Below are 269,311 nucleotides of genomic sequence, written 5' to 3'. Positions count from 1 at the left end.
ACAATTAGCTTCAGAAACAGAAACACTATTCAGCGGGATAAGGAGGAAAACCAACCCACCTGCCGCCAGACGCAGCGCGCTCAGAGGGACTCCGCAACTTTGCTGGCAGGGCGGTGCCAGGGTCAGGGGTGCACTTGGGGGTGGAGGCGAGGGTGAGGGAGGGTAGGAACCTGGGCTGAGGCCCAGGAGACCTGGTTTGAGCCCTGCCGCAGCCTTGGGCTCCCTGTGTGATCGTGTCTGCGTGTCTCCTCCTCTCTGAACCTCATGATCTTCATCTGAGAAATGGGAATAACAGCTACCTCCAGGGATCGTGGTGAGGATTTATGAAATCGTGTATGTGAAGCCCTTAGCATAATGCCGCCCTCATGGTAGGAGCTCAGTAGATATTACTGTTGTTGTTGCCCTCTCTGGGACTCGGTTTTCGTGTCTGTATAATGGGAGTGAGGCAGGCCAGTTGCTGGGGCTCCTTCTATCTTAGAGATGCTGGGCGCCGCACAGTGGTTTGGATCGCCCCCTCCCGGACTGTCGGGCTCCCTTCCTCCGACCATTGGATCTAGATGGAATGTTGGAGGGGGAGGGGGATGTTAACGAAGCCGCTCCCATTGCCAAGAGCAGGAAGCCTCTAGTTCCTCCTCTGGCCGGTTTACTGGGGCTGTTGGGACAGACTTTCGGTACTGACGCAAGAGCAGATCTGTGGCCGCATTTCAAAGATGAGGAAGCACATTAAATCAGAGAAGTAGCTTCTCCGAGGTCCCACAGTGAGTCTGGGGCGAAGTCCCTGACTCCTGAGCACGGTCCCTCCTGCCCTCATCCCTTGTCCTTCGCTAGGCCTTCTTCCCAACACGGCCATGTCCGCCGCGGGTTCAGCACCACGGAGGAGGACAGCGCCAACCCCGACGCCGATCTTTTCCGCCTCGTGGACGGCGCCTCGGCTGCCTCTCAGATGCGAGGATTCAGCACCGTGGACAGAGCCCCCGCCCCCGGCCCCGCCGAATGGGAGCATCGCAGACGGCCCACTCCCCGCTCCAGACCACAGGTGGATTCAGCATTGTGGACAGAGCCCCAAGTTTGAGAATGAGGTTACAGCCCGAGGGATAGACCCCAGCTCCGCTTTCTTTACTCTGTCCTCTCATCCCCCCTTCCAATATTATGGCGGGCAGCACACCGGATGTGGCCTGTGGTCACCAGCAACAATTCAGTTCATTCAAAACCGGACAGCCCCCTGAAGTGTCGCCCACTTACAGTACTGTGTTTCAGCACAGCTGACAACCCCCGCAGAGCTGGTGGCGCCGCGCTGCCTTCAGCACCGCGGACAGATCCCCGCCGTCACCGCCCCCCCGCCCCCCACCCCCGCCAAACACACACACACACACACACTCCTTCCGGCCCACATTCACTGGAGGAAGGGGCCGGTTTTGCCACATTAACTCACTTCTCACTTCCTTCCCACACAGAGGTGGTATTTAGGCTATCCGAGGACTCTGCAAAAGCGTTTTCTCATTAATTCACTTAAGCCTCGTTCCCAATGAAATGGGCTCCATGCCCCCATTATGAAGATGAAAAAACAGAATCTTCAAGATCACATAGCAGCGCCAAGACTGAAACCCAGGACTCTTTCAATCCCAGCCTGAAACCTCACCAGGAGAATGTGGTGGCAGAAGTAGGGCTCAAACCCAGGGTTTTCTCCTCTTAAACCACATATTGGAGGGAGGCGGCACAGGCAAGGGGACGGGGAGAGGCAGGAGATTAGAAGGGAGAAAACAAGAGACTTTGCCTGGGGGCTGCAGGGCAAGGAGGTGGGGGAAACAGCCGCACACGGCTGCTCTGCGGCTAACCCACTAGCCGACCTTCAGGAATCCTTTCTCCTCAGAGTCTGGGACAGGGTTAATCCCAGTGACCTCTAAGGTTCCTTCAAGGACAGACCTCCAGGGGTTTTATGACTTTGAAAGTGCTTGTGCTGTAATGGCTCTGCTGAAAACCCTCCAATGGCCTGGTGTGTCAGAGAAATCCCGACTTCTCCAGTTTGCATTCAAAGTCCCATCGCTTCTGCTCCAGGCACTGTTCCCTCCACGTTCCCTCCCGGAACCTGCCCCAGCGTCATCACATCCTTTCCCTTCCCCACTGTCTAGCTGAGTCCCTCACTGGCCAAGGTCCAGTCTGAGTCCCCCACAGAAAAAATGCCTGCTACTTTCTCCCAGTCCCTGAGACTCTGTTGGCCCATCGCTGCCTACCCAGCATTGTGCTAAGAACTTTAATTATCCGACTTAATCCTCAGAACCACCAGGCCATATAGGGTAGAATAGTATGGTTATAAGTGTGACCTCTAGTTTTGAATCCTGCCACTTGCCAGCTATGTGATCTTAGACAAGTTAGCTTTTCTGTGCCTGAGCTTTCTTATCCGTAAAATAATGATAATAATACGTCCACTACAAGATTATTGTGAGGACTAAATAACTTGCTACATGGAAAGAACTTAGAACAGTTCCTGGCACATAGTAAATACATGATACATGGTGGATATTATTATTATTTACAGATAAGGAGACAGATGCTCAGAGAGATTAAGTATCTTGACTAATGCCACACAGTAAGACAGTTGTAGAGCTATGATATGTTTGACCCCAGAGCCCACGTTCTTTGGCATAATACCTGAGCACATCTAGTTCAACCCACCCTCTTTGCAGTTTAGGAAACTAAGACCCAGAGAGGATGAGTGAATTCCTCAGAGTCACACAGCCAACCACGACAGAACTAGATCCAGGTGCGCTGTCTCCCAGCTCAGGGCTCTCCCACTATCCCGTCCTGGCCATTTGTATTTCCTGCAGCACCTAAACTGTACTTTACAGTTTGTAAATCACATTTACATCCATGAGCTCATATAACTTATGCAACAACCCCTGAGGCCACTATAGTTACCTCCCTTCTTTTGCAGATAAGGAAACTGAAGCTCAGAGAGATGAAGTAACCTGTACAAGGTGCACAATGAGGTGGGCAGAGGCTGGATGTGAAAGGATGAATCCTCAGGCCGTATGTTCCCCTGTGTAATTCTGTCTCTTTCCTGCTTCACTGATCCAAGCGCAAACAGCAGGCACAGTGGAAGGTTAGGGCCCAGTGGAGGCAGGAGGTAAACAGACTATCCTGGGAAATCGTCTCTAGGAATTCTCTGGGGGGGCCATGACTCTTGTCACTCCTTCACTCTGGGAATGCTCCAGGCGATAGTAAGCTTCCCACCCCTGGAGGCAATTAAACAAGCATCTGGTGGTCTCATGGATGCCACGAGGCAAATATCACTGCAATTTCCATCACCCAAATGAGGCTCAGAAGGTGAACACCGTGTCAAGTATTTCAGCTGGGAAAGCTGACCTTTTTCAAGTTGCTCCCCAGCAGGGAATCTCGCACTGTCCTCTCCCCCTGACCCAAGCTTCCTGGAGAGTCTCCACCCTCCCCTTGACTACCGGAGGCCACCCTCCCTCCCCCTCGTGAGAGGTGTCACTTGAGCACCACGGCTCTGTCAGTGTAACAGCCATAAGATTTGTCCTTTTAATCCAGAATCAATAACAAATTTCATTTAAAAATAAATTAAACCAGGCATTGGAAATCATTCACCGTGTGGGCCAGGGCCCTATATAGCGCCGTCTAAATGGCTTCCTTTCGCTCATCTATCACTGCCAAGAGGGGGGAAATACCTAAGCTGCCTGATTCATGGAGAAAGTACTTAAATGTATCAGCCCCTAACAATGAGCAATGTGAGCCCGGAGTCGCACCTTTTAACACACCAATGACATGTGGAGCGCAGACTCATGAGAGCTTATCAGAGACCCCACAGTCACTGGCTTTGAGGGAACCCATTTACAAGGGGGAACAATGGCTTCAGTATGGAGCCGCCTAATTTCCAGAATGCATTACTGAGCTCAGAGGAGCAATGGAATTCTATTAAACTCTTATCTGCCATGGGAGGGTATGAGACCGGCAGGGAAACCCAGACTTGGCATAGACGTGCCCAGGAAACACCGGGGCTGGCCCTAGGAGGTGGGGGAACAAACCCGGGTTTGGGGGGGGGGCGGCGGGCAGGGCCCGGATGTGTGAAAATATGTGCATTAATGGAGCTCCGGTTTCCAGCCATTACGTTTACATCAGCGAATAAAACTTGGCAGTAAAGCATCAGAGCTGCGTCTCAGACAGAATTTCCTTTTACAGCCTGGTGTATTTCACTCGTTATAACAGGAGGCAAGGAGCTTGAGGTGTCCCCATTTCTCCCCCTTTAATTAAATTTCCTAAATTACTGCCCAAGATTTGGATAAAGCGAAAGACTTACGGCTCCGCTAATCACCATCAAGGCTCCTGCCCCATCACTGTGGCGGCCCTGACTGTACCAGTTTCCAATATTATTAAAGTGAAATACTGTGGGCATTGTCTGCCTGGGCTCTGGTTTGTAACAGGAGATGCAGCCTCGGGAGAGAAATTGGCCCAGGCTCAGGAAAGAGGCCTGGGTTTCAGGACTGGTTTTGCCATCACCTTGCTGTGTGATCTTGGACAAGTTACTTCCCCTCTCTGAGCCTCACAAGTTTCCCTTTTCCCCAAACATCTATCCTGAGGCTCTTAGAATTGATTTGGAGCTCGGGTAGCCCTTGAATGCACACTGAGATGACTTGCGGAGCTTCAAAAAAATATTAATACTCAGGCCACACCTCAGCAATTCTGACACAGTTGGTCTGGGGTGAAGCTTAGGTATCAGGCTTTTAAAAAGTACCGCAGGTGGTCCCAGCGCTCAGCTGGGGTTGGGCACCACTGGCCTAGACACAGAGTTCTGAGATAACAGTGGGCTTCAGAGTCTCTGAGGAGGCTGGTTGCACCTGCAGAGGCCCAGGCCCCCCCCGGGGTCCTCTTTCAGTCTGCCTGGGGGAGGTATCTGGGGCCTGCCCTCTCACCCCGCACCCCAGAGGTATGTCCTGCAGAGACCCAGTGGACCACAGTGGGGACTCCAGCAGGGTGAGCTGGGTCCAGCCGGCCTCCTGGGGCGAGGGAGGCACCTGCCCCAGCTCTCATCTGGAGGGCAGTGCAGGGGGCCGAGCTGTGACCTCCCAGCCAGGGCTGACGACTGATTTCCTTATCCATTCCCCTACAAGCTGGGAAGGAGCCTTGACTGGCCTGTAGGGTCAGACCACGTCCCTGTCACATGAGCTTCCATGTTCTGACCCCTCGGCCCACATGGCCCACCCATGTTGCAGACCCAGGTCCTCCCATCTGCGTGGATTCTGAGCCTCCATCTGCTGTCTGCCTCCCCCAGAGCTTGTGGCCCAAGTCGGAAGCCCATGTCCAGGCTGAGGGCCACGCCTGGGCCAGAGGCGAGGGGGAGGTCATCCAGCCTGGCCCCTGCCCCTGCCAGGCTGAGTAACCACATGAAGACCCATGGGGCCACTTTGAGGTTTTTCTTCTGGATTCCAGCCTAGGTGGACCACATAGAGTGAAGACATCATCTAAATATCTCCACTTTTTAACAAAGAAGGACCAAGGATCAAACGCCATCACCCCCATTGTACAGATGGGAGAACTGAGGCCAGAGAGGGGTGATGACAAGCCCAGGATGTCACAGGGAGGAAATGACAGAGCCAGGCCAAGGACTAAGTGCTCCTGACTCCAGGCCGGGTCTCTGCTCCACATGTCACTGCCTGGGGAGGGCAGACAGGATCCATTGTCACCTTTGCAGCTGCTCCAAAGACATCCCACTCTGTGGCTTCCCAACGGGGGCACTCTCCAAGATCCAAAGAACCCCTCTAGGCCTTCAAATCCGAACCCCAGCCCATAAACTGCATTCTACCAAGGCCAACAGGACACACCCGTGGCTCATATCTGTGTTGTCCCAGCAAGGAGTCTGCAGGTAATCCCCATCAAAGGCAATTAACTGCATCAGAGAGACGAGGCTCCGCGGGCCCTTCGACCTGCGAACCAGGTGCTTATTAACCACGACAGGACAGCAGGGCCCTGCCCATCTCAACACTCCATTTGTGGGAGTGCTTTTAAAATCCTGAAATGACTTTAATGGTTTGGGTAACACCAGTCTAAATATCCCACGGCTGTGAGTAATGAGCTAGACCAACACTGTCCAATAGAAATCAAATGTGAGCCGTGCGTAATTTAAAATTTTCTAGTAGCCCCATTTAAAAAAAAAGAAAAAGAAACAGGTAAAATTAATTTAATAATATATTTCCTATAACCCAATATACCAAAAACATTATTTTAGGGCCCACCCTGATGGCCTAGCAGTTAAAGTTCCGCTCTCTCTCCCCATCGGCTACCCCAGTTCACTTCCCAGTGGAGGAACCACAGCGCCCGTCTGTCAGTAGCCATGCTGTGGCGGCGGCTCACACAGAAGAACTAGAAGGACCTACAACTAGGATATATGACTGTGTACTGGGGCTTTGGGGAGAACAAAAAAAGAGGAAGATTGGCAACAGATGTCAGCTCAGGGCAAATCTTTCCCTGCAAAAAAAAAAAAAAAAATCCAACACATAAGCAATATAAAACATTATTCATGAGATATTTTACTGGTGTGTATTGTACCCTGATGGCACATTTCAATTCGGACTGGCCACATCTCAGTGCTCAGTAGTCACCTGAGGTTCATGACCAGCCTAGTGGACAGTGCAGAGCTCAACCACTCCTAGGGCAGGCCTGGGGCTGGTATTTCGATGGTGCTCCCACAGCGGGAGGGAATGGGCATCTATTGAGCACTTCCTGTCTGCCAGGCACCAGGATTTTTCTCACTGAATCCCATGACAAGGCTAGGAGGTAGGCAGGCCGTACTGTGGGGAGAGGGGAAGGCACAGAGCAGTCCTGTGCGCTCTGCTGGGTGTCAGTTACCACCTTGTGTCACTCTGTTGTTATCGTTAGGCTTCTGTCCAGGTTGTCTCCGCAGGCCGGTCCTCGGTGGACCGTCTGGGCCAGAGCAGAGGACTCTGAGCCTCTCAGAGGTTCAGAGACAGGCACCAGGCCCATGTTTTCTTGTCTGTGCCCAGGTTTCCCCAGACCCCTGCACCACCAGAGCGCCTTTGCTGGTTCTCTCTCTTTCCAAGCGCATCTGGAGTGCCTGCCCTGCGCTCTGCTCTGGACCCCAGGGACCCCGAGGCCAGCTCCCATCCTGGGGACTCTCTTTGCAGTGCTCATCTCCTCACTCAGGCAAGACCAGGGTGCTCACACCTCACAAGGCCCATCATGACCTGTCACCTCTCTGCTTACATCTCCCTCGCTCCTCCTGCTCCAGCCACACGGGCCTCCCTACTGCTCCTCAGACACTCCAGGAAGTCTCCTGCCTCGGGGCCTTCGTGTTTTCTGTTCCTGTTCCCTGGAACATGGTTCTTTCAGATCTTCTGGCCTCGGCTCAAATGTCCGCAACCATCTTCTCTAAAATCGTAGCCCCCGTGCCTCTGAAGCCCCTGACTCTTCTCTATTTTTCTTAACACTCACCAACCTGCCACCTCACGTGACTATTTCTTGACTTTCTATCACCCTCACTCCGAGGTAACCCCACGAGAACCTGTCCTGTTCTCCAGCTGAGCTCCTGGCGCACAGCAGCTGCTCAGTAAAGGACTGAACAGACCCCCAGTGTGCCTCTGAAGCCTGTTTGTGCTGGTCTCCCCCTCGGACTGGGAGGTCCAGGCGGGAGGCACTGATATTCTGCTCATCACTCTGCTACCAGCACACAGTGGGCCCCCAGCAACACTGCCTGCGTGAGGCCCGCCGCGCCACAGCCTGGGAAGGGTCCTCCCTCCCGTGTTACCGTGACCGGCAGCTGCCGTTGGCGGAGGACCTAGAATGTGTCAGGTCGCATGCCAGTGTTTACTGTTTTCTCATTGAATCCTCATGACACTAAAAGGTAGACGTTTTATCCCCATTTTACAGATAAGGAAACCGAGGCCCGAGAGGTGTCCAAGGTCTGCAAGTGCAGACCCAGGGTCCAGGTGGGATCTTCCTGACTCCAAATAGCAAATGACACTCGCCGCATTGTCCCCTGCCGGTCACTGAGCTGAGCACTGCACGTTCCTGTCCTCTTGGCTGCCCGTCACGACCACGTGAGGTTACCCCACCGACATCCTGGTCGCAGGGGAGGAGGCTGGGACTCAGAGCGATGCAGAGGCGAGCCGGAGATGACACAGCTAGTGGCCACTGAGTGGCTGTCTGTGAGGCCTGGGCCCTTAACCACGAGGAGCAGGTCCCTCAGCTCCAAGGACATTGTCTGGGGCCCAGATCTCCACGCGTGGTGGGGGGAGGGGGAAGAGGGGGAGGGGACACGTTCCTGTCCGCCTGGCAGCCCCTCCTGATGCTGGGGTTTGATCCCCCTTCCCGCAGACCGGAAGTCAGGCAGGCCCGACCCCAGGCAGGCCCTCCTCCTCTGAGTTCCAGGCCGCCTCTGGCAGCCTTCCTCTCTGCACTGTAGCCTTTCCCATCTCTAAAATGGGAGGCTACACTTTGACCCTCAGTGAAGAGCCTTTCCAGCTCAATATTCTAGAAGAAAATGCGGGATAGTGACCCAGCAGAAGCACACAAGCTTTCCAAGACAGACCTTCAGAGACCCGGGCTGAGGTTCTTCTCCTCACCAGAGCAAATGCCCTCTAAAACCAGAGCTGGAGGGTTACACCAAAGGAATGGCATTCTAATGGTGGAATTTCAGGCAAGGATGGGGTGGGGACAAGGTGACGAGCTTGACCCAGACTGCTGGGCCTGAGGCGGGGCCGAGCTCCCTTCCCAGGGGTCCCTGCTGCAGGGGCAGCATGGTCCTGCAGCCTGGGCTCCCGGGTTAATGATCTGTGGGCTGAATCTGGATGCAGGAGCTGGAGTTCTATTTAAACGGCTGGGCCCGTGAATCAGGCCGCAGCAGCTCGAGGAGGGGACAAGTTCCCTCGAATCTTGGAACGTCTCCGGCTGTGATGCCAAACGCAGCGCAGCATCTGGGCTTTCAGAGCCTCCCCACCCCCGGGGAAGGCAGCCTTCGGGGGCAGAAGTGGGCGTGGGGATGCAGCAGAGAGCTGAGCCCTGAGCTGGAGCAGGACCCCTCCGGCCCCCGTGAGGACCAGGTTAAGAACAACAAGGCAGCTTGGGAGGGACGAGTTCCCGGGACTGCACTCACGTTCTCGTGTTTCTGTCCGTCTGTCTGTCCATCTGTCCAATAGCTGCTCTTTGCTGGTGGGGTGCAGTGGTGAGAGCTCACCCACTGGGTTCAGATCCTAACCTGTGTGACCTTGGCTAGTCTCTTCACCTCTGTGAGCCTCGGTTTCTGCACCTGAGAGATGCACCCCTCCCTCCCCTAGCCCCAGGGCTGTTGCAAGGGCAGGTGGGACCAAACCTTGCCACCCCTTGAACAAACAGTCACTGCGCCCACCGGGCCCACCAAGCCCACGGCCGTAAACACCATCTCAATTAAACCGCCCGGGAGGGGGGCTATGATTATCCCCATTTTACTGATGGAGAAACTGAGACTGGAGGGTAGAGAAACTTGGCCAGAGCCACACATGTGCCTCTTCTTGCTAACTCCCACCCGCAGTCACTGCACTTTCCTTCCCAGACTCCTGTCCGAGGTTTTCCCCAAAACCCCGCTTTCTCGAACGCCCTCACAGGGTGCGGTCCTGATGCGCGCACACTCCCACGCATGCACAGTGAGCTGTGTGCGGAGAACAAGCACTGGCCTTATTTGAAGCCAGCAGAGGCAGGCTTGATTCCATCTCACCCCATCCCAGCTGTGTGATCCTGGGAAACCTACTCAACCTTTCTGAGCTTCAGTTTCCTCATCTCAAAAGTGGAGATTAGGATCCCTATCTTAATTAGGTTTTGTGAAAATTAAGTGAGATACGCACGAGAAACCTTCCTCAGCACCTGGTGCACAGCAGAGACTCAAGAAATGCTAGCTATTCACTTGTTTGTCCTTGCTGTCTCTAGGATAGTCTATAGCTGCCAGGGACTCTGGATGTCATCTTATTGCACTACCACTTTGTACAGGTGGGGAAACCGAGGCCCAGGGAAGGACAGAGACTTTTGAAGCCACACATCCCATGGGCAGACAGAGACGGGCCTGGATCCAGGGCTGTACCCCCGTCTGTCACTGTCCTCCACTTTCGGCCAGAGGAACCAGAAGGCCCAGCACTGAGCAGGAAGGGAGCTGGAAGGCCCCCATGGAGGCTGCCTCTGGCCAGAGGTCAGGCGTGTGTCCCACGAGCCCCAGTCCAGCCTTGGCCTCAGCACCTCCTGCTTCCCCTGTCCCTGGAGTCTGAAGGCAGGAGCAGCCCGCTAGCTTCTCAGGATCGCCATTCCCTCCTCCGGTGCTCCTGTCCCCTCAGCTGGGGCAGGCTCCCCAGAGCAGGGGCTCTCTCCCAACCCCCACCTGCCCAGTGAGGCTGGGAAGGCCCAGCTGATCGCTCACGAGGCAGCTGGCAGACTGCCCTGAGTGCAGGCTGTGGCCTGGGTTTGGATCTCAAATTCCGCCTCTTCCAGGCTGTGTGAACTTGGGCCCTTTCCCTCTCTGAGCCTTTGTTTCCTCATCTGTAAAATGGGAATAAAGACAGAGCTTATGGCAAAGGGTTGTTGTGTGAGTTAAACATCCATCGCTCACTACAGCACCTGCCTCACCAGTTGGCTCCGGCCTCGGCGGCCCTGACCCGGCATCATCCCGTCTATAGCGCATCTCCTCTTGAATGGCTCCTCAAACCCAGCACGCCCCCACCCGACGGTCTGATCTTCCCTTCAGGTGTTTCCCTCCTCTAGGCTTCCCCATCTCAGGAGCGGCGCCCCAGTCCATCCACTTCTCCTGCACCCCGAGATCTAATCACTCCCTCGGCCCTGCCCACGGACATCCCTCTCATCCATCCCCCCGCTCCGCGCTCGCCCTGGTCCACAGCCCATCTCTCAGCAGCTGCAGGCAACTCCTGCCTCCCCCCGGCCCACTTGCACCCCATACCCCATGGGCAGTCCTCCCACAAAGGCCAAAGGACGCGCTTCCACAGATGCAAACCCAGTCATCCTCCCCGACTTAAAGCTCTAAGTGGTCCCGGTGCCTTAGAATAAAATCCCGACAGCTTCCTCTGCGACCTCACCTCCCACGAGCTCCCCGTCAGTCTCACTTCCACCCACTTAGCCTTCTGGGGGTTTCTAGAATGTGCCATGCTCCTCCCACCACAGATCCCTCTGCCTGGAACACCTGCACCTTTTCCAGAGCTGGGCTCCAGTGCCACCTCCTGGAGCGGCCACCTCTCCCTCTCACCCAGCCCGTCACCCCTCCCCTTCGCAGCCCTGCCTCCCCTGACCGGGCTGGGAGCGCCTTGAGGGATCGGCCCACCTTCCTCACGCCTCAGCACCTCTTGCTGAATGGATGAGTGAGGGAAGTAGTGGATGGATGGGTGCAGAGGTGTCATTCAGCCTGGGGAGCAGCAGATGTGGGCATGGCAGGGCCTGAGCACTGCGTTTCAGCCATCGGGGGTCCTGGGCCCTGCAGTGACATCAGCTCCCTGCGTCACTCTGGTGTTTTGGTCCCTCTCTGGGCCTCAGTTTCCCCAGGAGAATGAGGGAGTTGAGCGAGGCCTCTCAGGTTCCTCCTTCCCCTGGGGGTCCATGTTCTGGGATATGAAGAGGCGGGCAAGTGGCAGAGCTGGGCCCTGCAGGTGGGCTGGAGGGAGGTAGACCAGGTCTGCACGAGGACAAACGTTCCCACAGCCAGAGCCGTCCTGCTGCTGGAGGGGCTGCCCTGGAGGAAGGGAGCTCACCATTGCCGGAGGTATGTAAGCAGGAGGGGCTGTAGGGAGGAGCCCTGGGCAGTCGGACTCATGACTGGGCACATAGTCTGGAATTTGGAAAGACACAGGCTCTAGAGGTCAGTTTCAGCTCCGTCCTTATTAGCTGTGTGATCTTGGGCAAGTTAGTTCAGCTCTCTGAATCTCCCAGAGCACCAAGTCTAGAAAACAGAGGTACAGCATGGACCTTGCGAGGTTTTGAGAAGAGGCACAGGGCCCAGAGCCGTGTGAGTGTGCGATGAGCTCAGCGTCTTCCCCATCCTGGCCTGGACATCCAGGGCAAAAGTTCTGGCCACACACAGGAGAGGGTGGCTGCTCCGCCCCGGAGCCCAGCAGGGACCTGGTCCTACTTACGGGGTCTTCCGGAGTGCTCGCCCGGGCCCCCGTGCCTGGGGGCCTGGTGTTGACCCTGGAGCCCAGGAGAAAGGGCAGGCTTGAGCGGCCTCTCGCCGCTCTGGGTGCCCCTCCAGGTCCATGGCCGTGGGTTTTTCTCCAGCTCCCCTCCCCCTCGCCTCTGCACCCGGAGCCCCATCCTTTCCACGCCTCCCAATCACGGAAAACTGCCTCATCAATCATGTTCTCTCTAATTAACTTCTCATTTACCTCTTTAGTCAAATCTGTTTACAGTCAGAGACAAGAAAACACGCAGCAGCTTGAGGTGCAGACGTGGGCACCAGCTCTGGGGCCTGTGAGGACCCGTCAGCCCTTGATGGGGTGGGAGCCCGGGGCTCCCCTCTTCTCCCAGGGAGGACCGAGGGCTCTAAAGGGCAGGGGCGGGGGCACCACTGGCCCAGTGCCCTGGTCCCCAGCAGCCTGGCATCCAGCACCCTCGCCCCCGGGGGTCTTTCCTGCTGCCAGGCTACCAGCCGCAGGCTTACTCAGTCACAAGCCACTGCTGACCCCCTGCCCGTGCAGGTACCCCTCACTAAGTGGGAGCTCCTCAGGGCAGGGATTCTTTCATTTGCTGGTTGTGGGGCCTCAGAAAATGCCCAACAGCTTTGAGCTTCCCCATTTGCAAAGTGAGGGGTAAAAAGACGTCACCCACCTCGCAGAGGGCAGTGAGATCGGAGGTGTCCCCATCAGCAGCCAGCCCAGCCTGGACACTGGGCCCAGTGCGGAAGGAGCACAGGCCTTGTCTGTTTGGTTTTTGTTTCTGTATTTTGGATGTTTTAACTGAAAATTTTGAACTAGTCTCCAACTTACAGAAAAGTCGCAGGCAGAGTACGTACATGCTGCGCCACCCCCTCTGAATGTTTTAGTGTGCATTTGCTAAAACAAAGACATATGCTTATGTAACCACAAGACAACTCTCAGAATCGGGAGATTTGTGTTGAAACATCACTATGGTCTAACCTCAGCCAGAGCCTGAGTTTTTTTATTTTTTGTTTTTGTTTCTTTTCTTTTTTATTTTTAATTGAGTTAATGATAGGTTACAATCTTGTGAAATTTCAGTTGTACATTAATGTTTGTCATTCGTGTTGTAGGTGCACCACTTCACCCTTTGTGCCCACCCCCCACCCCACCTTTCCCCCAGAGCCTGAGTTTTAATCCCTCTGCACCACTTACCGGCCATGTGACCTTGGCCAGGCCATATTGCCCCTCCTAGGCCCCGGCCGCATCTGTAAGGGGGTGGTCAAGGTGAAAGTCCTGTCTCCATCTTGCAGGGTTGCTGCGTAAATCAGCGAGCCTATGCAGGAGGCACATGATGGAGGGGCTGGGGACCGTCACCATCTCTGCGTTAGAGGCAGAAAAGGAGGCTCCGGGAGCCCAGCCACTCGTTCCAGGTCACCCGGCCCGAAGGCTGGAGTCAGATCCCACAGCCCTGAGGAGGCAGAATGCCAGGGTCGTGGGTGGGTCTCGCATTCAGAGATGGACACTCACACTCAGAAAGCTGGTGACTTTTTCCTTAGGCCCCTTGACCTGTGTTGAGGTGGAAAGTGAAAAGCAGGGCAGAGGGGCGGGGTAATGATGATTAATGGCCCAGCAGCAATGCTAACAATAACGGACGAGCGAGTCACCTTGGAGGAGGCCCTGTGTGGGGGTAGTGTGGGTGGGGGCTGTGGGGTAGGGAAGGGGAGGGAGGAGACAGCTGGGCCCAAGGAGGACGCCCCACAGCTGCGGGCACAGTGTGGGGACACAGGACCCTCAGAGGGCCTGTGAGCCATGGAGGACACGGGGAGCGGGGGACATGGCTTGGCCCTGGCTCCAGGCTGTCTTCTCACAGGAGACCCCCTCTCCCTTCTCCGGCCCGCTCACTTATACACCCCTGGCGGTTCGTTCAGTTTGCACTCACTGTTTGTCCCCCCGGAATCATTCCTCCAGCTCGGCCCTTGGCTGCTCCTGCTCACCATTCAGGTCTCAGCTCACACACTCCTCAGAGGGGCCTTCCAGAACCATCTTATCTCCAGTAGATGCCCCTGCCCACACACACACATGCTCTAATTTGCTCTTTACCTCATTACCTTATTTTCTTCATCTCACTTCTTTCTGTGTGAAATTCTATCATTTGGTTCCCCTCTTTCTGTCTCCCCCTCAGGGGTTCCTCGAGAGCAGACTCCTCTGTCACGATCAGACACTGAGATGCTCTGGAAACATGGTGGGGTGGACCTCGGATGCGCTAGTTCATTAGTGTCTGCCTGGCCACCAGTCCACGCAGGGGACACGGCAGCGGAGGCAGACGGGGTTCTGCCCCCACCTCGCAGTCCTGCCCCACGCGGAATTGCAGGATTGCACAGTTGGAGGGACAGAAAACCCCAGCCCCCTGCGCCAACACCGCCACGGGACAAAGCCTCCTGGGCCGGCCTCCGGGGGCCTGGCCAGAGGAGAGGCCACCCCCACGGGTGGCGCCCACACAGAGCCCTGGCTCCGGGGCCAGGCCAGTGCGCTCCAGCCCAGCTCTGCCTGACCTCGCTGGGTCCCCAAACGCCCTGGCCTGAGGCCTGAAATGACACCTGTTTTCCAGGGAGTTCTGGAGCAGGCTCTGAGAGGGTGCCCCGCTTCAGCCTTGGAGCCCTGGCTGGTTGTGGTGGGGGTGGTGCTCGGCAGGGGTCCCCACAGCTGTGAGCCCTTCTGGGGAGGGGGGATGTCGTTCAAGGACCCGAAGAGCGTCCTGTCCGGAGGCCTCGGGGAGACGACAGCTTCTGGCGATGCGGAGGGCGGCCCTGCTCTCCCACTGCACAGTTTGTTCGTATTTCTACTTCCCTGACCATGTTCTCATTCCAGACTGTGTAATTAGGTGTCCAGGGGTGTCTCCGGCTCTGTTCCGATAGAACTTGCCTTGTTTAATCGGTAACAGGATGGCTGCCTCTGACAGCTGTTTTTCCTAAGGAAAAAAAGGCCGTTAGGGATGGAGTAGGGTGGGAGGCAGCCGGGAATCAGGCTTCTTGGCTCAAATTTGCCTTCACCCCAGACTTGCAGGGGACCCCGGTGCCTGTCCCTCCCCCTTCCTGGGCCTCAGTTTGCCCATCTGTAAATGAGGGGAGTCCGACCTCGTGGTCCCTCGGCTGGACTCAGAAACACAAGGGCTGCTGTGCCCCTACTGCGCGCACAGTGCCGCGGTGGGGTGGGGGGTGCTGAGCTCATGGAAAATCCCTCACTCCGATGCCGGAGGAGAAGGAGCATTTAAACCCAAGGTGGCATTTTTATCACTGTGTTCTTAATTGTAATTGCCATTTAATTAGATTAATGATAATTAATAACACTAATAATGTACTGTCCTTTGTCTGGGACGGTGACATTGCAGACCGCCGTCCCGAGGTGGAGCTGGGCTGCGCTGAGCCCCCTCCCTCCTCTCCTGCCCCCACTCCCTCCTCCCAACTTTGTCTCCCTTATCTCCGGGGCTCCACACGCTGGGCTGCGATCGCCTCTTGTCACGGTGGTCTCCCCGTTGGACCCTGGGGTGCTCCAGAGAGCCAGGGACCCGTGCACACCTCCCCGTGCCCTCCCTCCCGAAACAGAGAGGGGACCGATGCGTGCTGGATGGACGGGAGGGTGAGAGGGTGGGGGGATGGCTGGAGAGATGGGGAAATGCATTAAGGTATGGCTTTCATCTCTGGCCAGGCGAGGTGGCCAGACTGACCCCACAGGGCATTCTAACTCCAACTCCATGGCTCTCAGGTTGTCTTCTCCTCTCCATCCTCAGGCTCACAGCCTGCTCGAAGCCACCGCCGTGCTCACCTAGACAACAGCGCCAGCCCTTCTCTGCTCTCCCGGCCTCCTCCCTGCCCCGCTCCCTCACCCAGGCTCTGGCTGCCCCGAGCAGTGACAATTCCTCCAATGGCGACATGCTTCTTCCCTCGGGGACTTTGCTGTGCTCTTCCCTCCAAGCCTCTCCCACTCCCCCTTCCTCCTCTCTGCTCAATTCTCCACCATCCAAAGCTCATCACTCTTCACGGCTGAGTGTAAATGCCGCCTCCTCCACGATGTCCTCCCTGATGCCTCAGGAAGAACGAGCCACTCTGCCTGCTGCACGTCTTTGACAGTATCAGCCCCCTCCCCCTGCCCCACCTGCCAAGTAGACGCCCCATTGCCCACAAGAATGTTGGGATATATTTTACTGACTGTTCTTAGTCTTCAAGTGCAAGTCTCAGCTCTCCCCTGGAACAGCTGTGCGACAGTCTGGCCTCTCCCCTTTTCTGAGCCCTGGTTTCCCTCTACAGAAGGGAGTCAGCAACTCGCCCTCCACAGGGGTGTGGTGACAATTAATTGGATTGGGGTCTGTAAGGCCCTTGCTCAGAGCTGGACTCTTTCCTGCCTCCCTGCTTCTACTCCGCCCTGCTCGCTCGTGCCTCTCCTGGAAGCCTGTCCTGTCTTCCCACCTGGGGAAGTCCCGGTCCCCCCGTCCCCCAGTCCCGTCGTACCCCACCCCAGGCCGCGCTGCTCCTCCCAGAAGCGTCAGGGACCTCGCAGACACAGCTCAGCTCAGGCGTCCCCAGAGCCCCTGCTTCCCAGCCTGGCTCCAGCTGCTTTTGTGTCTGCTGCGCTGACGGCTGGGAGCCCAGTCTGGGCACCGGTCACTCCAGACAGTGGACCAGAAGGGACGCAGAGGACAGGAGGGACCCAGGTCCTGACCTGTCCATGGTGGCATTTCCTCGTTGCTGGCAGCCAGAATCTCAGTCTCTGCCCTTTGTTCCCCATTCGTCCTCTCATCCTCCCTTCCTTCACCCATCCCCCTCCTCTTTGGCTCCCTCATTGTGGTTCACACACACTCCCTGTGATCACTTCCCTCTTCCGCTTACAACCCTCCAGTGGTTTAAAATCTACATGGCATATGGGAGAAACCCCAACTCCTTACTGTGGCTAACAAGGCCCTGTGTGGTCTGGTCCCTGCCCACTTCTGCAAATTCATCTCCTCCCACTCTCCTCCCCTTCATATGGCACATCTGGCTGTTCCTCGCATATGTAAATCAGACTCCTGCTCCAGGGCCTTTGCACTTGCTATTTCTTCTGCCTAGAATCTTATTCCCAACTTCCCCTGGCAGCTGCTCTGCTCATCAATCCTGTGTCAACTCCGAAATTACCTCCTCAGCAGGGTCTTCCCTGACCATCCAGAGGAGCCGCCCTCCTTCCAGTCACTCTCTTTTATTTTCTTTATAGCTCCAGTGGCCACCTCAAGCTGCCTTGCTGGCTTCTCTCTCGCTTGTTTACTTCTGTCTCCCTCTGCTAGGAAGGCAGCAGGGCAAGGAGTCTGTCTGCCTTGTTTGTTCTCTATCCCCACAGCCCAGCACAGGCCCTGGCACACAGTAGGTGCTCAGAAAATATCTGCTGAAGAAATGTGGCGGGAGCACCTCCTGGGTGGCAGCCCCGTGCTTGGCGCTGCACTGCAGAAACGGATGGAGGCAGCCCCCCGCCGGGCAGCTCACAGGGCCAGTGGGGAGCAGCAGATTCAGGGAAGGCTCCCCGGGGGCCCGAGGAATGCACGGCAGTGGGTGGAAGAGGAGCTGCGGGGCCTCAGGGCTGAGGGCAGAGTGGGCCGGGTTCTGGGGACCTCGGCTTATCCTGCTCTGGCTGATGGGGCTCTGCCTGCATGGGTCTCCCCATGGGCTGGGTGCCCCAGAGGGCGGGGCTGTGCTCCAGCTGCCAGAGAGGGCGGCTGGCAGAGCTGGTCTTGAGCAATGAGTAGAACCAGCTGGGGGAAAATGGGAAGTGGGGCAGGTCACAGAGGAGGAGGGCATGTCACAGGCACAGGGGGAGGGAGCATTGGTAGGGCTGTGAGCAGTGGCTGGACCATTGCTCAGGCCCACGGCGCTTTGGTTCAGCTCCTAACCCCCGAAAGAGCACTTGCCCCCCCCACCCCTCTTTGCTCACAAAGGCCCCGGGCTCGGGTGTTTGCCACCTGGGTCTGTCCATTCATCCTGGAAGGCGCAAACATGGATGAATCACTCACAGGCCACGGGGAAGTGAGCGAGAAAGCACAGGGAGAGAAGGGGATCCATAAAGACGACAGACAGGATCTTGCGTCCACACCCTGGGCTCCCTGCCCTCATGGGACCGCGGGCTGGCCCAGGGATGCTTGGCTCGTGTGTCTTTGAACATCCTCAGTTACAGACATTTCTGCTTGCAGCTGCTCAAAGCAGGACCTGTCCTCGGGCCTTGCTCCCGAGAGGGCCAGAGTGAGACGCCATGGCCAGCAGCTGGGCCCAGCCATGCCCTTTCACTGCCGCTTAATGAGCTGAACTGATAACCGTGGGTTCGGGCAGGTTGCCAGCCTGCCCATTTGGCCAACCTTCCTGGCCTCACACTCATGGACTGAGGGTGGGTGGCAGTGGGGCCAAGGGAAGGGCCCGAGGATCCCCATTGTTTGAGCGTTGGAAGCCGCGGCCAGCAGCAGTGACAGAGCTGTGTGACCTTGGGCAAATTCCTTGATCTCTCTGTGGTTCCTTTTCTTATTTGTAAAATGGAGGTGAGCATGGCAACCTTGGAAAATGCTATAGGGATGTGGCAAGGTTCTGGGGACAGTGGCCTTCAGTTCAGAGACTGCCCAGCACATGTAGGCACTAAGTGAATTTTCCCTCCCAATCCTTCAAAGACTCCCACTTTGATGGTTTACAGGTGCAAGAAAACAATCCTAGTGCCACCACACTTGAAAAACCTAGAAAGGGGCTGCTGACCTGGACCCTCCCTCCGGTCCTGTTGCTGACTGCTGGGGTGGCCTGGATCCCAGTTCTCTTTGGGCCTCAATGTTGTCATCTGCAGAATAGGGTGGAGATCGTATCCCGTCACAGGAACGTGGGGCGGCCTCCATGAGACGGTGCACGCCAAGCGCTCCGCGTGGAGCCAGGCCTCAAGGAGGGGTTCATAACGTGGCTCACACCATGGGAGTTTTTCAGGGCCGGATCTGCTGATGCTGTGATCAGGACAGTCACCTACTTTCTTGGGGTCTCTATTTCCTCATTCGTAAAACTGGATGACCCGAGGCCCGCTTCCCCTAGCCCCGTTGCCACAGGAAGTCAGCGGTGTGGATCACGGCTCCTCTGAAACTCATCTCATCTGCAGGGGACTGGGAGAGGGACACGTCCCTGCAGGCCTGGCGTGGGGGTGCGGGGGTAGGAACTGTGACAGTTCCCCAGGGGAGGAGAGGGCGGCTCCTCATTTCTGGCGGCAGGCCACTCCTACCCCCCCAGGCTGCCCGCTCCTGTTCAAGGAGTGGGGTTGGGGAGGTAGGGAAGGGAAAGGCCCAGACACCTCGGGCCGGCGAGGCCTGGGGAGAAGGCCTGGATGCCCGTCCTGCAGGGCGTGGGGGAGGCGGGCCTGAGGGTGAGCGGGCAGATGGATTGCACCCATTCCTCTCTCCCTGCAGCACCTGCCTCTAATGAAATTTTACGGCAGGTGGAAATGATACGACTCCGCCAGCCCTAGAAGCACTTCTATTTATTCATTAAAGATATTTATATACTGAGCAGCTCTCTCTGCAGGCCCCACCACCTCCCACTGGGCCCGGGAAGTTGCTCCCCGGGGCAGGGGCCCCTCCCTGCACAGTGACCAGCTGGCTCTGCCTCAACAGGTCCAAATCCCCTTGTCTCTACCCCGCTTCCTCCCCCTGGTCCAAAGCACAGCATCTCCTCCATGGATGAGTACGCCAGCCCTTCTTGGGTCTGCACGTCCACACTGGTCTCCACAGAGCCATCCTCCACACAACAGTCAAAGGGATCTTTTCAAAATCGGATAGCATCCCTCCCACATTCAAAACTCCTCTAGTCCTCAAGGCCCCACAAGGTCTGGCCCCTGCCTCACTCTTGGGTCCAGCCACAGTGGCTTCTTTCGGCTTTTTGCGGGAGAATGATGGTGTTCTCTCTGCCTCAGGACCTTTGCACCTGTGCCCTTTAGATCCCTCTCTGTCAGCTCTTGGGCTGTCCTGCTCCTTGACATCATTCAGTACTTAGCTCAAAGGCACCTCACCCATGAGGCCTTCCCAGACCAGCCAGCCTCGAGTTGGTTTCCCGTTAACTAGTCTCCATCACTTTGCACCTTGTGTTCCTTTAGAACACTCAGTAATCATTCTCTGTATTTGTTTACATGTTTATTGTCTTTTCATCTGTCCTGTGAGGATGTGAGCTCTGAGGGCAGGGACGATTTCCTTTGTTTCCCGCATGGGTTAGGGCAGGTGTTCAATACATGATGGGGTGGGGGTGGATGATGACCTGGGTGCCATGAGCTGGTCACAGGTACTGGCCCGTGGGGATTCCCCAGGCTGGACCCTCAGAGACCCTCTCACCAGGCCCCTACTGAAGAACAGAGATCCTGAGAGGGCGAGAGACATGCTCACGTCTCACGGGGGCCGGACTGGGGGGCCCGGTGCCCTACCCTTCTGCTCCCTGGTGTTTTCTGGATGCGCTGACCGCTGGGGCCCAGGAGCTGGAGCCAGGTTGGAGCCTTCCCCAGCTGTGGCTGGACCACGGCCCTGGCTTCTGTAGCCTCAACTCTGGTGGCTTTCCCCAGCTGCTCCCTAGGGCTTTAGAGCGAAGCCTCTTTGCAGGTGCTGTGGACAGACTGAGGCCTCCCACCAGCCTTCCTGCTGCCTCGGGGTGGTGGCCTCGCTCCTACTGTCAGCCTCTCTGGGGCCTGCGCACTTTGTGGATGACTCCGCGAGGCCAGATCCTGATTGAGGGGTCAGAATGGCAGCTTTGTCACCTGCTTCCCCGTCATTCAGGGGTGAAAGAGTCTGGGGAAGCAGAGATGACTCGTCCTGGAACAAACTCTGTGACCCTGGACCAACATGCCCCCAGGTTCCCAAAAAGCAGAGACTCAGCACGCATGTAGTTCTGTCAGGTTCTGTCATCGCAACCAGGAGCTCCTTCACCCCGGCCTTGCCGGCCTCAGGGAAGCCAGAGCATCCAATGAGGTGACTGTGAAAAGCCTCAAGGCCCCGCTTTCTCTGCCCCCATCCCTTTGCTGTGCATCCCTCTGCCTCGAATGACTTTCTGCCTCTTGTTCTGTGAGACTCAGGGCCATCTTAAGGCCTCTGTGGCAGTCACTCAAGACGGAGCTGTGGTGCATGTCCCGTCTCTCCTGATCCTCCTGCCGGGTGAGGGGCCTCCTCTGTCCCACAGCCTCCGCTGGCCTCTCGCAGGCCATCATCGCTCTCCTGTGATGCTGTTTGGCTCCGGCGGAGAGTTCCAGCTGTCTCTGAACCTGGGTGCAGGCCCCCAGTGCCCAGCCTGGTGGTGACCCAGAGCAGATGATTGGGAGGAGGCGGCGCCGTGTAGCCTGGGCTGAGGAGTACGAGCTCAGCGGACGGGCAGAGGCGGGTGGACGGGGGCGGGCAGGCAGGGGTACCGACTGCGAGCGAGCTCCACAGCGGCTGCTCCTCGTGCTGCAGAGGGAAAGCCTAACCTTCCAAGTGTTTCTCGGACTTCCTCCTTCCCACGGGCGAGCAGCCAGGGCCGCGTCCAGGTGACTGCCATCCCAGCCAGGAAACCTGGCCCCACAGCCCCTGGCAGGTGAGCGATGCGGCCGGCTGCCCAGGTCTGCAGGGAGCTAAGGCCCTGCCGCGCCACCGTGGACTTCAGCCCAGAGGCCAGCGGAGGGCTGCCTCTCGGGGGCTTCCTGCACAAGGCCGCTGAAGGCTTTTGCTTCCGACGCATGCTGCACCGCCAGGCAGCCGCCCTGTCCGCCTCACCCAGGCCCCTCCTCGCCCGCTGAGTTGGAGACAGTGTGGCTCCGAGGTCAGTAGGGGCTCCGGAACGGCTCCACCCCCAGCGCTGTCACTTTGTAAGCCACTGACCCTCTCAATCTAGTTTCATCTGTGAAATGGGCTTGATGATAAAAGTACCAACGCCTCAGGAAGGACGGTTAAATGAGCTAATTTGAGCAAAGAACTTCACTCATAGAAAGAGTTCATTTAGTATTAGCTAAAATGGCACGCGCTCAATCCTTTCTTCTAAAACACTAAATAACCTCACTCGTCTGACAAACGTTCCCCTGGATCGCCAACACTGGGCTGGGGAGGGTGTGGGGTGGCGCTCGCACAAACCACTGATGGAAGCAGGGCACGAGGAAGCATCTATCACAATGAAAAACACACATCCTCTCTGACTTCACAATTCTGCTTGGAATTTCAACTCACATGTGTGTGAAATGACGTCCTATACATGGATGGTCACTGCAGCAGTGAATAGCCAGAGAGCCGAGACAACCCAAACGTCCACTAACACAATTAACTAGGTGACGGTACAGCCCTATGACAGCGTCCGGCTCCTAGAGGACTGAGGGCAGCTCCATGTGCCTTTGGAAGACATGGAGTGAAAGCGAGGTGAGGAGCAGAGAACATATGTTAGCATTTGTGTTAAATATATTTTTATTCATTTGAAAACACATAAGACTCTCTCTGAAAGGACACTCCGGCTCATTAGCAGTGGCTGCTTCTGGGGAGGGGCACTGGGTGGCCAGGGGACGCAGCTGGCAGGGAGATTTACACACTGTAGACCCGTATGTACCTTCTGAAGTTTATGCCAAGGGCATGTGTTACCTAATCAAGAAAAAGGAGACTGGAGGAACACTCGCGTTTTCCGGGCACAGAGAACGAGGCCACCGCTGTGCCATCAACCACTTTCCATGTGCACCAAGGAGCAGGACAGATTGAAAAATGGGGCTCTGCTTTCACCTCTACTTTTGGGTAAGAAAATCTAATCAAGAAGTTTTTGCCTTTAGGAAAGCGAGTCTCGTCTCCCTGTAGACACTAATTGACGCTTCTGGTAATGGCAGAAGATGCCACCTGGGCACTGGCGCTGCTATGGGGGGTGACTGAAGGATGCCTTCAAGCTTCCTGATGACGTTCCCCCAGATGAAGCAGGAATGCAGGCTGCATGCAAATCGCTCTAAATGAGACACAGCCCATCTCGCTGCCACTGCGTTCAGGCGTGCCGACCGCCACAAACAGAGCAGCGAGCTGCGAAGGAAGAGGAAAATGAAACCCTCATCTCCCTCGCGAAGAAATCCTGGCTAAGATTGCTTAAAGGCTATTCTATTGCCGTATTTGGAAAGGAAAAGGAGCACTATCCCGCTGGGATGCAACGCCCTGACGCCACTCAGCTACGGGCACAAGCATGGACACAAAGGGGCTTCGCTGGAAGCGGAGAGCTCGTGAAGCCCAAGGGCGGGCAGGCCCCGAAGTCGAGTTCGGAATCACAGGGCAGAGGCAGCCTTCCGTGGCAGGCCAGGAAGTCCTCAGGAGGGGTGGGGCCGCTCTGTGAGGCACTCGTTCCAGCCCTGAGCACACCAGAGGCAGCACCACACCCCAGGAGCCCGTGGGTTAGCAAGGTTAGTAATGAGGATCTTCACCTGGTTCCAAGCTTTTCATAGCCTTGTGTCGTGAGCTGTTAAAACTAGAAAGCAGAGGGTAAAGATTTCTCCTCACCCCGTCTCCTTGGTCCCCCACCCTGGAACTGTGACCCGTCTTGATTCCTAAGGGATTACACTTCACGATCCCCTCAAACCGTCCTGTCACAAAACTGACGGAGAAGAGGACCACTTTCTCATTTGTGAAGTGAAGGTGTGAGTTCAGAGTAGCTTTTAGCAGAGGGACTTGGTGGTCAAACAAACTCTTAGGAGGCGCCCCAATACATGAAGCAGGGCAGCGCAGCCATCACAGCCGGGGGCTGAGCGGCCTGGAGCCGTACGCTCCTTCTCTGCTATGCTGGCTTCGGGTGCATCTGGGGCTTTGGGAGAAACAGCTGGAAAACTGCCGGACAGATCTGGACAGATAATCAGGCGACAGCGGTTGCCTCCCAGGAGAGGGAGGGTGAGGGGGCGGGAGACGGCAGGGGGACTCCTCACTCTACACCTTTTTGTTGAATTTTGAACTTCTGCACCACGTACAAGCATTACCTGGTTAAAAACAAAATCTAAAAAGAAAATAAAGCTGAAGTACTAATGATCTTTAAAGTACCAACCTTAGTTCAAAAAGTCTATGATTCTATAGGTTACAACTGGACATGCCTTATTTGTAAATTCATAAAACCACACATCGACAGTGGAACAGATCGAAGTGCAATGTCACTGATCCGTGATTATCTTCTAGAAAGAGGCAGCTCGGTGGAGAGCAGACCACGGACTGCGGAGTTAGACAGAGCTTGCACAAGCTACCCTTGCTGAGACCTCAGTCTCGGATTCGGGAAATCGGGGATAACAATGCCAGCAGGGCTGCTGTGTAGTCAGAAAGAATGGATGTAAAGCAAGTAGCATATGGCAGACAGTCGATACATGGAAGCTATGACAGTCACAGAAAAGTGAAATAAAAACAACTAAATCCAAAATGTGACTGTATGGCAAGTGATTCTGTAGCAGGGCCTGATACACAGTCCTGCCACCTCCCTGCGGGAACACTACCTCACGTAACGACGCAGGTGTACCGTCCGCGCAGGCTGACATGGACCCCAGGAGGGCAGGGTCTGTCTTACTCCCTTGTGCTGTTGCCAGCCCAATGCCAGGCACAACACAGAGGCCACCTTATTCACAGCCCTCTCGGGTGGAGGCTTGGAATGGCAAACGAGTTTCACCTGGCATGTCAACTCCAGCCAGGTGGGAGTGGCTGCGTGGAGCCCTGTCCCCCAGGGTTCGAGAAAGGTGAGGGGTGCTGCGCAGGGTGTGGCGGCCTCTGTAGCCTATCTGCTCATCTGGGTAAACACTGCACCTTGATGGAAGGCTGCTCTTCTAAGTCGGCTGGCCTTCCGCCTCCCCACTCATGAGGGTTCTGCTGTGACAGGCTAAGAACACGCCAAAGGCCCGCTGACTTCCGTAAAGGAGACTGGCCTTCTCACAACGCGGGTCAATGGTGAAACTTCAATGTGAAGCCACAGATGAGCGAGGGAAGGACAAACGGAACCACTTATAACACACCTGCCGCATGCTCACCACCGTGCCACACGCTTAAACGGGTCATTTCATCCTCATAAGCACCAACTGGGTCTGATCACCCGCACTGTGCAGATGGAGGCAGGGAGGTGCAGGAAGGCAAAGCCGCGTATCCAAACCGCCGCAGCTGGTGGAGGGGCAGCTGGGTGCGGCCCAAGGCCTGTCTGCTCTAAAGGAGCGGCCCTCGCCCCGACGCATGAACCACCCGGGAGTCTGAAACGACACGCGCTCCTGGCTCGCGCCTGAGCTTCTGAAGCCACTGCCCTGGCCGAGGCCCCGCACTGAGGTATTTTTAAGCCTCCCTCCCAGAGGGATTCTGATGGTGGCTGGGGCTCAGAAGGCTGCTCTGAGGGCGCTGCAGCCGGCCGCACAGTGCCACAGGAGCCTCCTCGGGGGTGCTTCTGCAGGAGCCATGTGCCTCATGTCACACGCCCAGACTGTGTCAGGGCCGGAAGCCCCACAGAGGTCACTCGCCCATGCCTCCCCCTTCCCACTTACAGACGGGCAGCCTCGCTGCAGTACCCCCAGAGCAGCCACAGCGGCTGCTTCACCACTGATCCCTCTCTGAGCCTCGGCTCCCTCACTGGTGGAGTGAGCCGACCACGGACCTGGCCCAGATGTTCCCCGCGGCAGCAGCTGGGGAAAGGTTGGAGGGGACAGTCTGCTACAAAGAACGTCAGCCCAGGAATACCAAAACTAGCTTTAATTTGTCCAAAAGTCACAGTGAGCTGTGTAAAAACTGTTTCTGAGAGGGAGGCCCAGAGAGAGCCCTTGCGGCACAGGGCCGAGGGCCTCTAGAAGTTCTCCAGCAAGCCCAGGATGCGCTTCTGCTCGTTCTCCCGGAACTCGGCGCTCCGGCCGTCCCCGATGTTCTCTGCATACTCTGGGAAGACAAAGGCAGGGATAGGCGTGAATCAGAGGCGTGGGGTCCATGGTGGTGGGGTCACTTCACCCCTCTCCCTGAATCCCAGCTCCCACTGTGGTGCATGCTGTTCTAAGCCCCCATGGTGGCAGGTGCAGCCAAACTCCTTGGTTTTGCATTCGAGGCCCTCAGCGAAAAGGGCCCAACTTACCTTTCCAGGCTCACATTCTTCTCCTAGCCCCAGCCTTTACTCACTCATTTACTCACTTAGCGCACAGGGAGTGGACGCCTACTGCGGGCAGGCATTGCTCTAGACCAGTGGTTGTCAGAGTACGGACCTGGAGCAGCAGCATCAGCAGCACAGAGAAACGTACTAGAAATGCAAATTTTGAGGCCCAACCCAGACCTACTTACTAGGCCCAGCAGTCTGTTTGAACAAATCCTCCAGGTAATGCTGATGTAGGCTCAACTTTGAGAACCGCTATTTGAGGCAATGGGGATAAAGTAATGATCAAAACAGAGGAAAATCTCTGCTCTTGTGAAGGCTGCTTTCTAATGGGGGAAACAAACCAAAAAGTAAATAAAATATATAGGGCGAGTGTCAGAAGGGCTCACGGAGATGGGGAGATTTGATTAAAGACCTGAAAGCAAAGTGTGGGAATATCTGGGAGCAAATGGAAGTAGCAGGGGCTCTGAGCGGGGGCTCGCTTGGTCCATCTGCAAGCGAGCAAGGAGGTCAGTGTGGCCGGAGCTCAGAGCCAGGGGTGGAGGCAGGGCACAAATCATGCAGGGCCTGTGGGCTCTAGCTGCTGTGTGAGAGCTACCCTGAAGGGGGCAAGAGCAGAAGGAAGGGGATGTGATCTGACGGTGTCTTGGACCAAGGACATCATGGTGGAGGTGAGAAGTCCTCAGATTTCAGATGTATCCTGAAGGTGGATCCAGCAGGATTTACTGATAGACTGGAAATAGGGTGTGAGAAAAAGAGATGTGGATATTGAAATCACCAAGAAATATGTCAGAGTAGTGGGGAAGGTGACAGTGAGGCCCCAATTCCTCCAAAGAATGAGGGGAACAGGTGCCTGTACCACCAACAAAGAGTCCACGGACATGAGATTCAAAGAGAGGGCATTTTTAGGGAAAAGGGAGAGAGCAAGAATGGTCTAGAGATGCCCATGAGGAGTGTGGGAGACCCTTCCCCTGCCTTCAGTGGAATGAGGGGTGTGGGGGAAAACAGCCACCACTTGAGATGGCCCTCCCCAGGGGACGCAGGCTTCAGTGACAGCAGGAAGAAAAAGAAAATATTCCCACAAAGGATGAGGATACAGGAGGTGATGCTGATGACAGATTTCCAGAGGACACAAAGAGTTTTAAGGTGGGTGACCATATGATCCGGTTGACTCGGTTATCCCAGCACAATACTTAATAATACTCTATTTCATCCTCAAAAGTGTCCCCTCAAATTATGTAGTCACCAGGTTTTAGGAGGTGGGGAGGGCTGGGAGATGGTGCTGAAATGATGTGTAGAACTTAGGGACTAGAGCGCAGAGCAGATGGGGTAGAGGGTTCTGGGAGGACGGGGCGATGGAGCTCCTGACTGCCCACTGACCGTGCCCCGCCCTCACCAGAGAGGAGATGGCGCAGTATCGTGGGCTGTGTCTGAATCCTGTCTCTGACTCACAACACTAAGTGACCTTGGTGGTCTCCTCCTCTGAAAATCTGTGTAAGGTACCTAGCAAATAAGAGATGGTCAAGAAACACTAGGTCCCTCCCTGAGCCTCCTTTGCTCAGGCCAGCATCGTCACTTGTGGAAATCCCACACACCCTTCAAAGTCCATCTTAAAGGACATCTTCTCCGTGAAACCCCGCCTGGTCATCTCTTACTCCTGCTCCTGTCCTCAGGCCACTGGTCTCCATCACAGGCCTGACTTCTAGATCATCCTCTGCTTGTCCTCTCTCTCCCTCTAGACTGGGAGCTTTGTGAAGGTAGGACCTTTTGCCTTTTTTCAGTTAAACTCCAGCAGAGCCTGGCGAAGAGCCAACTCTCGGTCTGGCTGGAGAATAGGCTCTCAGAGTAGCTGATTAAGATGACTGCTGGCACATCCCCCACTGCTCCCTGACTGGGGTGGCCTGAGATAGAACAATAGAGAACTCTCTTGCAAGAGGCTTTTGCATAACAAAACATCTGCTGATCCAAATCTGACAAAGACTGGGGGGAGACAAGAGAGTGTGCAACCCCTCCCCTGTGACCTCCCACCCCCCACCATGCTGGGGAAATAGTTCTGCTGCTGCCACTTCTTCATTTTTCCTCCTCCCTCTTTATTACTTTGGACATGTGCCAGAAAACGGGATCTGGGATTCAGATGTGGCCAGCTTCGTGTCTCCCCCCCAGAAATCATCCTCTTCTGTTAGGCCCATCTATCACCTCCAACAGGAAATGCTTGTGATGCCTTCCATTTAGGCCCCTCAAAGAGATGGCTGGGGTGATGGGAGAATAGGAACTCGGCTGCAGGAGAAGGCCATGGGGCTGTATATAAGTGGTATCTCTTACTCACACGTGAATGATCCAGTTGCTGCCCCAGGAGAGAGAGAAATGACCATTCTAGCATTTAATACCCCCAGAGGCATGGTCTGGAAGCGAGTCTTAATGGATTGAACTAACACTTTGCTCTCCTAATGCATTCTCAGACCCAGGAGGGAGGGAAGTGGAGAAAGAGTCTGATCCTTTGGGGCAGTGATTTTCCAAGTAAAGCCAGTTTCCCTGGAGAGACCTAATCTCTTTCTAGAGATGCACAAAGTAGAGGAAACCAAAGCCTGTATCAATCGCCTTGCTAAATCACTTCTGCCAAGGCCTTAGGAAAAAAACATGCCACTACTGTACACAGAGCACCCATCCCATGGGAAGGTCTCCTCTGTCACTCCATCTGTGGGGATGGAGGAAACAGGCAGAATACCTGTTCCCTGGAAATGGGCCGTGAATGGAGTTAGTGCAATCTGGAAGAGGGGCTGTCTCACACACAGTGGAAGGGGAACGGGAACTAAGACGTAACGCACACTGATTCTGTGCCAGGTATTTACATCCGCTGTCTCATTTAATCTCTGCAGCAACCTACAAGGTAAAGAATACCATCTCTGTTTCCAGATGAGCAAACTGAGGCTTATTAGAGAACTGAAGCAACCTGCCCAAGTCTAGAATGTAGAGGAGCTGAAATTCAAACCAACATGTGTGAGGAGTGAAAAGGGCACCTAAAAAGCCATCCAGGGGGAGCTGGTCCCCAAAGTGGCATCCTCTTACCTAAGCAGTTTCTTACCCTGCCTGGTCCTCATACTTTAGGGAAAAAACTCCAAAGCAGCCAGCCGTGGCAGGGCATCTGGCTACAAAGTCCTCATAAAAGGTAAGACTCTAGACAGACTGTCCTGTGGTAAAGGAGCCTCAGGGGCCAGAGAGATGTGGAGTGGGTTGCTGGGGCCACACCCTCTCATGCCAGGTCACCGAATGAATGGCAGAGCTGGCAGGGTACTCAGAAGTGTACTGCAACCCTGAAGGGCAGGTACTGGCCAGGGTCCCACAGCGAGCCAGCCACGGAGCCAGGCCCAGAACCAGGTCTGACAAGCCCCTCCTGCTCTTCCACTGCCCTGGCAGCTGGCACCAAGAGTGCAGCTCGCCCCTCGCCCTCCACCCCTTACACTACTCGTTCTTTGTTTCCAGAGTAGAATCCTATTTGGAGCAAATCTTGGTGGTGCCAGCTACCTCTGGTTATTAGAGCTGCTGCAGCAGTTTATAAATATTGAACAGATTCCTCCCAGAGGTCTTGGGAAAGAGTTCTCTTTGCGCTGTGTGTATGAGAGGAAGAGAGAATGCAGGAAAAACAGAGATTCTAGATGAACACAGAACTACAGGGTTGGGGCGGAGTGAGAGTGGGAGAGGGATGGGGAGGGGGAGAGAAGAGAGGATGAGCGGGGCTGGAGAGTGAGAAAGACAGTGTACACATCAACTCTCTCCTCTACTTCCCAGCTTTTTCAAAGGCTCTTACAATAAAGGCTTTGATGGAGCTCAAAAACAGGCAGCAGTGCCGAACGCATAAATATTAAAGCAAACTTTAGACAGCAGGTTTACTACTCAGACATGGAATACAAGCTGTTCTGTTTCTGTTAAGTGGGAGAGGGAGGGGGCACCGGGCTGGCAGATGGGGAAGAACTGTCTTCTAGGACAGAGACTTGGACCAGCGCTGAGAAGCCTGGTTCAGATCCCAGGACCTTAAGCCTTAAATGCTCGCCCTTTAAAAAATGCAGGAGAAAGAGGGAGGAGGGAGAAGAGGAATGCTAGTATCTTCACACTGAAAACCCCTGAAGACATAGAAATAACCAGCAAATAGAAACTACCTGGGTGAGGAAAATCCCCATGTCTAACAGAGATTCCTTAACAAGAACGAACTTGGAAGGTCTAACTTTACACTTCTCTAGGAGGAGAACATTTTGCTGGGGCTACAGGATATAAGTTCTGCGGGGATATCATTAAAATGAAACCCACTAAAAGGAGAAGGAAACTTACCCTTTGCTTACGATGCTAACGGGGTCATTTTCCCACAGTTCTGATGACATTTTAGCTGGTTGGAAAAGCACCCCCCCACTCCAAACCACCCCCGCCAGGCCCCAGGAGTCTGGTCTGGGTGCTGGTCCATGGGCTTTCCTGCCTGCATCTAAGTCCAGGCTGCTGGCAGCTCCAGGTGAAACGATCAGGCCAAGGAAGGGAAGGAAACGACCTCCACGTACCAAGCACAGACTCTGTCTCAGGCACCCGACTACGTTTCAAGCTCAGCCTTCCTGAGGGCAGTACTCCCTTTAGGGTTGTTTTTTACAAAGGAGGAAACCAAGGCTGAAACATCTTATCTACTAACTTACCCAAAGTTACAGACAGCCAGGATTCAAACTGGTCTGTGCATCTCAGTTCTACTTATTACTGGGTTAGCTGGGACACTAATCACAACAGGAAAGGTAGCTAACAGTATTGGGCACTTGTCATATGCCAGCCAACACGTAGCACTTCACCTGCAGTAGCTTATCTAATTCTCACAGCACCTTTTGAGGCCAGTTATCCCATCTTACAGGTGAAGCAACTGTGGCTTAGAGAGGGGAAGCAGCTCCTCAGGTTGACACACAGGGCTCTCTCCAGGATCCTTTCCTGTCTCCAAACAGCCTAGCGACCACAGTAGCCATGACCTGGTACAAGTCACACACATCAACACGTCATCAAAGGATACCCTATAAGGTACTGCAGCTTTAAAATCACAGAAGCAAAGCTCAGGTTGCCCAAAGCCCAAATCAATATGGAAATACATGTTTGTGGGCCTCTAAGAGGAGACTTCAAGCCATAAAGAACACAAGCAAATCAAAGGGCCAGGAGCCAATTTCTGAAAGCGTTTTGAAGTCTTTGGCTCAATCTTTTCGCCACCAGTGAAAGACTTCTGAGTCAGTAATCCTCCAAGCTTTCCTCTGCAGAACAGCCCAGCACCCACGTGATCTTCTGACACCTTTCACCAGTGACCATAACATTTAAGAGACTTGCCAGCAGTGTCCACAGTAACCCTTGACACAAGCACTTATACTAAGAAGTATTCCCAGGTCACAGCTCCTACTCCACATCCAAAGAGATGACCACTCAATGGTGTACATCCACATCGGCCTGTGGAGGTCCTTCACACGCTTCAAGAAACCACCTCCTTACTTAGAGTCAGCAACTTCAGAGGCAGGACGTACAAGGGTGGCTGCCAGGGACCGGGGGAGGAGGGTACGGGGAGTTAGTACTTAATGGGCAGAGAGCTTCAGTTTTGCAAGATGAAAATAAATTCTGTGGATAGAGGGAGGTGGTTAACCTTATGTATATTTTACCACTATTGAAAAATAAACACAAGCACTTTCTCTGTGCGGCCTCCAGATCAGATTTCACGCCCCTTTTAATCTCCAGCAGAATGAACTGTCCTTGATTCCCACTCCATATCTTAGCACTAAGTTCACTCTGCTGTGCGTTGTGGTCAGTTAGTTATTGCACCTGTGATGGGACTGTATGCTCCCTAGGGACAGGGCCTCCTAAGTGTCTCAGTCAACTTAGGAGCCCACCTAGCACCCTGTGATGCCAAGTGGGTGCTCTGAAAAGGTGGATGCCCTAAATTTTCTTTTCTTTCTTAAAAGCCTGTAGGAATGTATCAGCCAATCAACACAGTTGGAGCTTTCCTTTTGCCAGATGGAAGACTGCCTGTGTATAATTCTGAGTCCAGATCCAGTTTCCAACATTACCAGTGACTTAGGTAACATCCCTTAACCTCTGTGTGTCTCGATTTCCTTATCTTCAAAATGGAGACTGTAACCCTGCTTTCCAGGGCTGCTGTGAGAACCAGAGAACATACAGTGAAAGTCTGACACAAAGGGTGTGCTCAGGAGTGACCACTCTACCTACTGTGGCCCGGATTTCTGGAACAGCACAAAGAAGCCAGAAGCACCACCTCAGCATACTCCCAATAAGCATTAACTGATCCCCTTCTCTGTGCCACTCACGGGCTAGGCACCAGAAGATAAAAGGCAGGAAGACGGCTGCTGCCCTTGCGGCGCACATGGTCTTATCTGCCCCTCTCTAGCAAAGAGACCGTCGTCCCCTACGTGGCCACACAGTCCTCAGACCCAGAGCTGCGGCTAGTTCCAGGGAAGGCTGGACTCTGGGAGTCATGTAAGCAGGCTGCAGAAAGAGGGACTTTAATGAGCCATCAATTATTCCCAGCTCTCTCGGCACCCCCAACAGAAAAGGAGGGAGGAAATTTGTGAGAAAGGGGACCGAAATATAACGGGAAAAGTCCCCTGCTGGGCTTGCCTCATCAGCGTTTTCCTGAGACCTCCAGGGACACATCAGCTGTCATCCTGCCAGCAAAACTCAGGAAATATGTAGGCCATAAAATCAAAGGAAAAGCTTGCATCTAATTAGTATGTTAAAAAAAAGGGAAGCAACCCAAACTGAAAAACAAAATTAAAATCAAAGAGGACAGACTGATGAGCTGGTTTTCTTTCCAAGGCTTTGTTTCTTCCGTGCTTTCTGATGGAAGGAAGGCGGGGAAGGAGGGGGACGGAGTGAAGGCTTCTAAGAGGCGAGGCTGAGCACAGCCCAGCCACCAACCCCCAGGGTAGCCTCACCCCTTTTCAACCTCAGCACGGCCCTTTGGGTGCTCCCTGCCCTGTGTTCAGGGGGAACACGGCCCAGCTCCACCACACAACACGGCGGGCAGATGGGGTCTCCTGCGGCGGGTGTGAGCCAGGGTGGGGGCATGCCGGCGGAAGAGGGGTCAAGAACCCTTTAGGATAACCTGAACCTTACAGGGAGAAAGAACTCTTTTTTCTTTTAGTGGTCAGTATCCTGTGAAGGCCTCTTTGACTTGGGCAATGGCATGCAATTCCTAGCTTTAAATACCACCTCCACACTAATGACTTCAAACTGCCCAAACTAGCATCTCTCCTGAGTGCTAATGAGAATGTCCACGGTCTGCTGGCCAAAAAAGGGGTGCAGCTCACGTACCGTACCCCAAATTCACCATGTGCCCAACAGAACTCAAGAGCCCTGCCCAGCAACACTTCCAATGCCACCCATGCTCCAGCCTCTGGCATCCCTGCCCGGCCTCCGCTAATAGAGCCAGAGTTCTTATGAAGGCCACTGATGTCCGGTCCCGCCTCCCGGCCTCCGCTCCCTCTGCCTGGGGTATGCCTTTCCCTCTGTGACACCATTCCCGGTCCTGGAGAGGAGGCTGGCCCTCCTGGGATTCCACGGTATGGCTGTGCCTCTGCTGCTGCCTCCTCACCACTCCCTTAGCGCACTGTTCACAACTTTAACGTAGCATTTAGCAGGTTATAATTAGTTTCGAGTCTCTCTCCCTACTAGACGTGAACGTCTCAAGGATAGGGATCTCGCTTAAGCTTCTTTGTATCTCTAGTCCTGGATACCGAGCCTGGCGGCGGGCAATGCTGGGTGAGTGGCTGCTGGCGTGTGTATTTCATTTAGCCTGAAGCACGGTTGGCTGTTTGTACAGCTAAGTCCCCCAGAAGACTAAACTCTATGAGGGCAGGTGCCGTGTGACACCTTAGGAGTGTGGTATCTAGCACTGGCTAGGAGAGTCTCAGTAGACATGTGCCAAATTAAATTCACACAAGGGTGGGGTTTAATTCAGTAGTGTTTAAAATATTCACTGGGTTCCCATTATGTGCCCAGTGTTGCTACAGGTGCTGAGGAGACAGGGTGAGTAAGCCAGACAATGTCCCTACGCCACAAAGCTTGTTTTAATGTATGAGACACACAAAATGAGGAAACGAAGACATAAATAAATAACAATTACAGACTGTGATAATGGCTAGGAAGGAAATAAACTGGGTGCTATGATGGGAAACAGCAGATGGAGAGAAGTGGATAGATTTAAGATCGAGTCTGGAGGTAGAACTGGTGGATTCTCTAATGGATTGGCTATGAAGGGTGATGGAGAGAGAACTGAAGGGGTGGACTGCGGTCTAGAAAGAGGGGTCCAAGGGTCTGCACAGAGGAAGGGGGTAAAAAAACAGGGGAGAGGAACAAGAGTGGCAGGAATGAACACAGCATCTGTGCAGGGCCACTCATCTGCCCGCTCACCTGCTCACTTGCCCAGACACCCAATCAACAAGTATCTATCCAGCATCCAGTATGTGCCTGGCACTCTAACAGCACTGGGGGAATAATCAGGATCTGAGGGAGACAAAGCCTGGCTCACAACAACTGAAAATTCTGAATAACCTCAAGTATATGTGTTAGAATTTCAGAAAGAAAAACATCCACCTACTACGTGTCAGTATCCATTAAAAACATTTTTTCTCAGAAGATCACTGTTTTGATTACAGGGCTGGAGGTGTAGGGAGAAGCCTAAACACAAGAGAGTAGAGCAGAGAGTAATAAAAAGTCCTAATTGAACATGTGTGCGTTAAAAGTAAACGCCATTTAAAAGCTGGAGTTGCAAATCGCCACAGCTGCACCTTAGGGAGGAGGTGGCACAACGCTCTGAGCAGTAATTCACGTGAACGTGACACTGAGAACGAGAAGGGGGCACCCAGGAGGCCACTCTGGAAGGGAAGATGCTGGGCTGGGTTCATTACCGGTTCCCCATTTCCTCTTTCTCTGAGGGAGAAAACAATAGATTCCAATGCCTCAAATCCTCCACCTGCAAAATGGGCACAATGAATTTACCATTCCCACCTGTCTGGGAGGGCTGTGCTGAACATTTGGTTTCTAGCCCCTGCACTACTTCACTCACACTGTCCCTTTGTTCTGGAATGTCCTTGTCCCAGCCTCTAAGACTCAGCTCAATGCTACTGTTCTCACAAGGCTTCCCATGTGATTTTAGCCATGCCTCACTTATAATAATGATGATGGTAATTATCATCATCATATTTCATAACACTCATAATAGCTAACATTTACTGAGAGCTTATTACGGGTCAGACATTTTCCATATATCATCTCATTTAATTCTCTCTCCCAGTCTATGAGGTCACAGAGCAATTGGGTACTGTGCCCGAGGAAACACAGTAAATGGCAGAGCCAGGACTCAATTCCAGGAGCTCATGTTTTAACTTCACTTTATTATATGTATCATTTATCTTCACATTTCATATCCCACCTGTAATGGTAGTTATAAGCCACTTACAGGCAAACTCTTTGAGTAAATCTAGCCTAACCCCTCATCTTAGAAATGGGCAGAACAAGGGCCAGAGAGAGAATGATTTCCCTGCAGTTACCCAGTCCATCCTGACTGTCTCTGGACTCTGGCGCTATCAGTACTGTAAAATATAGGCCTCTAGCTGTCGTGGGTGTTAGTCTGTGCAAAGTGGCCCCAGGGCAGTTCTGCATCACAGAGCTCAGTTCAGGTGCTGTGCCTTGTGACTGAGAGCCTGCTCAGCGACTGGAAGCCTCTCTGGAGCCACTCCAGCTGAGTCAGGTCCAGCCAAAGATGCAGTAGCATTTGAGGGACTCCCTGGGGTCGGTGAGGGAAGGAGGAAAAATCACCTGATCTAGCACGTCCTGTATGCCGGGCACTAGACTGGACACTGTCATGTAGTATCTCATGAACCTCTGCAAAGCTTCTAGACACGCTCACACGCTGAGGGAAGGCAGAGCCAGGACAGGAAGGCAGGCACTCCCTCCAATTCACTTCCTTCTGTCTTGCATAATTCCAGGTATTTCCTGTTACTTCCCTGTTTTTCCCTTAAGAAAGCAATTTTCTTCCACTACATGCAGCTTGGAACTAAACTTTTTGTTTGTCTTTTTAACAAATATTTCCCAGCCCTAGTGCTTCTTGTTTGTTACACATTTTTAAAATTCTGGAACTGGTGGGTCAGAAGCAGAGAAGCAGGTTAGTCTTTGCCATCCTGACAAAGATGACCTGGATGCAGTGATCTAGACAACACATGTAAGCCTGCAGTACAGAGAACCCTGTGCACCAAATCCCCAGGTCTATTGACAGACTCAGAAAGCAAGCATCATCTCATTCCCTGGAGCCGCAGACACAAGCAACATCCAACTTACCTTTGATGATGTGCCTGACAATTTTGATGGAGCTTCCTCGCATGTTTAGGATCTGGTGAACCCTCTGGCGAATCTAGTAAGGAAGAAGAAGAGTGGGGAGAGAAAGAAAAAGCATCACTTGCCCTGGTAGACACCAGAATACTCACAGTGGAAGTATTCACCTCATTCTCCTTCCTGAAAAAGCGGACCAATGAAGAGTGAAAGAATTCAAGGAGAGTGTGATCTGCTTCTTTCTCTGCAAGGCTCTACCTAAGCAGGCGGCAAGGAAGGAGGCATGGCTGCACAGACTCACCCAGGAGAAGCCCTCCTACCTGGGGCACATTGGCATTGCAGATCTCCGCCATGATGTAGCAGATGTGCTGGAGAACAAAGAGCCCAGCGTCCAAGCGCCGGAGGTAGAACTCATCCTCAATGTCGTTGTCTATGATTTCTCCACGCCGGACCATGTCCTAAAACAAATGAACATTTGGGAAGAAAAGCTGGACAGCGAGCAGAGGAGGAAAGAATACGCTTCTAGTCTGCCCATAATACACAGAAGAACAGCAACTACGACGACGATGACAACAACAAAAGAAAACCACTCCATCTCGATTGGTCTTCTACTTCTCCCATTATTCCAAAGTATCTTTCTTGTGTTCTCATTGTTAAGGGACTAGAGGCTCAGTGAGTCAAGACTGAAGCCCACTTTTTCTATAAAATGAGTCAAGGTCAAAATGATCTCATCCATGTATTCAACCTAAAAAAACCAAACGTACAGGGACAAAAATCTAAGCCATTTATCTGCTTCCACCTGTTCTTCACTCTTTGGTTCCGGCCTCCATAAATAATGTCTCTGCAAGATAGACTTAACTCTCTTTCCCTTCCAAATCAAGTTAACATAGGGAAGAAAGGTCCCCTTTCTCCACAACTCTGTTTTGGCAGCCAACTCATGCCCCTTCTAGCTTACATTTTGTCAGATGCAAAATGCTGCCAACCTTTCCATTGCATTTCACAGGTCTGACACTCCTGTAGGCCAAAGCCCTAATAAGTGATGGAAGTCACTTTCCTAAACCTTTGTAACTCCAGACCTATTAGACTTGCTGTCCCCATGCTTAGTCCTGTCTAATGGATTCTTTTTTTTATTAAAAAAACAGCTCTATTGAGATACAATTCACACACCATACAATCCACCCATGTAAAGTGTGCAATTTAACGGCTTTTAGTACACTCAGAGCTGTGTAACCATCATCACAACCTCTGTAGAACATTTTCATCACCCCCCAAGCCCCGCATCTAGTTGACTATTACCACCTCTGCAAGAGAGCTCTCTTCCCCATCTCAGGGTCTTTACTGCCTTCCTTCCTAGGGATCTGGGATAGCTCTGAAGACAACACTATTTTTAAGCTACCTCTACCACAAAGCTTTTCCTGATTATTTAAGGCTAACAAGTGCTCCTTTCTGAAATTCATGAGAGCGCTCTCGACAAGCCACTCCATGACACGACCGCTTCTTGCACATCATATTCATACTGACTTCAGGTATCGTTAACTCCCCGTTTCTCTACCTCCCTTTATTTCATGAGGATGGACCGTGAACTCTGTGAAGGCAGGAACTGAATTTTGTTTTCATATTCCCTGCTCAGTAAACATCCATGCAGTGAATTAAAGAAAAAAGACATCTCTGTTTTGGGCTGTCAGCTCTCAGGAGTAAGAACTGGGTGAGGGACTCATTCTGCACAACTAGCAGACTGGCCTAAGACAGGTGCTTAATACATGCTTTTGATGACAACAATCCATTTCTTAATTCTTCCAGCAGTTTTATGGCCATGGTTCCCTCTGATAACTGAGGCTCCTGTAGCTGACAGAAGCCCTTGGGACCTGGCTTTCCACTTTCCCAAACTCGAAGGACTTACCACTGTGGTCATCAATCTCCAGCAAGAATCCTTCAGAGACTATTTAGACGCAGATAATGTACTTCTTTATTTGCCCAGGGGGCCAGCCTGTAGCAACACAAGGCTACTTTTCATCTCGCTCCTAAAGGCCTCTGTCTATGAGGCAAAAGAGGGCTGTAGACTTGCCAGGCCCTGCACTGCCGGGTAAATCACCACCACTAATTCCTAGCTCCATTTAGTAGCAAATTCCTTAGTAATCTAGTAATAGTGTTAATGTTCACAAGGTAGTCATGGAGCACTGGACTGATGTCCTAAGAGTTTAAAAATAGAAGGGCCTCCTTAGTTTCTCATTTACTCATGATCATAACTTCCTGCTCCAGAACTCCTAAGTGCTCAACATCTGGGGGCATAGGAAAGAAAATTACTCCTGACTTTCACTCATGCAAAAAGCATTTGCTGTTAATACTTTACAGTTCTATAATGCTGTAGAGTTTAAAGTGTTGTTATATATACAGCCCTTACTACAAAATTTAAAGAGAGAGAGCAGGGAAGGGATTATTAATCCCATTGTACAATTCAGAATCCAAAGCACACAGAGGTTAAGCAAGTTGCTCATAATTACATAATTACCATTTCCTAGAACATGGACTCCCTGGGGACAGGAATCCTGTCCGATTCAGCTCTGAGGTGGAAATGAACATGGTGCCAAGTGTTCAGATCCCAGCCCTGCTAAGTCCCCAGTGGCAGGGATGCCATTGTAAGCACTGTGTTAAAGCAGAAAAAAAATGAACATGGCGGTAAGGGGAGGCCCTGGATGATCCTGCACTGAGGATCTGTGACTGTCTGAGAGGGCAGGCCACCGCGACGCAGGAAATGACCAAAAAGTACAGGGATACTGTGCTCCCACAAGCAAAATAATTACAAACGGTGGGTGCTGATCAGGGGTGGTTAAGATGTTATGGTATCCAGGAAGAAGTGATTTCCCGGTAAGGTTTCAGTGTCTTTTGCGCAGAGTTAGCAGAAAGAACGCCTTCCTGTGGTCCGAGACCTTATGTGAAATGCCTTAAACTGTTCACATTTTCTGCTCACTAGCCCCCATCCACGCACACAGCACAAACAGGCCTGCCCTCCCTTTTCTGGCCTCCTTCCCTTGGCTTGTAATGGTGGTACCCCCCGCACCCCCCATCTCTATCATAATATATTTAAAGTCTAAAATGCGATATTCTTTTCCAAAACCTTTCAAAGTTTTCCAACTTGCAAACTCCTTCACTAGATACAATTTTTCAGTCCTTAAAACTCCCAAGCCTTGGATTTCCCCCTCTTCTGGGACCTCTCATGGGCTGCCTTGTACTAGTTATTCCGGTGTGTGCCTCTTTCCTGTGCAGTGCCTTGAAAGCAAGAGCTGTGTTTTACTCATCTTTGTACTCTAGAAAGCACCTTGGATGGTACTTTTTGCACAGTAGGCTCTTGGAAAGCATTTGTCAAACAGGGCTGAAAAAATGCAGGTTGACATTCAGAGCTATTTAATGAGCTGTGCGCGCTATGACTCGTGTGAATGGGGTAGAAAGGGAAACCTCAGGAAATGGCGGGGACAGTGCCTTGGAGAGCTAGCTAGCTGGAGGCCTGAATGAGGGCCAGAGAAGTGAGAGATGATGGGCTGCAGACTGCACTGTGCAGGCAAACGTCATGAACAAGAATATGCAAACACCTGTATGATGGACACATTGGTTTAAAGTGTTGAGAGGCAGGCAGAGTGCATAGCTAGCAGGCCATAGTATCAGCCCATGCGAGAAGTAGATGGGAAAGGGAAGGGGAAGAGAAGGGGAGAGAAGAGAAACAAAACCCTTAGAAGTTTGTAAACATAGGAATGTGGAGTAGAACACATTCATTCATTCACCTGGTAAGATTTCCCGAACACCTCACCAGGGGCCAGGTATTGTCATGATGTGCCGGGGGCGGCAAAGATAAACAAAACTGTCCACATAATCAAGGAGATTATAGTCTAATAGGGTTAACAAATATGAACAAATTATTAATTTTTAAAACTGTAGTAATGGCTCCTATAAAGGATCTTTCAAACTGTACTGAATGCTGTGGGAACCCAGAAGATGGACAGACTAAGTCTGTCTGGGGGAGTGAAGAGAGTTCAAAGGAAATGTAACATTTGAGGTAGATTCTGAAGGAACTTGATAAAGTGGAAAGGACGTTCTAAGCAAAAGGAATGATAGTGTGGAGGAAGGCACAGAAAAGCCACCTTGGCTAAGGTGGGAGAGCACAACAGTGGAGCATCAGTATCACTAAGAGAAAGAATAGAAAGGAGCAAGGGAGCGTTTTTTTTCTTATCAGATCCTAGCTATTGGCAGATCGTGTTATTTTTGATTGGTTACTACCTACCAGGCATGGTGTCAGGCAGTCTGAACAATAACCACTGCCACCACCATCTCTCCACCTCCAAAAAGCAGCTGGAGTCTACTGAGGGCTGAGCATGTGTCAGGATGGTGCCGAGGCTTCTCCGCACACTGACTCCTTTCCTTCTCTCAAACACTGGGGGGAAGGGATTATCATCCCCAATGTAGATGCGGACACTGACTCAGGCAGAGCAGCCTCCCCAGGGCTAGTGGGAGGCAGAACCGGGATTCACACCCAAGTCTGTGCTCTTTTCATTCTACCGTGTTTGCGTAGGTACAGATTCAGAGTTGTCTAGAGAGCAAAGGAAGATGGTAAATAAGAATGGCAGAAAGACCCAAGAATGGAGCTGAGCAAAATTAAGTTTCTCCAATTAGGTCAGAAGTGCCCCTGGTGATTTTTCCTTTTCCACACTTTTCCCTGCAATCTGATCTTCTTTTAACCAGGCAGGTACATACTGTACCTTCCAGTTTCTCTAAATATTGTCATCTACAAAGACTGGACATGAGAGCAATGCCAAACCCCATTTTTTCCTCTTTCCTCAGAACTTCAAGACTCTGACAACATTTAATTCGACATTCTCCTTTTAGACATACGGCCACATGATTTGAAAGTGAAATTTTCAAATGTAGATCTGAGATATGACTACAGTTCATCTCCAAGAAAGGCATCGCCATCGCTGCGTTGAACACGCACAAAGATGAAACAGATTGGCTTCTGAGACGAAGTTTCTGCCCTGACAGTTTTAGAAGCATCACAGAAACCAGCATGCAGAGAAGGTGAATGCTGTCAGGATAGCACCTTATCTAGCCTGTTACAACTCTGTGGCATGGAATATTTACTGCTGAATGGATTCAGGGAAGTTGAGCACAAATGTGTACTCTGGGTTTAAAGGAAAATAAAAGCTGCAGGATGATTATTTATCATTCTGATGGAAAATAAGAAAGTTTGGGTACAGTTCTTTTAGGAACATCTTCTCAAGTTTTTGTCTGTTTTAAATAGAAGGATGGTACGTTACCTTTATTATCCACCTTAGTCTTACTATGTGTGGACAGGGTCAACTTATTATAAGTAGATTAATAAATTTCCGGCTCCTTTTCTGGGATTCAAAGACACCAGATGAAAAAAATCGATCCTGAGATAAGGAAGTAGAACTACATATCTGAAAGAACTTCTAAGAGTGTCTGAAACGCCAAAATGGGTCAGAACAACTGAACTCATGATCATCTGGCTGGGATTCTGTCTTTGGAGAAGTAATACTAACATTTTAGGAATTAAAAAAACAACATCACAAGCTTCTCCCCATCTCCTTATTTCCCCTCATAAAAGGTTCCAAAAGAACTGAAGGAGTCTGATCTAGAATACTCACTAGTCCAGTAACATACAGGAGGACTTGCTTCACTAGTGGCTGGGAGGAACTGAATTACGCCCAGCTGACCAATGAGACACATTTCAAAAGTGAAGAACAACAAAGTGAAGCCAGATGGCTCAGGCAGAGATCAAACACGCACCCCCACCTCCACAGTACATCTAAAGTACTTCTAAAGAAAGTATATCACAGTACTTCTAAAGAAAGTACCCAACCTCCCCTGCCTTCTTCCCCTCTCAAGAGACCCTCTGACAGCACAAGAAGCATTTAAAGGAGCTACTGGGACCTTTCTAAACTATAAAGCATACATTCTACAAACAAGTTCCTGTGCCAATGTGGGACACAGTATTAAGCACGTAGGATCAGATCTCAGCTCTAATACTAACTTACTAGTGTCCTTAAGCAAGTCATTTAACTTTTCTTGACCTCGGCATCTTTGCTCGGAAATAAGAAGCATGAACCAGATCAGGGAAGGCAAACAGGTTTCACTTAGAGTGCCAACTCGAATCTACTGCGATGGCTGTCGAGCACCATATGGAAAAGGGGTGTGAAGCCGAGTTGGAGCGTAGTGCGGAAGAGCACTGAAATCAATAAGCAATGTCAGCACCGACCACACAATGGGGAGCAGTAGTGGGCCTCAACTTTGTCTTCCCTGATCTGGTGCTCCTGAAGGTTCCTTTTAGCTTTGATAGCCTGTGGCAAATCTAGGACTGAAGCCACCCCATAACCAGATAGAATGGGTTTCTGCCTGCACCCAGGTGTAGGGGTGAATTGAAGCTGTTGACTGACAGTGTTCCCAAATGGCTCAAGGAGGAGACACGACCCATCCACCTCAACAGGACAGACAGTGAGCACTAACAATCAGCTCATCCTCTTATCAGTAAGTTAAATTTCCCTGCAATAAGACAGCCCCTGGATCTGCTGTAACGTTAGATGGGCCATTTTAAAACAATGTGGACATGTCAATCAAGTGCTCTTTAAATGGGAATACGATTAACAGAGATTAAAGAGAGATTCCAAAAATCCAGTAACATCCTTAAGTATTGTAAATGTAACTTACTTTACAAAATTTTAGAGTGAAAATCTATACATATATACTGAATTGTATTTGAAGTAAGACAAGAGATTTAAGATTTAAAGGAAGTGTTTACGAATTACTTCATTCAACTCTCACCTCTGAGAAGAGTGAAGGTGACTGTCTTCCGTGTGAAGCAATGACAATTCAACATCCACATGCAGCACTCTTTACTTTCCAAAGCAGAGTATCTGCATTAACCTCACTTGCTGTATGTGCCCCGTGCTGGGTATGTATAGCAAATACCATTTTCAGATTTCACAGATGGAAAACTGAGACACATGTCAAAAGACTGTCAGTGAGTTTTGGTTAGAGACTTGAGTGGCACATGAATTCCTGGTCCAATACCTTTTCTATTTGTCCTTTCACTCTGGCAAGAGATGGGCAGCGTAAATGGAATAGAAACAAGAGCAAAATTTCCTGAGTCCTTACTGGGTACTAGGCACTGTGCTAAGTAAGCACTTTCATGGATTTCTCATTTTCCCTCATAAGAACCCCAGGGGGTAGGAATTACTTTAAATGGAAAACCGAGGCTTAAAGTTTGAAGTGAAATCTCTCCTAATGTCACAAAGCTTATGGTTGAGTAAGTGTTGGAGACAGGATAAAAACCCACACAAGTTTGGCTCCAAGCCTGTGATCACTTTCATAGTTTAAAGAAGGAAAAAGTCTTTGTTTTACAGACCTCTTCCAGCATTCGCATATGAGCAAATAGATAGAATTTTTTCTTTATGCCATATCTGGGGATTAATGGAAATCAGCAGCATTAAATGTAAAGTCATCTAACTTCTTGGCTTGTCTTTTCCTTATAAATTGAAGAAATTAAAAGAAAAGGGGGGAGGGGTGGAAACTATAGCTAGACCAGCTAATTCCACATGGAATTTGGGAGAGTTAAAAGAAAAAAAAGACACTCTGAAAGGTTTTGTTTTGTTCATTCCATACAAGAGGGCTAGAATAAAAACTTAGATGGTAATTCAGTGAATGGCGCATTAAGTAGAACAGATTGCAATTCACAGCAGCATAAGCCTGTTTGGGGGCTGCTAAAATAAACAGCTTCATCTCCAAAGATACACAAGGAGGTAGTACGTGTGGCATCAAGGTGCCATTTCTGCAGGGTTGTGTGTGTGTGTTTTTCCCCTCCCCCGGCCACATCCTCACTTTATATGTTAATCTGTCCTCGGGAACACTACCAAATCATCACCTTTCGCGTGCCTCTATCTCTCTCAGCAGGCAGGCGCAAACCTCCAAATGAGCATGTGGATGCCATTTCTAATCTGCCCCTGACAGGCAGCAAGCTGCCCCTCACTGATGGAAGGAGACAGTCATAAAGGAAGCTGCTATGAAGCCAGAAGGAATCCCTCTTGCCTTAATAAGAGGGGACATGACTCAGGGCCCCAGCAGGGTTCCAGTTAATATCTGCAGTCATGGGCAGGAATTGCCCCACCATTTAGAAAAAGCCAATTTCTTTTTTTCTTCCAAATCAAGGGGAAAATTTAACCATGGGAGAGACAGGTAAGTGGAGGGGAAGGCAGGGAGGGTCACAAACATCAGCAAAACAAAACCTTCCTCCAAGAGCTTCTAAAATAGGGCAGACTGTTAGAGAAGGACCCTAGAGACTGCAGGTCCTTTTCAGCTGGAGAACAAGGCTGGAGAATCAGTAAAGGGGGTTGTTAAATTCTTCTGAGCATGCACACCTAACTGATAACAGCACTGGTAACAACCCAAGGATCTCAGGCCAGAGATTTACCTACAAAGGAGAAACTATGTGCTAGGCCGGCCTTTGCAGATGACCATGTGCCAGGTTTTTGCAAACAATCTCATTAACCTTCAAAACGACCCTCTGACAAAGTTACTGTGAAAACTAAAACACACACAGAACAAGTTACTTCCCACAAAACAGAGCTCACGTGGGGCAGAATTGGGATTTAACCTCGGGCTGTATGACAACAGAGCTCACGTTCCTTTGTTCCTTCTACATTACTATGATGCCTCCATCACAGGTGTGTCTTCAACTTCTAAATTTACTGAAAATAAAATAAAACACCCCAGGGGGCTGGCCCAGTGGCACAGCGGTTAAGTGCGCACATTCTGCTTCGGCGGCCCAGGGTTCGCCAGTTTGGATCCCGGGTGTGGGCATGGCACCGCTTGGCAAGCCATGCTGTGGTAGGCGTCCCACATATAAAGTAGAGGAAGATGGGCACAGATGTTAGCTCAGGGCCAGTCTTCCTCAGCAAAAAAAGAGGAGGATTGGTGCTAGATGTTAGCTCAGGGTTAATCATCATCAAAAAAAAAAAAAACCCAAAAACCGAGACTGCTTATTTAAATTTAACAACATATAAGCCAGCCTTGAGAGAACCAGGGCTTCCGTAACAGCAGATACAATAATACAAGGCCAGAAAACGACAATCCTGTTGAGGGTGCAGAGAAACTAAGAGCAGTCCCTGTTTGTGAAGACTTAAGCTTAGAGGGAGGGAGAGACAAGCATACAGGCCCAAAATCCTTATAACAGCTACCAATAAGGTGTACTTCCTTGTGCCAGAAACCACTGGAAGTGACAAGATTGGCATATTATTCTCCTCCTTTTACAGATGAAGAAATGGACTCAGCGAGTTTAAGTACTTGTTATGATCACCCGGCCAGTAGGAGGCAGAGGCAGGACTTGAGTCTTCCCAGTCTGGTTCAGATCTCCATCCCAGCTTGAGGCTATGGGACACCAGGGCACCGGGATGCCCCAGACGGGCTGCAGGGAGTGCAGGGAAGGCTTTCTGCAGGAACTCAGCTGCAACACTAAGCAGCATGCTCGGTACACGGCAGACACTCAACACACAAATACTGACTGATTTTTTTGCCAAAGTTCTTAAGGATACAGACAAATCAGCCAGCTGCAGGAAAGGGGTGTGAAAAAGATGACACAGAGAGGTGTTCTAGGCAGAGTCAAGAGCAATGGGCAAATGTGGACAAGGTTTGAGAAAGTACAAGTTTAGGGAGGCACAGGTGGTGCCAAATGGCTTTTGCATATCATGAGGGGGAAGAGTGGTGAGGAATGCAGCCAGAGCGCAGGCAGGGCCAAAGCGGGTGAGGCACTGCAAGGCCAACTGAGGAGCTTAAGACCACACCCTGAAGGTAAGACAGGGCCAGTGTGTGCTGTTTAGGCGGAGGAATGACATAATTTAATATTAATTTTAGAAAAATTTCTGGTTCTTATGTAGGAAATGAATTGGAGGGCATAAACCCAGAGACGGGGAAACTAGTCAGTGAGGAGTATGCTGCACTAATACAAAAAAAGATGATGGCAGCCTGAATTTAAGTACTGGTCGTGAGAACAGAGAAAAGTGAATAGGTTGCAGAGATTCAGAGGTAAAATTTAGCAGATGGATGTATAGTGGGAGGAGGAAAGAAAGGAGTAAACAGATGATGCCCAGGTTTTTGACCTGATCAAACTCGTGACTGGCGCTAGCGTGGGGAGGAGGGGAAGAGATTATACAGGGGTCAGGCCACAAACTTGACTTTGGACTTGCTCAGCCAGAAAAACCTATGAGTGACGTCCAGTGGGAGTGGCTATGAGTCTGCATAACCCTGATCTTATCAGACCTTGCAACAAGCCCGTGAGGATGGCAGGGGAGCGCCTATGAACCCCACTAAAAGAAGAGGACAGATAAGATAAGAAAAGCAAAACAGAGTGCTCAAGGCCACACTGCAAAGCAAGTGGCAGAGACAAAGAACCAGAACTCAGGTCCTCTGACTTCTCCTCCACTGGTAGAAAGGATGATTGGGAAGGGGACAAGCAAGATGCAGTAGAGGGTGAATGGGCATATAGTGTCTAAGAGAGAGGGAAGCAGGAAAGAGGAAAAGATACCATGACACTCCCTCCCCCATCACTGGCTTCTATTGGCTGTAAGCTGTGTTCTGGCAACTCATAGACTGAGAAAGTTTGGGAACTACTGGTTTAAAGAACAGCTGAGAGGAACTCTCAGCAGGATTCTCTTTTTTAAAGCGTGCCCCAGAAGCTTCCAGCACAGTTAGCACAAGAATCAATGGCAGTCTCACACTTCCACTGTCTACATACTTACCCAGTGCTTTAGGATCACGTACCCACTTTTGTACAAATCTTTAAATGAGTTTTAAATGCTAAGGAAATAGCCAAAGTCTGTTTCAGACAGCAAGTCCTGTGGATACTGTTTCATTACAAGGAGTCCATCTTTCTCTTTCCAGGATGAAGCCTGGAATGATTTAACTGTGGCAAAATTAGCATGCAATTTGTAAGTCATTAACGGTGCAAAGTATGTGGTGAGAACATTTTATTGAGTAAACCTGCTGAGTATAATTTTCCCAAGAACTAAAAAGGGAAAATCTCTCTCCAAGGCTCTCTTCCGTCTATTAAAATCCTTGCCAGTACCTATATAATTATGTCTTACTTCTGACAGCCAGAAGCCTGGCATCTCTGCACATTTAACTAACAGAGCCAGAAGGAACCTATGAGAAGTCAGGACATCTCCCCAACAACACAGACCTTGGTATTTTCTGGGCTTCGTGTTGTCTGGGGAGTCAGTGAAATCTGCTGAGACAAGCATCCTGGATATTTACAGATCACAGAGAAGTGCTGCTCACTAGAAGAGTCTTAAGAATTATATGCCCTTTAAAAGTTCAGGCCAAATCTTGTTAACTAGGAACCCCAAGGGTAAGTCCAGATACATCGTGGCCCTGGAATCGAACGGACACTGAATATAACATGAAAGCAGTGGGCCACTGCCCAAGACATGGAAGTCTTTGCTAGTCAAAGATTATTGCAGGAACGTGATTTGAACTAAATGTGTATTAAAATCATCAGTTTGTTCTGTAGACTCTGCTAAATGGGAGTCTTTTTCCTTGTTGAATACAGCTGCAGTTATACCACAGAATCTCCATAGTTATCCTTAGATATTTTTGATGATAAGGCTAATCACCGAGGAAAAAAAAAAAGTTAGGGTTAAAAATGAGAGCTAAGGGCGGGCCGGCCCGGTGGCGTAGCGGTTAAGTTTGTGCGCTCGGCTTTGGGGGCCCAGGTTTCACCAGTTTGGATCCCGGGTACAGACTTAGCACCACTTATCAAGCCATGCTGTGGCAGGCGTTCCACATATAAAGTAGAGGAAGATGGGCATGGATGTTAGCTCAGGGCCAGTCTTCCTAAAAAAAAAAGAGAGCGAGAGAGACTTAAGGGGGCCAGCCCGTGGCATAGTAGTTAAGTCTGTGTGCTCTGGAGTTCGGCAGCCCAGGTTCACGGGTTCAGATCCTGGGTGGGTACCAATCCACTCATCAGCCACACTGAGGTGGTAACCCATATGCAAAATGGGAGATTGGCACAGACGTTAATTCAGGGCTAGTCTTCCTCAAGCAAAAACAGAGGAAGATCGGTGCCAGATGTTAACTCACAGCGAATCTTCCTCACCACCACCCCACCCCTGCAAAACAAATTGAGAGTTAAGGAATAATGCAGAAAACCCAGGACCCTCTATCTTCCTCAACACCCACCGACAAGTATTAATTTCATCTCATGAGGGTGGTCCTTCATTTACTGCATGTCAGTCACTATGTAAGCACTGAGAATACGATGAACAAGAGAAATTACAGTACCAGAGAGAGAGAGCGAACAAATAAAATAATTACAGGTTATGAAGCAGCACTTGGGAGGGAGGCGTCACTTTACACATGGTGATCACTGAAAAGCTGAGGAGGCAACGTGTAGGCTGAGACCTGAAGGTGGAAGGAGGCACTGCACGAGAAGAGCCAGGGCGGAAGGGAGAAGCAGAGGCAAAGGCAGGAAGGGAGCAGGAGAAGCAGGGAGGGTCAGATCCCACAGAACCCTGCTGTACCAGGGAAGTAAGAAAATGCGCGTGTCTAGGTGCAAACTGTCCTTAAAGACAAAAGAAAACTAAAGGTTCTCTGGCCACCCCTATGTGCCAGGCCCTGTGAAAGCAGCTTTCACGTGTGTTGTATCTAAGTCACCAACTTTCCACATATGTCATTCCTCAAAGTACACAGGTGGGGATATAACACCTTAAAAAGGAAACACCACTGAGGAGTAAAAGAAGACAGGGGCAGTTAGGCTCTCTGTCTGCAGTCAGAAACCAGGCAGAAGCCCAGCTCTACAGCCCAGGCGCTCCCTCTCACACCCTTTGCTCCTGGAATTTAACTTATCATTTGCCCCTAAACTTAACTTGGCTTCCCACTGACCCTCCTTTGTTCCTGTTCCTCCTTAGACTGGAAACGCCCTACATGTCTCTATCTTTATGGTTCAGCTTGAACCCTGCCTCATTCACAAAACTGCCGAGGGGCCTCAAGGTGTGGACGGCTCCCTGCTCCCTGGATCCTTCTAGCCGGCGGCAGCAGCAGCGCTCCTGGGTCCCTTCCTCTACTGTCACGTCCAGCTCTCCCCCGGGCCCATGCCTGGCCCAGTGCCTCGCAGAGCAGGCGCCTGAGAAACACTTGCCTAATGACTGGATTCTCTCCAGTGAATCTTGGTCAACTGCAAACCATGGCCACTTGCGCTGCGCCCATGGAAGTCTGAAGTTTACAGGGAAGATGGTGGCTCTGTGACACTAAAAATATCAATACCTGACCCTATTATGTACGGTTGTTTTGTGGTAGACTCGGCAAAGTACGTGAGATATTTATTTATTACTGATCTGACAGTCAATGTCATCAAATGCCTGAGAAATAAGCATTCAGTTCAAGTCAGCAAATATTTGCAGAGTTCCCAAAGGGTGTAGGACATCCAAGTTTAATGGCCATGAGGCGGGGTGAATTTGTTAATTTTTTACCAGTTAAGAGAAAAGACTGCGTGAATGAGAGGTGAAAAAGAGGTCATTTTGTTCTAAGTCACTGCACCTGTGAGGTGGCTTCATGTGCCAGGATGAAGCCTGAGTGCTGGCAGAGAGCACTACTCACAAATGCATCTCTTGCCCCGACCCTGCCCCGTCTCTCTGAGCAACAGAGGCTGCTGAGCACTAATGGCCTTGGAACGTTTGCCAGCGCCCAGCAAAACGGCCTTGGCATCAAGGAGACAGATGTTTGTCAGGGAAAGGCAGGGCCCTGGCGCCTGTGGCACACAGCAGCTCTGTGAATGCTGGGGAGAGTGGCCGCAGCGATTACTCTCCGTCAGTGCTAATCAATTTCATACCCTCTTTAATGCTGATAATAGATAATCTTGTGGGAAGCAGGCCAAGTTTCCTAATAGCTGCTTCCTGACACCCAGCTTACTCGATCTCCCTCAAAAAAAGGTCTATTCCTGCTTCACCTCAGAAGAAGCACCTGATGGTGCCAAAACTCCGGTGTGCTAGAGTGACTCCTTCTGGGACACCTGGCAAGGATTTGCTCTCAGGAAAAGGACTGCCTGGCTCACTTAAAAATTACACAAGAATTCCAAAGAATGCTAGGAAAATCTAGCAGCAGCAGCAGTTTCTACTTACTGAGTGAGGTGCTTTGCATACTTTATGCTTAGTCTTCATAATAAGCCCAAAAGGGAGGTGCCATTTCCATTTCACAGATGATAAGACCAGAGTTTAGAGAGAGCAACTCCTCTGTCTAAGGTCTCAGAGCTAGGAAGTGGCAGAACCGGAATTCCAACCCAGGGTTATGGGAGTCCTCACCTCACACACACCCTTCTACTAGGCTGCTGCTCCTCTACCTAGGAGACAACTCAGTCAGTGGTCTACCCTCACTGGGCGTTTTAATCCAGTCCATTGTCCAAAAAAACCCATTCCATTGCCAAAAGAGTTATCAAAGAATGCTCACCTGAACCTGAGGGAAAACCTTAAGCTGCAGGGGACCTTAGAGATCACCTTGGCTGATAGCACATTATAGCTAAGAAACGGACTATGTGAGGCATGACTATACAAGCCATGGCTAGGTAGTGATTTACAGGCATCGCTTGTATTAAAATTCTAGGTCCTCTGACTGCCAGGTGCTCCTCCTACCCATGAAAGTGTCCTCTAGCAGATAACACAGGGGGTTCTGTCAAAGCAAGAGTTCTAATTGTCTCACGGCTGTTTCCCTAGAAAAGTCTAGGGAAATTTGAATTTGTTTCTAATTACCATTTGGACAAAGAGAAAGACAAATTACTCTGGCACTTCAACAATCACTAACTGTCCATCAGGTAGAAGTAACTGTAAAGGGAAGAAAAGATAGAAAAGGAAAGTCTACTCAGAGAACAAAATAAAGGTGGTGGGGTGGGTGGAATGAAAGAGTCGTGTGTGGAACAATGCTGGTGGCTGAAGTCCAGCCTCAGAATTTAGTCTCCGCCTTTTATCTTGTAGTTGTATCACTGGACAAGAGAAGACAGTCCCAGTCAATCAAGTCAATCAATCAACAAACATCTGAGGACTTACCAGGGTTAGGGAGCACAAGGAAATCACAAGAATGGTAAACACAGTTACCTCTCTACTAGTATTCATAAATGAAGGTATATTTTGTGAAAAGGGAGGGGTGGATAAGAAGGGGTGAAGAGAAACAGAACAGACAATAGGGTCACTGTCTTCCCCAAAACTCTAGTCTCTCACCCTGGCCTGAGGCACAGCTTGAGGGAAAATGCTGGTGTAACTGCCAATGCACACAGTTCTCCCGCAGAGCTAGACCTGCCAACAGAGATGGCAGCCAGTGCTCAAACTGGCTCTCCCACCAGTCAGGTTCAAAAGCCTCAAGTGCATCCTTAAGGCAAGAAGGGTGAAACGAGAACGGAGTGACATAGCAAACAAGATCACAAGGAAAATGAGGGTATTACAAACTTAGAAAAATGCAAGAAAAGGATCATTTTACAATGTGACCAAGACTGAGGAATGTCTTGTAGGGAAGAAAATACAAATAAGACATTAAACAACAGACCTGCCCTGATTAAGGAGACAGATGAGAAAGCTACAGAGGCCAGCAACAGCAGAGAACAAAATGGAAGCAGGGGAAAAATAGAGAAGGCAGGTCAACACCATAGTAAGCAAAGCCCCTTAAGAAGAAAAACCCAGCAGGTTTCCTTTCCCTCAGCAATCATCAGCATAAGAAAATTAGGGCCCGTCATGGTGAACCTGGCGTGTAGGCTTTGCTGCAATGCACCGGAGCTTCCCTTCTCTGGGTCTCCAGTGTTTCATCCGTCAATGCGGGAACTGGATTCCATGACCTCACAGCTTCCTTCCAGCTCTTATACCCTGTGATCCCCCTTCCTTTGGATGCTTCCCCAATGACTACAGAAGCCAGCAGGAGTGTGTACCAAGACACACTCTGTCCATGTGGTACCAAGTCACAGCACTGAACTTTGGACAGATTTTCTAAGAGAAGCTCTTGTTAAGGGTACCTGAACTATCACCCAGACTCCAGGGTCAGCCCTGGATCAATTCAACACATCCTTCCTCTTAAAGGACTTTCTCTCCTGTTGGAAGAGCAGTTATAACCACCGTCAGACTTTCGTCTGCTCTGCTCTTACACCATGTTAGGCGGCAGATGAGGGTAGATGGCACCTGTGCCCTTGCCTGTCCTGTGGGGAGATATGAGGTGAATAAGGGACCTAAATGGAGTGCAAGTCAATAGCTGGCAAGAGATAGGCAGGGACACATACGTGCTTTTCCCCTTCAATCTTCTTGTCGGCCACCTGCATTGCATCCAGATATTTAAAATGCAACTCCATCAGTCTGTCAACCTGAAAGAGAGATATTTCACAGACACGATTGAGAAGGAAAGAGAACACCAAGGCAAGAGAACAGTGGAGCTCCTATTCATCTCACTGTCACTCCTTACAAGAGGAGGTGCACTGTACTGCGTCTTACACAGGATGTGAGCTTTGCGTAGGAACACGTCAGGAATGGATCAAAGAGCTGGGGCAGAACAGAGCACATGCTCAGGATGGATGCAGTGTGAACGCAGGTCCATTCCCAAAGGAGACGATACACGCCCAGCTCTTCTAGGACTCCCATGAATTCAACTTGATAAAAACAAATAAATAAATAAAAATTCAAGTCCCTTCTTGCAAAGAGACAGAGCTTGAAGTTACATACTTGATATTCACCTAGAACTTTACAGAAATTTCTCTTTTCGAATTGAAACCTTTCATGTTCAGATTCTGCCCCAGAGCTGATCTTTTTTTAAAAAGGTCTGAGTAAAATCTCTTTAGTTGCTTTTGAGTCAGCAGAGTACAAGAAAAACTCCTCCAGCAACTTAAAAAAAGGGCCTGACTTTTGCTCAGCAATAACTTAAAAATCAGTTTTAAACTTAGCAAAAGTCACGCTTCAAACATGACCTGAGGAATACTCAGTGGGTTTGAAAAAGTTTTTTTCCCTAGACTTCCAAAAGATTGAAGGAACACTGTGAAGTCAGCCTAAACTTCTAACCTATCTTTTGACTAGGTTGGTACCACCATGGTTCTTGGCAACCCTGATCTTTACCCAAGAGCTTATATTGGTTACAACAGATGTTGCTTCAACATAGCATCCGACAGTCTAGGAAGATAGCGCCCAAACCTCTCTGGATAACAGTGAGGACCCTAAGATATTAAATATTTCAGTTTACGAAGTATTTTCGTGTCCATTATTTCATTAAGCCTTAAAAAAAATCTGATAATGTAGGCAGGGAAATTAGCAACCCTAATTTCAAAAATGAGGAAATTGAAGCACAGATGTTAAATGTCCTCAGGGTGATGACTGCTAAGATGTTCTGCACCTAACTCAATGGCCTCTTCACCATGCTACCTGCTAGTGAGGGTAGAAAAAATGGTCAGAGGTAGGCTCAAAGAGACAGTCTTGAACCTCTCTCTGAAATAGGAAAAAAATTCAGCCTTATCTTGGACACAGGAAGGGAAGAAATTATTCTCAGTTAAAAAGGGAGCTTTGGTCCTTAATTTTACTCATCTAGAACTACCTACTTATGATTGGTGTGATAAAATACACAGGCTTTCTGCACTCAGGCAGCCTGGGTTCAAATCCCAGCTCTGCTTGTTATTAGTGGTGTGATTTTGGGCAAGTCACATAATGTATCTAAGCTTCCATCTCCTTATCTGTAAGTGTGAATAATACCTACAAAAAAATAAATCACACAGTATTTTAAGAATACATGCAACAATGAAAGGAATCTGCTGTATTACCCAATCTATAGCAGTCATTAAATAAATGGTAGTTCTTACTACTGTTTAAAATCTTACGGTTCGGCACGCTAGACAATATGAAATATCTATCTAATCTCATTTACATGATCGTTCCCGTGTTCCACAGCCCATCTAGGACAGACTCTACTGTTTCCTTATCATCATCTTCATTTTCATCACCACTGCCTGGGAAGACCTCATTTAATCTTCCTCTCATTGACTCTTCAAGATGGGTATTAAGGTCTCCATTTTAAAGGATTTGGAAAATGAGGCTTAGAGTGGCACACATCTCAAAAGTAGTGAAAGCAGCTTCAAATCCAGATGTCTGAATCCAAAGCCTATGCTCTTCATCACTTTGCTAGGCTGTGCAACCCCCAACCCAAATCCCACTTATGATTTACTTTCATTGGGTCCAAAAATCCCCCTGAAGTGCTAGTTGATGCCACTCTAAGGTGTTACTACTCCTAGAGGAATGAATTTGGAGATGAGAGGCAGAGCAACCAGAAAAACCTTTGCGATCCAAAGCAAAGCTGGAGAAGGCATTTTAGGGCAGGAACACCCAGCTCAGCAGCCCTCAGATGGCACGCATCAGGTTAAGAGCCTTCCATCCCCGCCGGTCCTGGTCCTAGCCTTATAGTCTAACAGGCACCCACCTTCTCACTGTCATTTTCTGTGAATTTATTCAGAAGCCGGGTTCGCTGCTGCCCTCTCAGGTTCCGCAGGAGGGAAGCCAGGATCGAACAGACATGCTCTGGGTTGGGAAGGAGAAAAGAGAACACGCTGTGATCAGAGCAGTAATTATTACCTCTCTTCAAGCCTGGTCTGCTTCTACCGAAGGAGGAATAAGTAAGCCTTCCCTGACAGCTGCTATTGATTAATAAGACAAGAACCTAAACTATGTCATGGAAAACTGAATTGATCTTCACATACTACACAAGAAACATATTCAAAAGAGATGGTATCCTCAAGGATGACTTGAGTAAGTGAATCAAAACTAAGTTAGAATTTCTATTCTGCCTGGAATTAATTGATTCTTATTGCCCATGACACAACCTTAAACACATCCTCCATTTACAGAAATAATCTGTGAACAGAAGATGAATATCGGCCATGAGATGAACATATAAGGAACAAATAAGACATGTTCTATCATATTCTCAAACGACCTTATAACTTCCCAAGTAAAAATCCCAGAATTAAATAAGAAATATGATAGGGTCCCAGTGCTATCACTTACATTCTGGTGCAGCTAAAACCCCTACTTCAAGTTTAAAGGCAGCTAGACAGTAAGTACTTCAAAATGATACAATGCTTTTTGAGCTCACATAACCCACAGGCTTCTGTTATGAGATACTATTTTTCTACCTTGGGAAGAAGAGGGTAATTGAAGGGTATATTAATAGGCTTTAGCTGTAAAGAGATTCTTTTCTTTAAAAAGAATTTTTTTAAATCAAGAATGATGACCTTGGAAAGGAGGTGGCAGAAGTCTACTCATGGAGAAATGGCAAAGTAAAGTTTACTTTGAAATAAAATGCCCACAGTGTGGACAATAAATATTCTATTTGAAAATTGAGTGAAGAGCCAGAGATACCCTGAGCTTTCAAAAAGTCACTTGACTATCAATTAAAGCCACAAGTAAGCATTCTTACTGTAGCCCAGATATAGTTTTGTATTTGTTTTTTCCTCACTTATATCAGAAGCATTCCCTACCTCTTCATTTCCCCAATATCTAATGCTGGAGTTACTCAGTCCTTAGACTTCTCTTTTCTGGCTACATTCACTTCCCTGGGGATCTCATCTAGTGCCATGACTTTAAAAACCACTTACAAGCTGATGGCTCTGAAACTCGTGTCTACAGTGTCGGTCCTGTTCTCTGAAAGGAGACTCATGCATTTACCTCTCAACCTACTCTTTCCACTTGGTTGTCTATCAGGTTCTTTAAACTGGACAAATCCAAAACCAGGCTTCTGAGCTTCCTCCTCAAACCTGTTCCCCATAGTCTTTTCTACCTAGTTAAGGGCAACCAGGTTCTCCAGTTTCTCATGCCCAAAACAGTGGAGATATCCTTGATTCTCTTTTTTCTCACATGTCCCACAGAAAAGTTTGCCAGCTTTACCTTCAAATTATATCCAGAATCCCATCTGTTCTTACTACTGCCCCTGCTGCCACTACTCTGGTCCACACCACCATCATCTCTTGCTTGGAATATTCAACAGTCTACTTCTGGGTCTCTTGGCTTTCATGCTTGCCCACTTTGGCCTAATCTCCACAGAGCAGCCAGAATGATCTTTAGGTTAAAATCTAAAGTCAGATCCCATCAGCCCTCTTTTTAAAACCTTCCAATCACTCCCCAGCTCACTCAGACTAAACGCTGTTCCTAATGTCAGGCATGCTTCTGTCCTGGGGCCTCTGCGCTCGCTGTTTCCTCTGCCTGAAATGCTCCTCATCAGGTTACCTGCAAGGATTAATCTTCAAATCTAGTTTTACTCAACTGTCGTCTTCTCATCAATGCTTTCCCTTGACCATCCTATTTAAAAATGCAATGTTCAGACACTGCCTATTCCCGTCTTATCTGCTTTATTTTTCTCTTCAGCACACATTACCTTCTAAAACACTGTATATAATTTACTTATTTTGTTCAGTTTCCTTTCAATTAGAACAGAAGCTCCTTGAAGGTAAGGACTTTAGTCTCCTTTGTTCACTGGTATATCCTCAGTCCCAAAACAATGCCGGGCACATAGCAGGTGTTTTAAAATACCTGCTGAATGAATGGGAAGAAAGCAGGCTCTCAATACAAGTTTGCAGTGGTGGTGGGGGGGAACAGGACAAACAAACCACTCCTGAATTCTGGCTATCTTTCAAATAGGTTTTTTTTTAAATCCTTCTGTGTAAGTACCTATCCCAAGTTCAGAGTAATACCGCCTTTGCCTTGCTAACATGCTCTCAAACTGTCAGTTACAAGATGGTCCTTAAAGATTTTTTGCATCTGGGAGTAAGTGGATGGCTTTTTCCTAGGGAGCCCTCAGTTTCAATAAAATATTCCTAATCAGTAGATTCAGTTTTTTAAGTATAAACTTTTTCCCAAAATATACTGTGGACAGGAATATTATATACCTTCTCAAGACCCCAGGTTCATCCCAATAGCCTTTCAACTTTTGTGTAAGGCTGGGATTGAGGTAGTGTAATTTTTACCTTGAAAAAAAGGAAGGGAGTAGGGAACAGGGAGTAGGGTAGGGGTGAGGACAGAAAGTGGAGAGTGGACAGACCAGGCCCTGTCTTCACAGGAATACAAAAAACATCATGAACCCAAAGTAAGGACAGTAAACCAAGAAAGCTCAGCTCAGAGCGAGAAAGTAGCATAAGAAGGGATGTCTTTGGAGGTACATGCCAGGGGAAGTCCTCTGACCTCCTTGTATATCAAGGAGAGAAGATTAGAGGAAGGATGAGTGGGGAACACAATCAGTTATGCAATCTTGGGCCAACCAAGGTGGATACGGCTCTGATCTCTTCAGCTGGTGAACAGATGTGGAAGAGGCCAAAATAAATGTAGCGAATTCTAACAAGCTCAGTCTGAAACTTTGAAATTACTTAGCATGACAACTGGTAAAAACTTCCATGTATATATGGACTACCTGACAACCATAGAGGAAGGAAAAAAAATCAGCTAGAGAGTTCTCATAGATTATCTGCGCCAAGTCTCTCGTATAGAAGGAAAAATCAAGGCCCAGGGAGAAGTGACTTGTCCACACAGCTAATTGGTGGAAGACAGAAAACTCAAACTTCAGATTACTCACTTACTCAGTCATTCAATGATCTCTGCACCTGGCAAGTGCTTGGTGCTCAGGGCCCCCAAACAAACACCACAGTATCCTTAACCTTAAGGAGCTCTATTTAGTGGGGAAAACAAAACACTGATTAAAGAGCGGTGTGACAAGTTCCACCACTGAGGTAGACATAGGGGACCTAGGGAGCACAGGGGAGGGATATCTGACCTAGAAGGATTCCCACTGGAGGTGACAGACAACTGAAAATCTTTAAAAAAACCATAAAAAACAGCCATGGCCGATGACTAGGTAAAAACTGGATTCCAGACAGAGGGAACAATATATGCAAAGGTCAGTCTGGATGGACTGTTCCATACTCCTGGGGGAGGGGAGGCCAGTCAGGTAGGCAGAGGCTGGATCATGAAGAAAAGTGACAAGGATCCACCAATGAATTTTAAGCTGGGGAGAGAGAAGATTAAATCTGAGTTTAGACCAATCCTTGGCAGCTACATTCCTTTTAGAGATCAAAATGAAGAAGATCTTTCTCTTTCCTGATGAAATTTTTGTGCTTCTTATCACCATTCTCTCTTTGCCTTGGCTATTAGGAAGCTCAAAGATGAGTTTACGTTCAACCACAGGAAGTAGTTTCTTTTATTGTTTTACTATTGATTGCTTTCATCCTCCACCAATGGATTTTAAAATAAAAGCAATGGATGTACATGGTAAAAATCAAACTATACCAAAAGGTATAAAACAAACTCTACAAATATTTGTTGAACACCTACTAATATTTTTATTTTCCCATACTCCTCTCAACACTCTATTCCTCTCTCCCAAGGAAAAAAATCCTACAAAGTATCTTGTGTACATTTTCATAGGAGAAATATTATACCTTTCCATATCAGCACACACTTCGTTTTTTTAAAATAGCTATCTAGAATTCCACTGAACTTACTTATTATAATTTAACTAGTGCCCCGATCATGGGTATTTTAAGAGGTTTCCAGTTTTTGATAGTTTGTTTTGTTTTTGCTATTAGAAACAATGCTACAATAATAATAAATGTATATACATTATATATGATTATGTGTATACACACATATATAAACATATATACAACATACAGACACATATACTGAGAGTGGAAGTATATAATTATACACAAAATAAAAGAGTATATTTTCCCATATCTTCACTCAGATTGGATATTATCCAATTTAGAAATTATGACAATCTGATAGGTGGAATCTTCTTTTGATTAGCATGTTTTGGTCTTGTTATAAATAAGGTTAAGTACCTTTTCTGATGTTTACTGACCATCTGTCTTGCTTTTTGTGTGAACTGCCTGGCCTTATCCTTTGCCAATTTTGATTTCTATGAGCTCTTTGTAAATTAAGAATATTACCCTTCTGTCATATATGTTGCAAATATTTCCCCCAGTCTGACATTTGTCCTTTGACAAATTCTTATTCAAAGCTAAGATTTAGTATCACCATATTGTTTTGCTGTAAGCTGGTTCAAATTCCTACTTGAAAGTAAGTAGGGCACAATGATAACTGTCATTTTTATGGTGTACCTATGACAGCAGGCTTATTTGAGTCTGTACACACTTTTCTCAATGAGTCCTCACTACCAAGTTAGGAGAAAGGTACTATTCTCATGTCTCTTTTATAAACGCAGAATCCAAGGCTCGGGGAAGTGAATTACCTCACAGAAGGTCACATCTTTGAGTAAGTGGTGGGAGCTTAGATTTGAACCTAAGTTGACTTCAAACTATAAGTTTTTCTTACTATGGTACAGGCTTCCCACATATAAAACATAATCATTAAAGCTTTTAAAGAGGAAATATAAGAGAGACCAGAAACTAAACCACGCAAAGCCTGAATATGTGCTTCATGTGGGGCTCACTGTCTCCAAAAGATAGACACTAGGGAAATGTGGATTTAAAACAAATTCAACAGTTTTAATGAGAGGAAAACGAAGCAAAAGGCCATATGGAGTAAGACATGAATAACAACCCCTCTTCTCTCTTCTACTGAATTACTCTTTCCAGAAGCAATTTCTACCAGAGTCCAAATAAGGAAGAGACTCTGGGTTTTAGGCAGTTCCACAAATACTGAACCAGAACTTCTCAATAATCTTCCCTTTTAATCTTGCTGATTAAGATGGATGAAAAAGAGTTGCAAACAAATGTTCTTTATATATCTCAACAAGACGGGGGGTGGGAAGGGGTGCTAGAGGCAGAGAGAGGGTATTAGGAGTTGTAATTTTCAAAGAGGAAAATGTAATATACAGAAGAATCATCTCTTTTGGTACTAGATCATACTAGCATGCATTTCCACAGCTCACGCCAGCCCAGAGTAGGAGATACCTTGATCAAGTGCAGTGGTACCTAAGAACAAATGACTTCTACCTATTTGTTTGGGATTTTAAGTAAAGGACAGGTTGTCAATTTCGGCAGCCCTGAAGCTGCCTATGTTCCCTCCATCTCCCTCTCTGGGTGTTGTGGCTGGTCATAGGTCACTGGTGCCTGCCAGACAGGAAAACGCTTCAGCCACACAAGTTTTACACGCACACAGAGTTTCATTAGCTACTAATAAATGCAGCTTCCCTAGGAACAGATTTCAGCCCAAGGTGGAGTCAATTTTTCACACACCAAGGAGAAGGGGAGAGCTGCTGGCACAGAGAGCAGGGGAGATAACAGGTTTATCTGCCGGCCAACACTGCTCAGCTGCTCTGTCATTTCGACAGGATAAAACGGAGGTGAAGGATGGCCATGGAGCTGTCCACACAGACGGGGTGGATGTGGCGCCTCCCACTGCAGAGAACAACCTCTACGGCAGGGCCCAGGACGAGTACAACAAACATGCACACACACACTTTAAAGGAATCCACGAGGTTCTAGATGGGGGAAGGCCAAGCAAATCTACATTTTCAAGTCTCTAGGCAGGGAGGTAGGGGTCTTGGTGAAGTGTCAGGGAGCCAGTATTGAAATTGTGCCAGCACAAGTCCCTGGTGCCCTGCTCAACAGCCAGACAACGGGCTGCCTCGGACAGTAATTACTGAGACTTCCTAGAGGGGAGGTTCTGGCCCACTCTCCCCTGGCTCAAATCTCTTCAGGGCCTCTTGAGGGCGATTAGCAATGGGCTAGACCTCTGGGTATATGCAAGGGGGGCTAACAGGTCGATTCTCCAGGGTCCGTCAGAGTTCTGTAATTTTCAGAGCTGGAAGGAGAATTAGAAATCTTTGGTTCAACTCCCCAGGGGTGCCCTGATAAGGGGTGTGATTTGTTTCAGGTCAAAAGTACCTTTGTGGGCAACTGGAATCTAGATCTGTAATTTATCTTTTTTTTTTTTTGAATCACAACAGACACTTGAGAATCTGATGAACCCTTATGCATGCTATTCCTTCCAAAATAGTACACAAATGTAACATTTTCGTGGAGTTTCAGAGTGTTCCCACTTCTTAGGGACGGTTCCTTGGTTAAGAACACATGATCTGGTGTACCCAGATCAGAGGTCTTTCCAGAACGGTACAACCAGACTGTCAGTCACTGCAATCAGTCTCTTACGGTTTGTGCCATTTCTGTAAAGAATGGACTAGCATTTCCCATCCTCAGTCTTAAAAAAAGTATGGTCCAGATTCCAATAGGTTAACATCACCTCTCTCTGTGAGGAGAGCTTTTTATGCACAGATGGGCCTGTTGACAACTGGGTCTACCAGTGTTCCATTGCTGAGAAAGACACACAGGTGCACTGAGAGGATGAACTCCCGGGACACGCTCCAGAGGCACCAAGTGAATTAATCTTAAGAGGGGCCTTAGGATCAGACAGAGTTGGATTCAAATCTTGCCTCTGGCAGTCAACAACCGATTAAACTACACCATAGCATACTGTTTGATCTCTGAGTCTCATTTTTCTTATTTGTAAAATGGGGCTGTCCCTTCCATCTATTAAATCCATTGTATCAAATGAGATATGTGCACAGTAGGCACTCAATAGACATTAGTTTGAGTCCTGCTGCACTGACAAAAACATCACAAGAGATTCTCTCACTTATGCACCTGTCATAGATCACCATCTAACTCTTTCCATATTGCATCCTGATCACATGCCCGCCACTGAACACGTTTCAGTCTGCTTGGGTCATCCTAACTAGACCCTGCTGAGAAAAAGAGGGGCTTAGATTACTTGACTTTCTCAGCTGGTAGGGCTATTTTCTATAACTCAAGATTTGTTCTAACCCTAAAATGGAACAAGGCCAATTTTACTCAGACTGTTTAATCCTACAATAAATTAAGCTAAATTGCTTATGTGTGTCTGCCTATAAAACCAAATAATACAAGATTCTGGGAGACCTGCAGACAGCCCTGAAGTGGGTAGGGGCTATTTACTAGCAAGCTGAAGTACATAGCATATCTAAGCAGAGATGGTCCTATCTGTTAATAAAAATAAATATACTTGGCCATGGTAATTATTTGCCTTTTGATTTTGCTGCAAGAACAGAAAACACAACACCTGATCTGTAGAGGAACTGAAAAACACCTTCTTCGTGAGTTTGATAACCACAGGACAATTATAGGGCACAAAGTGGTACATACACCAACCATTCCTTTACTCAAACTTATGAGTACCTACTATGTGCCAGGCAAGGTGCCAAGTACTGGGACTGTAGAGATGAAAGAAGATAGTCCACTCTAGAGAAGCTCATCATCTTAGGAGCAAGGCTAGAAAGTAAACAGATACAATAGAGCACACAATTAACTGGCACACATGGCAGATGCACAGCACGTGAGCAAAAGGCCCCTAATTCAGCTGGGGATGAGGTAGGAAAGAGGAGAGAATGGGTAGGGGTGCTTATATGGACTGGAAGTTGAAAGTCAGAATTGAGATAAAAGGAAAACATTTTTCTCAGAGACTTCCGGGAGGGATGCAGAACTGTGTGTGTTATACTGGCAAGTGAGTAGCTGTGAGCTCAGAGCCTCAAGTCTTCTCTGGTAAAGTTGGTAGACGGACAGAGGGCAGGATTTTGGGTTCTATGGCCACATTTAATTCTTGAAGCACAGACCTGAACCATATTCTTGAAGTCAGGGATAAATGGAATATTATTTCTACTAACAAGTCACCCATGGTGCGGAGTGGGATGGGAGGTGGGAAACAGAGGGAAGGTGACAAGGTGCACAGTCACAATCCCTAAATGTCACATCCTCACCCTTCTGTGCCAAGAGAAATGCCTCTAGATTTCAGAGGTGTCCTGCTTGCATCTCTGTTGAAGTTTTGGTACCAGGAGGCAGGGGAAGATTACATTTATCAGAAGGAAAGAAGAGGCACTGGCAAGCTGAGCTGAGCCAGGAGAAGGCCTCTAGGGATCTTTGGCAATGGAACTGACACTGATTCATTCATTTATTCATAAAATAGAATCCTAGAAATTTCTAAAATACAGTGTTTGGGGACAGAGACAATTAGACACTGATCCTGCCCTCCAGGGGCTTGAGGTCTATTATGTCTAAAATCACGTGACAGAAAGTGATAGTGAATGGGAAAGGGGCAGAAACTACTGATGGAGCAAATACTCTTCCAGTCAGGGGATGTGGGAAGATTAGTAAGCAAGATGGTGCTTGAGCTGGGCCTTGAAGAAAAGAAGAAGGCAAGAGAAGGGCCTTGGAGCAAGAAGGGGCAATGGGAACAAGGATATTCCAAGCAGATGGACAAGCATGAAGCGAAGGAATTAAGTTGGAATGCACAGGGTATAGACAAAGAACTGGGAAGAGATTGGTGTGGTGGGAGGGAAGGGAGGATGAAAGGTAATGATGGTGGAAAGGTCGGGAAGGGGTGCAGATCATAGAGAAATATAAATGCTGGACTATGGAAAGTGGACCCTAAGCAATATCCTGATGGCATGGCATTTAAATATAGTCATGTGCCACATAATGACGTTTCAGTCAAGGACAGACCGCATACATGACAGTGGTCCCCTAAGATTAGTACCATATAGCTTAGGTTTGTAGTAGGCTATACCATCTAGATTTGTATAAATACACTCTATTGTGTTCATACAATGATGAAATCACCTAACGATGCATTTCTCAGACCATATCCCCGTCGCTAAGTGACACTTGACGGTGCTAGCCCAGCCTGGTTGGTTGGGGAATGAATTCAGGGCCACTCTGCCCACTTAGCTTCAGAGCCTGCACCTGCCGTACAGCAGCCCAATGGTTAAGAAAGATATGGGTCAGCCAGAGTTCTATTCCTAGGATGGAAATAGTCCCTGTACTTCAACCATCAGGCCCATGTCTTGGCAAGATCTTGCAGGGCCACGTTAAAATTCAGGGCCATGCTGTAGAGCGCCTTTGTTTCCATGGAACATCTAAGGCCATTAAGCTCTTTTGTTTTAAGGAAATCTTACAGCGGTGTTCTTCTCTCATTTCTAAAATTAAAACCATCTCCGTTTTATTGCTGAACCTTGCTGCCCACCTCCCCCACCCCGAGATTCCCCAGATCGACAGACATCCTGCTTTCTGGTAAGACTCTAGATGCAAACAGGATGCTTAAAATACCCTAATTACATCGATCTTGACTTCAGCAGTGGTGTGCTGGAATACAGATTAATCTGTTCCATGCCTGGCACTGGCAGCTGAAGTAGCAGGAGGCCCTGTCAAATCAAGCCATAACACTACACTCCTCTGCTTTTATTATGATTTTTTCCCTTTTTACACTTCATTATAATGGACATCTGCCTAGCAGGAGATGCGGTAACCCACAAGTCACACGCATGTGCTCAGCTGCTCCAGTTGAACATTGATGTGAGTCAACTCAAACACTCCTCTCAAGACAGACGGGTATGTGTGAGCATCTATATACACACACAAAATACATATTCCTATTCCTCACAAGCATTTACTGAATCCTGAATGTGTGGCAGGTACTGGGTTAGTGACTGGTGACTTAAAGAGGCAAGACTTATTGTAAACCTACTATGTGCCTATGTGTGCTTTACATATATTCATTTAATTCTCAGGACAATCCTTTGAACATGTCACTATTCTATTTTACAGATAAGAAACTGAAGACTCAGCCAGGAAAAGAAATTTGCCTCCCAGGGTTTCATGACTAGGAAGTGACCTAGTTAGTTCCACTATAATAAAACGACTATTTTGCTCAGAGTTAAAAAATACCCAATAAGCATATGAAAAAAAGCATTCACTCTTACTAGCACTGCAAATAAAATCATGAGACAGTTTCATTTGTCAAAGTTTTCAAACTACTTGCCGCCTGGACGCTATGGGGAGGTGAGCCTGCTCCTACACTGCTGGCTACACGAGTAGTGATGACACAGTCCTGAAACCACTCTGCTATAGGAATCTCCCCAATCTCTCCTCAAAGGCAGGGCCCACATTCTATGCATCTCACACCTTCAGTGTCTAGTCTTGTGCCAGGAGTTCAACCAATACTGAATGTGACATCCTAACAAAACCCCATGGTAAAACTTAGCTGTAGGAGGTACACATGAGTAAAAAGGAACAACTGACCCTTAGAGGGTCAGGAGGCGCCCAATTCTGAAGAATAAGGAGAAATTTATCAGAGAGATAAAGGCAAACAGCATTCCAGACAAAACAAAGGGGTTTAAAGGCATGGAGACATGAAGGAGCACAACATAGGAGAGGCTACAGGCGGTGGGCAGTGGGATGGAAGAGGAAGTGGGATGGAGAAGGAAGTAAACAAGAACCATGCACACTCAAATAAAGAGTCTGGACTCTACCCTACAGGAGTGATAGAAGAGATGACAGAGAATAAGCTGCATGATCAGATCTGTGCTCCAGAAGGTCATCCTGGAAATTTACAGGAATGTACACTAGAGGAGAAGCAGGACCAGATCCAGATTATTACAGAAATATATGCAACAAACACAATATACTGCATTTGGGTATATCTCACAGTTAATTCTCCCTAAGCAAAAACTGAAATAGTTAACGATCTTTCAGAAAGAAGCCCGGTTTCCTTGCCCCCTTCTTGGGGCGGGGGGGGGGGGGGGGGGGGGGGGAAGGAAGTACGACATAAAGAACACCAGAAGAGAGTCAGAAAACATGAGTTTCTACTCCAAACTTTAAGAAAAATCTTTGATGTGACTGAATCCAGTCTCTTCTCCACCTATTCTCTGGGCCTCAATATCCTTGTCTACAAAAGGAGAGAAGTGGCCTGGATAATTTATAAGGTCCTTCCTCAATTCAACTACAAGATTCTAGTTATCAAAAAATGATGTGAAAAACTACCAAATGACCCAGCAATTTCACTCCTAGGTATTTACTTAAGAGATAAAGAAAACATATGACTACAAAAAGACTTGTACAAGAATGTTCACAGCAGCTCTATTCATAATGGCCAAAAACTTGAAACAGTTTGTCAACAGGAAGAATGGAAAAATACATCCACACAATGGAACACTACTCAGTAATAAAAAGGAACATACTGATGCATACAACAATATGGATGAATCTCAGAAACGGGAGGCTGAGTGAAAGCTTTACCTCAAAAGAGTAAACACTGTGTGAGTCCACTGATATGAGGTTCTAGACGGGGCTACCCTAATCCATGGTGGTAAACTCACAACAGTGGATATCCTTGTGACGCGGGAGGAGGAATCTGACTAGGAAAGGGGATGAGGGAACTTTCTGGGGTGTTGGTAACGTTCTGTACCTTGATAGAGTATGTATCTGTCCAAATTCACCAAATGGTGCACTAAAGATCTGTGCGCTTCACTCTATGCAATCTTATTTTTTTAAAAATTGAACTCTCAGGGCCAAGCTGCTAGGGTAGGGGTTAAGGTCATGCACTCCACTTTGGTGGCCCTGTGTTCATGGGTTCAGTGTAGACCTACACACTGCTCATCAAGCCATGCTGTAGCAGTGTCCCACATACAAAATAGAGGAAGCTTGGCACAGATGTTAGCTCAGGGCCAATCTTCCTCACCAAAAAACAAACAAACAAACAAAAGCCTGACAAAACTCTGCATGGAGAGAAGAGAAGCCAACTTAAGCTACCTTAGATCAAATAAAGATGTAGGAGACAAACGACTTCAAAAAAAAAAAATGAACTCTCAGTTAATGATACTCATGCTAAAGTATTCACGGGGGGAAGTGTACTGATGTCTGTAACTTACTTCCTGCATTAAAAAATAAAACAGATGGGGGCTGGCCCCGTGGCCGAGTGGTTAAGTTCGCGCGCTCCGCTGCAGGCGGCCCAGTGTTTCGTTAGTTCGAATCCTGGGCGCGGACATGGCACTGCTCATCAGACCACGCTGAGGCAGCGTCCCACATGCCACAACTAGAAGAACCCACAACGAAGAATGCACAACTATGTACCGGGGGGCTTTGGGGAGAAAAAGGAAAAAATAAAATCTTTAAAAAAAAAAAAAAAAAAAAAAAAAAAAAAAAAAAAAAATAAAACAGATGGATGACAGAGAGATGGACACATATATGACAAAGCAAATACAGTAAAATGTGAACTGCAGAATCTAGGTGGTGGGTACATGAGCATTTGCTATACAGTTCTTTCAACTTTTCTGTATGAAAATTTTCCTAAGAAAATTTTGGGAGGAAGAAGGCAAGAAAAAAAGTGAGAGATGAGAACTTGGAATACAAATGACAAGATTCTTAAAGGTTATTTTTTCAAAAAGTAGTTTTTAATACGTTGTTTGGAAATTTGAATGTGTTTTCCATTGAAATAGACCCACTGAAACCCATTTAACCTGAAAATACAGCCAAATTAATTCAGTATTCTCAATTTTCAGTAGCAATGAGATTTCACAAACATCGTCTGAGCACCTACTAGGTGCAAAGCAATATGACAGGTGTTGCTTTTGGTTGACTTATTTTCACTGCTCCCATAGGATTTCTTTCCCTCTTTTCAGGGTTCTGGCAGCACTGTGAATTTAAAAAACTATTTAAGTGCTATCTTAACTAATCTACAGCCCTGTATCTGTGGGCAAATGTGCCTTGCAGCAAGAAAGGGATATGTATGCTCAAGAAATGCTTCTTTCTGCCACACAACTATTCTCCAAGCGCTCAGATGGAAAAGAACAGAGTGATGTGGCATCTAACATTCCCTCTCAGGGGTCTGAGCTGAAAGCAAGAAGTTCTCTAAGTCGAGTGTTCATAGACCAGGGAAGGCCCATATCTCAGATCGGTTGAAGGAGAGGTTCATGAAGTCTTAAGTGCGTCCCATGTGTGCACACAACCATCTCCAGTGGAAAATGACTCTGATCTGTAGTTTTCTACGGCTCCTATAACGTACGTTGTCTGTGAAACCAACCCCATCACTCCAGGGGCAGCAGTGTGGACTGGGGACTGATGCTGGTTCTGAGGAGTAGCATGAAGAATAGGCTAGGCACCAGCGACTCTAGGAACTCTGAGAAGGCCTGGCCAAAATCTGCCCAAGAGAGATGTTCTAAACCAAGTGGCAGCATCCTGACCAGCTGAGACTGCCAGCTGCCTACCCAATTTCTCCTCTTATTTCTTACTAATAAAACCATATTTATTTAGTAATGTGCCCAATTTAAAAAAAAAAACAAAAAAACTGCAGCTTCCCTTATAGGTATGACCCATACCTAGGTATGACCACGTGACTAACTTTGGGTCAGATTTTTAAGATGAACTGGTATTTGGAACTTACAGGAGAGGACATGTCCCCTTCTGCCCTGCCCTCTCCTGTTTTTTACTTTCCTGCTGTTTGGAATATAGATTTAATAATTGGAACTCTAGTAGCATCTGAGACCATGAGGCAATCTTGAAAATAAAGGTAGGCACTTTTACAGGTGCTTGGGGCACATCAATAAGCAAACAAACATCCCTGGCCCTGTGATAAGGATGGCAGAACAGAATGACAGAAGGAACCTGGGTTCCTGATGACACTGTGAAGCTGCCGGTCCAGTCCTGCTGACCTCTGGATTTGCTTTACGTGAGAGAGAAATAAACCTCTGTGTTCTATTTTGTTTAAACCACTGTTATTTCCAGTCTCTGTTTACTAGCAATCAACTGCAACTCCTAACTGATATGCTAACCCAGTAAATTCTTTTCTGGGAACTCCAGAGAGAGATTGGTGTCCTGAGAGTTCAAGTATTTGCTCCAAGAAAGCTGAATGTACAGTGTCACTCATTTTTGGACCAGCCACACATCCCAGCGGGGAAAGTCCTAGAAATAGGAGTAGCTGCTGGTAAAAAGGCACTTTCCCTTCTTTTTACCTCACTGTCTCAAAGGGCTTCCTTAGAACACTTTTCCATTATATCCTGGAGGACCTGGCTGGAAGGACCGATGCAGCTTTTTTTTTATTAGCCCCCATCCTATTATAATGGCAGAAATAAATGCCTGGAGCTTCAGCACCTGTCTGACTTCTGCATTCCCACCAACGTTCACATGGGCAGCACCCACACCCAGCAGTAGTGTGAACAACTGTTATGAGACGACCCAGATGCAGGGTTTCTGACTACCAGACTGAGCTCTTGAGAGACTCCCTGTGAGGAAGGCAGCTATAGATCAGGGGTGGTTACAGTTCACTTTCCTACAGCACTTCACTTATAGGAATATTTCATCTAAGTTAATTTAAACTGACTCTGTGGCCTAGAGGCTCTTTCTCAGGGTTTGAAAAGCACATTATGTTATCTCCCTAATCACATCCAACAAAAAACATAAAAATACTTTAGATCCTAAAATGAGACAATTGCCCTGAATATTTATACTGTGACTTTATTTTTTTAAAGAGTTCTTTCCAATGGTTAGCTAACTGTATTCTCAAATAGTCCTGACAGGTGGGGAAAGCACAGCAGAACCCTGTCATAGCATGACATAGTACTATCTGGATTTGGATACACTCAAGGTTAGGCACAAATGCCAGAATTCTCCCACATTTCCCCTTCGTCAGTGATTTCGTGGCTGCTCCAGTTTCCCACTTTCCAAGCATTGGCCTGCCTTGGCGCAGCGCAGCTGATCATCACAGCTCCAAAGCAAGGGAGGTGTTTTCACGCTCCTGAGAGGCCTCCCTGGATGCCTGCTTGAGATTAGAAATTCAGCTTAGAAAAAAAGAAAAGCCTATTTCCAGGGTCTTCAGGGAACGATCTAAAGCTACCTCATCACTACTTTCATCTTATTCACCAGTCCTGCCTTTGCACTCTTCAAACAGCCCGGGTCTCCTCCTCCTATTCTTTCCACACTTAGCAGCAAAGTCCTCCTTTAAGTGTTGCAGCCTCACCAACTGGTGAGCTCCACACACTCTTCCTCCAGACTCCAGGGCTTGGCCGATTGCCACAGAAACCAGGAAAACCTGCCTGCAGACCCAAGGACGCCTGATGTTCAGTTCCTCAAAGTCTGACTTCTTCACCCTCATTCCAGCAGCCAGCAGCGCGGCCAGGTGAGGGGACAGAAGGAATTTCAGGGCTGCACGAACACAGTTCTTCCACTTCTAGTCTGAGACTAACGAACTAAACCACTCCATAATCTTACACACAAAACCTACCGGAAAAACATGAAGTCATCTCTGAGAAAATGCTTCAGGATCATATTCTAGGAGGGATAAGACTCATAACAGGGAAGAGATGAAAGAACCTGGTTAATCCTAAAAAACACACTGCATTTGTGAAGAACAGCTCTACGCTCTGTTTCACTAACAGGATATAATCAACAATTGGCAAACATGTGAAGTACTTTGCCATCATCCTTTTCTCACAAGCTAAAGTTTCCATACACCAGTGCAACCGTTTCACAGTTGTACAAATAAAGAACTAAGGGCCTGAGAGATCTTCGTGTCTTTCCCAATGGGTCTTTATTAAAAGGAAAAAAACATTTATTAGCGTAATATACCAGATTACTGTGCTAGGTGCTTCACATGCTCTTTCTCACAACATTTATGACTGCCCTCGGTGAGAATTATTCTCCTCATTTTACAGATGAGATAAAATAAGGCACAGAGAGGTTGTGTGTCCTTCCCAAGTTTTCAGAGTTAGTTAAGAGCCACAGACTGATCTGACTCCTAAGGCCAGCTTTCCTTCCACTGCCCCAAATCTGCCTTCCTAGTGGTGAACTAAATTTAATAGCACCCAAAGGGTCCTTCTTAGCAAACTGAGTTGTGAGAAATAAGCAAAGAGCTCATTTTGAACAAAGCTATAAACTGAAACACCAGTGTCCCTTTGCTTTATACAAAACAGATGGTTTCCGGCAAAAACTGACTTCAAAGTAATTTCTGTGAAACAAATCCTACTTGTTTACCACTGTGGAACCCAAGATGCATTCCCGAGGAAAGAATTCCCCAGCCTGCTTCATCATAAATATTTGGTAACGGGGAATGATGAGCAGCCCTGGCCACTGCCGGGCATGGCTGCAAATCAGCAGCAGTGTGTCCTTGCTGGCTGTGGTATTCCAGAACTCTCCTCAGCCTGGCCACCATATGATCTTCCCTGCTCAGGGACACCCCCACCAGGACACAGGAACTCTTCCTGCTCCTGGGAAACCTCTGACATCCCTCTGGGAGCTCCTAGAAACAATGTGTGGTGGAGTGGGACACACACTGGCACAGGGATCAGAAAACAGAGAATTTTATTCTCCAGCATGATACTAACAAGCACAGTAATAATCAGAAAGGCACTCTGTTCTAGGACTCAGTGTCCCCAAGTGTCTACTGAACAGTCCTCTCAGCCCTAAACATCTATAAGCTTCTTCCCTTTCTCCAAGTCAGGGGTTCTCAATGGAGGGGTGGGGTGGGAGGAAGATCCCACTGCCTGAGGCATGTTGTAGTATTTTTAAGTGTGCTTGTGAGAACTGGGGATGTCACTGGCATCTAGTGGGTGGAGGTCAGGGATGCTGCTGAATACCCTCCAATGCACAGGACAGCCCCACAACAAAGAGTTATCTGGTCCAGAGTATCAACAGTGCCAAGGCTGAGAAACCCTGATCTAGACTAATTCTGAGGTCTAATAGTTTGAGGCTGAGCTATCAACAGGTCCCAATGTTAACATACACATCCTAGCTGGATCCAAGGCTCTCATTCATAAGTCATTAACTTGTAAATTAAAAATTCCATACATGAGATGAAATTACATGATGTCTAGGGTTGCCTTAAAATATTCTAGGAAAAAAAAGGTAGAGGGGAATGAAACGAGATTGGCAAAATGTTAAGTACTGAAGTTGGGTGATAGGCACATAAGGGTTTGATATATAATTTTCTCTACCTTTTTATATTTTTGAAAATTTCCATAATAAAAAGTTTTTTCTTTTGATTGAGTCTACTTAAAGGGATATAAGAGATAAAAGGGATTCCTCCTCCCATCCCCCCAAAACATGAGACATGGTCCTTGCCCTGGCAGAGCTCACAGCTGAGTGGAAACAGGCCAACTAACAACTACCAAATGCAGGGATGCTACTGGGAGCATAAGGAAGGGACCAGTCTAAAAACAAAAGTGGAAAATCAGGGAAGGTTTCAAGGAAGAAGCAGGACTGGGGGAAATTCCAAAGGATAAGTAATCAGTCTCACAGAGAAAGAAGTAAAGGAGGGTCTCAGTCAAGAAAAGCATCCAGTGTCAGGACACGGAGGAACTGCCACCGTTCAGGCCGCAGACAGGGCAGGGGTGAGCAGGGTGGAACAGCAGGAGAAGGCCAAACGGACAAGGCTTCTACGTCATGCTAAGGAGTCTAGACTTCATCCTAGACCCGTACTAAGAAGCCCCACCTAAAGGATTAGGCAGCAGAGTCACCTGATCAGATTCCTATTTTAGAGGTACCTGAGGTAGCTCATCTGCGTCCTCTAGGACTTTGGAAGAAGCAAAAATGGACTGGAGGGAGGCAAGAATTCCAACAGCGAGTCAGCTAGAGGACAAAAATGTTGCAATCATCTGAGAAAGGAACTAAAGAGAATGAAGGTTAGTAGAAACAATAGGAATTAGAAGGATATTAAATTCAAGAGGTATTTATGATTATAATTTAAGTCATCATATGAACACCAAAGTAGAGACCAAAGGAGAGGTTTACTTTAAGGAGACCAAAACTGGGATTAATAGAGAAGAATCTATAAAAGGTCTGGAAAAATAAAATGAACTTAGTACATTTACAGATGATAGCCAAGGAAGACAAGAACACGTGGCCCGTGGATCCTTTCTTTCTCAGTTTTTGAAGGTTTTAGGCACATACAAGAGCCATGAAGTGTCTGCCGGCCGGTTTAGGAGCAGGCTGTCCTGGTCCAGGCCCTCTGCCTTCTTGGTCCCCCTTACAGCCTTGACAAATACAGTCAGTGGTCTGGCTCACTGAGCTTATTAGCCTCTACCCCTAAGACCACAACACTGGAATACCTGCCTTTTCCAGAGTCCCATCACATTCTCTGTGCCTTTGAATATGCTATTTTCCTTGCTTAAAAGCTCCTCCCTTTCTTGTCCACTTGGGACACGCCTACTCACATTCAATCTTTATAGTCTCCTCAAGGACGATTTCCAAGTACAGTCATGTCTCACTTAATGACAGGGATACATTCTGAGAAATGTGTCGTTAGTTGATTTTATCATTGTGCAAACATCAGTGTACTTACACAAACCTAGATGGTATACCACACACCCAGGCTATACGGTAGTAACCTTACGGGGCCACTGTCACATATGTGGTCCATCTTTGACCGAAATGTCATTATGTGACACGTGACCATAGACTGGAAGCCTATTTCTTCCTTCAGTGCTTCCAACTGCAACTTACACCTACCTCCTTTATAACCTTCAATGTATTGTATTGTAATCAATATCTGTTGCTGTCTCCCCACTGAAAAGTGAGCACCTTCAGGGCATCTTCTGGCACAGAGTACCTAAAACCTTAAAATTTCTTAAGTGATGAGAGCCATAAAGGTACTTTTATTATGTTAATAAGGTAACTTTTGGAATGCACCCAAGGATGGGTGTTGGTTGCCAGGAGAACCAACGTGTGATTAGAGGGTTGGAACTTTCAGTCCCATCCCCAGACCTCCTGAGAGGAGAGGGGACGGAGGTTGAATCAAATGCCAATGGCCAATGATTTAATCAATCATGACTACGTAATGAAGCCCCCATAAAAACCCAAAAGGACGAGGCTCAGAGAGCTTCCAGATTGGTGAACATGTGGAGGTGCTGGGAGAGTGCTGCACCTGAAGAGGGCAGGGAGCTCTGTGCCCCTTCCTCAAGTCTTGCCCTATGCATCTCTTTGATATGGCTGTTTCTGAGTTACATTTACCTTTTTGTAATAAACTGGTAATCCAGTAAGTAGAATGTTTCTCTGAGTTCAGTGAGCTGCTCTAGCAAATTAACCAAACTCAAGGAGGGGGGTCTTGAGAACCTCTGATTTATAGCCAGTTGGTCCAACGCCCAGGTACCTGGGCTTGCAAGTGGTGTCTGAAGTGGGAGGTGGGGGGGCAGTCTTGTGGGACAGAGTCCTCAACCTGTGGAATCTGATGTTATCTCCAGGTAGATAGTGTCAGAATGGAACTTGTTGGTGTGCTTGTTGGTGTGGGGAAATCCCTTTGTTCCCATGTTGGAAATTTAGTTACACAACTGGTATATGCTTGACTTCGAACTCAAGTCTGCATGTTCTATAAGGCTGAGTTTTTCTCACTATACTTCTATTAATGAAACCACAGGCCCACTAGGACGGATTCGAACTGACTCCATCTTATCAACAGAGTAATTAAGAGTTGTTTTCAGGAAATGACAGTTGATCCCTTGTCCAGTTCAGGCCAGTAGAAACCACCAAACAAACCATCAACTAGGCCTGTGCAAATGCAAGATGGGTGACCCTTTTGATGTCAGGGGTCCAAAAACTGCACCCTCAGGTCATGCTAATGCCACCATTCTGTGAACACGCAGCCTACGAAGAGCCATGAAGCTTGACTGCACTTGTGCAGATCGTCAATTACCTCCCTTCTCCTTGCCTCCAGTCACCCACCTCCGTATTTCAGGTGGCCCTGCCCTTTCATCCCCTAAATTTTGCCCCAAGCCCTGGATCAGGGAGACAGATTTGAGAGCTTTTGCCTCCTGTCTCCTTGCTGGTCAACCTCGCAATAAAGCCTTTTCTTTTCTCAGAAGCTGACGCCTTAATAACTGGCTTTGTTATGTGCACCAGGCAGAGAACCCCCTTTATGCATAACACTAAGAACCACGCCAAAATTACAGCTTAGAAATACATATCTAACTCAATATAAAAAATAAAGGAAAAATTATAACAAGGTTCATTATTTCAAAAATTTAGATTGAGGTTATAAAAAAACTTCACATCCCACATTACCAAATACCAAAAACCTTGGTAACAGAGCTTTTCTGCCCTGCCTTGCCAGTTTATAAATTTCCCTATTTTATTTCTAGAAATAACTCAAGGTACTAGATGGTTGCTTTGGTGATTAAAAATCATTTAACTTTTTGGTTTTCAGACGTTTCCTTGAGAAACTGAAGCACAGGATCAAGAACCTGGGCTTTAGGTTCAAGTAGATGTTAATTCAAACTGTGTGCATGATTTAAGAAAGTACTTAACTTCTTTAGGGCTGTTGCTTCAGTAAGAAAATAGGCTAATGAACACAGAGCTGAGGTTAGGGATAATGACATCATGTATATAGTGGAACACAGCAGATACTCAATAAACGTGAGACACCATCGCTGAAATCATCCTCAATAGTAACCTTACTGGCTGACACATCATCGGGAAAATCAGACTGCTAACGAGGTTAGAAACATTGTTATTCCATAAGTTTACCAGCCAGCAGGCATACTTAACAGAGACATGATTTATTAGTAATCAATACATTTAAGAAAGTTGTAAGCATACTTTTTAGTGATTATCAAAATGACACGCTTAATTTATTTTATGGTAACCCTGCAGCAAATAGGGAACAAATTAACAACCATTTTCTTTCTACTTTGGAACCAGGGACAAGGAAGAAAAGTGTTACAAGGAAAAAAATGTAAGGAATGTAGAAGAGACAAGGGAAAAACACTGAATATAATACAACCACCACTATATTGTACACGTGCATAATTTTATAGTATACAAAGCACTTTCTCCAGACATTATCTTATCCAATTCTCACACACTGTGAAATACTATTGTCTCTCTCTTAAAGGCAAGGAAATAGGTTCAGAGAGAGCAAACGACTTGCCCAAGTCACAGACCCTGAGCGTGAATCTTGACAGAAACACAAATCCAGATCTTCTGAACCCAGCCCAGGGCTCCTTTCTGATAAGCCATTTAAGGGATTTGAAGTTACTATGCTCACAAAGGCACGCGGCTGCAGAAAACCACCCCCACGATGCTTCACAGCACGGTTCTCTGACTCCATCCCCAGCAGTGACCTCCTAGCCCAACACACATATCCTTTAATAGACCAGCATCTAAAGGAGAAAAGAGCTGCTCCTCTTGAACCTGACACCTGAGAATAATTTCTCTTTGGGGGCCCCTTTGTTTGGCTACCAGAAAAGAATGTTCAACATCTTTCCAACCTCCTTCTTATGCTAATTACAGCTCATCAGCATCTGGACACCCACAAGCAAAATCAATTTGACTATAAAAGCAAGCCGAAGACATTTTCTTACCATAAAAAAAACAAACAAGTAAGACTGCAACATGATTAAATACACAGAGCATTTCCCCAGCAACCTGCACGCCACTGCGTATAAAATTCACATCCAATATCATGAGAGTCCAGGAAGGTGGACACTAACAAACATCCAACACATGTAACCGCATCCTTTATGCACACTGAAATGTATACAAGTCTATTTTCAGTTTGTTCTCTTCCACATCATATCTACTATTAGATGCCAATATGTCTAAGACAGTCAAATATTCACACATTTTTAATAAATACCATTTGAAAGGCATCTTCACTTCCCCCTATTCTGTAACCAAACGAACTTGGAAGCCTCAGCCTTCAGGCCACACCTGACCATCCTCAAGGCCCAGCACACTCACAACACTTGGAAGAGGCAACGTTGCCGTCCAAGCACAGCTACCTTTCCAAACTGCCAGCACCTCCTCAACCCAGGCACTTAACTGAAATCTATCCTGCCTTCTAAAAATAGAGTCTAGCTTCCTAAGTGTAATAAAGGCTCACCCCTGACAAAGATGCTCAAGACACACTGAGTAAAAACAGGTTACAAAATAGCATATACACCATGATTCCATTTATATGCACATATATACAACCCCACCCCTAACACAGATGTGTGAGTGGACAGTGTCCACAATGTTTCCAGTAATTAAGTCTGGGCGGGTCAGACTGGGTGATTTTTACTTTCCCTTCATCCTTTTCCACAATGCTTGAATCTTCTACAGTAGGTTATTTTATTCATACTCAGAAAAAGCAAGAAAGCTATTTTTAACACGCTCCCCCTAAGACCCACCATGTCACCAAGGCTTGTGCTCTGAGCATTCTGGCCAGTGGTTCTCAGCACTAGCTGAGCAACAGGCTCTGCAGCTTTCTGAAAAATACAGATGCTCAGAGTCCTGGTCTTCAGAATTTCTGGAGGTAGGGCTCAGGCATGTGTATTCTGTCAAAGCTCTTCAAGTGAGACTCATCAGTGAGAGTCAAAAATTACAGATTTATGTCTCGTTCTCAAGAAGGGGCCAACAGAGGGAGAAAATAGGCCAGAGTGCTGAGCGAAGTGTTTAACCAACGGCAGGCAATTGCAAGGTAAGCAGGCGAGAATGTTTAGGAAGAGAAACCGAAGGCTGAAGCAGTGCTGAGCTTCAGACGTGACAGGCTGAGAGGAGGCTATCAGGGGGCAGATACACCCTAAAGCTGGAAGCCAAGAAGAGGCGAACAAACTGGCTGAGTGAAATGTTCGAGATTGAGAGATAAATGTTACCTATGCCGTACTGGGGGCAGGACTACTGATGACTTACAGAAACCAAATAGGAAAAGACATCAAGATTAAATTAGGCCCACTATAGGGGAGCAACCTTGATTTTGATAAAAGAAAAATACAACTGCACAGGATTCAATTTCCAGAAACGAAGGAAAAATTCTAGGTTAAAATCCTAGTGAGGCCGTATACCAGCCGTGTGATCTCTAGACAAAGACAACTTCTTGAAGCCTCAGTGTTCTCATCTGTATAATGTGGGTAATAACACACAGCTCAAAGGGTTATTGTGAGAAGTAGGTGAAATGAGATAATGAATGTAAAAAGCCTATCAGAGTACTCAGAACAAAAAAAGTGCTCAAAAGGTAACATTAGGAAGCACATGCCAGGAAAGATTGTGCGTCACATTTTAATAAACCAGGGCCCGCAGTTAATTACTGCCTAGCCCTTAGGTTATTTCCTGATTTTGGCACTACCTAAAAATGTTGGAGAAATAACCTAAAAAGGTTTGGTTATTTCTCTACTGTTGCGTCTACACTCTTGGTATTTGTTTTACTTCTATAAAGGAGATACATTGCATACTAAACTATTTCTATAAAATTTAATCAAGATTATAAATGAAAACTAACAGTCATATTGATAAAATAATAAATGTACCAGTGGAAAATTCTATATCCAAAATAAGAATTCAGCTAATGCTGCCACTAAAGAACTAAATTCCTACCCGGCAGAATGAAAAATGCAAAATAAAAACAGGAGTGATAAATGTTTCTCCTTCATCCTCTCCACCCAGGATCTCAATGTCAAAATTGAATTTGTGCTAAATTAGCCGAAATAGTCAAAATAACTAAAATGAGTACCATACCTATGACCTGTAAAAACCTGGGGGGAGTCATTTTTCAGTATAACATAATAAAAGAACTATAAGAACAGCAATAACTACTAACATCAATGAATGTTTACTATGTGCCAGGTTCAGTCCTAAGCATGGTACATATATGAACTCAGTCAATCCTCACAACAGCTCTGCAGGGTCTTTCAAGGGCTGGCCTCTGCTTAACTATCTAATCTCCTGCTGCATGCTCTTCTCACCAAGGGCTGGTGCCAGACTGGGCTCAGAGGGTACTCCTGGGAAGCGTAATAAAAATACAGATTTACCGACATTATGCAGACTGGTTAAACTGGAAACTCTGAGAATGTGTCTCAGAAGACTACATTTTAAACAAGATTCCAGATGCTTCTGATGGGCAGCTAGGTTTAAGGATCACTGCAGTCTGTCCCTCCCAGCTTTTATTTTACCCGTGTTGCTTTTGTCTCTTGACGTTCCTTCACCTGGCTAACTCTTACCTAAGGATTATGACTAATGGTCCAGGTTAATAGGCCATCATGATAAACAGTGGCTGTCCCATTTCTTTGGTAGCTCTTGTTATGACCTAGCCTGTCCACACATGGAGTCCTGGTCCATAACTGGACTTCACACCCACAAAAGCCAAGGAGTTTGCATCCTATCCTATAGGTAAACATGAGAACTGGGAGAGGTAGGGATGACCATTTTTGAAAGGAGGCTGATATGCAGCAACTATATTACCATTTATTAAATGTCCACATGCTAGAGACCACGCAGGATGTTCATGACCGTTATTCTCCACACAACTCTTTGAGAAAAGTTTTTTCAGGCTTATTGATTGAAGAGGAATTCAAGGTCCAGAGAGAATAACTTGACCAAGGCCATCAGCTAGTTTCGGGGTAGAGCTGGGATTTGAAGCCAGGTCTGTTTGCTTACAAAGACAATCCTCTTTCCCCTATTCTGTGCTGGCACTGGGTACCAACCAGAGCCACCAGACCACCAGAGCCACCTTGGTGTTGGAAGAAGCTTTAGAAGCAGACCTAAGCTCAAATTCTGCTTTTGTCACCTACTTGCTAAAAGGTATCTAGTAATTAGCAAACGCTGAGACTCATCTGTAAAAAGAAGACAGAAATGCCTAATTCATAAAGTATGACACCTGTAAAGTCCTGGGTATATTAGTAGATGCCCAATAAATGTGAGCTGGCCATTAGCATGTTCTCCCCCTCCTCCTGACAAAAGGGAAGACTAGTTTCTTGCAGGATGGCAAAGACATCCTCTGTTTCACTGTCTTCCTCATTGGCAAACAAGTATGCTGTGCTCTACTTGGGAGAGGCCTGTGGGTTAATCCTTAATATGGCTGGAACCAGTGAGCAAACCAGATGTGCAACACTCAAAATCATCCCCTCAAGCCTGATGAGAGTCTAAACACACTGCTTATTTCAGCATCCCTACATTTCGTCATCTGAGGTCAGGAATGAGACAAGCAGCTGGAGGCAGAGAAAAGGAACTGATCCAGAAACTGTTCAATTATAAGGTTTTCAAATAGCAACAAAAAAAAGCAGAAGACATTTCCATCCTTGTTTAACATTAAGTGCCTCTTAGTACATGACTTAATGCCATTCTTAAAATTAAACACCGTTCACTCTTTACTTGCTCATCGTTCTGACCACTATAACCAACCCTTTGTGATTTTCAAGGTTAGGGAAGACGAAAAGAGGGGGCAATCTTTGAATTCTCTGTTTATTGATATAATATGGAAAGGTGGGGACCTGGGGCTCCCTGGTATGTCCTCTCTGGGTTTTTGTCTTACATTCCACACAGGACTGGCATGTTTACAATCCACCTGGATGAATGGCAGATTCAGGGAGGGGAAGCATGCCTTCAGGAGAGTACTTTTAAAATTACTAACAGTGTAGAAGAAAGAGGAACACCAATGGGAAACCCATCCTCATCTCAGCCACTAATATTAATGAAGCAGGCAATGTGCTAGGCACTTGATCCACATTAACTTTATTTAATCCTCACATGGCACCCTTATAGGATAGATTCCAATATTATCCCAATTTTACAATTGAGGAAATACAGGCTCAGAGAGGTTAAGTAACTTTCCTAAAGTCACACAGCTAGTAAATGACAAGACTAAGACACCAACCCAAATCTTGTCTTAATCCAAAGTCCATGCTCTTTATCATCTGTATCACAATAATTAGCTATACATGCCTTAGCATTCACTGTCCCCTCCACCACTCCCCTCACTGGTATACGAATGAAATACTATTTATCTTTCACGGAACACTCAAAAGCCATCTCTTCTCTTAAGCATTCCCAGAACCCCTAGAATAATCCTTCCTCTGGGCTTCCACAACCTCTAATATAACATTTATTACCACAGTGTGATGTCTGGGGTCACTGTTAAAAGAATTATCTGTAATAAACTAACATTTATCAACCCCCCACACTATGTTAGACTGCATAAGTCACCTCTCAATAATAACTCTCACAATAACCCAAGAAGGTAGGTATTCATCCTATTCTTACAGATGCATAAACAAATCTGTATTACACACTACTATGGGACAGATGCTGAGTGGCCTTATGGAAGAACCATAACTTGGCTAACATGGTAAGAATCCTTTGAATTCCACAATGCTCTTAACTACTGGCATATGTCTTGATCTTAACTGTAAATGGTACATGGTACACAGATGTTAAATAAATTCATTTGTTCATTCAACCAATATTTACTGACTACCTACTATGTACCAAGTGCTGTGATAGGCACCAGAAATGCCTAACCACAATTTTATCAAGTCATTTTGCTATTTGTTTCTAACAACCTGTACAATTTGAAAAGATAAGTAAGAGTACCCATCACCATGACAACCTGCCCTAGGTCAGTACCAAGATTAGAACCAAGGTCTTCTGATCAAGAACTTTCAACTTCACCAGCATCCTGAAGAGAGCAGGCTAATTTGAAACTAGAAGAGCAAATACCAACGGCATGATTTCATGAAACGAGTGTGAGATTAGTGATCAGAAGCTGAGGGTCTAAGCCATAGTTTAGCCACTTACCCACTGCATGGCTTAAAGTCATGATTTCCTTGAGTCTTACAATTTCCTCATCTTCAGAATGAGAAATAACACCAACCGTGTGGGGTTGTTGTAAGGTTCAAATACAATCAGATGTGTGAAGACACTCCAACAGACGCTGGATACAGGTAATAACAAATGAACTGTAGGCTGAAATTCCTTTGGTCCAGGCTGTGTCATCATCTCCCTTCCATCAGAAGAGCCTTCCTCTCTAAGCATTCCTGCTCTTGTTCCCTTTAATAATGAAGCACTCTTGCCTGGTATGTCTCTGTACTTGCTAATACAGTTTTTTGGTAAATATCTGTAAAGTTGTTTTTTCCCCCACGTGTATTTTGCTCCTTCTTTAAACTGTAAATTTGTTGAGGGCTGAGAGTCTCTCCCTTGGGTGTGGAGGGCAGACTTGGAGAGGACAGGAGAAGTGGGAGACTAAAGCAGGGAGACTTATTAAGCTGCAGTGATAGTTCAGGAGAGGTGATGAGGGCAGAGTCAGTGGCAATGGAGAAGACTGATGCAAGAGATTTCTATAAGGGAGAACTTATAGGACTTATGATCAATTACATGCGGGGAATACAGAGTTAAGCATAATGCGTTGATTTCTGTCTTAAGTGGCAGAATAGAGGGTGGTGACATTTACCAGGATAGGAAAAGCAGAAGAGACTTGGGCAATGAAGGAGTGAGTACGGTTTTGAACGAATTGAGTTTGAGTATCTGGTGGGGTTGTCTGCTTCACCAGACATGGAGTATCTAGTGGACAGACAAGGATGAAGATTTGGGAATCAACAGTAAAGAGATGGAGGGTAAAGCTGCAGGTAGTAGCTAAGATGAAGGAGAATACGTGGAGTAAAAAGAAAGAACTGGGGGAAGACACGGCCAACCCATGCAAAAATGAACGCTTGGGGGACAAGCTGAAGAAAAAGATCTGCAGACGGAACACTAGGAAAGAGCAGCCTCCTGCAGGACAGGCATTCTATTTCGTTCCTGTCACACAGTAGGTCTTTGTTAATTTTTGTTTTTGCTGAGGGAAATTCGCCCCAAGCTAACATCTATGCCAATCTTCTCTACTTTGTATGTGGGTCGCTGCCACAACATGGCTGACGAGTAACATAGGTCCACACCCAGGATCCGAACCCACTAACCCGCACCGCCAAAGCAGAGCACGCCAAACTCAAGCACTATGCCACGGGGCCATCCCTTCTTTGTTAAATTTTGAACATAGCAGGAGCCCCAACAAAAGCTGGCCCCACAATGCCATGTCATTACCACAGCCCACCATGGAGACATTCAAAGTGCTTCTTTTTCACCTATGTTGGCTGAACTCCCTTCTTCTTGACTGCAGGAGAAGTTTTGCCATTTCCCTCTTCTAACCCTGGCAGGTGGCAGCTCTGGTCTGCACTTCCTTGCTGTTAAGAGTCCAAGAAGCACCAGGCAACTACACACTTCCCGACATGTGGAGTCTACCAGAGTTACTTACAATTCTTCGCAGAAGACAGAAAAGCATTCTTTAAAGCACAGACCTGTTATCAGCTGCTGTCACTGTGGATGAGGTAAAATGTGTGCATATGCCTAGCATGCACACCACACACCCACACAGTGCTGGGGAGCTCACCCCCTTAAAGCTCGTAATAGCCTCCAAGGGAACCATGTTAAAACAGCACAATTAACTAGAACTGCTACAAACTCAATAACTCACCTACCTAATGAAGCAATACCAAGAAAATTAGACCTATTTTAATAAGAATTTAAAAAAGAGACAAGAAGTAAAGGTCAAATGCCATTCCTGGATCCCAGCTCTTTTCTTCTTCCCTCCTGTTTTGAAGCAGTTAATACCAAGGAGACAATATACACTGTGCTATTCTTTAGAAAACCAAGGAGGCAGCCAATCATGCTACTGCACCCAAGGGTAAATTTCTTCTTTCCAACCCATCCCCCCAGGCTAAGAGCCTCCCTGATCTATGTCTGAAGGTTTTATTATGCAAACCTGAATGGATTTCAATTACAGTGATTCTTTTCCTTCTCCACCCCAACTCACAAAAGAGGAACTAAATTACCAGCAATTCTAGGTTATAGGGTGGGTTTTTGCTTCTTCCCTCCTCTCTAGAGTCACCTTAATCTAAAGATTCTCCTCTCCCAATCCCTTTTGTTAGCTTTGGAAACACAGCTCTCTTTATGCCACCCCACTATTTAGCATATCATACTCCTGACATTCGCATCAAGAATGAGTTTGCCCATTCTCACGCAGCTACCATGGAGCAATTAGACTGCAGGCCAGTAAAACCCACACTCTCCCAGTCTTCCCCAGCCAACCTGTGGGCAGTCTCCGCCTGGCTTCCCAGCAACTTCTTACAAGGATGGGTGCGTGTGGCCAAGGCGGGCAGAACTGGAGACAAGTTTGGTAGAGGAGAGAACTCATACTGCTTAAAGCGCCTACTCTATCTGGGGTCTGTGCTAAGTTAACACGTGTCATCTCACCTGACCCTCATAACCACTCTATGTGGTAGATCTAGCATTTTACAGATGAGGCAACTAAAGCTCCAAGAATCTGGGAATTTGCCCAAGCTGGCATGGTTGATAAACATGGATCCATCTGTACTACAGGAGGCTCCATTGCTACTGGAGAAGTCTGGGGAAGGTCCTGAGAAGTGACAGGGGCTGAGACTGGACCAGGGTGAAATTAGAGTGGCTAACTCTGATATGCAACAAGCTCCTGAGGTTTGACAAAAAAGGGAAGAGTGCAGGGCTGCCCTCCAGAGGCTCTGGACGGGCAAGCCGATTCTCAGCCCATAGTGCTTAATTAGGAGTTGCTGGATCCCCAAAAGCAGCTTGTCACAGGGTGGCCTCACCTATAAGGAAGCTCTGTCCACAACATGGTTCTTAAGGACATGGCTCTAGAGGAGGGGCTTCTGCTCATAATTTCTAAGCCCATGAGACAAAGTGAAACTTATGGCTAGCAACCCACTTGTTTTTGCTTCCAAACAAGCTGAGTTGAAGACCACTCACTCACCCCTGGTGTATAACTGACAACCGTCAATCTGAACTGTATTGACTTCAAGCTTGTAGGGTTTTGGGAAAGCCCAAGTCCATGTTTGCCCTCAGTGAGCAGTCCTTTAGGGAAGTGGTTGTTCACTCATGTAGTCAAAAAATATTTACTGTGCATCCACCACATGCCAAGCACTGGGCTAGGCCTTGGGACCCAGAGGTGACAAGGCCATTGGTTCCATAATCTTAAGGGCCATGAAGGCAAAGTCCTGGGACCAAGAGTCCATTTAATAAGAGGCTCTATTCTAGTCTAGGGGCTCATAATATGCTTCCCTGAGAAAGTGACATCAAAACTAAGGACCTAAAGGATGACCAGGCAGATAGGTCAGAGAAAATTATTGTGGATGGAGGCAAGAGCATGGTGGAAGTCTGGGGGCAGGAATGAGGTGGGCATTTCTGCAAATACTCCTGATGGTCTGAGGCTACTGTGCTCTAGCTTACCACACAAACCTGGTCCACTTGCATCAGAAGGGCCAGCTCATGAAGAGTAACCCAGAGGACAAGACAGGACAAAGAAATCTTGCACAAGGTGCCCCTGCCCTGTTCTGCCTCCATTCTCACTCTGTCATTCAGGGCCTGAGGGCCAGTCTGCAGGAGCAGCAGCAGGCGGCAGGGGTGGGAGGAGGCCCAGGGCTGTGTTTTCTCCATGAGGTTCACTTCTTTCTGGGTGCTGGTGTGTTCAGGATGCAGAGCTCATCACCACTAGCCATTACAGTCCAAACATGTCTTCCTGGGGCTGTCTTACCGAGCCATTGCCCTCACTAATATAATGTTATCAAATTCCTAATGCGGGTACTCTAAAGCAATGTACTGTTACCAGCACACCACTGGCACATTTTTCAGAAGGAAAACAGCTGCTCACTGAATCTGTCACTTCTCCTTCTCTCAGTACCATGCACACAGAGCAAGAGCCTGCTAAGGGCTGTTTTCCTTCACTTTCTTCAAGCGTGGTCAAGATGCAGCATCAAGTCTTTCAATAGAAACCAGCAGGTCAGCCACAGCACAGTCCTTGAGATTCCTGGATTATAGGACAAAGCCTGGATAACTAGGACCTGTGCCTCAGAACCTTAAGGTACAGTTAACAGAGTTTCTAGTTCACTAGTCTAGTTTCCTCATTTTACAGACCAGAGAAGTTAAACAAAGGGTCTAAAGTCACACAGCCGGTTAGCTGTAGAACCACAGCCTGGTTCCCGTCTCAGCTGATTTCCTCATCTAAAGAAACAAGGATACCACCATCTGCTTCATAGGTTGCGAGGCCTAAAGAAGACAGCACCTACTGCAGCAGTGCTAGGAACATGGCAGGTTTTCAACGGATGGTGGCTGTCACCAAAATTTCATCTCCTAGGTCTCCAAGACCACCCATTCCCTCTCCCATGGCCTCATTGTGTGGAATTTCCATTGAGGAAAGAAAAAAACCAGCAGTGGGTGAACATGTTTACAGCTGGGTTTCGGCAAATATCTGATTTGAGGCGAACTGAACTCTACTTGTTCTCACATCCCTAGTCCACAGTTCTTTGCACTGCCAGTTCTTCCCTTGCTAGATTTCTGTTGTCTCTGGAGAGCTGGTATGATCAGAGAAAATATCAGTAGAGGTGACCACTGAAGACAGGTCATATCACCTTCCGTTTAGCCACTCTAAGTTGGAAGAGACTAATAAGCCAAGTCAATTTGAGAAGAGAGAGATGGGAATACTCAAACATTTATCCAGGAGGGTGATGAATGCAAAAGATCCTGCAGACCTATGCCAGTCACTGACGAAAACAATCACCCAAACCATGGGACAACTGTTAACTTCTGAAAAGACAACCAAACTAGCCAATCAGCTCAGGTGTTCCTCCTCTCTCACATACCACGTCCTCACCCCACTTTTTGCCCCCTCCCCACACTTTAAAATAACCTTCTGACCACGTAAATCCCCTGCAAGTGTCCGTTAGCCTTCAGTAAAACTGTCAATGCTCATAAATCCATGGCCTTCCCGATTGCACTGCGGCTGTCTACTGGGGGGAGGGATGCAGCAGGCCGCTAGACAATAGCAGGAAGAGATTGGCCTAGCAGTAACTACTTGGGTTATAGCATCGCAATTCATGGCAGCATTTTGCTGGGAGTGTGCACCATCAGGGAGGAGAAACATAAAAAGGAGAACCTGGGCTGTAAATAGTTTATTTCGGCAATTCCTGATGTTGGCTGAATCATACTTTAATACAGAAATACATGAAAGCACCACTCCGGAGGTGACATGTGTTGCCACCTCATTACTCTTTTCAAAAGGGTCTTCCATCAGAGAGACACCTTGCTACAAATTATAGCGAAGAAAACAAAACCCTCACGCACAGACTTATTAACAGGCCAGAAAAAAATGGAACCACCAGGATTCCAAGCAAGCAGAGAACTAGTGCAACCAAGACCATCAGCGATCTGTGGTCTCTGGGTTGTTTTCCATGCACAGAAAATAAGATGACAGAAAAGAAAAAGGTAACACTCTTCCACCTCAGAGTCTACTCCTCAGTTGAAGAGTTTTTCCAAGGAGCTCTCATTTCCCCCATTTCTCCTAATGCACCTAAATCAGGCACTGGTGAACCCTGCCCTTCATGTAAATTCTCTGGTAAACCCTACCTTCATGTTCCTTCTCAGTGGTCCCCACTTTCTTGATCTTCCTGGGAGATTTCATAAAGAGCGGAAAGATGGTTCGTAGGCCAAGAATGTCAACAAACTTATGACAATTGTCTGTGCCCTCGGGCCCAATCATGGCATGGTCCAGCACCTTCAGGGCACTGCTCCGGGAGATCTTCTTTTCTCTGGGAACAAAAGAGGTTTCATATAAGGCATTGCATGGGGATGTTCTAGTCTTAAAAAAAAGTGCAGGTCGGCCCCATGGCTGAGTGGTTAAGTTAGCGTGCTCCGCTTCAGCGGCCCAGGGTTTTGCCAGTTCAGATCCCGGGCGTGGACACGGCGCCGCTCGTCAGGCCATGCTGAGGTGGCGTCCCACATGCCACAACCAGAGGCAATCACAACTAGAAAATACAACTATTCACTGGGGGGCTTTGGGGAGAAGAAGAAGAAGAAAAAGAAGAAGAAAAAGATTGGCAACACATGTTAGCTCAGGTGCCAATCTATTTTTTTTTGAAAAAAGTATATTTACTGCAGTATCCTTTACAATAGAAGAAAGAAAAATAAAAACAACTTAAATGTCCACCAATGACAAAATTATTACATTATGGTATACCTACATGGAATATTACATGCTTGCTAACAATTAGAGGAGAGTCTGCCATAGAATGAACAAATTCTTATGGTCAGAATGCACAAAAGGTAATATTCACACTTATACGTAAAAAATTCTACATTCAAAATTCTATTCTAATTCTAAAGTTATGTACCTCAATTATGTGAAAAACATGCATTAAAAAATGACTAGAAAGAAATGGATCAAAATGCTAACAGAGGTTGGTCCAAGGCGGTAGGATTACGGATCGCCTATTATTCCTGCTGCTTTCTTTTTATCAGCTTTATCAAGATACAACTCACATACCATACAATTCATCCATTTACAATGTACAGTTCAATGGATTCTAGTACGTCGTTCACAGATACGTGCAACCATAACCACAATTACAGAACATTTTCATTACCTTAACAATAAATTCCCTACCCTTTAGCCATCATCCTCCTACCCTCCCCATCCCATCCTAGCCCTAAGCAACTACTGATCTACTTTCTGTCTCTATGGATTTGCCTATTCTGGACATTTCAAGTAAACAGTATCATACAATATGTGGTCTTTGTGACTGGCTTCTTTCACCTAGCATAATGTTTTCAAGGTTCATCCATGTTGTGGCATGTATCAGTCCTTCATTCTTTCCTATGGCTGAATATTAGTCCATTGCATGGATATGCCACAACTTGTCTGTCCATTCATCCACTGATGGGCATTTGGGGAGTTTCCACCTTTTGGCTATTATGAATGATGCTGCTATAGATATTTGTTTACAAGTTTTGTGTGGACACATGCTTTCATTTCTCTTGGGTGTATGGTACGCCTGGGAGAACTGCTGGGGCACACAGTAACTCCATGTTTAACCTTTTGAAGAACTGTCAGACTGTCTTCCAAAGAGGCCGCACCATTTTACATCCCATCAGCAGTGCGCAAGCGTTCTGATTTCTCTTTTTTTTGAGGAAGGTTAGCCCTGAGCTAACATCTGCTGCCAATCCTCCTCTTTTTGCTGAGGAAGACTGGCCCTGAGCTCCATCTGACATCCATGCCCATCTTCCTCTACTTTATATGTGGGGTGCCTACCAGAGCATGGCTTGCCAAGTGGTGCCATGTCTGCACCCAGGATCTGAACCGGCAAACCCCAGGCCACCAAAGGGGAACGTGCGCACTTAACGGCTCTGCCACCAGGCCAGCCCCTCTGATTTCTCCACATCCCTGCCAACACTTGTCTTTTGACTTTTGGGTTCTAGCCATCCTACTGGGTGTAAAACGGTATCTCATTGTGGTTTTGATTTTCATTTCCTTAATAACTAATGATGTCAAGCAGCTTTTCATGTGTTTACTGGTCATTTGTATATCTCCTATGGAGAAATGTCTATTGAGATCCTTTGCTCATTGTAGCAAATAAATAGCTTAATTATCTTTACCAATAAGTTGTAAGAGATCTTTATTCCGGATACAAGCCCCGTAACAGATACATGATTTGCAAACATGTTCATCCATTTCAGGGGTTATCTTTTCACTTTCTTTAAAATGTCCTTTGAAACACAAATGTTTTCAATTTTGACTAAGTCCAACTTACCTATTTTTTCTTTTGATGTTCATACTTTTGGTGTCATAGCTAAGAAACTGTGTCAAATCCAATGTCACGAAGATTTATATCTATACTTTCTTCTAAAAGTTTAAGTTTTAGTTCTTACATTTAGGTCTTTGATTCATTCTGAGGTTTTTGTTCTTTTTTTCCTGAGGAAGATTTGCCCTGAGCTAACACCTACTGTCAGTCTTCCTCTTTTTGTATGTGAGCCACTGCCATAGCACGGCCACTGAGAGATGAGTTGTGTAGGTCTGTGCCCAGGAACTGAACACAGGCCACCAAAGCGGAGCATGCCAAACTTAACCACTAGGCCACTGGGGCTGGCCTGATTTTGAGTTAATTTTTGAATGCGGTGTGAGGTAAGGACCCAACTATCATTTGTGAGCACGTAGATATCCAATTGTCTCGGCACCATTTGTTGAAGAGACTATTCTTTCCCCATTCAATGTTCTTGGTATTCCTGTTGAAAATCAGCTGACCATAGATATATGGCTTTATTTGTGGATTCTCAATTATATTTCACCAATTTATGCCTACCACCCTGTCTTGATTAGCAAAGCTTTGTAGTAAGTTTTAAAATTGGGAATCCTACATTATTCTTCTTTTTCAAGATTGTTTGACTATTCTAGGTCCCTTCAATTCCATATGAATTTCACAATCAGCTTGTCAATTTCTACAATGAAGTCAGCTGGGATTCTGATAGGGACTGTGCTGAATCTGTAGATAACTTTGGGGAGTATTGCCATCTTAACAATATTAAGTCTTCTGATCCATGAATATGGAATATTTTTCCATTTATTAGATCTTTAATTTCTTTCAACAATGATTTGTAGTTTTCAGAGTACAAATTTGGCACTTCTTTTGTTAAAATTTATTCCTAGGTATTTTATTCTTGATGCTATTGTAAATGGAATTGTTTTTTTAGTTTCATTTTTTAATTGTTCATTGCAAGTGAACAGAAATACAACTGATTTTTGTACATTAATCTTATATCCTGCAACTCATATATATGCTGAACTCATTTATTAGTTATAATAACTTTTTGGTGGATTCTTTAGGATTTTCTATATACAAGATCATGTCATTTGCAAATAGAGACAGTTTTACTTCTTCCTTTCCAATCTGGATGCCTTTTATTTCATTTCATTGTCTAATTGCCCTGGCTAGAACCTCCAGTACAATTCCGAATAAGTGGTGAAGGCAGACATCCTTGTCTTGTTGCTTATCTTAGGGGGAAAGCATCCAGTCTTTCACCATTAAGAATGATGTTAGCTGTGCATTTTTTTGTAGATGCTGTATATCAAAGATTGAAGAAGTTTCCTTCTATTCCTAGTTTAAGCATTTTTATCATGAAAAGGCGCTGGAGTTTGTCAAATGCTTTTTATGCATTTTTTTCTACTTTTCAGTATCTTTCATTTTTCCATAATAAACATGCAGCACTCTTCAGAATTAAAAAGACAAACTATTTTCCCCTCAAATCCAAAGGTCATATATCTGAATAATCCTGCCACTTGCTACTGCTTTTGCAGATACTTCCCTATGGAGTATAATTTTATATAACTTTACATTATTTTCTTAACAGTCTATGAGGTAGAGAGGAGCAAGTCAGTCATTTCACATCTTAGTATAGTGGTAATTCAACCAACAGACCTAATATTCAATATTTACTGAGCACTGATTCAGTATTGTAGTAGGCACAAGAGAAAAATAAAAATTAAGACGTGGCTTCTGTTTTCAAAAACACTTAATTCTATTTAGGGAGACTAAATTAATCTTAAATAATCAGGGAAAAAAGAAAGTCAGCATATAATTTTTTCCCCACATATTATTCAATCTACAAATATTTAGATACCTGTTACATGAACAGGACAGATCAAATCCCAGTTCTCATGGAGCTTACACTCTAACTGCAAGAGCCAAATGAAAAATCAAGATACTTGATAGATGATAAATGTCATGGAAATAAAGCAATGTGCAAGAATGAAGAGGATATTTTAGGTTAGGTTATTAAGCAAGGCCTCTTTAGGGGTAACATATGTATTTAGATGAATTTGTCATATAGATTTTAGGAGCAAAACATTACAGACTGAAGGAAGAACAAGTACAAAGGCCCTAAGGTGGAAAGTAGCCAGCATGGTCAGAGCAGGCAGAAAGCTGACATGTTTGCAGCCCACCGAGGAGCAGCGTTCCCAGCTTAGATCAGAGAGACACATGGGCTACATCAAAGGCCAGCCGCCTAGCCTTGTACCACACAATAAGGCCTCCAAGTAAGGAACCGATTCTAGGAGTGAAGAAGATACAATCCAACATGTTTGTTCCAGGACTACTATGTGTTTGTTACTTTAGAGTGAGAGAGAGATTGTATGTATCTGGGAGAGTATAGGAAAAGACAGACACATACAAATATTTGAAAGGAGGTGAGTGAACGTGGGCTACTCACCAGTAAAGCCTGGAGAACAGAGTCCATCAACTTCAGAGGAAAGCCAGGGTAAGATTTTTAAAAATTATTTTTAATAATATGGACAATTTAATTGTATTTTAGGGTGTCAAGAAGCCAACGGTGATGAGGAGACTAAAGATAAAAAACAGGAGAATTAATAGATGGAGCAAGGTGATTGGTCAGGCAAGGGGAGGCAAGCCTGATCAAAAAGGTGATAATAACATACATTAAGCCCTTCATCCAATTTCTCATCTGAAAGCCAAAGAAAAGGAATCAGAAATAATATCCCTTTGACAGTCTTTTGTGGAGGAAACACTATGAAAACACTGCACTATTAAAGTGCTAACAATGACAAAGCATGCTATCCTGGGTCAGACTATCCAGCCAGGATTGGGTCCCAAGGAGTGGAGGAAAGGAGAGTAGGTAAAAAGCTTGCTGACAGTGCCCCCTTGGTGATAGACCATCCTGGTTTACCTGAGACTCTTCCATTTTTAGCATCGAAAGTGCCATATCCCGGGAAACCTCTCAGTCCTGGGCAAACTGAGCTGGTTGGCCATCCTACTCGGTGCCAACCTCCAAAGATCAAGGATGTATTGTGAATGTTCCTACCTTTATTCTCCTTGCTGTGGGATTAATCAAAACAATCTACAGATACTCACAGATGACATTCAACCCAACTCCTGAATTTAAAATAAGAAAACAAGGGCTGCTACTGAGCACGTGCCTTCACGCAGCAGGCACTATACTAGCTGCTGGGAATTATAAGCTTCCTGTCTTTAAGCAATTTAAGGACAGACAAATAAAAATAACTTCAAAGGCTGGAAGTAATGGAAATTAAGTCCAAGGAGGTAAGAGGTGGAGAAATTAACTTTACCCAGAAGTCAGTGAAGGTGTGAAACGGAAGGTGACATGTGAACTGGTTCTGAAGAATGAGTATTTGACAGCCAGAGAAGGGAGAGTGACGACACTGGCGGCGGTGGAAGGTAAACAGCACGTACAAAGGTACTGGGAGGCCTGTAAGAGCATAGCACGTGGGGGAACGAGAGGGCCTCATGAGCTGCCGGTGGTGGGAGAGGACTGAGGAGAGGCGGACAGGAGCAGGTCACGACAGGCCCTAGAGATGTTGCCAGGAAACCTGGGCTTCATGCCATAGCTGGGAGGAGGCATGACACGTCTAGGAAAAGGAGGGCACTACACGGACACGTTTTGGGAAGCCTAACCCAGCGGCAGTGTGGGAAGGGGCGGCGTGACGGGGCCTGGGGCAGGGAGGGCAGTTGGGAGACTACAACAGTCTAAGGGAAAGTGACAGGGTTCTGACTACTGGAAGGGTATTACAAAGGCGTATCTGTGAGACGTGAAATCTTATGCATCAGGAGCAGGGTAAACAAGCTTCCAAATTCATCAAGAAAGGGTTTTTTGCATCAAGATGAAATTCTAACAGGATACTAGACAAATAATATATTTGTTTCCACTACAGCTAAATTTTAGCATCCTAGTTTACAAAGTTGAATTTACTAAGCTTATGACTAGGGCAGATTATCATGTGAGCGGAAATTAGGAAACTGAGATACAATATCCTCACTGTTTAGTCACTTGGGAAAAGGCCTCTTGAAATGAATGGCGGTCATATAACAGGGCACCTTCAGTTACCATTTAGCATACATTCAAACCACTTCACAAATAATATAAAACCGTTTACTAAATACTAAAAGGAAAGAACTCTGGTTTGGCCAAGTCTCTTTTTTTCCTGCCTAAGCAAATTCAACAAACAAAAGATTTTAAAAGTAAAACCCTTCTTCAGGTAGGCAGTGTAAGACACATTTAAAGCGGGCAGTAATTGCATATTGATCACGGTTTAGGCAAGCTGCATGGAGGTGAACTTTGGAATATTCATTGGGCTTAAGTTCAGGCTTTTAGCAATCAATAGCTGTTTGGCCTGACTTTCTTGGGTTGACTTTATTTGAAATATTTATTCTACTGGAGGACAAGTAGTTTGTCTTAGTCTTGTCTGGCTTCATCAGGTTGTCGATCATGCCAGGACCAATGTGAATGGTAGCCTCTATCAAAGTGGGTGGTTGTGGGAAATGACTGAAAGTCATCTACTGCTCCCTATTCTGCCAAAGTGAACCTTCTGATGGGGTGGGGAGGGAGAGTTTTCTGTAGTTGTTTTAATTAGCTTATTCTTCTACATTATACAAAAACTTTTGCAATGAATATGCATTCTGAGAACTATAAATTTTTTTGTCCATTTGTTCTTTCATCAAATATTTATGAGGGATCTAACAGGTGCCAGATATTAAGCTGAGGATGTAGAGACAGGCGCAGCTCATGCTTCTGAGGGGCTCAGTCCACAGGGGAGACAGACATGTAGACAATAGGTATACCGAGAAAAGCCAGGTACTACAGTGGAGGTATTTACACAGTAGAAGATGAACAAAGGAAGCAGAGCTGACCACATCTGAGTCAGGGAGGCCTCACAAAGGAGAGGATGCCTGAACCAAGCTTCACTGGATGTCTTTCCCTGACAGACAAAAAGGAAGAGAGTATTTCAAGCAGAAGGAAACAACAGCACGTGCAAAGACAGGAGTAAGCATGGAACACTGAAGGACGTGGTGCATGTACTGCTAGAATATAAAGAGCAAGAGGGGCAGCAGCAAAACACGAGGCCAGATGATTGGCATTAGAAAGATTACACCTGCCACAGTATGTTGAGCAGCATCGGGGGGGCATAAAAAAGAGAGAAAATATATTAGAGGAAGAGACACCGGTAAGATGGGCAAAGTAATAGTAGACTAAAAGTGAAAAGGGTTGAGTTCAGATGAACCTGAGGTGCCTGTGAGACATGACAGTGGTGTTCAGCCTAGACTTATGGGTCTGAAGTCCAGGAAGGAGATTAAAAATAGGGAGATGGGGCCAGCTCCGTGGCCGAGTGGTTAAGTTCGCATGCTCCGCTGTGGTGGTCCAGGGTTCGGATCCTGGGTGTGGACATGGCACCGCTCGTCAGGCCACATTGAAGCGGCGTCCCACATCCCACAACTAGAAGGACCTGCAACTAAGATATACAACTATGTACGGAGGGGTTTGAGGAGATAAAGCAGAAAAAAAAAAAAAAAAAAGAAGATTGGCAACAGTTGTTAGCTCAGGTGCTAATCTTTTAAAAGAAAGAAATACATAAAAAAAATAAAAATAGGGAGATATATGGAAGAATCATTAGATCTATGGCTAGTAGCCGAATCAATGGGTAAGACTACCCTGAGAGGGTGCAGAATATATGCAGAAAGAGGGATGGAACCCTGGAGGACAAGAGAAAGAGGTAAAGTCCCTCCCCCTCGGCCAAAAGAGACTGAGGAATAAAAAAAAAAAAGCCGACAGACATTCTTTAAAAGATATTGTTAACCATAAACTAATCCTGGCAAGAAACTTGGATAATGCCATACGAGATCAGTTTTGTTTGCTTTACAGTGTACATGATAAAGTTCACTTCCTTTTAGCCTCCAAAATATAAGATCACTTTCCAGGATCCAGGATTTCCATGAGTTAAGACAGTGAGATCAATATGCATACGTGCATAGCTCTTCTCAAACTATAATGCCAAAGAACACTGGTGCTCTGGGAGATGCTAAGAGATAGTCCACCTCTAAAATAGAACAATAGTGGTCTTCCATGTTACTAGCCACGATTTTCTCAATTTTAAATTTCTATTCCCATTCATTTTTCATAAACTACTAATATCAACCACTACTTAACTGCCTGTGCCAGAAAACAAAACAAATATGTAGAAAACAAAGGTTAAGATTTTTGTTTCCAGAACTATGGTGGGCTAGATATGCAGAGAAACCACTCAGAGTATGGCTGAGCTGACAGCACAGTAAGATACACAAGCAGTGACCAAAAACCAGGCCTCTAGAGAGAAGGGGTTGGCAAACTTTATGAAAAAGGCCAGACAAAAAATATTTCAGGTTTCACAGGCCAAATACGGTATAACTTAAAACTTTTCAAAAGATTATGTTATGAAAATGAAAAGGCAAGCTAGGCACTGGGAGAAAATATTTATAAAACATATCTGACAAAAGATTATATTTAAGATATATCAAGAATTGTTATAACTCAACAATAAGACAAACAAGCCCCCCCAACCATGGGCAAAAGATTGAACAGACGCCACCAAAGAAAATATGTGAATGGCAAATAAGTACATGAAAAGACACCCAATAACATTAGCCACGAGGGAAATGCAAATTAAAACCGTAAGACTCCAAGCATACCCACTGGAATGACAAAACAGATAACACTGACGGTACCAAGTATTAGCGAGGATGTGGAGCAAATGGAAGTCTCATGCACTGCTGGTGGAAATATAAAAAGGATATAACCATTCTGTAAAACAGATGGTAGTATCTTAAAAAGTTAACCATATACCTATCATATGACCCAGACATTCAACTCGTAGGTATTTATCCAAGAGAAACGAAAAATATGTCCACCCAAAGATTTGTTCACAGACATTTATAGTAGCTTTGTTCATAACAGCAAAAAACTGGAAACCCAAATGTCCATCAACAAGTGAATAAACAAACTGATACAGTCATGCATCACTTAACGACAGGGATACATTCTGAGAAATGCGTCACTGGGCAATTTCATAGTTGTGCGAACATCACAGAGTGTACTTACACAAACCTAGATGGTATAGCCTACTACATACCTAGGCTATATGGTACTAATCTTATGGAACCACTTTACATTTGCGGTCCGTCACTGACCAAAACGTTATGCAGCGCGTGACTGTATCTTCATAAAATGGAATGCTACCTGGCAAAGAACAAACTATTGAGACACATGGATGAATCTCAAAATAATTATAGTGAGTTAAATAGGCCAGACCAAAGAAGAGCACATACTGCATGATTCTATTTACATAAAATTCTAGAAAATGCAAATTAACCTATAATGACAGAAAGCAAATCAATGGTTGCTTGGAGACACTGAGGTGGAAGAGAGGAGTTATGGTTTACAAAAGGAGCACAAGAAAACATTTGGGAATGATAAATCTATTCGTTATCATGCTTGTGGTAATGGTATGATGGGTCTATACATAGTGCAAAACTCATCGAATGGTAGACTTTCAATACGTGCAATTGACTACAGTGGAATGATGAAGTGCTAGCAAGTCTGACGGAAGGGCTCAGACAGGTCTTACACAATTTCTTGCTAGGTAATCCTGCTTCAGTCTAATCTGCCATCTCAGCCACAGCACTTTCCCACTTATGAAGAGGTAACACCAGCCTGGAGGGCTGTTGGAAGGGTCATTTTGTGTTTTTGAAGCTTTTTTCTGGTTCCTAGAGAACAGGTACAAACTACTATTTTTCACCTAAGAGAGAACGGTAATGTTCAGTGAGTGGAGAAAGGGAACATTTGTTGGACAAACGACAAGCAAGATCTGTGTGTGCAGCTTGGAGCACAAACTGTATACAGCCCCATCAGGAAGCACAGCTGACTGCTAAAATATTTGCATTATTATTTTGCTTTTGCAGCTGAATTCCAGAGACTGAAGGTCAGAAGAAAAGGCCCTAGCTCTTAAAAAACAACAACAAACCCTGTAAAGGACCACAAGAATAAAAATGCAATAGAGTTTAGACCTTCATATGTTCATTAGGAACAAAACCAACAAAGAATAAGGAAAAACCAAGAGAATAAAACTTCAAGGTTAAAAAAATTCCCCAGGCTGGCCTACCTACCTACATGCTTTCGTTCAAGTGCATAGCCCAAAAGGAGGCCTGCAAAGACTTACTTTGCAGATGGCATACCATCACTGTTTTATTTGTGTTCTTCGTCAGAGACATTTTTCTTTAGATTTAGGGAAATCTTACTGAAAGATCTCAGAGGAAAAAATATTGGTGGTTCCTGAAATGGATGTGTCTATGTACCGTTCTCTTTCCATTTTTTTTTCCCTAGCCTTTACAGTTAATAACCAAGATGGGTTCACTGTATTTCTGCCATACAACCCCAAGCTGCATTTGTACACATCCCTTGGGACCACGGTGGTCTCTTCTCTAACTGGAACAGGGTTTTACAACAGAAGTAATAAGCTTCATGTCAACATTTTCAAGGAAACTGACAATGTAATTCTTTTGTCTCCCACTGGCATTGTTATTTCTTAAAGAACACTGAACCATTTGGTACAAGGACATACTGTTAAAAAGTGCTTTGTGGTGGCAAGAAGAGAATGATTTGGAGTACAGCCTATAATTAAACCTGATATATTGGAACCTTCTATTTGTAGCAAGCATCTCACCAAAGAGAGACATCTGTAACCAAGAACATGGAAATGGCAAACCAGTCTCCATCTGGGGGCAATGAGGGCATTTTTATGGCTCTACCCTCATTGCCTGCTAAATTCTAAAATGGCCATTGCCCCATAAGTACAATTTAGTCTTATTTCTGTGAATTGAGCCCTCTGAATCTGATCACTCTGTTAAACTGCAAAATAAATTGTGACTTTCCTAAATTTCATTTTTCTGTCAATTCTATCCCTGACTATGAAAATATTAGTTCATGTTTGTATCTTAACTCTTCTGCTGCTGGCCAAAGACCATTTAAACATCCTCTCTGTACCCAGCTCCTGACTATCAGATAAGCCAAAAGAATGAGGCCAAGCTGCCGGACACACAGGAGGAGGGGCTTGGGTCCTCTCTTCCTTTCAGCACATGGCTCTACACTGCCCAAGAGGTTCTGCACCTTCCACCCTCACTTCATCTTTTCTCTTTTCTTATCAAAACACTACACCAAATGAGAAATTCCTTTTCGGGGTGGGGGGGGGGGGGATTCTTATACTCTAGGATGGCTACCTGCAGTTTTCACAGCATGAGTTCCATTTTTAAATACCACCTCAACAATCGTTTCCTCTGTTCCAAAATGTCTTCATCTGTCCTTTGGCAGACAGGAAAAAAAACCACACAAACCTGAAAATAGCTTTTTTTCTTCTTGATTCTGTCAAGCACTGTGAAATCCAGACACTCAACACAGGAATGAAAAAAAGTCACCTGACAACTAACCTAACACCTGGGTGGAAGGGGAAAGGCCTATGAGGTAAGGACAAAGAGGTACTAGACCGCCCCAAAGTCCCCAGAAACAAAAGCGAGAGACTACAAATCTGCATGAAGGACTTCTCTGAACCTGGAGTAGAGAGGTTGTAAGAAATGAATACCTAAACTATAACCTGCAATACCTCTGAGGATGAGGGAAGAAGAAGAGAGTTGAGAGGTCCAAGCGTCCCAAAAGGGGATAAATGAAGCGGGCCACTTGTGCTGGCTTCTGCTCTGAAGCCCAGCACGGGCACAGGCCAAACAGGGCAGCGAGCCCAGGACTACAGCTGACGCCTGGCTTCCCTGCAGCCTGGAAGATCAGGACCACAACCACCCGTGGCCTGCTTTGTGTTCTTCACACACTGAAAGGCTTGACAGGGAAAAGCAGGATGAAATATCTCCAGGCAGGAGGGTGAGTTTTCAGCTACATGGCTTTTAATAAGTCACTCCTCATTCTTTGGATCTATCTATGGGATTGGCCAGAAAGTCTATGACCCAACGATTCTAAACAGTAAAAATGCTTCTCAGATTTGTCTCATTCATTTAGAAAATATTTACTGGGAGCCTAATGTGTATCTGTTGCTAGGTACTGGGGATGCAAAAAGAAAGAAGACCTGGTCTCTGTTCTCAAGAGTCTTACAGTAGAGTCAGAGACAAACAGATATTTATCACATAGGGTGGGAAGTGCTCCCACAGCATGCTAGAACCTAATCCTCAAAATTTAGGGGGAGTAGGTATAAGGACCAGGCTGGGGGAAGTAACAGGGGCAGAGGCTTCTTAAAGAAGTTTAGCATAAACATCAAGATGAGTCACCCAGAGAAAATAATGAAACATGTTAAGGAATCTAAAATAGTTTAGTTTAGAGAGTAGAATGTAAACGTGTGGAAAAGGGAGAATGAGAAGAGATAGCCATAGGAGAATTAGGCAGAGGCCAGATCCTGAAGTGACTTGGTACTATTTCAAATGTTCATAGACAAAGAAATAAAGCTTCATTTAAAAAAACATTAAATTTCACTAGGGGCCGCCCAGTGGCCTAGCAGTTAAGTTCGCGTGCTCCCCTTCAGCGGCCTGGGGTTCGCAGGTTCAGATCCTGGGTGCAGACCTACACACTACTCATCAAGCCATGCCGTGGCAGGTGTCCCACATATAAAATAGAGGGAGACGGGCACAGATGTTAGCTCAGGGCTAATCTTCCTCAAAAAATAAATAAATAAATAAGTTTCACTAAGAAAGAAAACAGAAAGAATAACTTTCCATAGAAGAAGGAAAATGACGAAAGAACCAAAAGACAGAACAAAATAAAACCGTTAGAACAAAATAGACAAGAAAAGGGCCAAATGTAATAATCATTACAATAAAAACAAACACATGAAATTCATCTACCTCAAGACAAACTCTCACATTGGACTAAAAAAACCAAAAAACAGTTATATGCTCTTAGTGAGAGTCACATATAAGACAAAATGACATAAAAAGTTAAAGATAAAATGATGGGCAGGAATACAATAGATAAATACAAACTTATAAAAGATTTCAAGGCAAGTTTACAACCTGTAACAAAGAGGGCTATTTAATATTGACAAAAGACACAATTCAAGATTAAGATAAAATTAGCATTTACTTGCTGAATAAGCAAGTTAGAACGTAACAAGCAAAAAATTCAAGAATAGGAAAATACTCCAGTTATAGTGAGACACTAATACTTCTTTCAGAATTTGACAAATCAGTCAAAAAAAAAGATACAATATTTATAAAATTGATTTAGGAGATACAGCACTTTATGCCCTAGAACCACAATTCTACTAAATGTCCAAGGAATATTTACAAAAACTAGCCATCTACAAGGCCACAAATAAAGTTTCAAATTCAGAAAAGCAGATATTTTTTGGCCTATATTTCTGTTAATGTAATAAGTAAACAAGACTTATGTGATGAAGCTAAGCAATTTTAAGAGAAAAATTATAACCCTAAATGTTTTTATTTTAAAATAAGATAATTATTTTAAAAGTATTAACCATGCAATCCAGAAATTTGCAAAAAGGGCAACACAATAAACGGAAAGAAACTAGAAACAAGGAATTAAAGGCAGGAAAAAAAATGCCCAAGAAAGCAAAAAGTATACAAATAAACAAAATACCAAAAACAATCCCAATCACTTCTAACAAATTTGAGGGAAAAAAGCAGGGAAATTTAAATACATAACATTAGGAATTATAAAAAGGACATAAAGTACAGAAAATGAAAAAGAAGAAATGAAATGGAAGATATGGAAAAGAATTATAAGAATACGAGGACAATTTATCTTAACAAACTGGAAAGTCTGTATAAAACTGACAAATTTCTAGGAAAATAATATCAAATTGTCTTAAGAAAAAATCAGAACACTGATGAAAGAAATCCAAGACCTAAATAAATGAAGAAATACACCTGCTTCGTGGACTGGAAGACTCGTTACTGCAAAGATGTCTGTTCTCTCCAAAATAATCTACAGACTCAATTACAGATTGAATAATCTATAGATTCAACGCAATCCCAATCAAAACCCCAGTAGGGTTTTCCTGGAAATTGACAGGCTGATTCTAAAATTTATATGGAAAGACAAAGAAACTAAGGAACTGGAATAGTTAAAATAATCTTTAAAAAAATATTAAGTCAGAGGACTCATACCACATGATTTCAAGACAACTATAAAGCTATAATTATCAAAACAGTGTGATGCTGACAAAAAGAGAGACACACAGATCAATGGAGCAGAATAGAAAGCACAGAACTAGATCCATACATCTAAGATAAATTGATTTTTGACAAAGGTATAAAGGCAATTTAATGGAACACGGATAGTCTTTGCAATAAATTGTGCCAGAAATGGACATCTATATGGAAAAATAATAAATAAAACCAAAAACCTCAATTAATACATCACTCCATATACAAAAATTAACTTAAAATGGATCATAGACCTATAAAAGTAAAGTTTAAAACTGAAAACTTCTAGAAGAAAACATAAAAGAAATGCTTTGAGACCCTGTGTTAGGATAACACAGTTTATATACAACACAAAAAGCAAAATTCATAAATGAAAAATTTTATAAAGTGGACTTAATCAAAGTAAAACTTTTGTCTTTAAAAGACACTGCTAAAAAATGAAAAGGAAAGCCACAGACTAGGAGAAAAATATTTCCAAAACATGTATCTGACAGTGACTTCTATCTGCAACAAAGAACACTTAAAACTCAACAAGACAACCCAAATAAAAAACACAAAAAGTTAGAACAAAGGTCTGACTTTAACAAAAGATGTAAGAAAGGTCAATATGCACATGAAAAGATGCTTAACATCATTAGTCATCAAGTATATGCAAATTAAAACCACAATACACACTCACTCAAATGCCTAAAATTAAAGTCTGAGAATACCATGGGTTGTGGAGGATATGGAGCAAGTGGAATTCTCACACCTTGCTGGTAGGAATATAAAATGATACAATCACTTTGGAAAACAGCTTGGTAGTTTGTAATAGTTAAGTTACATTTACAGTATGACCCAGCAGTTCCACTCCTATGTATTTATCCAAGAGAAATAAAAATATATGTTTATCCAAAGACTTTTAAGCATCTTTATTCATAATAGCAAAATACTGGCAACAATCCAAATGTCCATGAACAGGTGAATAAACAAACTGACACACCAGAATGCAGAAATATAATAGACTACTACTAAGCGTGAAAAAGAAACAAAATATTGATACATGCAAAATAAATGACTCAAAAACAATCTGTTGAGTAAAATAAGCTAAACAAAACACATACTGTATAATTCTATTTACATGAAATCTAGAATGACAGTGGTTGCCTGGGGCCAGAGGTGGATTAGTGGGAACTGATTGCAAAAGGGATCAAGGGAATTTTGGGGGGTGATAAAAATAATCTATATATGCCTTGTCCCATATGGTGACCACTAGCCACACATAGCTACTCGGCATCTGAAAATGTGGCTAATGCAAATGAGCTAAAATTTAAATTTAATTTAAATAAATTTAAGCTTGAATTTAAAAATTGATACTTGATTCAGTTATTGCAAAACATTTAAGTATGTTTGGAGAAACCCGTGTATGAGAATTTACTTTTTCAAGTGTAAATTTTATGAAATCTAAATACAAGTCAAGTACTTTACCGCTAACTCATTGGAATGTAAATGTAAAACACTCACTGGATTTCAAAGTCGATGAGGAAAAGAATGTAAAATGACACTAATTTTTTTATTGATTACATGTTGAAATTATGATTTTTAATATATTGGGTTAAATAAAATAGATTATCAAAATTAATTCTTTTTGTTTCTTTTAACTTTTTTACCATGGCTAATACAAAATATGAAACTATGAATCTCGCTCACATTACATTTCTATTGGACAGGGCTGTTCTATACCTTCATCGTGGTGAAAACTAGGGTGTATACATCTGTCAAAATTAAAACCGTATACTTAAAACGGGTATGTTTTATGGTACATAATTTATTCCTCAAAAAACGTGGATAAAATTATTAAATTGGGTAGTACATACATGTGCATATGCATATGTATGTGTGATAATGTGCGTGTATAAATGACTATCTTGTTGGTGACCTTCCCTTCCCAGTAGTCTAAAATATCAAAAGAAAAAATTCAACAGGGTATAGACAGGCAAAATTAACTGTTCCTCTTAACTGTTAACATGTTAAATTATATTAGTTACTTAATGTCAACCTTCCTCACTAAAGCTAAAAAAACCAGCTCATCACCCAAACACCCCAACTTTGGGTGTATATTCCATCTAGCCTTTTTTTCTGTAATTGTTTTCTGGTTTTTAACAGCTTTTTAGGGCTGCCACACATGCAATTTTCTATACTGTTTCTTTTTAAACCTAACATGCTTAACAAAGCTTAACACGAGTTTCTTGAAGGCAGGAATCCTGTCTTCATCTCTGTATAAGCCTAGCACTTAACACAGTAAGTTAATACAGTAGTTTATCAATGTTTTAATAGCTGCAGAATTGTCCCGGACGCTTTACATACAGTCCAATTCCCACAAAACCCCCCCAAATTTGGCTTCCATTTTTCAGATGAAAAAACTGAGGGTCTGGGGTCAGAAAGGTTGGAACAACTCACCAAATATCCAGAACTAGTAAGTGAAAGAGCTATGTTACAAACCCACATCTGCCCTAACTCCAAAGCCCTCCTTCCAGGCTGTACCATCCTGCTGCCTCTCTGGGCATTTCATAACCGCCTGATGAATGCCTGAATCAAAGTAAAGGTTCGTATGCAGGGGCAATGGCACCAAAGACATTTTCCTGAGCTTCTAGTGTTGCAGCTTCCTAGTCTTGAATGGGCTCTCTCTAGACAGAGCAACGGGGCAGCTCTTGATAGAAGATTAGGAAGGATGAGTCTAGTAGAAAAAGAAATTCCTCCCAATTAAACTTTCCATCTGAAATTCTGAAGAAGAAAAATAACACAGAACAGAATGCATGGAAAAGAGAAAAAGGAAATGCTCAACCTGCTAACATATCTAATTAATGCAAAAGAATTAATCCAACAGAAACTTCAGCATTCAAAAATGAAAAGTTAGGAGATCCTAGAGAGGTACAGTTTCTAAGTCTTTTGGAGCTCCTTTTTAATTAGGCTCCCAGAATCTCAGCATTCCTGTTTGAATAACCCGTATTTCTGGTTATTTATTCAGATCCCCAGTGCTGCACATTACCAAGCCATATGCTTCATATTTCCACTCAACCATCCAAAGACGCTGGCAGCTCAGACCTTTAAAAAGCTTAGGGAAAAGTCCCTGCTTTTTAGGGAAAGAGTGTAGTTTTAAGGTTAGAAGGCCCAGGAAGCCAAATGCATCTTCTTTATCTCCTATTGGCTTGGGAGAAGGTAGGTCATTTCAACAAAAGGACAGGCAATTAGAAGGGTAAAGGAGATAAACAAAAGACACAAGAGAGTAAAGCTAGCAAAAACCAGCTGAACGCTGAAGGCCTCTGGATAATACCAATACCCCCTCTACACTTTAAAACAAATTTTCTTTTTTTTTCAAAGATTGGCACCTGGGCTAACAACTGTTGCCAATCTTTATTTTTCATTTATTTATTTTTCCTGCTTTATCTCCCCCAACGCCCCCTGTACACAGTTGTATATATCTTAGTTGCACATCCTTCTAGTTGTGGGATGTGGGACGCCGCCTCAATGTGGCCTGACGAGTGGTGCCATGTCCGTGCCCAGGATCCGAACCCTGGGCTGCCGCAGCGGAGCACACGAACTTAACCACTCGGCCACAGAGCCGGCCCCTAAAACAAATTTTTTAAAGCAATTCCACAAGGGAAAACTTTCGGTCAAGCCAAGGTCTGGTATGCAGTGGACAAATGAAGAGGTCTACTGTGCCCCAGTCCCAAACAAGTTTTTAAAGAGAAGATATTTTAAAAACATATACCTTGATAATCTTACATACTAAAATAGTTTTAAGCAAAATAAGGTCACTGTAGAATTTGTTATAATAGCAAAACATTGGAAATAACCTCGAATTCAACAACAGAAAAATACTAAGTAAGCTATATTGCCTTAGAGTCTATCATGCAGTTATTGAAAACTCTCATGAAGATTATGTCACAGCATGGGAAACAGCATGTTAAGTTTAAAAAGAAACAGTATAGAAAATTACATGTGTGGCAGCCCTAAAAAGCTGTTAAAAACCAGAAAACAATTAGAGAAAAAAAGACTAGAAGGAATGCACACCCAAAGTTGGGTTGTTTGGGTGATGAGCTGGTTTTTTTAGCTTGTTGGGGGCAGGAATCCTGTTCTATTCATTCCTGTGTAAGCCCAGCACTTAACACAGTACTTGATCAGTGTTTAAACATTTTTTTTTTTTTTTGAGGTCATAATAGTTTATTATTTGTCAGTTACCATATAAGTGCATCCCTTCACCCCTTGTGCCTGTCCCCCAAGCCCCTTGCCCTGGTGACTACTAAATGTTCTCTTTGTGTGTTTATCTTCTATATACGAGTGAAATCATACTGTGTTTGTCTTTCTCTGTCTGGCTTATTTCACTTAAAATAATATCCTCAATCCATCCATGTTGCTGTGAATGGGAGAATTTTGTCTTTTTTTCTGGCTGAGTAGTATTCTATTGTGTATATATATACCACATCTTCTTTATCCAATCATCTGTCAATGGGCACTTGGGTTGCTACTATGTCTTAGCTATTGTGAATAATGTTGCAATTAACATAGGGGTGCATAAGTCTCTTTGAATTGTTGATTTCAAGTTCTTTGGATAAATAGCCAGTAGTGGGATAGCTGGGTCATGTGGTATTTCTATTTTTAATTTTTTGAGGTATCTCCATACTGTTTTCCATAGTGGCTGGACCAGTTTGCAATCCCATCAGTAGTGTATAAGGGTTACCTTTTCTCTACAACCTCTCCAACACTTGTTATTTTTTGACTTGGTGATCACAGCCATTCTAATGGTGTAAGGTGATATCTTAGTGTAGTTTTGATTTGCATTTTCCTGATGATTAGTGATGCTGAACATCTTTTCAGGTGCCTATTGGCCATCTGTATGTCTTCTTTGGAGAAATGTCTGTTCATATCCTCTGCCGATTTTTTGATCAAGTTGTTTGTTTTTTGTTGTTCAGTTGTGTGAGTTCTTTATACATTACGGAGATTAACCCCTTGTTGGATATATGATTTACAAATATTTTCTCCCAGTTGTTGGGTTGTCTTTTCATTTTGATCCTCGTTTCCTTTGTCTTACAGAAGCTCTTTAGTCTGATGAACTTCCATTTATTTATTTTTTCTTTTGTTTCCCTTGTCCAAGCACACATGGTATTCAAAAAGATCCTTCTAAGACTGATGTCAGAAAGTGTACTGCCTATATTTTCTTCTGGGAGTTTTATGGTTTCAGGTGTTACCTTCAAGTCTTTGATCCATTTCGAGTTTATTTTTGTGTATGGCAAAAGAAATGATCTACTTTCATTCTTTTGCATGTGGCTGTCCAGTTTTCCCAACACCATTTATTGAAGAGACTTTCCTTTCTCCATTGTATGTTCTTCTGTTTTAATAGTAGTTTTGCATGCCTATATTCTAAATTATATTTAACAGATACATATCAAATTTATAAAAAAATTTTACAGAGTTTTCAATGTATGTGAATAGAAGTTTCAAGACAGCTGACTCTGGCTCAACTTCATGAAGAATAATTTTATAATGATTAGCATCTTCCAACCATGCAAACATGCTCTACTGTTTTTCAATTTAAAAAACCGTCCCTTGACTCTACACCACACTCTAGTTACCAGCCCCCATTTATCTACTCCCCTTTCTACCCAGATTTCTCAAGAGTTATCGATGCAAGCTACCTCCCATTTACTTCCAACTTTAGGATTCTGTGAAATATACTATACGATATCCACTTGAAATACTTTAAGGAATTAGAGCATAAATAAGATATACACGACAAGTACTATAAAGAAAAGTTCTGGGGCCGGCCCCGTGGCTGAGTGGTTAAGTTCGTGCACTCTGCTGCGGCAGCCCAGTGTTTCGCTGGTTCGGATCCTGGGCGCGGACATGGCACTGCTCGTCAGGCCATGTTGAGGCGGCGTCCCATATGCCACAACTAGAAGGACCCGCAACTAAGATATACAACTATGTACCAGGGGGGATTTTGGGGAGATAAAGCAGAAAAAAAAAAAAAAAAAAGATTGGCCACAGTTGTTAGCTCAGGCGCCAATCTTTTAAAAAAAAAAAAAAAGAAAGAAAAGTTCTAGAACTGTCTTGCACATTTTCATATCTCCTATGCTAGCCACAAAGCACATGCACTATGTATAATGAAAAATATGTATAAATGAAAAATATGAATGATATTATACTGTCAATAACAAAAATACAGACAAATATGGCATAGATAGGTCTATATAGGATATAAAGAAAATTGGGTTAAGTTTAGAAATTAATACAGGATATGTTTAGAAGTTAATGACTAAATTTCCCAAAACCAACAAACTAAGAGAAGGAGCAAAAAGACATGCCTCTTCAATGGGAGTGGTCATATTACCAACTGACAAAACAACAGGGTGCAAACAGACCAAAGAATTTTTTTTCCTGAGGAAGATTAGCTCTGAGCTAACATCTGCCACCAATCCTCCTTTTGCTGAGGAAGACCGGCCCTGAGCTGACATGCGTGCCCATCTTCCTGTACTTTAATGTGGGACGCCTGCCACAGCATGGCTCGACAAGCAGAGCGTAGGTCCACACCCAGGATCCAAACCAGCGAACCCCGGGCTGCCAAAGCGGAATGTGTGAACTTAACCACTGCGCCACTGGGCTGACCCCCAAAGTCTATTTTTTTATTCATCTACTCTAACTTTAAAAAGACCACACACACAGCTGAAGACTTTACTGTTTTGTATATCTAGGAAACTCAATGGAATAAAAGACCACAGCTACGTGTTCTTGAATCCAGGTTAATAATGAGGACTTGGCCAAATAAGATGGAAAGCTAGGGGACAAGAGCATACCTGAGCATGAGATTCATCAGCTGAAGACCCTCGCCCTTCAGGAAGCGCTCACGATTGGAACTGAGCATTAGGCAGGAACAGAGTGAATCAAACAGGTTCTCCATCATCTCCTGCTCCTCGGCCGTGCTAGGATTGTGTCTTTTAAACACCTGTCAAGCAAAGACATCGGAAAGCACAGAGCCATAAGAGAATGTCTTTTCATCAGTCAGCCCTCAACAATTTCCAAAGCCTGTCTGTTATGATAACCCCACAGTGAGTTATCAGAAGCTCAGCAAACAAAATTCTCAGCAGTTTCCATTTTAGAGAAACTGGGCTTTCTGATTCACAGGTATTAAATCAACGGCTATCAGTTCATGCAAAAAAACCAAAATAACTAACCACTGGATCCATGAGTGATTGATAGTCCCAAGGAGGCAGATTTAAAAAAAATAAAACTGCTTATAACACAGATATAGAAAACTCCAGGAGCCAGCCCCATGGCCGAGTGGTTAAGTCTGTGTGCTCCACTTCAGCGGCCCGGGGTTTGTCGGTTCAGATCCTGGGTGTGGACATCCACACGACTCAACAAGCCATGCTGTGGTAGCATTCTACACAGAAGAACTAGAATGACTTACAACTAGGATATACAACTATGTACTGCGGCTTTGGGGAGAAAAAAAAAGAGTAAGACTGGCAACAGATGTTAGCTCAGGTCCAATCTTCCTCAGCAAAAAGAAGAGGATTGTCAGCAGATGTTAGCTCAGGGCTGATCGTCCTCAAATAAATAAATTAATTAATTACTCAATTAAAAAATAAATTAATTTAAAAAATAAGAAACCACAACCAGAAGGGTAAATCTTGGCTCAATATAAGGAAGAGTTTCCTAACCATCAGAGATCCTGAATGGCCTCACACAGCAGTTGTGGCTCTAAGTCATGGGAACAGTTTAAAGCAGAAGTTTTATCTTTGCCAGAGATATATGGCATGTTAAGAGGAAAAGCCTTTTAACAGTACTGTATGCATACCCATACATACTACAAAATGATCAATAATCTTGCAGGAACGGGACTAAGCACCTTCCCAGAACTGGAAACAGATTCACATTTCAAAGCTCTATTTTTAGGGGAGGAGGCCAAGCCACTCAGGCTGCTGGCACCAAGATGGAAGCTGTATGCAAACTGACAACACAGACACTTCCAACACTTTCCAGATTTTATCCAAATGATCTATTTTCAGTCCTGTTTTTGGAATAGCACAAATGAGATTTGTTAGAAGAAATCTTAACAGTATTTCCAGAAGGCTAGCAGAACAGCACTGCAACTGGATTTACATTTTTTACAGTGAGCAAATGGTAATCGCCAATTTCTCATTCCAGCCTCCATACTGCATCCTTCCCCATCCTCCTCTGTGACCTCTATCCCACTGCACTGGAACTTGTACTCCTTGAGTTTATCTGGATCCTAAATGAATAGACTCCATTTTAGTGGCAGATTGAAAGGAAAGGAAATGAATAATCCTGGGAGTGGGTCAACTGAAAATAATTTGGTATTCTTGGCCTAAGAACATACACTTAAGGGGGAGGCACACCTCTTTTGGACTGACAAATACCAGAAGACTGAGAAAGTCCACACGAGATACACAATGATACCTGGTCATAAAGCACAAATGAATAAGAAAAGGAGGCAAACCATGTACCTCCAATGTAACCTCAAACCTGCCAACATACTCCACATGGCTTGCATCACATTCCTTCCCACAATTTCCAGGTCCACCTCCCATTTAAAGCAGACCATGTATCTTCATGGCAGACAGGAAGCATCAGAATTACTCACGGATAACTGCTGAAGAAGCACATCGATTCCATCCAGCTCCCCAAGCAATTCCCTGTTTTCTAAAAGGGGAAAAAATAGAGGAAGAAAAAAAATGAAGCTAACTGTCAGATTTTACAGCCGTCTAACACTGATACATCAGCAAACAAAATCAATACAGCTTGACAGAGTACAAAAGCTGCACAGAGAGCGAGTGGGAGAGCAAGGGGATGCCAAAGGCAAGAGAGCTTGCTGTCATGATCTGAAACAAGCCTGGCTCCTATCCTAACAGAATATCAATACGGAGACGAAGCCTCACCATCATTGTCCTGGAGCAATATGGCCAGCACTTCACTACAATACAGTTTGTTGGCATCGAAGGGCATCTTTGCCTGTGGGGAAATAGGAGAAATGAGAAAAACATTAAGGGGCCTTGCTTGCTTCCCCAGGAGGAATTCTTCACGAGTACTAGCACCTGAGTTAGAGAGAAGTAGAAGTTAGAAAGGGAAAAGGCAGGTTAAGGGTAAAAAGAAAAGTGCCACCTCTGTTCTCGAGAGACCAGACTCAAGTACTACACAGTAAAACCACAAATGGCAGATGTACACAAGGGCTCTCATACTCCTGATGCCTAGGCATGAACGTCGCCTCCTCTGTGAAGTCTTCCCAGATTCCCCATTTTGTATCGAGGGATTATTGTCTAGCAAATAGTACATACTCAAATGTGAACTGCATGAAATTATTGAAAGTTTTGAACTTTTAAGACTAAAATCCATCGTGAAGCTTCGTTCTTAAGTTACAACCATAAAATTATGCTGTAAATTAGCTGATAGATGATCTGAGCAGTTGAAAAGAAAGCAAGTTCAGATTAGCTGAATGTATTTATACCAAAGTAGCTCCTCCTGGGTTTTTAATGCTTAAAATTTAATTTGAAATCAAAACCTATCTGTTCGTGCACCATAATCTGCCTACTATTTAAAAAGGAAACCACATTAAATATGCAGAAATGTGTTAATTTTTTAACACCCAAATTACTACCCACAATTCTTTCCCTGCTGCATGCTCTGCTACTTAGAGTTTCAGAGGGGACACATCTACTGCAGAGTCTATCTTTCACGGCCATTCACACTGTTGCTTCAGCAGCGAGACTCAAACACCTCATCGCTAACAATGCCCCTCGGATAAAGGTACACCAGAGAGGAGCAGGCCTCACTGATGTGTTTCTATTTACCGCACCCTTGATCCTTAAAATGCAGGCACATACACAACGACTGTTAATCAGCAGCAGCCTTGCTACCTAACCAGGTTTTTGAAGTGACAAATAATTTCTGTACCTAGAAAGGACAAGGGAAGTGTTTATCTTGGAGCTAACACCTCCATCACCTTAGCGCCATTCACAGTTCTGTTTGGACATTGATTTTGTACTTAAGGAGGAAGAGTGGCCCCTAATGAAGCAACACCCAGCATCTTTTCAGTTTTCTGTGCACGTCTTCCTCGTCAAGCCTAAGTGCACCCCACAGGGTTTCAGGAGGCTGACCAGGTATGACCCATCTTAGGTTAAAAGATCTGTAAATGCAAGGTCTTACATGTGCTGACTGCAAGGTATGCTCCCTGGGCAAGCTTAAGGCCTTGTATCAAGAAATTCAGTATAACAGCCAGGGTTTAAATGCAATCTGGGGGTGTTTAAATTTAAGAAAAACAGTTTTATAAAAATCAAAACACAAAAGTGAAAAGCCAAGCGGTGAGCATCTCTATCAGAATCAAGGATTTGCTAGTAAAATTACTTACTCAAATTATTTAAGTTACAAATATTGCTTTTGTGTGTGTGAGAGAGGAAGACTGGCCCTGAGCTAACATCTGTGCCAATCTTCCTCTACTTTGTATGTGTGATGCCACCACAGCAGGGTTTGATAAGCGGTGTCTAGGTCGATGCCCAGGATTTGAACCTGCAAACCCCAGGCTGCCAAGGAGAAGCATGTGAACTTAACTATTACACCACCAGGCCAGCCCACAGATATCGCTATTTTAAATAACTTATATACAGCCTTTCAAGGGTCAGGGTTCTTATCTGAAACCAGAAACACTTAACTGAAGGAGCCAGAAGACCTCAGGCTGCTAAATTTTATCAAGTAGTTCAGTTACATTAAAAAAAAAGGACATGAATCTGGGATCAGACACACCTACGTGTGACTCATGGGCATACACTACCCATGTGGGACAAAGTCTGCAGTTCCCAAACATGTGCCGAGGTACCTGGGGCATCATATTGAATTCACAGGGGCATCACAGGATATTTTAAATTTCCAAGGAGAGCCCAGTGACATCTGCTATCTGTTCAACACTGCACTAACTACTAGCTCCAGGTATGTTTCTTTTGATGACACCTATCTTTGTGAAGCTGGGTTTTCGTGGCTGCCGTGATAAAAGAACTGTGTGAAAATCAATGTGGAATAAGAATGAGGGTGGTGGTCTTCAATCGCTTCCAAAGTTTTAGGAGCTGTGCAGTATTCAAAAGGCACACACATCCATTAGTAAGTAATTGTGGTATTTAAGGACAAAATAAAAATATTTTTTCTTTTAATTCATGTGTATTTTTTCAAATTGTCAGGACATAAATATGTATCACATTGTTTGGACCTAACTACTTAGTAAACAGGACCGTTAGGTCTTTTTTGGCATAGGGATGCTGTAAAAAGAAAATTACCACGACACTAATGGCACCAGGAACTGAGAATGGGCATCCATGAGCCCAGTAACAATTCTTGGTCTCAAGTTTCCTTATGTGTAAAATGGGAATAATGAAATAACATCTTTTTTGGAGAGTAACTATGAGAATTAAGTAAGATAATATGGAAGTACCTAACACACCACAGATACTGCAAGTTTTTTTGATGACTGCAATCAGATATATCCAGCTTAGGGGCCGGACCTGCGGCTGAGTGGTTAAGTTCTCGCACTTCACTTTGGTGGGCCAGGGTTTCTCCAGTTCAAATACTGGGCGCGGACACGGCACTGCTCATCAAGCCACACTGAGGCGGCATCCCACATGCCACAACTAGAAGGACCCACAACTAAAAATACACAACTACGAACTGGGGGGCTTTGGGGAGAAAAAGGAAAAATAAAATCTTTAAAAAGAAAAGAAATATCCAGGTTAGAATCTCAGCTCTAATGGTTACTAGCCATGTGATCTTCGCCAAATTACTCCGCCTCTTTAACTGGATTTCTCTTATGTTAAGTGAAAATAATAATAATTTCCTCATGAGTTGGAGAAAATGAAGCAGTATATACATAACAGGCACCCAACAACAGAGTTCCCCTCTACTGAGAATTCCTGATTCCTCCAGGAAACCTCCAGCTTTTGCTGTGTGGCACTTCCAGGAGTTTCCAATTTGCTCAAAATAAATTTTTAAAAATCAAAATCATAGTTTTGTCACTTTTTTTCGTAAAATATAGGTCCTTTGATTGAAAAATTGCCATGAAGGAGGAATCTAATCAGAAAGTCAAAACGATGAGGCCCCCAAACTCCCCAATATTGAACCCTGCAACGTTTCAGAGCCTGAAAGAGGTGCCACGTGGGAAGCAGCCTGGCAAGAGGAGGCGGCTGTGGAGGCAGCCGGGCCCGAGCGTCACAGGCTCTCCCACATACTTCCCTGCAGTTTGGACGAGGCACCTCCCCTCTCTGGATTCTTTCCTCCTCTGTAAACTGTGGACAGCAGCACCCACTTAGAGGGTTTTTGGGAGGATCAGAAATAACTATTTAAGCTATCTAGAATAATGCTTTGCACACAGTAAACAGCCAATATATGACACCCATATTGGATGGGGATAACTTAGTGGTGATGATAATGATGATGAAGAAGGCGACAAGCAAATATTTTAATCTGGTGAAAAAAAAATAAAAGAAACTGTGGGAAATTGTGGACTAGGTAGGAAGGAAGGAGATTAATCTTTCATGTCTAGCCAAAGACAAAAGTTACCAAATAAGTTTTATTTCTGTTAAATCTCAGCAGAGATGACAGCCTCCAAAGCTTGCAAAATACCAAACTGCCAAATTATAAGGACATTTAGTCAAAATCAGGAGAAAGGAGAATTCATTTAGCAAGTATAGTCTTTTGGATTTTGCAGAGTTAACCAATGGGACTTGGAGCTTCTAGGGCTCTCTTCTATCCAGGTGCTTGATAATCCTAAATCTTTCAGCTGTCAGAGTAATTACAGAGTCAAGCATAGGTTTGTACTCAGCATGTACTAGCTTTGAATAAAATTAAACTTCACCTTTTTGGGAGCTGCCGCCTTTTCGGAAAGTATAAAACAATTATGCTACCACCCACAGACAGAAGCTGCAGGTTATTCCCGCAGCTCACCTCTGGTACCTGGAACACACGAGGCAGGTTCAGACACATCTACAGCCCCGTACAATTGTCAAAGCAGATGGTGCCCTGCAAAGTCCCATTCCTGGTCATAAGAGGCTAAGGACTTAGCACCAGATGTACATGTAGTACATGTACACAATTCATTAGTTCACATGCTGAATGTTGCAACTGTTTTTGAAGCATTAACTGGGAAACAAAAGGGAATCTTAATTTTGTTTCTTTAGAAAAGAAAAAATAAAACTTCTGGTTTTGGTTATTATTTTCAAAAGTACACAATATCCTAATAAATTTGTATTCCCCATTAAACAACGAACTGTGATGCAGCCTCTCTCACACTCCTGTTATCTGCTTACCTGCTAAACCATTTAATGCAATCATCTGCAATGGGCTTCATCCTCATTAGCACAAATTAGTGAGGTTTCATTTAGTGGGTGAAAAAATCCATGAGTATCTCTATAGGCTGCTAGGCTATCAGTACAAAAAGGAGATTCGTCAATGTGTCACTCAGTTAAGAATTATTCAAGGATACTGAATATGGAATGATCAGTTAAACAGCAAGGTTTTATCAAGTAATGCATAAACATAAGTACTCTAGGATGGCGGTTCTCAGACTTTAGCACACATCCAAATCACCTGGAGGGCTTATTAGACCACAGATTGCCGGCTCCACCCCAAGCTGGGCAGATTCAGAGGGTCTGGGGTGGGTTCAAGAACTTGCATTTGTTAACAAGTTGCCAGGTGATTCTGATGCTCCTGGTTGGGGACCACACCTTGAGAACCACTGAAAGGAGATGCAACTATGACGGAGACCCAGTCCTTGCTCTTAAGAAGTTTGAGAATACTTGGAGAAAGACAGTGAGCACACATAACAATATGAAAGTCTGCCAGGTGATGAAGAAAAGATGCTCCAGGAGGTAAGTGTCACCCAGTTATGGGAATATATCAGAACCCAGATCTGCTACCTCCCCCAAGAGAACCAGTGGGAAAAAAGCACAACGGCTGATATTCAGGCAAGAAAGAGAGCAGGATGGGCTGAGGGCAAAGCAGTGCTAGGGAAAGGGTGCACGAAGAAAGTCTGGAGGCTTGGCTTTTAACTCCAGCTCTAGCTCTAACTAGTTGTATGCATTTGGGCAAGGCATTTCATCTCTATAGTCCTGATTTTTAATTTTTTATCTGCAACAAAACTTAAATTTCCTTTCAGTTCTAAAAATGATGGAGGCTACATGGAAGGGTAGGAATTTAAGCTGGTTAATGAAGGTTGTGTATAATTTAGAAACATTTAGGAAAGACAGGATTCATGCTTCGTGGAGGGAGGAGCATAAGCAAAGTCAGATACAGAGGTCAAATTACTCTGACCTTTGCAGAGAAGAGGATAGGTAAAAGAGATGTCTGAAAGGTAATAAGACTGTTTGTTTTTCAAAACTGAAAAGTGGAAGGGTCGGACCAGGCCAGGTGAAGGGGTCTTAAAAAGTAAGCAGAGAAGGTGGGATCTGTCATAGAGGGCGTTAACATTACTGTAGGTAGGTTCTTGAATAGGGAATGACATACTGAAAATGCAGTTTTGAATCAGTCTGGGAGTAGTGCAGAATAAAAACGGGCAACAAAAACACTCACATCTCTAGAGACCAGTGGATCCTAGTGAGGGCTGTACATTAGAATCACAGGTGGAACTTCTCTAAAATATACCAAGACAGAGACTGAGAGAGTAGGTCTAAGAATCAGTATTTTTTAAAGTTCCACTGGTCAAAGTCATAGTCTGGGTCCAGCACTCACTTTGACTTACCACGATGTTTCTGACGGTGAAGATTATAACAAGCACTTTCCCATATTATGAGAAATAAGAGCAAGGCACTGCTTTTACAGACATGCCTTCTTGCTGGCTTCACCCGTAAGCAGGACTTTCTTTCATTAATGATCTGGGCAGCACAGGATTTTTCTAAGGGCACTTGCTTACTAGTAAAATAGCCAAATGGTATTTTAATGTTTAGGTACCCTGAAATCTTGAAAACTTGTTTTAAAGAGAGCAACATGGTTATTTATGCCCTGAGGATTATATAAACACTGTGCCTAAAAGGCAAGAGTCAACAGCTTTTTGGACTACCAAATGGGCCTCCTTATTACTCTCATAAGGGGAATGGAATCTAAGTCAAATACCCAAAGATCTCAATTTCCCTTCCTATTACCAATTCAAAAAAAGACTCCAGCAAGTTTCAACAGCTTTCAAAAGGAGGAGGCGGCCTTACAATCTGGTTTAATGATCAGTATAGTCTCTGAGAAAAATTAGTCCTAACTTCACAGAGACAAAAACTATTGGATTATTTTGTATATTTTCTATTTTAAGCTCGGGGCCTAACCTATGGCCACTGCACCAACAAGCCAGGTCCCTGCCATCTAGCCCATCTCCTTAACTCTGTGTTCTACTTTCCTCTCCTCCACCTCCCACTCCCAAAATGTCTCAAGGCTTTGGAGAATAAAAAGTTGTTGAATACTGAGGAAAGCAGCAGCTGAGGGAGATGTGAAGCAAATTACATGGGGAAACAAGTCTAGTTCTAAAACCAAAGGACATCAAGACTCATGAGAGAAGGTCAAAAGGAAGCTGCAAAAATGACAATGCATATGTTAACCAGCCCTGGTTTTTTTCCTCAAAGGAAAGGCGAGGGCACGCGTGTGTGAAAGGAGTTGCAGTCTATTGAACTATGCATTAAGTTTATCCTCTGTCAGGCAAATGTGCCCTTACCCACTGACAGTAATATTTAGGTTAGCTGAATATCCTCAGTTCATGTTATAAAAGTCTATGTTAGAGATTTAATGGGAATGAATGGTTAAATAAGTAGGATTGAGGAAGACCTAGATTGTCAGAGACGGAGGGAATCATGGGGCATATGATATCTTAGGTAGAACCTTCTTCCTTAGCCTTGCCAAGACAGTGGGGGATAAATCTGTCCTGATGCACCTGAGACCTTCTGGATCTCTGTGATGCTCTGAACCACAGCAAGGCCATGACTACTTAGAGAAGCATTCTAGCTATGAACAAGTGCCTCCTCACTGGAAAGCTGGGAATCCTTCCCTGCCCGAGGGCCATCTGAGTAGCATATAAGCAGTTCCAAACTGCCTCCTATCACGTCTTTGCTTAAAACTACTCTGAGAGAAGCTCTTGCGTGTCCTTTTCCTCATCTACTCTAAGGGACAGCACTAATTGTTAAAAAGATGGTCAAAAGGACTATGCTAAGAAGGAAAGAGAATGAATAATCTGACACAAATACAAACAAAGGATATAAATAGGAAGGGAAAAGAGATGAATACAAATAGTTAATAAACAACTGGAAGCCAATACACTTCCCTTGATTTTAAAGTTCCAAATTAAAATAATAAAATATCAGCATTCACTTATCACATTAACAAAATTTTAAGTTTGATAATACCCAATGTTGCTAGGGGAAAAAGACCCTCTCAAATAAGTGGAGCAGCCTTTTTAAAGGACAATTTTGCAATATCTACAAAAATGTTAATGCGCATACCCTTTTACCTGGCAATTCTACTTCTAGGAATTTATCCTACAGATAAACTGACACAAGTGTGCAAGAAAAAAATAAGTGTGTGTGTATACAAGAATGTTCACCACAGCATTATACTAACAGTGAAAAACTGTTATAAACAGGTAAATGCTTAAACTAATTTTGGTATATCTGTAAAATGGAATACTAGGCAGCCAGTGGTTCAGTGTGAAAAAACCAACTTGCAAAATAAAATATTGTATACTTCTCTTCGTGAAACGCACACATACACCCATACTCCTACAGACATACAGAAAATTTCTAGAAGGATTGATAAAATATTGTTAACAGTGCCTGCCTCTGGGAAGTGGAACCAGAAGGAATCAGCAGAGGGGAACTTTTACTTTCAGTTCTCTACCTTCTGTACCACATGAATTTGCTTGTATTTACATATGTTTACATTATTCTCAGAGGTACTAAAGGCTATTTTGTAAACCTCTTCTTTTAAAACAAACCAAAGAGGAAAACAAAGAAAGAGGCAAGAGGTACCAAAAGACTCCTAAACTAGATCATAGAGCCCGGAGGTGACGATGCGCACCAGTGACCCAGCAGGAGCCCCGGCCAGAGCAGAGAGGTTTGAGCTGTAGTCCCACAGAGCCAACTTACCTTCAGCCTCTTCAGCAGCCACTGCAGAAGACCCTGCTGGGCAGCCTCCGTGCACATCTCGGGCCGGAACTCAGCCATGTTTTCCACAATAGCTGAAGGGAGATAGACGCCAGTCATTTGGGAGGGTAACTCTGTTTCCATCGGCAACAAGCTTGCTTCCCCTGACAGGCATTTTATTCCTCTTCCCACTTCCCTGTATCCCTCCCAGCCAGATGCAGTGTTGTCATTTTTAGATTAACCAGGGAGAAGCTATGGGGCTTTTTCTTCAAGTCACGTTACAAGTAAAACCCATAACTGAAAATGATAGAATTCACAGAAGGAATAAGTGATAGATTTTCTGTGCGAATAGGGAACAACGCTAGAGCAGAACACACAGAAGGGTGGACATCTGCCTAAGAAGGCCCTCTTTGTAGTCTTCATTGTATTAGAGTCCCAGAGACCTGTGACCAAAGAGACGGGGAGACCAAAGAGACAGAAGCTTTAGGAAAAAATCAGGGAATGGTGAATTCAGAGTCTCTTCCTTTCCTGACTCTTCTATTTTCAGTCCTTTCTCTGGATATTGCAAGGGAAGCAAGCATGATCTTCTTAATTGAACAAAATAACGTACACAGAGGGGAAAGGCCATGCTGGCAGAAGTAACTGTCAGGTGCTCGGAAGCAAATATAATTAGTCCTGCTATCTCTTACAACAGACAAATTGCTGCTTAATAGAAAAATTAAAAATTAGGAGGCAAAAAAAAAAAGTTACTGCATGACTATGATACTAAAAAAGGGGACTTTAAAAAAAAAATCACCTACAGTCCCAGTGTAACACATTCCATGCTTTCACTTCCTTCAGGGCCCCTCCCACTCCATATCCCAGGATGTGTTACTATTATAAAGCAGAAACAGTTCTGTGTTCTCTAAGCACAATGCCCAGAAGACGTCAGATGTGAGTTCTGATCTGACGTTTAGGAGAAAGGGCTGAAGAAATCACACACTTCCTATCTTCTTCCTCACTCCTTCGGCCCTGTCAGCCTCGCCAATGGCAAGCTAAGGAACGACAGGGCAGCCCCTCAGGGAGGGGACTACAAAGCGGTGGAGCACAGTAACAATGAGACCCCTGAGAGATGAAGAACGTAACACCACCTGAAATTACTTTCTCACATTTGCTAAGAAAATCAACTCATTCATTTTAATCCTCTATGCCTTTATCTTATTCTTCTGCTTACACTTTAGATGGCTTCCTGTTGCCTGTTAGAATACAATCCAAACATCCTGCCATGGTTTACAAGGTCTTCCAGAATCTGGACAAACTTACTCCTCTGGTCCCATCTCCCACATAGACATTTCTCTTCTTTCCCCAAAGTCCGTGCCCATTCATGGCTTTGCAAATGATACTCCCCTACCCAAGGGTCCTTCTCACATTTCTCTGTCAAAATGCACCTGCCTTCATACTCAGCCCCAGTCGGCTACTGCTGCTTTCCAGCAATCTGGAGACTCTTCCTCTTCACTTCCACAGTGCTCTCCACCGACTCCTATTATACCGTCTGTCACCTGCATTATCTTTCCCTCCTGTTCAAGACTTTCCCATCAGTCTGCCTCTTAAGGAGTAGAACCACGCCTAATTCACCTTTAATCCACACCGCTGGCCTAGCACATGCCTGACAAACATCAGGCACTCAACAAGGGAGAGAGGGATGAATCTCCTGACCTGTTGGTAGGTGACCAAGTTGAAACTAGACAGATCTCTGTAGACCGTCAGCCTGGTGCTTCATCCATTACACCAGGCCCTTTCTATTAACAGTCAGTTAAGATTTTTGATAAGCTTTCTCTTCAGCAAAATTCAGCAATAGGCAAACAGATAGCAATGCCAAATTCTGGCCCTGGACTATAGCCAACTCCCAAATTACAGATTGTTGTGTTCTCTCTTCTCTTACTCCTTAGGTGCTATGTCTCCCTCCTTCTTTATGATAATCCTCACAGAAGACAGTATAAAACTATAAGAGAAATCTGTGGTAGACACAAAGCTGCTGAGAGAAAATCTAATCTCATCAAAATTTCTGCTTCTGCTGGGCCTTGTTCATTTCTCAAGCTCTGTGCACAGATATGTCACCTTTGGTTTTATAAAACAGCAAACAGCGATAAAGAAAACCACCCAAAAGTGCAACTGTAAATAGGCTATTGGTTCGGCAACTCTGCAGAGGGAAAGACTGGGGAGGCCCCAGGATGAGGTGGAGGAGAGGAAATACTGCAGAAGAATCCACTTAGATGAACAGATGATGAAGGGGCAGCCAGGTTAACAGCAATATTTCAACTTCTAGTTTACACGCCAAACTATACATAAGAAGAGAAAGAAACACTAGGGGCCGGCCCCATGGCCGAGTGGTTAAATTTGGGGCGCTCTGCTTTAGTGGCCTGGGGTTTTGCCGGTTCAGATCCTGGGTGCAGACGTGGCACCACTCATCAGGCCATGCTGAGGAGGCATCCACATAGCACAACCAGAAGGACCTACAACTAAAATATACAACTATGTACTGGGGGGCTTTGGGGAGCAGAAGAAGAAGAAGAAGAAAAATAAAAAAGATTGGCAACAGATGTCAGCTCAGGGCCAATGTTTAAAAAAAAGAAAGAAAAACTCTTTTTCAAATAAAACGTCCTATAAAGGCACACAGTTGTTCAAAAGTTTGTCGCTACACTGAAGGGAAGCAGGAAGAAAAATCAATATATGGAGATTAAAAAATTGTAAAATTTACTTTCCAAAACAAAAGAAAGAAAAAACTAACTTTTGGAGGCAAAGGTATGCTAAAAGGAGCTGGCAGTTTTTGTCCAGGAAGGTTACCTACTTACTGGATTTCTGCTCTTACTACCTGCCAGCCAAACCAAAGCTGCAGTTATACGAAATTTACACAAGGGTCTTCCTTTCTGAAAAGGCAGTTTGGGAGCAGAAGGAAAGGAAACACTACTACTGTTGACTCTATTATGAAGGAGGAAAGGAAATGAGCACCAAGCCCCAAAACACACACAAACTTGGGGAATGCTGGCCGCCCTTGCCCTCACCCAGAGTGTTGTGGACGCCATCTGCCTCTTCTTTCACGGACTCATCCAGACGCTCCAGGTTCTGCACGAGCAGCGCTACCACTTGCCCGTCCACCTTCAGCCACAGGGAAACAGAAGAAGAGAGGGATACATGTCACGACACAGTCCCAAAAACATTCCCATTCCCATACTCACTTGTCTCCTGAATGAACCAAGTAAATAATCAGCCACCTATGGTTTACAGTGTGCTCTCCCATCCCATTATCTTTGTTGAGACTTGAAGTGACCCTGAGGCAAGGAAAGGGCAGGCATCATAACTTAAGATTGAAGCTTAAGGAGACAAAGTAAAGTTCAAGGTTCAAAAGTTAGTGATGACAAGGCTAGTACTTGAACCTAGGCCTCCGAAAAGCAAGTCCAATGCTCTTTCTATTTCTCTGTGGTATTTAAACACCTTACAAAAATGCCATCTTAAGTCAGGTCAACAGTTCATTCAAGTCAAAAGCACATTTCTAGACCACAGCACCAAGAGACGTTTAGTTGGGAAGTTTACTAGCCATACTCTACACTGACTTCAAAATTTAGGGTTAAACTCAAAACATTCCTAACTTCCATGCTAAGCTTTTATGAAACTATTATTTCTGATGAATTTCTAATTCCTTCTTGAAAAGAATATTAACATAATAAAATGCCTTACATTTGTACTACACTTAATGCGTAAAAAAGCAGTTATATTTCTCTCATGTAATTTGATTCACACAACACTATAGGAAACAGGCTACTTTCAGGAGCCACATCATACCACCGATATGCAAGAGATTAATGACTTAACCAAGACCACACAGCTAGTGAGCAGTGGCAGCAAAAGCAAAACCCAAGCTTCCTTCCCAGGTGAAAGAAAGCCGAGACTACTTCATGCTACCTCGTGGCACAATATGTGTTCTTGGAGAGACCGCCTTTGGGTAACCCTGCAGCACACCAAGGAAGATAACTAAGGAAACACTTCATAATCAAGAAGTGATTCTCCACCTGGTAATAAATTGCCCCGTGGTCGCCAGTAAGGAAGCCTGTATTGGAAGATAAGGTGTGCTGCACACTGTGGTGAATGCGCTCTCACTGCCTCAGTCTCCTCACTTAGGAAATGGAAACATAGCGTACAGATTAAATGAAAACCTGCAGCATGCCTTACCCTGGGTCTGGTTCGAAACTTAAGTAGAATGTTAGAATCTAGCCCCTCATCCCTCCTGACACCTGATTATCCACTGCTCATATCTCCCAAGGACTGAGACAGACAAGTTCTCTGAAGGCAGGCACTGCACCCTCCTTCACCTGGGTACACTCTTCCAAGTCTAGAGCAACGCTATACATAGAAGACACTCAGTAAGTTTTGCTAAATTTAAATAAACTGACACAGCACTGACTTTGTATATTATAATCAGATCTTTATATATATTGCTCCATTTACTCTCATGTAATCCTCACAGCTTTTACAGGTGAGAAAACAAAGGTCCACAAGGTTAATTGCCCTGGCAAAAGTCACAAAGCTTGTCGCAGAAGTGACCCATTTCAGGACTCTATTTTTTCCCATCACACCCTATCATTTCAGTGAGGGGAAAAGAAAGGAGAAGAAAGGAGAAAAGGAAATGATCTCATTCAAATGACACTTCGTGAGCACTTGTGTACAAGGCACTCTACAGACACAATTCAAACTGAGCCTGAGGACAGAACAATGGCAAGAGGGACAGATCTTGAAATAACGCCTCTTTACTCTTTCTCAGTGACACTTAGGAAAGCATCTGGACAGGGGAAAAGCTGAAATTATTGACTAATTTAAGATGCCTGAATCACGAATGAAGTAGAGTTTTCTAGGCTCTCCTTTATGCCCTGGTGTGAGGGACAATGAGACACTAGATGCATATTTGAGAGGATACTGATGCCAGAACTGAGAGCACTGATAAATATAAGAAAGAGCTGTGTTCCCCTCTTGTAACAAGGAGATACAGAATCTTGCTCTCAAATCTCACAGCTAGCAGAAGCTTCACCAAAGAAATTCACTGCAATGTTTTCCCTAATTAATTGGACAATTTGGGTATGTGAGAGAAAACAGAAAAACATCTGGGGGGAAAAATATGAAGCATGTCACAGTTTGTTCTTCCCTAAATCACCCTGATTGACTTATAATCTCCCCAAATCCTAAAGCAGCAGACACTGCAGCTCCGTTGGGTATCACACTGCTTGTTAGTTCTGCAAACTGCTTCACCAGTTTCAATTGCTTATTGCTGTTTTATCTGCACTATTTTCCCCCTTTCCTTGACTCTTAGTTATGTTTCCCATTCCTGCTGTCTGGAAAGCGGCAGGGACAGTGGCAGTAAACAACACATTCAAATCCCAGAACTGAATGGTTATGGATAATGGGTATCTTGCTGGAGGAAAATCTTTTTTCTTGCTATGGAAATCTAACTTCTAACAGACAGTCTTTTTAAGCTTGCAAAGCTTTTTAAAGCTTGCAAAGTGTGAAACTTTATATTTAGCTGGGTTAAATGCAATTTTATCTGATTGCAGGAGGGTCAAAGCAGTCAAAATACATTTAGCTCAGAAAACACGTGGAAAAATATTTATATTATGCATAGCTCTGGTTATTGCCTAGTAAGAAGCACAAATTAGCATTCTGCCTTATTCCCTCTAACCCTTTGGGTCTATCCCCTTCATGCCTATTTTTTGGACGTATGACTAAGTCTGAAAATAAAACAAATCCTGGTTAGGGAGTAAAGTATCAGCCAAAGCAGCCCTGGCCTTGGAAATCATGACTGTCTTAAGCCTGACGTTTTCTGCTAAGTCATTGATTATTTCTGCTTGTTAGCAGGTCTCCCAATCAAGATGCCAGCAGGTCCTACTGAGACAAAGTTCAAGGGCATGATCAGACACACTCTTCCACTTGACCAGAGAGGATGGATACTAGAGAAGAGGAGGAAGGAAAAACCGGACAGATGAGGGGGTTTACAGGATTCTCCTTCTATCTTGTACCATCTGCCGAAACGTTAGATGAGACTATGTTAGCACTCCCTTGCTTATTATTCTCCAGTTTCTCCTCTTCACACTGGCACTCCACCTAAACTTACTACCAAGGCCCACAAAGCCCAGCGTGGTCTGGACCTGACTGCGCTCTCTTCCTTCACCCCAGGTGTGCCCGAAAAGTACTGGCCTTTTCTCTGTTCCTCAAATATGCCAGGCTCATTTCTGCCTTGGGGCTTTTGTACTCGTCCCATCCTGCCCTTGGTCATTCTGAATGGCTGGTTTCTTCTTGTCATCCAGAACTCAGGCCTTTCCCGACTCTCTAATGTGATTTCCCAGTCACTCTACATCACATCACTCTATTTTAATTCTCTACGTAACAGAGAATCAGTCTGTTTTCTTGTTTCCTTATTTACTGTTTCTCCCTAGACTATGAGCTCCACAAAAGCAGACTTAGTCAGTCTTGCTCACTGCTATATACTCAGTTCCTAGAATCCAGAATATACCAAGCACTCAGCAAAAATTTGGTGAATGAACAAACGAATTTTGCTTGGGAACAGAAACAGATGATGGTAAAGATGTTAACAGAAATGAGAAGGGATAGGAGGATTCTTCCAAGATGGCGCCGTGAGTAGTCCTCTTTGTCTCTCGCCCTTCGAGTCTACAATTATTTGGACACTTATCGCTTGAAAAGGATATCCAGACAGCATCTCAGGACGTCTGAGACACCCACGCGACTATACATCGGAAGGCGGACGGACTTTCCTCCGGGAGGATGTGGAAATAGGTGAAAACTCTCCGACCCCGACGGGCAGCCTAGTACCCGCAAGCGGCTTTCTTCCAACGGACGCCCCCAGAGGATCCACACACATCTAGGGCAGGAGCGAGAACACAACAGAGGAGCGACGGTGGAAACAGGTGACCAGAACCCTACTTAAACCCCCCGCAATTACTCCTAAACGCAGAGGGAAACTTTGGAGTTGCACACCTGAGCCCGCGGGGAGAGTCTCTCCCCGCCATTGGCGGGGAGACCCGGCCTGGTGCTCGGGGCGCCCGGAGGGTCCCAGAGAGAGACACGGTGGGCACGGAGGTCTCCCAGCTGCCGTTGCCCGCCCCGTGGGACTAGGGATTGCCGGAGATCTCGGAGAGGACCGGGGCGGGGGATCTTTCAAAGGCGGGTCCGGCGACCCGGTGGGGAAGCGCCGGAGCTCCGCCAGGCAGCAGACAAAAGTCTCTGTCTGCCGGTAGCAGAGGGGCCACGCTGAGCATTCAGAGCTCCCGGCAGAGGCCCGGACAGAAGCCCAGAGGGCGGGGCGACCCCCAGCTGCCGTTGCCCGCCCCGTGGGACTAGGGATTGCCGGAGATCTCGGAGAGGACCGGGGCGGGGGAACTTTCAAAGGCGGGTCCGGCGATCCGGTGGAGAAGCGCCGGAGCTCCGCCCGGGCAGCAGACAAAACTCTCTGTCTGCCGGTAGCAGAGGGGCCACGCTGAGCATTCAGAGCTCCCGGCAGAGGCCCGGAGAGAAGCCCAGAGGGCGGGGCGACCCCCAGCTGCCGTTGCCCGCCCCGTGGGACTAGGGATTGCCGGAGATCTCGGAGAGGACCGGGGCGGGGGATCTTTCAAAGGCGGGTCCGGCGACCTGGTGGGGAAGCGCCGGAGCTCCGCCAGGCAGCAGACAAAACTCTATGTCTGCCGGTAGCAGAGGGGCCACGCTGAGCATTCAGAGCTCCCGGCAGAGGCCCGAACAGAAGCCCAGAGGGCGGGGCGACCCCCAGCTGCCGTTGCCCGCCCCGTGGGACTAGGGATTGCCGGAGATCTCGGAGAGGACCGGGGCGGGGGAATTTTCAAAGGCCGGATCGGCGACCCGGAGGGGAAGTGCCGGAGCTCCCCCAGGCAGCAGACAAAACTCTCTGTCTGTCGGTAGCAGAGGGGCCACGCTGAGCACTCAGGGCTCCCGGCAGAGGCCCGAACAGAAGCCCAGAGGGCGGGGCGACCCCCAGCTGCCGTTGCCCGCCCCGTGGGACTAGGGATTGCCGGAGATCTCGGAGAGGACCGGGGCGGGGGAACTTTCAAAGGCGGGTCCGGCGATCCGGTGGAGAAGCGCCGGAGCTCCGCCCGGGCAGCAGACAAAACTCTCTGTCTGCCGGTAGCAGAGGGGCCACGCTGAGCATTCACAGCTCCCGGCAGAGGCCCGGAGAGAAGCCCAGAGGGCGGGGCGACCCCCAGCTGCCGTTGCCCGCCCCGTGGGACTAGGGATTGCCGGAGATCTCGGAGAGGACCGGGGCGGGGGAACTTTCAAAGGCGGGTCCGGCGATCCGGTGGAGAAGCGCCGGAGCTCCGCCCGGGCAGCAGACAAAACTCTCTGTCTGCCGGTAGCAGAGGGGCCACGCTGAGCATTCAGAGCTCCCGGCAGAGGCCCGGAGAGAAGCCCAGAGGGCGGGGCGACCCCCAGCTGCCGTTGCCCACCAGGTGAGGCTAGGGATTGCCGGAGATCTCGGAGAGGACTGGGGCTGGAGAGAGTTCCAGAGACCCAGATTAGTAGCCTAGGGGGAAACCCTACAGGCTCACAGAAGCCTTAGGGAAAGCCTCTGCACAGCACCAGTAGAAGGCACCCAGCCGCCAGCCACAAGGCTGGAAGACCCCAGGGCAAAAGCAGCATAGCTAGGTGTACTAACCACAGACTGTAGAAGATGCCAATAGCTCTCCTGCGACCCATAGAGGACAAGTGAGATTTGGTGGGTGCCGACAGCAACCGAGCGACAAATAAAAGTGATCCCACCCCTGGCCGCTGGAAAAGCCCATAACACCGTTGCAGACCCCAAGGAGAGAGCGCATCTAGGTGGGCAACAACAGTAGGCACCTGCAGTCTGAAGCCCCCCGTGACGGCCCCCACGGCAGAGGAGGGAATCCAAAGGGCCACTGTGGCTACGAAGAGGGGCCCAGGCCCAGTTAGCAACTACGGACAGGGTTCCTGGTTGGTGAAGTATAAACAGCTGCTCCCCCCACCGCAGCAGCTGAAACAAGTGAAAGGAGCAACTAAACTCTATCTCCATGCGGAGGCACAAATCAACATCATCAAGCAATATGAAAAAATACATCAAATCTCCAGAACAGAAAGAAAGTAACAAATACACAGAAAACAATCCCAAAGAAAATGAGATATATAACCTAAATGATGATGACTTCAAAACAGCCATCATTAAAATACTCACTGAGTTAAGAGAGAATTCTGACCGACAACTCAACGAGTTCAGGAGCTATGTCACAAAAGAGTTTGATACGATAAAGAAGAACCAAACAGAAATACTGGAAATGAAGAACACAATAGAGGAGATTAAGAAAAATCTAGATGCTCTGAACAGTAGGGCCGATAATATGGAGGAAAGAATTAGCAATTTGGAAGATGGCAATATAGAATTGTTGCAGGCAGAGGAGGAGAGAGAAGCAAGACTTAAAAGAAATGAAGAAACTCTCCGAGAATTATCAGACACAATTAGGAGATGCAACGTAAGGATTATAGGTATACCAGAGGGAGAAGAGAAGGAGAAAGGGGCAGAAAACCTATTCAAAGAAATAATGGCTGAGAACTTCCCAAATCTAGTGAGGGAGATGGATCTTCAGGTGACAGAAGCCAATAGATCTCCAAACTTTATCAATGCAAGAAGACCAACTCCACGGCATATAGTAGTGAAGCTAGCAAAAGTCAACGACAAGGAGAAAATATTAAGGACAGCCAGGCAAAAGAAACTAACCTACAAAGGAACCCCCATCAGGCTATCAGCAGATTTCTCAGCAGAAACTTTACAGGCTAGAAGAGAGTGGAATGATATATTCAATAATCTGAAGGACAAAAACCTACAGCCGAGAATTCTCTACCCAGCGAAAATATCCTTCAAATACGATGGAGAAATAAAAACTTTCCCAGATAAGCAAAAATTAAGGGAGTTCATTGCCACAAAACCTCCTCTTCAGGAAATCCTCAGGAAAACCCTCATTCCTGAAAAATCCAAAAAAGGAAAGGGACTACAAAACCAAGAGCAGAGGAGATAAGTAGAAGGACAACAAGAGAGAGTAGCAGCTCTACATCAGAACAGATTAAACCATGGGACGAGAAACAAAGGAAACTGAAGAAAACCGGAAAACAAGACACAAAATGGTAGTGGTAGGCCACCACGTCTCAATAATCACTCTAAATGTAAACGGATTGAACTCCCCAATCAAAAGACACAGAGTGGCAGGATGGATCAAAGAACAAGATCCAACAATATGCTGCCTCCAGGAAACACACCTCAGCCCCAAAGACAAACACAGACTCAGAGTGAAGGGATGGAGAACAATACTCCAAGCTAATAATGAACAAAAGAAAGCAGGTGTCGCTATACTAATATCAGACAAGGTAGATTTCAAAGCAAAACAGATAAAGAAAGACAAAGAGGGACAGTATATAATGATAAAAGGGACTCTCCACCAAGAAGACATAACACTTATAAATATATACGCACCCAACACAGGAGCACCAAAATTTGTAAAGCAACTCTTAATAGAACTAAAAGAAGACATCAACAACAATACAATAATAGTAGGGGACCTCAACACACCATTAACACCAATGGACAGAACATCCAGACAGAAAATCAACAAGGAAATAATAGAATTAAATGAAAAATTAGACCAGATGGACTTAATAGATATATATAGAACACTTCATCCAAAAACAGCAGGTTACACATTCTTCTCAAGTGCACATGGAACATTCTCAAGGATTGACCATATTTTGGGAACCAAAGCAAACATCAATAAATACAAGAGAGTTGAAATAATATCAAGCATCTTTTCTGATCATAACGCTATTAAACTAGAAATCAACTACAAGAAAAAAGCAGAGAAAGGTGCAAAAATGTGGAGACTAAACAACACGCTTCTCAACAAACAATGGATCATTGAAGAAATTAAAGAAGAAATCAAATATTATCTGGAGACAAATGAAAATGAGAACACGACATACCAAATCATTTGGGATGCAGCAAAAGCAGTCCTAAGAGGGAAATTCATCGCAATACAGGCTCACCTCACTAAACAAGAAAAAGCTCACGTAAGCAACCTCAAACGACACCTAACAGAACTAGAAAAAGAAGAACAAACAAGGCCCAGAGTCAGTAGAAGGAGGGAAATAATAAAAATAAGAGCAGAAATAAACGATATTGAAACAAAAAAGACAATAGAAAGGATCAATGAAACAAAGAGTTGGTTCTTCGAAAGAATTAACAAAATTGACAAACCCCTAGCCAGACTCACCAAGAAAAGAAGAGAGAAATCGCAAATTAATAAAATCAGGAATGACAGAGGAGAAATCACAACAGATACCAATGAAATACAAGAGATCATAAGAGAATACTATGAAAAACTATATGCCAACAAATTGAACAACCTGGAAGAAATGGACAAATTCCTAGACTCCTACAATCTCCCCAAACTGAATCAGGAAGAAATGGAGAATCTGAATAGACCAATCACAAGTAAGGAAATAGAAACGGTAATCAAAAACCTCCCCAAAAACAAGAGTCCAGGACCAGACGGCTTCTCTGGAGAATTCTACCAAACATTCAAAGAAGACTTAATACCTATTCTCCTCAAACTGTTCCAGAAAATTGAGAAAGATGGAGAACTCCCTAACACATTCTATGAAGCCAACATCACTCTGATCCCCAAACCTGACAAGGACAACACAAAGAAGGAGAACTACAGGCCGATATCACTGATGAACATAGATGCAAAAATCCTCAACAAAATTTTGGCAAACCGATTACAGCAATACATCAAAAAGATTATACACCATGATCAAGTGGGATTTATACCAGGGACACAGGGATGGTTCAACATCCGCAAGTCAATCAACGTGATACACTACATTAACAAAATGAAAACCAAAAACCACATGATCATCTCAATAGATGCAGAGAAAGCATTCGACAAGATCCAACACCCATTTATGATAAAAACCCTCAGTAAAATGGGTATAGAAGGAAAGTACCTTAACATAATAAAGGCCATATATGATAGACCCACAGCCAACATCATACTCAATGGACAAAAGCTGAAAGCCATCCCTCTGAGGACAGGAACAAGACAAGGGTGCCCACTTTCACCACTCCTATTCAACATAGTTCTGGAGGTGCTGGCCAGAGCAATTCGGCAGGAAAAAGAAATAAAAGGAATCCAAATAGGTAACGAAGAAGTAAAACTCTCGTTGTTTGCAGACGACATGATCTTATACATAGAAAACCCCAAAGAATCCACAGAAAAACTATTAGAAATAATCAACAACTACAGCAAAGTAGCAGGGTATAAAATTAACGTGCATAAATCAGTAGCATTTCTATATACTAACAATAAACTAACAGAAAAAGAACTCAAGAACTCTATCCCATTCACAATAGCAACGAAAAGAATAAAATACCTTGGGATAAACTTAACCAAGGAAGTGAAGGATCTATACAATGAAAACTACAAGACTCTCTTGAAAGAAATAGGCGATGACATAAAGAGATGGAAAGACATCCCTTGCACATGGATCGGAAGAATAAACATAGTTAAAATGTCCATACTACCTAAAGCAATATACAGATTCAATGCTATCCCAATCAGAATCCCAAGAACATTCTTCACAGAAATTGAACAAACAATCCTAAAATTCATATGGGGCAACAAAAGACCGCGAATTGCTAAAGCAATCCTGAGCAAGAAAAACAAAGCCGGCGGAATCACAATCCCCGATTTCAAAACATACTACAAAGCTACAGTGATCAAAACAGCATGGTACTGGTACAAAAACAGGTCCACAGATCAATGGAACAGAATTGAAAGCCCAGAGATAAAACCACACATCTATGGACAGCTAATCTTCGACAAAGGAGCAGAGGGCCTACAATGGAGAAAAGAAAGTCTCTTCAACAAATGGTGCTGGGAAAACTGGACAGCCACATGCAAAAGATTGAAAATTGACCATTCTTTTTCTCCACACACCAAAATAAACTCAAAATGGATCAAAGACCTAAAGATTAGGCCTGAGACAATAAGTCTTTTGGAAGAGAATATAGGCAGTACACTCTTTGACATCAGTTTCAAAAGAATCTTTTCGGACACTGTAACTCCTCAGTTGAGGGAAACAATAGAAAGAATAAACAAATGGGACTTCATCAGACTAAAGAGCTTCTTCAAGGCAAGGGAAAACAGGATTGAAACAAAAAAACAGCTCACTAATTGGGAAAAAATATTTACAAGCCACTTATCCGACAAAGGGTTAATCTCCATAATATACAAAGAACTCACACTGCTTAACAACAAAAAAACAAACAACCCGATCAAAAAATGGGCAGAGGACATGAACAGACATTTCTCAAAAGAAGATTTGAATATGGCCAATAGACACATGAAAAGATGTTCATCATCGCTAATCATCAGGGAAATGCAAATCAAAACTACACTAAGATATCACCTTACCCCCGTTAGATTGGCAAAAACATCCAAAACCAAGAACGACAAATGTTGGAGGGGTTGTGGAGAAAGAGGAACCCTCATACACTGTTGGTGGGAATGCAAACTGGTACAGCCACTATGGAAAACAGTATGGAGATTTCTCAAAAAGTTAAAAATAGAAATACCCTATGACCCAGCCATCCCATTACTGGGTATCTATCCTAAGAACCTGATATCAGATATCTCAAGAGTCCGTTGCACCCCTATGTTCATTGCAGCATTATTTACAATAGCCAAGACGTGGAACCAGCCTACATGCCCAGAAACTAATGATTGGATAAAGAAGATGTGGTATATATACACAATGGAATACTACTCAGCCATAAAAAAAGACGAAATTGGCCCATTCACAACAATGTGGATGGACCTCGAGGGTATTATGTTAAGCGAAATAAGTCAGTCAGAGAAAGACGAACTCTATATGACTCCACTCATAGGTGGAAATTAGTATATCGAGAAGGAGATCTGATTGGTGGTTACCAGGGAAAAGGGGGGGTGGGGGGAGGGTACGGAGGGGGAAGTGGTGTACCCACAACATGACTAACAAAAATGTACAACTGAAATCTCACAAGGTTGTAATCTATCATAACATTAATAAAAAAATAAAAAAATAAAAAAAAAAAAAAAAAAAAAAAAAAAAAAAAAGAAATGAGAAGGGATAAAAGTGATAGGATTCAGAAATTTACATAAGTACCCTTAGAGCAACAGAAAACCTATGAATCTCAGCCTCACCTGAGCAGCACAAATGCATCACCAACCAGCCTAAGCCAAACCCATAGGGGCTTCAAAGTTTAACATTAAATAGGGTTAATTGAGGGCAAGAATGGGTATGGAGGGCAGTCCACTGGTTCACCACATCAAAGCCACTACTGTGAAACTATTTATAGCAGGTGTTGGCTCCTGGCTGCTCTGGCCAGCTTCACGGCCCAGCCACATTTCCACCTCCTCTGTTCCAACACCTCCACATGCCCACATTAAAGCCTCCTCACAGAGGCCGCTGCCACAGCTGCAGCTCTGCGCGTCTCCTGGTTCCTCCCCAGCAGAAGTGATGCTCCCTCATTTCCACAGATGCTGGATCTCTCACTGCATCTCTCAAGATCGTTCTTAATATTCTACCTTGCATTATCATCATTACTGATTTCATCTTTTTTTCTTTTTTTTTTTAAACTAAACCTCTATCTTCCCATGACTTATTTAGGCCCATACCCTTCAAATATTTTGGGTTTTTTTCTTTGAGTATTTGTTCAAAAATTTTTTTGAACATTTGCCGAAATGAAAAAAGATATATTCACAAACATTTGACTGTGTGGCAGATGATACCATTTTAACTCGACATTTACTAAGCACTTAAGATGTGCCAGGCATCATACCTTTGTGAAGATAATGGCCAACATTTACTGGATGTTTACTCTGTGCCAGACACTGTTCTAAAGATTTATTAAATATCTCATTTATTCCTCACCTCAGCCCTATACAATAGGCACTACTATTATCCCCATTTTACAGGAGAAGAAACTGAGTACAGAGAGGTTAGGTAACTTCCCAAGGACACACAGCTGGTAAGCGACAGAGCCAACACTTGGGCCACTCCCCTGACAAGGATCACATCTCAGGAAAGACAAACGTATAAACAGATGTCTATAAGCCAATGTGACAAGTGCCAGAATATACAAAGTGCTAGAGGAACACAAATTCTGCTGAGATATGAGTCTGAAAAAAACTCAGAAGAGATAAGGTTGAAGTCAGGCTTTAAAGGATGCGCAGCAGTATTCCAGGTAGCCCAGGACTTCTTGCCAAGCTGAAGGCAGATGTGAGCAAAGGCATGGGACTGCGAAGCACACGGCAAGTTTTGGGCCTAGAAAGCAGAAAAATGGCTGTAATCTAATCCCGACTCTCAGGGAGTCAGAAGTCATCTTTGGATAGATCTGCCAGGGAACTGCCGTCAAGGCAACAGACGCTTTGCCTTGCGTTCACTACTCTTCAGAAGAGTCTATTTTCCAGGCTCCCAAATCAACTTGTTACAAAGCACAAATATTCACCTTTCACATCAGTAACAGCAGTGGATGTGAAACAAATTTTAAACCGCAAAGATCCCTGAGAATGCCAGGACAGCACTCTCTTCCCACAAATGTGCTTTTCTATTGCTTAGGACTTCCACTTGGGAAACAGACCAAGGCAATAACTGCAGACTGCACACCGCAATCCATCCTGCAACATGGCCTCTAGCCTCTGCTCACGCAATTCCAGGCCTCTGATATTGGCCCCAAATTACAACTACGAAGACAACTCAACCCTTGTATTATGAAAATACTTATCAAACTTCTTGAATGCAGCACAAGAGTAGGAAAAAAATAAATGGAAGGCCACCCACTGGTTCTGCTCTCTGATATTTACTGATGGCTTCTGACCGGCTGCAGACAAGCAAATAATACATGAGAGTCTAGGAATGCTCGATTGTTTGTGACTCACATCGGCCCCACCAGTATAAAGCTGTAAGAGTCGAAATCCTAAAATAATATAGTAAAAAAAACCCTACACAAAATACACAAAAAGCCCTGTATAGAAGCTACCTAATGGCTCCCCAGACTGAGGAAGAACTGCCTCTTCCCAAACAAACAAGAAAATCTGCAAGATCCAGCTTTTGTTGGTGGGCTTGGCAACACAGCAAACACAAAGGGGGCTTCTGTGTAAACTGCTGTTTCTGGGTACGTTTTACAGGCAGCAGCCAGGCTAGCTGTTTCTCTCATCTCCTCTATTCACACAGACGAAGGATGGTAATTAAAATCAGCCAAGGGACCAGGCAGGACGGCTCATTCAGGGCCTCTGTAATTAACCTCCGGAAGGTAAGACTGCACAAATGACACTATAGGGACACAGGGAAGGAGCAAGTGCCACAGCCTTTCTTCAGATGCTCCTCAAAACAAAAGGACACCCCAGTATCATCCTTTTCTTTCTGCACAGTGGTTCAAAGGAAAAATAAAGGTCCTGAATTCTACAAAAATGACAGTTCGCTCTAGGAAGGAGCTTGAAAGAAAAATGGCAATAGAAATTTTCATCATTTCAGTCACAAATGGCCCTCTGCTGGACTCCAGCCTCACTCTCTGTAAGAGACAGTTCTTCATACCCAGTGGGTTCACAACCCCTTCATTCACACCAAATGCCAGCAGCGAGCATGGCACACAGGAAATTTCTAGTGTCAAGAATCTTGAGAGAGAGGAGGGTGAAGAGGGGGTGGGCAGAATAGCAATGGGGTGTCAGAACCATTTGGAGGCCCAGTCCTGGCCACTCGGATCCAGCAGGTCTCGGATGGGGCCAGAAAGCAGCCACACAAGCAGTCCAGGTGCTTCTCCAACAGTGGATGCAGCCATCTTTGATGAACTCTACAAACTGCCTCAAAACCAGCTACCAGAATATTCCTACCAGAGAGAAAAGACCAGACGACAGACAGGAAGAAAAATCAACAGAGCCCTAGGAGGGAGATAGCGTGGTGGGTGGACAGAGCTCCAGAGGAGACGTCAGGTTAAGAGGCTGGACTAGACTCACTCCTGCCACTGGCCAGCTTGGGTGCCTTGTCAGTCTTGGAGCCATGTCTGATCACTCACGAGAGCAGGAAGCTGATGTGGAGGCACCCGACTGCGGCAGGAACCAGAACACGCAGGCTCCAATCTCAGCAGCACGGTCCTGCTGAGTGACTCGGCGGAAGGCTTCACTCTGCCTCTGGGTTTCCTCACGCGCAAAGCAAGGCGATGGGACTAGATCGGTTCCCCTCACATGTAACTGCTTTGGATTGGCTGCCGCCTAGAACACTAGTTGCGGAAGACTCTGAGCCCTTGCCTCGGCTCCACAGAAGGAGTATAGGAATGTAGAAATCAACCGGCCCTGGCTTCTACAGGCAAGAGCGGCAGCTTTGGCCTGGTTGAGTTAGAAGGTTTGTTTTCGCTTTTAATGTTCTCTGGTTCCCTATCTGTAAAATAAGTAATAATGAAAGCTGTCCTCACTAGCGCTTGAGATTATAAGGCCCAGAGGAGAAAAGAAACATCGGTGAAAACTTTGTAAAAAGGTCAATAAACATAGTTGTGGGCCGGGGAACGGGAACATGGAGTCGAAGGGAACACAGGTTCAAATCCCAGCTGTTGACCATGGGCAAGTTGTTTTGCCTCTCTAAGCCTCGGCTTCCTAGCTGTAAATGAGAATAATAGCAATAATACCCATCTGAGAGGCTATGGTGAGGATTAAAGTGAAAAGAATGAGAAAAGGCCTGCCTGCAGCAGACACTTAATAAATGCTAGGCCTCCACAGTCCCCTCCCTAACCAGTTCCAAAGAATACAGTACCCCACAACTGCATTTCTACTTACTCTCCTCCTTCAGTCCAGCCTCGCCACAGAGCTGATACCCACTCGATGCCACTCAGAGAGACAATGGCGTTGATGATGTCAACACCACACACACATCTGCAAAACCCCAGAGGGATGTGCAACTTACCAGAGCATCGATGAGTACTTCTGCTCCCTCTTCACTCTCATGGAGGGTGTCTATGTCTGTTAATTCCTGAAGCAAATCAACCACAGCTATGGACACATGTGAAAAACGTTAAGGGTATTATGTACATACTGAAATCTTACCAACATTTTATTAAAATCTTTGGTTCCCTTCCATGTCCTTGTCATGTGCTTTATCACCATTTACCTTTAATACACTGTGGTTGTATTAACATCTTTTCAACAAGGTTCTACTCACAGTGGGTGTTCAATAAATGTTGTTAACTGACTCAGTGTCTTTCCTTATGGTGCCTTCCTTGCAACTTACATCATAGGTTCACCGCATTTTCATAAGTTTTGAAATTTCAAATAGATTGCTTGGGAGGTCACTTTTCCAGTGAGAAACAGGCCAACATCCTTAACCTTATCTCATAATTTAAATTCTTAGAACTTGGTATAATCTTAACCACCTTGTACAGTTCACCTTCAAAGGCAGGAATAATTTCTGAGATGAGATGGCTGGCGTGCACCAAGGAGTCTTCACAGATCAGGGGATGACAAAATAGGTGTAAAATGTAGACGGAAGAATTTACACTGGTCTGCACTGGACCCCACCAACCCTCCTCCCCTCCAACACCAAGCTGCTCTGGACATAAAGACAAAAAGGAGAATTAAACACTAGGCAAAGATAGAAGAGGGAACTACAAGAGAAAGAAAACACGAAGGAGAGAGAAAAGGAGTTATGTCTGGAAACTAGAAGGCAAAACTAAATTAAGCTTCCCTTCCCTAAGCTTGGAAACTCACACACACACAAACACCTTGCTCCGTCAACCTGCATTTTTGAATGTCTACAACGAATAAAGCAGTATGACGGTGACAAAGGCAAATCCACTCTCGTTCTGAGCCTCAGTTTCCTCATCTATAAAATGAGGAAGTTAGATAATCAAAGACAAGAAAAAAATTGTACACCACAGGCAATTACCAACATATAACAAAGGAGGAATAGAGACAACACGAACTGCAGACGTCCTGAAAAAGGAGCGACCAAATTGAACTGGGAAATCAGGAACAATTTGCTAGAGGAAGACTGGTCAGAAAACAGGCAACTGAAAAGACGACAGCAGGGAGGCTAGAAAGCAAAACCACAGGAGTAAAAGCAGAGAGATCAGAATGCACAAAGTCATCTGAAGAGGAAAAGAAAGAGATTAGGGAGGGGAGGAGAAGAAATGGGAGAACAGGGTAGAGAGAAAATTATAACTCAAACTAGACAAAGAAAATAATATTTTGAAAGCCTAACCTAACAGCTGTATGCAGGACGCACTAACACACTGCGAGTGCAGGGGTGGGTGGGCAGATGGGAGGCAGGAGGAGAGGGTAGGTGAGGAGTGTGGGGGATGAAGGGAGCCAGCCTGACGGAGCAAGACCTCCTTCTGAAATACACACACACACACACACGAGTCCAGAAGTGAGATAACAAGGGTCAAAATCAGGGCAGTTTCACTGGAACTGGAAAGAAAAAATAAAAGGTACAGCAAATAGTAACAAGAATGATAGGACTCGCTAACTGCCAACTGATATTCCAGGTATTTTATGAACAACTTTTGCTGAAAGAGAAATTTGAAGGTTTGTTTTATTCATCTATAGCTGACCAGCTGACCATCACGAATAAGTCATTAAGCTTTCTGTCTTATTCTTTCACTCTTTAAAGTGATATTTACCCAAAGCATGGGAGAGCTGTAAAACTGATTGTGTATAAAGAGCTTACGGGTCTTTGGACAAACTCCTTCATGCTTACAGTCTTTATTACCAAAGTAACCAGACAGCTGTTGACACAAAAGACCAGGTATCATATCAACATACAATAAACCAAAATACATAAGGTGCTTGAATTAATTTAAAAAACAAAACAGGCTACCAAACTAGCCCCTAGAAGCCCTAGAGCAACACCTGACTGCTAGGAATCAGCAGTTCTCTCTAAAGACTGCGGCAGTCGCCATCATAACAACTACCATTTTTTAAAGTCATCACTATGCCAAGTGCTATGCTACTGAATTCTCACAACAGCATTATAAGTGTGATCCCCATTTTACAGGTAAGAATGCTAAAGCTCAGAGTGGTTAAGTAACTTACCTAAAAGTCACTGCAACAGTAAGGGAGAATGTTAGGTCCATCTGATTCCAAAAACAATACTTTTCCCATTACATTTCAGATGAATGCGATGGGGGAATACATACCAGGTTTAAACAGATTCAGGTAAATTCTAGCTATTGACCCTACTGTAATCAGGGAAAAGAACTGTCATTTATTTCCACCATAAATCATTAAAAGTCCCAGGAAAAAGAACAAAATGCTGACAACTCCCCCTCATTCTCCTCAGCTAAGAAACGCCCATATTTAATCTCTTGAAAAGTTCTTACATGAGATGTAAAAATGTTATCTATTCACATGCTTATTTAATATGCGTGACATTTCACCTACCCATCCACCCACCCACTCACTGTAGAATCAGATGTCTACAGGACAAGGATGTGAATCAGGCATGCAATAAGTACTATCATTACATCCCTTGAATTACACCATGCATGACTCAGTACTTACCAACTAGTATATGATGATTATTAATTAAACAATAGCTTCAAGAGACAGATGAAATATACGAAAGAACAACAAATGAAGAGGCAGAGGAAACTTAAGGACAGGGCTCATGTCATATTCATCTTTGCTTCATATCTTTGGTGAACTCAACTATCCCAAAATTGTCACTAGCCACGTGATCTTGCTCAAGCCCCTTTATTTCCTTCCAGCTTAGCATCCCCGTCCATAAAATGGTGGTGATGGTCTCTGCCCAACCTATCTCACTGAGTAGCCATAAGGAATAAACAAAGGTCAAGTAAGTGAAAGTACTGAGAAGATATGAAAGCACTATAATAAAGATTGTTAGTCAAGTCTTCCGACAGAATGGCCAAAGCCCTCACTGTTGCCTTCGTTTTTCCTAAAGCCTGTAAAATCTAAAATTTAAGCTAACAACAGCACGGTTCTCCCTTTCTGGGTCACAATGGGTTGGAAGATCTAATTTTAAATTTTAGCTATGCCACAGACATTCAGAGTGATCAGGTCTTTTTTCAGCCTCTCAGGTCTTATGGGCCAAGTAGCATATTTGTCTTTGATTAATCTTATACCATGCTCACAAATGTGTCATATTAACCCTAGGAACTTACAAAAAAAAAAACGAAAAGAAATTTTGACAATGGTGCTGGTTTTATATAGGACAGGATATATCCTAACTTTTACCAAGAAAAGTCATTTCTTATAATGTTCCAGGGGATATCTCCTTGCCTACTTTCCTGCCTCGGCTGAGAAGTCAGACAAGAAATCAGTTACCAGCTACCAGATCTCGTAAACATCTCCTCAATCCTACCATTAAATGATTTTTACATAAATTCCCAACTTTCACCAAATAACATTTTAGCAAGGCAGTAATGAGTCCATAATTGTAATCATCAACTCCTGGGTAATGTAACATGACCCACGAGACAGAGGTCATTTGAAGACCAGAAAGAGGAAAGAGAACCAAAACTAAAGACGGACAGACGAACTCTAAATCTTGATGAGAAAATTCAGCACGGTCTGCCACCCATCCAGCATTCCTTCGCAAGCAGACTCTAGGCATGGGTGATAGGTTTTTCCACAGTAGTTACAATTTAATTTCACAAGGTAAAAGGCTCTCCCATCCAAGTATAATAGGAAAACAGAGAGCCTGTCTCTCTGCGAATTACTAAAACACAGTTTTTGATAGCCTATTTTGTCATGTCAAGTAGAATGGCCACCCCACTCACTCCCTCTGTACCTGTCCACTACTGGGGCAATAAGCTAGTGTAATAAAAGGTGAAGTAGAAAAGACCAGCTGGGCATGAAATGGGCCATAACACAATGGCTCTTGGAAAAAGAGGGGTTATTTACTTCCATTTTTTGGCTCTGGATATTTGTTTTTTGGCCTGATCCCATGTAGAGTCTTGGTACAGAAATTGAACAAGAGTCTCCATGAGATGTGTCTATAAGGAACGAAGTTATTAAGAAAAATAGAGAAAGAGGAGCAAGATGTACTAAGCAGTTTGCTTTTCTAAAAGTCATTTCAAAAAGGCTTCCTTAAGAAAAATGAACCAGTGTAGATTCAGAGTATATAATCGAGTTAACAGAACAAATGTGCGGTTTTTTAAAAATCTTTTTCCTTTATTCTTAGACTAGGACAGTGATTAGATACAACTCAATTAATGCAGGTGAATTTCAAAACACAGACAAAACAGTTTTTTCCTTTTAAAACAGCTGGCACAGAGCTACCTAGAATAAACCTGGACTCTTAATTTTATCCCAATCCTAGATCAAACTAACATGAGGGAGAAAACACGCTCATTCAACAATTATTAAGTACCTACTAAATGCTAGTGGGCTGTATTATGCCACAGTGGAAATGTCCAAACCAAGTTACAACCACCCTAACCTTCTAGACATACGGAATTCACCTAAACCTCATAAACAGGATCAAAAGTTACATTAAGAGGCCCTTTTCCTAGACTGCCATTTTGGCACTTTTTTCTAATCTGACTTTCTTGAGAACATATTTAAATGGCTGAAAAAAATGAGTGGTTTATCAGTACAGATTATCAGGGAAATTAAGACTACCAATGAGAAAAAGAGTAAAAATTTTTGATGTAATGTTGATTGTGGAAATAATCAAGATGAGAATACCTCTTAGCAAAACAACAGCTCGACGTACCCAAGTCTTGTTGAACAGCACTTGCAGGAAACCACTGGAGCCATAGCCAACTCCCTCCCAGTCCAATGAGAAGAAAGGCCTTAGGAGGCTCAAACCCTTCCCAGCCCTATTCCTGCTTACTAACTCTGGGGCTCTACACAGGGCACCCCTGACTATTGTACACGTCCACCGGGATAACACGATGTGTCACAGTCAGCTGTTTCACTTTAGCCTTCTCAGACCCAAACTGCTCAAGTTCAATTGATCCCTGCTGGTCTAAAAAACTCTGTCTGCTCCTTATTTTCCAATTCCCACGTAATTCTTCACAAAATCCAACAGGACAACTTTGCAAGTCCTCCTGGCTCTCTAGGGTCTGAGAAAACTAAGCAGTAATGTAGAAAAAAAACAATGCTAACGACCACTTCCCGAAATTATCCCAGACAAAAAAGGGCTGTCCCATCAGCACCCATGATCTTCTTCTAACAAAACAAATTTCCCCTCCTGCATGTTAGTATGCAGCCACTGCACTGATGCCTTCAGTTAACATTACAATGAGACCTCATTCTCCTGAATCACAAATGGGTGGAGAGAAAGCAGATTTCGAATAAATTTGGTTTAGATTATTTGGTACTTTTAATTAAGAAATAGGACACTTAGCTAGGAAGCAGTAGTCATGATTTTTTTTTTTTAAATATCCTCTAAGTTTGTAGTGACTATGTAAGCATGTCAGCTTCCAGCATGTGATGAATGGCAATTTCCATTGCCAAGGCAGTGACTATGAAAATAAACTTGAAATGCACTCTAATCTCCACATCTTTCAAAAGCTTACCCATCTCCAATGCCCAATTCCCCAATAGCCCTCAAGCCAGAGATGACCCACACCTTCTCAGAACTCCAATGGCACTTCCTGAGGATAACACGCCATGGGCACTCCCCACACATAGTAATTTGACTGTTTTCGCTACCAACTGTAGTTATTATTTCTTGTTTCCCTAATAGTACCCAACAGGGCTTCTCACACAAAGGGGAAATCCAGTAAATGCTGTGATCTACCCCAAGGACTTTCGAAAGGATCCTGACTTGTCACTAAAATTGAGAATGCAGCAAATGACACACAAAAATAGGATACTTATGGATTGGTGCCATGGTGGGTTTTTTTTTCTTTTTGGTGGTGGCAGAATGGGCAATCTGCCAACATCTGAGGTTTTATCTTGCTCTTGTTCCTTTAGGCAAATTGAGTAAATTTGTCTTAAACCAGGCCACAAAAACTATTTGCTTAGCAATACCTTAAGAAAATATCTTTAAGTGTACCTTTGGTCTTATTTTTCTGTAGAAACACTCCAAAAGGTTCACCAAAAACGGGCCCTAAACATGTTTAAATGATTTACTTTAAAGGAAAATTTGTTTTAAAAAAGCACTATTTCTAAAAGGCAGCAGCTGTTGGATCCCACCTTGTGCTCCCTCCTAACGCGTTCAGAGAGACTCTTCAATGCTGAGTGAGGGATGTGCCCCTCCCTCTCTGTCCCTCACCCCCAGAGGTGCTCTTCACAGACCAGAATTCCACTCTGCAGCCAACTGATGGCTGGGCTGCAGCCTCTCGAGGGGGGAGATGAGGCACAGAAGCGCTGACAAGCCCTCAACAGCAGCAGTGATGCAAAGCGCCAGAATAAACTCTGGAGCTGCTTCTCATGGTTGAAAGGACGAGGCACAAGCTGTTTTCTCACATCCTCTGCCTCTTAAGGTTACAATAAACCAGCCTCTGAGCCAATTAAAATCCCTATAGTTCATGTTTTCTCAGAGAAGGACAAAGCGAAGATGACCTGTGTTTGCTGGGAACATAACCAGCCATGTATGGTCTTGGTTGATAAATGAAGAGTTAAAAAAGATTAAAAATTTAAGTCATGACTACTATGAAATTGTTTATTCATGGTAAGGTGTCTCGGGCAGTTACAGCTGTACAACAGTAAATTGTTAACAACCGTTTCCTGAAGAAAAATTTCCATTATAGATCACAGATAAGACAAGCAGCAGAGTGCAATGCTGCGGGGAGACCAACATTCCAACCGACAGAGGATAGGTTAGATGCGAGTCAAGAAGGCCTACCCTTCCCTGAAACCACTTTCAAGAAAATTGTACTTCAAGGAGGATGACATTTACCCTAACTGCTGCATCTAATTAAAATTAGGTAATTAAAAAAATTTCAAATGCACTTTAAATTTGACGTAGGGCACAATTAAAAATCAGATTTTAAAAAATATCATTAGGACAGTAGGGTGAAAGCTGGCATACAAGAGGGGAAAAAACCAGTTTAGCTCTCAGGAAACAGGAGGGAAATGGCAGTCTGAAAAAGTTATTATAAGCGGACTTGTTTTTTTCCTTTTTAAAGACCAGAATTTAACAACTTGGAACATCTGTGCCCTTGCCTGCCCCAAGTATGCCGACGCCAAACAGCACTTCTTGTGTCAGTCTTCTCCCCAGCAGGAACCAGCCTGGTGAATCAGCAGAATGTCAGTGTCTTTGGAAAGCTGCTACTATTATTTTGAGTTAGCAGGAATGGAAAAAACAATGAGAGCTTTGTTTCCAGAAACAAAACAGGTGATTCCTGGATTAATGCACAAGGTAACAAGTGACTATGCAACTCTGTCAGGGATGGAGTAAATCCTATAGGAAAAAACTCAAGATGCACTAGAAGGAACACTGAACTGGAAATCAGAGGCCTGGAGTGCCAGCCTCAACCTCAACAGTTAGCTGTCCAACATGTGGACCTCAGAATTAGCACTAAATAAATAAATGAGTCTTGGGCTAAGCCATCCCTAAGGTCTGTTAGGATTCTGAAAATCTATCATTCTGTAGGTGAACTTAAATGTGATGTCACAACCAGAACTTTTGGTTACTAACTTTGTGAGGAACAGTAGTACCTCGAATAGGGCTAATCATATGGTAGACACCCCACATAGGTGTACTGACTGACACTGCTTGAGCATCCAGTAGAGTCTACGGTTCCTCAGGGTCTAGCACAGTGCCTGGTACACAATAAGTGCTCAAAGTATGTCTACTGAATGAATTCATGAGTGCCTATACCGAGCTCACCCACAAACAAGTTAACTGACTACGGTTCTTGTACAACCCAGAACTCTGCAGTAAATGCTGGGGAGCACACTCATCAGTCTGGGGACTGACAGAGCGATTCTTGACACTGTCTAACATTACATAAAGTATCAGAAATGGCTTAAGATCACCCTTCAAGAAGCATGCATTAAAAGTATTCACTGATTTACTTCTATGAGAATTATTAGGCAGGAAAGAACCTAGTCAGACATGGTCTCAGGAGAGAGATTACCAGACAGATGAAAATAACATGAAGCAGCAGCAGATTCCCCATGAATATCACTCATGCAGACTAACTACATTTGTCTCTTTCCTTCGGAAATCTGGATTCAAACAGAACAACTATTGGAAGAGAATTTGCCCTAACGAACATAACCTCGACCACAGGCACATCAAAAACCTCTTGCACTGAAGCTGTTGCACATATGACAGCAAAGACAAAGTATAAAATGGTTTTGGAAGTCATGATTCAGACTCAGTTAAAAGTAACATTTACTACGTGCCTACTATATATCAAAAACTGCTTAGCACTTCAACAATCTCCTTTAATCCTCTTAACACTGAAAGGCAAAAGTTATTCTCTATACTTTTGCAAATGAGAATACTAAGGGCTGGGGGGGGGGGGGCACTAAATTTCACACAAGAAATGAAGCTGGCTGTCAAACCTAGATCATCTGTTTAGGTCTAATACTCATTCAACAAATATTAAAATGTTATTGTGCACCTAGCCTTTTTTAAAGAAATGGGAATATAGCAGTGGACAAAACAGATTAAAATTCCTGTCTTCCTGGACATTCCAATGTGCTTTCTACCATGATTCACTGCTTCTTCTAATCTCAACTCCACTGGGCCAGGTGTTAGCAGAATGATGTCTAGATCACCGGATTCAAATCATGTCTGGCCTTACCTCTAAAATGGGCCTCCAAATCAAGATCCTGAAAAATTAATGCTGTTAATGTATGAACAGATACATCATGATGAATTCCAGTACTAATAAGAGAAAACAGGACAATTAAGGATTGCTCAAGATTTGTTAATAGATAAAAAACAGATTTTCAAATGAGTAAAGAGCAGCATGTGTTTCAAGATGGGAGATAATTAGAATGGAAATAGAACACCAGACATGACAGCAGACATCAGCAGAGACAGAAAGGAGAAGAGAGTAAACAGCATTTCCCCACCATGTCAGCCTTCCTTCTAAGGATAGACCTGAAAGGATATCTGTATTATCGTGTCCAAGCAACCCAAGAAGAGACTGCACAGCATTCAGCTCCACCAGAAGGTGGTACAGGTCTGGCATGGTGGCCACCACATGCATCTCCTGAATGATGTCATTTAGGTCCAGCTCAGATTCCATAAACCTAGAGGAGGGGAAACAAGACAGCATCATTGAAAGGAAAGGGGTACTATCAGCATTGAGGAGCAAACAGCAACAGAATCCAGACAGAGAGACAATCTGTCAAAGTGTCTACAACAGACCAACTAAGAAGTACACTCATCCGAACATCACACTGTCACACAACTTCCTTGGGAAATCAATTTCCTCACTACAAAAATCAATCTTGAATTCAGATCTCATGACAGGGTTCCCCTTACTCGTGCAGTCACAAGTTGCCTTCTGGAGGCTCCTAAAGCATTCTGCAGCATTAAACCATCTGCCCAACAGTCCTACGGATTAGCTACCATGACCCCTTGGTGTGGCTATTCACTCTGTTGCCCTGAACATAGTTATCCTACTAATCCAAAACGGGTTTCTCTTACTTGCCACTTCAGATCAAGGGCCAATTATTCCCCTTACCCAAAGGAAGATACGGAGATGCTATGCCATCCAAATACCCGCCCCTCCTCTACACCTTTTCCAGTGAGCTGATTAGGAGGCAGATCCCAAAGTAAAGCAGCTCTAGTCTCCAGCATCCTGTAATCACCATCATTCCTTATATGGTATGATATTACTTCACTCACATTTCCACACCAGAGCCTTTCAACAAACCTACACCCAGGCACTAAGAAGAGAACTGCTTTGCATTCACCTCTGCACACCCTCCCCCAAGGGTTAACATATAAGAAATGTCCACTAAGCCTCTGATGAACGAGACAGGAAGGCTTGTTCTGAGAAGGAAATGAGCTAACCCATGTAAAGCAACTGAACAATACCTGAGAGAGTGACTGAGAGGAAGCAGTGGTTAGACAGACTCTGGGGCCAGACTGCCTGGGTTTGAAACTGACTTAGCTACTTAGCCTCTCTATGCTTGAGTTTCTTCATCTGTAAATGGGATAGTAATTACCCATCTCATAAGGCTACTGTAAGGAGTAAATGAATAAATACATAAAAAGCACTTAAAAAACACCTGGCAAATAAAAAGCACTATATGTTTGCTCTCATTTCTTCTACTACCGCTACCACTACTACTATTATGTTATTACGTCTATCTTCCCTTCTAGAATGTAAGCATCTTAAAGACAGGGATTACCTTCTCTATTTATCCCCATAAATCAGTTAAGGCCTGCTTAACTGAATTGAGGCCCCAAAGGAAAAAAAAACATAAGCAGGGGCTCTTGAAGTCATGTAGGATTCATCCAGACGTGGAGGGGTTGGGCACATTCCAGCTCTCCAGAAATCTGGATTCTGTAAGGAACAAAATCTGGAGACTAATTGTTTAAAACATGCCCATATTTTAGACAACATCTCTTACTATTGTTTTCTCCCATTAGTATTTTTAATAATAACATTTATATATATTTTTTCTGATTATATAATACCAATTTTTGTAGAAAACTGGGAAATGAAGGACAAGCCTTCAAAAAGTAAACAGAAATCACCCATAGTCTTATTAATCAGAAACAACCATTGATAATACTCTGGTATGTTTAAGTCATTTTTCTCAACTCATAGCCTTTTTCCCCACAAAAGTAGCCTACAAAGGATACAGGTCTATATTCAATTTTTGATGCTGTTGTGAACACAGGTTGAACAATTTCCCTGATGGTTAAACATTCTTCTACAATAGGAAAAGCCAGTATCTCACACTGCTGTCAGTCCTCCTCCTTCTCCCGTGGCAAAATCCTTCATTGAGCCCACACGCAGCTTCAGAATCCTTCTCTACACAAGGTTCCAAGAAGAGACCTCCAATCACTCACACAGCAAGTGTAGGAGATTAAGCCTATCTGAAATGCCTGTTCCAAATAATACATTTTTAAAAGCTACATGGTATTTCCTTGTGTAGACGTACCATAATTTATTTTACCAATCCCCCTTTGTCAGACATTCAGATGGTTTCCAATTTTTTCCCTTATGACAAATGACACTAAGACACATGTATTCATAATTACTGTGTTAGCATAAGTTCCCAGGAAGGAAAGTGCCAAATCAGAGAGTACACATAACTTAACAGATTTTGATAGATCCTGCCAGAAAGGTATCAATGGTGTATGAAGAGCCTGTTTCCCCTCACCCTCTTCAAAAACAGCATTACCTACTTAAAGTCTGCTCCAATTTGAGATGGGAGATATAACTTTTTATTTTGCATTTCTGATACTAAGATGGTTAAAATCTTGTTAATGTTTACTAGCTATTTGTATTTCTTCTTTGCCCATTTTTATATCAGGGTGCTCATCTTATTTACTGATTTATAAACACTCTATTTATTAAGGAAATTAATCTGTCATATGTTGCAAAAAAAATAAACCAGAGAAAAATATTTGCCCTTTAATTCGTACATTGTGTGTTCTGACACAAAGGTTTTTAAAGGTTTAAGTAATCAAATCTTTGCCTTTATGAACTTTATTTTACATGTATCCTAAGCAAGGTTTTTCTATGCTAAGATCAGATACATTTTATGGTGTACTTTTATGTTTATACAAATTTAAATGTTTAGGAGTAAATAAATCTGAAATTTATTCTAGTGTATGATATATGGCAAAGATCTAACTTTACTTTCTGCAAATGTTTGGCCAAATGCCCCACTACTATCGTCTATCCTTTTTTCCACAGGTTTGAAGAAATGCCACCTCTACCATACACTAAATTTAATGTGTACTCTATAATCTGTTTATGGGCTTTTCACTCCATTTCATTGATTTGTCTGCAAATTCCTGAGCCAGGACCACACTTCCATATTGTTAGTCTGCTATTGCAAAACACCCCCTTGTTAATCTTCTTTTTCAATGCTTCCCTGTCTATTCTCATCTGCTTATTATTCAAAGTAAATTTCAAAATTATTTTTGTCAGGATTCTCCCCCATATCACTTTTTTAAAGATTCCTTCCACTGTGCTTACAAATAGGTTACCTTTTTAGATCACTAGTTCTCTATCACCTGAAGTGTAGAAGCTAAATCAGAATCATGATTTGGAAGGGCTGGTAGGAAAATTCAGATAGTCCAGGGGGCAGCAGATCCATAGAATCGTTGAACCTAACAGGCTCAGCAAATCTCTAAGGACAGAGACTACCTCTCACTCGTCTCTGGACACTCAGCCCCAGGCACACTCCCTGGTCCACTGTAGAAATTCAGCAGATGCCTGCCCAATGAAGGAGCAGAGGAAAGCAGCTGCCACAAACGCTGCTGAGGTTTCAGGATGCTTAAAGAAGACAATATAGAGTCATCATTTTGATTAGATGACCCTAAAAGTTTGTGACATCTGTTTTGGGAACCATACTTTAGGAGGGACATAGAAACTAATTTGGGGAAGCAACTGAGATTACAAGAAGTCTAGATACCTCTCAAATGAGAATTTGTTGAAATTCTTTTTCATTCTGAGTTGAAATCTTAACAGAGCTCCCAAATAACGAAATAGGTTTCTTTGGAAAGTTAGACCCTTGTCGCTGGGAGATCCTAACTAATAAAGGGTGATATCAAAAAAAAAATCAAGAATTAGAATGAAGAATGGACTGTAGCTTTCCGTCCCTTCCAACTTTGAAATTCTTTCAAATATGCAATGTTAACTCAATGTTTTTTAGATTAGAAAGTCAGAAAATTATCAAAATAAGAAAGTCACCTGTGAGCAGAGAAACATCATAAAAATATCACTGTGGTCCAATGTTACACGAGTAACGAGATATAGTGGAAAATGCCCAGACTTCAGAATGAGATTGACCTGAGTCACACTCCCAGCCACACTATGTACTGGCTGCGTAACCATGAGCAGTGTGTCAACAAGTATTTATCGGGTACACACTGGGTGCCAGTTACTGTGCTAGGTGCTGAGGCTATAACAGATAACAAAAAAATCCCAGTTGCTGTCCTCATGGAGCTCCTAGCCTAGCACAAATATAAACAATCCTTTACATACAATTAGCCATAAGGATGCCTGGTGTTGCCCAAGAGAACTGCCACTGGAACACAGAGCACGGAGCCCCAACGTGGTCAAGGGAGACAGAGAGTACCAACCAACCTATCTCTAAACCTCAGCTTCCTTATAGTGAGGATTAAGAGATGATAAATATAAAGTGCCTAACAATTGTTGGCACATAGTGCGCTCACAGAATCCAGGTAAGCTCAAGTTTGCTATGGTACAACAAAGAAAATTTTCTTCTCTTTTTGCTGACAAAGTACAAGCCTACTCATTTAAAGCACACACTACAATATTTGCAGAGGGCTGCCCAGGGGTTAGGCACACCTTCAGCAACAGATGACTCACAGCTGGGGGAAAGGATCAAGTTAAGAGGTCAATGGGAAAGCAATAGAGCAAGATATTGAAAGAGTAACCCAAGCTGACATGAGGTCATCGATTCCATCTGGTATAACAGAGAATCTTCTACTGGCCTGCCCATGTGCATTTACTTCAGACCAGCAGGATGTTCTCCTTCAACCACAAGAGTGAAATTTGCAAACGACCAGCAAAGTTCAGAAATACCAGAAAAACAACAGAAACCGATGAGTGCTCCTGCAATCACAAACCAGCTATCAATGCACAGAGAACATGATGCTTCTTCCACCCAGGACCCCTAGGTGGGGGTAGGAGGTGGCTGGAGATCCTTTCAGGGGTCTATAAGAGCAAAACTATTTTTATAATAATTCCAAAACATTATTTGCCTTTTTCACTCTCATTCTCTTAGGAGTGTACAGAGTTTTCCAGAAGGCTATACACCATGTGATGATATCATTGCCCTGATGGCTAATGAAATATGTGCTTATGTATTCTAGAATTTTCTAAGATAAGCACTTTAAGGTCCTTAATTATTTAAGGGTGGAAAGGAGTCCTGAGATTAAAAAGTTTGAGAACCACTAAATAATTCTGCCCCTGCAAAAATGAAGAGAACTCCTACTAAAGGACTTACTAGGGAAACAGCACACTCTACTCAATGTGATATTTGAGAGAAAGATCACACAGTTCAAAGTAGAGGCTGCATATGGAGAATTGTCAATTGAATCTGAAATGTAGGCAAATGAAGAGAGGCATTTTTTGGTATGCAATCAAAATGACAATTGCATATACGGGAAAATAAATTTGAATGTTTCTGATCTCAACCAGAAAGTTTCATTCAAATCCACTCTAGCAATTTTCATCTTAATTGCACCTCGCTGGTCTAGAGAATTATAAAAGACACTGCACCAGTAAGAATTCAAGAACTCAAGGTTAAAAGACAATGTAGCTTCCTAACTGCTTTTGGCCATGAAAAAAATGTTCTTTATACATAATTTCAACTTTCAAATGTTCATATTTAAAAACTAAAATAGTACATAAAATTTTGTCTGAATGGAAAACACTGTTGATTTTTTTAAATGAAATAAATTTTCTTAAAACCACTTTATGAATTTTAACACTAGAGCACCTGTGGTACCTAAGATGTGGATGGTGAACACAACCTGCAGAAACTCACTGCTCCAAACTGACAGAAGTATACCTACCAAGTGGGCAAACGCAATACTGGCATTCCAAGAAGTAAACCGGATTTCTTAAATTTCCAGTGTTACCAGCCTACGGTACAGCTTCCTCATTATGCACCCTTAGGTTCCGAGCAATGGGGATGTAATAAAGTGACATCAATTATATAAGATCTCTCCTGTTTACTGAGCACCTATAGTATGGCAGGTACTGTGCTAGGTACTACAAACAGAGACAAACAAGACACAGTCCACCTCCTAAAAGGACACAGAATCTAATGCAGAAAGACCACTGAGGAAAGAAATAACAATAAAACAAATGGCAAAGATGTTAAAGACTGATCACATTAATTATGGGCAAGAACACAGGGAAAGAGACCTGCTAGGGGGAGAATTAAAGAGTACAGTGGGGAATTGGGCAGTAGTTCTCAAAGTTTAAAAAGCACACAGCCTTCAATCCGGGAACTCAACATTTAAGTGCCTATCCCGCAGAAACACATGTAAACACATGTACATGAAGACACGCACACGGAGGCTCACTGCAGCGCTGTTACAAAGCCAACATTCAAAACAACCAAATGTCCATCAACAGCAAAATGACAGATAACTCCCAGTCTCCAAGCCATGAAACATTATGCACCAGTCACAAAACACAAGGTAAATATGTGTGTACTAACATGGAAAGATGTTATGTTATGTGACCCAAAAACTCAAGGTGCACAATATGTACACTATAATTTAGGTAGGAAAATATCTGCGAATTTACACATATATTTAAATAAGTGTACAGAAAACAGTCTAAAAGGATACTAACACAAGCGTTCACAGGGGCCATCTCTAAGACAGGGGAATGGAAAGGAGCCAGCGCAGCGCAGGAGAACTTTCATTTTTTACTCTACTTACACACTGTTGGTATTTTTTACAATGACAAGCTATTCATGTGTAACTGTGTAATCAAACACACACACACAGTGCACTATGACAAGTGCTACCGTATGATGGAGGTCAGCACAAAACCACATAGGACTCTGGTGTTGGGAAAGCTGAGCTCCGATCTAGCTACTCCTCCTGTCAAAGAGGGATGTGGCCATAGGTCCAGTAACAGGTTCTCTTCTACCTCCTCTTCCACAGCAGAGAAAACATAGTGGACCCCATCAGCTTTAACAGGTTGCCACGATGACTTGCCCTCTGAGACCTCTGTGCCTTCGTTCATGGTAGTCACACTGCCTGGCATGCCCTTCCATGTTTTTTTTCTGCCTATTAAGATCAAAATCATGGGGCCGGCCCTGTGGTGCACCAGGTAAGTGTGCACGTTCTGCTTCAGTGGCCCAGGGTTTGCCAGTTCGGATCCCAGGTGCAGACATGGCACTGCTTGGCAAGCCATGCTGTGGTAGGTGTCCTACATATAAAGTAGAGGAAGATGGGCACAGATGTTAGCTCAGGGCCAGTCTTCCTCAGCAAAAAAAAAAAAAAAAAAAAGAAAGAAAGAAAGAAAGAAAAGAAAAAAGAGGAGGATTGGCAGCAGATGTTAGCTCAGGGCTAATCTTCCTCAAAAAAAAAAAAAAGAAGATCAAAATCATTCTTCAAGGCTCAGCTCAAATACCACCTCCTCTGTGAAGCCCTTAACAGCCCCCATCTTGGTATTCACTGCTTTTTCCTCTATGCTCACACAGCACTCTGCTTGTATCTCTTTCAAGGTATATTTTTTTCCTTCTACTGTGCATTTATAGTCAGTCTTCCTGGTAACCTATAAACTTGAGTGCAAAGACTGTACTATTCAACTCTTAATTGCCTGATGGTCTTGGGTATATTAAGATTCATTAAAAGTGTATGTCCTGGGAGGGAGAAAGACAGGAGGGAGAAAGAGATTTAGAACAGTAAAATCTGTATAAATATGAAAATCCTTTTAGTGAGGATTCAAGACTGACTGAAAGATACCAGATTCCTCACTACAGCACTTTCCAGTACACCGAGGAGCTGGTGTAGGAACAGCGATACTAACTATCATTTCATGAGCACTTACTATGTGCCAGGTGCTAACTAAACACTTCCCACTACTCTGATCTAATCTTCACAACAACCCTGTGAGGGAGGTATTATTTCTCCATACAGATAAGATACCTGAAGCAAAGAAAGGAGAAGTGACTTACTCAAGGTCATGTGGGAGTCATACCCGTATTTGTCTAACCCCAAAGCATTTGGCACTTTCCCAACAGTAAAGCTATCAGCAATGGCAGCCATGGTCAGTTTTCTTTGGGCCTTGAGAATAATAATATAGAAAAGAGTTAACATAACAGGCCTGATCTTTAGCAGGGCCTGATCCTAGGCTGGCATCCGGGAACTTGGCTTTTGAAATGTTCCTTAAGTGATAAGGTTGTTTTGCCCACCTGTGGCACTGAACACCTGCTTTCCTTCTGGGAGTCTGGAATTTTGGTAGTCGTTGCTGGCAGAGAATGCCTACATGACCTGTCCTCAATAAATCTCCTGGACATGGAGTCTCAAACGGACTTCCCTGAACAGAAACACTGCACATGTGTTATTATTTCACTGCTGGTGAAAGGAGCATGTCTGCCTGACCCCTCCCAGTAGGAGAGAGAACACATAGGAAGCCTATACATAAATTTCTCCAGACTCTGCCTGACGTATCTTTTCCCCATGCTGATCCTGTTAGGTACCCTTGAGTACTACTCGCCTCTGAGTACTGTGAGCCCTTCTAGTGATTTCCCACTAGAAAGTCGGTTATCCTGGGACCCCTGATCCAAATCACAAAAACCAAAGCAGACAAAACAAACAAAAAACAAAACAAAAATAGCAAATAAAACACCTCAGAGGAGAAAGGGTATCAGTAAAACAGAGCCTTACTTCTCGGGATTGTCTGGAAACTTGATCCGCAACTCTTGGTTCTTATATGATCTTTTCTCAAATGTAAGGATCATTTTCTTCACCGAGCTTTCATCCAATGGTTCCTCCTGGTACAAAGGGACAAATGCAACAATTTCACCCAAACGGATTTCTTATTCACTAATCACTACTTCTTCCCCATGGCTCTTACATGCCATTCTGCCACTCCCCTTTCTGGGTTGAATGTACAGGACAAACTTTTATCTTGCCCACTAGAATGAGGGTAAGCGTCTATATCACATCCTACTTTGCATCACTCTGTGTGTCCCACATTTGGCACAGGAAGTTCAATTTAAGGTGTTAAAAGACTCGCTCATTCAACAAATATTTCTTGAGCATACTATATGGCATGAAGCAAGCAACACTATTAAATAAATATCACTTAATATTTATCTTGTCCTGGTCCTTTGTCATACAGGTAAGACAGCACTCAGACGTTTAAAAGAACTGGTTTAAGGCCAAACACTGAGTTAGTGACAGTGGTCCTCAATTATTTCCCTACACCAGGGGTCAGCAAACTATGGTCCAGGCCAAATCCAACTTACTGCCTATTTCTGAACAGCCCATGAGATAAGAACGGCTGTTAATTAGCAACAGTCACGGCTCTGTGTTTCTTACACATTACTGTACCTGCTCCTTACTAGTTGCCGAGAGGGGGATCAGACAGATACTTGGAATCCCAGTATAGCATCAAGAATTCAGTAACCTCGCTGAGAGAAAGCAAAAAAAACTAGTAGACCATACAGAATTTTCTTACTTCCTGCACTGGAATAATACCTACAAAGGTAAATAAAAGGAATTTTTGAAAGCTGAATCATTTTCCTCCAAAAAATCTACGCTAAAATTTCAGAAATGTTTTCTCCTCAGTTTATTCTCTAGGTTAAAGTAATGTGCCGCAGTGCATTCTGCCTCTCTAACCCTCTCCCAACTCCCAGTGTCATAGCCTTGTGGTTATTAACCATAACTCACACCTAAAAGCAATAAAGAAACTGCTATGAAGAGAACCTGAAATAGATCGTTTTGGAAAGCACTGAATCAACCCATAATTTTGTTAAGTACTCAAAAATGTTAGCTATTATTTTATTAAATTTCGATATTCATATACTGGGTTTTAAATGAGATACCTATAAATTGATCTTGAGCATAACACATTCCTTAGATTGTATCAATGACTCCTGGACCCTGAGGTACTCTGCTGGACCCCACCCCTTCCCCATTGTCCACAGCTTAAAGAGAGGTTCCCTGACACGGTAAAAACCAACGTCAGTGTCCTGGCTCAGCTGGGACTCAGAGTCTAGCTTCACCATTTACTAGCCACACGGCAACGTTACTTTGCTGAAAACAATCCTCAAACCCTCATCAAGTCCAATTGATTCTACCACGTAAGTCTTTCCTGAATTCATCCATTTGGCATTTAGAATGAAATCCTAAATCCTTCACATGACCTATATAAGGAAGGTCTACCAGGATCTGGCTGGCCCAGATAATCTCTCCAACCCCAAACCAGGACAAATATCCCTGTTGGTGGCCCATGTCTACTTGTTCACTATTGAGTCTCCAGTGCCTATTATAGTGCCTGGCACACAGCAGGCATCCAGTGAAGATCTGTTGAAGGAAGGAAGGAAGGCAGGGAGGGAGGGAGGGTGAAAATATTACCCGTATCTCTCAAGATCATAGAGATGACCTAAAGAGATGAGGTACATAAAATTGCTTACTATAAACTATATGACACTATATTACTGTAAGCTGTTATTTTTACTATTTGCAATAGGCACGATGTACCCAATGTACCACCAGGATTTAACTAAAATAATCTAAATTTCTAGGAAAGGGTTAAATCACTTTCAAGCAACCTCAATATCCACTGCTTTTCTTTCCTCCAGCTAACATCTCACCCACGCTGCAGAAAAAACCTTATTAGTGTTAATACAGCTCTCACAGGATTCCCCAAGTCTTAGCTTCTCCAGGGTTTGGCTTTCCTTCCTTTAATTTCTCTCCAGCACTGACGGAAAACTGAATTATCAGTCTTAGTCATCGGCCACAGCAGTATCTCTAATAGCTCAACGTCAGAAACCAGAGGGAGATTTCAGAAAGATAAATGCTGGTGATGTAGCACAAAAAGGACAATAATATTTTACAAGTTCACGTGACTTCACAGGGGCAAACATCACTTGTTTTTCATCAAATGGGACTTTGGTGGCAGTGAGAAAATAACTCCTGGACCTGTAGCCTTCCATGTGTCATTTTTACAAAGTGATCTCTTTTTCCCTGTCCCTTAACAGAAGGGCTGGTCTCCCAGCCTAGAACTGTCTCCCGGGCTAGAAACCACTTACCCATGACAGCTACTATCCTAACCCTCCAGTACCAGCCTTGCCCTACATGGGACTTACACCTGCCAATTAAATGCTGCTGCAGGGCTAACAGACTGAGCAGAAGCTAGTGAGGACGGAGGGAGGGAGAGAGGGAGGTCGTGCTGCACACAGTTCGTCCAAGCCTGGCAGGGCTGCTGCCCTCAGAGAGGAAATTCAGGACTGTCTTCCACCATAGATTTCCAAAGTGTCACCATCTTTTAGGAACAGACCCCCAAATTAGCACTGGTACAAATCCTAATGAGGAGAGACTTATTGTCATAACACAGTAAAGACATTTTTGGAATGTGAATCAATTTTTTTTCTTCTCAGAGTCATGCTCCAACTTCATTTTTTAAATCCAAACTTCGCATGTCTTTGAGGGAAGCAAAAAGCAGCTGGCTTTTAAGAATCTATTTCCATATTTCACATTGAACAAAATGCCACAGAGAAATAACATACAAGTTAACACTTAAGGATTTAAAAAGACAAAAAGGTAAGGTCATTTTATTTTTAATCGCTGATATTTTACTTCTACTCTTTTCAGCTTCATTCATTTATTCATTCAATAAATATTTATTAAGGGCCTACCAAGAGCCAGGCATTGCTCTGCGTGCTAGAGATACAGCTGTGAACAAAACAGAGCCAGACCCTGTTTTCACAGGAGGTTGGGGAGAGGAAAAGAAATGAGCAGAATAAAGAAACAAGCATTTCAGATCATGATAAGTGCTGTGATGACAATATACAGAATAAGTGATAAGAGGGTGAGAAAATGACTTACAGGGCTACCTCAGAGATAGGAAAGACTTTTCTGAGGAGGAGACATCTGAACTGAGACCTGAATGAGAAGAAACCAGCCATGAAAGCATTACAGGATGAAGAACATTCCAGCAGATGGCACAGAAGTAAAAATATCCAGAGGCAGGAAGGAGTGCAAAGGCCCTAAGACATCTTAAGGAACAGCAAACAGAAAGACACTTAAGGATTTCTTTCCCTAAACTGTGTTTTACGTCACCTAAACACCTAATCCCTGAGCTCCCCCTTGAACTTCTCTACCTCTGTTGCTTTGCTGGGCCTTACTCTACTCTTCTGTAAAGTAGGAATTGGGAGTGCAGTAGACCCTTGGAAGTTACATATGTAATATTCTCTGTTTGAACTACAAATGCATTGCCATTTCAACTGCCTGAAAAGCCCTTCTTCCACTTGTTTGATAAAATTCTACTCCTCTTTCAGACTACTGAATATATGCAAAGATGGGAGGGCTTTCTCTGTCCTCAGTACGGTCCAGGAAGCCGCCCTGACCCTCCTCAGTCAATATCAATAGCCCCACAGTCCAGTGCTTGGGCCTCAATTATAACACATAATTCAGAATAATTGTCAAACTCTTATCAGTAATGTTCTTTACACTTTCCAAAACGCTTTCCCAACTCCATTATCCCACTTAACCTTCACATCAACACTGTGAAGTAAGTATCCTTAACCCCATTTTACAGATTCTGCTGGGAAGTCAGAGAAATTTGGCCCAAAATTACACTCTACAGATACTATGGCAGGGCCAGCCAACTTAGCTCCCAACCAACCTCTACACCTTACCTCCTCCTCTTCCTCCTCACCCTCTCTGTCAATAATCTGAAGAAGCCTTTTTTTGTCATCATCTGCTTCTTCTACCACAGCAGTCATTTCCTCTTCCCGATAGCGGCCACGTTCTCGAGTACCAGCTTGTTTCCGACGCATTTTCAGCTCTTCCTCTTCATCATCCCGGGGACGTTTCGTGCCCCTGTTGGGCTGAGAAAGAGAAAAAAACAAACACAGGATTTTAGAGCTGGAAAAGATGTAGAAGGGCACACATAGCAAATATTCTAAAAGCTTTCAGGAATTCCCCAACTGGAAAGCGCCACACAATTTCTCCCACAAAATGGAGTGAAGTTCTAAGTGGTTATGTTTCAGACCTTTAATGATTCTATAAAAATATGATTAAAGTCACCTCTAAGGTAGTTGGCTTTTTTTTACAGAATTTTTTCAACATGCAACGTTTTATCACTTCACAAAAGCTCCTGTGTATACAGAAATCACAGGGAACAAAGCCACTTTGAGATGGGGACATTGGGTTAGGTGGAAGTTACTAGTTAGGATACAAGCCCCAACACCAATCCCTTAGCATGTGGTTTTAATTCATGTCTAAGAAAGATTACAGTCACTCACAAGTAGTTCAAACGGAGACTATTACATATGTAACTTCCAAGGATCTACTGCACTCCCAATTCCTACTTTACAGAAGAGCAGAGTAAGGCCCAGAGGTCAAATAACCAGCAGCAGCACTGAAAACAGAATGAGCACTTCCTGACTCCTAGTCCAGGGCTCTTTCCACCATACTGTCAGGACCTCATTGTGCCTCTGACACTGCAAGGTCCCAGAACTTATTCATCCTATAACTGGAAGTTTGTACCAAAAGGTTGCAAACATTAGTGAAATAACTCTCAACTATAACAGCAATAAACAAATATATGAAATTATATAAGGTAATCCACATGATTATGTCTTCCCCATCACAAAACATCTGTGTTAGGCTCTTCAATGAGCTTTTCTTTATCTGTTATAACAACTGCACACACCAACAGTGTGGTAGGTGCGACATGGTATGTTACTACTAAACAGAAGAAAATGTCACATTCACCGCCAGCCGGCTAAGTTGTTTGGTGATAACAGACAGGTTTCTATTATACTAATTTCTATTTCTACTATCTCACCTTGCGACTTATACCCCACACTGTTACTGAACTCCACTATCCCAGTGGTGCAAAGTCATTCCTTTCTCAACTCATGTACCCTGCTGGTTCCACATACCAGGTGCTTCAGTAAGTCTAAGCATGTGACACTGCTTAGAAAACTCACATCAGACAATTTGGTTTCTAGGGTACCACCTGCTATTTTTCACTGTGTTCCTAGCCACCCTGGGATAGATTATAATTTCATATGATCACACTCTATTTCCATAAACAAGAAAATTACAAAAACCTATTGTAATCATTACTGGTCTATATCTAAAAAAATAAAAGAAATCAACATGCCAGTAAGCACGGACTACAAGAAAAAGGAGGTATGGTTTTCATGTGAGAAGGGGAAGGAAAGGTAGCTGGATCCTGAAGGAGGGCAGGCTTCAAACTATAAATCCGCAGCTCCCCAGCAGGTAAGGAACTTCAGCCCCCAGGAGCACTAATTCTTTCGGGCTCATCAAACAAGCCCTGCTGTGATTCTGATTAGCGTGAGCTTACTACCCAGGCGAGCCAAAGCACGAGGAGCCAAAGCACGAGCGAGCGCCACAGTTCTCCATGGAAAGGAGACTTCTGGATTGTTTCTCTCTGAGGGCAGAGAGAAAAAGCAGTGGACCACAATTACAAGGAGAAAGCTAAACAGTACCTCAGTTAAGAAACGCAAGATAGAAGAACACCGGCAATGTCTCTCTTAAACGCATCTTCCAATCCACTTCTTTAAAATGAACACTTCAGAGGTCGGGGAGGAGACTCATTTTTACCTCTAACAATTTCCATTGAAATAGCAATTTCCTTCTGCAGAACTTAAAGCTCTTCATCTTCACCCCGTCTCTGGAGCAGAAAGGTGGTTAACAGCGCTATTTTCCAAGTAGGGAGACAGGATGCCCGAGATCCTTTAATGACCTCTTACAAAGACAACCTGGTGCCTTCTAAAAGCTGCACCTGACCTCTGGGAAGTTTGCTAATCTACCAGGATTCCAGAATCCTAAGAGGACAGATCTGAGGGACTTCAGGCAAGAATATATACCCATAAATATAAGTCATACAAGACTTTGGCAAAGTTAAAATAATATTTGTTAAACCACTCCTTCAACAAATAATTTATTAAACAATACCAAGGCTTGAGGAGTCCTCCAGTAATCAGCTGGCCTAGCAGCAGTCCCAGGTTTCCATTAGGATGATGTCTCTAAATGAGGATGTAGGAATGGAAAGGGCCAGTATGGAGTCTCCAGACAGGAATAGCTTTGTTAATCTTTACGAACGGTCTAAATACAACATCTCTAAAAGAGCAACCTCTAGGTTCACCAGCTGTTTCTCCAACTCTCTTCCCCCTGACACAGGGTATCCAGCTTTAGTCCCCTCATGACAACTCTGTGGCAGAGCATAGCAGAACCCATTAAGATGCTCTGACATGGCTCCTTCTCCAACAACAGCTCCCACCTCCCTCTCCAACAGATGGGTAAGCCGTTCAAAAGCACTGATATACTTTACTGCAGCATTTTTCTCTCCCAAGGCAAAATTTTAAGAACTTCTTTTCTTTCATTTCTTCTCAACCCTCAATTGTCTCTTTTTCAGATCCTAACACTCCAAATAGAGATGTTTCTACTCATTTCCGAAATCTGACCACTCCAAATAACAGTGAGGATTCATTTACTTAACAAATATTTATTAAGTACCAGTTACGTATAACACATTGGTGCTAGGGACAGGGGACATAAGTGTGAATAAGACAAAGACTACTTTGCTACCAATGGGCTTAACAGTCTAGGACAAAACTGTCCAATCAAAATATTAATGCAACCCATAGACATAATTTTAAATTTTTTAGTAGTCACATTTTAAAAAGTAAAAAGAAACAGGTGAAATTAATTTTAAGAATATATTTCATTTAATCCAATATATCCAAAATAGCATCATTTCAACATGTAATCAATATAAAAAATTACTAATACGATATTTTACATTCTTTTTTTTCCACACTACGTCTTTGTAATTTAGTACAGGTATTTTGCACTTATGATGTCTCTCAACACAGACCTAGCTCCATTTCACATGCCCAACAGCCATATGAAGCTAGTGGCTACTATACTGGACAGCACAGGTCCAGGGGATTTTCATCTGAGGGTTCCTGTTCCTTGATAAAGGCAAAATGGAATTGTCTTTCCAGCAACACTGAACGAAATATGGACTCATAAAGCTGAAGTCCTGTTAGTGAAAGGTCCCCAATAAAAACTGTGAAGTTAACAACACCCTGACCCAGAAATTAACTTCAAGATTATATTTACCAATATTCACCACTGCAAGAGTGATTGGTTATACAAAACAAAGCAAGCATATGTAACTGGGGAAGAAGCTTGGAGCTGTCAAACTGATTTCGGTACAGAAGAGCCAAAGAGCTCTGGATCCAGAAAAAGAATAACTCTCACAGCCTACAGAGAGGCCAACAGCTCAGGCGCAAACTCTCCTTGTGTCTTACACCACCAATCCCAAGAGGATTAAGCCATTCTTACCCGTCATCTTTGGAGATTAATTTGTTGTAGTATCTGAAAAGTGCTTGGAATCCCTCAAGATGAAGGAATGACAAAAGAAACTGTTCTTAATAAAGTCATTTCTCTGCTTCTGCTGCCCACAGGACTAGAGAAAAAATGATTAACTCTTAACTTCTGATGTACCAGAAGATCAGCCTTTAAAGATTTTTACAATCTTCCACATTTCCTGCCTTACTCCCAATAGGTGATGAGCAGTATAAATGCTCACTCGGCATTTGCCACCATCTAAGCACACAGCTGGTTGCCTTTCTAGGATACAGAAAAGATTCCCACTTACTCAAAGTTTATAGTAAGCTTCACAATTATATAAATAAGGTGCTTTTACTTTCCAAAACTCTTGAAGCTTATTGTGTGTGCAGGCACGCGTATGTGTGAAATTATATATATATAATTGGATGGATACATATATCTCCATCCCCCTGGAAACAGAAATCAAGACATCTCCACGAAAGCTTTGAAAGAGTTAAAAAATTAAATAAGCAATCTGCCTAGGATACTCCCTGCGTACCCAGACAATATCCAACCTAAGCTTTAGGTTTCATTTTCCCTCTCTCCCTCTCTTCTTTTTTTTTTTTAATTAAAAAGCAGTGAGAAGCTGTAGCTATAATGAGGGGCTGTGGGAACATGCAGTTATATTGGGCTCAAAGTAATGTACCATAGGAAGAGGCTACATCACCAGAACGAATCCTAAATTGAAACTCCACTATGAAACCAACTCCATTTCCTCTGAGCATGCAATCTATATTAACGTATTTATGGTCTGTCTCGACCTCAATTAGACTTGGGGGTGGGGAGGAAGAAAGGGGACTTCTATAATAAGCAATAATGGGATCATTATGATAAATTATGAAAACACACAGTGCAATTATTAGTGTGAAGAGCACATCTGTACCAGGATATAACAGTGTAGATATGTATTGTGGGGCGAATGCCTAAATATAGCTCAATATTCCAAGTTACTTGGCTAAGAAAGGGAATAATTTTCATAAAATGTACTTTCATGCCAATGGAAGAAAAAATATGTTCAATTCTATTAAGCAAATGGAAAAAGTCAAAGGAAATCTGCTATAACCTTCTAATAAACCAGGAATTCTTCATCCAGCACCAAGAAGCTCAGATAACTTCAGAAAAGGGTCTTCCAAATGAGGGCAGGAAGTGCTGTTTCCTAAATATAAAACAATGGCGAACACAAAGAAATTTGAGCTGAAAGAGAGAATCTAGTTTACCCCTCTCTCTGTAGAAATAGGGAAATCTGAGCCCAGGGGTTTAAGCAACTTGTCTGTGGTGGGCAACAAACACAAGGCCTCCAACTCTCAATACAGCGCTCTTCCTTCTTCACCATACACCCTAGTGGTTCCTAACCTGTTTGCAACGGGGATAGCATACATGGAAGATGAGTTTTGGGGTCAGATTTTCCTAAATTCAAATCCTGGTCCCTCTACTTAGCAGCCCTGGAAAATAAGTTACCCTCTCTACTCGTGAGTTTTCTTAATCTATAGACTGGGAACAATAACTACTTTCACAGAGACATTTATACATGTATGTACATATACACATATACATATATGCACATAAAAGCCAATGTTTCTAAAGTGTTGAGGACAGTTTGGCCCGTATAAGACAACACATGTTGCTTTCCACCTCTCTTTGACATACCTGATTCAAAATCAAAGAACCTCGAAGTTGGAAAAGGTTTTTTTTTTTGGCGTTTTTTTTTTAAGATTGAATAAGGGGCCGGCCCCATGGCTGAGTGGTTAAGTTCACGTGCCAGGCTTCGGCTGCCCAGGGTTTCACCAGTTTGGATCCTGGGCACGGACATGGCACCACTCATCAGGCAACATTGAGGTGGTGTCCCACATAGCACAACCAGAGGCACTCACAACTAGAATCTACAACTATGTACTGGGGGGCTTTGGGGAGAAGAATTGAAAAAAAAAGGAATAAGGAAGATCTCTTTGGGGCTGGCCTCATGGCTCTGTGGTTAAGCTCCCGTGCTCCGCTTCGGCAGCCCTGGGTTCCACCAGTTTGGATGCTGGGCGCGGACATGGCACTGCTCGTCAAGCCATGCTGAGGCAGCGTCCACATGCCACAACTAGAAGGACCCACAACTAAAATACACAACTATGTATGGGGGGCTTTGGGGAGAAAAAGGAAAAATTAAAAAATTAAAAAATAAAAAGACTGGCACCTGAGCTAACATCTATTGCCAACTTTTCTTTTCTTCTTCTTCTTCTCCCTGAAGCCCCCCAGTACAGAGTTGTGTATTCTAGTTGCAGGTCTTTCTAGTTCTGCTATGTGGGACGCTGCCTCAGCATGGCCTGACCCGTGGTGCTAGGTCCACACCCAGGATCCAAACCAGCAAAACCCCAGGCCGCCGAAGCAGAGAGTGGGAACTTAATCACTCAGCCACAGGGCCAGCCCCTGGACAGGTTTTAAAATGAGGATCCCTTTTTCTTCTGGTGAGGAAAACTGGCCCTGAGCTAACATCTGTGCCAATCTTCCTCTATTTTGTACGTGGGATGCCACCACAGCATGGCTTGATAAGTGGTGTGTAGGTCTGCACTGGGGATCAAACCTGTGAACCTCAGGCCCTGGGAGCGGAGCACACAAACTAAACCACTACACCACCGGGCCAGCCCCAAGGATCCCTTTTTTAATGTCAAAATGTTTGACAGACCCCACTCCCAGCTGCACTTTTTAGTATCCAATGATTGAGAAAACACACAATGACAAACAAATACATTGCTCTCTACTTGGTAATATTTTTCACTGAATTTGTGTTTTTAACTCCCATATTTTAAGATATAGAGATGGATTTTGAGAGAGATTTTGATTGAGATTCATTCTACAGAAAATGCTTGTGTATACCTGAACCCACAACCTTTTGCAATAATTCTGAGGCACTAGAGATAGTCCAGACTTTAGGAACCTTTGATCTAATCTAGTCATCTGAGGTTTGAATACTCTTTAAAATATCTCTGCTAGGCCTTGGCTGGGGTTTTCCTAACATTTCCAGTGACCAGAAACTTACCTCCTCCCCTAAATTGTGGCCCCTCCATCTTTGGATCACTTACAGAGTTTATTAAGTTGAGAAGAAACCTTTCAACTTACACTTTTCTCCCCTGGTCCCTAATCTTTCTCCTTAAATGATATAAAACAGGTTTAGTCTCACTCTCACATTCAAAAAAAAAAAATCTTTACATTATTTCAAGACAATAACCCTATTTCTTTTTCAGAATTAAACACTTTCAATATGGGGGAGGGGTGCATGCAACAGAGGGGGAAAAGGGAGGTATACATATTACTGAATTCCTTCCTACCATTATTTTGGGATTTCATGATTTTAAACCTTTCTGATATCTCTTAAGATAATTAGACATATGGAATGTCACAAACTCAAGCTTGAAGACGGATTTGAAATGCTCAGAAATCATCTGCTGTTAACCTTACCTGATTACATTTTGTCAGAATAAAAGGGAGTTTTCAAACACTCATTTTTACCAGATGGCAGTGAGTGGTCTGACCCAGAAGTTACAGATGAGCTGCAGAAATGAGTTTTCCCTTGCCTTTGCTGGCTGCACATTCACTGGTGACATTTTACAACGAGGACTTCTGGCTCAATCAATATTTGCAGGCATGAAGCCTGCCAAAGTTAACATCAGGGCTCCCTTGCAAGTTTGCTTAAGGCACCAGCACTGAAAAAGCTCACAATCTCTAATGCTTCAACTACCATCAGCCACAGTTCATAACTAGGGATCAAAGTCGTCAGAGACAGAAAATTCTACCCACCTCAAAGAGTTCTTGTGATGACTGAAACACTTACAAAGGGGCCCTATGTAAACTATAAAGTTTATACCAATGTAAGGGAGTATCATGGTATTTTTAAGAAACATCTGAGGGAAAATTCCACATATTCATATATAATTATATATTATGCCTTTGTAAGACCCAAGGTTTAAAAAAAAAATAAATCAATGAATCATGGCAATTACTACCTCTTTTTCTGGAAGGAAAACAGGCACCAAAAAAGCCTCAAAATCTCAAAGAAAAGTTATTGCAAATATAAAGCAGAACCCTCATTTATTTAACTCCCAATAAAAAAAATTTATAGGTACTGAGACCAGGGTAATTACTGAAGAATGTGGGTTTTATCAATGTCCACAATAAGAGGACAAAAAAAATCAATGTATCAAAAATTAAAATCACCAGCAGTCTCACTTATGGTCTGTAATTTGATTGGCTGACAAATAACATGGATGTGATTTATGATTTAAATCACTAGTTATGAAGACTCCACTTAATCAATTTTTCCTACCAAAAAAATTCTTACTCCTTGTTAAAGTCTGAATACATATTCATCTCATCTCCAAAGGGTGTGTAGAGTTCTTTTTCAGAAGTACCAACTATACTTTAGCGTCCATGATTTACCTTGACATCTTCTCTGATTAACTCTGCAGCTGCATCAGAAAGCTGAATGTTGATTCGGTTTCTTTATTTATCAAGGCTAACAGAAGTAGATACTTGTAAAACCACTGGAAGGTAAACTACCTCCATTTTAGAAGACTTATTATGAACGTTTTGTCAGCTCCACCAGAACCATTATCATTCATTCATTCACTCAGGAAGAGTTTACAGAGCTAATAGAACCTGAATGTCACTCTACTAGGTGCTAGAGGGAATATCAGACATCAATCCAACAAGAGTAACAACAGAATTGCACTGATCTAAAAGAAGTAACATAGTACAATGCAAAGCGCAGCAGACTAATATTAGAAAAATCTGGATTCTGGTCAATCACTTAAGAGTCACATGACCTTAGATAGGTCATCGGACTTACCAGCACTGCATTTATAAAAATGCTCTGTCCTGGCTCTGCTACCTCAGAGGACTGTCTTTAGTAAATCTTTAGTAAGATAAGGGAGAGTAAGATCAAATAAGATGAAGATAGAGCACTTTGAAAAGAAACCAGGGCCTAGGATTCAATTCCTCTTAATGATTGCTAACTGCAAAGTCCTATGTATACACAACAGACTTTTAGAATTATCTAAAATCAGCTTTTGACAAGGGGTATAATCACAATTATGCTCACAAAAGAAAAAATACTGAGCAGTCCATAAGCGTATAAAAAGGGACTCAACCTCAACAGAAATCAGGGAAATGCACATAAAAACAAGGAGACTGTCATCAGACTGGCAAAAATGAAAAAATAAAAATCTGGCAATACCATGTGTTGGTGAGGATGTGGAGAAACAGAAATTGTTAAAATCTGCTGATAGGGACATAAATGAGTAGAGCTAACTGGTGATGCCTAATAACACTGAAGATGCATATATTCTACAGCTATCCCAGCAGTTCGACTCCTAGGTATATACACATTAGAGAAATTTTCGGACATATGCACAAGGAGATATTTAAAGAATGTTCACTGGAGCATATCTGTAATTTAAAAAAAGGGAAATCTTAATGATCAATGGATGCATACATAAGTAGTAACAGTAAAAAAAAGAATGCATGAGAATCACCAAATTCAGGATAATGACTGCTTCTAAGAAGGGCAATAAAGAAATTGCATTAAGGAGTGGAACGGAACAGAATTAGGGAAGGGTACACAGGAGACTTCAACTGTATTTATAATACTTTATTTCTTAAGAAAAGAAAAATTTGAAGTAAATTCCACAAAATGGTATGGTTGTGCACACACTTATGGGAAAAAAGGAGGGGACCACTAGAAACTAGTAGAGAATCATGCAGAACAAGTCATGCCCAACTGGTTGTAGTCCCTTGATATTGTTACTGCTGATTAAGGTTAAGGGTTTACCAAATATAAAGGGTACCTTTATCTCAATAAGATCTTTCACAAAGTTATCCAAGAGGGCAGGTGGAGAAATGTGGGTGAACGGTAGTACGGATAGCTAGATACATAACTGGTTGAACCAAAAGAGTATGAGTAGAGCCCTTTGTTTAATTCAAAATAGGAAATATATCAAGTCCCTGCCAGGGGAAATGTGACTTGAAAACAATTCATTCAGAAAAGAGCTGACAGTTTTAGTAAATCTCAAATTCAATGAATCAACAGGATGAACAACTTTAATTTCTTTTAAAGCTAATGCATATTAAGGATGCACTATTGGAAGCATAACATCCAATTCAGCTACAGTCCCATAGCACTGAGTTAGCCACAACACTTTAAAAAAGATATTACAATTCAGATAATGCATGAGCAGGATAGTACAGGGTCTGGAAACCTTGCTACAGGAAAAACCAGTAAGGAATCAGAAGACTTGGGAAGGGACCCAGAAGTCACCTTCAGTTATTTAAATGATAACCTTGAATGGGATAAATACATACAGTGCTACCATGAATGACAGATCATGTTCCTCTCCTCCTTGATTCCAGCTAGAGAAATCCTACTCAGCCTTAAGCCCCAGCTCAAAGGTCACCTTCTCTAAAGGTCTTCCAAATACTCTAGTAAGACCTCTGAGCTTCCTCAGCAGTGTGTCATACCTCTATCAGGACACAACACATGCATTAATAAATCTCCACCTCCTCTACCAAATCGTAAGCTAGGGCCTCACGGGGAGGAACTCTGAGATCTAACCCTTGCTCCTAACACCTTAGCCCAGCTCATGGCAGGCACTTAATCCATGCTGCTAAATCAACGAGAGACATGAGGAGAGGACAGCTAAACCAATGAAGTACCTAGCAATCATAGTCTACTATTAGCAAATGTATACAATGTATACACATTCTCAGAATTCTGTGGGTCATTAGGGTGACTGCAGCCAGGCAGAACCCATCTGTTCTGCACCTACATACTTGATCATTTTATGCCACCCTGGGCTAAATTTCATATACTGCTTAGTAAATTTTCTAACAGTGGCCCCAAGAGATAGTCAGAGGGTAAGAATAGTAAAACTCAGATTCAGACAAAGAGTGTCAGTACAACCTCATAATTTACACACAAATTCCTAAGACTCAAGGAAGTGACAAGACTTAGGCCTTGAGCCATAGAACCGGGTCTGAAACCTAACTCTCACTTTTGCAGGAGCAGGATATACAACCTCAGACTCCTTGCCTTAGTCACAGCCTCAGAAACTATCATCTCAAAGGCATATGTGCATCACCTCTCACTTCTGCCATCACCTTTCAAGCAACATTAAAATCCCTTCTGCTCCTTTTCTGCCCATGCCTTTAGCCAGGAAAGCTCTTTTCTGTAGCTGCTTCTTGCCCATTTGGAAGTTCACTACCAGAAGAGCTTAGGGTCATCTGTCTATATGGAGATTTCAGTAAGAACTCCCTCTCCCACATCATTTGGGGAACCACACTGAGCCCAAGGGCATCTACCATTAACACCAGTCCACTATGAATCTTTAAACATTAAATAACAAATTATTATGGCAAAGCTATTTTAAACTATTTGTAGTTTTAAACGAAGGCTCAGATGCCAGAAATTCACTTTACTTAGGGTGACACAAAGGTTAGATACTTTCTAAGTGTATGTCACAGAGGTTGGGGGGAGTGGAGGGTGCATCCAGCAACCAGCAGACCCACACAGCAGTTTTGCAAGTTACACAGCACACCTGTTATATGTAACTATGCTGAGAGAAGTCTCCAGCCAGTGGAATATTGCCTCTAACAATGGCCTATGTCATTAAGACTAAAGTGGGGCAAGGACATCTTTAATTACTTTTTCTATTAGTTGCTTCTGAGGTCATCACCAAGACTCAAGACTGCATTCCTCTTTCGAACAGCACCAGTGGTTGGAGGGAAAAGGTGTATACTAGCAGGAGGAGAGATAGGAAAGAAAAAAGGGAAGATGTTTTGAGGAAATGAGAAGGTGAGAATAAATGACCTGGGACTCAATGAGTGAGAACCAGATCCTAAGTGAGAAATGAATCATTTTATTCACTTACAAAAACTATGTCTTTCACAGTTGCTCATTAATTCCTAAGGGTTCTGACATGGTTTTGATTTCAGAAGCCTAGGACATTAGCTATTACCATTATTTCTTTTAAAGCTTAAAACTTATCCACGTAAGTCTGTTACACAATGGCTGCCACATTTATTTCAAGGTAGACAGAACTCACATGAAACTTTACCCTGAGTATCTTGTTAAAAAGAATATTTTTCAACATTATGGGTAATACTTTAGAGTCTGAAAACGTAGCATGATTATTTAATACACTTCCCAGCACTTGAGCACCGATTTACCTCTCTCTCAGCTTGAGTGAAGTATCTGGTGTTATGGCCTCAATACATGCCTGCTGATAAGTCCATCAAAAACAATGAAAAGAGATGGTTTCATGTCTGCTTTTGTCTAAGATGCACTTTATTTTCCTCAACTCAAAGGTTTTACTATTTCCAGAAGCTCTACAAACTACCAAAGTTAGCAAAATACCTCCATTCCCAATAATGACAAGGATGGTGAATAAGTTATTCTTAGAGTCAGCAATATTTCCTCCACCTAGAAAACAGAGAGAATCCTAACCACCTGGCTACATGCAGTATAATCAAAAGGAATCCTCTGGTAGCCTGGGTGAACACCTCTTGCCCACCTACAAATTTCCTCTACAAGCTCTATGACCACCACCACAACTCTCTCTCAGAGAGGCTAAAAAATTGACTTTAGGGGCGGCCCAGCAGCGTAGCGGTTAAGTTCACGCGCTCCGCTTCAGTGGCCCCAGGTTCACCGGTTCGGATCCCAAGCGTGGACCTATGTGCTGCTCATCAAGCCATGCTGTGGCAGGCGTCCCACATATAAAATAGAGGAAGATGGGCATGGATGTTAGCTCAAGGCCAATCTTCCTCAGCAGAAAGAGGAGGATTGGTGGCAGATGTTAGCTCAGGGCCAATCTTCCTCAAAAAAAAAAACTGACTTTAAATTGATTTGAAACTAGTAACTGCTCACTTCAAGAATATTTTAGGATACTCAGTTTCCTAGCAATAGCATCTAGTAGACCAGATAAGCAAAACACATACCTTGTTGGGCAGGAAGAAACTCTACCAAGAGTTAAGATAATTAAGTAAGTGTCTCATCCAGAAAAATAAATAAATAATAGAATAAAATAATTGTTTTGAAACTTCCCCTTTTAAAGTTTTCTTTGAAGCGTGGCAGGCCTATGGTATCAAAAAAACCTAAGAATTGACTACCGTAGAAAAAGGCATCTTAAAACAATGCAAAGACAACTGTTTTTTGCATGATGCAAAGACATTATTACATGTTATGATAGGTTTACTTTCTGAGAAAGGAAAGTAAAGTGATTTTTCATAAGCAAGTTTCCTCTGTGGGTGAATCTCCAGTCAGTTACAACCAACTTAGAGAGAGCCATCAAGGCAAACTACCCATTAGCTGTCAATTTAGAATGACTCCAGAAAGCTAGCCCCAGAGCTCCACTGATATCTTTTCAACAACCTCTTAATCTTCTTTATAACACCTGTGTTAAAGCAGCCTTACATCAATCCTACTCACTTGTCTCAGACTGAAATTACTTAGAAACTTGAGAATCTGGTACACATACCAAAAAAACAGCGATACACTGCCTGAAAAACCCTGTACAAAAAAAAGGGAATCAGCGACCTCTTTTAAACAAAGCTGCATAAGTAAGCCAGGAAGGGCCTGAATAGGCAAAGTCAGATATAAATCTCACAAAGAGCTTCTAGGAGGCACTGAGGTCAGAGAATCGCAGGGTTTAAAGAAACCATAAAGAATTCCTCCTACAGCTTCCTCACTAAGTGATTATCCAAACTGTATAATAATTACCATTAACTGTGCGCTTATTATGTACCAGGAACTTAACATTTCATTATCTTTTTAATCCTCGCACAACCCTGCTAGGTAGGTAATACCATTCCCTGTTTCTTCAAGTGAGGAAACGAAGGCTCAGGCGGCTTGCTTAGCAAGTTGCCTAAGGTCAAAGAGCTAGAAAATAGTGGAGAGGGGATTCAAACACTGCCCGTCAATCTAAGCCTACAGCACTCGCTCTTTCCACTACATCGTACTACCACCATGTGACTGGGAAATAAATCACCCTGCCCTAACTGGTTTCTATGCTTACTACAGACCTGTTTCCTGAGGCTACTTAAACTTACGTCAACTTTCAGCAGCTCTACTACTTTCCATTTTAGAAACCCATGTGTGTGCCAGGCCTGTACAAAACATAAAGCACCTAAGAAACTGATACTAAACTAGTCCCATTAATAGGGGATCGTGAGGCAGTGAGAAGAGAATGGACCTTAGGAGTCAGACACCTAAGTTTGTTGTTACTAGTGTGTGATCTTGGGCAAAGCACCACTGTCTCAGCCTTCATTTCATCCCTGGAAAAAGCCCTCACAGCGAGGTGGGATAACACGAGAAGTACCTAACCCAGAAAAAGGACTTAATAAATGTTAAATAAGAAAAAAAAATCAAATGGAAATGGATATGCCAGATACCACCAACATGAAATAAAAACTAAACTTGTTTGTATTCTCTCTTATTTTTTGCCCATAAGGCTGGTTAAAGAGAAAACAGTAATTATGGCCCACAGTAGACTTACAGGAAATCTTGGGCAAATAACGGATGAATCTCTCTCTCTCTTTGAGAGATGCCTCCAATCTTTAAAAAGAAAATGCCAGTCAACTCTCAGGTTACTACAATATTGGAATCAGGCTTTTATGAAGATCTATTGTTATTTAAAGCAAGTTTCTCCCAAACCAGTGTTTCCTATGACTAGGGCCACTATCACTGACAAAGGCACCTTAAGCTACTTCCCATCAAAAAAGAAGAGGCAAGAAAGAGAAGGCAACTGCGGAGGTGCAAAGTCTCAACACAAAAAGATACCTAGAAGAGACACAAATTCAGCCACCCAATCACTGATTCACTGCGTCATTCACTTGTCCCTCATTCTTCTCTTCCTTCAGTTGAGACATTGAGTATTTATATATAGCAGGCACTGATCTGGTCACTGCCCTTGAGGAACTCATATCCAATGGGAAGAAAGATACGTAATCAACTTATTTCCAACAAAGAATTGCTGGGAAAGGCAGTCTGAGGCATGCAGCATTTCAAACCCCACTCAATGCCTTAAGAATAGGCCTTGGACCTGGAATACTTCCTTACCAAGAGATAAGGAGCTCATACAGACTTAGCAGGCTTACCACCTTGCGTGGGAGTATCTGTCCCTATTTCAGGCTCAATGAGAATTTCTTTGTTCGGCTTAAGCATGTATGTCAATGGCCCGCAGGCACTAGCTTTCAGGTCAGGGTCCTTCTGCTGCAAGAGAGAGGGCTGCGCATAGGCCAACTGTCCTGTATTGGCCGCAGAGGGAAGGGGGGCGGCGGGTCACTACTGGAGCTGCTCTGGCTCTGCCTCTTCTCTATGTGAGTAAAGCACTGTTCCACCCAGTGCTGTGTGTGTTCTCCCTGGCAACTCTAATATGAAGATGCAGAAGTGTTCGGGTCCTCCCCTGGGACTGGTAACTGACGCACGGTGTTCTGCTCCACTTGGTTGGATAACCCGTGCACTGTTCTGCTGGACAACAATGAAATAGATGATAGACTGGAGGCAAGACAAGGTAGGATGATGGCGGCATTCTGCTGCATTCTACTCTCTAGGGTACTTCTTTTTTTAAGCTACCTTCATCCACCAGATCCCTTTATTAGGAAAAAGATTCTACCATCCACTTCCTGGGTGTCTTTGGGCAAGTTACTAAACCTCTGTGAACTTCCTTTCCTTATCTATAAAATGGGAACAAGAATACTGACTTCCTAAGGTTGGCTTTAGGATGAGACCGAATACTGCATATAAATCAAACAGCACAAAGCCTGGCTCTCAGTGGGCTTCTATATCTGGTAGTTCTCAGCTCTTTGTTCTGTTCTTTTGGCTGGGTGGCCTATGGAGGAGAAAACACATATTCTTTTATTGCACTGAAAGTACGACAATTTCTACAAGCTCTTGTATGAGCTGCTTTTCATTCACTTCAAATCAGGAACACACTATCCCTATAAGTGACCCCTTTCTCCCACAAACACAGAAACAATCTGTCAGTCGAAGGCAAATCTGCCACTAAGGCAGAGGTAATACTTCCAGCTGCACACCTACCTCCAGATATTATCCTGTAAGGCTCGGTGTCGCGCTCCTGAAAAAGGCTACACTCATTGCACTCGGCGATCAAAGCTCACTTGGTCAGAAGTGCCTCTGCCTCATACAAGGTGAGCCGAGACTAAAAATTGCTTTTTTAATTAAAATAAGACTTCCTCAACACTGTTTACAATAGCCAAAACGTGGAAGCAACCTAAGTGCCCATCAACAGACGAATGGATAAAGAAGATGTGGTACATATATACAATGGAATACTACTCAGCTGCAAAACAGAACAAAATCATTCCATTTGCAATAACATGGATGGACCTTGAGAGAATTATGTTAAGTGAAATAAGCCAGCGAGAGAAAGATAATCTGTGTATGACTCCACTCATATGAGGAATTTAAAATTATGGACCAAGAACAGTTTAGTGGATACCAGGGGAAAGGTGGGGTGGGGGGTGGGCACAAAGGGTGAAGTGGTGCACCTACAACATGACTGACAAACATTAATGTACAATTGAAATTTCACAAGATTGTAACCTATCAATAACTCAATAAAAAAAAAAATAAGACTTCCTCAACCTCCTGCTGACAATCACAACTAGAATGTGGAGCCCAATATCAGACAGTTAACCAGTCTCCTCCTTGCTCTAATGGTGGTTTTAAAACCACACAGAGGAAGTAGGGGAAAAATTACTAATTTAAACGAAATGTTTAATTTTCTAATTATGGGACAGGCTCCAAGAGGAAGAAAAGTGATTTGCAATCTTCATTATAGAATCTTCATGCGACCACTGGCACAAGTCATGTCAGTCAGAAGGCAGACACCATTTCTTTTTCCCTCACTGAGCCTTCAGTGTCCTTATGAGTTCTGTAGGGATGGAAGAAGAAATCTCTGGCAAAAAAAAATGAGGTGGAAGAATTAGAATTTCTGTCTCCCCAAGTTTGTTACGCTGAGTGAGGTATAAGGATCGCCAGGGAGATAATATTCAGTGACTTCATATTGGCAGGCTGAGCAGCCTGAGGGCCTTTGAAACTCTAGTGTTGTAAAAACTGCCCAGCTCAGGTGGTGCTTAAGCAATTCTCTTTATTTGCTGAGAAGTCCCATCATCAGTGGTTAAGAGAAGCATCAAGAATTAGGGTGGTGCCCACCAGCGGCACCTCTGGTCAGAAGGAAATCTGTTCTTCTGTAGATATGCTTGTACTACTGCTAATTTGTCTTATCTCTGCCCATTCAGATCTCTATGTGCTAACTCAGGAGAAGAAGTCCCTGCCAACCAACTCTGACAAGTCTGATGGCAGAACTCCCACTGGAGAATCAGCAGAGACAGCAAAGGCAGGCAATTCCCTTTCATTAGAGAGTTCTCTTTAAGTTGTTTTTTTTTTTTTAATTTTGAAAACAAAAAAGTAGCCATTCACAGCCACTGTTCGCTGCAGTCACTTATATAAGCGGCAGAAACTGAAATTTCCCCCTAAGCCAACTGAAAAAGATGTCCTGGAAATAACCAGAAATGGCTGTGCCCCTTTAATTACCCACTGTAATGTAAAACCAGACATGGAGAGGATGGCCACGGCAGATCTGGGCAAAACAGCAATGATATTTAATCATCAGTCCAGACCATCTGTAACTGTTTTGCAGAAACACATAAAGTTTATGGATTCCAAAGCTTCCTACAAGTTACCAAGTGCTGAGGGTCAGGTGCATTGTCCTCAGGTCCGCCAGGGGCTGTTTTCTTCATTCTCTCCAGGCCAGGGTGCTCACCAAAAGGCACCATGCCCATAGTTTCTGTGCCAAGCCTGGCACTAGGAGAGTGCTGCTTCTTGATTAAAACAGATTAAATGTTTAGAACTGAGAGACTCGGAAAACAACCGAGGCAGGAAAGCAATTATCCTAGGGAGAGCACCGCTTCAGCTGCGGCCCTACGCAGCACAAAGGTGAATTCTGTGCCCCTTCGAACAACTAAGCTGGCCAGATTGCGCCTCTACAATCTATTCTCCATTGCGCAGATGCCGTGACCAAACTGTATCACTCCACAGCTTAAAACCCCTAACGGCTTCCCATTGTATTGACAATAAAATCCAAAAATTTTAGGGATTCCTCACCTCCCCACAGCTGACCTCTCTGTCCTTAGCTCAACTGTCCCCTCCTCACTCACCATGTGCTAGCCATACCGCCTCAAACATGACAAGCTTGTTCCCACCTTACGGCTTTTGTACTGGTTTGTCCCTTGGCCTACATCGCTGTTCGCACAGCTCTTCACGTGGCTGGATCTTTCTCATCACTCAGTTCTCAGCTCAAATGTTACCTCCTCAGAGAGGTCTTCTAGAACCTTCCAATGCTCCCTCATCACTCTATTACATGAGGCCATTTCCCCCCTTGATATCCTTATTTGAAATTATCTTGTTTTTGTTTATTTAGTATCTGTTTGCTTGTCCAGATATTCTTATTTATTTGTATTTGTTTTTCTTGTTTATTGTCTGTCTTGCCTCCCTGAACATAAGTTCTATAAAGATAGGGACTGTGACTGTCTTGTGCATCACTCTAATCCCAGTGTCTAGTAAAATATCTTGCATTTAGTAGGCAGTTAATAAATATTTGTTGAACAATTAAAGAATGAAGAGTTCAATATGGATCACTAATCCAAATCAAATTTACTAATCCTCAAAAATCTGAATTGGCTCACAGCCTGTGAGCATGTGAAACAATGCCCTAGAAACACTGGTTGCTTCTTTGCCAACCCCTGGTGAATGACCAGGAAACAATGCCAAAGGGAGACAAGACTGAGATGGAGAACTTGCAGACTCTCCAAGCTGCAGAACTGGAAAACTTGCAAGCCTCTCAGGTAGCGTCTTGACCAAACTGTCCTTTCACAGGAGGATCAGATGGGCCGACAATGATTACCAACGGGCTGTGGCCAAAGGTTGGATCTTGAAGGTCCAACTAGTGCAGGGTACACTATATGAGGTAGCTCCAGTCCCAGCCAACTAGAGTCCTTATGGATGAAACAGCACTTAGGAGCCAGAAAGCAGGTGTACATACTAAGTCTAAAAGAAACCGGCCTCTGTGTGAGTGTGTGAGAGTGTGTGTGTGTGTGTGTGTGTATTGGAAGAGGAGGGGGAAAGGAGAGATAGGAAATGGAGATAGAGCCAAGAGCCAAGCACAAGACAAGAACTGGGAGAGGCATGAAAAGGTCAGGAACAAGCACACAGGGTCTCAGGTGATTGCAACAATGGTGAGTATGTGAATTAGGATATAAGACTAGCTTAAAGACAGAGGGTCAAGGCAATGAGACAGGTAAACGGCTCCCCTTCAGAAACAGAAGCAAGCACAAAAGAAAGGGGCACTCCCTAACAGGCCAGGTTAAGCCCCTATTTGTGAGTACCAATTTCTCCTGAAAGACTCAAGATTAGTGGGCAACAGCTACTGCTCAGATGTTCTTCAATCCCCAGGACGGTAGTGGTGGGCAAAGAGATGCTGGAGAAAATGCTAGATGGAAAGTGAAGACAAGTTACACTAACATGATTTCTAGTATCTTACAGACTTCAGAGCCCTGAAGTTTCACCATTCATCCAAAGATGACCAAGAATTCTAACACCTCATTCATCTAACAACCTCAACTTTTCATGACACCATTCAAAGAAAGCAAAAAAGGCCTCAGAGATTAGATAAAATCCCATCAAAAAAACAATAACACTAAGGAGTGACAGCTGACACCAAAGAGAAGCAAGAAAAACTAAAAAGTAGACACAAGATCTCAAAATCTCTCAACACTTCAAAGTGTTTTAATGCAGAAGTAAAAGCTTTCCACACCTCAGGGCTGGCCTGGTGGCATAGTGGTTAAGTTCAGGCACTCTGTTTTGGTGGCCTGGGGTTTGTGGGTTCGGATTCCGGGCATGGACCTACACACCACTCATCAAGCCATGCTGTGGCAGCATCCCACATACAAAATAGAGGAAGGCTGGCACAGATGCTAGCTCAGGGCCAATCTTCCTCACACACACAAAAAAGCTTTCCACACCTTAAAAGGTCATGAGAGAATGTGGGCAGAATCCACGTGTTCATAATAATGATCCTGAGACAACAGTGTGACCTACTGAGAAAGGTAAGAATGTATATGTTTTAGAAAGAACTGCATATAAAATAACGAAAAATTCAAGTTTTGGATGTGTAGAGGAGGAGGAGGACCGTGGAAAAAGCACTGCTCTGAACCCCAGTTTATCACCAAGTAGTTGGGATCCTGAGGCAAGTCACTTTCCCTCTCTGTGCTCCACGTTGCCAGGCTGTAAAAAGAGGAGGTGGAATAGCTCGTGTCTAGGTCCTTCTTGTTTTAGCACTCTCATGACACTTACGAGCTTCAGTTACCTGGAAAATCTGTATATGAGGAACATTACATTTTCCAAAGTCACCAGATAAAAGAGGAGTTAACACAAGTCAAAATAACTGTATCACCTTTTTAAAGAAGGAACCTCATCACGGGTTTCTTTCAGCTACAACCCCCAGTTCATCAACGGTAATGTCTTTTTTCTTGTCCTCCTTTATTGCTGAGGTCCAGCATTCCGTTGACTCTTGGCATCTCCACCTTCCCCTGTCCAAGTTACTGCTAGCCAGAGACCCACTCCACCTTTCAGCTTCTCTGTCAATAATTATGTAACCTTGAAATGCTCAAGTTTCCTTTATCATTAATATGAGACGCTATTAGCTGTTCCCGTGGAAGCATTAATGTTCAAAGAGGTCAGTAAAAGATAACATGACAAATTGCAGCTACAATTCTTTTCTTTTTATCCAAAGTTGCAAAGAAAATCGCATTCCACCCAGAGACCCCAGCAGGGGACTGGTGTACATCAGTAGGTCAGTCTGTTAAGTTTTAAGTCTATTAAAGATCCCAAAAGTAATTTTAAACTCAGTTGCTCTTAAATGGGGGGGGTCAAAGAAAAATGTAATCAATCCTCAATATTCTGTACTAACAGAATGAGCACACGAATAATGCCAAACAAACTGTTCAATCATCAGTCATACCTGCCTTTGGAATACAGTCAGACACACTGGAAGAGAAGCATCACAACACTCTGTGCTTGATTTCAAACCCTTCTCAGTACAGTCAGCGACTCTGGACATTGCTGGGGAGCTGAAGGGAAGTCTAAGGAGCCAAAGGAGATAATCTGTTTAAGGCAACTGACAACCTCAAATGAGCTGAGATGATCCGCACTGCAGGAGTCTCACTAGACCTTTCACTGAACTCAGGATGAAGACAATCTGGTTTCTATTTACCAACCACCACGGAGCCGGGGTCCTAAAATTTAGGCCAACACACTCTGAGATCAGTCACTCCTGGAACTCTATGGAAAAGGAAATGGTTTTGAACTATTCAGCTGAAATATTACAATCAAATGGCTGACCTTGGAGAAGGTAAGAAATTTCCTGCTATACCTTCCTCTAGTTCCAATTTCTCTACAGCTATACAAGACAGACCAAACCCAACCACTTCCTTCAGGAACCTTACGGAAAAAAAAGAAAAAGAAAGGAGCAATTTGTAAACGAGACTCTTGGTACTAGAAAAGAAGAAAACTGAGATATCTCAGTAATATCAGAGACCTGGAGAAAAGAATTACTGTGTTGATGACATAATTCTTGATATCAAGGACTGCTAACCGTGGCAGAATAGGGTTGTGTTTTAATCTATTGAGAACAGTTCTATATTGTGGCATGCGCAGGTGACAAACTGTTCTCATTCCCTTTTATAGCATTCTAAACCTTAATCTCCAAGGGACCAATGACCTTGGGAATATTGACGAAGCTTTGCAGAATTCAAGAAAAATATTCTTTCTCATTTGCTATAGCACGTGTGTTTTTTATAATTATATCAATAACAAAAATTAACAGCTAACCTTTACTGGGCACTTACTATGTGTCAGGCACCATACCATTTAGAACTACCCACACTGTCTCATTTAATCCTGTACTTTAAAAAAAGATGGTAAAGCGGAGATTTCTTAAAAGATAGTGGGGCAGAGATAGACACTATCATATAATTTCCATTTTTAAGATGAAGACCTGAGGCTTAAAGAGATTAATTAACTGACCCACAGTCACACAGCTAGCAAGTAGCAGAGGTGGGACTGCCGGGTCAACATGCAGTCTGACCCAGAGTTAGTATTCATCCATTGCACTAAGCATTAAAAGATGCCTAACAGGCACACTCAGAAGAGCATGTGCTTTGAGTTATTTTCTCCAACAGTGCTGACAAGCTATTTTGAACCATCCACATTCTCCAATGTGGTCATTTTTACATAGGAAAACTTCTCTATTGGGTTAAGTCTTAAAAATTCAATCCCCTAATTTAAACAATGACATCTAGTGAGCCACTGCAGAAAGCTATGGCTGTCTTCCTCAAATTCACCTCCAAAATTAGGCATCTCAATAAGACCTATCTCCAAGGAAGCTGAAATATGTAGGACTGAAGTCTATGACTAGAGAAGAGTATTCTGTTGGTCTATGGAGGAAATAAACCCACATTCACCATGCCAAGATGAGATCTGCAAAGATAGAAAGTAAGACCAACTGGAAAGCTATTTATGTTGTCCCAAGAGTCTAAACTAAGATGACGGCAGTTGAAATACAAAGGAAGGCATAGAGAGAAGACTCCTGAAGAAGCAACACCTCCTCTGTGAAGCCTTCCCGATTCCCTGACGGCAGAGCTGCTCCTGCCTCTGTGCCACTACATCTGTGCACACCTCTCTAACAGCACTGACACTGTGTCCTGGAGTATCAGTTTTCAAATCTGTGGGACGCCCCCACCAGACTGCAAGCTGTATGAGAGCAAGAACTATGACAAGTATTTTTATATCCGAACACCTTCTTGACTCCTGAGAGAGGAGCTGGCCCCTCTGCTCAGGAGCTTGTATGATCCATGAGGAAAAGAACCTTGTCTTTCATCTTTGAGCCGTTTCATCCTCAGAAATAGCTTCCAAGGCCTCTTTCAAGTCTGCTGAAGAGTGACACCCCTGACTAAAATGCAAAATAGGAGGTAGGTGGGGGAGCAGGTGGAGAGATGCAGAGAATTATGTGATACCAGAACGCCTGGCCAGAATGTTCAGTAAATGCATAAAACCTAAATGAGGGCTAGTGAGCTAAGAGTTGTCTACACAAAGGTGCTAAAATGGATGAGCTGAAAGTAGATGAGAAGAATGGATGAATTCCTCTAAGAAGACGAGGCATAGGGTTATAGAACCAAATTCTAGTGAAGAGTCAAGAATGATGAGGCTCTGGGGCCGGCCCTGTGGCCGAGTGGTTACATTTACATGCTCTGCTTCAGCTGCCCAGGGTTTCACCAGTTTGAATCCTGGGCGCGAACATGGCACCACTTGTCAGGCTGTGATGAGGTGGCATCCCACATGCCACAACCAGAAGGACCCACAACTAAAAATATACAACTATGTACCAGGGGGCTTTGGGGAGAAAAAGGAAAAATAAAAATCTTAAAAAAAAAAAAAAAGAAGAAGAAGAATGCTAAGGCTCAAGAAAATTTTTGGCAAAGAGGGCACTGGCAATCTTCAAGAACATAGGTTTTAGACATTCTACAAAATAACTGACCAGTACTCTTCAAAAATGTCAAGATTATAAAAGACAAGGAAAATGACAATTGAATGCAATGTGGCATCCTAGATAGGATCCTGGAACAGAAAAACCAAATTAGTGGAAAAAGCTGGTAACATCTGAATTGACTCTGCAGTTCAGTTACTAGTACATGAACGTTAATTTCCCAGTTTTGATCACTGTACTATGGTTATATAAGATGTTAACTTTAGGAGAAGCTGGGTGAGGAGTATATGGAAACTCTCTTTACTATTTTTGCAAATTTTCTCTAAGTTTAAAATTAGTTCAAAATAAAAAGCTTAAAAAAAGAATGTAAGTTTTGTCGCAAGACAGATGGAAGAGAGAGGAAAACAATTCAGAAACTGAAGTAGCAGATTTGAATCAAACTTTCTTGAAGTCTAACATGAAAGCAAAGAGATACAAGTTAGCAAGCAAGCAAGATATTAAAACAAAAGCCTACCAAAAAGAGAAAACAACCAGAGCCATCATTAAACAACCATTTATTAGACATCAATTATGAGTGAGACACTCTTGCTAGGTGCTATCCCGGCCTCTAAGTGCACTATCTAGCGTCCAACAACACACAGAAATATAATGAGGATGAAAAGAATGCACCAGGGGAAAGAGAGAGGATGAGAAGGTTGCAAAGGGAGGAAATGAACTTAAGGGAAAAATCATTCAGGAGATGAAACAGAAAACATCCTGAAATGGGAATATCAATGAGAATAGCTCTTTATCTGTTATTTATCATCCCACTACTAAGAAAAAGTAAGTTGGAAAACCACTAGTCTCAACTGTCATGCAAAAGAGCCTATTTCACAATGCTATAAACCGACATCATGATTAGGATAATATCCTTAGGGTTAGAGGTAAAACGGGGCCACCAGAGAATGAAAGATATATGTGAGCACAGTGTTCAAGCTTCCGATAATGTTTCTTCTACACACACCATCAACAAAAAACACAAAGAAAAGCTCAATTACAAACTACAACACTACCTTAAGAGAAAGAGGTAGATAATAAGAAATACAAATGATACACACAAGGAAAAAAATACTTATTAAAGCAAATTTCAACTAACACTTTATATACCTACCAGATTAACAGGAAAAAATTAAATTAGGACAACCAGTGGTATCAAGATTGCAGTAAAATTGGAACACACACTCTTGTTAACACTGTAAACTGATGAAGGATTAATTCCACACAGGCAATGCATATTGCTGACCTTATCTGCAGCTGAGGTGACCCCATCATCTCCTACCACTCTCCCCATTTACTCTATGCTCTGAACATTTCACTCCCATGTTTTTGCTCTCACTAATCCTAGCCAAGAACGATTCTCCTCGGCCTCCTTCATTACCCATGGAAGTCCTATTCATTCATCAAGGCTAAGATTCCAATGTCATCTCCCTTTTCTTCAACGACCAAACCAAATCCATCCCCATCAATACACTCGCTCTCCAGGCATATCCACCCAATCATTCCTTCTATTGTGCTCCCGTAATACTTTATTCACAGAGTTAGTTGTTGAAATGTCAGTCTCGCTCCTTAAGTTACGCATTCTTTAAGGTCCAGGACCATGTCTTAATAATTTTAGTATATGCAATACTTAGCACAGAAGATGGCATACGTTAATTACTAACAACAGATGGGAGGGGGAAAATGCCACACAAATAAAGAAGTTCATTGCAATATTATCTTCAAAAACAAAAACCTGGAAACCACCTAAATACTCAGTTATAGAGGAACAATTTAGGGAAAAATGGCTGGTCTATCACTCGAGCAAAAAGGATGCAAACATTAAAAATAACATGAATACTATATAGAAACACAGAAAATATTTCTGGCAATGTTAAATTAAAAACATAGAACACAAAATAGTATATACACAATGGTTACAGCCATGCAAAATACATAAGGACTGTGGGAATATAAAAGTATTTATTGGATTAGGGTAACAGTTTCCCTTTTCTCAAACACCTTCTTTTAATACTGTTCCTGTCAGTTCACTGTCCTTAAAAACTTTTATTTCAGAAGAAAGAAATAAGAAGGGGAAAGGAGAAGATTACAGATTCCTGCAAGCCCCTGCAACTCAAGGAAATGCTATGATATTACTGATAGGTGACTGGAGGAGTGGGTGTCTGCAGTACTGTCAAAACCAAGGGTCCCTGACCCCAATCTGCTTCAAAGAGAATACTTCTCATGTCACAAAGTAAGCCATTCCCATCGAGCCAAGCTGCACTAAATGTGAATTCTTTATTGCAAAACTTCAGAGGTAAGAACTTTTTGCAGACATCTGTGGAATTAGTATTAATGAGAATGCCCTGGAGTTCACATCCGCGCCTATGCAGCAGAAACTCCTCAGCCAAGGAACTGCTGGGCCGACTTCTTGATGAGATGTCTAAGCCTGAAGGCATCAAAAAAGTACATTTCCATATTGGGAACGTAACTGGTTTCCTCTTTAAGACTTTTTCCACCACCTCCTGTCCACACTGTAATTCTCCTGTCTTCTCAAATGAATAGTTAACACATGTCAAGGATATAAGGCATATACTGAGGCACTTGCTGCCTAACTCTATTACCAGAAGAACCAATCTCGGTAGAAAACTGGACTCTTCCCACCAAGTTGCCCCAAAAATGAAATTTAGTAAGCACCCAAAAAATGTCAAATATTTTTAATAAACATGTCTTGACATTACATATTTTCTTTGCTTACCTTAGTCTCTGAAGTGTTGGAAAGGAAAGAACCAGAAGTCACATAGCGCAATTCCTTCATTTTACAGATAAAAAAATGAGGTACAGAAAGGGGAAGTAACTTGTCCTGAGTTACCCAGATAAGTAATGATAAAAGTAGGATTAAAACTCAGATCTCCCAGATTTTCAGCCTCCGTTCATTCTACAACATCAAGTTTTTTTATCCTCTGATAACTCGGGAGCTCTTAGCCTAAATAATTAGTATCAGAGAATTTTAAAGCTAGAAGGGACCTCAGAGAGACTTACTTAATCCCCTCATTAGGCATGTGAGGAAACTGAGGCCCAGGAAGATTAAGTGATTTGTTCTCAATATCTTAGATGGCAGGGAAAAAGTCTAACAAGCTCAAAAACCTGCAAACTAATGGTCACGAGAAGGGAGGTGAATGTCTCAGCCAGGGAGAATTTTAAAAGGAACGTAGATCATACTAGACCTGAAGGTCTCAAAGTGTGGTCCCCGGACCAGCAAGCTCAGCATCACCTGGGATCTTGTTGGAGACGCAAATTCTAAGGTCCCATGTGAGACTTACAGAATCAGACTCTGAGGGTGGGGACGTTTCAATCAGACGACTTTGTTCCCACATGTTGCTGAGAAATGAACCTTCGTGGTCATATTGAGTCTACTTTGTACGTGATAACTATAATCAACAGCACTTAAGATTTATGCATTCTTCTACATGTGTTCAACACTTCAATTTTTAAAGTTTTTACAAATCTAAAAACAACATGGAAAACTAGACTCGGGTATTCAGTTGGTTCCAGTTCTGGCTCTACTCCTTACTGGCTGTTTGATCTTGGGCAGGTGACTGACCTCTAACTTGAGTTTCCTTTTCCGTAAAACAGGCATGCCACCAACCTCAAGGGCACATTGAGAATTAAATGAAGAACTTATCTGAAAGCACTTTAGCTCTGCATCTGGCACAGAGTAAGTAGGCAGTACAGCACGGTGGTTAGGAGCTCCAGCAATGAGGTAGGCACTTTTTTGTACCTCAGTTCCCTCATCTGTACAATAGAGATTAAAAACAGTGCCTTCCTCATAGGGTTGTTACAAGGACTTAGAGGGATGATGCAGTTAACTAATGCATCCTTCACATCTATAAAATGTTAGTGTTTTCAAAGCGATTTTGCATCCATTAACTCAGACAATCCTCATAACTTTCACAAGAGGATGGGTGAATTTGATTACAGACTAGATTCCAGACTCTACCATCCTTTAGAAGAACAAGAAGAGTGGACAAACAGGAAACTGCATGAATAGTGCAAGTGAGAAATGAACAGAGCTGGAAATAAGGAGATCAGGATTCTGATTTCAACTCCGCCACTACCTTGGCCCACAACCTCAGGGAAGTCCCCTTCCCAGAACAGGGTTCACTTTTCCTCTATAAACAAGTGGGATGAATGAGGTTATCCATAACATCTCTCAAAATAAAGCTCAAACTCCTTATCGTGGCCCAGAGGGAGGCCTACGTAGCCTGTCATCTGCCTACTTCTCCAACTTCATCACCTATGATTCCCCTCCTCATTTACCGTGTTCCAGCTCCATTAATCCTTTCTGATCCTCTAACAGGCTGCATTAGCTTCTACCTCACAGCCTACGTACTTGCTATTCCCTCTGCCGTGTTCATTCTGCCCTTTTCACGTGATTGGTCCTTCTCAACCTTCAGCCCTTTAATGTCCATTCCTCAGAGTCCTTTCCAGACCATAGTATTTAAAGTAATAGGTCCTGCCTCCCACTCCCAGGGGTTATTTTCTTTGGCAGTGCTATCTGATAGAAATATATTGAAAGCCACCAATGAGTCACATTAAAACTTTAAATTTTCTAGTAGCCACATTAAAAAAGTTTTTAAGAAGGTGACATTAATTTTAATAACATATTTTCTTTTTTTTTCTTCTTTTTGAGGAAGATTAGCCCTGAGCTGACATCTGCCACGAAACTATCTCTTTTTGCTAAGGAAGATTGGCCCTGAGCTAACATGTGTGCCCATCTTCCTCCATTTTATATGTGGGATGCCTGCCACAGCATGGCTTGATGAGCAGTGCATAGGCCCTCACCCAGGATCCGAACCAGCGAACCCCAGGCCACTGAAGCGGAATGTGCGAACTTAACCACTGCGCCACCAGGCTGGCCACCTAATATATTTTCTTTAAGCCAATATATCCTAAGTATAATCATTCCAACATGGAACCAATGTGAAAATTATTAATATATTTTACCTTCATTTTTTTCATAGTAATTCTTGGAAATCCAGTATGTATTTTACACACATAACAGATCTCAATTTGAACTAGCCACATTTCAAGTGTTCAGCAGTTACATGTTCCCAGAGTCTACCATGTCAGACAGCACAGCACAGAATACTCTGCATACCCTTCAAAGTACTTACCACAATCTGAATTTCTCGTGGGTTTACTCACTTATTATCTTGTTACTTCCCAACAGACTACAAGCTCTACAAAAGCAAGAACCTCCTCTGTTTTGTTCAATGTCATATATTCGGTGGATACAGTGCCTTGCACAGTAGGTGCTCAATAAATATTTGTTAAGCAAATGAATGAACATCTTCTAGCTTTAATGTTCTATGAGTCAATGGGCTAGCCATTCTACAACTCCCAAACAAGCCTACAGCCACTCATTCAACAACCCTCCTATTTCTTCTTTCATGTTCAATTACTGTCTTAAAAAGAGAAATCTCTTAGTTATGTATCTCCCATTGCTTACAAGTTCTTTCCCAGGATGTCTAGAGTCTCCAAGGTCAGTTCTTTGTATACTGGCTGAGGAGGTGGCATGAATATAATTGCTAACATTTACCAAACATTTACTCTTTGACAAGCATCGGTCTAAGCACTTCACATTTCACGACGGCTTAACAACAGACTTATGTGGTGGACGCCATCATTGCCCACATTTACAAACGAGGAAACTAAGGCATAGAGAGGTTCAATATTTTTTTCAAGGTCAAACAAGCCAGCCAGTCAGTAGCAAAACAGAGATTCCGAGCAACATGGGGCTCCAGATTCGTGGCTCTTAAAATCTCCTATTCTCTACTGCAGAGTTGTCCAATGGAAACATAAGGCCAGTGGTAGCCACACCGAAAGACTAGTAGCTACATTAAAAAGTCACAGAAATAGGTAAAATTTATTCTAAATGTATTTTACTCTACCCATTATCCATAATACGATTATCTAATCAATATGATCAATAATCAAGGTAACTGATATAATCAATACGATCATGTAATCAATATAAACATTTTAACTTTTTCATATTGAGTCTTCAAAAATCCAGTGTGACTTTACACTTAGAGTACTTTTCAATTCAGACTAGTCCCATTGCAAGTGTTCAACAGCCATCCGTGGCTAGTGGCTACCATACTGGGCAGCACAGCTCCACTGCTTCTCACAGGAGCCTCTTCAGGAAGCCGAAAGAGGGGGGAGCTTGGAGCAAGGAGCCAGGAGACCTCAGCTCTGATGCCAGCTCTTACCTGCTGAGTGACTCTGGACAAGTCCTTTCTGCCCTTTGGGCTACTGTTTCTCTACAAGCACCCTGAGCAAGGGGGACAAGAAGATCCCTAGGGACCCATCCCATGCTAGAATTCCAGAGCTCCCAACTGCAGTTAACACGGGCACAGCTTTCTACACTTTAAAATCAGCTTTCACATCCATTAACTGATCTAGTCCCCAAACAACTCTACTAGGTACTTATTACTGCCTCGGTTTTATATACACAACTACTCAAGCTCGAAGAGGGCGAAGTGACTTGTCCCAAAGCCACAGAGCCCGTGAGTGGAGAAGCCGGGGCTCCAGGGCTCTCCCACCACCTCCGCACATTCAGTGACTGGGGGAGAAGGGGGATGGTTGCGAGGACAGTCCGGGGCCTCCAGAGTTGAAGGGAACCAGGCCCCACGGTGGGGTGAGAAGGGGCCCCGACTGCAGCTGCGAAGACGGGGCTCGGGCCGTGAGAAGGAATGAACTGAAGGGCCCAGGAGTCTCGAGGGAGCGAAGGGAAACGAGAGGCTCGGACCCGGGTGCCACGAGAAGAGAGGAGACCCGGGACGGAGGGGGGAGGAGGTGAGATGGCCGGGTGAGGGAACGGCCCACCGGCCCTCCTCGTCCCTCATACCTGGTAGCTCAGAAGTTCGCCCACGTCCATGGTTGTAGGCCCAGCCAACACCGGCTACTCCGGTTCCCTCCACTCACGCCCAAACCGCGGCCCCCTCAGTAGCGGTTCCAGCCACACTGCCGTAAAGCGCCGTGAGCTGGGCCGCAGAGCCAATGAGGTAAAAGTGCGCGCGACGCGCGAGGCGGCCACACTGCGGTAAAAGGCGGCGCCACCGTAAAGCGCGCCGCATTGGGGACAGTACCGCTTCCGCCTGGAGCCTGAAGGGGGCGGGGAAAGGGGGCGGAGATTGGAAGGAGGGCGGGGCGGCGAGAGAAAAGACCCAAAGGAACCCAGATTACCAGCGCGAGCGCGGGGCGGAGTGTTGGGTGTTTCGCATGTGCTCCCACATCCTTCAGGGACATAAGTGTAACTGAAATGCACACCCAATTTCTACATGTTGAAACGATATGTTGGAAATATTGGGTCAAATATATTATAAAATTAATTTCACCCATTTCTTTTTACTTCTTAAATATGGCTAGTAGAAAATGAAAATTACATATGTGCTGTCTTTGTGGCTCCCGTTTTATTTCTGTTGGACAGTTCTGGCTCAGAAAGTGTATTGTCCAAGGCCGTGCGACTATCCCTGTCTGAGAAACTGTTGGCGATCACATTTCCCTCTCTGGGCTTGTTTATTCATCTCTGCAAGGCCGGTGGGAACCGGGTGATTTTCTTTCTACCCAACTGATATAAAAAGGTTTTAGGTGGAGAAAGTTGCCCATCACTGGAAGAGAATCATTCAAAGAGTGCACCTGAGCTCCAGGCATTTAAATAAGGCTCCATCTTAAAAGGGTGTTAAGCCTCTCCCTTGGTATCCCCAGCCCTTAGCACCCTGCCCTTCTCGTTCCTATTTGTCTTAGTCCATTCAGGCTGCTGTGGCAAAAATACCATACACTGGGTGGCTTATAAACAACAGAAATTTGTTTCTCACGGTTCTGGAGGCTGGGAAGTCCAAAATGAAGGCGCTGGCAGACTCCTTGTCTGATGAGGGCTGCTTTGTGGTTCATAGATGGTGCCTTCTCACTGTGTTCTCACATGGCAGAAGGGGAGCTTTCTCCTGCTTCTTTTAAAAAGGCACTAATCCTATTGATGAGGACTCCACCCTTATGACCTAATCACATCCCAGAAGCTCCACTTGCTGATACCATCACCTTGGGGGTTAGGATTTAAACATATGACTTTAGGGGGACACAAACATTCAGACCAGAGCAATATTTATAATCACCCTCTCCATCTCCACTGTCTCCAAATAAACAGAAATTATTTTCATTCCTCAAAATGCCAAAACCTCTCCTCTTCTGCCTGGCCACTAGCCCCACACCTCATCCAACTCTTTCTTATCCTTGAGGTCTCCAATGTCACTTTCTTAGAGTAGCCTTCCTCAATTCACCCTCAGTTCGAGTAAGCAGCCCCTCCTCATTATTCTCTTTCCTACTCTCCTCTACTGCACATATATCTTGATCTGTGATTTTGTACTTCGTGGTTGGGTACTTGTTTATTGACAGCCTCATTTCCTGGGCGCAGGCTCCATGAGAGCAGGGATTGTCTATGTCGTGTTCACTGCTACATCCTAGTACAAGAAGCCTCGTACAGTGCCTGGCATGGGAGGAGGTTTCACAGCAGGCCCTGTGGGTCATGATAAGGAGACGGAATTTCATGCTAAGAGCATTGGTAAGATATTGAAAGGTTTTAAGCAGGGGAGTTTAGTGATTGGGTTTATGTTTTTTAAGGATCACCCATGCAATCTGCTTTGAACTGAGTTATTTGGGTGTCTGTTCTCCTCCTACCTAACTGTGAGTTTAGACTGTGCCTTGTTCAGGAAGGCAGGACAGAGTGATGGTGAGAGTGCACCTTTGGAACTGTGTACCCTTTAGAACTATATTCTAATAGGAAGTATGCTGGAGCCAGCTTGTACAGACAGACTTCCAAGAGCCTATGGTTAAATTTTCAGGAAATGTGCAAGCAGATTGACATCAGGTTGGTTGCTTGAAATCAGCTGTGGTGGGAGTTACATTATGGAAATCAACAAATGACACAAATCAGGGTTGTCTTTCCAAAGAGCTGGTTGGTAAACATTTACCAGCACACTACTGCTTCTGCTTCTAGTCAAAGTCTCACCACACCTACTCTGTGCACTTGAGCAAGTTAGTTTCTCTGGAAGTTGCAATTCCTCATCTGTAAAGTGGTTCATTCATTCATTCGACAGTATTTACGGAGTGCCTACTCAATGCCTACACAATCCTGGCCTCTGAGGATATAGAAGTTTTTTGTTTTTTTTTAAAGTTCCTGCTCTCTTGGAACCTACATTCTAGTTGGGGAGAAACCCTGAGGAGGAGGGTATTGTTATGATCCTCATTTTACAGATGTGGAAACTGAGGCAAGTGACATAACCTCTATGTACACCTCATTGTCTCGCCTGCTAAGTGGAGATGCAACAAAATTTACCTCGTAAGATTATGGAGTTTACATGAGATGCTGTATGCAAAGCACTTAGCAGGGTGCCCGGCACAGAAAAGTGCCCCATCAATGTGTGATGTTAATATGCTGAGGAGTTGAGGGGGAATGTTGGGGTGGGGAGGCAGGAGAGATGAAATCATTCCTTACACCCTTTCCTTTGCAAGCATCCAATCTTGTCGACGTATTTTTAGAGACCAGACCTTAAAACATAGAATCATAAGCAAACCCCTGTGAGAACCAGGTCTGGTGAGCACCCTGGAATGGGGATAGCGTGCTCTGCCATGGAGGGTTTCCCAGAGGAGGTGCCATTTGGACCAGGGTTTAAAGGATAAGAAGAGTCTACCAAGAGGACATGGTGGGAGACCAGTGACCCACGCAGAGGGAACAGCATGCACAAAGACATGAAAGTTGGACCATCTCTGGTACACAGGGCACAGGGTGTGTGGAGGAATGGTGGTAAGTAAGGCAGGAGAAGGGGGCAGAGGAAGGTCATGGATAGGGTTGCCAGATTTAGCACATAAAAATACAAGACACCCAGGGCTGGCCCGGTGGCATAGTGGTTAATTTCACACGCTTTGCTTGGGTGGCCTGGGGTTCTCCGATTTGGATCCCAGGTTGGGACCTACGCACCGCTTATCAAGCCATGCTGTGGCAGGTGTCCCACATATAAAGCAGAGGAAGATGGGCACGGATGCTAGCTCAGGGACAGTCTTCCTCAGCAAAAAGAGGAGGATGGGTGGCAAACATTAGCTCAGGGCTAATCTTCCCCCCCCAAAAAATAAGACACCCAGTTAAATCTGAATTTCAGATGAACTTCAAAATTTTTTTAGTATATGTCCCATGCAATATTTAGTAACATACTAAAAACTTTTTGTTACTTATCTGAAATTCAAATTTAACTAGACATTCTGTATTTTATCTGGCAATCCTGATCATAGAGGATCTTGAATGCTATATTAAGATATTTCAACTTTATCTTGCTGAGAGGATTCGTTAATAATTCCTTGGGAACCTCCCTGGGGATAAGGCTTGGGGCACTCACCCTTCAGGTCCCAGCTTAATGTCACCCCATCAGAGGAGCCTTCCCTGGCTATGAGATCTAAGACAGTCCCTATCCTCCACTCAAGATTCTCTAACAAGGTTCCTGACCATTTTCTTCAGAACACGTGTGATTTGTATTTCTATCTTGGTTTGCTTTTTATTCTTTTGGGGTCTTTTTTCCCTTCTGTATTCTCATCTCCAGAAGGCCAGAGATTGCTGTATTGTTCATCACAATAACCTCAGAACCTACCATACTACCTAGCACTTAATTGGCACTAACTAAATACTTGCTGATATAATAAATGAGGCAGTCAATCTACTGATTGATTCATTCATTCCTGGCCATAATACTATCAAATACCTTCAATGTCCTACCCCAAATCCTAACAGTATGCTATTCAGTTTTAAAGATGAGGAAATGGAAGTTCAGAAGAGCTGTGCGCTATGCACCAAGCAGTCCAAAAACATGTGATGGTAATGATTTCAGGGTGGCAACCTCGAAGGAGATGGGAGAAGGGCACCACCCAAGAGACCAGCTGCTGGGCTGTAACCTTTTTTAAAAATGTAATGTGGAAGAATTATCCCTTCCAGAAAATTTTTAAATAGCTGTGGGCTGCCTAGGTTCCTAAAAGTTCAAGCTTTAGGTGCTCCGAGATGTAATCAGAGTCGCTTCCTCCATCTTTCACTGCCCCAGTAAATTATGTATTGGAACAGCCTTTAAGAAAATATCCTCAAAAAAACACTCATAAAGTATATTTATCACCAATATTGAGCTGCTACACTGCAATCCTGGGCTGATTAGAAACATATGACAGCACCAAAGAAAGCCTGACTCCATTTAGGCACTGAACAAATGGGGAAGAGTTACGGTGGCGGGGAGCAGTGGAAAGGGGCGTATGTTTTCCTGGGAGAAGAATGCAATTTCTAGGATTCCAGAGGAGTCCCTCCCTGTTCCCTCTGCCTCTTATTCCCAAAATCCAGGTCCCTGGATCCTCTCTACTCTAACATTTTGAAATACCTATGAAAGCTGAGAGGCAGAGAGTTTGGTTACTTTCCCACAGTCTTAGAATTAGTGACTGGCAACACTCCAATCCAAGCCTGTCTGACTATGCATTTCACAGTAGAGATTTGGGCTCAGTTAACCTTTCAAACAGTGCTGACACTTATGATCCAGACACAGGTGATTACTGAATGCTAAAGAGTAATTATCTCTAGTGGCAGGCACTGGTCTCAGTTAGACACAAGAATTTATGGTCTTCGATACACTGTGAGGGAAGTAAGAACTCAATAGTCATGGATATGTAATGATAAGGAATTATTTCAGGGTTTTTTAGAGGTGTGATAACAGAATTGAATTATGTTGTTAAAAGAGTCCTGATCTTTTAAAGATATATACTGAAATCTATATAGGAAATAAGATGATGACTGGAATTTGCTTCAAAATAATCCAAGGAGGAGGTGGGTGTGCACGTGGGTGGAATTATAGATGAGAGGGTTATTGGTGAGTTGACAGTTGTTGAAACTAAGTGATGGATACGTTGGAGTTCATTTTATGAGTCTCCTGGCAACAGAATGGCAGCAGGAGTTCCAGGCACACCAGCAGCAAGAAGAATAAGAGCGATCTTCCTTTGCTGAGGCTTTCTCTTAGGAAGAAGGGAGAAGGAAGAAAGTAAGGACCAACTGTGTCCATTGCACAAAGAAAGGCTTCTATGGTCAAACACGTAGGTCTGGAACAGCCATGAAAACCAGAGCTCACAATGGCTCATAAGAATGTAAGGTGTTTCATAAACCCCTAATTCTGAGGGGCTCCTCTCATCAATGCCCCACACCAATGGTCCTCGTGGGTCAGACCTTCCAGAGATGCTTTCCCAGTAAGAGATGGAGAGAACTATATATGCAATCATTATTTGGGCCAGTGAAAGGACATTGGTCAAGACCACTTCTGGCTTGGGAATTAAGCAGGCTCCTTAGGCAGGGACCTGAAATAGCTGTTTATTTCCCAGCCTCAGCACTAAGGATGTGTATTAGTTACCTATTGCTGTGGAACAAGTAACAAAACGTAGTGGCTTAAAATAACAATGAACATTTATCATCTCACACAATTTCTGTGGATCAGGAATTTGGAAGCAGCTCAGCAGCATAGTTCTGGATCAGTCTCTCTTGAGATTGTGGTTAAGATGTCAGTCGCTTCCAAGATGGCTCACTCACGTGTCTGGCAGGTTGATGCTGCCTGTTGGCCAGAGACCTCAATTTTTTGCCACATGGACCTCTCTATCAGACTTGCCCACGTGTTCTCATAACACGGTGGCTGTCTTCCCCCAGAGCAAGAGAGATCAGGGTGGAAGCCACGATGCTTCTTGTGACCTAGTCTCAGAAGTCACAGTCCATCATTTCTGCACTATCCTATAGGTTGCACGGGCCAGACCTATTCATAGTAGGAGGGGAATACCTAGGGCACGAATGCCAGGAAGCCAGACTCATTGGGTCCATCGTGGAAGTGGAGCGTCCAATTCCAGCAAGCTTTCAGATGACCTCAACCCTGGCTGCCATCCTGGCTGCCACCTCGTGAGACGTGGGGAGTCAGAATCATCCATCTAAGCCGGTCCTGACTTCCTAATCCACAGAAACAGCTAATGAGTGCTTTGGTATTTTAGCTTCCTAAGTTTTTTAGGTAATTTGTTATGCAGCAATAGATACACAAAATTGAAGCAGATTAGGTACCAAAGAGTAGCATTCCCATCCTTGGCAGCCACTGTGACCTATTGATAAACTGAGAATTTGATTAAAACCCATTCAACTCCCTGAACGATTCCCAGCAGATATCAATGAAGGCGGAGAATGGCCTTGCACTCCAGATCAACTAGAGGGGCAGCTGCTAAATTTCCACCTTCTTGTAGGGATCACAAAGCACATTAGTGTGTTAAGAGCTCCGAGCAGCCTTGCAGGGGGACACCTGCCTAACTTCATTTTCCAAGCCCAGTTGACCACAGAAGCCATTTTTCCTGTAACACCTGTTAGTATCCCGTGGAAGTAGTGTTATCAGATACACCCCTTAAGAAAAACTGATCTATGTTAACCGCCTCAGAAGTTTCAAACATTCTCTACTCAGAGTAAAATCTCGAATTTTTCCTTAGAAAAAAATCTATACGTATCCATGTATAGATTTGAAAGACCTAAATTTTTCCAAGCCTGACATCTTGAGTATATAAGTGATGTCCCGTTGACATTAAATAACATTCACTGACTTAGAGCTTCCACCTGCACGGTACAAGCCTGTCAGCCCAGCTCTCATAAAAGACTGAGTTCTTTCCGGGCGTGCGTATGCCCATGTATATTCTCGACTGATCCTCTAAAGGGACCCTCTGCTCTGCCCTCTTCACTGGCACCTGCTGCCCCCAAGTCTCTTGAAGGGGAGCCTCGCCCCTGCCACTGCTGCCCTGCATTGCTCTCTGGTGCTCCAGAAGCTGCAGGATGCTGCAGGTGCCCTGGCCTCCTGATTGGGTCCTCAGAGCAGCAGAGCCAGACTGTGTCCTGCAGAGACACAGGGCACAGGCACCTCTCCTCACTGCTGGGTGACATGTGTCCTCAGGGCCCCAAAGCAGTTCTGCTTGTACACTGCATCTCACGTCTTCTGTCCCCAGCATCTCTCATTAGGAGGGTCAGCCTTCATCCCTGAGTCAGACCAAGCTGTAGACACTATCTTGCCCTTCAGTGCCCCATCTACCCTCTGATGCCCACACACAAAAACTCAAAGATTCTTTCTTTTCCCATCACTCCCCTCCCCTCTCCTTGTCCACCACCACTTCCTCCTCCTCTCCCCCCTTTTCTTTTTCTTCTTTCTCCTCCTCCTGATCACCCTCATCGCCCGGTTAGGGGGCATTAGTCCACCAGACTCTAAGCCTTATTCGATCTGCTGGGACCCCCTCTCTGAATCTTTCATGAAGACGGTGCACACGTTCTGCACTGCATGTTAGTGGTGATGATCTCTGAGTAGCGGGCTACAAATGGCTTTAATTTTCTTCTTCTATCTACTTGTATTTTCTCAATTTCTATCCTGAACAAGTATTACAAAAGTAAATAACACAATAAATATATAAAATATATAAATATCTATAAAGGTAATAAAATAAAACTAATGTTTTATCTTCACACTATTTATTAAAGTTGTTTGTAATGCCACACCTCGGGCTTTGTAAAATTACATAAATCTGTTTCCTTTGGAAGCACCCCACTCCCCCAACAACGTACCGCTAATCATCCTATTTCTCTCCATGATAAACAACCATGATAAACACTGTTGGTATTTTAGAAATAGGTTTTTATAGAGCTTATTACATTTTATTTTATTTTTTATTTTTTTTTAAAGATTTTATTTTTTCCGTTTTCTCCCCAAAGCCCCCCGGTACATAGTTGTATATTCTTCGTTGTGGGTCCTTCTAGTTGTGGCATGTGGGACGCTGCCTCAGCGTGGTTTGATGAGCAGTGCCATGTCCGCGCCCAGGATTCGAACCAACGAAACACTGGGCCGCCTGCAGCGGAGCGCGCGAACTTGACCACTTGGCCACGGGGCCAGCCCCTACATTTTATTTTTATATTTATGTTATATGTTTTTATTTATACCACTACCTTATTCCAGAAAGGATTTAAAGTGGCTTACAAAGGTGCATAAAACACAGCAAGGTAGCATAAATTAAAAGAAGGTGTGAGAAAGAGAAAACCATGGAGAAGAGCATAAAATGGATAGAAATGAAGATCATACAAAAAGCCTTACGCAGAGCCCAGTTGGCTTGCTCTGGGAGCCCATAGTTGGTTTTAAGCAGCTAACTAGCAAATATCAAAACAGATAACTTGTCCATTAATTAATTCTTCCCTCTTACTCCAACCAGCTCATCTAGTGGTCATCAAATTACACTCCTGTGGAACAGCTGCAGGAGCTGGACCCAGCTGTTCTAAAACCCATTTGTGGAGGACCGGTGGTAGCAGGCCAGCTCACGGAGAAGAGGTTTAATAGTCAGGCTGGCCTTCTTTTGTAATTATTCTCCAGGGCATTTCCCCCAATTTTAGCACCTATTTTCACTTTTTGTGGCACAGCCTAGCACAAGATGGTATTTGATTTTAGCACAAAATTATATATTTACTCATTTTAAAATTAATTTGTCAGTATTTCACAGTATTCTGCAAGAAGGAGAGTAATTTCAAGGTGTTTCTCCACCATCTGAAAAATTTGGGGACCTCTCAGTGCTTGCTGTCTGTAAGAATTCAATGGAGCAGCCATGTCTGAGCACCCACAATATACCAAGCACTGGGCTAGGCGCGGTGAAAGATTTAGAGTTGATCACGATGACGCATATCCCTTCCAGAAACTTACAATATAGTAGAGGAGACCCATATGGCTTGACTTTTTTTGTCACGCCCATTTATTTTTGAACTATTTTCCCCTAGGTTCTTAACATAAAGGCTAGGGAATCAAGACTCCTAATTGCATTCATTCAACAAATATTTATTGAAGGCCTACAAAGAAGAAAGCAGCAGCGGTTACATTTTGTATATGTTCTGGAGTGAGGATCCTAACTCTGCCACATCTGGCTGTGCAACCTTGAGCAAGTCACTTCACCTCTCTGAGTGTCTTTTCCATCATCTGTAAAATATGGGTAAAAATAGTGTATTAATCAAAGTATTCTAACTGCTGTAATAAACAACAAAATGGATATTTCTTTCTTTCTGTTTTTTTTTTTCTTTGAGGAAGGTTAGCCCTAATCTAACATCTGCCTCCAATCCTCCTCCTTTTGCTGAGGAAGACTGGCCCTGAGCCAGCATCTATGCCCATCTTCCTCTACTTTATATGTGGAATACCTGCCTCAGCATGGCTTGCCAAGCGGTGCCACATCTGCACCTGGGATCCGAACCTGCGAAACCCTGGGCTACCGAAGCGGAACGTGCAAACTCAAGCCCTGCACCACCAGGCTGGCCCCTATTTCTTGCTCATCAAATAGTCCAGTGTGGATGTTTGGCACGTGGCCTTCCGCACATCACCTCAGGCATCTGGGTTCTTTCCACTCTGTGGCTTCACCATCCCCCAGGGCCTTGAAGACCTTCGCTTCTCGTCGGTCGACAGGAAAAGAGAGCCTGGAGGATTGTGAGAGATGTCTGCAGGGGCCTGGCCGGCAAGCAGTGTCTTTCTCTTCTGCCCTCATCCCGTCGTCCAGAAATCAGTCACATGGACACTCCTGGGCACAAGAGAAGTTAGAAATGTAGTCTCTCCGTGGACCCCTGGAGACGAGGGAGTGAGGTCCAGTGAACTCTTACCCGCCTGCCTCAAACGCTTATCTCACAGAGTTGCTGCAGATCCAGTAAGAGTGAATATGGAGCAGGTGCTCAGTTAATGTTGGTGTATAAAGTCATGGGCTATGTTTGTGTAATAATAGCTTATTTATTAAGCATCCAAACCATGCATCAGGTACTGGGCTGAGCCTCCCAACAACCACACAAGGCCGGGAGATTACCCTCTCTTTATAGACGAGAAAAACCAAAACTCAGAGAGGGTAAGCAGCCTGCCCAAGGCCACACAGCTAGGAAGAGTTGAGCCAGGATTGAAACTCAAGTTAATGTGACTCAAAAGCCTGTGATTTTTTTTCACCAAATCACAATACAACAGAACACACAGAATACACAGGTATGGACCACAGGAAGTGAACTGCCTTGGGCCAGGCTTCATAGGAGGTCGCAGGCAAAAGGAGCACCTACATACAAAAAGCAAACGAACCTTGAAGAGTTGTTGGCGAAACAGCAAAGGGGCATCATTGAATAACAAGCAGGAAAACTTCCTAACCCTCTTCCTCACCTGTTTCTAGCCCCCTTGTCTGGTCTACCAGCAGCAGCACAAATCTCCCTTCCCCTACCCTTCTCTCTCAGATTTCAGTCTGCTTCTCTCTTACCTCCTCCCCCCAACTTGGGTCCTTCCTGTCTGAATCAGTTTAGGCACTCAGTTTCTTTTGAATTCCCCTCTGTACCCAGTAGCCCAATCGGCACAAAAGGAGGCTCCTGAGGCTCCTCATTCATCCGTTCATTCAGTCAACAAAATATTTATCAAGTTCTTGCTATACGCCAGGCCGTGTCTTGGGCTCTGGGATTCAGAGTCTGGTAGAGAAGACAGACATTAATAATAATCACACAATTAAAGACCCAGAAGAAAAGGAACCCAGTTCTCTGAGAACAGAGGGAATATGTTCCAGCCTGAGAGATGGTATTGGGCCTCCCGGAGATCTGAAAGATGTATAGGAATTATCTAGGTGATGCGGAAGGATCAGGCAGCAGGAGCAGCACTTTCAAAGGTCCTGTGGTGGGAGAAAGTATGTTTGAGGAACAGAGAGAAGGCTAGATGGCTGGGGCCCAGGGAGTGAGAGGGAGTGTGAGGTAAGGTAAGGCAGGGGCCAGCCCACTCAGACCTTGTAGAATGGAAAAAAGGATTTGGGTCTTTACCCCAAAGAGCAAAGGGAAGCCATCAGGGGGCTTTAAGTCAGGGAATGTGTCTGTATAGAAGACGAGCTCTCAGTGCCCCCCACCCATATGTCCTTGCCCTTAGATTTCAGTGTGCACTGGGCAGACTTCCAGTTCCAAAGCCAGGCCGTGTGTTTCTCTACCTGAGCACATCCTCTGACCACTGGGACATGCTTTGCCTGCTTGTGGAGTGGGTCAGAGGTGCCAGAGAATTAACGCCAATCTCTCCCACTCCAGAACAGCCCTTGGCCTGATAGGACTTAGCAGACAAACACACAGCTCCCTCTCTCCTCAGGTGGGATAACTCTGAAGGACGTGTTGTTCACTGGCTCCCAGAGGTCCCCACCAGGATCAAGGCCCAGGTGCCCACAGTGTAACCTGCTCCACATCCCCTTGACTGGCTAGTCTTATTTTCCCTCTCCCCCGACAGTGTTTTCTGGGATGACTCTCCAAATAAACCCTGTGCAGCTGAACCTTTCTCTCAGGCTTTCAGAAGATCCCAAATAAGATGGTCTATCACAAGGACAATGGGTTTGAGGGCAGCAGGGAGGATGGAGTTTACCAGCCTTTGAGGCAGGAGATGCTCGGGGCTTGGACTGAGTGGCCCTGGGCACAGAGAAAAGAGGAGGTGAAATCAGCAGGACCAAGAAATGCAGTGGATATGCAGGGAAAGGGAGAGGGGATGTGAAGGCTGCCACCCGGGCTTTTCCTCCCTAGAAGGGAGGGTGAGGGGAAAGGTCGGGAATACACATGTTAATATTTTTGCGCGTGTCACAGAACAGCTTGTAACCACGAGATTTCCTGGACCTCTCTGCTGTCTTCTCACCCTGACTTTACACATCAGACTCTAGAACCACCTAGCCACCGTCGTCAGGGGAAGCCTGCGTTTTTTGCTGCAGGGCAGGATCCAATAAGGATGCTCTCATCCAATAAAGGAGGCTGGCGCACAGCGACAAAATATTGAATTAAAAACAATATGAGAGCCGCTGAGCCTGCAACCACCCCTGAACTGCCTGTGCACGCCTTTGCTCTGCAAATTGGGAACAGGGGCCCCAGGAAATACTGTCCAGGAGAGCAGGAAGGAGGGATGGTCGGGGAAGGGGGAGAGTCAACTCTTAGCCACACTTGGCTGAGCCAGCGCCCAGGGAGCAAGGATTCCACTGCCAGAAACCCAGTCCTGAGCTCTAGCCCCTGGCCTTGGTCCTGCTCTCCAAGAAGCTACCTTCGGGCAGGCAGGAGAAGGCAGCGGTGACGTGTGGAGCGCTGAGACCAGGTGTCCTTGTGGTTGCACCCTGCCTCCAGCGTACTGGCTGGCCTTGTGATCTCGGGTAATTCCCTAGACACTCTGAACTGTAATTTTTTTGTTGTTATTGTTCCACGGCCCAGCACATGCCAGCACTCTGCTTAGTGCTTATTTAATCCCAACAGCTACTCTATTCCTGTTTTATAGATAATGAAGCCAAAGCTCAGAGGAATTAGGTAACTTGCCCAGGGTCACACAGCCAGGTGTAGCCAGATTTCCGACAAGTTCATGTGAACCTTGCACATGCCCTGTTAACCACTATGTGCTACTCTCCTTTAGACAAGAAATCCCCCATTTTCAAAGTGTTGGGGGAGTCCCCATGCTGCTGGGGTGGGGGGCAGCTCTCTTGGTCCTTCCTTAATACAGCATCCAGTCTCATATGTTGCTGTGTTCTCTCTCTCCCTTCCCCTCACTGTGCCTCCAACAGCTCTTCACTTCTTTTTTTTTTTTTTTAAAGATTTTATTTTTCCTTTTTCTCCCCAAAGCCCCCCGGTACATAGTTGTATATTTTTGGTTGTGGGTCCTTCTAGTTGTGGCATGTGGGATGCCGCCTCAGCATGGCCTGATGAGTGATACCATGTCCGCACCCAGGATCCAAACCGGAGAAACCCTGGGCCGCTGCTGAGCACGAGAACTTAACCACTCAGCCACGGGGCCAGCCCCCAGCTCTTCACTTCTTTCCTCCAACCCTCCACCAGCCTAGATTACAAACTCCTTCCCTTGGCCCTTGGCCAGCAGCTGCCCCCCACCATATCACCTTCCAGCCGCCCCACTTGACATCTTAGTGCTGCTCACATCCACGTCCTAAGGGGTCTCACTTGCCCCCAAGGAAGCTTTGATAAGGTGCCCCCAATGCAAACAGTTTCAGGAAGAATTCTGATGCCCACTGTTAAGGTAATCAACACGTCTCCACCATGTTTCAGAAGCCTGCAGCTCAGATGGGGTCCAGAATGGAGCTAGGGTTTGGAAGTTAGAGGCATATGGGGGTTGTTGAGGCTGAGTCATGGAAGTGATTGAGGTCACCTGGGGAGAGTGAGTGGCGGGAGAAGGGCAGAGGCCATGCCTCGGCCCCAGGGGCTGGGTCAGTCTCCTGGCTGAGGATGGAAATGGAAAGGGGGGAGGTGGTTGCACAAATCCGTCTTCAGGGCAGAGACCCTGGAATGGGGAGGGCAAGCCAGGCCCTGAACTTGGGAGGGTGTCGGTCAGGGTTCTTGTCATTGGGACAGAAATCCAACTTGCACTGGTTAAGGCAAAAAGGAGAATGTACCGGCTCCTGGTATCTAAGAAAGCTTGACTACGCCAGGCTGAGGCAGGGCAGTGGTGCCCTTAGGCCTCAGAAAATCAGGCACCATGGGCTCAGAGGTTGCCAGGACCACCTCGCCATCATTGGTTTCTGCTTTCTTCATCCCCTCACCTTGCATCCTGACTTCTTCCGCATACCAGGAAACAGATTTAAATCTCACAACTTGGGCCTTGGAAAGTGATCGGCTCTGCCCCAGGTTTAAAAATCTAACCGAAGGATTCTCAGTGGTTCAGTTGTGGTTGGGTGTCCACCTCTGGCCAATAACTGTGGCCAGAGGGGGAGCCAAGTAAAAGCATGCCCACTCCTTTGGGAACCACATGGCTAGAGGAAGGAGGCGAGGTTCCCAGAAGGTGGGCTCAGGGACAGAGTGGGGCACAGGGAACAGGTATGGCAGGATAAAAGTAGGCCCAACACTGGGGCCGGCCTGGTGGTTAAGTTCACACATTCTGCTTCAGCGGCCCGGGGTTTGTGGGTTCAGATCCCGGGTGCGGACATGACACTGTTTATCAAGCCATGCTGTGGCAGGCAGCCCACATATAAAGTAGAGGAAGATGGGCATGGCTGTGAGCTCAGGGCCAGTCTTCCTCAGCGAAAAGAGGAGGATTGGTGGCAGATATTAGTTCAGGCTAATCTTCCTCAAAAAAAGAAAAAAAAGTAGACCCAACACAACAACAGACATCCTTGACCCTGGGAAATATTGACTTCAGCAGTGAGTCTGAGGGATGTCTCCCAGAGATGAAAACCACAGTGGCGGGGAGTCAAACAGAGCGAGGAGGGGAAGCAAAGGCTCGAGTCAAGCCAAAGGCCCCAAACAGTATGGGCGGTCTCCTGCTCGCAGTGGGTGAGGCCCAGGGCTGGGGTGGGCACGCTGCTCCTTTTGCCACTTATGTCCTTCTCCTTTAGTGACACCTGCCTCTCAGTACTATTGAGGATCTTGAGATGCAGAATAACTTAGCTGCTTGAGGTATGAAAGACCCAAGCAGCCGTGGTCCAGGGGTAAGTCTCCTAGGTAGGTCCATCCCAGGCTGCCCCATGGGCACAGAGCCGCATGCACCCGTGATGACTCCGGCTGGAGTGAGGCATGATGCGGCGAGCTCATGACCCGACTCCAGCACCTCCCTTCTCCTCCTCTAGATTCAGGAATGCCATTCCAAGACCTCAAGCCCTGCATAAGCCCCAGTGCTAGGGGAACTGCCTTTCGGGGAGTGGAGATCAGAGGAGTCTAGCCTTAGGGTGAGTATAGGGTCAGTGTAGATGCTTCCAGAGGCCAAAAAATTCAATAATAATAATAACAGCAGCCAGCATGAGCATGATGTAGTGCATGCTTGTTATGGACCCTGCACTGTGCTCAGCAACCCTTTTTGTGCATTCCCTTAGTTTATTGTCAAAGCCCTATGACATGAGCATTATTTTCATCCCCAGGAACTGAATCCCACAGACATTAAGTGACTTACCCAGGGTCACACAGCTAAGAAGCAGCCCACCTAGGACTTGAACCTGGCTCCGTCTGACTGCAAAGTTGCTACCCTTAACCCTCAGCTTTATCCCTTCCCCAAGCCGGAGCTGTGAAAACCACCACTTGGCTTAGCATCCTCTCTGCCTCTTGTATCAGTCAGAATGCTTTGGATTGCAAGAACGAAACTACCTAACTTGTTGATTAACAATGAGAAAAATGTATCAACTCAAAGCTTAAGTTCCAAGGTATGATGGCTGCAGGAGTCATTAATTCAGCAGCTCAGTAATGTCCCTTCCATCTTCCCACTGTCATCATCAGTGTGTTAGTTCATCCACCTGGTCACAAGATGGCTGCCATACCTCCAGGCATCGTGAACAGACATATCCACATCCCGGAAAAGAAGAGGGACTTTCCTCTTCTGAGAACAAGAAAACCTTTCCCAGAAGCCCTTAAGCAAAAATTCCTCATATTTCATTGGCCAGAATTGTTCCCATTCCTGTTTCCAAACCAATCACTCACAAAGGAAATGGAAACTTCAAGAATAGCTTGATAGGGGCCAGCCCGGTAGCCGAGTGGTTAAGTTTGTGCGCTCCGATTCGCTGACCCAGGGTTTCGCTGGTTCGAATCCTGAGTGCGGACATGGCACCGCTCATCAAGCCATGCTGAGGCGGCATCCCACGTGCCACAACTAGAAGGACCCACAACTAAAAATATGCAGCTATGTACTGGGGGGCTTTGGGAGAAAAAGGAAAACTAAAATCTTTAAAAAAAAAGAATGTCTTGATAAAGCATATGACCATTTGTAGAAGGATGGAGACCCCTCTCCCCCAAAACTGAGGTTCTGTTAGAAAGGAGAAAGAGGGCAATGACAGCTTTTGGGTAAGCAAACAGAAATGTCTGCCATGCCTCTGTTTTCTCTTCCCAATCCCCGATATCCTCTTTCTCTACCAATTAACATTTTATTCACCCTTCAAAGACCAACTCAAATATCATCTCCTCCAGGCAGTCTTCTCTGACTTTTTCCCCTGAGATAAACTGTTCTCATCACTGTGCTTCCAAGGAACTTGGCACATATTACTTATGTGGTCCTTATCACGTCGCCATGGAGAGGGGCCAGCCTTTGGAGTAAGTGGACAGGTTCGAATCCCAGGTCTGCCATTTCCTTCACAGGGAATTTTGCATACATATTACTTCCCCTCTTCAAGCCTTGGTTTCCTCGTCTGTAAAGTATACACTGCTTTTTAGGCACCTTTGAGGATTAAGGCAGGCAATGTGTCTGGGATTAGCAACAATAGTCTCCTTGGAAGGAAGGGAAGGTGGAACAAAAAAACCTGTCAGGCTGGACCAGGCAAAACCCAACTCTCAGCAAGAAAAGCAAAAGTCATTCCAAGGTGCCAACCGGACAGCGCCCTCCCCCTGAAGCTGCCCTCCCCCTGCTTCTCCCCAGAAAGTCATTTTTCATCCCCAAAGTCATTTGGCTTAGAGAGGAGGGGGAGACGCCGTGGCAGGGTCTGTATTGTGCCTGCCCTGCCGCCATCCATCACCCGGCCGACAGGAACTCACCTCCCACAAATAAAGTTATGACAAGCGTCCCCAACCCATTCTTTCAGCCGTCGCCTCCCTGTTTCCATCATCTCTGACATTATAAGCCATCAGCCAAGCTGTTTGTCATGCCTCTGACAGGGCCTTGGCAACTCGGGCAGGAGGGCTGTGCTAAAGTGCGCTGGACTCAAGGGTGGGTGTCCCACTCCCGCCCGCCATTGGTGATCTGGAGCTATTTCACATACGCTCTGAGAAAGGGTTTCTCCCCCTGGGGCAGGGGGCCAGAGGTGGAACAGAACTGGAGAAGAACTGAACATTCATTCATTTATTCACTCAGCAAACATTAGTGAATGTCCCTACAGTGCCTGAATCTGTGTTAGGCACAGCTGCAGCCACAGAGAGGAATCGTGTGGAGTCCTTGTCCTTGAGCAGCGCCAGGTCCAGTGAGGGAGTGGAAAACAAGCCATGTCAACAGACAGTGCCAGCACAGCTGTGGTGGAGGCAGTCTCGGATGACTATGGGAGCACAGAAAAGGGTAGGAACATAGGGAAGGCTTCCTGGAGGAGGTGGCCTTAGAGCTGAGACCTGCAGAACAAGGAGGAAAGTTGTGAGGGGACAGTGTGAGCGATTCTCTGAAAGGTCACCTTTCTTTTCTGCAGGTTTGTCTATTTATAAGCCCCAAAAGGCAGAGTTGAGTGAAGGTTTAGGAAAAGGAAGAGGATCCTATTCCAGGCAAATGGAACGGCATGTGCAAAGGTCCTGTATTAGTTTCCTATGGCTGTTGTAACGAACTAGTTTCCTATGGCTGTCGTAACAAACTACCACAAAGTTGGTGACCCCAAACAACAGAAATTTATTCCCTCACAGTAAATTCTGGAGGCCAGAGGCCTAAAATCCCAGCATCAGCAGGGCTGGTACTTTCTGTAGGCTCGGAGAGAGAATGCATTTCATGCCTCTTTGCTAACTTCTGATGGTTGTCGGCAACCTTCGCTGTTTCTTCTTCCTTTTTTTTTTTTTTGAGGAAGATTAGCCCTGAGCTAACATTTGCTGCCAATCCTTTCTTTTTTTTTGCTGAGGAAGACTGGCCCGAGCTAACTAACGTCCATGCCCATCTTCCTCTACTTTATATGTGGGACACTTACCACAGCATGGCTTGCCAAGTGGTGCCATGTCCGCACCCGGGACCCGAATGGGTGAACCCTGGGCTGCCAAGAAGCGGAACGTGTGAACTTAACTGCTGTGCCACCGGGCCAGCCCCAGCCTTGCTGTTTCTCGGCTTAGAAATGCATCACAGCCATCTCCGCCTCTGCTCTCCGGCTTCCCATGGCCATCCGCCTGTGTCTCGGTCTCAAGTCTCCCTCTCCTTTCTCTTATAAGGACACCTGCCATTGCATTTAGAGCCCACTCTAAACCCAGGATGATCTCATCTCAAGATTCTTAACTTAATTACATCTTCAAAGAACTTATCTCCAAACAAGCTCACCTCCGCAGGCGCCTGGGCTTGGGCCGTGGACGGACCTTTTTTAGGAGGAAGGACACTCTTCACCCGAGTGCAGACCAGAGGCAAGAGACAGAGCAGCTAAACGCCGCGGGAACATTGAGACCGGCCAAGGTCAGATCCCATCTCTGCTACTAATGAGCCCTACGACCTGGACCGAGGCCTTTGACCTCTCTGAGCCTCAGTTCGCTCACCTACAATGTGAACTGCCCTCCGCACCTCTTAGGACTCTGGTGAGAGCGAAACGCAGTCCTTCCACTAGATGGGAGCCCCTCCACGGGAGTGCACCAGTCAGGGCCCTTTCGATTGTCAGAGACAGAAACCAACCCACACTGGCCTAAGCAGAAAGAGGATTTGTTAGCTTCCGTAGGGAAAAAGCCCAGGAACATCACTGCTCCGGGCTCTGCTGGATTCAGGGGCCTGGATGACGCGTTCAGGACCCAGTTTCTTTCCTCCTAGCCCCTCTGTCTCGTGCTGTGCTGCTCCGTTTTCAGGTTTCCTGAGGGTGGCTTTGCGCTGGGTATCTTTTTCGGGTCCTGCAGATCTGCTCTCTCCCCTGGTCCACTCTGCTCTGTGGCTTGGGGGCTGACCTGCACGGACTCTATCAGCAGGCTCCCTTGCCCTCTGGCTTCCACAAGTTTTCAGCCAATGGGAGGCAAAGGAGGGCAATCCGAGGGAGGGAGGAGATGAGTGTAGACTATTTTCCCCTCCCGGGTTCCTCTCTGTCAGCTCCCTCTACCAAGGGCCCCAGCTCCTGTCAGGCAGCTGCCTCTTGGAGGCACAGCTACTCTCCCTGGATTCTAGTAACCACACCCTGCTCTTGTCCTTCAGGCTTAGGGGTGCTGAATTCCCACCCTCATTACCAACCCAAAGAACTGCACCATCATTTGTTGGATCCCGGAAATACTGTCAGCTGACAACGTTGCAAATAGCCCATTTGTTAGCCCCTCCTGAAATTACAGTTTGGGAGGAACTGTTTCCTTTAGGGGCCCTGCCTGACACACCCAGCAGCTAGTGGCTCTGCTTGACCCTCCTCTCCAGGTGGTGAGGAAGCCCCAGGTGTAGACTGTTACATTGGTGGCCCTCAGTGAACCGTGCCTCCCGGGACTTGTGCCTGTGAGTCCTCTCCTGCACGGAACACTGGGCTTGACCATGTGACTGGCTTTGGCCAGTGGAATATTAGCATCTGTGATGCAAGTTGAGGCCTCATAAACACTTGTACGTTTGTGCTGACGTCTCGGCATGCTCCCTCTTGGGGTCCTGTTGCCAGGCTGTAAGGAAGTCAGACTTTCTTGCTGAAGAGCTACCGGGTGGAGAGGTCTGGGAAGATGACACGCCACATGGAAAAAAAGGCTTTACAGAGGAGAACCGCGGTACCCCAGCTAACAGTCACCACGAAGGTTCCAGACCCCGAGAGAGGCCTTTGTAATAAGGGGCAATGACGGCCTGCCCTAGTGAGGGGAGGTGTTTAACACTAACATTGTTTAGAATTACCTGCATCCAGTGACGGTAAAAAGCAGATTGACTTTTAGTCAGTGTTATCATTTCTAAATTTTCTGCGAAAAATGCTTCTCCTTATTGCCTGCACCTGGGGTGGACCACTCCCATCTCCTCTACTTTTGCCCCCCGGCCCCTGACCCTCTCCCTGGGCTATTATTAGTTCTTGGCCCTTCCAGTCCAGCCGCAGCTGCATGGAGCCATATGAGTGCCCCCAGCCAGCACCATATGGAACACGGGCACCACTGTCAACCTACAGAATCATGAGAAATAATAAACCATTGTTTCTTTAAGCCACTAGTTTTGGGGCGGTTTGTTACACAGCGTAAATAACTGAAACATACCAGCAGCTCCACGTCTGCATTGTTGCAGGTTCAAGTGCAGCTAGAAAGAGCAAGACTTGTGGCAGCTCCTGCAAAGGTTTTGGAATTCGCTCTGATTGGTCCCCTTCAGGTCATGAGCTAGCTATGAACCAACTGTCTGGCCAGGGAAACGTGATGCGCTGATTGGCTTAGCCTGGGTCACATGCTTGTCCCAGAGCAGGACGTGGAGCCGCACCTGGACCTCGTGGACTTAGCCAGGTCAGGGGTCCTAAAGGAAGATGAGGGAAAAGACGGCTGGATGCTGAGGACCCTTGTCGGGTAAAGCTTGGGGGAAATTATCCTTGGTGCTCCCATCCAGCCACCGTTCCCTCCGAAAGGAATGTATAAAAATGGATCCCCAGTGCCAAGGACCCCTATGGTCTGGTGAGGAGACCGTAAAACTTTGGCCATGGACAGACCTGGCTTCTAATTCTGACTTCCCTTCTGAAAGATGCTCTGGGCAAGTTGCTCAACCTCTGAGAACTCATCTGTCAAACAGGTCAGTTAACTCCTGCACAGCTGCGAGCGGCAGTGGGAGGGGTTCAATCACATCCTGGCTGTTGGGGTGGGCAAAGAGAGGGGCTGCCCAGGCACGCCTTCGAGGAAGGGCTTGCTGCTGGGCTCGGGGAGTGCCATCAGCTCTTTCAGGTCTGCCTCCGCAGCAGAGAGCCGCCCAGCCTGCGGTCACACCTTTCCCAGGGCAGCCAGTATCTGGTGACTGCCCCAGGGGTTGAAAGGTTTGGCCATTTCGGCAGGTGCAGGACAGCCCCGCCAGGCAGTGCTCATCCAGAGCGCCCTGCCGTCTTGGCTGAGGCTTCGCGGAGCCTGCGTCCGTTGACTTCTCCCCCTGTCCAATCCTGCTTGCTTTCTTTGCTTTCACAGGTGTCAGGTGTCGATCCCTAATCAATGTCTTGCACCCCGAGCTCTGCTTATGGAGATCCCAACCTGTGATAGATGTCAAGTGCTCAACCCACGCTTGGCATTTGGTCGGCAGTTGGTAAAGGTTTGCGGAGGGAAAATTGGCTCCTCGCTCAGGAGAATGAGAAAAAGGAAATAGTAGGTGCGGACTCGAGGGAGGCCGGTGCGGGAACTGCCAGGCCTTCAGCAGCTGCCGTCGAGGAAGGGGCCTGCAGGCTGGCAGAGGCCACTGCATCGTCAGAGGGGAGAGGAAGGTCTCTCCAGGGGCACCCTCTCTAACTTCGAGCTCTCAGCCCCCTGTCACCAAGCAAATAGATCGATTATGAATGAAGCTCGAAGACAGGGGCATGTTGGAACTTTCCTCCACGCTGGTCCCAGTCCCAAATGGCCCGTCTGGGGTCCTGAGGCCTCATGGCCCCTGGTAGCAGAGACTGCTCAAGTCCTAAAGCAGAGACCCCCTCCCTTGTTTGTAGAAACTTAGAGTTCTAGAATCTTGGAAGGGGAGAGTCAGCATTCCAGGGCCTTTGTCACAAAACTGTCAACTCTGGAGTCTTGGAACAAGGGCCTCTCTGGATTAAAGGATGCCAGTATTTTCAGGCCGGAAAGGACCACGCACGCTCTTCATTGGAGCATTTCTCTCTCCCCGAACTGACTGCAGACCCCCACTGTGCGGCCTGCAGGCACGAACCACCTTCCTGTAGGCAGGGTGGGCAGACCCCAGGCTGCCAGGTGCTGGGTGTAGAATCAAGGCCGAACAGGAGGAAAGCAGACCCTACAGGAGGGGGACACTTAGACAGGAGGGAGGTGTCACAGCTGCACAGAGCAGTGTGTGGAGAGAGGGTGAAGAGCATTCGTTGTGTGGGAGGGACTGTCTTTGTGCAAGTGAGGGCTTCAAATGCCATAATGCACAGAAAGCACCGGACAGGCACATGGCAGGCACTTAATAAACGTTCCTTCACTTCCCTTTCTCTTCTACCCTCAGTTCTCTGTTCCCTATATTTCTGCATTATCCACATTCACGCTGAGGAGTTTTGGGAAAATATGAGGTTATCTGGAAGGGAGACACTGAACTGATTCCCGTCACCCAGGAAACATCCCCATCACAATGTATGGGGATGTGTCCCCCGTACAGGCCAGGACTCTCTCTGGGAGCAGGAGGATGGATGAATGATTGCAGCAGGGGGATATTTGAACTGGGTTTTGTGAGTAGAAGAGGAGTTTACCAGGCAGAGAAGGTGGTGGTGAGAGGAGGGGAATTCTGTGTACTTTCTGAGCCTGTTAAATGAGTTGCTAAGGTCTCCTCTGACTTTCTAGTCCGTATCTTAGAGATGAATTCAAGCAGCTACCCACCATGACTTTACAAACGGGAAAACTGATGGACGTGGCTGTATCCATGCAATCGTCACATTTATTTCCTGTTACGAAAATCCCAGGAATAAGAAAGGAACAATGATGTGTCCTGAGCCCAAGTTAGACGTGGAGATAGAGAGATGTTTTCAAGAGTCAGGGACCAAAATGAGGAAAATAAGGGAGCTTTTGATAAAGCTAACTTTATTTCACCTAAGGGACTATCTTCATTCTGAGATCATGTTCTTCCTACTGAGGGAGTGTTTAAAATGTCCTTCCATGTAGGAAATCATGGTGATTGTCAATCAGATTTTAAAAATGCTTTTACTTGGCAGAATAAAAGGTGAGTAACCCTATATTGGTTCTCAGAAATTTTTTTATATTGTACCAGTCCGTAAAACCTCAGATTTTACGTCGGAAGCCATTGGGGTCAGGAGGTATGTGTGCCATCCCTCCTCATCCCTCAGGCTCTGCTCCGTGTCACCTCCCCGGCCCGCCCCGACAGCCCTGCTGAAGGAGCGTCTCTCCCTCCCCTCGTTTCTCTCTGCTCCAGCTCCCCGTTTCTTCCCTTCAGAAACTCATCACTCTCTGAAAGCATCTTGTTAATTTGCAGATACGCTTATTTATTGTCCGTCTTCTCTATTTGAACAGAAGCAGCACAAGATCAGGGACCTTGTCGGCCCTATTCAGACACTCTCCCCGGCACCTAGCACAGTTCTTGGCACATAGTAGGTGCTGGGGAAGTGTTTGCTGAAGGAAGGAAGGAGGGAGGGAGGCGGGGAGGGAGAGAGGGAAAGAGGAAGGAAGGAAGGGAGGAAGGAGAGGATGGGGGAAGGGAGGGAGGGAGGCGGGGAGGGAGAGAGGGAAAAGGGGAAGGAAGGAAGGGGGAAAGAAGGAAGGAAGGGAGGAAGGAAGGAAGGGCCGTGGAGCTTGGCCACTCAGGCTGGAGAACATCAGGGCAGCAGGGGTGGAAGACGCTGTGGGTGCCCCCTGTCAGAGCCCGCATCCTACCTCTCAGGTGTAGCCGTGGCACACGGGCCCCATGCACCCTGGCAGCATCCTCCCTCAAGTGCCCACCCGGTCTCTTAGCTTTTCCACCTCAAGGCTTTCTTGCAAGCCCTGGCCCCTCGCTCAGCCCACCCATAAGCACAGCCCGGAGGTACGAGGAAGTTAATGCCCCCAGGACAATGCTTAACCCTGGGGGGATGGGAGTTGGTGGATAAGCGCCTCAGCCTTCTATCCTTTGGATGAACGACTCTACACAGACTCAGAGGGTCCCCTAGTTGCCCAGAGTGTCCACCAACTCCTTCCCTGTCTCCCTACTCCCCCACTCCTGCTTCCTGTGATCACTTCCCAAGGAAATTAATTGTACCCAAGTCCTTGTCTCAGGCTCCGCTTTGGGGGAACATCATCCGAGTCAGGCTGGCTCGCTCCCTTGCGTCTCTGAAATTCCCTTTCGCTCATCCTCCTCTCTGAATCCCAAGTTCCATCTGCCCTGCTCTTCCCAGGTGACTTCTAAAGAAATGCCCCCTCTCGCAGCCTTCTCCCCTTCTCGGGTGAACAAGCTGGCAGGCGTTGACCATCTTCCAGCCTAGCCCTAGTTCTGAGAAATTTTGATGACGGGACTTGGCTGGGCACCTGGGGGTCTGGGCGCCTCGGAGGCAGGAAGGGAGAGAGGAGCTTCTCTAAATGGGGCTGCGATGAGTAAATCATTTGCTGTCCCCTGTGCTCCTCCTCGGCTTTTGTTCCTTGGCTGAGATGTTGCCTCCAATCCGTTATCTTCCCTTTCTGAGGGAAAGAGATCAGCCGCCCCAGCCCACAGCCACCTTAGCAGGAATGCCGAGCTGGGCTGGGCTGAAGCAGTAGGACAGCCCAGTGTGAGTAGAGAACTTTACAGTTTGCAAAGCACTTTACAGGCTTAGACCTATTTATAAAGCCTTCTCCTGTTTACTAAGCACTTCATTATTATTATCATTGTTATTATTACTGATGTCGTTTTAATGCAAATGTTTTTTAACCTCAGGGATAAATTCTTTCCCCTTATACCTCTTCTCACGGCTAGAGAAGTCATGTAACTGAAATTCTTTCATTCATTCATTCACCTTTTGATAGCTTCTCTTGTCCAGACCCTGAGGGTACAAGATGGAGCTCTTCCCACCAGAAGCTTGCAGCCTGGTAGGAAGTGTATTGGTCAGTGTCTAACCAGGAAACACTTGAATATTCGCAAAAAAGGAACTTTAGTCTAGGGACTGGAGGGTGATGGGAGAGCCAAGAAGCCAGCTGGAGACAGAGAAGCAGCCTAAAGACTAGTAACAGCAGGAGCCGGCCCTACCCCGGGACCCGAGGGACAGAAGGTGGAGGAGGTAGTGCGGCCAGCCCAGGAGCAGGGTCACTTGGTGGAATATGGAACAACAGAGCTACGGGGGAGCTGGAGACACAGAGGAGACACAGCCACTGCTGGAGATGCTGCCCAAGGCGGAGAGGGAAAAATATCCTGGCCCTTCCCTTCCTTCTGCCTTCCAATCTCCTACCAGCACCTCCCATTGGCCAAACCCAGCTGGCAACCAGCCATCCCAGACGGCTGCGAGATGCAGCCTGCAGGCTCAGCACCCCTGTGACATAGAGCGCAGCGGCAGAAGAGGGAGGACTGAAGAGAGCAGGGTGAGCAGGAGACACTATGTGAGAAGTCTTAGGAGCGGGTAGGAGCTCGGTGCTGGAGAACACAAGGAAAGAGTCGTGGCTCACTAGGAGAAACCAGACAATGGGCAGTCGATTGGAGCTGGGCTTTGAAGGATGAGCAGAAGTTTGCTGAGCATTAAAGTAGTGAGGTGCAGTCTAATAGTGGTACATAGACAGAGGTGCACCAGTTGAGGATGTTTGACTATAAGTTACAGAAAATTCCCACCCCAGGCCTTCACTCTTGCTGGTCCCGCTGCTCAGGACGCTCTTCCTCTTCACTCTGGTCCAAATTCTTCTTGCCTCAAATGCCACCCCTTCAGTCACCTTTCCCTAAACCCCAGAGCCGGAAGCCACCTTCCAGCACCCCCTCATGGCCTTGGCATCTGCTGATGTGCCAGTAACTTGCCTTCCTGCTTCACCTTTCCCATCAGCCACGAGCTCCTGGCAGCAGGGAGCTGCATCTCTGTCCCCTCTGCTTCCTCTCAGAGCCTAGCACTGTGCCAGCCACCTGCTAGGCACTAATAATACGTGTTCAATGAATGAATAAATAAGTGAATAAAAGAGTCAACAGATCCATACATTCATCTCCACTTGGACTACCACCCGTGACATCTGCCATAACAATGGCCCTTCGTATTGCATTTATGTATCAGCTTCCATGCTAGGTTGCATAAGGGACCTCCCTGGAACCTCCCCAGCCGTCCACTGGGTGATCAGCATTGTCATCTGCATTTTACAGAGGAGGAAACTGAGGCTTATAAAAGTTAAGCAACTTGCTGAAGTCATCCAACTCTTAAGAGGCAAAACCAAGATTGAGGTTTGACCCTACTCGCTGTGTGAACTTGGAGAAGTCATTTCAAGATTCTGAGCAGAGCTCTGTCCAAGCCCAGGCTCCTTGGGTCTTCCCAGGCCAGCCGCGGTTAACCTTCTGTGCTCAGCCACAATCGGAAAGAACAATGAGAAGAGCCTCTCATGTTGACTGAGCACTTATCACACGTCCGATGCTGGGCCCGACACTTCACACTCTTTACACTGAAATTCTCTGACTCTCTCTACACTGAAGTCACTGAATCCTGCAAGGTGGATATTCTTGTCTTCACTTTGCAGATAAGGAAACAGAGGCTGCAGAATCAGTCAGTCAAGGAGTCAACAAATATTTGCCCAGCATCTCCTCTGTGCTGGCCATTGTTAGATGCTGGGGACACAGGGAGGACCGGAACAGCTGTGGCACCCGCCCCCACGGAGCTGACAGTCTATGGGGAGAAACAGACCCAGAAAAACTAATTAGAAATGATTGTGAACTCCCACATCCTGGTTGTAACAGGAGGTGTGTACTGAAGAACGTAATCTAGTCTAGGGAGCCAGGGTAGGCTTCCTGGAGGAGGTGACAGTTAAGCTGAGGGTGAAGGGTGAGCAGGCATTACTTAGACTGCATGTCACAAACTCTCACCTGTGTGGGGGACTGTGATCAAGTGCTTGCCCATGTCTCGTGTCTGGCTTGGCCCAATCTCCCAGCATCCCCTGGAGGCGCCCCCTGTCGCCAGCCATGTATGGACACACTCTTGGCTGGGACAATGGGCTGGCCCACCACTGGGCCTGGCCATATCTCCTAGGCTCCTGTTGGTGAGTGATTCCTGCCAGGGCCAGAGCACCTGGAATGAATTCAACCCCAGCACGAGCCAGTGCCTTCCGGAATGGCCCGACTGGCACAGAGGCTTGTCCTCCAGGCCCTGCTGGCGGCCTGGAGCCTTGGCAGACAGTCAGGAGGAGGCGGCTGGGAGGGAAGACAAAGAGAATTCAATTTCCATTTTGCTGCTAGTTCCCTGTTTCCAGTCCAGATGCCTCCAGATCTAATTCCAAATAAATAATTGTACCGAGTAACCCGGGTCCCTTGGTGATTAAGTAAACACGCCGAGGCGGTGGAAATTGAATTAGTGCGGTGTGCTCAGCCATTATTACCCGCCCCTTCTCATGAATATTAATGAGGGGTTATTAAGAAATGTAAATGCTGCCTCAGGGGGTGGGAGGATGGGGGTGGGGGTCAGGGTGAGAGGACAGACCATTCAGAAGGCAGCGTGATTGAAGGCATTTTAAAAATTATGTCAGATTTTTCTCTTCCGTGCCGTGGCAGTGTTTCCAGACGCTTCATTTTTATTAAAACGAGGGTAAGGGAACAAATTTTAATTGGAGGATAAAATTAGCATTTTCCAAGCAGCCTTGGTGGCAGCAAGGACATATTTTACCAGAAAATGGACATTCGGGGCGGGGCGGGGCAGGTTTGGGGGAACCGTGTCTGATGGACGATTAGTTCTCTCAGTTCATCTCCAGGCAATGGAGTAAACAAATTAATCTCTGAACGAGGAGCAGCCTGGAAGAGGATGGAAGCCTGGAGGAGCCAGCAGTGTCTTTGCTGGGAAGCCATGAGGTGTCACCAAGGCCTAGGAGCTCCTTTACTGCTGGCTCAGAGAGGTTAGGCACTTGTCTGAGGTCACACAGCAAGGTAGGGCTCTCCGGCTGGGTTCTGTGGGCATGGTGAAGGTTGGGAATGGGGCTGCATCTGCCAGACAATCTTTGGGCAGAGAGACAGCCTCTCCTTCTCCACCTTTATCACTTTACCTCCAGGACCCTCTGGTTGTCTCACCTCTGTGGCTCTAACTTCTGTCCTCACCATTCCTCCCCAATCTGTGCTGCCAGGTTCATCTCCCTACTTTCACTACATCCTATTTCTGCTCTATAACTTTCGATGGCTGACTATTGCCCTTTTGCAATATTGCCCTTTTATTGCTCACTTTTTTCCCTGGCACTTAAGTCCCTCCAGGATCTGACCACACTCCACTTATCCTAAGCACCACTGTTCCTCGTGGCTGCAATCAGATGCATCTAGGAAGGTGGGATGGGAAGAAAGGAAGGTGGGAAGACAGGAAAGAAGAGAGGAAGGAAGAGAGGGAAAGAGGAAAGAAGAGGAAACTAATGTCAAGTTTCAAAATATTCCAGATTTGCTAAATATTTTATATAATAATGATGATGATGATGATGACTGTTGTCATTGTTGTCATCTACTGAGGGCTCACTCTATGCCAGCCATTGGCTTAACACCGCTTAATCCTCCCCTTGTCTCTGTGAGGTAGGTATTATCATCTCCATTTTACAGAGGAAGAAACAGACATCACTTGCATCATAACTGACAGAACCAGCCTATCGTACGTCAAAGCCTGAATTCTTAACTATGTCTCTCCCTTCCCTGGTGACAGTCGTTATTATCCCCATTATACAGATGAAAACAAAGAAACTCAGTGAGGTTGAGTGATTTGTCCTAAAAGTACTGAAAGAAACAAACAAGCAGAAACAAGAGGAATCAAAAATTCTCGAAGCTAGCCTTGGCCCATGTTCATAAGTACCACTCGTGGAGAACACAGGTAAAATGTGCTCAGCAGCCTGGTCCCTGCTTCCTGCAGTCGATGGTGTCAGGCAGCCCAGAGGAAGCTCGCAGCCTCTCAGAGACCAAGCTGACCTGCGACCCAACAATGGCCCCCAGAGGAAGCCTGCAGGTTGGTCCCGCTGGTTCCTATAGTCATCCTTGCCCAGGGCCATGAAGCCCAGATGCGGGGCCCAGGCACTCAGTCCCCTCTGCGTTGGACAGGAAAGAGTGAGTATGATCGAACTCATGCATTTTAATGACTTCTTCAGCCCGCCTCACTCCACACGCTCGCAGGAATAAAGGCTGACAGGTGCAGCTGAGTTAATCAGAGTGGATAATAGAGCGAAAGACAGGAATCACTGGCCAAATTGCAGCAGAGAAAAATGGGGCAAAATCATGAGACACAAGTCAAAAGTGTCCAATTAAAGTGTGATGGTGTTTAAAGGGCAAGAACCACGTTCTCAGCCCCTTGGAAGTTCTAACGCTTACCATGGGGATGCTTGGACCAGTGATATGTGAGATAATTTCTGGCGGGACACAAATGAACATGTTTTTTTATTTGAACAGGAATGTTTAATGCGTATTAGAAAAAATATAATTAGTGCATAAAACCTGTGATTTGAGGTATATTATTGCCTAGAATGAGAGTGAATTTCACCCCAAAATCCATTTAATTGCTAGTCAATTAAAGGAACAAGATATATATGTATTTTTTAGGAAGATTAGCCCTGAGCTAACATCTGCTGCCAATCCTCCTCTTTTTGCTGAGGAAGGCTGGCCCTGAGCTAACATCCGTGCCCATCTTCCTCTACTTTATACATGGGACGCCTACCACAGCATGGCGTGCCAAGTGGTGCCATGTCCACACCCGGGATCTGAACAGGTGAACCCCGGGCCGCCAAAGCAGAACGCGCACACTTAACTGCTGCACCACTGGGCCGGCCCCAGAAGAAAAATATTTTTTAAAAAAGTATTGATGGAAGAAGAATATGGCAAAAAATATGAAGTTGGCACTTACATGACCACAGTTTGGGAAACAACATTCTGGTTCCTTTTTACTCAAAGTGGGAGCCACGGATCGGCAGCATCAGCATCACCCAGGAGCTTGCAAGAAAAGCAGAATCTCAAGACCCTCCCTAGACCTACGGAAGTAGCATGTGCGCTTTCACAAGATTCCCTGGTGACTCATAGACGAGTTCATATGCACATTGTTTTAAAAGCACTGACCTATCTTATTTATCAGGGGGGACAATGAAGACCTTTTCAGACTTGGTCCCGGGGACTGAGCGCTGGACTGGGAGTCCATTTCAGCCTTGAGACGCCATGACCCCGAAGAGTTTACAATCTTGTAATTACAGAAGAGGAGACTGAAGTCCAGAGAAGGCAAGTTCAAGATCGCATTGTGTGATTGCGTCAACTTTGGGAGAGTTCAGGTCTCCAGACATCTTGGCTGGTGCAGGAGGGAATTGCTGATGACAAAACTGCTGTCAACAGTGTGATGTGGTTTTTTAAAAAACGATTGTTAATAAAATCACAAGGAAAGAAAACTATAGGCCAATATCTTATATGAATACAGATGTAAAAAATCCTCAGTAAAGTACTAGAAAAGCAATTTTGCAACATATAAAAAGGATTATACGCTATGACCAAGTGGGATTTATCCCAGGAGTGCAGGGTTGGGTTAATATATGAAAATCAATTAATATAATACACCATATCGCTAGAAGAAAGGGCAAAGGGCACATGATATTTGCAGATCATATATCTAATAAGGGACTTGGATTCAGAATATATGAAGAACTCTTACAACTCAGTAATAAAATGGTAACTAACTCAATTTTTAAAGTAGGCAAAGGATCTGAATAGACGTTTCTCCAAAGAAGATACACGAATGGCTAAAAGGGCATGAAAAGCTGCTCAATATCATTAGCCACTAGGGAAATGCAAATAAAAACCGGAAATACCACTTCATACCTACTGGGATGGTCATAATAAAAAAGACAGATAATAACAAGTGTTGGCAAGGATTCGGAGAAATTGGAACCCTCATTTACTGCTGGCGGGAGTGTAACAGGGCGCAGCTGCTTTGGAAAACAGTGTGGTGGCTCCTCACCGTGTCAGACATCCTTACCATACGACTCAGCAATTCCAATCTTATGTATATATCTCAGAGAAACGAACACATATGTTCACACAAAAACTTATTTGTGAATGTTTGTAGAATGTAAAGGTAATTTATTACCCTTACCCTATAATATTATGACTTATTATTCATAATAGTCAACAAGTGGAAACAACCCATATGTCCATCAACTGGTAAATGGATAAATAAAATGTGGCATATGCATACAATGGAATATTATGTGGCAGTAAAAAGGAATAAAGTACTGATGTATGCTACAATATTATGCTAAGTGAAAGAAGCCAGTCACAAAGGACTGCATAACGTATGATCCCATTTATGTGAAATGTTCAGAACAGGAAATCAATAGAGGAAGAACGTAGACTAACGGTTGCCTGGGGTGGGGACATGGGAGGGTTTGTGTGGAGTTGGGAGGAAATGGGAGTGACTGCTAATAGGTATGGCATTTCTTTTGGGGGAGACGAAAATGTTGTAAAATTGATGGTGATAATGGTTTACAACAACTCTGTGAGTATACTAAAAACTGCTGAGTTGTATACTTTAAAAGGTAAATTATATGGTGTGGTAGCCAGAATAATGGCCCTTTAAAGATGTCCATGTCTTAATCCCCAGAGCCTGTGAAAATGTTAGGTCACGTGGCAAAGAAGAATTAAAATTGCAGGTGGAATTAAGATGGTTGATCAGCTGGCTTTAAAATAGGAAGGTTAATCTGGGTTATCCTGTGGGCCCCATGTCATCGCAAGGGACCTTAAAAATAGGAAGGACTCTGAGGAGAGAGCTAGAGAGATGGCACCGGGAGAAGGACTCGTCTCAATGTTGCTGGTTTTGAAGATGCAGGAAGGGAGCCGTGAACCAGGGAATGCAGGCAGCCTCCAGAAGGTGGAAAAGGGAGGGAGACGGATTCTCCCCTGGAGCCTTGGAAAGGAACACAGCCCTGCTGACACCTTGAGCTTAGCCCAGCAAGATCAGCGTCGGACTTCTGATCTGAAGAAGGGTAACAGAATACATTTGTGTTGTTTTATGTCACTAGATTTGTGGTAAATTTGTTGCAGGAGCAGTAGAAAACGAATACATATAGTATGTGAGTTATATCTCCATAAAGCTGTTTAAAAAGGGATTGTTGTCTTAGGCTACATCAATAGAAGTATGATGTCTTGAAGAAGGAAGGTGATAATCTGCTTGCAATCTAAGTGAGGCAGACTCCATCTGGAGCTCAGCTCTCAATGCCACACTGTAAAAGGAATGTGGGAAAACCAGGGCAGGTCCAAAGAAATGTCCCTGTGAGGTGAAAAGACTCGAGATGATGTTGGGTGAGGAATTGTCATGGGACTTGGGGTTGGTCAGCCTGGAGAAAAGAAGGCATGAAGATCACTGTCTGCCAGTTCCTGAGGGCTACTGTGGGGCGCTGGGGTGGGCGTGCATTTTGTGGGGCATAAGAAGACAGACCTAGGGACGATGGATGGTGTTACCTACAGACAGGGTTCAGCTTGGGATGAAGATGAATTTTCTTTTTCATTTTAAAAGATATTTCAAGTCACTCAAAATACATGTTTACTTAGAAAAATTAGAAAATGCAAATAAGCAAGAAGAAGGAAAAACACCAGTCACTTAACATTAGTTGCAAGTTATTAATGCTTCTAGCTGCCCTGATCTGTCTCATTGTTCTATTCCCAGAGTGTGGCTCAAGGTAGATGGTCATGGAATGCTTGTTGAATGAATACATAATGCACACACACATTTTTCATTTACAAAAATGGGATCCTACTGTACATATTGCTTTACGACCTTCTTTTCCCCCATTACCAATATATTATGAGCTTCTTTCCGGTTCAATAAATATACATTGACATTACGGATGTAATAGATACTGCCAGACTGCAAATAGAATTTAAGGGGTCTGCGAATTTGAATGGGAAAAAATTATATCCTTATTTTCACTAACCTCTAACTGAAGTTTCTCATTTCCTTCAACTCGAATATAGGCAACAAGCCATCACAGTATTAGCCATATCTGTGACTTCGCAACCAGTAGTGATCTGGGATATTTTCATACCAAATTACCATTGTCGGAGATAAGACAAAATACTGCTTATGCTCATCACTACTTTGAAATTCCAATGGTTATATTACACCTGCCACTAGATCTTGTTAGTGAATATGTTAATAAAGGTGCATGGATATTACTATATCCTAAATTTTAAAATATTTCAATAACTGTATTTTAATATAATTGGTCTTCTTGGAAAGCTTAAACATCTTATTTTATGTGTTTAAAACCATTAGTCTGAGAAAGGGTCCACGGGCCTCATCTAAAAGGTCCATGACATGACAAAGGTTAAGCTCTCATCTACACTAGCGTCTTTCTTTCTTTTTTTTTTTAAGATTGGCTCCTGAGCTAACATCTGTTGCCAATCTCCTTTTTTTTTCCTTCTTCTTCTTCTCCCCAAAGCCCCCAGTACATAGTTATACATTCTAGTTGTGGGTCCTTCCTATTGTGGGCATGTGGGATGCCGCCTCAGCATGGCCTGACGAGCGGTGCCATGTCCGAGCCCAGGGTCTGAACTGGCAAAACCTTGGGCCGCAGAAGCGGAGCGTGCGAACTTAGCCACTCGGCCATGGGGCTGGCCCCTCATCTTTTTTCTTAATTTTTATTCTGAATAATTTAAAATTTACAGAAAAATTGCAAAAATAGTACATGTACTCCTCACCCAGCTTCCCCTAATGTCAACATGTTACATAATCATAGAATAATTATTGAAGGCAGGAAATTAACATTGATACAATGTTATTAAGGAATCTTCGGATGTAATTTGAATTTTGCCTGTTTCTCCACTAATGTCCTTTTTCTGTTCCAGGATCTAGTCCAGGATCTTAGGGGTATCAGTTGTCGTGTCTCCCTGGTCTCCTCCAATCTGTGATCATTTCTCAGTCCTTCTTTGTCTTTCGTGACCTTGACACTTTTGAAAAGTACTGGTCAGTTCATTTGCAGGCTGTCCATCAATCTGCTTTGTCTGATATCTTCTCACGACGAGACTGCGAGAGTGAATTTTTGCAAGAATAACACAGTAGTGACATTGTGCCCTTCTCAGGGCATCGTATCGGGGGTACGTGATGTTGATGTGTCTTATTTCTGTACATGACGGCTGCAGAGTATCCATTATATATTTAATTGGATGTAACATAATTTATTTAACTGGTCCCCTTCCAATGGACTTTTAGCTCTTTTTGTTTTTTATACATTTGGGGCCATTACACACAGCACTGCAATGAACAAAGAAGCACTGTGCGATGGGCAGAGCTGCCTGAGAAAGCAAGCAGCAGCCAGGAGTGGTGATGGGTATTCTGTCCCCGGAGGCATGCAACAGCAGAGTGGCACCAGATGTCGCTCCTGTTTCCGCACTGAAGAGTGTCTGGTAACCCAGAACACTAACAAAATGCACAGAGGCAATAATAAAGGATGCTCCCCACCCCCGGGTCCCTCCCCATGCACCCCATCTGCAAGGTGGGGCCTCGGCCCAGGAGGAGGTGAAAAGTGCTCCCCAGAAAAGACCAGGTCTGGTTAGTATTCTGAGTTCCCTGCTCCACTGACGGCTAATTGCCCCTAAGAGCTGAGATCACTGGAGGGGAAAATGCAAGGCGGCCTGAACTTTGCTGGGCTCAGCGAGCCAGCCAGCCTCCCAGCAGAAAGGCCTGCACAGCCGCTCAGCTGGCCCCTCTCTGCTGTGATTGCTAATGGGGCAGGGTGGCTCAGGGTCCCAGTGCCTGGCAGAGGAGTGGCTTTCTGACTTATCCAATCTCAGGAGGGCTGCGGGCCTCAGAGGAGTCCGTACTGAACTTTCCAGCTGCAGGCTTCCTAAAATGGGCGAGTTGCAAGCTTTTGGAAAGCTGTCTGGCAGTATCTAGGAAAGCTACCCCTGTGCCCAGGCAGTGACCCGGCCATTCTGCCCCTAGGTATATACTCAATAAAAATAAGTGCTTCCGTCTACCAAAAGAATATTCGTACAAGCTTCGTTCACAAGCACCATAACCTAGAAACAACTCAAATGCCCACAAACAGAATGGATAAACAAATAGTGATCTAGTCCCCACGAGAATACCATATGGCAATAAAAACAAGCCACTGCTGCACACAACATGGCTCACTCTCCAGATATCGTGCTGAGTGAGAGAAGTCAGATACAAGAGGACACACTGAACGAGTCCACTGAGATGAACTTGGGAAACAGGCAAACTGCGGCAATGGGAATGAGAATAATGGTTACCCTTGGGAGGCTGGTGGTATTGACTGGGAAGGGGTCCATAATGAGGGGGCTTCTAAGATGCTGGCAGTGTTCTAGGTCTGGGTGGGGGTTCTGTGAACCAAAATTCATCAAACTGTGTGCTTCTGTTTTTACAGTACGGAAGTCATGCAGTAAAGCAACAACAGCAACGCAAAGCTGGGTGAGAGCCGGGGCAGGCTCTGCTGGCCCAGGGAGGCAGGAAAGGGGGCAAAGAGGAGGTGACAGGCCCCAGCTCTGTCAGGGCTTGCTATGTGACGTGGGCAACCAGGTCATCTTCCCCAAGGTCTTCAGCTGGAGAAGGGGCTGGTGACGTTGTGGCCCTGCCAAGTCACCGTGAGGAGTCCCTGAGGAGGCGTGCGAGGACCCAGCTTGCAGACTGGGAACTGCCGTCTGCGTATTGACCCAGCCAACAGGTATGAGCGCATGCGTATGCCGAGCACGGGACCCGGCACCTAGGACACCAGGTTAGACCCAGTCCCTGCCCCGGCACACAGTCTCAGACGAGGCAGGGATGAACACGACCAACCCCCAAACAAACAGCTGCAAACCGCGATGGGGGGTATAGAGAGGCCAACAGGCACGGACGCAGTCAATAATCGCGGGGTGGGTGTGGGAAATCCATTGCTTGGGGGGGAGGGGCGGGGTATATGGGGACGGCCTCTCAGAAGAGGTGACTTCAAAGCAGAGATGTAAAGAACAGGAAGGAGCCAGGCCTGAAGAAGGATATTCCGGGCAGAGGAATCCTTGAGGGCTGACCCGGCAGCTGGCAAGAGCCTTGTGTGCTCACAGCACGGAAGGGAGGCCTGTGTGGCCAGAGAGGGCAAGCCGAGGGAGCGGGGGTTCACGGCCGGGGCAGACCACGCACAGCCTGGCGGGCAGGGTGAGGGTTTGGGGTTCGATGTGAAACTTATTGGAAAGACGTTAAAGGGCTTTCAATCAGGATCCGACATGATCTGATCTCTGTTTTTAAAGGATGACTTCAATAACTAACTAGGAGCCAAACACAAAAGATTACATCATGGATGATTCTATTTACATGAGATCCAAAAATCTCACAAAACTAGCCTGGAGTGATGGAAGTCAAAACAGCAATTGAGGGGCTCGGCCCAGTGGCGCAGCCGTTAAGTGTGCACGTTCCACTTCGGGGGTCCGGGGTTCTCCAGTTCAGATCCTGGGTGCGGACATGGCACCACTTGGCAAGCCATGCTGTGGTAAGCATCCCACATATAAAGTAGAGGAAGATGGGCATGGATGTTAGCTCAGGGCCAGTCTTCCTCAGCAAAAAAAAAAAAAAAAAAAAGGAGGCTTGGCAACAGATGTTAGCTCAGGGCTAATCTTCCTCAAAAAACAAATGAAAAACCAGACCAAAAAAACCAGTGATTCAGGTTGAGAGTTGTAGCCTTGGAGCTGAAGGGCTGGAAATGCCGCATGTCTTGATCTGGGTGGGATGTACAGAAATGTAAAAAGTCCTCAAAATCTACACAGAGGATTGGTGCACGTTACAGTGCACTATACCGTTTGTGTGCCAAACCTCGATAAAAAAACAAAATAAAATTTAAAATTAGCTGACATTTTTATTGGCTAAAATTATTTTTAAAAGTAAGACTTATTAAGGTCTAATTTCCATACAATAAAACCTCCCCTTTGAAAGTGTGCAGCCAGATGGCTTTTGACAGACGTGTGCACCAGTACGACCACCGCCACAATCAAGATACAGAACACTTCCATCACCCCAGAAGTTGCCTTGTGCCCCTTTGCAGCGGACCCCCACCCCTGGCCCCTGGCCACCACTGGTGCCGTTTCTGTGCCTGCAGCTTGGCCTTTCCAGACTGTCACTAAATGGAATCGCTTAGCCTTTAGCCTGTTGAGTCTGCTTCCTTCATGCAGCAGAATGCATCTGAGATTCACCCCGATGTTGTCGATATCGATAGTCTGTTTCTTTTTATTGCTGAGTAGTATTCCGATGTATGGACCGACCACAAGTTATTTGTCCAGTCCCCAGCTGAGGGAGCTCTGGGCTGTTTCCAATTTGGGGCGATGATGAAGAGAGCTGTTACCAACATTTGCGTTCAGATCTTTGGTGGAGAGATGTTGTAATTTCTCTTGGGTTTCATCTCCCACTGGGTTATATGATAAATGCATGTTTAATGTTATGAGAAACTGCTGCCCTGTTTTTCAAAGTGGTTGCCAGCTAAGGCACTAAATTTGCTATCTGTTTTTATCCTCAGAACAGGTGAGGAAAGTGAGGCTCAGAGAGGCTAAGCAACTTGCCCAAGGCCCTACAGTAAGTAGGTGACAGTGCTGGGCCCCCAAACCCCACACAGGTACACTCCGCTCTCACCTCTTCCTGAGTGGCCGCTCTCCTGGGCAGGGACAGTGGGCGAGCGCTGGTTTGCCCAGAGCCAGGCTCAGACAAGTCCCAGGCTCAAAGTTCTGGCTGTGACAGAGGAAACAGCAGTGGACGTGTTAGTTCTCCAAGTAAAAATATAATGAAAGAAGAAGAAGAAAGAGGAGCCAGGCAACATGAAAGTGGAGAAAATTGCCAGCTACAAGCTGAGTATTAATTCATCTGAAGCCAGCCATTTCCCTTTGCTCCCAACGTCCCTCGGTCCCCTGGCAAGTTTTCAAATTAAAGTGCTGAAGACCCCTCCTTTCCCCTGACCCCCGGCGGTGAGGGCTGCCAGGGCTGGGGGCTGTGGCCAGAACGTTGTCTGGATCCAGCAAACCAGAACCCCCGCCCCACCCCCAGCCTCAGACAGACCTAGACCCTGGCCTGCTGGGAGGTGGCTTACCCCAGCCCGAGACAGGCCTGACCCCCACAGGGCCACTGGGGGAATGGAGGTTAATGAGATTTTGATGAACCTGCGGTTTCCATTTTGCGAGGGAAAAGGCTCCGAGCCTCGCTAATTAAAGGGAACTGACCTGTAAAATGAGTCTGGGGATGGATGGCAGGGCAGGAAGGCCAGCTGAGGGAGGAAGCGAGGAGCTGTGTGACCCTGGCAGCCTTGTCGACACATTCGAGTCTGATGGGGAGAGCAGGCCCAGAGACTGGAAGAGATTTGCCTAACGACACACAGCAAATCAGACTAGACCTGGGTCCTGAAAGAGGCAGGGAGATGTAGGCATAGTAGGCTTTTTGTTTGCTTGTTTAGGTAAAAATGCTGTGCCAGGTATCATTCTAAGCATATTACATATGTTAACTTACTTAACCCTCACAAGAACCCTGTGTTTACAAATGAGGGAACTGAGACAGACAGCTTAGTCAACTTGTCCAAGATCACCCAACAAGAGGTTAGTGGCAGAGCCGGGATGGGAACCCAATCAGCCTGGCTTACGGGTCTACCCTATACACCACTTCCCTCTGTCCTGAAGGTGCTACCCCACTCCCAGCACTGACCCTCCTCTGCCTTCGCCTGGCTAACTCCTGCCCACCCTCCATGCCTTTGCTGAAATATCACTTCCTCCGGGAGCCCCTCCGTGACTACGCAGCCCAAACCACACTTCCCACCTGTGCCGCTCTTCACGCTCCTCCAGAGCTTTCCTTCTGTTTACTTGATGGTTCATCTGCCCTGCTAGGCAGAGCACTCCAGGAGGGCAAAGGCGTTCTTCCATCCCAAGCATCTGCAACAGCGCCCGACACATGGTAGATGTTCAATAAATATTTGTTGAAGGAAGGAATAAATGAGAGGAGGAAGCGCGGGGAGCGAGGAACTAGAAGCCCCTCAAGGACCGGAGCTGCCCCGACAGCATTTTATTGTCCCCGGAGCCCAGCCCAGCGTCTCCTGGCGAGCACAGGGCTCTCAGTGTTTGCTGACTGCCTGCATCAGCCCTCGGGCGTGGGGCGGGGGTGGCCAGGTGGACCAGGGCCGGGGTCCGGCCAGCGCCAGGCTCCATCCGGGCAGGGAGGGGCTCAGCTGTCTATAGCCACCAGCCTGTCCTCTCTGGCTACCCCCGCCTCCCCCTACCCCACCTCTCCGTTCTCCCTTCTTCTTTTCCTTTCTGAGATGAAGCCATGAAATGATTTTTCTACTCGAGCAGTTTTCAATTTAGATTAAGAAGAATGTGGTCTGCAGTCACTCGGCAAAAGGCCCCAGCAGCCCCATCCCTTCAGGGACTCAGGGTTTCTCGGCCGTTGACGGGGCAGAGCTGGTTCTGCAAGGGGGGGGGCAGTTTGGAGGGGTCTTTCCACTCCTCTGTGTCCCCCCAGCGCCCATCCTCATGACTCGGCCTCCTCCTGCCTTCCTGGGTACAGGACCAGGATCTGGAATCGGACAGAACTGGGTGGGTTCAGGCTCTAACCCACGCAAACTGTGTGATCTTAGGCCGGTTCCAATACCTTTCTGAGCCTTCTTGTTTCATCCATAAAGTGGGTCAATGGTAAACTCTCTAATTTAGTCCCTGCCTCTCACCCAGATCAAAGGCCCCCTCCCAGCCTTCCCGACTGTGGAGGAATAAACAGCAAGGACAGCATGAGGATGTTCAGCTGGGGTATGACAAGGTCAGGGGAGCCTCAGAAGCCCCAGGGCTGGGGCAGAAAGCAGGAGAGAAGCAGAGGATGAGGGAGTCTGGACGGGCGTAAGAAGAGATGGAAGGTTCCAGGGAGGCCCTTGAGGGGCCAGAGGTCAGCTAGGACAAGGGCATCTGTGCGTGTCGGGTGCAGGGGAGGAAGGAGAACTCTGGGGCCCCTTAGCTCCTTTCTAACCCTGAAATCTGTATTCCTGGGATAGATTTTGCGCTGTTTGTTAACGTTGCCTTTCAAAATTGAAGCCGCGTTTGGTTATGTGGGTCAATAACGGGTATATATTGAGTGTAGTTAACAGCCCCAATTCTGGGGTCAGACATACCTGGGTCTCATTTCCTCTCAGGAGCTGTGTGATCTTGGGCAAGTTATTCAACTTCTCTGAACCTCTCCAAAATAAACGCATAATTTCCATACTGCTCTGTTTTTTTTGTGTTTGTTTTTTATTTTTGTAAATCGACTTTATTGAGGTATAACTTACCAATGATAAAATGTACCCATTTAAACGTACATCTTGACAAGTTTTGACAAATTTATATACTCATGTAACCATCACCATGATCAAGAAAATGATTTTATTATTTTTTTTATTATTCTGAAAAGTCCCCGTGCCCCTTCTCAATCCTTCCATTGTTTTTAATATAAAAATGACAGGTTCTCCAGCCCTCATGGCAACAAATCTTGGCATCAAATTAGCATTACTGGAAGGTGCGCAGTGTTTACGCTGTGACTCTGCCTGTCTGCTCCCCACCCGCTCGCTCACACACATGCTGTCGCGTAAGCCCAAGGACACGTGTGTTGCTTGATAGAAAACCCAGAACCGCAGGACATGAGGTGGTTTCTTCCCGCGCAGACGACGACTCCAGCTGGCAGCTGCGCTCCTGCGGCCACTGGCCGCGTCTTTCTATGTGACACCTCCATGAGTCTGTGAGCTGCTCCACGGAGCACCTGTGGCTGCCACGGGTCCTCCGCTGCTGTGTCCTTGGTGCCCTGCAGGGGCCTGGCACACAGTAGGTGCCCAATAACTAGGTGTGGAATGAATGAATGAAAAGAGGGGCTGCCAGCCAGAGGACGCCCTGGTGAAGCATGAATCCTACCCAAGGATTTCCCAAAGGGCTATCCTTCAAGTCCTATTCTCGCAAATGTCGTGCCTGGGAACTACTATTTAATATTCCTTAAATTATCTCGTTAGTTTTTATTCTCTCTACCTTCGTTTCACCTTAAGCAACCATGTCCTTGTGGTTTGATTTGATACACACACACACACATGCATATATATTTCATGTACATGGAACTTTCTATTTTAATATGATTTCAAACTTTACAGAAAAGTTACAAAGAATATCCATACACCCCTTTACCCAGATTCACCAGTTGTATACATTTTGCTCCCTCTACATTATTATTCTCTCTGTATATATGCATAGCTATATATTTTTCACATGGCCCTTAAAATAAATACCGTACTAGCCTTATTACTACTCAAAAACGCTGATTGCCCTCCTCACCAGGAGCCTCCCCGCAAAGGGTTACGCTTCCCGCCCCGTTGCCATCAGGTTTGGCCACGTGACCTGCTTTGGCCAATGAAATGTGAGCAGAACTGTTGCGCCACCTCTGATTGGAGCGTTAAGAGCCATCACATGGTTCGGCCCCTGTTCTTTCCCCGCCGCCACGGAGCCGGCATGGTCCAGACAGGGGCGGGCCCTTCAGCGTGGTTGTGAGGTGATGCTATGGCGTAGAATCCACGCAGACCCGTGACGGACACGCAGTGTGAGCCAAAGTTAAACCCTGTTGTTGAAAGCCGTTGGGATTTGGGGGCGGGCCTTTGTTAGCACGGCAGAACTTTCTTTAAGTTGATTGATACAAATGCATCACTACTAAAATGAAAAATGGTTGTGTACCACCTGCGAATGCACGGGAAATTTGAAAAACACGGTGTTAGCCATGGCGACCTCAGAAGGTACGGTTGCAGAGCCCACTTAGAGGAGGAAACTGAGGCTCACGACAGTTAAGCAATTTGCCCAGGGCCTCGCAGCTAGGGAAGGTGGCGGAGATGGTCCTGGGTCCTGCGGTCTGGGGGGCACATGGAATTGTCCTTTGATAAAACACTTCTCTCGGGACAGTGTCAGGAGGTGTCTCTCCTGGACAGCCTTCTCTCCTCTCAGAGCCTCTTTCTTCCCCTTGTGCCCCAAGACCACCAGGAGCCCCTCCTGCCGCATTCCTGAAGGTTCTTCTCTCAGCTAAATGCCAGGTGATTTCTGCTAAGGAGTTAGCTGCTAACGAAAGGTGTTAACTGCTAATGAAAGTCCCAGCACTAACTAAGGCATTAGCTGACAAGGATTAACACCTCTCAGGGTGTTGGCATATTAATAAGGGACCTCAGGAAGACCCAAAAGATTTCAAGAGCCAGAGGAACAGAGCTTAAAAGGTGGCAGAAGAGTTCGGTTCCACAATTCTTTCTGTCTCTGTTGCAAGCTGTGCCCTGAGCTGGGACACACAGCTAACATGTTGCAGATACGTAAGGCTTTACAGTATACACAGCACTCAACAGTTTACAAAGCACTTGCTCACCCGTCATCTCCCTTGCTCTTCACGTCAGCCCAGGGAGGTAAGCTGTGCTATCCCCAGTTTGCCACTGAAGGAGCTGAGGTTCCAAGAGGGGGAGCGATTTACTCAAGGTCACACATTAGTGGGTGGCGGGACTGGGCTTGCGTCCAGGACTGTCTGACTCCTAGCCCGGTGCTCCTCCCATGGACACCAATCCCCAACACAAGTGGAGGAGTAACCAGTGGGAGCTAGAGCCTCTCAGACCATTATATCTGCCCTTCTCCTGGGACTGCGGTTGACTCTGACCCCAAGGAGCCAGGGCCAAGGCCAGGCTGGTTCTTGGAATACCCAAGCCTAGAAGGGCCCCCTTTCCTGCTAACTTCTGCTCACCTTTTCAGATTCAACTCAGGCATCACCTCCTCCTAGATGCCTTCCCGGGTGGTCATAGGCAGCCTCTCTTCAGGCTCCCAATAGACAGGGCATGTCTTGATCCTACACATTGCGTCCAAATGATCTCTTTATAAGCTGGAGCAATCTCTGTGCCCCAAGTGCCAGGCATGCAGCACAGAGGAGAGGAAGCTGCCATAAAAGCTTGTTGAATTAATTAATGAATTAATGACTCCTGTGCTTTGTAGAGAGAACGCACCAAAGTGAACTCCACTGCCCACCCTCCCAGGATGAGATTTATTCAAAATGTGGTCATTTTAAAGTGAAACAAGAGATAAGCTATTCTCATTTCCTAAAAGTCCTATTAGCATTTCACTATCCAGCAGAAGCAGTCTTGTATTCCTCTGTGAGTGTGAGTGCGTGTCCAGACCGTATCCACCAATCCAGCATGTCCAAGGCATCTTCTATGGACCAGTAAGTGCCACAGCATGTGAATAGGCTGCTATGGGGGAAAGGACCCTAAGGCCAGAGGGACGAGGAGAGGAAGTGATGTTCTGAAAGCCCAGGATCTAGGGCTGTCTGTAGGGCTCTGGAACCGCAGAGGGAGGGGCTGTCTTTGCAGGACCAGGAACCATGGAGGAGATGCAGCTACTGGAGAAGCTGAAGAAAGTAGAGAGCAGAAAAAACGGCCTGGCTTCTCCCTCCCTCCTGCCTTCCAGTCTGTATGTGCTATGATCTAGGGAGACAAATCAAAGAAGATGGGGCCTGCTCTTAAAGCTTGCAGAGCACAGAGCATCATTTCACAGAGTATGTTCCTCAAGATACTGACCTGTAAGACACTTCTTGAAAAAGAGGTTCTGAGTCACATCGAGTTTGGAGGTGCTGTTAAGCTCCTGGAGCGCAGTGGAGTTCTAGAGGCCTTCTTCCTTATCTTTCAGTGAGCCTCTCAGCCCTGGGGGTGTGCAAGCAGGGATCGCATCAGTACGTCACATAGTATTGGAAGGGAACCTCCCAGCACTGATTATCCAGTTGGACTAAATGTTATTTAGGGACCCACACACACACACACACACAGTTCTCCTCCCCCGAGCTCTATTAATGGCTCTCGCCTCCTCCCAGTCCTTGAAACATGAAGATGCCATCAAGCCTGTGATGCCATCAAAACAGGGTCCTTCAAGACCCTGATCAAATACCACCTCCCCTGTGAAGTCAGCCCAGAAGCCCCAGCAGAAAGGAGAGTTCTCTTTCTGTCACTCCACATGGCTTTTTACCCCTACTGAGTATGGCCAGTCTTGTGGTAGCCGGCTTGTGATTGTGTCTTATCTGGCCTTCTGGGCCGGGAGCTCAGAGAAGGTGGAAACTGAACCAATTCACATACCCCTTTATAACCCAACTTAGTGCCTTGTATGTAACAGATGTTCGGTAAGTGGTGGGTGAAAGGATGGATAGATAGATGGATGGATGAGAAAATAAAAGGAAGGAAGGGAAGAAAGAAAGAAGAAAAAGAGAGGGTGAAGAGATGCATGGGAGGGAGCAGGGATGGGCAAATGGATGGATAGATAGAGGGATGATGGGAGTGTGGATAAAAGTGTGGATGAGAAGATGGATAGATAGAAGGATGGATGGATAGGTGGATGGATAGACAGGAGGAAGGATGGGTAAATGGGTAATGAGCTGGATGGATCGATGGCTGGTTGGATAGGTAAATGGGTACATAGAGACTGCGGGGTGCTGTGTAGTAGACGCTCGAGGATTTCTATGTGGGTGCAACAAACTGGCTGGAAGAGGGATTGAGACTATATTTGCAGAACACTTTATGCAAGATTGAGAAAGTGTCAAGTGTCCACGTGAAAGCAAGGAGGAAGAGGTGATGGAAATCCTGGAGAGGTAAAGCCCCGCTAAGCCCCGCCTCAGCACTCGCACTGCAGGTGTGACTGCAATAGTCTACAACAGCGACATCCCAGAAATCCACGTCCCGAAGAAGATTCAAAGGTTTTAAGGTTCTGTGTCTCTGAGTCTTCGAATTAAAGACTGCGTCTTTAAGAACTCTTTATGTCTACTAACCATGAGCCGTGTGCTCCCACCAGACAATGTTCTAAGCACTTTACAAAGAGTGGCTCCTTTAATCCCCACAACCACCCATGGTGTAGACACTCTTATCATCCTCATAATGAGGCACAGAGATGTTAAGTAATTTGCCTTAGATCACACAGCTAATAAGTGGCAGGACTGGGATTTGAACCCAAGAAGGCTAGGCAGGGTCCAGAGTCCATGCTTTTAACCACTGCACAATGCTGCCTTAGGAATTGAGGACTCTCTACATCTATGTTTCAAAGATTCAGTGCTCAAGGCTTGAAGGGTCTGCAGTTCTGTGTCTCTGAGGGTCTCCACACCCAGAAGGCCGGGCTTCCTCCTGAGAAAGGCTGGAAGGAGCCTTCAGAGGCTGAGGGAGGAAGGGAGGGCGCCTAGCTGGCTCTTGTGGGCACCAGCCCTGCTGATGTCAGGCGCCTGGCCGTCACTCTTCCTGTTAACCTTGGGGGAAAAACACATTTGTGGCAGATAACAGGCACGAGGGCGTGCCGGCCCTCCTCCCGCTCCGGGCCTGATGGATGGGCTACATGGGCCCCCCCTGACCTGTGTGTGTACCGTTATCTGCTCGGCCAAGGGAAGCTGTTCATCATGCCGACAGCTTGGCAAGGCACACCTGCTGGGTCTGCGTCAGCCAGAGCCGCCAGCATCCCAGGAGGAGAGAAGGGAGGTTATGGGAGGAGTGGGGCAGGAGAGACACAGAGAGAGGACCGAGAACCCCATGACAGCAGCATCCCAAGCCCAGGACTGGCCCCGAGGGCAGAACTGAATTCTGAGCTTGATGCCTGGCTTCAATCTCTGGTGGTGCCGTGGACGTGCTGCATGACTGTGGGCTGGTCCCTTAACCTCTCTGGACAGAAAAATGAGATTAAGCTTTGCCAGAAACCTCAGGGTCATCACTTTCCCCCTTCTCCTCACGCTCCACATCCAATCACTGGATCTGTCCGTACTTCCTCCCAGGCTGCCGTGATCCTGTCCATTTCTCACCATCATCTCCACTGCGACCACCCTAGTCAGGCCATCCTCATCTCTTGCCTGGACTCCCTGCTTCCTTCTCTGCTCCCACACCCCACATTCCATGCAGCAGCCAGAGGGATCTTTATTACAAAATCAGATTACATCACTTCCCTGCTTAAAACCCACCAGCGGCTCCTGCCATACCTAGAAGCAAATCCAAACTCCTTGCAGGGCCTGCGGAACCTGGCTGCCCCTCCCCGTCTGTCATCAAGTCATCCCTGCTGGCCCACCGGCTCCATGGCCAGGTCCTTTCCCACCTCTGGTCTTTGCACGTGCTGTCCCCTCTGATGGGAAAGCTCTCTCCCCAGTTCTTTGCGTGACTGGCCAGCTCCTTCTCATCCACAAATCTCAGTTCCATTGTCATCTCCTCAGAGAGGTCTTCCCAGCCTGAAATAACACCCCAGCCCCCAAGCTCGCTCTATTATAGCACCCAATAGATGCCATTCCCAGTACTTATTAAACCCCAAATTATGTTATTTGTGTATTTACTTATTGTCTTCCCTCCTAGAATGTCAGTTCCAAAAGGTCATGGATTTGTGTCCCCGAATGCTTCCTAAGCCAGACATTCTCCTCCCCCAGGCGCTTGGCACCTGCTGGCCCTCTGCTCAGAACCCTCTCCCTTCTCTTCTTCTACTATTAAACTCCCACTCATCCTTTAGATCTATGTCAGGTTGAATTTTCCAAAGATGGTCACACAATCTTTCATCCTATGGGGTCTTCATAAAATATGACATTGACGCTCCTCCCTTTGATTTGGGGTGGGTTTATGGTGTGCTTATAACCAGGGGAGGTGACACTGGGACACTGCTGAGTTGAGGTTAAGGGCCCTGGCTCTGGAGTCCTGGGCCACCATGTCAGCAGCATGACCATCTGGAGGACGCCATGCCGGGAGGAAGCCCAAGCTAGCCTAAGCAGAGGGACCACACGGAGCAGCCCCGAGAGGACGTGCAGAGAGGGAAAGAGACGCCCGGCAGCCCCAGCCGCCGTCTGACCGAAACCTCACGGGCCCCCGAGCCAGAACTGCACAGCGAGCTCTTGCCAGATCCCTGATGCGCAGAAGCCACGAGCAGTAACAAACTCACTGCTGTTGTGTGAGCTCCTGGGCTCCTTGGTTACGCAGCCATAGATAATCAGGACAAGATCTCAGCTCCTGCATCACCTCCCCAGGGAAGCCCCTCCAATAGGAGCACTAGGTCAGCCTTCCTACTTCTGTTTTATTTTTCTTCATAACACACACCACAGCTGGCCACTACACAGTTATTTGTGTGATGGCTGATTTTTGTCTCCCTCTCTTCCATTAAAACATAAGCTCTGTGAGGGGGAAGGGATCCTTGTCTTGTTCCCTGCTGTTCCCCCTGCACCTTGCATAGTGACTGGCTCCCAATAGGGGCTCAGGACATACCACTGAATTCATGATTTCACTAAAACATCACACCAGCCCTGAAAAATGGGCTTTTTTCTCTCCATTTTGAAGGGAAAGAAACTGAGGCTCAGAGATGTCCAGTCCTTGCCCAAGGCAACACAGCACAGCAAGATCCTAGCCTGATTCTCTGTGACCCCAAAGCCGGAACTCATCTCCTAACTGGTGGAGGGGTGAGGTACTGGCCTGGGTTCCTGGAAGTGGAAGCTGAGACGGACCCAAATGTCCTTTTGTTTTACATTTGGAGGAAGACAGGCCCAGAGAAGGGAAGGGACTTTCCCAAGATCACACAGCTCAGCAATGTTCAGGCTGGGACAAGACCCAGAGTCCACCTTCCTGGCCTGGAGCTCCTCTAGCTACATCCTCAAAGCTGCCCTGAAGACCTACTGTGCACAAAGGCTAAGACTAGACTTCAGCAGGGACAGAGGCAGAAAATAAATTGTCCCTTTGAGGAGAACCCAAATTTCTATGTACAAAGCAAAGGGACAGGAAGAGCAATTATTTATGGAAATCTAGCATGTCAGACAAGCCTAAAAGCTATTTCTCAGGACAAGCCTATATGATATTATTATCACCACATTTCACAAGAGGAAACTGAGGCTCAGAGAGGTTAGAGGACTTACCCAAGGTCACCAGGCTTGTAAATGGCAGGTCAGGATCTGAATCCAGATCTGTCTGTCACCAGAGCTCCTTCCAGTATGCCACGCTGCCTTGCCAGGAGCTAAGGGAGCCTTGAGGTCATAAGAATGGGAAATCAAGGGAGGCTGCATGGAAGGAGCACCTGAGTTGGGCCTTGAAAAATGTAGCATGATTTCCAAAGACTGAGCAGGGGAGAGCATTCCGGGTGGAGAAGGGAGCATGGCCAGTGGCGGGGGGTGGGGGGGGGGGGGAGGCCGCAGGTGTGGTGAACCTGCGGGGGGTGTGCCGGCTGAGGTTGGAGGGCTGGACTGTGGGGGTCCTCAGCTGCCAGGGCAAGCACTGGACCCTGTCCTGCCCCTCATCACCTCTGCAGCCCCCAGTGACCTTCCCTGGCACCCACCACCCGCCCCCCACCTCAGCCAGAGCAAGGACTGGAAAATAGATGAGTCTGTTTATGAAGCCCATAATGTTGCCAGCCAAACAAGGCTCTCGGCAGAGCAGCTCAGCACCTCTAATGGGATATTATTTATGTCATTTTCCTCCCGGCACTGGAGCCATTACCGCCCAGGATGGAGCTCCGTCACCCTTCACTCCCCCAGTGATGTTCCAATGTCATGCTGAAGGATGTGCGCTGTCATTGTCATGGCGGGACCTGGGGGCAGGGGGAGCTGGGCAAGGGCTGTAGGGCAGCCCCCAACTCCCTGCTAATCGGAGGTCACTGGGCCCACTCCTGCCAATGGGACTAGGTGTCCTGAGTTGCTCTTGGTGCCCCTGTCCTGCCTTCATTAAGAACCCTCCCATGGCTCCCATTACCCTGCAGATAGAGTCCCATATCTCTAGTCAGCTTTCGCCCAGCCCACATCTCCAGCCTCAGCTCTGGCCACTTGTGGGTAAGTTCCAGAATCAGGCAGACCTGGTGCACCAGACCCAGTTTACGCATCTTCCCAGACTGACTCAGTCCCACCTGCACCCTCTTGCTCAGTGGTGAGCCTGGCCTCTGCCTTTGCCTCATCTTCTCACCCAGCTACCTCAGTCTCCCTGGGGTGAGGACCAGCCTTCAGCATGGCCTCCGTCAAACCAAGGTGCAGCGGCTGACACCTGGGTCCAGCCCAACCTGAGGGAGGCTCTGGCTCCTTCTACCACTTTTGCATCCAGATAAAGCCCCACATGCAGGCGTGGGATCTGGCCTCCCCAGTGGCTTCCCGGAGGAGTCAGGGAAGGAGCAAATTGGGAATCCTGACAGTCAAGAGAGAGGAAGGAGCCACAGACTAATGGACTGTTCCAAAGAATGGAGGCTCTGCGTGGCTTTTGGATGTGCTACCCCACGTGACCCAGTACCCGGCTGCATTGGCTCAAATCTGCGGCCAACTCAGAAACCTGTCGCCTTATCTTTGCTCTCCCTCCTCCCTACTCCACTTCCCTCTCCCCTCGTTTTTGCTGCCCCAGAATCGCACCCCCATAAAGTACGCACGCTTTGCTTCAGCCTTTGGGTTCAACCCCAACTTCACCACTTCTTGCTAAAGGATCTGGGGCGAGTGAAGGAACCTCTGTGAGCTCGACTCCCTCAATAAATGGCGATAGTCACAGTCGCTGCCTCGCAGGTTGCGTTGAGTGCCAGGAAATATCAGGAGTGCTCGCGTTTCCTCTGCTTCTGCACCGCTTTGCTGGCAGCAGGAGCTGGCACCGGCTATTTTCATCTCCGAGAACTCTCTTACAACCAACCCATTCCTCCTCGCTGTTTACCATAGATATCGTCTTCTGGGGGACCCTCCCTCCCCCTGGGGTCGGGCAGTGCCCCTCCTGTGGGCTCCCACAGTCCCCTTTGCCTCCTCCCTGCTGGCACTGAACAGTGTAGCCTCTGCCTCTCCCACTGGACCGAAAACTCCCTGAGGGCAGGTCTGAGTGTCCGCCCACCTTCATCCCGCAGGACCCAGCACAGCAGCTGGAATACAGCCTGCGCTGGACGTGCAGTGTGTGCAGCTCATTTCTCCGAGTGAGTGAGTGGACTGTCTCCTCTAATTCTTGCCCCAACTCTACGTTGTAGAGATTCTCATCTCCATCTCATTTTCTGATTCGTCCATTTCTGCTTTTGTCTTTTTAAATTCCTTCCTTCCATTTTCTTTTGATTTATTTTGTCATATTTCTAGTATCTTGAGTTGATATTTTATTTAATTTTTTTGATCTTGCTTTCTAACAGACGCATTAAAAGGTAAAAGTTTCCCTCTGAATATTATCTTGCCGCCAGTCGGATATGACATACTCTCACCCCTTTCGGTTCTACATGGCTTGTATTTTATGTCCATTTTGCAAATAACAAAACTGAGAGTCAAAGGGGTGAAGGTCTTGCCCAAGGTCACAAAATGAGAAAGGGGACGAGCTGGGATTTGAGCCCAAGATTCTAGGGCCCATTCTCTTTCTCTCTCTCTCTTTCTCTGTTTTTAATTAAACCTTTCATTTTGAGATAATTGTGCATTCAACTGCAGTTGTAAGAAACAATACAGAGGGGTAATGCGCACCGTTTACCCAGTTTTCCCCAAGGACAGCACCTTGCAAAACTGTAGCGCAGTATCACCGCCAGGATATTGACATATAAGATTTGACAGTCAGATTTCCTCAATTTTGCTTGTATTGGGTGTGTGTGTGTGTATGTGTGGTTCTACACAATTTTACCATGTGTACTGAATGATCTTTGCATTGTCAGATGGCACTTCCTGGTATCTCAGGTTCCTGAGCGTCATTCCTGCCACTCATACTCTGTTCCTGGGAACCGCTAGATTCCGTTAACTGTGTCCTTTCCTTTTCCCCTGGGCCTGAGCCTCATCTGAGCTTCCCTTCAGGGGCCCAAGCCTTCCACAGTGGACCGTACTTGGAGCCCAGCCTTATGCTTGGACACTCGTGGCTGACGATCAACGTCTCCAAACACTCTCCTGCTTACCTCTCCATCTCCCGTTGCTCGCCTCCTGCAGACCACCCCTAAGCCGACTCCCCATTTTGCAGGTTGCTGGCCCGTTGTAGGCATGAAGCTGGGAGGCTGCCCATGTGGCTTCGGGACATCTAACAGCCCCACCCACCTCAGCAGCTCTCATGGGAGCTGAGAGGTGGACTTCACTGTCCAGCGAGAGATTGTCCAGCGCCACCTCCTAGTTTTACAGATGCAGCAACAGTGGCTGGAGCTACTTTACTGCACCTACTATGGGTCTGGCTCTTCCACGCTCATTACCATTTATTCTCATTATTTTGCAGTAATGCACGATGTGTGGGTGAAGAACTCAGGCTCAGAGAGGGAAAGTGTTTTGGATGAAGTGTGAGATAACGAAGAGGGGCTGAGAGCATAAACACATTCTACGCTTTACTGAGGACCTACTGTGTGCTGGGCATGTTCCAGGTGCCGGAATAGAACAGGAAGAAGGCACAAAAATCTCCGCCCGCTGCTCCCTGGGACTCTGGTGAGGACAGACAGTCTGCTGGGGAGAAACAGGCGACAAACGAATTAGTAAACAAAGGACCCAGCCTGTCAGCTGGTGAGAAGGGGTATGGAGAGAAGTCAGGTGGGGAGGGGGACGGCAGCATGAACCTGTGCGTGTCCACAGTGGAGGACAAAGGCCCCTCTTTTGGGGTTCCCCCGGGAGAAGCTGATCCAAGAGGAGACAGATCTCCGTTGAGGGGGTGAAGGGCAGCAGTGAGGAGTGGCGGGGCTGGGGGGCTGGGTGAGGTGGCTGCCTCCTCCCCCACTCGCCCTTGCCCTCACTCTTCCCCTCCTTGCCTGGCGTCTAACAGGCTCAGGACGAACGGGAATGGCCCGGGAGGAGCCATCCACCCTCCCTCGGCAGCCTCAGCTGTGACGGTGGCGGCACTAAAAGTAGCAGCGTGACGGGAAATGGCCGCCAAATGACTGCCTCCTCGTTGGCCTTATTTATGGCCCAGGGCTGGAGGGAGGGAGAAGGGGCCTGCTCCTTGCCTGCCTGGCGCATGATGACCTTGGGGACAGCATCCCCGTGGGTTCCCAGAGGACGGATGGGTTTGGGGGCCTGGGTCACTGCCTTTCATCTGGCAGCCCCAGGGCTAAGGTCACTTCCTGCAGGAAGCCTCAGACATCTCAGTTTCCTTCCAGGGGGCTGGCGAGGGGACTGACCTTTGTTGAGACCTCTGTGCCAGGCATTTCATGCATGTAATTTCCTTCAACCCTCACACTCATCCTCCTGCTTCATTTTAGAAAGAGGAAACCAAGGCTCAGAGAAGTCAAGAATGGGTCCAAGCTCACACAGCAAGTAAGAGGCAGACCAGGATTTGAACTCCGGTTGGTCAAAGGCCTTCACTTTTCCTTCTAGAACTCTGGGCTCCAAAGCCACTCTTTATCTCTCTTGCAACTCCTAGCAAAGTCTAATGCAAATCTTCAGCTGCAGACAGAGTCAGACGGGTCGCATATGGCAGCTTGGGCTATGAGACCAGGGAAGCCTTAAGTTCTAATCCTGACTGTGCCACATCATAGCTCTGACATCTTGGGCAAAGCTCTTTCCCTTTCTGGGCCTCAGTTTCCCCATCTGAGAAATGGACATAATAATCTCCTTCCTTTGACCTGTTGTTAAGGTGGATGAGATGCCAGGCAGGAAAGTCTCTGGGGAAGGCACTGTTTGGAGACAGTGCAGTGATGGTGCGACCAGAATCCGGGAAAGGGTTAAGGAGAAAGGAGCTTTTATTGTTCCAGCAGTGGCGGCAGCATCTTTGCAGCAAACCTCACCTGTTTACAGTCCATTAGAAGCCATTATTGCTGCGTCCGGGGCAGAGGCACAGCCCTGACCTTGGCGCGTGTCTGACGGCCGCAGGCAGTAATCTGTGGAGCAGAAGTCATTTTGGCAGCATTTAAAGGGCCACAGGGGCTGCCGGCCTGTTCCAGTGCCCTTCTCCCTCTCAATTCCTGGGCCACGACCTCTGCCAGCCAGAGGACCGAGGAAGGGGCCAAGCCCGGTTCCAGGGGCTCAGGCATCCCCAAGCTTCTTGGGGGTCGCCAGATCATCACCTTGAGTTTGCAACCTTCGTAGGTCAATAATGAGTGAGGAAGAAACAAATAGACAGCTAGGGCTGCTGGGACCTCAGAGGAGTTGAGTCCGACGGCCTCTTCATGTGCAAGAAAGGCAGGAATGTGCCCAAGTTCAGAAGAGAGCCAGAATGAGAAGGAGCTCCTGAGAACCCCAGCCCAGGCTATGAGATGCTAATGGCGGGACTGCAGGCAGTGACCGGTGGCACGTTGGCAGCAGTACTGGGCAGAGAGGAGCATTTCACCCCACGTTGCATAGGCGGCTGTCCCTCTGGCTTCAAGAAAGACAGACCCTGGGCATGGGTGGCTCCAAGCCAAGCCAAGCTCAGCTTGCAAGGTGGGTGAGACAGAGGGAGAGAAGGCGTGAGAGAAGGCGGGGCGGCTGCCACAAGATGCAAAAGCAGCAGGTTGGTCTCAAAGCCCGTGCTTTCCTTTTCTGCCCAACTCTTCCTTTCTGCTTTTTTATAGCTTTTCTCCAAAGCATTCAGTGCCCCCAGACTTTCTCTTCATTCCCCTTCAACATACACTTTTCTCAGAAAATAAATAGAATCTCACTCACACTCAAGTGTAAATGACTGACAACAGCGCTAAGGCAGTGGCCCTCCCTACCATTTCAGCAGAACTTTAAGAAAGAAGTAGGAGGGGCCGGCTCCGTGGCCGAGTGGTTAAGTTCGCGTACTCCACTGTGGCGGCCCAGAGTTCGGATCCTGGGTGCAGACATGGCACCGCTCGTCAGGCCACGTTGAGGCAGCGTCCCACATCCCACAGCTAGAAGGACCTGCAACTAAGATATACAACTGTGTACGGGGTGGCGGGGTTTGGGGAGATAAAGCAGAAAAAAAAAAAAAAGATTAGCAACAGTTGTTAGCCCAGGTACCAATCTTTAAAAAAAAAAAAAGAAAGAAAGAAGTAGGAAGAGAGCCATCCATCTCCACTTAGTCTAATTTCACTGGCAAACTCTTATCCTTCAGAGCTATGCTCAAGAGCCTCTCCTCCAGGAAGCCTTCCTTCATCTGCAGGCTGACCTGTGTCCCTCTGTTAAACACGCCCGCAGAACTGAATTCCCTCTTCTCAGAGACCTTTGTCTCTTGGTGTGATTATCTGCCGAACCTCTGTCCCCTGCACTAGACTATGAGGTCCCAAAGGGCATCGTTTTTGCTCTCCAGGGTATCTGCAGGGCCTAGTAAAGTCCTGGAACAGGGGAGATGCTCAGTACATATCTTGTGAATGAGTGTATGAATTATGGAGCAAATGAAACTTGAGGCAGCTATCGGGTCTGGACTCTGCCTTCATCCCATGAAGAACAGCCCCTGAGGGCAGTGATGCTCTCCTCTGACGCTGTCGTGGTCCTGCTGGCACCGCATCCAGACCCCCTTTCCCGGGCAGGCACACCCTTCCCCCTGTGCTGGAGGGTTGAATGCTCCTTAACACCTGCTCCATTTTCTGCAAAATTGCCCTCAGTGGACCAGAGCCACCTCTTCTGGGAGATTACACCCTCCCTCTCCCACCCCAGGCCAGCCCACAGCCACGGATGGCTGACAAGGGGTACAAAAGGCTGGCCCCCTTGTCTCAAGTCAGGGACAAGCCTGTGGTGCAATTTGTGCTCCAGAGGCCCCTGTGGATGAGACCAAGGCAGACTTTACCTGAGATAGCGTCCATACTTGCCCCCTCCCTTCCCCTCTCCTGCTCCCCTCCTCCCTTTACTGGTTTTTCTTAGGGGCACCCCCTCAATAAATCCTGTGCACCCTGCTTCTAGAACCCCGCCCTGAGACAGGCACTTCCCAAGTCTTCCATGGGCTCTAGTTTAACAGTCTCTCCCTACTGGGGAATTAATATTTATTAAGCACCTACTGTGTGCCAGAGTCTATGCTGGATGCTTTACATCATTTGATCCTCACAACCACCTGATGAGATAGGTACTACCATTATTCCCATGTTATAGATGAAGAAACTAAGTCAGAGAGACTACATGACTTGCTCAACATCATACAGTTGGTAAATGGTAGAACAGGGATTTGAACCCAGTTCTAGCAAGGGAGGTGATGATGGGTACCTATCATAATACAGGGTGACTCTAGTTGTAATAGAACAGAAAAAATAGAAATCAACATATTGACATTGTCAGGGGTTGGGGAGGATGGTAAAGAAGACTTCTCAATGGAGAAAACATGTGAGTCTTGAAGAATGACTAGGAGCCTTTCAGGTAGATAAAGGGAACGGAAGGCATGCAAGATAGAGGGAACAGCATGTGCAAAGGCAGGGAAGCAGAAATAAGCATGTATGTCGTGTGGTTCCAGCAAAGAGTATGAGGTACATCGAAGGATATGCTGTAGATAGAGGCTGGGATCAGATCCTAAAAAGCTGTGGGTGCTCAGATAAGGAAACTGGACTTTGTCCTATAGGAATTTGGACCCCACTGTTGGGTTTTGAGCAGGGGAGTAACGTTGTGTATTTCTGTTCAGGGAAATCACTCGTGTCCAGGATGGAATATGGATTGGAGAGGAAGGAGCCCAGGAGGCTATTTAGGGGAAAGAGAATGAGGTTGTATTTTAAGGCTATGGAGATAAAGAAAAGTGGGTAAATTCAAGAGAGAGTGATTTGAGAAATAAAAATAGCAGGTTTAGGGGGCTGGATATGGGAGATGAGGAAGAAAAAGGAGTCTGAGATAATGCCTGGGTGTCTGTCTTGGGTAGTGCCACTTACCAAAGTGAGAAAAAAAGGGCAGGCTTGGGTAGGAGGATGATGAGCTCAATTTTGGACGTGCCAAATCTGACGTTTTCTCCGGGGGGTGGGGGGGGCAGTGTTCAGGAGGTAGTGGATAAATGGGCCATCTCTCCTGTAGCTCAGGAGAGAGATGGGAGTTAAAGTTCAGTATCAAAAACTCTGATTGGTTCTTTGTGACATCATAGAAATGGGGGGGGGGGGGTTAGTACAAGAAGCCCTTGACCATGAAAATATTGCGAGGGACTGGTCTAACCCGGTCTTTTGTGTTGAACTTACTGTCCCAGGTGAGCTTGCCAGAATTAAATCCTTTCAAACTAAGCTCTTTGGACTTGAATTCTTTAGGATCATGAGCTTCCTGATGCCAGACCCCCTTCCCCTCCATCCTTTCTCCACCCCTCCCCCACATGGCCTTTCCAAAAAAAGAAAGAAAACAGTGGAATGGATGATTTGGGAGCTGAAAACCTCCAAATGGGGAGGTTATATCCTCGAGACAGCAGCATCAATCACCACATTTTCATTATTAAGTAACATCGCGGTATGCTGGGCTGATTCTGCACCTTATCTGAACCTAGCAGCTGTGCCCTAAATTCCAGCCGTGGCGCCTGTCTGCAGGAATTCAGTTGCCTGTGTTTAAAATGAGTGTTAGCATCTATCATTTCCCCACACCAAATGGTTTTGTGTCGGTGGTTGGCAGCGCTAATCTGTCACTGGGGTACTCCACTGCCCAGCTCGATACCCTCTTCGTCACTGTTGGGGAGAGAGGAATGGGAGGCCCCCAGAACGAGGGAAATGTCACTGTGAGGACAATTGCAACATTTGGGACTCTTTCACAAAAAACGTGGGTGGGGGGATTGGGGGGAGGAAAGCCATATGTGTCTATTGCAGGCCCTGACTACCTCTTCCACTGGTTCTGGACAGTCAGGGGTCTTCCCATCATCCATTCTTTGGGAAGCTGGTGGGATTTTGCTGCAGACTTCAGGCCATGACTCTGTCCGTGGTGCTGAATGACTTTGATGCTGTCCATGGTCTCCCACCTCTCAAGGCTGCAGAATTGCAGCATGTGTGTGCTGAAGAGGACCATAGACCATCTGGTCAGGTATGACTCAACCTCTTTTGGGAGTCAAAAACCTTTTAGGACCGGGGCTGGCCCCGTGGCCGAGTGGTTAAGTTTGCGCGCTCCGCTGCAGGCGGCCCAGTGTTTCGTTAGTTCGAATCCTGGGCGCGGACATGGCACTGCTCATCAGACCACGCTGAGGCAGCATCCCACATGCCACAACTAGAAGGACCCACAATGAAGAATGTACAACTATGTACTGGGGGGCTGTGGGGAGAAAAAGGAAAAAATAAAATCTTTAAAAAAAAAAAAAACCTTTTAGGACCCTCTACTTAGAAAAATATACAAATCCCAAATTTGCTCATACATACCAAAATTAGCCTATTTTAATGGGGTTCATGGACCCCTGGCTAAGAGTCTCAGATATAGCTTAAGCTCCTCATTTTACAGATGGAGAGGCTGAGCCTCATGGAGAGGAGGCTATTTGTCAAAGTCTTCAGAGTGAATGGGTAGAATTTTGGGTGTGGTGAATGAATCTAAGGAAGTGAGGTGTAGTTGAAAAAGGAAGGGCTTAAGAGCCAATAAGACCTAGGTTTGAATCAGTTCTACAACTAGCAGTTACTAGTTGTGTGGCTTGGGCCAAGTTGATACACTCTCCAAAACTCAGTTTTCTCATATGTGAAACTGGATAATAATATCTACTTTGTAGGATTGCAGTAAGGATTAGTGTTAATGGAGATAGCATGCTGTGGTGGATGCTGTGGTGCACATTCAGATCCCCCTTCAGAACTGAAGGAATTATTCCACCAATGGGGGTGCCATTGGCAGAAAGCCACTGACTGTCAGTCCCCTACAGGGATTGCCTTAGCTGAAGAGAGCTGCTTCACTGAAGGTAACACCTCTTCCTGGGGCAGCCTGAGTCCAATAACTGATGTACATGGCAGCGTAAAGGCCCTCCTCAACTCTGGACAACTCTGAAATATCACCCCAGCTTCAGAATCATCCATAGGGCTGTCTGAGGGTGGTTCTGAAGCTGATCTCCATCTCTGAGTCTGCCTCCCAGGGAACCCAATCTGTGATATATGACTAGATCAGACAGATCAGATCCTGTTGGTTAGAAGGCTCTTGAGTGTTTTCATGATGTTCTTGTTGTAATTTGAGTTTAGAAGCCAGGACTCTTGTCTCCCAGTCAGGTGCTTTAATGGGCCAAAAATCTATTAATTCTAGTCTCTCCATTGCCCCAGTCCTCTTCTCTCTCAGTCCACTGGCTTGTTGCCTCTTGGAAGAAGATGGTACTTGAGCTACTGTCATTCTTTCATTCAAACTCTCTGATTTCAGGTATCAGAATGCCTCGAACTGACCATGTAGAGATGCCTGGGCTACTTGGCAAAGTGTCACTCAGGTACCCCCTTCCTGCTCCATCCTGGAGATGTCCCCCTTTCCCTCTCATATCCACTTGGTCCTCAAGAGATACCCAGGCAGTAGCAGCAGATTCTGTGGCCTGAAAACTCACATAATCAACATTCAGCCAATGGTTGAGAGCACATGCTGTGTGTAAGGCTCTGAGCTCTGGGAAAAATGGTGTCTAGTCTTATCTTAGGGGGCTCCAGCAATAGATATATTCATTCATTAAGTTGGTTGTTCAACCAATATTTATGAAGCTGAGTCCTGTGTTGTGCCCTGCGGAGATATGGTGAACAAGAAAGATGTGGTCCCTGCCCTAAAAAGATCACAGCCTAGTGCCTCTCATTCCAATAGGGTTTTCCCAGGGTTTTGTTCCCTAGTTGTCAGAGACTCGTCCTTCTGCTAATCACAATCCCTCTGACTTTAATTTTAATTTATGTGGTTATTTTCCCATTCAGTGTGGCTTTATCTCACCTTTGAAAAGCCTCCTACCCACGAGGCCCAACATGTCTCTCAGCTGGCCCCTTTTTTTTAAACCAGAATCATCTTGGGATAACTCTAGGCTGAATCAGACTGCCAGTAAAGAGGCCAAGGTCAGAAGACCATTCACCATGTTGGTTCATTGGCATCACTTGGTGACCAGATGGTGCCTGCTCCTAATCTTTGCCCACCCTCCAGGCCTGAACCCAGAGGGTGGGGGCGACTGCCCGTCACTGGTTGGAAACATCATTTTCCTTTATGAAAGGCTGTCTTGCTATGCTTAGCATCCCTCTGCAAGGGGTAATTATACTTCCTATTATGAAGATTGGAAAACTGAAACACAAAGCTAAAAAATGACTTGACCAAGGTCATACTACTCTCCTGAAGGTGAAAATCTGCCACTGAACTGAACCTGAGAGACTGACACACAGACAGGAAAAGCAAGCGACAAGTAAGAAAAGAGGTGAAGATGGGGGTAGAGAGAAATGTAGATGGAGACAGAACGAGAGAAGGGCAGGGGAAATGAGAGAGAGAGAGAATGCAGCCGAAATGATGACTTCTTTGCTTTCCAGAGGCATTTATCTTTCATTTGACCTTATAAGAGTCTATTTGTATTGAGATTTTAAATTGAGAATTTTTCGTTTTAAAAAACACCCCTGTGCAGTTAGCACGGTTCTGTATTAATTTCTATTCATGCCAGTGGCTTCGGTATTTATTCTCCTCCAAAATCACTGAGTTGGAAGGGACAGAGTGAAAGTCATTTGGCTTCGTGTTTGTTTGGAGTCAGAGCCTGAGGCCCAAGGGCTGGGGAGAAGGTGGGGTGGGGGCTGGGGTTGGCGCGTCGGGCTGAGAATGGGGGGAGGTGCCCGACAGCGTTGCCAGGTGCCTGACTTCTGTCCAGAACAGGTTGAATCCTGCGCTGTCAGCTCTGAAGCCCCTGGACAAGGGGGCTGGTGGACAGGCAGAGCCGCGAGTCCCCTGGGATTCAGCACTTCAATATCCTGGAGGTGGTGCATGAACTGGATCTTGAAGCTTATGGCAAATTGAGAGTCCGTGTGACCAAGAGGTCAAGTTTGGGCCTGGGCATCTGACTGCCCGGGTGTGTGTCCCAACTTCACCACTTACAGGCTGTCTGACCTTCACTTCACCTCTCTGGGCCTCAGTTGCCCTCATGTGCAAAATGGGATCAATAAAAATGATGACCTCCAGGACAAGTGTGAGGATTAAGGAATTGATTGCTCATGAAGAGTTTGGCGCAGTGCCTGGCACTGAGCAGATGCTCAGTAAATGTTTGTGGGTTGAATGAATATAGCTTGTGCACTTGCATAGGAGTCCTACAAGCAGAGGAGGGCTGGAGAGGTGACTAAGGCTCTGGAAACACACAGACCTGGGTTCAAATCTGCTGTATATGTCCCTATTGGCTAGGAGTCACACTGCCTAGATTTGTGTCCTGGTTTCACCACTTACTGGCTGTGTAACGTTAGACCAGTTAGTTACTTCTCTGAGCCTTTGTTTATTCATAATTAAAATAGAGATAATAAGACCTACCTCATTAGTATTGTTGGGAAGCCTAAATGGGAACACTCATATAAAAGGCTTAGCATGACACCTGGCATTCAGTAAGAGTTCAATGAATGTTAGTTAAAAACAAACGCCCCCGGGGCGGCCCCATGGCCTGGTGGTTAATTTCAGTGCGCTCCGCTTCAGCAGCCTGGGTTCAGTTCCCAGGCGTGGACCTACACCACTCATTCACAGCCACACTGTGGCAGTGGCCCACATACAAAATAGAGGAAGATGGGGACAGATGTTAGCTCAGGGCAAATCTTCCTCAGACAAAAAAACACAACAAAACACACTCCATACTAAGGGATCCACAAAGCAGAGACATGCAGTGGCGGACTTTGAAAACAGATGGAATCGCAGGTGCAAAGGCCCAGAGGCACAAACAGGCGCAGTGTGATAAGGAGACTGGAAATGATAAGGCAGGACTGGAGCACAGTGGGTGGCAGGAGGTGAGCTGCAGATGTGGGCAGAGGTAGGCTGGCCTTGAATGCCAGTCTAGGGAGCTTTGACTTTTCTCTGAAGGCCACAAGGAGCCACTAAGGGTTTTAAGTGGGGGAAGGACATGGTTATAATTGAACAAACTGAGCTCCTTAGTCCATGTGGCAACAAGCCATGAGGGCCTCAGTAATCAGGGTGAGCTATCTCATCATACGGATGGGAAAACCAAGGCCCCATCTGGGGAAGAGCTGGCCCAGGGCCTCGAGGGAGGCCTCAGCAGGTCCAAGGCCAGCGTCCTGGTTTCCAGCCCAGTCACCTCTCTTCCCTCACTCCTGGGCCTGGGTGAAGGCTGGAAAGGCCCAGCATCCAGAGATGCCATTGGAGCCGGGAACTGGGCTCTGCCTAACAAACAGCCAGAAAAACCTCAGTGGTAAAGAAGAAGCATTTAGTTAGCTTGCAAATCTGTGGGTCAGCCGGGTGGCTCTGCTCCGCCCCGCCTCCTCCCGGGAGCAGCAGGCCAGGCTGGGCGTGTTCCTATGGCCATGAGCCATGACAGAGGCACAAGCAGACAAGCCCAACTGGGCAAGCGCTTTCAAAGCCTCTGCTTGCTGCACCTCTGCTAAAATCCCACCGGCCAAAGCAAGTCACACGGTTGAGCAACTTCAGGTCAGAGTCACAGTGGGAGGGCTGCAAAGTAACATGGTAAAGGGTGTGGACCATAACTGGGGAAAAACTGCGGGGGAAGTAAAGAGTTGGAACCATAATCTGATCTACCACGCATGCTTTTGAAGGTTGTCTGGGGCTCCAGGCCCTCTTCCTGCCCTCAGATGTCCATTTGTCACCCTGGCCATGGCCCCAAGAAGAGGCCACAGCACTTCCTGAGCACACACGCCAGGTGCCATGCTACGCAAGCCCGTGTCCCCAGCCTCTCCTGTCATGCCTCCCGCCCCCATGCCTGATGCTCTCTAGCTTCACTGTTACACCAACGTGCCAAGCTCTCTACATGCCTTCCCACCTCAGGACCTTTGCTCATGCTGTTCCCTCTGCTGGACACATTCCTCCCTCTCCCCAGCCCACACCGTCCCCTTAACCAAAATGCTCCAATTGTTAACAGTTTACCACATTGTTCCCTTTCTACACACACACACTATTCCTTTTCAGAATTATCTGAGAGCAAGCTGAAGACATCACTTCTACATATTCTAGTGTATATATCCCAAAACACAAGAGTACCCTCTTCTATAACCTCATTACAACCATCCAGATCTGGACATCAGTGCTGAGTCAATATCACCATCAATCCACAGACCACTGTCTAATTTTATCAGTAGTCCCAACAATGTCTCAGTTTCTTTTCTAGTCCGAGATCCCACATGAGATCATGCACTGCATTTAGTTGTTGTGATGGTTAATTTTATGCATCCACCTGACCGGGCTAAGGGATGCCCAGAGAACTGGTAAAACTCTATTTCTGGGTCTGTCTGTGAGGGTGTTTCCAGAAGACATTAGCATTTGAATCAGTAGACTGAGTAAACAGGATCACCCTCACTAGTGCAGGGGGGCATCTTCCAAACCACTGAGGGTGCAAAAAGAACAAAAAGGTGGAGGAAGGGTGAATTTGCTCTCTCTGCATCCGCTGGGACATCCGTCTTCTCCTCTCAGATGTCAGTGCTCCTGGTTCTCCAACCTTTAGACTCAAACCTGGACTTACACCATTGGCTCCCCTGGGTCTCAGGCCTTCGGGCTTAGGCTGGAACTACCCCACTGGCTTTCCTGGGCCTCCAGCTTGCTTGCAGATGGCAGATTATGGGACTTCTTAGCCTCCATGACCATGTGAGCCAATCTCTTATAATAAATCTCTATCTCTCTCTCTATATATATGTATATCCTATTGGTTCTGTTTCTCTGGAGAACCCTGACTAATACAGTTGTCAAGTTTCTTTAGTCTCCTTCAACCTGGAGCTTCCTCCGTCCTTTCCTATCTCTCATGACCTCTTTAAGAACAGGCTTAGCTTCCATTATGACACTAACTTCCATTATGACATTCCACGTGACCTGAATCAGCCAGCACGATGAAGACTGCCAAAAGAAGATTCTCTATTTCCATCATTTCTTCTATGCTGATGACTAGTTACCATTCTACCACAAGGGAGAGCTTTCCTTTCTATCCTAGTTTTCTTTCTATTTCTTTTTTTCTCTTTGTTTCTTTCCTCTTTCTCTCTTTCCATCCATATGGACTCACGGATTCTTATTTTATTCAGTGGGTTACCATTTGCTACCACTGTTATTCATTTTGAGGCTCAAATTGCCCCAGGTTTGGTCAATGACAGACCCTTCAAGCTGGATCCTGCGTTCCTTTAGTGGAGGATGGTGTTTAAAAACCAAAATTTGGTTTTTGTTTTTGCTGGTGAGTGTCATTGCTTATAGGCCCTCTCGCCAGAGCTAGAAAATATGTATGCATATATGTACACACACCCTGCATACCTATACCCCTCTACCTATATCTACATCTATATCTATCTGTAACCATCAGCTCACATCAACACCTCCAATTCCAACCTAATACTCAAGTTTCTTTCTAGCTTGGGAAGCCTGGTTCCCATTATCCTCAATATATTTACTTGTCTTCTCAGTCCCCCTACATGTAAACAATGCCCCAACCATGCTGACCCCGTCCTTGGCCCTGCTGCCCCCTTGACCTTGCCACCTTCTTAGCCCCTGATCATCTGTCACCTGCAAGAGAAGGGAAGAAAAAGGAAGCAAGAAAAAGGAAAGGGAAGGAAGAGGAGAGGAAGAGGCAGAGAAAGAACCTTCCATTCTCTCTGGAGCCTACTCCAATCAGGCGGACTCCCCCATGGTTCCTCCAGAACTGCTTTCGTCAAAGTTACCAGTGAGCCCCAGACGGCTAAACCCAGTGCTGAGTCTCGGTTCTCATCTTACTTGCTCTAAAGTGGCAATGGATACAATTGATTACCGCCTCCTCCTGGAAACACTTTCTGCGCTTGGCTTGGTTTTCCTCCTATCCTGCTGGCTGCTGCTTCACTGTACCCTTTGCTGGCCCCCCCTCAACTCTCACCTAGTCAGTTCGGGGTCCCAGGGCTCAGTCTTTCATCTTCTTCTTCATCTACCTTCACTGCCTTGGTGATCTCACCTAGTCTTGTGACTTTAAACATCATCTATGCCCTGATGTCTCCCAAGTCCTATCTCTATCCAGAAGCGCTCCTCCAGCCCTCTCCATCTGCATTAGTTTCCTGGGTACCACCCAGGAACAAAGCACGACCAACTGGCTGGCTTAGGACAGCAGGAAGTTACTCTCTTGCAGTTCTGGAGGCTAGAAGTCGGTGAAGCCAACGACTTGGCAGGGTTGGGTCCTTCTGGGAGATCTGAGGGCGGTCTGTTCCCTGCCTGTCTCCCAGCCTCTGGCAGTTGCCAGCGGTCCTTGGCGTCCCTTGGCTTGCAGAGCGATCACTGATCCTTGCCTCCATCTTCACATGGTTTTCTCTCTGTGTCTTCACACCGTCTTTTCTGTGTGTTACTTTATATCCAAAGTTCTCTCTTCTTATGAGACACCAGTCATTCACTTAGGACCCACTCTATCCAGCATGACCTCATCTTAACTTGACTACAACTACAGAGACCCTATTTCCACAGAGGGTCACATGCCCGGGTGCGAGGATACGTGAATTTTGAGGTGACACTACTTAACGCTGTACAAACCCCACTCAACATCTCGCTGTGGGATGCCTCATTACATTTCAAATTTAAGATATCCAACCTGAACCCCCGAGCTTCCCTTTCTGCCCCCAAACTCGCTTCTTCCTCAGCCTTTGCCATCTCAGTAAACAGCTACTTCACCCTTCCAGCCATTCAGGCCAAAAACCTCTGAGGCATCTTTGACTCTTCTGTCTCTCCCACCCCACACTTAATCCAACGGGAAACGCTGCTTGCTCTACCTGTAAGACGTGCCTAGAATCTGACCCCTGCTCACCACCTCCCCTCTACCACCCTGGTCCAAGCGTCCATCACCTCTCACCTGGATCATTACTAACAACCCCTTCATCAGGCTCCCATCTTCCACCATTTCTCCGCTCAGTCCACGCTCATACACCGGTTGGAGCGACCCACTTGAAATGCAAGTCAGACTATGTCGCTCCTCTGCTCAAAACTCTCCCATGTTGGGTTGTCAGATAAAATATAGGATGCCTGGGTAAATCTGAACTTCCAATAAACAGCAAGTAATTTGCACTATCAGTATAGCCCATGCAATATTTGGGACATACTTACACTAAAAAATTTTTGTTCTTTCTGTGAAATTCAAATTTAACTGGGCATCTCGTATTTTTATTTGGTAAATCTAACACTCACGTTTCCATGGCTCTCATCTTATTCAGGGAAATACCCGGAGTCCTTATAAGGGCGTCCAGGGCCCTGCACGATCTGGGCCCACCACCTAACTCCACGTCTTCCTGCTCTCCTCCTTTCTCGCCCTGCTGCAGCCATGCTGGCCTCCTTACCAAACCCGACATATGCCAGCCGCACTTCCACCTCAGGATCTTTGGCTAGTATCCGCTTCCTCTGAATATTCATGTGGTTTGCTCCTCACTTCTTTGAAATCTTTGCTCAAATGCCCCTCAGTAAGGCCTCCCCTGACGACTCGATTTATTCACTACCCCCAGATCCCCTGTGCCCTTTCCTGCTTTATTTCCCTCCACAGCCCTTGTCATCATCTAATGTATTTTACTTCTTTCTCTTGTTTGTTATCTATCCCTCGATCGGAACTCAGCTCCATGAGGGCAGGGATTTCTGTCTGTCTTGCTCACTGCTGGATACACAGAGCCCAGAACAGTGCCTGGCCCATAGCAGGAGCTCAAATGTTTGTTGAATGGATGGCGTTCAGTTTATTCATCAGTGAAATGGAAATACCTCCTTAAATCGTGGAGTTACTATGAGGATCTTGGAAGTTAACAAAAGTAAAGTGGTGCTTAATAAATGCCCTCCCATATCCAGGTTCCCTGCCAGTCAGAGAATCTATAGAAGATCTAAAAAGGGTTAAGTCTGCTGTGGGTTGGCTACCCTTGGAGTTACTGCTGTCCTTCTAGTGACGACTGGCAGAATCACAGGCATGGTGCCCTGGGAGGACAAAGCTGCTGCTAGGGACCAAGCCTAGCAGATCCCTTTTCAGGCTGGCAAACATACGCCCAGAACTCCTGAACAGGGCTCCCAGGAACAGAGCAGCCACCAAGTGGCCCAGAGACCCTCCCACATCCCCAGGCCCACATCTGCCTGCTGCGGGCTCCCACTGCCCCCAGCCCCCTCCTCTGCGCCTCCCTGGGTCTGGCGCTGAATGCCGTCTCGCTGTCTGCCTTTGCCTTCGTTATCCTCTGCCTGCCATGGAGGGGTTAGTTAAAGTGTTGGGAGTGATGTCATTTACAGCCTCCTGTTGCTAAGCAACAGACTCAGGTGAGCCCTTGAACTTCTTTCTTAGCCGCTGAAATGTATCTAGAGGAGTGATGGGGGCCCTGGCTGAACTATTTCATCACCTGGGACAAGCTGCTGGCCTGGTGGCCCTGTCCCTCTTGGCGCCCAGACAGGACTGACCCAGCTCTCTGGGCCCCACTATCTTCAGTCTCCCCTAATTAAACAATGCTGCTCAGGGCCTGCTGGGGGTCCAGCCCCTGAGTGCAAATGCCCAGCAGAGATGAACCAGACCTGGCCCTGCCTTCCAGAGCCTCCTTGCTTCAGTGCAGAGAAAGAGATTCTTGAAAAGGTCAGACAGTCTGGGGTGGGGCGTCACATGAGGGACAGACTCGCTCTGCCTGCCAGGATGCTCCAGAGAAGGCAGCTCTGCACTGAGTCTCGAAGGATGAGCAGGAGTTGGCCTGGGACAGCTGAGGAGAAAAAACTTTCCATGGGATGGCACAGGCTATGCAAATGCCTAGAAGCAGGAAAAGCCCGGCATCCTTTGGGCACCAGCTCACGCCCCAGGGTGGTGGGAACAGGGGGAAGGTCTGGGCTCCGGGCTCCAGTCCTGGCCCTGCGGCAGCTCTCTCTCTGACTTTAGGTCCGTCCTTGCTCCTCTCGGGACCTCAGTTTACGACTGGGATCAGTTGTGGGGGCTGCATGAGATCAGCGTTTCACAAAGCTCTGTGTGCCTGCTGCTGGGGGTGTGCACCAGGTTTGGGGGTGTTTCAGGATCAAAGCTTTTTATTTGAATAGTTTTGAACTTACTTTAAAGATTTTTGGAAAACTGTATAACTAGTACATCGAACAAGTGATGTGACATATTCCTTTAAAATGCTTTTTTTAAAAGTTTTTTACAAGCAAGTTGAAGAAAAATATTCACTGATAGTACAAGTGGCACGTAAAGGGTGACACAAGAATGCCCCAGATTTCAGAAACACTCAAGCCGCTTTTGAAGGCTCTTTCTGCTCTGCCGGCCACACAGGGACCAGTGCTACCCAGTGTTCTCTGTCACTTCCAAACCACAGCCCTGGGGCACGCCATGACCTATTATCAACCTCGTTTCACAGCTGGGTCACACGGGCCCAGGGGGGCTACTCAGCAAGTCTGCGGCTTGGAGAGCTGGGCGTTAAGCCTGTGCTCATTCTTCCTGCCACATGGACTTCACTCACAGTCTCTCCCAGCTCCCACCCCCAGCACAGGGGGGACACGGTGAAGCGCCCGGGAGCACATCTGCAAAGTCAGCCATGCTGGAGACGGCCTGCCACGAGTCTTCAGGCCGGGCACTTTCCCTCTCTGGACCTTGCCATCTGTACAGTGGGAGAGCTCCCAGCAAGCCTGTGTGAGGGTCTGGCTGTTTTCTAGCTACATGTTCTTGCAGTGAGAGTCTCCAAGAGCCCCTGAATGTCCAGAAAACTAGGGACGGGGGGAGGAGGAGAGGGAGGAAGTGGCCGCAGCATCTCAGGCCTCATGACTGTGCAAATTGCTCCAAAATGCAAAGGGCCCAGAAACTCAGAGAGATGCTTCCCTGCATCACCTCGGCAGACTTCATCATCCTGAGATCTGCTTGTTTGAGCCTGATCTATGGGGTCTTCTGAGGACATCCCTCCCTGCCTGCTGCCAGATGTAGATGCCTGCCTGACAGGGTGACCCACGTGTTCAGTTGTCCTGGGACTGAGGGGTTCCTGAGATTCGAGACTTTAAGTTTTAAAACCAGGATGGTCCCAGGCAGCCCGGGGCGCATCATCCGCCTGCCGCCTCACGCCAGGCCTTGTGCTGAGACCTTCCTCTCCTCTCCTCCTGAAGCCTGCACTTTCCAGATGAAATGAGCAGAGGTTCAGAGGGGAGATGCCAGGGTCAGAGCTGCCAGTGGTGGAGCTGATGCTCAAATCCAGGTCTGGGGCAGCAGAGGTTTAGGCGCTTGACACAAATCCTTTCCAGGTCTGAGAGCCTCAGTTTGCACTGGCCGGGGCGATCAGAGAGGAAGTGGGTGACTCTGTGTCCAAAATGACATTGTCCTCTTTGTCAAGAAAGTCAGAGACTTGGGCTATGATGCCAGCCCCATCTCAAACAATCACGCGTCTCTCTGGGCCTCAGTTGTTCCTAATCAGAAAATGGAAAAGTTACCTTGTATCCCCTTTAAGCCTATAAAGCTATAAAGGAGGCTTAGAGACCATCAGGTTGAACTGCCTCTCCATTTTACAGATGAGGGAAATTGAAGCCCAAAGAGAGAAGTGACTAAGTCTTGCAATTGCATATGCCTTTGGTAGTGAAGAATGTGGTCAAAACTCAAAGAGAAGCAGAGTCAACATGAAGAGAGAGATACAGAGAAGGAGGTGGGGGGAGAGGCAGAGAGAGAGAAAATGAGGGAGAATTGGCAGTTGATCTTATTTGGTTTCTGGATCCAGCCATGCCTGAAGTCCACTTGGGCATCCTAGTGATTAAGCCAGTAAGTTCCTTCTTTTACTTAAGCCAGCTCGAGATGTCTTTCTCTCACTTACAACCCAAAAAGTCCTAAATAATTTATACCAGTTCCTATATACTTCCATTCAAGGGATATGTGTATTAAGTAATTAATTCATGCATCCATTCAACAAATATTTACTAGCACCCACTATGAAATAGGTACTGTGCAAGGGGCACAGTGTGGACACAGCAATAAACGAGATACATGGGGGGGCCTCAAAAGACTCACAATCCAGTTGAGGAGGCAGATAGAGAAATAAATTAGTGCAATGAAGTGTGATGGAGTCTGCAGAGAGAGAGACGGCGTGCCAGAGAGGGAGGGGGCAGGAACCCTGAGGCAGACATGGCGGTGCTCAACAGGCAGGCAAAGAGCTGGAAACAATGGCCTGCCCCTTGGAAGTGATGTGAAATGATTGGGGATGGACGGGGGTGCGAGGCCGAGGGAAGAAGAGGCATCTGTTTGTGGAGCCGCAGTGATTTAAACATGATCAGCGCCTGCTCTGACACCTAGTCCTGGGCGGACCTGGGGGTTTCCAAGATGAGTAAGACATGCTCCCTCCCAGGGTGGTGGGAGGTCAGAAGCCCATAAATGAGGGCACCGGGATATTGTAGAGGCTGAGAGAGAGGTCTGTCTGCGAAATACAGAGGGCGGTGGCCAATTCCAACTGCGAGACGGGTGTCAGACGAAGGTTCTCGTAAAAATCTATCTACCGGGTCTTTCAAACAAAGGCGAGGTGAGCAGGGATGGAGAGTGTATCCCAGGGAGGGTTTTGGGGCGGGGATGAGCCAGGGCAGGATGCCAGGACGTGGCCAGCCAGCTTGGGGCAGCAGAGGAGCCCCAGGCAGACAGGCACACGGTGCAAACCCCACTCTGCAGCTGCTGCGGGTGGGTTTGCCTCAAAGCAGATCCTGAGGTGAGGATTCCGGAGCAAGCGATGTATCTGGGAGGTGATCCCAGCACTGTGAGGGCGTGGGGATGTGACACCCAGAAGGGAAGGAAGCCACACAGGGTGTGTTCATGACCGAGCTGCTGCTGTGGGCAACTGGAGCTCAGTCCTGCTCCAGACCCTCAAGAGAGCGTGTGGAACAGGTGGCAGAATGGTCCCCTGTGGGGCGAGGAGGCTGGAATCCTGCCCTGGTTGACTGAGGGCTGCTGCTGAGGGTTCATTTCCTGCACGTCCTGCCTGCCCTGCAGGCTCAGCATGCTCCAGCAGGCCAGAGAACACCCGTGGGCAAGGCCTGTCCGGGATCTGTCTACAGGTGACCCCTGGGCAGGTGGCAGGTGGGGCAGGGCACCAGGAGCCTCCGCTCCGCCACTCGCCAGCTGTGTGAATTAGTCTCTGCATGTCTTGGTTTTCTCGGTGTAAAATGGGGCTGATGACGGTTCCTCCTGCACAGGAATCATGAGGATGTAGGATGTCAGCACGGGGCCTTGGCAATGGCTTAGAAAATGGTAACTAGTCTCGCTTTTGGAGAACCATGAACAGCTCTGCATGGCTGGAATGGAGGGTTGGGGGCAGCGGGGATGGCAAGAAATGAGTGGGGAGGGGGATGCAGAGGTGGAGCAGGAAGGGCCTTAACTGTCCCACACGGGTGAGGAAGTCTGAGTGACAGCAAAGGAGGGGAAGGAGCAGGACTTGGGGCAGGCAGAGAGGGGGGGTTCAGGACAGCTGGGCTCCCTGAACTCGCCTGGGCTGAGGTTCGCTCAAGAACATCTCCACGACTGCTCTGTAGCAAGCTCTCTCCTGGGAGGCAGATCCTGGGCTGCAAAGAGCTCTGAGTGCAGGCGGAGAGATGGGACTTGAGCAGAAATAATGACGGGTTGAGTAAAAGCCATCAGAACAGCCATCAGAAAGAGACACGGAGCTGAGGCAGCTGCAGGGGAGGAGGCACCACTCCTGGGTGGGGACCCCGGATGCTAGGGGAGAGGGTGTGTAGGATCTGGGCCTTACGGGAAGGACAGGGCTACCGGCGGCGAAGTGAGGGGAAGGCCCAGCCGCAGTAAGGGCAGAGAGGTGGGAATGTATGGGGAGTGCCGAAGGAGCGCAAGTGGGTGGGTGTGACCATAGCTCTGAAACGCATACCTCACTGCGACCCTCTTCAGAATCAGAGTTACCCTGGCAGGTCCAATTCGAGACTACACTCGAGATTACAAGTTTGATAAGACAGAGCATCAGCGAGGCTGTCGGGAAACAGCCCTGCCCCTCCGCCCGGCAGCGTACACTGCATACGTCCTGTGGGGGCGGGTGGGTTGGGCTCCCAGAAGCAGTCAAGGATTCCTATGCACATGATTGACCAAGGGAGCGCTCCCCCGAAGACTAGGTTGGGGGGGAGCAGGACAAGGAAGGGGAGGAAGCCAAGCAAGGTGCTTGTATTGATTAATTATTGCTGCGTAACAAATTCCTCCAAACGGAGGATCTGAAACCATCAACATTCGTTATCTTACAGTTTCTGTGGGTCAGGAATCCAGGTGTGGCTCAGCTGGATGGTCTGGCTCAGGGTATCTCAAGGAGGCGGGCCAGGTGTTGGCCAGGGCTACACTCATCTCAAGGCTCGACAAGGGAGGAGGTGCTTCTAAACTCACTCTCGTGAGTGTTAACCGGATGTAGGTCCTCACTGGCAGCTGGCCAGGCATCAGTTCCCTGTCACGTGGACCACCCCACAGGGCTGCTTATCACATGGCCGCTTGCTCCTCCTAGAGCAAGGGAGTGAAAGAGAGAGAGGCTGAGAGAGAGCCCCCAAGACAGGAGCCTCGGTCTCCTGATAACCTAAACTTGGGAGTGACGTCACATCACAGCCTACTCCAAGGGTAGGGATGACACAGGGTCTGAATACCAGGAGGTGAGCATCGTGGGGCCATCTCAGAGGCTGCCGACCACAGGGAGATGTCAGGAAAGTCCCGGTCTCAGCTGGGTCGCACAGGGAGCTCTGGAGTATAAATCACACCTTGGAGTTGGTCCAGCCCCAAGGCCTGGGCCCCGGGCTTTCATACCCCCGGGCCAGTCAGTCCTTGACTAGTACCCGCAGGTGGACCTAACATCCGGACATTTGACTTGTTGTGTGGGCAAGGCAGCTCCAGCAGCCTACAACCAGGCCACCGAGGAAGGTCACAGATGTGAACTATTAGAAGCAGAGCACAGAGAAGTTGGGGGACGCACAGCAAACCCATAAGAGAGATCCAAGGAGATCAGGGTGGAGCGCCAATGGCGTCCCCTGCAAGGGAGTGACTGGAAACACTCAACATAAAGAACGTCTGCACGCTTCAGCCATCAATCTCACTTCTAGGAACTTCTCCTACAGACACACTGAAGAAACAGCCCAGATATTCATCAGCGGAGTCTAGTTAAGTAGATTATGGTCCGTTCACACCCTGGGTCATGACACAGCTGTTAAAGGAACTAATATGAAAAGATCTCCCAGACATCTCATTTACTGAAAAAGGCAGGGTGTGAAAGATTGACTGTGTTGGAGGGAAACGAATTATTTGTGTGTATCTGTACTTGCAAAGGGACGGAAATTTTCAGGTAAGATAAACAGTAAATTATCGTGGGTGAGGGGCGCTGGGAGCCTGGGGTGAAGGGAGACTTTGTCATTCTGTCTTGGGCAACAATTGAATATTTAACTCTGTGCATCTATTACTTGTGTAATAATTTTTAACTTATTTTTCAAACAAAAGAGCCTGAATGTGGAAACTCAAGTCCCTGGAAGGCACACGTACGTTTGCGGGTCCTCCAGGCGTCTCACTCCGATGTTCTGAGGACCCAGCAGAAGAGCTTTCTCACCCAGCCCGGAGTCGTCATGGGGAAAATTTTGTTCCGGTTCAATGAGATGGTATCCTCTGTCTAATTTGTTTCTGCTTCGTGTTTTTTAATTTACTCTGAAGATTAGATTGTATTTCATATTTCACTCTAAAATTTCTATAATAGCCGTTGGCCAAAAGCATTAAAGACCTGATTTTGACAGCTGTGTAAATTACCAGCCTGCCCCCGTCTGTTCCTGTCCCCGTCTTGCCGTGTCCAGGTCATCCTCCCCCAAGCCACCTCCGGAGCTCTAAGGGGCAGATCCCACCCCAGGACTCCCCACTGCCCTCAGCACAAGCAATAATAACAGGCGCATCCACAGACTGAGCTCTGAGCCTCGTGCTCTATGTGGAGTGTCTCTGAGTTTTCACAAAGACCCTGCGAGGCAGAGCTCACCTAAGCCCTTTGAAAGATGAGGAAACCGAGTCACCGAGAAGTGAAGTCACTTTTCAAGTTCACACAGCCAGGATCTGGCTGAGCCCAAATCCAAAATCCTAATTGGCTTAAAAGGCAGGATCTGGGTTGAGGAAGCACACCCAGGGCTGGAGGGGTCAGCAGGACCAGACAATGAAGGGCCTGGCATGCCAAGGCCGAGGATAACGCGAACCAAGGAAGATTCTAGCCTGCATCCTCTAGTCTTTAGAATGATCTTAGACGGTCCCTCGAGACCTTCATGGTCACTTCCCTCCAAAGAGTGTTTCCTGGTTTTCTAGCCCATGCGTATTCATTCATTCAACAGATTCACGTGCCTGAAACTGTTAAGTCTAGGGACACAGACCCAGATCAGACACGGGCCGCCCTCCAGGGGCTCTCTGTGTCAACCGGCAGGGACAACACAGAGATCCATGCTTTGGGCTGGAGGAAGCTCAGGAGGTTGTAGGAGCACAAAGGAAATATCTAAACAGTCCGGGGAGGGGGGTCAGAGTCAAGGAAGTCTTCCTAAGGAGGCGCTGCCTCAGCTCAGCGCTGAAGCTAGCAGATAATGGGGTGAAATGAGGACACGTGGTGGAAAACTGGGGAGAAAGAGCGGTCCAGGCAAAGGGCACAGCGTGTGCAAAGGCATGGAGGAGAGATGAAGGAAGAAACTGAATCGTCTGCTACCAATCCCCCTCAGGCTAAGAACAGCGTCAGGCACACAGTAGGGGCTTAACAACTATCAGTTGAGTGAATAGAGCGTGGCACGGTCAGAGAGGTGCAGATTATTCAGGCAGCTAGGCTACAACGTGCAAGGCAAGAAGTCAGGCAGAGGCCAGAGAGGGCCATAAGATTAGGAAAGGCCTTGAATGCCAAGTTAAAAATTGTGAGCACCTGAGAATCATTGAGGAGTTTTAACTCACGGGGTGCTGGGGGAAGAGGCTGCTTGGTTGGATTGGTTTTTGAAAGACCCTCTGGTGCATCCTGTGGAAGATGAAGTGGGGGGGACTAGGCCGCAGGCACCCAGACCAGCAAGGAGGCTGGTGCCATCGTTCAGATAAGAAAAGATGACTTAGAATCATACCTTCTAGCCAGCTACCTCACTGTCCGCCTGCCCACTCAGGATTATTGAGAAGCCCAGAACCTTGCCCAGCTCAGTTCCATCCTCCAGGTTGACTCTAACCAGCACAGAGGAGATCCATACAGATCACCCTCCTAGATCCAGGCACTATACTCCTAGTAATGCAGCCAAAGATGGCACTCGTGTCTAGGTGAGCATGAGGTCTTTTTCATACTTTTCTAATTAACTGGGGTATTTAGGTATATCAGTCATTGTCCAGTCAGAGAAACAGAAACTATTCTAGATATCTCAAGCAGAGAGGAATCAAATGCATGAAATTAATAACAAAGATGCTGAGGTAGGGGAGCGGAGGAGCAAAAGGGAAAAGAGGGTGATAGTTATCAAGAAGCTGCCACCACTCTGGGCTGGGCCACAGCCAGCACTCACTGAGGAGGGGTCGCAGGTGCTGCCACTGGCACTGGGCAGGAGCCATCCCTGGTCACTACCAGAACCACTGACACTGCTGAGCCCACAGTGGCCTGCGGTCATCTGAAGTCGTCTGTTTCTGTGCTTCTGTGTTTAATCTCCCACTTGGGCCTCCCAGTGACAGAACCTACTGGCCCCAGGTGATGAGATCACCTGGGAAATGTAGTTTGCAGGCTTCTAGCCTCAGGAATAAGAAGAGAGTAGGGAAGGGGGCTGGGGCAGAGAGCCGTCAGCAAGTCGTTGGCCCACAGGGTCTCTCCTCAGTCATCGAAGCGAATTACCGAAGGACCCCTTTGAAAACATCCAACAGAAGTGGGTGGATTTCTGTAGGTTAGAACACCAAGGTGGGAGCCAGACAAACCTTTGGGATGGACGAGCCCTCAGGACCAGGGTCATCTGAAGTTCAAGGACAGCAACACTCCTTCCCCAGATGTGGCAGCTGCACGTGTCCCCGAGAAGAGCCCTGAGGCCAGAGGAGACCTGCACTGCACATTCCAGCCCCTCTGGAGCTGGCCCTCCTTGCCACTGTCCTCCTGACAGCCCCCAAAGGGACTGACAAAACCATCCGACTCTGAGGAACTGACTTGTGCCCAAGTCTTAATTTATAAAGGTGACTGAGTCACAACCCAGAGAGGCTAATGCCACTGAAAGAAGACTTTATTACTGACAGTTCCCAAGAGAAGGCAGCAAGTCACCCCACACAGGGCCACATGGGAGAGCACCAGCTTCGCTTGGGGGCAGAAGCAGGAGCCTTTACGGGGTGTCTAGCTTAGGCTGGTGAGTTTGTACGATTCCAGAGGGCCTCGGGGCAGAGAGGCGCCCCTAGTTGCCTGGTACCCGGCCCTGGGTTGATCGAGGGCAGAGGAGACCCTGGCTTGACGTGTGAGAGTTAGAGATAGGAGGCAGTTCAGAGGATGGGCTCTGCATGGCAGGGCAGACGTACACAACTTTGGACCTTAGCTTGGCCCGGTAACTAATGGATGCCAAACAGACAAACGCAGAATCTAAGAAAACGGAGTTAGAACCAGAACCCAGCGGGAAACCACTGATCTTGTCTTGTTCTCACACGTACACCCATTTTACAGGTGGGAAGGGGGAAGGACCTCCCCAAAGTTCTACACGGAGTCTGAGTCACGACAAGGACCTGGGCCACCTCTCCTCTCCCAGCCCGAGCCCCCTTCCCTGGCTCCTTCGGGCTGGGAGCTGCTGGGTGCATCTGCAAGGGCCAGATCGACCTCTCCCAGTATGTCTCTGCCCTCTCCTCCCCATGCCAGCATTCGGCAACGAGCCTCCAGCCATTGCAGCTCTGCAGCCCCTGCCGGAACTAGCCCCGCCCCACGGGGCTGCAGAGAACATCACCTCCCGAGGGATGGGTTCAGCATCAGCACAGCTCCATCTCGGGAATGCTGAGTCCCGACAAGCAAGCTGCAGAAGGACAGGCACAGCACGGGATCGCTGTGCCCCAGGCCTTTCTGCCCACCTCTCTTGGAGACGGGGTCTCCTCTGCCTCCTTTACACACCCACATGCACACACCCACGGGCACAGCCTGCTCACTCCCAGGGCGTTCTTATCCCTCAGGCCTCAGCAGTCATGTCCCTTCCATGGAGAGGCCTTCCTTGACCACCCACATGAATGACTTCCCTGTGGATAATGTCTCGCCCAGCCCCCGTTTGTAACCGTATGTATTGGTTGGTTGATCTCCCCACTGGTTATTTCTTCGCGAGGATGGGACCACGTCTGTCTGATATCAGTTTCACTTCCAGCGCCTAAAACATACAAGGCACTCAATAAATGAGGGTTGAATGAATGAGTGAACGAATGAAGGAATGAGTGAGTGAATGAATGAGAAGGAGGCTCAAAGAGGAGAAACCATCTGCCAAGGCCCCTGGCTGCTGTAAGAGGCAAGGATAGATGCTGGGCTATTTCTCCCGCCCTTTCGTCCCCAGGAGCTCAGGCACCAGGGAGGGGACAACCTGGGTTGGGGGGCTCCCTGCCCCCCACCGCCCGCCTGCCTGGAGTCACCCATCCTCTGGAAATGGGAGGGCCTAGGAGACCTCCCCACGACACCCGCCCCTGGAGAGCGACCTCCTGGGGGAAAAAGGGGGGGGGGGTGGCCGCCCGCCCACCGCTTCCCGCCCCCGCCCCAGGCCCGGGAGCTGGAGGGCGAGCGCGGCCCGTGCCCACCGCCTCGGCGAGGCAGCCGCAACCTGCAGCGCGACCTCAATTAGCCCGCTGCCTACGCGCCAATTACCGCGTCAATCACGGCGCGCGACAGCCAGGGGCGACGGCGGGGGACGGGGCCTGGCTGGCGCGGCCCCGCTCGCAGCTCCCCCTGAGGCTACCGAGTCCCCTTCGGCTCCCAGCCCACCTCCGAGCTCAGGGACCCCTCCCAGCACTGTTTTGACTCCTCCCGGATGGCAGACGGGAGGGTCCCCTCCACCGACCCCCGCCCCACCGCGCGCCTCTCCACGCCCCTCGCCGCTCAGCCTCGGTGCGAGCCTCAGTTTCCCCATCCACTAGATTGTCAGCTCCGTGAAAGAGAGCTGGAATCTTGCCTGTCTGGCACACCCTAGACACTCAATAGAGAATACATAGTGACATAAATAAAAGAGGAAGTGTGTTAGACAGGAATCAAAATAATACCCCGGAAGACAGTCCTGGGGATAAAGCACGATGTCCGGAGAATTATGGAGAACTGGCACACAGCGAGAGCTCGAGAAATGCTGTGATCGTCTCCATCCAGGAAGTCAAACACCATAGGACGGCACCGTCTGCATGCCAGCCTCTGGGTTGGGTGCCGAGGACCCAGCCAGGAAGCGGGCCCGGTGGGCACAGGAGCTCACGGTGGGCTAGTTTCGGCTAGATTGTTAAGGTTTGCGTTTTCCATGTGAGGCCTCATTTTTCAAGCCCCAAAGCTTTTTTGACCTTGAAAAATATGAGGCGGAGGCACAGAGGAGGTACAGAAGAATGAGACAGCTGGGTAAGAGAGCACCAAGGAGAAGGAGCCGCCCCAGCCCCTATCCTTGAAGAACTTCCCGCCCCACGGAGCAGACAGACCACGTGGGGGGGCGGGGTCCCCTAGTTTAGTCTGCCCAGCACTCTCTCGCAGCCTTCTTTCTAGTACTTTGGGAAACGCCTTCCCTCCCCATCTCTCTGCTCTGGAGGGACTGTAGGCACGATGCTGCAGCTCCAGCGGTGATGCAGGCTGGCCAATCAGAGGCCCCCATCAGCCTAGTCCCCAGGATTGGTCCAAGGATGGGCGTGTGGCCCCAGCAAGGCCAATCAGAGTCTGCCCTGGGATTGCTAGCCAGACCTTGGGAGAGCCGCTCCCAGCTAGGGTTGCTGAAAGAGGACAGTAGTCTGGGGTTGCTAGTGGCCATTTTATCAGCCACAGAAAGATCCATTTTGCATAAACAAAGCCATCCCTGGAAAGATGAGGAGAAAGACAGAGAGAAACCATGTGAGTCCCTGGTTCTATCAGTTACTTGAGCCAACAAATTGTCTCGCTCCAGCCAGTTGAAGTTGTGTTTCAGCCAGTTGCAACCTAGGGTCTTTCCTTTTCCAAAATGTGCACAGTGAGCATGTCCAATTATTATAATAAAAAAATACAGAGAGATGCTCTTTGTACTCAGGTACAGAAGTGATGTCCATTGTTTTCTTTTCTGTTATTTGTGCTTTGTATCATTTCTACCATGACAAGTGTTGATTTGTGAAAAGAAAATAAAATAGCAATTATTTAAGAACAGATAATCCACCTCTGCTATTGGAACCTAATAAAGAGTGGAAGAAGCCAGGCCCAGAAGTTCATACCATGTGATCCATTCATATGAAGTTCAAGAACAAGCAAACCGTCTGTGGTACTAGGTTCTAGAGGTCCCCGGAGGGATGGGGGGATGTGCTCTGAGAGGGGCACAAGGGGACCTTCTATAGTGTTGGAAGCATTCTCTCTTTTTATCTAGTATTGGTTAAACGGGTGTATACATATGTAACAAGTCATTGAGCGGTACGCTTAAAGATTTGTGTATTTTACTGGGTGTATGTTAAACCTTGATAAAAATTTTTAAGTAGAAAAATAACATGTATTTATATCTCTGGGCACCTTATAGCTCCCAAGCCCCCAACACTTAGCCCACCATCCCACTCTAATTTTATATGGAAAATAAGAAATCTTTTCTTCACTGGGATTCTGAAATACAATAACTTGATAAGAAGGATTTAAGTTAAAAATCAAAATAATGAAAGACAAGATCATGCGGGCCCCAATCTTCTATCCCCACCTTTGGAATACCTTTCTCCCATCCCGAATCCTAGAGGTATTTGCCCCCCCCCCCCCGCCCCCCATCTCAGAGGGAGGCATGAGTCAGAGTCTGGCAGATTCGACAGAACCGAATCCTCTTAGAACAAGAACGGCCTGCCTGGCATTTGGAACAGAAAAGCCTTGCTTTCCCAGCAACTTTGCAAAAGTGATTTCTAGTGTTAATGGGCGGAACCTTCTCCTGGATTGATCCCCGTTTTCACAGGACTAATTATGGATTTATTAATATTTATGGGCCTCTCGTCACAGCCGATAGCTCTTGTTTGAGGACATTAAGCCTTATCTCGCTGCCTCCAGGAAGGGGCATTTGAAGCCAGCTCTAATTGGGTGACCCGCAATCAAGATAGAAGGGAAAAAATGACAATAGCGCGCCTGTTGCCATATATTAAAATACTGGCTGCCCAGCTTAATGATTATCTTTAGAATTAATAATCTTGCTAGCCCAGGTTTGGGCCCTAATAGCGGGAAATCGTATTAAATACTTTGCTAAGAGCAATCAGCTTTTTGATAAGGCTAATGGCCCTGCCCCTGGCTGTTTCTCATCTCTGAGCTCTCTGTTTTCCTTCCCCAGCAGAAGGCCGCTTTGTCCCTATCACTTGTCATCTAACGTCAGCATCACCTGGTGCTGTCTCCTGATGGGGCTCCCGCTGCCTCTCGCACCCCTACCCAATCCATCTTAGGGGCTGCAGTGAGATTTATCTTTGGAACATGGAGCTCTGGCCCTACCATGCCCCTGCTCTACAATCTGTAGTGGCTCCCCATTGCCCACAGTAGGAACAGCATGAATGGGCATCCACAATCCAGCCTCAATTGCTCTATACTTTGTTCCCTTCAAGGACCCAAATCTTTAGCCACATTGGACAATTACTTCTCCCTTCTCAGGACACACCCCTGGTGTCAGAGAAATAACTTGGGTTTGGGAATTGGACGACCTAGCGTGAGATCCCAATGCTCCCACTTTCCGGTTGTTTGACCTTGTGCAAAATGCTCACCTGCTTTGAGCCTCAGCTGCCTCGCCTGCAAAATGGAGATAAAATATTGCCCACCCCATACGCTCATTCTAAGGACCGCGTGTGATCCAGCAGGTGGAGTGCCTCACCCAGGCTGGCCTACCTCCAGACCAGGGGTGCGTTAGTGTTTGCACCCACCCTATTCCTCGTCCTGCAACTTCACATCCCTCTACATGGAGGGCAGAGGAGCGCAGGCTTCAGAGCTCCTGTAGCTGAGAATTCAAATTCAGGCTTGAGCGATTTTGGCAGGTGTCTCAATCTCTCCAAGCCTCAGTTTCCTCATCCATGAAATGGGTCTAATAGTCCCTGCTACCTACTGCTATTATGAGCTTTACAAAAGATGACGTGGGCAAAACACAGTGCCTGGCACGTAGTAAGTGCTCAATAGACTAATTACACTGTTGCTGTGTTCCCAGTCATCAAAGCACCACTCAAAGACCTTCTCTTCCAGGAAGCCCTCCCGCACCTCATCTTTTTCCGACCCTGTCTTGTAATGTTTTGTGCTTTGTGCAGGTCATTTGGATGTTTCCATCCCTGCCCTCTGCCACCTCCCAAATGGGCTCTGAGCACTCAGGGACCAAATCATGCCCAGCTCTGCACCCTCTCCCAAGGCCCTCGGTGCCTGGCATGAAGTTTGGCACAGAGCAGGCCCTCAAATGTCAGTAACGACAATAATTATAGCTGATCCGTCCTGGGTGCTCACTCTGTGCCAGGCACTGCGGTGAGGGCTTCAAAGCAATTAACTCTACAGCAATTAAATTTTAGCGTTCATAGCAATTAGCAAGTAATCCACTCCTATAGCAGTTAGGAATTCATTCTTACAAACGATGTCATGAGGTGGGTTCCAGAGTATCTCCAGTTTACAGGGCAGGAAACGGTGTGGAGAGATGAAATGACTTGCTCAGGGTCACACAGTTAGGAAGTGAAGGAGTCAGGGGCCAAGTGCAGCCCGAGCTCTGCCAGGAGCCCTTGCCCGCCAGCAGGAGGGAGCTGGAATTGGCAGTTTCCCTAAGCTTGTCTCAGGCAGTCCCAGTAGACAGAGCTGTGACTTTCTTTCCCCGAGGTGAAGGCCAGTGCTTGCTATGTGCCCATTTCTGTGCTAGGCCTTCCCCAGCATTATCTCCTTAAATGGAGCTCCGTTATCCTCATGTTATAATGGTGGCAACCAAAGCTCAGAGAGGTGAGGTGACTTACCTAAGGTCACACAGCAGATAAGTGGAAGAGCTGAGATTTGAACCCA

The 269,311-nt window shown here is 46.0% G+C and overlaps 1 protein-coding gene and 3 long non-coding RNA genes across 7 annotated transcripts; all 4 read right to left on the bottom strand.

Annotated features, from left to right (window-relative positions):
• Positions 1 to 25,812: 25,812 nt before the first annotated feature.
• On the bottom strand, positions 25,813 to 189,223 carry CTNNBL1 (catenin beta like 1). Of its 3 annotated transcripts, XM_070247722.1 has the most exons (17): positions 188,965 to 189,189; positions 158,706 to 158,897; positions 154,726 to 154,832; positions 146,263 to 146,402; positions 137,185 to 137,282; positions 122,178 to 122,271; positions 119,140 to 119,231; positions 110,929 to 111,001; positions 110,634 to 110,692; positions 108,823 to 108,971; positions 87,567 to 87,748; positions 55,031 to 55,128; positions 52,860 to 52,940; positions 36,877 to 37,014; positions 36,566 to 36,638; positions 26,401 to 26,467; positions 25,813 to 26,007 (listed from the first exon to the last, which is right to left on the bottom strand). In XM_070247722.1, coding segments are annotated over exons 1-17 (1,674 nt in total). In that variant the 5' UTR covers positions 188,995 to 189,189; the 3' UTR covers positions 25,813 to 26,006. The 3 variants fall into 3 exon arrangements, with proteins under 3 accessions (XP_070103823.1, XP_005604682.1, XP_023482308.1); XM_005604625.4 differs by lacking the exon at positions 26,401 to 26,467 and having other exon boundaries at positions 188,965 to 189,223; XM_023626540.2 differs by lacking the exons at positions 26,401 to 26,467; positions 52,860 to 52,940.
• A 16,689-nt stretch (positions 189,224 to 205,912) lies between these two features.
• On the bottom strand, positions 205,913 to 209,188 carry LOC138920088 (uncharacterized). Its single transcript, XR_011430751.1, has 2 exons — positions 208,942 to 209,188; positions 205,913 to 206,187 (listed from the first exon to the last, which is right to left on the bottom strand). It is a non-coding gene; the product is annotated as an uncharacterized lncRNA (long non-coding RNA).
• Positions 209,189 to 231,461: 22,273 nt separating this feature from the next.
• LOC138920105 (uncharacterized) lies at positions 231,462 to 237,971 on the bottom strand. The gene is made up of 4 exons (XR_011430782.1): positions 237,833 to 237,971; positions 236,346 to 236,453; positions 232,027 to 232,149; positions 231,462 to 231,933 (listed from the first exon to the last, which is right to left on the bottom strand). It is a non-coding gene; the product is annotated as an uncharacterized lncRNA (long non-coding RNA).
• Positions 237,972 to 238,476: 505 nt separating this feature from the next.
• LOC138920106 (uncharacterized) lies at positions 238,477 to 244,250 on the bottom strand. Of its 2 annotated transcripts, XR_011430784.1 has the most exons (4): positions 244,100 to 244,250; positions 242,006 to 242,193; positions 241,100 to 241,192; positions 239,694 to 239,822 (listed from the first exon to the last, which is right to left on the bottom strand). It is a non-coding gene; the product is annotated as an uncharacterized lncRNA (long non-coding RNA). The 2 variants fall into 2 exon arrangements; XR_011430783.1 differs by lacking the exons at positions 242,006 to 242,193; positions 244,100 to 244,250 and having other exon boundaries at positions 238,477 to 239,822; positions 241,100 to 241,866.
• Positions 244,251 to 269,311: the final 25,061 nt, after the last annotated feature.

This window comes from Equus caballus, chromosome 22, assembly GCF_041296265.1.
Source record: "Equus caballus isolate H_3958 breed thoroughbred chromosome 22, TB-T2T, whole genome shotgun sequence".
NCBI classification, from domain to species: domain Eukaryota; kingdom Metazoa; phylum Chordata; class Mammalia; order Perissodactyla; family Equidae; genus Equus; species Equus caballus.
The sequence above is the reverse complement of the archived record's forward strand: the minus strand, read 5'-3'. Positions and strand labels throughout refer to the sequence as shown.

What these genes read in the sequence shown, in the direction of transcription:
- CTNNBL1 (XM_005604625.4), bottom strand. Translation starts at nt 188,994, where the DNA reads ATGGACGTGGGCGAACTTCTGAGCTACCAG. An exon ending in AAGTACTCATCGATGCTCTG is followed by an intron (nt 122,272 to 137,184) that starts GTAAGTTGCACA and finishes CTGTGGCTGAAG; the next exon opens with GTGGACGGGCAAGTGGTAGC. An exon ending in GGCTGCTGAAGAGGCTGAAG is followed by an intron (nt 111,002 to 119,139) that starts GTAAGTTGGCTC and finishes ATTTCCCCACAG; the next exon opens with GCAAAGATGCCCTTCGATGC.